Source organism: Pyrus communis, chromosome 4 (assembly GCF_963583255.1).
Source record: "Pyrus communis chromosome 4, drPyrComm1.1, whole genome shotgun sequence".
NCBI lineage: Eukaryota > Viridiplantae > Streptophyta > Magnoliopsida > Rosales > Rosaceae > Pyrus > Pyrus communis.
Window position 1 is genome coordinate 4,020,785 of NC_084806.1, and position 277,628 is coordinate 4,298,412.

A 277,628-nucleotide genomic window follows, 5' to 3' on the forward strand; every position below is an offset into this window, starting at 1 on the left:
CGGAGCTCCATCACGTGCCAGACGACAGTGCTGCTGGTTTCGAGCGTGCAATTTACCCTTTTGCCCAAGATTGAGTATTTGCAGAGCTTGGGGCTGAGCTACGAGGAGGTGGTGAACATGGTGATAAGGTCGCCGGGGCTGTTGACTTTCAGCATTAACAACAATTACAAGCCGAAAGTTGACTTTTTTCTGGAGGAGATGAAGAGGGACGTGGGGGAACTGAAGAAGTTTCCGCAGTACTTTTCGTTTAGTTTGGAAGGGAAGATTAAGCCGAGGCACCGGTTGCTGGTGGAGCACGGCTTTTCGCTGCCGCTGCGGGAGATGCTGAAGGTCAGCGACGGCGAGTTTAACGCCCGGCTGATTGAGATGCGGTTGGGATTCGCGGAGGGCAGCTGGGTCTAATATCCCAACTTGCTTGTAACTTTACAAATTTTTGTATATGGAATTGAATGTTGAGATTGTGTCATATTTACAAATCGATTGTAAAACGGTATTTGGTTTTGTATATGCTCCTTATCAAACATTAAGCTGTTTTCGTATGCAAAATTGCAAATACATGTTCACGTACTTGAAATCAGAGTAAGAAGTCGTTTCTTAACGTAGGTTATCGTGATGTGGAACTCTGATCGGGATAATCGTTTGAGAAATGATTTCTGTACACTCTTTTCTAACTTGCTTTTCTTCTAGCAATTTGCAAATCAAAGGATTGTACAAATGGTAAAAAGTAGAGTACCAGTCGTTTTTGTTCAAACCACTCTATTGTAGCAGATTCACACAAGCTCCAAAGTTCCTATAATTCACAAGATCCAATGATGTCTATTTAAAGGGCCGATCGACTGGCGAAGTGAGCCAGAAGGATTGGGCTGATTACGGAAGGTTTGTCCATAAAAGCAAGCAGCTCAAGAACCTCTTTGGGTTACGTTCCGTTAGATCAGATGAATCAGTTGGCTAATAACCATCCCTCTCTCTCTCTTCGACTTTCTGAATCACTGACAATATTTTCTTACACCAAAGTTATGAGCCTTTATTCTCTGAGATGACCAATCGAGGTTGCTGGTTTTAAGAAACTTTGAGCAATAACAAGAAGCAGGGTTTAGGGGCTGTGAATTTTGATGCTCTCTATCCCCTCCCCTCGGGCCTCTCAGTAATAACCTAATGACAGACGACTAGATGAGAGGGTCGGTCACAGCATTAACATTAATCTAGATGAAAATCTAGAGAGACATCCAATCGGAATTACTGTATCAATTTTGAAGTCAATTACGCACTGTTATGCTGCATTTTAAGTATTTTATATAGTAATTAATTTTGTGGCATCATCGTTGCATGAAAATAGTTCACTATATCAACGTGGATAGTTATATTAAGCTTCATCTTCTATTGTTTAAGAGAACTCATGCAACAAATTTTATGCTTATTTTTCTCTGTTTCGCTCATCACTTTACTATTATGAGACGAGGGATGTAAAACATGGGATATGGTTAGGGGTTGGATTGGATTGGACTGGACATCCCCAACAAACAAAGCCTGATCTGCCGTTTAGATGGTGGTTGAATGCTTTTCACAGCAATCATTAAAAGTGAGGTATTACGCATCCCATGATGATCATATAAATAACAGAAACCAATGAGTTTGTTTCCACAAGGATTCGCACCAATTTGTATCTGTGCATGCATTTGATTTCGTATACATAGATAAATATAATGAAGTACTATTTTGTGTTAACTATTTACTGCAGAGTGCAGGCAGAAGCTTCTTCGATTGAGTGAAGCAATTTCTTGGCGGAGTAGGTCCACAGAAGATGATCACAGTTGGGGGTTCTTCAGGACAGTCCAAGAGTCATGAGTCTCATGACTGCATTTGAAAAACCAATACGATGGTCCTTGCTCACCATTTATCAAACTTTATGAAGGTGTCGCATCAATAAGCACGTTAAACATTGATTAGGCTTTTGGATAAACATCCCATTTCCCTGCAGGTTATACCAGAAAGATCAAATGAATATATGAATGTTTAAACCACCGGCTTTTCGTCATATAACTGCTTGATTAGAACAATTTTCACACAAGGTAGGATCGTACGAGAAGTTTTCTTAGTTATTGGTGACATAGTGAGACAGTCCCATAGTAGAAAAGTGATGCAACATAAAATTACATTCCGTTCGCAATGAGGACTAACTCACTAAGACAACTTTCATGCAATAGAATCATATGATGTTTATGTCAGGTGTGACAAAAATATTGTTCATCTCATGTTTATACGAGAGATATTTTACAATTCAAATGGTCAAATGCCCCTAAAGTTATTTTCCCAGTAAAAAATGATGCAACATAGGATTAGTTTTCCAAGAATAACTCTCATATTATCGGTTAATTTTTCTCTCCCTTGTCTCAAGTAACTTATCATGGGACAAAAATATATATAACAATGAACAGATTAACCAAATTAAGCTAAATGAATTAAGCACAATTTTCCTTGGGATGGCTACCTACACATATACACATGCATGGTTGTCTAGCAACGACAGCCTTTTATGTGTACGTACGACCATGAACCGTTGGCTCTGTTTCGTTTCTTAGCAAGCAACACAACGCACGTGGACTTCTGCTACAAAATCACTCAATTGATCAGTTGTTCCCCTTTCTCATCTCCTCAGACAGATAAAGGGGGAAAAATTGGGATTCAACTTTGAATTCGGGATATCTTATTCTCAAGTGCTTTTGGTCGTCAGATTTTTGCTTATTGCATTTTGATCAATGATTTAAGGGTTAAGAATTACGAGATATGAGATACATCTTGGAGCATTCTAAAATCCGGACTAATTAAAGTTGAATGGTAGTTATATATGCACGGGAATATAAATGGTGTTTTTTTTTTTTTTTAAATAAAAAATAAACCTAAAGTATAAGGTACAGAAGCAATTCCTCAATGTACACAAAGCTGTGGCTCTTCCTTCCCCAATCAATGAATGAAAATCTAAAACAAAATCAACCCCGTCCTTTTCTCCTTTTACACCTCTGAGACTCTCAATTACTTGACTTCTTACACAAACAGATTCACTGATACATCATACACCATCATCCCTCCCCCCCCCCCCACACCAACAATTAATATTGTACAGAAATAAAATATAAAAACCCAGCTATACCCCAATTCCCTTTGGCCTTTTCCTAACTGTACCCTCTGATATTTTTCACGTTACTGATGAGTTAGTACTACTGAATCAGATATTCACAGGAATTCAATTTGAACAAGCAAAGAGAGACTAAGGGGTCCAATTAAATTATATAGTAACCCTTTTTTTCTTTTTAACTTTTTAACGAAATCATGAAAAAGAGAGGGGTAAAAACTGAAAACCAACCTTTATTTACCATATATGGGGTTAGTGAATTTGCAAAATTATGAGAGTGGTACGTCATGTTCAACAGTTCACCTCCTTTACTATCTACTTGTGGCATCATATGGCTTTGGATGCCTCCCCATTCTCTGGATAATTCACCCCCAGTCAGTCAGTTTAGCTAATTAACCAGCATCCATTATGTCTATTTTGACCCACAGATAAATTCGAGGACAGAAAACCCATTCTCTCTCTCTCTCTCTCTCTCTCTCTCTCTCTCTCTCATAATGCATGTATATGCAGTAGTTCATATCTGGAAACATCTACCTATACATGACTTCATCAGCTGGTGCAGTGATGAAATGTAGAGATCACAGAGTTGTAGCTCCTTTGTTGGGTCCTGAGCACGCACGGAATTAGCTAGCTAGCTAGCCCTACCTTCTATTTATCCTGAATGACTGAAGGGGTTCTAGTCTTGTAGACTTTGTTCTTAGGCTTCTGTTTCCATGCATATAATATAGACAAGGATGCCTTCCCTCTTTTTTTTTTCTTTTACTTTCCTCACCGTCCTGTTTGAACGCTCAAAATTTCATCTTTGTAGAGAGAAAAAAAATTGTGATAGGAGAGGAGGGAAAAAGGAAGAGGGAGAGAATCCCCATCCTATTATATATCCATATCATCGTCACGGTCGTTGTCGTCACCATCATCATCATACATGCATGCTTACACGAACATCATGATCCATGCATGCATGCTTACATATCATCATCAACATCGACGTTTAATGTTTTCAATCTAGCTACTCATGCATGTTATAACGTGTCTGTTAATTCACTTGACAATATACCAAAAGCTCACAAATGCCTAATAATATACCTACTTTGTCCTACATCCATATTAAAAATGTGGATTAGTAACAATACGTAAGGCAGTATATATGACGGTCAAGTTCAAATGTTTCTCCTAGGCTTCCAGACAACCCTCTTCAATAGTTGTTTGGATTCACATGATGTGGGTAAGGGAATTCCATATCGACATGTTCTTGTGCCCTCAGACAAAATTTGGCTGCACTTCCATTTCCATATGCTTCATATCCAACACTCTATGCTTCATTGTTTCTTATACTTACTTAAAATCCTATCCAATGTTTTAGAAACCAATTGTTACACCAATTATCTATCATATTTACAAATATTAATATGTTGGGTGCAAGTTAAATTTGTCTGGATCTTGTTACTTGGGGCAGTGGTGGGAGAGTAAGCTATAGGAACTGAGACACTACTGGTTTTCCTTGCATGTAGTTCCAAAGGAACGGACTCAATAGAATCTTATACAACACTGCAGTCCCTACAATTTAAATGGTGGGACGTATATCAACCTTTTGTGATCTTTCTTTCATGAGCCAACAAGCCAGCCTATTCCCGTGTCTTTACATGGATCACCCCAAAAGCATGTTCGTTCATTCACTTGCCCTCAGTATATAACAAACTCTTCCATATTTTTATGACACTCTCCTGCCCCACTCTTACACATGCATATTTTATACACAATATGTGCATGCTCACAACCAACAACAAAAGAGTATATCATGTCAGTATGATCAATGAGAAAATTGTAATAATGATCCCTTACTTTAACCTAGTTGGAGCAATGATCACTCAACTAAAAATTCATGAATATTGGTCTCTTAACTCATCAAAACCTGCAGCTATAGTCCTTTTCGTCAACTTTATCAGAATTATGTCAAAATGACTCATGTTGGATGACTATTTTTGCAATTGGGTTAAAGTTGAAGGATCATTGCTCCAATTGGGTTAAAGTTAAGGGTTCATTGCTTCAATTAGGTTAAAGTTGAGGGACCATTTCTCTAATTGGGTTAAAGTTGAGGGACCACTGCTGCGATTTTTTTCATTTGGTTTTCTATATTTGCTCCTTAATTCAACCTCACGTACATGAAATGTGACTCATTTGGACGGAAGTTTTAATAGAGTTGACGAAAATGACCATAGCTACACTTTTTGATGAGTTAAGGGACCTGGTCATGGATTTTTAGTTAAGGGACCATTGCTCCAATTGAGTTAAAGTTGAACGATCATTGCTATAATTTCTTCATGATCATTTGAAAATCCAAAACATAATATTTATAATAATAAAGTGACAAAGTTAGGGAAATTGGATGTTATAGGGATAGTTACAAAAACCTTTTGCTGAAATAGGAAAATTAACAAGAATGACATGAATTTTGACACGAAAAATGTCTCATATACCCTATGTGTACAACTGCATGATCGACAATTTTCTATTCAAATCCACTCTCCAAATGTAGAATTCTTATTGTTGTTTATGTGATATACATACTGAAGCTTTTGAAACGTTTCACATGTTATGTATGCATCTTGATTGTTTGATTTTCCAATCCACTTATAATCATCTTATATATATATATATATATATATATATATATATATAATCCTTTTTTATTTCTTATGGACATGCTTTAACCTAAGTAGTTGTTAATAGGCTAATGTATATGCTACATATAATTTTTTTGTATTACACCGGGTTAAAAGCCCTGGCAAATTATTTTTAATTGAGGCACTTTCTTTCTTCTATCATAATGAATATCGTATATTTTCTCAAGCTGTGATATTTGTGTCATTGTTCAATTTAACATATTTTAGTTTCACAAATTAAAACATCATTAGTGTATAGTTTTATACATACCTTCAGTTCAATTCATTTTAATTTTGGGGTAGCAAAGTAGTTAATTATGCCAATAGTTCTCTCATGCAGAGTCTGAGATTTAGTTATACACGTGCAAACATGGGGGCACATGTGGGGAGGGGGCAGACTGGCCGAGGGAGAAGAAAACAAAGAAAGCACAGAAGGTGTGAGAGAAGGCAGATGATATGAGAGATATGATAAAGGGAAACATATTCTTTACACTAATAAGTAGTGTTCATTTGTACCTGTCCATATTTGAATGCCCACACACTCGCACGATCCACACACATGTGATGTATGGTTTTCACTTGTCTTCCCATAGCTGGTCTGAAAAGTTGGGGACCAAGTGAGAGTTCGTTTCTATTTCCCAGTTAACAACATTGTCTACTAATTCATAACTAATCCGTCCTGTCATCTTTAGAAAAGCTCTCATCGCATACACGGACATTTCTGTATCACCTATTACTTTACTCGTGCATATATTTATCTCACTGTCGGTAATACTGCATTTTCTCCCCAATAATAGGGTAGAATTAGGGGTGATTTTGTTACATTACCGTATCAAAATCTCTATACCAATTACCATACCAAATATTTGGTACGACAAAATCTATTACTATTATCGTACCAAACTTTCGGTATACCGAATATCGGTATACCAAATAGTTTGGTTGGTATGATATGTCAATGGTAATTGCCACTTTGTTTTACGCCACTTAGTTTGTCCAAAATCTAATATTTTTTAATTAATGTAGAAGTGTAAAAAATATAGAAAAAAATATATAAACGCTCATAATGACAAGCTTTACAACTTTCGTAAAGAGCTTAACTTTGAAATTCGCCATTATAATCAATAAATCATAGATCAAAATTTAACCATTGATTGTTGTTTACATTTACACTTCATTTTTCTCATCAAATTTTGTTTTTTTTTTCGGATTTTCTTTTTTGAAAACATGATCTATTAGAGGCTGCATGAAGATGAACGGTTTGGATCGTTGATATTATGTTCAGAGTTTTATGGTTAATGAAAATATTGCTTGATGTTTATAAAGTTTCTACAAACTATATGACATCAACTCATATTTCAATTAACCGTAAATATCGAAACGTGATATCAAAGATCTGAACTGTTCATCTTCTTGCATCCGCCAGATGATCATGTTTTCAAAAAATAAAATTTAAAAATAAAATTCAGTAGGAAGAATAAAGCGTAAATGACAATTGACGGTTAAATATAAATTTAAGGTTTATGGATAAAAGTGTTGGATTTTGAAGCTGACATCTTCATGAAAGTTGTAAAGCTTGTCACTATAAGTGATTGTATATTTTTCTTTTTACATTTTTTACACTTTTACAATAATTATTATTAATTTTGCCCTCAAATAATTGTATGAATAAATACATAATATAATATTAATAATATTAGTAGGTACGGTATACCACTAGTATTGGTTTTGGATACCAATACCGTACCAAAATAGTATGGTACAGTACAAATACCGTACCATTACCAATTGGTACAAATTTTTGGTAATAATTTGGTATGGTATGGATGGTAGGACGGTTGGTATGGTAATTTGGTAAAAATTTCCACGTAGAATAGCTTTTAAGCCCTAATTGACTGACCAAGTCCACTCAATAATTGAAGAGAGTCTACAGTAATCTTGGATGCATACACTATTGTCTTTGCCTCGCTGATGAGAGTAGTAGTGTCTTAGTTTGTAATCTTAATTGAAGTTTAAGCATGCAAATTAACTTTGGTTTAATTAGTCATTGATCATGTGGATGAATATATATGACATGGCCAGATAGAAATTAGTTTTGTTTTGCGGCTTCCGAACGTGGGGTCTCCATGGATATGATGATGACATGAAGAGAGCCCAGCAAGCAGGGATCTCAAAAGCATGTTCACATGCACATACATGGACCTCAAATGCTACAGGCATGAGCAATGAGCTAGTACAGTGAGAGACTGAGAGAGCAGTGACACAAACGTGCATCACCCCTTTGGCTTGCTGGGACCCCCTAATGCTATGTGTTTGACTAATTGACTGAGAGTTTTTTAGAGGAATTGGAAGGAACTCCAGATCCGTGAAATGAGGCTCATTTATTAAATAATGTAAGCAGTTTAATAATCATTTAATTTCCAGTTTTTTTTTTTTGAAAATTATTCAAAAATTTAACAAAGTTTCAAAGTAGTTTTCATTTTTTTTGTTTTTGATTTTTGATTTTTTTAGTTTTTCATTTTTTTTGAAAATTGAAAATAGTTATCAAACAGATTTTCAGTTAAAAAAAAAGTGAGAACAAAAATAAAAAATAAAAAATGAAATGGTTATTAGATGACACTATAAGAAATAGTGTTTACTAAATTACTTTAATGTATGGATATACGGATGTTTGAACGCTAGACTGTCCAAGTAAATAGAACCAAATCAGGGTTTGATGATCTACTGTTGTCTTGTTTATGAGTTATATCTGTGATGGATATTGGGTTGTTTTGTAATTCTTGAGGTGTTACGTTAAGGCTGTTTCTGTTGATATAATAATATTCATGGAGAATTGCTAAGGAAACACTATTAAAATTAAGATTCTCTGTAGATTTTCTACCACTTCATTTTTTAACATAATTTTCGTGCTAACATTATAAAATATTGTACCAAAATTGTTATGTGTTAGAGAATTCACAAAAAATCTCACTTTGAGAGTCTCATTAGTATTTCTCATATGAATGGGATTAGGAAGTTCAAAGATTTTGACCCAAACTGCTCAGTTCTTCAAAGCATAGATCATACATTCCGGTGAATATTATGACACACACTAAATGAAGCAAACGTCTGCAATGGGTTTTCTTCCACCGAGTGAAAACCAACTATAATACCAGTATTCATAATTTTTATGCATTTTACTATTACTGTTCATTAGTTATTATTTCTTACCATAGTTAGTTCAAACTTATTTGCATATCAAAAGGCAACCCTAAGCCAGCATTATTTTGTATCAAAAGGCAACCCTAAACCAACAATAATTACTGTTCATTAGTTATTATTACAATGGTATAATTGAAGAATTTGTAACTCAATTAATTACAGACGTTTATTTATGTACTCGAAGTTTTATGTTCGATTTAATATATATATATATATATATATATGAATTGGATTATTCAGTAGCGTGTGTTTAATTAGCTGCTGATTCGATGTCATTAGAATCCTGGATTATGGAAGCCATAAATAATGAAATTGATGTCTTCCCTACGTACATGACTCGTGAACCCCCTCCTCTCTGAAAGAGACAGAAACAGGTGGAGAGGTGGGGTTTAGGATGACGTTAAGGAAGTTGCCTTTTTGGACTGTCATAAAAGCTGTGAAAGAAGGGACATGAAAAAATCAAAGCGAATTATTCATGGCCAAATTGGGTTTGGTGATGGTCGTTGGGTCAACTTCAGGTGGTTAACTGAAACCCAAGGTAAACCCCCTCCCCCCCCCCCCCCTCTCTCTCTCTCTCTCTCTCTCTCTCTCTCTCTCTCTTCTGCAACTCCCTACACAGAGACAGTGAGACTGATGAGGTGAGAGGCTGTGTAGGTTTCTGAACACTATTTGCTATTTTTGCTGTTTCTTGTTTTCTCACCTGCAAAACACACAGTCCTTTCTCTTCCTACCTAGCTCTCACTAGAGCTCTCTCTCTCTCTCTCTCTCTCTCTCTCTCTCTCTCTCTCTCTCTCTCTCTCGCTTCTAATTTATTTTTCCAATCTTTTCAAAGATGACTTTGTAACAGTTCTTCAATGTAAAAAAAATGATGGCCAACAATGGTGCTATATATGCAACGGAAAACGCAAATGTCTTAAGCTGTTTCTCCTCCTCCTCTTCTTCTTCTCCTTGTTCAATGGGAATGGTTTATGCGGATATGGGCTCTCTTTCTCTGAGATCCAACTATGGAGTATATTCATCTGTTTCTTCCCAGGACAACAGCTACATCTCTAAGCTTTCTGAACCAGAAAATGGGAGGGCTTTCTGGGGTTTTCCTTCTACCAGAAGTTATGAGGATCACCACAACAGCAGTGATCATGATAAGAACCCTAATGAGGGTGGGGTGAGTGTTAGTGAGAGGGAAACAGAAAGTGGGCGATCAAAACTGTGTGCCAGAGGGCATTGGAGGCCTGCTGAGGATTCCAAGCTCAAGGAACTTGTGACTCTTTATGGCCCTCAGAACTGGAACCTTATTGCAGAGAAGCTGGAAGGAAGGTCAGGTAAAAAATATGTGAAATTTTGTAGTCCTTTTTTTTGTATAGTTAAGTTTTCTTCTTGGGAAGTGATTTTCGTACTCATGTTTCCTCCAATGCACTCTCCTTTTTTTCTCTTTGATTTTGTTAGTCACTCTAATCTCTACTAATTCATATATTTTTGCATATTTGTGTTTGTTAAAAAAGGTAAGAGCTGCAGATTAAGATGGTTTAACCAGCTGGACCCAAGAATCAACAGAAGAGCTTTTACTGAGGAGGAGGAAGAAAAACTAATGCAAGCTCATAGAATATATGGCAACAAGTGGGCCATGATAGCCAGGCTCTTTCCTGGAAGAACTGATAATGCTTTGAAGAACCATTGGCATGTTATCATGGCCAGGAAGTACAGAAAGCAATCCAGTGCTTGTCGGAGGAAGCTAAACCAAACTGTTTACAGAAGCGTGGACGAAAATCCAAGCGTCAATGCAGCCTCGAGGAGTACGAAACCTCCGCCACCTTACGGTGGTCTCAGTCTCCCCAATGGCGGCCTCAGCGGCGGTAGTTCTATATCGGATTTTCCATATGGAACAAGCTATTATGGTGGTGTTGGTTATTATGGCTCAAATGGTTCACAAAACTTGATTAGTTTGGGAGAAGAAGAAGCAATCACAAGGAAAAAATTGATTTCTTATAATAATAGTGGATTTTGCTCACAACAACAACAAACTCCTTTTGAATTCTTCTCTGGTATGTCATTGTTCTTATTCTTTTTAATTTGTCACGTTTCCATTTGCCAAAAACTCTCTTCCAATACCCTGCTTAAATTTGAAATGTCACGTAGCAGTATCTTTTAAGTCCATAATCATGCATTGTCCTGTGTATGATTAATGCATTGTCGTGTGTATGATTAACTTGGGCTACAGACACACGGATGTCCTAGCTGCATGTAAATCTCAAATACATAATGGTGGTTGTGTTATTGCAGGTCGGAAGAGCAATGAGGTGATGGGGATGATGAGCCAGAGAAGATGTCGGGATGGTTCAGGTGAGGTGGAGGATCATTCATGCGGGGGTACGTACACCCACCATCCTCCACCATACATGAATAAGATGGCAATGCAAGAGTCAAACTTCCCCAGCCTTGTTCATCAAAGCTACTCATATTCTTCATGTCAAGTTTCCGGCGGCAAACCCTCACTATCCGCATCAGCTGCTGACAGAGTTGTTGGCGGCGGCGGCGGCCACCGTGAGACGAGCATTCCACCACCGCCATTCATTGATTTTCTTGGGGTAGGAGGCAGATGAAGTTAGAACCCAAAAAAATAAATAAATAAACTGAAAAGGGTTGGTTTATTTTATTTTATTTTTTTATTCACTTGAATCATCAGAAAAAAGGGGCTCAACGTGGTTGTGGTCCAAGGAACACTACGAAGCCAATTACACCCTACCCAACTCTTAGAATAAAACTCAAATTTTAGATTTAAGGTCATCTCCAACCGAACCGGTTAGAGGGTTATAAGGCTAAAAATAGTCTGAAATGACATGAAAATCGATTCCAACTGATGATTAGGCCAAAGGGCTCTTGGGCCCGACCGGGCCAAAAACACCAAATCAGGCCAACCAACTGGCCCAAATGAGTCAGCTAGCCAGCCCCAAGCCTGTCAAAAGTGATGTGTTATGCAAATCTCAGCTAACTAACGTCATGCTGACACTAGGTTACTGTTGGATTTGAATTTTTTTTTTTCCGAACAAAATTTAAAAATAAAAAATAAAAGAATTCTAATTTTTTTTTTTCTATAAATACCTAAGCTATTCTTACACCATTTCTCACATAATTTTCACCATTACGGATGATGATGATGATGATTATCGACTTTAAATTTAAGTTGTAGTTTTTAAATTTAAGTTGTAGTCTTTAAATTGAAATAATAAATTATGTTTTTTATTAAAATATAATTTCTTGGAGGGCTATAGGGCTAAAGAGAGCTATCTGGTCCTCATTCGGTTGGAGATGACCTAAACTTACTCCAACTTGGTCTAACCTTTGGGACAAATATAAGTTTTAACCCAAAACTCATTTTTTGAACAAATTTAGCCCATAATTCCTTTGGATTAGTAGGGTTGGCCCACCATGTATGTGTATTTTTTTTAATTTATATTTACAAATTCATTTAATCTAACACGTTAAGATCTAATGGTCCAAATGTAAATCTAATGGTTAAAGTAATTAAAAAAATATTTGATGTGTTTCATATTCTTCCATAATGTTTCACGTGTTTTATGGTATCAGTTTAGTGATTTTTCAATATTTATCGGAATCTAAATTCTTTTAGGTTAAAATGTTCATAAAATTAAATTATGACAGTCTACATTTTTTTTTTAAAGTTACTTTAAGAAAAAAAAATTATCATAAATTCATTCTTTAATAGTTTCAGGCTAAAATTTTAACTCAAAAGGGATTGGGGGAAAAAAAAAATTTGGGTTAAAATTTAAATTTTCTAAGTTAAAAATTTTAGGTTTTAACCTAAGAATTAAAGATGGTCGTAAAGGAAAAAAGAAAATATTATTGTTGTTTTAGTTAAACTCAGCTGACAGTGAAAAATCTGCATCATTCCCTTTTAGTCATATCCCACCACCATCGGATCCTTCTCAGTGTAGTTTAGTTCCTCTTGCCCTTGTGCACCGTGGTGGTGTTGGTTTATGGCTAATTTGGTCTTCGCCTTTGTGCGTTGTGTATTGTGAGTCTTGTCTTCTAACGGTGACTTTGACATGGTCTCATACTTTCGCGATGACTTTTTGTGGCCTTGCTATTCAGCGATGACAGTTGTGTCTACTGGTATCTCTCTGTTGCAACTATTGTTTATTGTGACATATTTGTACCGGTAGATTTGTGTGCTTGGCGACTGTGTGGTTGAGCTTGTAGGTGTCTACTAGGGTTTTAATGTTATATTGTCTGTTTTGTGCAAATTCATTTCAGATCAATTTATTAGTTATTAGAATTATGTATCTAATAACATTTTGTAATTATTTGATGTTGATTAATGAAAGGCTATATTATTGTTTCTTGTCAAAAAAAAAAAAAAAAAAACTGTGCCCCCAGACTCTCACTGGAGAACCCCTCATCAAAAGGTCAAAAACGATAAATTAGATTACTGTCACACATTGACTAGTCACTTTTTTCCATGTTTTCTTCTTTCTTTCAATGCTGTACATGGAGCTCCAGAAAACAGAGATTTTTTTTTTGGTCAAATCAAGAAAACGAGGATCAAATTAACTTAAACGAGGATCAAATTAACTTAAAGTATGGTAGAAGCGGATAGTGCACTTCTTTTTTATACCTTGCAATCGCTCCTTATTTATTATTTCTTAGTCTCTGATTTGAATAAATGAATAGAGAATTAAGAGATAAAAACAAAAAAATGAGTGCAGAAGGACAAATGGGAAGTGAAAATCACTCTCTTCGAATTTTGTATTTGTTTGAAGCTTAAGAAATTAAATAGTAGTAAAGGATACCAAAAATTGAGATGGTGATGAAATGATGAGGCAAAAAAAGACAAGAACAAGGGTATGACATGATATGGGAAACGTTGAGGAGACTCTTCTAAAGTCAGATTTCTATGAATTCTCTATAATCTCACAGTTTAATATTATTAACATTATAAACTGTTGTGACAAAAACATAAAATGTCAAAGTCTGTAAAAAAATTCTACTTTGAGAGTCTCTCTCAATATCCTTTGGGAAATCCTGGACTCCTTGTCCTATCCCATCCCATCCCACCGCAAAATAGTGATAAGTACGAATTAAGACAATTCCATACGGCTATGTGATATCTACACATCTTATTTTACTTATCATATATATTTTTAATTTTTGGTTGTCGGATCGGATGAATTGAAGAAGATCAACCGTCATAAATTATCAAGAGGTGTGTGAGAAGTAAAATAAGATGTGTGGATAGCACACCAAAAAAAAAAAAAAATGTTCCGAATAGTTGTAAACATGTTTTATAATATTCCACGAAAAATTAACGTTAAACTGTGAAATAATAAGAAATTTATAAAAATTCCACTTTGAATGAATCTCCTTAGCATTTCTCAAGGATATTACTATCTGCAGAAAGCCTGAAATAAGAAACACCAGTGCTAATTGCAGATATTACTATCAGCTGAAAGCCTAAAACAAATGACATTAGCCTAATCTAAAATCGTTCAACTTAATCTTTGAAGTTAGTCCAGCTCGAATTACTCTGGCATAATAAACGCATTCTCGAAGTCTCCAATTCAAAGTCAAAGGGGTTCTTTATTGTTAGTCCATTCCAACACGTATTAAACTGGTCCAATACTGTAACACATAATTACAGTAAGATTAGGTATGCGGAGTTTTATTTGAAATGTCTGTCACCCACAACAGGAAAATATTGGGTGGGCATCTAGACTCCATGCATTGATGGAATTTGACTTGAGAGCTCTCATCAGTCCACATCAGCTGAGACTTGAGATTGATAGAGGAGGTGCCGCGCTTCACAAGGCTTAACTAGTGTTTGGCCCTTGGGCTTCGTACAAATTCCAATGTCAAGCCTGTTGTCTTGGCTCAATTGGGAGAGATTCTTGTATACGGTTATCCGTATGCAACATTACACTTACTAGGGTGGAGTCAATTTTAGGGTGGCACAAGTACAATAAGATTATATCGATATGCAAATTTATAGATATATCGATATCGATACAGGTTGTTTTAAAAAAAAATTATGGAAATTTGTAATAAGGTGCGTATATCAACACATTCATATTTAGTCAAAATTAGAGACAAGTTTCTCAAAAAAAATCAAAAGTTCAAAATTTGCAATCGTTTCTAGGAAAATTTCTCCAATAAATTGGTAAGTACCGTCGATATTCATTAATTTTCCTATATCTCACCGATAAAAGGTAGAGTTTGCGTTTCATCTTTCCTTCCATATCGATTCTTGATTTTCGGATATTTCGACACTTTTACAAGAATATTTTAAACGCTGGGCCCAAGGCGTATGCCTTCCTTCGCCTGCCTCCGAGTAGTTTGAGATCCAAACCGGGTTGGGCCCAACTAAAATTCTAAAAGCTTTGAGGCCCAAATTTATTACTTTAAAATAACGAGGCCCAAGCGACGAGGAAATAATATACACATGTGACGTGTCTGTTCAGACAACAAACAAAAGAAAATGAAAGGTCTTCTTCATATGAATTATCTTCTATTTTATGTATCAAAAGAGGAAATTAAAACCGTACGGCAGCCAGTAAAGAGCGTAATTGGTAAGGTTTGGTTGAAAGTGTTGGATGTCAACACGCAAACATATTACCACCACATGAGCTTTTATGGATATTTGGACCAACGTCAGGTATCAGGTCTTGTTTGGAAGTGCTATTAAAATGACTGAAACATTTTGAAACCAATTTATTAGTAAAATCCAAGTAGATCCTAAAAATGCACGTGAAGTGTCTCCTTCAAAAAACACATATCTGATGATTTTACGATTTAAGAAAAAAAAAATTATCCTTTTCACACAAGTGATAGTTCTAAATATACCGATTTACAGAAAAAAAAAATTTGAATTTAAATGTAAAGCGGCCGACATATTAACTTGACTAACTGGTCTGGACACCTGCAACTCATCTTTGTCTGTATCTTAAAAGTCTTGGTATTTTGATAAATAATATGAAAACATAATATATCCCAAATTTAGAAATTTTCTGTAAAAATCTCATGTAATGGGTCCCACAACAACTAATTATGCGCATAAACTGTGGCCCCATCCGAGTGACAACAAAGACAAGGAAATATCTGAATGCTTCGGTTGGTGAAGGATGAGAAACCCATATAAAATTATAAAAATAAAAGTGATGCTATTCACAGATTTCTTTTTATATTCTATATTTTTATTTATTTTGTCCATTAATTTTTTCAATCTATTTGATACGACTAACAAAATTAAAATGAGTGTGTGAGAAATAAATATAAGTGTGTAAATAGCATTGTTCCATTATTATTAAGTGTGAATTTGATATATTATCCAGCAAGCAAAGTGGAAAGAGAAAGAAAGCCACTTTTTGTGTTGGTGGATATACTTGGCTCACACTGCCTTACACTTTATGGAATATTACCAATTTGGATTCCTTGTGTTTTTGAGAGGGAGAGGATGCCCCTCAAATTGATCGATAGTTGAAAGCTTATCTTCCCAATTGAGGCCCTACCTTGACTTTTCACTCTTTTGATTTTTCAATCCTTAAGCTTTCAAAAAATAATTTCCCCACTAGGTTTCTTACGTTTTAAAACACTAGTAATCGATGTCCGCCTTTTTGTAACTTGTTAAGTTTGTAATACTTGATCATATCAGTACGTTTTGAGCTTGATCGTCACTTGTTTAATATCAACGTATGATAATTACCAAATAAACACAAAAAACACATGATAATTACCTCGAAGTCTCTCTTTTTATTAGCTATCTTATGTTACCTCACGTCCAAGTATGTATAGAAACACTTTCTGCAGCATCTAACAGAGTTGAAAACAAAAAGGACCCATCCATAATGTTACACAGAGATTAAAGAAAATACATCTATATGATCTAACTCAAAAACATTGAGGCTGATCAGTAAACATTGCCTTAGTGTAAGAAAGGAAAAAAGGTGTCATATTTGTCAGCAGCAAAAGGTTGAAGGGTCCCTTCCATCACATTCACATTGCCAAAGTTTTCAACTCAAACTTCAGCCTTGATCATGTTCTCTCATGGAAGTTGAGTGACCGGGAAAATGCTGCAGGATTCGCTTGCAACGCTGAAGAAGCTTCAACTGCAGGATTTTTCTCATCTCCCCTTGATTGAAATGCCTTGAAGTGACCTCCTCCCTCGTTAGCACAATTTCCCCTTTCATTCTTAATGCCAAGCGTTGCCCATACAGAGCTTCTTGCAGCCTCATTAGAATGATCGATCCTTAATGTTTTTGGAATACAAACACATCTTTTGGAACTGTTATCTTTCGCGGGCTCTTCATTCTGAGAGCTGGATGGATTAGTAATGTCCTCGTCTCTTGAATGTTTCCCTAAGGTTGGGGAATTTGAACCGGAGCTTGTAGCACAATGGCTAAGAGTAGAGGACGGTGAGAGACATGGTACATTCCAAGAACCCGGCACAGTGCAACCCCAATATGGCGGTGCAGGGTAGAATGCCATCGGAAAGCCTGAATGGCAGAAGCCGGGTGGAGGCATTGCAGAGGCCCACTGAGCTGAGTTGCATGGATAAGGCCAAGGGGAACCCGGAAAGCATGGTACTTGAGGAGGGAAGCTTTGACAATTTTGAGCTGAAGGCTCTTGTAAATTAGCTTTGCCTCCTCTCTCTGTCGAATTTGAAGCTGTAATGGATGATCCACTTGAGCGGTCGTCCCCATTATCTCCAGCAGTGGGAGAAACTAGGAGTCTTTGTTCGGTTCCACGAAATCCATTTTGCATACAATTTTGGTTTTTCTCTGCAAGGTTCAATACAGAAGCCATTGATTCACAAAGAGGAGAATCTGAACCGAAGGTAAGGACAGTGCTTTTGCTTCCCAAAGTAGCACTGTGCGCACCATTTGCAGCGCTAGCATGAGCTGCTTGGAAAGCATCTGACATTAATACATGATGATACTGTGAAGCTGAAGAGTTCTTATTCTTGCGACGACCAGCACCCACTGGCACATTCCTCATGATTCCTCCAGCAGTCCAATATCTCTGGCAGTTCTTGCAGAAATGGCGAGGCTGGTTGACATTGTAGTTGTTGTAGTAACAGAACTTGGTGTCCATACTATTACATCGAGGGCATGGAAGTATCTTGTCAGGCTTCTTCAGAGTCTTATCTTGTGAGCTACTAGTCTCGCTCTGGTCTCCATTCTTACATGAAGTTTCTCTATCAGCTGAAGGAGTTTTAGGATTCTCGCTAATTCCGGATGATGTTGTAGGAGCTTTTAGGTCTTCTGTGATTAGATCTGAGGTATCAGCATCCTGTTTATCCGCTGCTAGTTCTTTTCCTGATATTGTTTCCTATATTTCAAACAAAAATATCTGATCAGAAAAGTGCTTTACAAGACTAGTTCCGAGTTCCCTCAATGTACTGATAAACAGATTGTTGTGATCATACATACTAAAACATTGATTTATAAATTAAACAGAAACCACTTTTGAGTTATTCAAGCAGAATAAAACAAGAGAAAAGGGGTATGAAGAACTTTCGATACATAAATTTCGTTATTGTTTACTCCAAAACTTTGTCATTCACAAAACATATATAAGAACAGAGCCAAAGAAGGAAAAGAAAAAAATGTAGTTACAGAAGCAGACGATGTAACTTAATCACTGTATAAAAACCGAAAGCCCATATCGGAATTTATAAGCAGTTGTTCAACTGGCACAGAGTTGTCCAATCCCGACGAAAACAAAGTAAAACTCTACAATTCTCTTCACCCCCCCCCCCCCTCCCGCTCCTATTGTTTACCAGCCGTGTCAATCTACAAACTTGACATAAATGGATAAATCCTTGCTATAAAAACAGAGTAAGCAATTCAAAGTATCCGTGGAAGGAGTCTCAGAAGCCAAAAGCATAATCAGCTACTTCTAAAGTGCAGTTAAAAAAGCAACTTCTGCCTTTTGATTTCCAAACCACTTCAACTGGAATTTTATGATTATATTTTGACCAAAAACTAAAAATGTGTAAACCAAATCAACAAAAATCCAATTTGTAGGAAACTTGAACGGGATCAAACTAAACCTAGAATAAGACTGATAAATCCAACACAGCCACCATCCGAATATCATGACGTCATCCTCGAGTTCTCCCGATACAACCTCAGGATAATCAAGAGGACAGAAAAGAAAGGAATAATCCAGACCAAATCGACAATCTTGATTTGAGGATAGCAAATAATCAAGAATAATTAAGTAATTCAATTTTTCAGATCCCAAAATCACAAACTCAAGAGCAAGTAAAATCGACCCATTTAAACTTCTGAGTTTCTGAAAAATGGGTTGTTCTTAGAATAAAACAACAGCCGCCATAGAAGATTAAAGCTCAAACATACCTCTTGTTGTGCATCTCCTTCCCTCTCCAAGTTATCTCCCCCCGAATTGGTAGCAGCTGAAGAAGAAGAGGAAAGCTTCTGCCTGGTTTCATAACAGTCTTCAGCACCGCCCCCACCCGCGCCACAAGCAGTGGCGGTGACGTCATGGTCAACAGATCCACAAGGTTCGTCAATGGTGGAAGAAGACTCACGGTTCAGTGGCGCCATAGCCAAAGGTATAGTCTTTCCGAACAGCTTTATCGTGTGGCCTCCTCCTTCACCCTCCGACGACATTCTTGTAATTCGATCAAAACCCAGAAGCAAAAATCTGTCTTCCGAACAAAAAGCACAGAAAGTTCGAGTCTTTTGATGTTTTTTGAGTACTGGTTTTGGTGCTCTCGGTGGTTGTTCCTGTTGTTCTGTGAGAGTTTTGATCGAGGAGGGAGGAGAGGGAGTTAAGAGGAGGAAGGGGAAAGGGGTGAGTGGGGTTATACGAGGTGGGAATGCCACGTCATCAAAGGGGAGAAAGGGGGGAGATTTGTGAGCCACAAGTTGTATGTGGCGTTCGGAGATCTTTCGCGCTGTTGGATTCCCCACATTTCTTAAAAAGATAGTGCTTCTCTTTCTCCTCTCTCTTTTCAAATCCATGTCAGCATTTGAATTTCCACCCTTTTTTCTCAATCTACTAATTACTTCATTCTCCGTCGCGGCAGATGTTTCAATATACTTGAAACACGAATATATACGTTATATTTTATTATACAAGTATATAAATACTTGAAAAAACGTTTTGTTTCACTTTAAGAATAATACCATCCGGATTCCGGACACATTGAAAAATATTTCCCCCTTGACCTACCTTTGTTTGGCTTCTTAAATATTCTCTTTTTGGTTTCATTTATGTATGCTATTTGCCTTTATTAGATTCACTAATTTGCCTATGTTTTCTTTGCCTTTTTTTTATCCAAATTATATATACTATTAGAGTTAGACGAATAAATTTGTATCGAACTCGTCACTTTCGCTATTCGAACTTAACATCTTTCGTTTATAAGTGATGAGGAATCTCGCTAGAATGTAGTACCAAGTGCCAAATAAAACATTTTCTTATCACAACATATTGTTCTGTACTTCTCTAGAAAATAAGACTTTAATTAGTTATAACTTATCTCATCCAGCTCACTAAACATGCCCATTGGGCTATTGATAACCCAACCCCCGAATGAAATTATATAAGGCTATTAAATACTTGCTATTGATGCAATGTGTTGAATCTTGTTTCTTTTTGATGATTAGAAAGTTAGATTTTCCAATGGGGGAAGTAAATAAAGTTTACCAAATGAAATATTACCTCAATAAACATAACCCAAGAATATTGCCTTAATAAACTTTTTAATTTAACTGTATTTCTCTCACTTTGTTAGGATAGTTTCAAATCTTATTTACGTCTCTTAAACAAAAAAGAAAGCTACTCATATGATATATTTTTTGTGATAGCTTCATTTTGCAGCATGTTTCATCACCATATCACCACATTCATCTCATTTGCCCAACCAAGCTCGATTGTAAATTGGCATGACTGCATCAACATAAAGACATAGTTAGCCGGCTTGAACACCGCGTAAGTTTTATAATTTCTAGAGTCAACACACGCATATACGTTTGTGGATTTTTTTTTATAATTAAAAAAAAATCAGAAAAAGGAAAAGAAAAGTAGGTATAATAATTAAATTGTAAAGTCTCTAAGAAACATAAAATTGTAAAATAGTGGAAACGTGCAAGTTAACATGTTTGAACTTTTATAAAATAATAGCCTTGATATTGGAAATAAAAACCTCTGGGTATATAATTATAATATTATCCAGAAATAGAAAATGTGAAATCACTTTTGTGAATACTTTTTTCGGAAATTGTGGCATAAAGTAGTTCCAACACCTGAAAAGAAATCGGATAACATTTAAAAAAAAAATATGTCGGATATCATATTTGAGTTTGGAGAAGTTAACTAAAGTAAAGCTTGTTTGGAAGTGCTTTTAAAATAACTAAAAATGTTTTTGGTGAAAATATTTTTCAAATCAATTTTTGGTAAAATGGGCAAGTGAATCTTAGAAAATCACTTTGAGCTCGTTTGGATGTGCTTTTGAAATGATTGAAAGCGCTTTTGGTGAATATATTTTTAGAACCAATCATTAGTAAAGATGCAAGTAAATCCTGGAAAAGCACTTAAAATATTTTCTCTAAAAACGTTTTCAATCATTTTAAAAGTACATCTAAACGAGTCATTTATTAGCTTATTGCAATCTAGAACTTTAACTACTTTTGGAATCAAATAAATATTTTTTCTAAAAGCATTTAAACCGAGTAGGAAAAATACTCCCTAAATAGGAATTATTTTTTTATAATTTAAATGAATTTAACATAAAATAGCATTACCATATAAAAAAGAAGAAAAACATGTAGTTGTAATTTCAGAAGAAAAACAAATGGTAGTTGATTGTTTTTATTGGAAAATAAAAAGAAAAGCATTTCAGGAATGTGATTAGTGATTTTATACAATTTAATTTTTATATGATTTGATTTGGTGTAGATTTTCTTATTTTGTAGACGAATGATTGTTTTGATTTATTTACTAATATTGCACGTTTATAATCTTATAAGTACGAGAAGAATAAACCATTGAAATTATACTTGAAAACTGTAAAGGAACGGAGCTTGGCTGCTGAAAAATCAGCAACAGCTCCTAATGCTAGCAAATCAAAAGTGACCACATGTTCAAGTAATTGATTTTTTAATCACAAATTGAACATATATTCACCGATAATTCGCTAGTAGCAGGAGCTGCTGCTGATTTTTTTAACGGCCAAGCTTTCTTCCACTGTAAAATTGTAGATAATTCTAAATTTTATATTTTCAACTGTTTTGTGTTAGCAAAATTCTTGTGTGGCTTTTGGTAGGCAGAGTAACGCTCGATATGTTTGCCAGCTGTGGGAAACTATAGATTGGGTTGGGTGTGCAGTGGGAAAAGGTCGTTTTGCAGTACAAAACACGTGGCGGCAGCAGGTTTGAATTCGATCAGCTGCCAAGGAATGGAGGGCTGGGGACCCACCTGCAGAAAGCGTAATGAAAAGGGCGTCTGATATCACCGCCGTTCATTCCGTAGTTCGAAGCTGATGGCACTTTACTGTCTTTCTCTTTGTCTCTCTCGTCCGTGGCTGCCCTGCCAAGACTACATAATATCTACGTCCCGTGGCTCTGCAAATTTGTATTATCTGATTTTTAATACCTAATTATTACATCACGTGACACATTGTCTTTTAGTATCTATTTTTCATGATTAGTTACGTGCCGATCCTTCTAATAAACAAACCAAACTTTACCTAAAAATGCGATTCACCCGCAATGCTGTTACTGGTATAGAAGATCTATCAACATGCACGGCTGCTTTTATAACAAGTTGTCTTTGATTTCTGTCTCACGACTGCAAATAGATTTGCAACGGCTGGGGAGGGACTCGAAGAAGCGAAGCCTAGAGCTAGTTCGCCACGCCGACCATCAAATATGAGATCGGACCTCTTCTCATAGATTTGGTGGATCAAGGGCATATATCATAAGTTTTTATGAGGACTTAAAACAGGGGTCATAGTTTCTTTTTGATTTTACAAATTGCCTACCAAAAAAATTGTTCAGCAATGGAACTTGAATCTAGACCTTAATGAAACGAAAAGAACAATCATTATTAACTCAACCAATATTCATTTTATTTAACAAAATAAGGAAAATGCTTGTAATTTCAACTTTTCAGGTCGACAAATCTGTTAAAATAGTACGTATAGATAGGTTGGCAAAGTCAAAAGGAAGGTGTCTTGTTTGTATTATCTAAGATGCATGCACGTACACGTTTCTGGATTTCCTGCACTAATCCTGCTTTTTATAGCTAATTCAGAAGGTAAAAGTTTTGTTTCTATATATGCATATTATGTATGTGGTTAGCTTTTCATCTTCAGGGATTCCACTTACGGAAGCTTTTAGTACCGCTAATTTATCGTTTAATTATTTATCGTGTGGTCTAGTTTATAAAACAATAATACAATATCCGTGGCTGCCATTCCACACAGCTGATGTAATTGAATATCATAATATAATATTGCTCCAGTGAAATGCATATACGATAGCGGAAGTAGGCTGGTTCAGTATACAGGTGCGGAACTGGAGAAGGTCGAGTGGACTGAGAGCGGATCCTCTTTGTGAAAATTCCGAAAATCTTCTAATCACGTTTGTTTATTGTACATCGTGCGACTAATTTTCATCAAGTTTTGTTTATATTCAATTTTAAAGTAAAAAAATTTATAATGATTTATAACCGTACGATATATGATGAACGTATGTAATTTGAAGATCTTCGAGAATCGGCGAGGGTCCTCACTCGAGTGGAACTCTACCTTTTAGAAAAGGATGTCGTGCTTGTGATGCTCATCACACAAACCACAATGTGTTGTGTTTTCTTTTCTCTTTGTTTTTTCTTTTCTTTTTTCATACGAAAGAATAAGACTTACAGAGAGTCTTCCAAAATTCAAGTCCTTAATTATAATTGCTTGCCACAACTTGTTCCGTTGGCCGACATCAATATGTCTTGCATCTTAAAGTCTAAAACCAAAAGTCATGAACTTTTTGGTTGCTTGGAAAATTTAAAACATGATATTCATCTTCTGCTTAGAATTCAAGGATATACGCTTGTGATTCTATTTTGACACTCATTTTGTAAGACTTAATTCGTAATGTATTTTAAAAAGTGGATTGTTATTAGCACTTCAAAAAATTTATTTTACACTCCTCACAAATTTATTTTTCTTTCTAATTATAGAAAGTTTGAAATGCCAAATGAGATTTTAGGAGTGCGAATAATAATTTCCTTTAAAAATTCGTATTGTCTATTTTTTGGTATATTATTCATAGATCATCTTGTAAAAAATTAGACAAATCCAAAACCATTAAGACAATCATTTGAAGTGAAGAAAATGAACGTATAAGATTTTACGAAGAAAATACTAAATTTAATCTAATGGTCATATGGTTTAGATTTGGTTGATTTGTGGTGGACATGATTTTTGCGGGAAGACCTAAAAAATTGACGATTCGAATCGTTAAAATATATTATGAAGCGGACTTTTTTTTTTTTTTTTTTGAACAAACGATATTATCTATACTAAGGGGGAGGGGATGAGCTTAGCCTCACAATAGGCTAGCAATAATATGGTTCACACTCGTATTTGGAGATAATCAAATCTAAGACCTCTCACTTACAAGAGAAGAGGAATATCACTAGACTATAATACTAAATGACATTATGAAACGGATCTTGAAAAAAAATATATGTAGTTTACTTAGTAGGATATATTTGACTATCCATCGAGTTACATGGAAACTTAGATTTGGGTAATTTGACAATTGCTTAATTTTGAAAGTAAGGTTGGATTTTTTAGACTTTGAAATCTAGTTTAATTAATTAGTACACGCAAAACCACTGGAAAACTGGAGACGAAACATCAACTTGTAGATATTCATCTATCTAATCTAAATTCATTAAGCTAAGATTATTATCTTTCAATTGTAACATGAAAGTTGAGACTGTATGCACAACTACTCATCTGATCTAATTAGTACTAATTAGGGTTCTCTTCTTTAAGCTAGAAATTTCAAATGCGACGAGAGCGTTGAGACCATACAAGAGAAGTAGTACTTTGATGTAATATATATGTGTATATCACCATGCATTAAGGTTGATCAATCATCCTATATATCTCAACACATTTGTTAACTTCGAAAAAATAATGAAAGGGGGAGGGATAGTCTTCCATTATATAGTTAACAATGTATGTAAGGACTAACAGCGCGATTAAGATTCAAAAGAAAAAGTCTTGTACATGTGATTGGTGTAGAAAGCGAGAGAGATGAGAGATTGAAGAGATTGAAAAACTGAATTTTCTCATTACTGCGTAAAGCGAGTACAAAAGTATATTTATATGCCTGCAGGTTATTACCAACTTACTCAGCAATAATACGTAACTGAATATAATAGCCTAAAGCTTAACCACTAAGCAAGAATCTAATCTGGTGCCTTATGCTCATGATGAGTAGGTGGTCCTTCACTACTCTTAACAAGTGGTACATGCTTTTTCACTTATAACCTATCTTAAATTGCATTATTTGTGATAATACGGGGAATTAAAATTGAGACAATTGAAACCGCATGATCAAAAGTGAACATTTTATTTGGCTTTTCATACACCAATGTTTATTCTTGACGATTGAATGAAATAAATCAAACGAAAACAACAGAAATGAATGATTAAACAAAGATGTGAATAAGACTAAGAGCACCTTTTTTTCCTCCGCTCCAATACGGTGCGTTCGGAAGCGGACGAGGTATGAAGAAAGAACGCACGAGATGACGTTTCGATGGTGTGCACTGAAGTGGGTGACGACGACAGCAACGAAAACAGCGCACTTTCTTCCTTCAATTTGCGCACTTGGGCTCTGATTTTTTGCCATTGCCGGAACTGGGTGCTACCTGAAATCTCTCTGCAACCACAAAGCCTTCAACTTTTTAGGTAAACCCCTCATCAATTCCTTACCTTTTTACTTGTCTGAAACCGTTCTGTGTTTGATTAATGAGTTATCTGTTCTAAACAAATCATGGGTTTTTTTTTCTCAATTGTCCATAATATTGTCTGCTTCGGAAGTTCTGAGGTGCATTGGCTGAAAAAAGTTAGTAAATCCTGATGGTCTTGCTTTTTCCTTATCTCACAAATCACAAATTGTGGTATCCACCCCAAGGTAGAAACATGCACGAGTTTGAGGAATGGGAATTGTGTTTGTGTTTATAGGATGGTGGAAGTGGAATTATGTTTATGGGAATCAAGGAAAATGTGGATTCTAGCTAGCTAAAGGAAGGAACTTTCATTTTGTGGTAAAGATTTTTCAGTATTTGATCAGTCTACCCTGTTATGCTTTCCCATGAAGAATTACCAGGATTACTGTGGAACATAAACTTCATTAACTTGCGCCTCAGCGTTGACATCATCGTTACCCAGTTCATTGGTTCGGACAACATCCACTTTGCTTGATAATTGAAATCTTAGTTCAGATCTTACATAGTTTTAGTCCGATTTAACATGTTAAGTGATGCAACCCATTTGAGATTCACCCTTGAAGCATGCAATAACCATGACCAGAAAACTTTGTTTCAAATCCATCAAATTTTTCTGATTGTCTTGGTGTATTGAGTCTAAAAATGGAGCTTACACTAATAGGAAAGCTTTGTTTTCAGCATGCCTATCTTCTGCCTCGTAATTAGTATTGCTCAGCTTCTTAACCATTCTGCTATTCTGTGAATGTTCTTGATTTGTGTAGACATCCCTTATCTAAGGAGTCTTAGATTCCCTCACCTTTGGAGAACTTGGTATCATGATATCACCAACCTGGTTTGAGTATATTTTCCAAAAATGAGCAGGTAAAACTAGAGCGGTGGAAGTTTGACAACCTAATCTTTTGAGAGATGAGACTTCATAAGGGAGTTAGATTTGGGAGGCTTAGGTGGAGTAAATTTGTGATATATCAAATTGTTTAAAGTAGGTGAAGTATTAGTTAAACTTAGTCATTCTTAGCTCTTTTTAGTTGCTTAGAAAGATGGAAGAAATAAGAATGGGTTCAAAGTGGAAACCATTACAAAGTTAGAAAATTTCAACTTCCACATCATCGTTAGCCGTTAGGCATGTTATGGAACCTAGAAGGCATTAGGGTCTTAGAACTTGTTAGAACTTGTTCTTTGAACTTTTCCAGATACAAGTCACTGAAATGCGTGGTGTATGTGTGGAACATGTTGTTTATGAGTGAAGACCTTTCTCCGAAGCCACATTATATTGAAGGATGGTTACTTAGAAGTTGATGATATACCATATACATCAGATCCTTTTCCTGGAAATAATTCTTATATTCTGTATCTAATACTGCTAGCAATAGCCACACACTGAGAACAAAAATATAACGGTAAGAACTTTAAGAACAATAATAATAGCAATACTAATAACAATAGAGAGTAATAGTAGTACTACTACTAACATTAAATCAATTTCTCAATCAATCAAGTAGAAATTAGAGTTACCCTATTTGTTTTCTTGAGAATATTTATCCAATTAACCAGGGCCTTTTCTCTCCATGTACCTGCGCCACGCTGCTATGTCTTGGATTCATTGATGCCAACCAAGAGGTATAATTGTATCGGTTGTAATGTTTCGTTGGAAATAACCTGTCTTGCCTGAATTATTTGAGGGAATATTATTCTTCATGATTGTGTTTTGTGTAGTCATGTTATGGGGTCTTGCAAATATGGCGTGCCTCGTACATATTCTAGAATTGGACATCACTTACTTAAACAATTGTGAGATATGTACCATCTTGATTCTTGATATATCCACCATACGCTAATTAAACATGTGCTTGCTAGACTCTTTGTATATCTATGTGTAGCTTGCTACGTTCTAAGATGTATAATGATCCTAAGCTTGCATGATCAGCTAAGCATACCCTATAATGAGAAGTTATATTGTCGGAAAGTTCAATGGAACATTGGCTTGTTGATTCTCCAGACATGTTCCATCTAGAAGTTATACACATATTTGGTTTTGATCATTTGACCGGTTTCATTCTTTATTAGTCTTAGACTCTTAATACTCAAGTGATATTGAGAGCTTGCCGCTCTGTTTTTCTAATAATTTGAGATGGTTGAATTCAATGCAGTAGGACACTCTTGTCAGTCATAATGGCTCTCCATCGTAGTAGATTCCCATCTCAATGAGGTTCTGTCGTACATTGTTAACGCACTTGCATTAAATACTAGACCGAGAGAAAAAAGGAGTCAATTTTTTAGGTGTAGTGTTTTTCTCCGATTACAAAACCGAGCGCAGTGGTGTTCTAGGATTCATATAGGCAACCCCATTAGTGGGATAAGGCTTTGTGTTGTTGATTTGTTCGTGTAGAATCTGAATCCATGTAAAAAAAGGACATGGACGCCAGTTGCAATGTGTATGTATGAAGACGCTTTGCGAACGTGCTCGTATATTAATGTAACTGTTCTTTGATTTTGGGGAGTGGGTGTTCTCCTGCCTTTCACCATAACTCTTTGAAAAGTTGAGGAGCAAGCAAAGTGTACAAGTTGTCATTTATATACAAAGATGAAGCCCATAACCATGGACTTGTGTGTTTCAGAAAGAAATTGATCGGTGACATATTGCTCACGTCATTTTCAGTAAGCAATTGTGATTTTGACGTAACATTACCAACAATTATTTATGGTTTTCTTTTGGTGCGATTTTGACAGGTTCCTTTTGTTTCACTTTTCTTGATTCCTGAGGCCATATTCTTCTCATCTTCTATCTCCATGCTTTTGTATTGTGAGATCTCCAATAACGGGGTCCCTTGAAGAATAATAATTGCTGAGAGGCACCTTTGTTTATGTGACTTTATGATTCACTGGACCTTCACCTCCTGACCGAAAAATACCAGGGGCCATTCGGCATCATCCTAGAATCTCCTTTACCTGTTATGGAATATATTAAAGCGACGAAAAGAGCTTCAAGTACAGCAGCTGGTTAAAGAGAAAGGTACGTCAATAACTCTCGCTTCTTTTCTTGGTTTTCAAACATTCGGGCCACACTACCATAAGAACTTGTCAATAATTATATTCCTTTCTTTGAACGTGAACTATGAGCTTCCCACTAGGGATATGTTAGCCCAACAGTGGAGAGAAGCCAATGCTTGCTCAGGAAGAACCCTCCACTGCCACCATGATACTAGACCCAGCCTCCTGTAGGTCCCGCCGGTGCTGTCCTTCGATTACCCATTTTAGCTGAAGGAATGATGAGAGTAGCAACCTGATTAGTGAAAATGTTTCCCCCATGCTAACGGTTTTAGGATCAAATGCTTGAACAGTCTCGACGGTGCAACCTCTAGTTTGTTGATATGATTAATGTGTTAAGAAGTACTTAAATTAGTACTTGAACTTTGAATCCTGGGGCATTTGTTTATGTATGCAGCAGGCAGAGCAAGTGAATGTTAAGCACTGGGATGGCAAGTCTTTGGGAGATGAACGATCATTGGATTTTGATTCCAGTGATCAAACTCTTGACCACAACCCAAGAAATCCCGAGATCAATCCGATACCGATTGACTTTTACGATTTGTTGTTGGCCACTGTGATTTGTGGCCTCCTTTTCTCTTTTCTTCTTTTACTCTTTTATGATCAAAATTTTCTTTATATTCAGTTGGTTTTGGATATGGATTACAGAATTAAAGCTAACAATCCCCTTGGAATATATTTCTTTTTGAGACTTTTGTGCAGAGTGAGAGCCCTGTTGAGTGCCCCTTATGTCATTTCCATTTGTTTAGAGAGAGAGAGAGAGAGAGAGAGGGAGCAGAGAGAGAGAGGAGTTGGTTGCTTCATACCATGACAATACTAATTCAGAGTTTATCTCTCGCACCCGAGTTTGAATTCTCCACCGCCCTACATTAAAGTAATTTGACATATCGTCATGAGAAAAACAAGTGCAATTATGATTCATGTTTTTTCTTGGAACATTGATTTTTGGACGTAATCGTCGTATTTGAGGCAATTATATTCTGATTCCCCGTCTCTGATACATCCAAGGCAGGAACCATTGATTGATGTAACCTCATGTGGCATTTAGTCCTATATATTAACCCTTGTAGTTGGCACCCTGGATTCCCCTCCCCTAGATTTGGATAATTTTACAGATACAAAAAATTACCAAATTATCATATCTCGATCAATTTAGCAAGATATTGTCTCCTTCTTAACCACCTTGAACGGAAAGCTATACACAGAGTTCTGATGATTACGCATACATGTCTCTTATTTCAATAAAATTGGTGTGAATTGATTCACTTTATGTGGGAATACTTCTTTAGGGGAAAAAATACGTTAGGGTTTGGGGTCCCAAAATCCAACGTTAGATTCTTTGATTCCTCCATCCTTACAAGGAACAAAAGGAGTCTGCCAATCACACACCACCTCCTTCCTCACAAAAAGAAATACCCAAAAAATAAAAAACTAAAAGAAATGGGAAATAAATATTAAAAAAGAAAAGAAATCCCCATTTCCCTTTCAATCACCAAAAGAAAAGAAAAATATCTCAATTATTATTATTTATTATTATTTAGCTGCACTGCATTGCTTCTCACACCATTATTCATCATGGTGGGGTTCCTTATTCATCAGGGAATCATGCACAGAGAGAGAATCTAGAGAGAGAAAAACAAACCCTACACTTTACCTCCTTTCTCTCCTTTTTAAGACTCACAAATTGAACTCTGTGTGTTTTTGCTGCATCAGAGATTCTCTCTACCTCTTTCAAGTCAAAGAAGCAAGAAAAATATATAATTTTATAAAATTATTTTTCTAAAAAGGTTGGTATGAAATGAGAGAGAGACAGAGAGAGAGAGAGAGAGAGAGGAGGAACTACAGCTCATGGCATAAATTCTCTGCCTCCAACATAACCCCACTTATGTTTCCAGATATGGAGTGAGAATATAGGACACCCCCACAACTACTCCCCTCCCAAATTATAAAGACCAACCCCCGTCCCTTATAACTTGGATCATACAAAGCAGTCCACCACTATATATTTATGTTCCTGCAGTCTGCTGTCTCGATCTCTCATCCACCACCACCACCACAAAAATGGTTCTACAGAATATGCAAAATCAGAACATGAATTTGGTTTTGTCCACCGACGCGAAGCCGCGGCTAAAGTGGACTCCAGAGCTTCATCAGCGATTCGTCGAGGCTGTCAATCAGCTCGGAGGCGCAGACAGTGAGTATATGACCTTGATGATGTAGGGGGAAGGGCGGGGGGCTCCTAGAAGTGTAGGTCATGTCCCCTCTTCTTTAGGAGCTGACCTCGCCTAATCCCTATTTTATTAGTATCTTATACAATACAATACAAAGTTCTAATGTGTGTATATATATATATGGCAGAGGCCACACCAAAGAGTTTGATGAGGATGATGGGAATTCATGGACTCACTTTGTACCACCTAAAGAGCCACTTGCAGGCATTTTCTCTCTCGAGTTTTGTCACATCTAATCTTTGTCCAGATCATGATCGAGAAAGCATAATTCTAAAACTCCTTTTGTGTTCTTGTGCAGAAATACAGGCTAGGGAAAAGCCAACAGTCCGAAAACCGCGAGGACATCAGGCAAGAAGGTGAGTCCATTACATTAGATTCCAAAAACTATAGAGGATCATCATTTGGTGCTCATTCTTTAATCCTTGTGGATTCTTAATATTTGTCCTCTCCTTTGATGCAGATTACAAGGAGCTTCAGAGCAGTGATGGTCATTTCGGCACGGATATCAGCGATGAAGATCACAGTCAGATTAATGAGTAATATAGTTAGAAATAGATCCCAATCTCTTCGATTAATTTAGATGGAAAAATGACACCACAAAGAGCTCCCTATTAATTAAGTGTTGTTATGTTTATATCAGAAGCTTGCACATAGCTCGGTCTCTCCAGTTGCAAATGGAAGTGCAGAGGCAGCTTCATGAACAAATTGAGGTAAAAACGATAAAAGGAATACCATCTTTACCATTCTCGATTCATAAAAAGATTGAAAGAGTACCATGGCTTGCCAATAAACCCGGTTTTTGTTGTCAGGTACAGAGACATCTTCAGCTGAGAATTGAAGCTCAAGGGAAGTATTTACAATCGGTGTTGAAGAAAGCACAAGAAACTCTTTCAGGGTATACTTCCTCTTCAGTGGGAGTAGAACTTGCAAAGGCTGAACTCACTCAGCTAGTTTCAATGGTTAACAATGGATGTCCGAGTTCTTCGTTCTCAGAGTTAACGGAAACAGGAACTCCAACCCTAAAAGACATGGAGCGGAAGCAAATGAGAGGCTCCATGGAGAGTTCCTTGACATCTTCCGAAAGTTCAGGAAGGGAGGACGAGAAGCTCCCTGAAAATTCTAATGCAACCTGTGTTGAACTACCATTAATGGACATTCACCCGGACAATAAGGCGTGGAATAATGTTGCAAATAATCATGTTTTTGGGAGGAAGAGAAGCAGCAGTCCGATTTCTGATGGTGTATCTGTGGAGCAACCAGTTGCTAAAAGGACACAAACACAAAGAGATAAAGGTGGAAACAGTCTGAGAAAGTCTGGATTGCTGGCTACAATTGATCTGAATAGCAAATATCAGAGTGACAACATTGATTCGGGACCGAAAGCAATAGACTTGAACTGCAAGGGAATCTGATTCTTCAAATGCCTTGGAGCCATCTGGTTTAGTGGTCTATAGTTTATGGAGCAAACTCAATTCCCTCCGGTCCTAATCTTTTGTTTATATACATGTATGTACACTGTTATATATGTATGGCACTTTTGAAAGTATATTCATGTCAAAAGAAGGTATAATATATTGTGGGGATACATCTCTTTCTCGTTCTCGCTATCGTACTCTCGCACGTGTGTCACAAACGTGCGCGTTTGAATGCCAGATGGAAACTGCTTCTTGCTTAATGCTTCTGAGATCTGATTAAGCTAATTCGCCTAAAGAAAGTACAGAATGCTATGTATATGATTCCCTACTTGTGTAGGTGCAAGTCGCATGACTTGATGTTAATCATGTCAATCACTAGAAATATTTCGTTTCGATGTTTGTCGAGGGACAAGCAGAGGAGGAGGAGGGTGAGAAATCATCATAGAAAAGAAAATTATGAACTAAGCATGCGCACGTTAGCTAATCAATGCCTACGAACTCACTCAATTATATGTCCCACCACATGACAATAAACTACGAAAACTCGAGAATGCATCAATGTATGGAATTCATTGCCCGGCGGGATCCTTCAGACCGTCAGATATGAAAATTTCATCTGAAACGTTTAAATCTAGCCGTTCAGTTGAGCAACATATGGTAGTTAAACTCCAATAAATAATTCGCACCTTCATCTTCCTAATCCTGTTATATGAAAGCACCAATCTTGGAGCTTCTAATGCTACACACTAACTATTCAAAGCAATGAGCGTTTTATTCTATCAATTCCTCCTATTTGTAAGCTTGGCTTTGTGTTCTTCATGGATTCAAGGTTTGTCACTAACCCTATTTACTTTTAGTAACATCTCATTTTAGAAGCTTGAATTTTCTGCATTGATGTCTGTTTTCGAAATTGTAGGGCAAACACTCCCCCGTATAACTTCAGATGTCAATGAAGCTTCGGGCAAGTCCTTCGATTACATTGTCATTGGAGGAGGCACCGCCGGCTGTCCCCTAGCTGCAACCCTGTCTGAGAAATTCTCAGTGCTCTTGGTGGAACGAGGCGGCTCTCCATATGGAGATCCCTTGGTGCTGGATACAAAGTACTATGGGTTCTCATTGCTCCGAACTGATCAATATACATCAGTTGCACAAAGCTTTGTGTCCAACGACGGTGTGAGCAATCTCAGAGGCAGAGTTCTAGGAGGAGGATCTGCTATAAATGGCGGGTTTTACAGCAGAGCAAGTGAGGATTTTGTCAAAAAGGTTGGGTGGCATAAGGAGACGGTAACAAATGCTTATCAATGGGTCGAATCTAGAATCGTTTCTAAACCCGAACTGACCCCATGGCAGTATGCTGCTGAGTTTAGCTTTCTTGAGGCAGGGGTTTTCCCTTACAATGGTTTTAGTTTGGATCACATTGAGGGAACAAAGATTGGTGCGAGCGTGTTTGATGAACAGGGACGAAGACACACCTCCGCTGATCTTCTAGAGGCAGGAAATCCAAACCATATCACAGTTCTTCTGAATGCAACTGTTACTAATGTCATCTTTCATGAAAGAGGTAAGCCTTAAACGTGTAGTATTCCTTTATGGGGAGTGACTTCCGCACCCCACTAGCCTGTAGTCCCCTCATTTTTTTAGATTGGATACGTCAAAAGATAAGTAACCGATGGAAACAAGGGGAGCAGTGCAGAAAGAGAAAGGAGGAGCACAAAAATCACTGCCCTTAACCGATAACCCTATTTTCAGCTGAATTTCTAAATGATTTTGCAGGTGACAGAAATGAGACAATAGCTAGAGGCATAAGATTCATCAAGAGCAACGGAAACTCAAGCGAAATTTATGAAGCTCACCTCAACCAGCCAGAGAATTCATGCTCAGGGGGTGATGTGATACTAGCAGCAGGGGCTTTAGGCAGCCCTCAGATTCTATTGTTAAGCGGCATTGGCCCTCATCAACACCTAAACAACTTCAACATCCAACTAGTTCTCGACCTAGAGGCTGTCGGAAAAGGAATGAAAGACAATCCTGGCATTGCACTATTAGCTGACCCTATCCCGAAAAATTTCCCACCAGAACCTCCAAAAGTTGTCGGTATAGCAGATGACTTCAAGATCATAATTGAGGCAGGAATTTTACCTGTCGGCTCCAATGCAACAATAATGCCAATAGCTGCGAAACTCGCCTTTCCAGAATCAGAAGGAAAGCTTGAGCTGAACAGCACTGACCCCAGAGAAAACCCTTCAGTCACATTCAACTACCTAGCAAAGGAGAAAGATTTAGCACAATGTGTGAAGCTGGCTCAGTTGCTTGAGCGAGTGGTAAGGTCTAAATCGATTGCATTCTTCCTGGGGATCGAACGCAAGCCAAAAGATGAGTTGATGTCTACGGAAGATGAGTTGAGAAAACTGTGCACGAAGAATGTGAGGACATTCTATCACTACCACGGAGGTTGCACCATGGGATCAGTGGTTGACAAAGATTACAGGGTTTACGGAGTTAAGGGACTGAGAGTAGTTGATGGATCAACATTTTTTGAATCACCAGGCACAAATCCAATGGCCACTTTGTTAATGCTTGGAAGATACCAAGGGATGAAGGTTCTTCAAGAAAGAGAAAATGCTTAAACCCGAAAGATGATCGATCCTCGATCGAACTTCATCAACTTGTACTTTTAGCCATACTAATCATGTCAAATTAAGATTTTCTTGTACAAACGCATCTTGTTATCAGTGGACTCTGATAAACCAAACAAACCAACCAACCACAAAGCAAATACCAAAACACCGAGCAAAAACAAACGAACACGAACTAGGAATAAAATATAGAACAAATAATCGTGTGAACTGCAGACTTTGTGTGGGTGCAGCCAACGGAGACTGAATTGTTAATGCATAAAAATGGGAGAACTGGTGTATTAGTTTAATTTATTTAATAGCAATTAGCTGGTAACAGATCATTGACTTTGCCTATTAATACAGAAAATATGTTAGTAGAAGATAAGCTTGAGAGAGAGAGAAAGCATTCATGGCAATGGGGTTTTCATTGTATCTGTTCCTCCTGTTTGTTCATCTGGCCCTGTGTTCTTCATGGATTCAAGGTATGCTATGTCCTCTAATTACCTTCCTGTTTAATTAAGTTTAAATCCCGTTCGCTAACTACTTTATTTTTTTAATTTTTTTGCCAAGTGATGGATTTTGTTTGATTAGATATTAAATTAACCACAGACGAAATTCAAACCCATGCCGTTATGAGGGCTTAACTCCTTTCCACCATTGTGGTAAAGGGTCACTTGCATAACTAATTCAATTTTCAGTTTTCAAGATTAGTGAAAATTAAAAAAATGAAATGGTTACCAAACAGCCTATAAAATGCCATTTTGTAGCTTTAAATGTTGAGAATTTAGGATCTACTCTGGTTACTTTCCTAATTGCAGGACAAACACTACTCATTGCTATGTCCTCTAATTACATTCCTGTTTAATTAATTTTAAATCTCGTTCGATAACTACTTTATTTATTTATTTTTTTTTTGAAGTGATGAATTTTGTTTGATTAGATGTTAGATTAATCACAAATAGGGTTCGAACCCATGTCGTTATGAGGGCTCAACTCATCTCCACCATTGTGGTAAAAAGTTAGTTGCATAACTAATTCAATTTTTAGTTTTAAAGATTAATGAAAAATGAAAAATGAAATGGTTACCAAACTGCGTATAAAATGCCATTTTGTAGCTTTAAATGTTGAGAATTTAGGATCTATTATGGTTACTTTCCTAATTGCAGGACAAACACTATTCATTGCTATGTCCTCAAATTACGTTCCTGTTTAATTAATTTTAAATCCCGTTCGATAACTACTTTATTTATTTATTTAATTTAATTTTTTTGACAAGCGATGAATTTTGTTAGATTAGCCACAAACGGGGTTCGAACCCATGTTGTTATGAGGGCTCAACTCATTTCCACCATTGTGGTAAAGGGTCACTTGCATAACTAATTCAGTTTTTAGTTTTAAAGATTAGTGAAAATTGAAAAATGAAATGGTTACCAAATTGCGTATAAAATGCCATTTTGTAGCTTTAAGGGTGTGTTTACTAATCCGTAATCAAATTGAGAGGAATTGGATTGAGGAGGAATTGGATTGAGGAGGAATTGAAATGAGGTGGAATGAGAATCAGATTACTGTTGAAGTTGTTTACTAAAACTGTCTGGAATCGGAGTAGGAATGATGTTGAGTTCATATAAGTTGTTTACTAATTCACTTCAATCGGAATTAAAATTAGGTTGATTACTATATTGCCCTTACATAAAATAAATTATTTTCATACTAATTAATTATATTAAATTCTTAATTAAATTTATATAATAAAATTCATCTATATAAAAATATATAAATGAGTTTTATTTATTTATTAAAAGATGGTAGGAATGATGTTGAGTCCATAAAAGTTGTTTACTAATTTACTTCAATTGGAATGAAAACTAGTTTGATTACTAAATTGCCCTTACATAAATAAATTATTTTCATACTAATTAATTAAATTAAATTTATATAATAAAATTCACCTATATAAAAATATATAAATAGGATTTATTTATTTATTAAAAGATGGCATAATGAGTGTTAAATGAAGGGCAATGTTGGAATAATCAGAAACAAGTGAGGGCATAATTGGTAGAAGAAATCCATTCCGGATTCCTCAAGTGTCAAGGAATTGAAATACCTCCCTCATGTAGGGAGTCCAATTCCTCCAAAATTAGGAGTTGGATTCCTTAATGTGTGTGGATCCCACATGTATTTTGATTCCCCAAGATTACGTAAACAAAAGTGTATCCTGTAATCGAAATCCAATTCCGTAAATTGATTCCGATTATGGGTACGTAAACGTGTCATAAATGTTGAGAATTTAGGATCTATTCTGGTTACTTTCCTAATTGCAGGACAAACACTCCCTCGTAAGACTACTTCAGATGTCAATCAAGTCTTGGGCAATTCCTTCGATTACATTATTGTTGGAGGTGGCACCGCCGGCTGTCCCCTAGCCGCAACCCTATCTGAGAAGTTCTCAGTGCTCTTGGTTGAGCGAGGTGACTCGCCGTATGAAAATCCCTTGATCATGGAAAACAAGAACTTCGGGCTCTCATTGGTCCAAACTGACGAGCACACATCAGTTGCACAAAGCTTCGTCTCCAAGGACGGGGTTTCCAATCTCCGAGGAAGAGTTCTAGGAGGAGGATCGGCTATCAACGGCGGGTTTTTCAGCAGAGCAAGTGAGGATTATGTCAAAAGGGTTGGGTGGAATAAGGATATGGTATCAGATGCTTATAAGTGGGTGGAGTCTAGAAATGCTTTTAAACCAAAACTGACCCCATGGGACTACGTTGCTGAGCTTAGCCTTCTTGAGGCAGGGATTTTTCCTTACAATGGTTTTAGTTTGGATCACATTGAGGGAACAAAGATTGGCGCGACTATTTATGATGAACATGGACGAAGACATACCTCAGCTGATCTTCTCACGGCAGGGAATCCGAACAACATCACACTTCTTTTGAATGCAACTGTGACAAGCATAATCTTCCATAAAAAAGGTAAACATGAAACTTTTGAGAGTGTGAATCCCACGTCGGAAAATTAACTCTTGATTATAGCTAAATTCCTAAATGGCTTTTGCAGGTAAAAGAAATGAGACAATTGTTCGAGGCATAAAATTCATCAAGAGCGACGGGAGTTCTTTGCAAACCCATGAAGCCTACCTCAACATGCAGAAGAACTTGAGTCCAACAGGCGATGTGATACTAGCAGCAGGGGCTTTAGGCAGCCCTCAAATTTTGTTGTTAAGTGGTATTGGTCCTCAGAAACACCTAAACAAGTTCGACATTCCAGTTGTAGTAAACTTAAAGAGCGTTGGAAAATGAATGCAAGACAATCCTGCCATTGCATTCGTACCTGACGTAGCTGACTCGAAGCCCAAAAATTTCCCACCAGATTCTCCCAAAGTTATCGCCATTGCAGACGACTTCAAACTCATAGTTGGGTCAATGATTTTACCAATTAGCTTCAATGCAACAATAATGCTAATCTCTGGCAAACTTGCCTTCCCAGAATCAGAAGGACAGCTTGAGCTGAACAGCACCGACCCTCGCAAAAACCCTTTAGTCACATTCAACTATCTGGCAACGGAGAAGGATATGGCAGAATGCGTGAAGCTGGGTAGGTTGCTTGAGCAAATTGTAAGGTCTAAATCGATTGCTTACTTTCTTGGGGTCGAAGGCAAACGAAGAAACGAGTCCATGTCTACTGACGATGAGCTGAGAAAACTTTGCAAGAGCAATGTGAGAACCTTCTACCACTATCATGGAGGTTGCACCATGGGATCGGTGGTTGACAAAAATTACAGGGTTTTCGGTGTTGAGGGATTGAGAGTAATTGACGGGTCAACTTTCCTGGAATCTCCAGGCACAAATCCAATGGGCACAATGTTAATGCTTGGACGATACCAAGGGATCAAGATTCTTCAAGAGAGAGAGAAAATGCTTAAACCCTAGTGATGATCGATCTTATATTGAGCCTCAAGAGCTTGTATTAGCTATATAATCGAATAATAATCATGTCAAATGAAAGTAGTATAGCTAAATTTTACTTATTATAACGCCGACCGGTCCGGTAGCTAGGCCGAACGGTTGCTCCATGTGACACTCGAATCCTGATGCCTTGGAAAAACAGAAAAGACGGGTCAGCCTGTCTCCACTAGTAAGCAAAAGCTGGTAGCAGCCAACGGAGACTGAATTGTTAATGCATAAAAATGGGAGAAATGGTGTATTAGTTTAATTAATTTAATAGCAACTAGGTGGTAACAGATCATTGACTTTGCCTATAAATATAGGAAATATGTTAGTAGAAGATAAGCTTTAGAGAGAGAGAGAGAGCATTCATGGCAATGAGGTTTTCATTGTATATGTTCCTCCTGTTTGTTCATCTGGCCCTGTGTTCTTCATGGATTCAAGGTATGCTATGTCCTCTAATTATCTTCCTGTTTAATTAATTTTAAATCCCGTTCGATAACTAATTAATTTTTTTTTTCCAAGTGATAGATTTTATTTGATTAAATGTTAGATTACTCACATATGGGATTCCAACCCACACCGTCATAAGGGCTTAACTCATTTCCACCATTGTGGGAAAAGGCTACTTGCATAACTAATTCAGTTTTTAGTTTTCAAAATAAGTAAAAACTGAAAACGAAATGGCGTTATCAAACGGCCTATAAAATGTCATTGTGTAAGTAGCTTTGAATGTGGAGAATTGAGGATCTATTCTAATTTCTTTCCTAATTGCAGGACAAACACTTCCTCGTAATACTACTTCAGATGTCAATCAAGTCTCGGGCAAGTCTTTCGATTACATTATTGTTGGAGGAGGCACCACCGGCTGTCCCCTAGCTGTAACCCTGTCTGAGAAGTTCTCGGTGCTCTTGGTGGAGCAAGGTGGCTCGCCGTATGAAAATCCCTTGATCATGGAAAACAAGAACTATGGGCTCTCATTGGTCCAAACTGATGAGTACACATCAGTTGCACAAAGCTTTGTCTCCAAGGACGGGGTTTCCAATCTCCGAGGAAGAGTTCTAGGAGGAGGGTCGGCTATCAACGGCGGGTTTTTCAGCATAGCAAGTGAGGATTATGTCAAAAGGGTTGGGTGGAATAAGGAGATGGTGTCGAATGCTTATAAATGGGTGGAGTCAAGAAATGCCTTTAAACCTAAACTGACCCCATGGCAATATGTTGCTGAGCTTAGCTTTCTTGAGGCAGGGATTTTTCCTTACAATGGTTTTAGTTTGGATCACATCGAGGGAACAAAGATTGGCGCGACTACGTATGATGACCAGGGACGAAGACACACCTCAGCTGATCTTCTCACAGCAGGGAATCCAAACAACATCACACTTCTTTTGAATGCAACTGTGACAAGCATCATCTTTCATAAAAAAAGGTAAGCAAGAACCTTTTCAGAGTGAATCCCAAGTCGGAAAATTAACCCCTATTGATTATGGCTAAATTCCTAAATGGCATTTGCAGTTAGCAGAAATGAGACAATAGTTAGAGGCATAAGATTCATTAAAAGCAACGGGAGTTCTTCGCAAACCCATGAAGCTTACCTCAACACGCAGAACAACTCGAAGAGTTCAACAGGCGATGTGATACTAGCAGCAAGGGCTTTAGGCAGCCCTCAAATTTTGTTGTTTAGTGGCATTGGCCCTCAGAAACACCTAAACAAGTTCAACATTCCAGTTGCAGTAAACTTAAAGAGCGTTGGAAAAGGAATGATAGACAATCCTTGCATTGCACTCCTAGCTGAGATAGCTGACGCGAAGCCCAAAAATTTCCCACCAGATTCTCCCAAAGTTATCGTCATTGCAGACAACTTCAAACTCGTAATTCAGGCATTGATTTTACCCATCAGCTTCAACGCAACAATAATGCCGATCGTTGGCAAACTTGCATTCCCAGAATCAGAAGGAGAGCTTAAGTTGGATAGCACCGACCCTCGGAAAAACCCTTCTGTCACATTCTGGCAAAGGAGAAAGATATGGCAGAATGCGTGAAGCTGGGTAGGTTGCTTGAGCAAATTGTAAGGTCTAAATCGATTGCTTACTTCCTTGGGATCGAAGGCAAACGCAGAAACGAGTCCATGTCCACAGACGATGAGCTGAGAAAACTTTGCAAGAACAATGTGAGGACCTTCTACCACTATCATGGTGGTTGCACCATGGGATCAGTGGTTGACAAACACTACAGGGTTTTCGGCATCAAGGGGTTGAGAGTAATTGATGGGTCAACTTTCCTAGAATCTCCGGGCACAAATCCAATGGCTACATTGTTAATGCTTGGAAGATACCAAGGGATTAAGATTCTTCAAGAGAGAGAAAATGCTTGAACCTTAGTGACGATCGATCTTACTTTGATCCTCAAGAGCTTTGTATTAGTCATATAATCATATAATAATCATGTCAAATGAATGCAGTATAGTTAACTTTTAGGATAAAGTACAAAAAACTACCTCAACTACTGGGGTCACGACAGTTTCATACCTCATCTTTTAAAATTGACAATGTCATATCCCATCTTACAAATTTGTGACAATGTCATACATCCGTCAATTTTTCTGTTAAGTGCTGACGTGGCTTGATTTGGGACCTACTTTCTATTAAAAAATTATTAAAAACTAAAAAACAATTATTTAATATTTTTTAAATATTAAAATAATAATAAAAAGTAAGGAAAAAAAAACCTTATTTTATTCGGCCCCCCCTCATCCCTCATCTCTTCTCTCCCCATCTTCATCTTCTTCCCCAACCTGCAAATCCCAACAAACAAAAAAAAAAAAAATCCAATTTGTCTTCCCCCACACCCACACTCTTCTCCCTCCTGCAACCCAGAAAAAAGAAAAAAAAAAAAAAAAACCTAGATCCCGTCGGCGGGATCTTGGGTGCGCAGAGAAGATGGAGGATGGATGTGGAGAATGGATGAGAGTGGTGGATTTGGGGTTTGATGGGTTTTCAAAACAAATTTTTTTGTTTTTTCCTCTTCTTCTTCTTCCGCAGGGGAGTTGATGGTTTTCAAAAATTTTTTTTTTTCTTTTTCCTTCCTCCTTTTTTTCCTCTTCTTCTTCTTCTTCCTCCTTCTCTTTCTCCTTCTCCTTCTTCTTCTTCCGCAGGGGGGTGTTGATGGGTTTTCAAATTTTTTTTTTTTCTTCCTCTTCTTCTTCTTCCTTCTTCTCCTTCTCCCTTCTTCTTCTTCCGCGCCGACGGGGGGAGGATTTTTTTTTTCCCTTCCTCCTTTTTTTCCTCTTCTTCTTCTTCCTCTTCCTCCTCCTCCTTCTCCTTCTCCTTCTTGTTCTTCCGTAGGGGGGGTTGTTGGGTTTTCAAATTTTTTTTTTTTGTTTATTTTTTGGGTTTGTAGGTCAGGGGAAGAAAATGAAGATGGGGAGAAGAGATAGGAGGGAGGAGAGGGGGAGGGACAAACTGATGGTGTTTTTTTTTTATAAATTTATTTATTATTATTATTTTAATATTTTAATAATATTAAATACTTTTTTTTTAGTTTTTAATAATATTTTAATGTTTTTTTAATAGAAAGTGGACTCCGAATAAACCACGTCAGCATTTAACTGAAAAGTAAACTGCCAAGTAACGGAAGGTATAACATTGGACCAAATTCTAAAGATGAGGTATGACATTGTCAATTTTAAAAAATGAGGTATAAAAGTGTCGTGACACCAATAGTTGAGGTAGTTTTTTGTACTTTACCTTAACTTTTACTTATAACGGTGACTGGTCCGTAGCTAGGCCGAACGGTTGCTCTATGTGACACTCGAAAGTCGAATCCTGATGCTATGGTAAAACAACGACGGGTCACCCGTCTCCACTCCTAAGAAAAAGCGATTTCAATAGTAGGGCAAGCTAAATTAATGGAGCGGCCTACATCCACCACACTTGAGTGCAAACCAACTTGACAAGAGGTTTTGTGTCGATGTAGCGAAGAGTAATGTTATTCATACCATGTTTTTGTACCATATTTTCATACCACCTTAGGCATTTGATGTGGATAGCCACATTATTGCTAGCCCATTGTGAGGCTTAGTTAGCCCACTTTCCCACCTCCTTAATGGAGATGATATCATTTGTTCAAAAAAAAAAATATTGATCCCTCAACTAAGAATCCGCAGCCATTGGTCATTTAACTCATCAAAACGTGTAGCTATAATTGTTTTCGTCAACTCTGTCAAAACTCCAGTTAAAATGAGTCATGTTAAAAGAATCATTGCTACAATTGAGTTAAAGTTGAGGGAACATTGCTCCAATAGGGTTCAAGTTGAAAAACCATTAATGAATTAAAGTTGAGGAACCATTTCTCCAATTGGATTAAAATTGAAAAAACATTGTTACAATTTTCTCATTTGCTTATCTAATTTTGCCTTTTGATTCAACTTCATGTGCATAAAACGTGACTTATTTTGATAGAAATTCTAATGAAATTGTCAAAAAAGACCATAACTACATGTTTTAATGAGTTAAGCAATCAATAATTATTTTAATAAAATTAAAAGTTAAATAATTATTGCTATGATTTTCTACGGTGACTTCGTGTATTTTTTAATGTAGGAGGTGTCCCATCACCAATGGGTGACAATCTAATGCAGTTTTATATAGCATGAGGTGGTAAGCATATTTTTAACCCTCGAGTTAAACGATAAGCCAAATCATAGCTAGTTCGGTGGTATTTTGAACTCAGACTGAGGTCTACAACGATAGCTTGAAGTCGATATCTCAAGGGCAAGAGGTCTTCAAAGATAGTTTGAAGTCAGTATATAATGAAAAAGAGCTGAGGCAAGTGCAAGAAGAATGTGAGGATTCACTACCATGGTGCCACCATGGGATCAGTGGTTGACCAGATTATCATGGCCACTTTGCTAATGCATGGAAGATATCGAGAATCTCCAAGCCGTTATAATGCTTAATCAAATTTGTAGTTATCTTAATCCGCTTATATATATATATATATATATATATATATTATTTTTTTTTTAAAGAAACCAGTTAGATTTGTCATGGTAATCCTCTCTTTCAAGGACCAAAAAAATTCACATAAACGTTTCATCCCTCCATTAGACTAGAGTGCAATTCTCAATATTATAGAGCATCTTCAAAACAAATATCAAAAGATAAATGTCAAACATTATCACTTTGAAATCAATTAAAATAAAATTTTTAAATCTATAATTAGTACACTGATGAGATTCATACAATAAAATAATTAAAAATTATTTAACATCATATTTTCTCATATCTCAATTTCATATATGAAAACTCATATGTCAAAACATATAAGATTGATATATCAGTTATAACTTGCTTTTATCTTCAAATTTAATTACATGACATTCCGTTTAAAGATTTAACATACTCTTTGAAGATGTTCTTAGCCTCCTCTAATCACTCTCAGCAATTCACTAGTAATTAAGTCAAATCAAACCCATATAAAATACGAGTATAAAATTCATCCTTAAACACTAGGAGTATGAATTTCATCCCCAAACACTAAGCAGGTGTTTCTAAATCCGCTTGTTTCAGTCAATCAATTTCAATCAATCAATTTCACAAATTTCACAACAAGAAAACATAAGACAACATTATGAACAAAATATAAAATTTATTTTGAAATAAAAATAAAAATAATTTTGCTTTGAGATTCTGTACAATATTCCTAATCGTTTACAAATTCATAATTTTCTCCTAACTCTGCATCGTATCCTCATCACTGGCTTGATCTGGACCCTCACTTGCTCTCCTGCGATTGTGAACAAACACCCTGACCCTAATCTCTCCGTCAACCCTCCTTCCCTCTCCGCCCGTTTCTTCGCTCTTCTTTACCACCTCCTCCTCCTCAACCGGCATCGTAAACCTGCAAACCGGGCACGACCCATGAAGCGTCAACCACTTCTCTATACAAACACCATGAAACCTGTGCTTGCAAGGCATCTCCTTCGCCACGCCGTCCACCTCAAACTGCTCCAAGCAAATCGCGCACTCGGATCCACCATCCGCCTCGACAATCTTCACACTTGGCATGGCGTCGATCGACGCCTTCGACGCCGGCGGCTGACCGTCCTTGCCACCCAGCCCCTGGAGCAGGGAGTCCAGGTCCGAACCGCCTTCGATCACCGCCACGCGTTGGCTGAAAGGGTCGATGAGGACTATTCGCTCCCGCGGGGTTCGTCTTTCAGGGTTTCCTCCATCTGGGTCTTCCGTGTCGGGTGTCGCGGCGGAGGCGGCGGTGGCGGCTGCACCTAATATTAAGGGCATGAGCACAGAGAGCTCTCGGTCTCGACCCCTCCTCGTGAACCAGTCGAAAAAGGAAGAGAACTCAGCTTCGGAATCCATGAAATTTTCTGGGTTTTTTCCCTATTGAGAACCAAAAAAGAGAGAAACTTTGAGAGGGGTTTGGGAAGACGAAGAATCAGAAGGGTTTGGGAAAATTGCAGGATGAGGGTTTGGGGATTTGGAGGAAGAAGATTTAAGAGGGGAGAGTGACCACATAAAGAGGAAAGATGGGCGTAGAAGGATCTGGAACTTCTGGAGAAATAATTATCAACGTTATAGAGTGAAGAGGAACAAGGTAGCGCCGCACGACACGTGGCGAGTGCTGTAAAATTAAGCATTTTTTGTGTTATTTTTATTCAAACAATTTTTTTGTTATACATAAAGAAAAAAGGGGAATATTGCCAATATTCATACAGGACAAATTCAGGTTTACCTTTATCTTCAAAAGGGTGTCTTTTTTCAGTTTGGGAGGGTATTTTAGGAGTGAGCATTCTCGTTGGATCCTTTTGTGAGGATTTCAGAAATCATTCAATTATATTTGTTCATTATATATTATTCAATTAATTTTTATCAAATACTGTTTATATTCAATTTTAAATATAAAAATTTACAATAAATTTTTACCTTATGATATACAATATACAGATGTGATTAAAAGATCTGACGAGGATCCTCGGGGATATTTTAGGGCAAAGGATGCACTTAGAATCTTTTATTAATGGTATCTCCATGCAAAGATAAGAATACATATTGTATAGGGCAACTCAGTTCAATTTTTTAATAATAAATGTCACAAAGTAAACTTTGTTGTTAATGCGTTTGTGATTATCTAATATTTTAGTAGATAAAATATTGACTTTTCATCATGCATTTCGGGTTCAAAACTCTTTCTTGCCTAAATTTTTATAATGCTTTTGAACCTTCATCTCTTAATCTCTATTAATTAATGAAACTCTCTTTATCAATCAAAAGAGGATAAAAAAACAACTTAATCTTTTATCACACACAAAAAATGATGGGCAATAATGTAATTTTACAGGTCCAAATTTTACTGTTTTTTATTGAAACCTAACATACAGGTGATGTTAAAATATCTCTAATATTCAAAATTAAAAAAAAATTAAAAATAAAAACCTCTCACTTCTCTCACGTTCTCTCTCTCTCTCCCTCTCTCTCTCTCTCTCTCTCCCTCATTTTCTAAAAAAAAATGTGTTCATACACACAAAGTGTGTAGGCAAATGCTAGTATTAAAAAAAAAAAAGTTAAAAGCAAAGGATAATTTTAATGAATTAAATTTCCTTCTTGTCTTAGAGACTCATCTCCATAATCTTTATTTTCGCTTTGAAAAAAAATAAATAAACGCCACCTGTATACTCAAATTTTGACCAAAATTCCCGGAAGAAAAAGCCAAATTTGACACGCACCGTCGTAGTTAATACGACATCGTCTACCAGTCAGCATTTCTACTACAATCAAGCTGGACTTTTATTTATTTTCTTTTTAATTCCTGAGCCCGCTGGATTTCTCGAGTAATCCACACTAAGCAGATTCCAGAGAGCCGCCAAACCGGAATCTGCACCTCTTCGCCAGAATACGCCCGCTACGAAACTTCTAAAATATTCCGATTAAACTTCCTGAAAAGACCGCACGTAAGGTGTTTGATGAAATTCCTCAACGACCTTCTTTCGAACGTAAAGTGATATGGCCCTTACGAATGCTGCTGCTCTCAAATTCTCGACTTCTGCATTTTTGGGTCTCCGTTCGGCAACTTCCAACTTTCAAATTCAACCCATGCAGCAGACGAGAAGAACAAGTGAATGATCCCAACTCACACTACTAGTGCGTGCAACTTTGTGTTATGGGTTTACCTTCTAATCTTGGGTTTCATGTAGGATTCTCGGCGAAGCCGTTAGTTATGAGAGCGAGGGGGAATGCCAGGACGGATAGTGCGAAAACTCGAAACAGAAGAATGCAGAAGAAGGTATGTCATTGTCGTCTTCCCTGCATTTGATGAAATATGTGTGTTTTGGTTGGTTTGATTTCGAACACTTTGATCCGCTTGTTTCGTGAGAAGTATGATTTTTTGTTTTCACTTCTGAATCAGTACAATGGCACGTCTATGAGACCGAGGCTTTCGGTGTTCTGTTCAGATAAACAGTTGTATGCAATGCTGGTAGATGACCAAAACAAGAACTGTTTGTTTTACGGAAGCACCCTGCAGAAATCTATTCGTCGGAATGCCGATTGTAGTACCAGCGTAAGTAATCCAAGCTTGTGCAGGAGAGATCTCAGCCACTGTCGATTTAGACAAGCATTGCGTGTTGCAAGCTCTCTAAACTACTTTCTGTTATTACATCTTATAGGAAGCTGCTAAACTCCTGGGCGAGGAGCTCGTCAAGGCCTGCAACAATCTCAACATACACGAAATATCATCGTATGATCGCAATGGTTTTGCTACCGGGGAAAGGATTCAGGCTTTCGAGATCGCAATTTCTCGGCATGGTTTCTTGCCAAGATAGATTTGTATCTGCTTCTGTGTAAAACTCTTGTTGATAACGATAGAATGGAATCGTTCTTTTGCAATATAAGACTGGATTAGATTGTTTTCGTTGAACGCTACTTCTCTATTTTTCTGTATTTTCCATTGAATTACTGCGAAAAAAAAGTATCGGATGCAAAGGGACAGAGGCAAGAGTGCGAAAATCGCTAATGCTACTCTGCCCTGATTCTATACATCAACAGATCTCTCCACCTCTCCTCTGTCATACTATATCCTATGGCACACCTAAAAATATACAGTAAGGGATGTGCTATTCACATACCTCATTTTACTTCTCACACACCTTTTGATAATTTCTGTCCGTTAATCTTCTTCAGTTCATCCGATCCGACGGTCGAAAATTCGAAAGGTGTGTGAGAAGCAGAATACAATTTCTTAACTCCTTACCAATGATAAACTACGCATCAATTAACTTGATTCCTAATTTGGGGAACAAACCGAGTTATACCAGAGCTTGCAACGTTGGCAAAGCTTGAAAATTACCTCAGAGCTGATGTACCATTTGCTCTCTGGATTTCGATGAGGTCGTGAATCTGAGTTAATGAGGCCATAAAGCAAGCCACGATTCACTTTGATCCTGTGTAAGGAAGCTAGCACTTCATCCACACGAACAAATGCATCGTCATCTGTCTTCATGACAAACTTTGCTGAAACAACCCCCGTCTGTTGAAGAGAGAAAATCAATTAGATAAAGAAGGGATCTCCCCGCGCACTCGAGGAAAAGTAAGTATTTTACCCCAAAGATGCAGATGGTCAAAGTTTTCCATTAGAATTTCTGTCAAAATGAGTGTCATGCACATGAAGTTAAATCAAAAGGTAAAATTAGATAACCAAATAAAAAAATTGTAACAATGTTTTTTCAATTTTAATCAAATTGGAGAAATGGTTCCTCAACTTTAACCCATTAATGGTTTTTCAACTTTAACCCTATTGGAGCAATATTCCCTCAACTTTAACCCAATCGTAGCAATGATTCTTTTAACATGACTCATTTTAACTGGAGTTTTGACAGAGTTGACGAAAACAATTATAGCTGCACGTTTTGATGAGTTAAGGAACCAATGGCTGCAGATTCTTAGTTGAGGGACCAATATTTTTTTTTCGAACAAACGATATCATCTACATTAAGGAGGTGGAAGAGTGGGCTAACTAAGCCTCACAATGCGCTAGTAATAATATTGTTCAAATTCATCTTTGGTGGGAATCGAACCTAAGACAGCTCACTCACAAGCGAAGATGAATACAACTAGACCGTAATACTAAGTTGTAATTGAGGGACCATTTAAAGTTGAGGGATCCCCAAAAAAAATATCCAAACGAAGACCAAGTTTGGTCTTCCATTAATACACAAGTCTTCATCAAATTGTGGGAGGTAAGTTTGCTGCACCTGCACGCAAATTCTTCAACTTTAACCACATTTCTATACCACCTTAGGTGGCATCTGATGTGAACAGCCATATCATTTGAAAAATTTACAAAACCCAAGGAAATGAAGAAGAAAGACTCCTCGTATACCACAATCATTACTTAATTAACTAGTTTTTCTTAATCATTAATTTATTAAATAATTAACTAAATTTAAAAATATGATTAATTCAAATGATGTAGTTGTCCACATCAAATGCCACTTAAGGTGGTATGAAAATATGGTACAAAAACATGATATGAATAACATTACTCTTCGCTGCATCAACACAAAGCCTCTTGTCAAGTTGGTTTGCACTCAAGTGTGGTGGATGTAGGCCGCTCCATTAATTTAGCTTGCCCTACTACTAAAATCGCTTTTTCTTAGGAGTGGAGACGGGTGACCCGTCGTTGTTTTACCAAGGCATCAGGATTCGACTTTCGAGTGTCACATAGAGCAACCGTTCGGCCTAGCTACGAACCAGTCATTGTTATAAGTAAAAGTTAACTATACTGCATTCATTTGGCATAATTATTATATGATTATATGGCTAATACAAAGCTCTTGAGGATCAAATTAAGATCGATCGTCACTAAGGTTCAAGCATTTTCTCTCTCTTGAAGAATCTTGATCCCTTGGTATCTTCCAAGCATTAACAATGTAGCCATTGGATTTGTGCCCGGAGATTCCAGGAAAGTTGACCCATCAATTACTCTCAACCCCTTGATGCCGAAAACCCTGTAGTGTTTGTCAACCACTGATCCCATGGTGCAACCTCCATGATAGTGGTAGAAGGTCCTCACATTGTTCTTGCAAAGTTTTCTCAGCTCATCGTCTGTGGAGATGGACTCGTTTCTGCGTTTGCCTTCGATCCCAAGGAAGTAAGCAATCGATTTAGACCTTACAATTTGCTCAAGCAACCTACCCAGCTTCACGCATTCTGCCATATCTTTCTCCTTTGCCAGATAGTTGAATGTGACTGAAGGGTTTTTCCGAGGGTCGGTGCTATCCAGCTCAAGCTCTCCTTCTGATTCTGGGAATGCAAGTTTGCCAACGATCGGCATTATTGTTGCGTTAAAGCTGATAGGTAAAATCAATGCCTGAATTACGAGTTTGAAGTTGTCTGCAATGACGGTAACTTTGGGAGAATCTGGTGGGAAATTTTTGGGCTTCGCGTCAGCTATCTCAGCTAGAAGTGCAATGCAAGGATTGTCTGTCATTCCTTTTCCAACGCTCTTTAAGTTTACTGCAACTGGAATGTTGAACTTGTTTAGGTGTTTCTGAGAACCAATACCACTTAACAACAAAATTTGAGGGCTGCCTAAAGCCCCTGCTGCTAGTATCACATCGCCTGTTGAACTCCTCGAGTTGTTCTGCGTGTTGAGGTAAGCTTCATGGATTTGCGAAGAACTCCCGTCGCTTTTGATGAATCTTATGCCTCTAACTATTGTCTCATTTCTGCTACCTGCAAAGGCCATTTAGGAATTTAGCCATAATCAATAGCGGTTAATTTTCCGACTTGGGATTCACTCTCAAAAGGTTCTTGCTTACCTTTTTCATGAAAGATGATGCTTGTCACAGTTGCATTCAAAAGAAGTGTGATGTTGTTCGGATTCCCTGCCGTGAGAAGATCAGCCGAGGTGTGTCTTCGTCCCTGGTCATCATACGTAGTTGCGCCAATCTTTGTTCCCTCGATGTGATCCAAACTAAAACCATTGTAAGGAAAAATCCCTGCCTCAAGAAAGCTAAGCTCAGCAACATATTGCCATGAGGTCAATTTAGGTTTAAAGGCATTTCTAGACTCCACCCATTTATAAGCATCCGACACCATCTCCTTATTCCACCCAACCCTTTTGACATAATCCTCACTTGCTCTGCTGAAAAACCCGCCGTTGATAGCCGATCCTCCTCCTAGAACTCTTCCTCGGAGATTCGAAACCCCGTCCTTGGAGACGAAGCTTTGTGCAACTGATGTGTACTCGTCAGTTTGGACCAATGAGAACCCATAGTTCTTGTTTTCCATGATCAAGGGATTTTCATACGGCGAGCCACCTCGCTCCACCAAGAGCACCGAGAACTTCTCAGACAGGGTTGCAGCTAGGGGACAGCCGGTGGTGCCTCCTCCAACAATAATGTAATCAAAGGACTTGCCCGAGACTTGATTGACATTTGAAGTAGTCTTACGAGGGAGTGTTTGTCCTGCAATTAGGAAAGAAACCAGAATAGATCCTTAATTCTCCACATTCAAAGCTACTTACACAATGACATTTTATAGGCCGTTTGATAGCGCCATTTCGTTTTCAGTTTTTACTTATTTTGACAACTAAAAACTGAATTAGTTATGCAAGTAGCCCTTTCCCACAATTGTGGAAAGGAGTTAAGCCCTCATGACGGTGTGGGTTGGAATCCCGTCTGTGAGTAATCTAACATCTAATCAAACAAAATTTATCACTTGGGAAAAAAAAAATTTATTAGTTATCAAACGGGATTTAAAATTAATTAAACAGGAAGATAATTAGAGGACATAGCATACCTTGAATCCATGAAGAACACAGGGCCAGATGAACAAACAAGAGGAACAGATACAATGAAAATCCCATTGCCATGAATGCTCTCTCTCTCTATAGCTTATCTTCTACTAACATATTTCCTGTATTTATAGGCAAAGTCAATGATCTGTTACCACCTAGTTGCTATTAAATTAATTCAACTACTACACCACTTCTCCCATTTGTATGCATTGACAATTCAGTCTTCGTTGGCTGCTACGGACTTTTGCTTACTAGTGGAGACAGGCCGACCCGTCTTTTTTTTTACCAAGGCATCAGGAAATATGCTCTGATGCTGTAGGTACAAGGTATGCCTCGAACAAGTCCTTTCAGCTTGACGTTGTAGGCACTAGGTATGCTCTGATGTTGATGGTGAAAGTAGTTAATCTCTTCCTAAACATTTTGTTACAAATATAAATATTTTGCTACTGGGGAAAGGATTCAGGCTTTCGAGATTGCAATTTCTCGGCATGGTTTCTTGCCAAGATAGATTTGTATCTGCTTCTGTGTAAAACTCTTGTTGATGACGATAGAATGGAATCGTTCTTTTGCAATATAAGACTGGGTTAGATTGTTTTCGTTGAACGCTACTTCTCTATTTTTCTGTATTTTCCATTGAATTACTGCGAAAAAAAAGTATCGGATGCAAAGGGACAGAGGCAAGAGCGCGAAAATAACGCTAATGCTACTCTGCCCTGATTCTATACATCAACAGATCTCTCCACCTCTCCTCTGTCATACTATAACCTATGGCACACCTAAAATATACAGTAAGGGGTGTGCTATCCATACACCTTATTTTACTTCTCACACACTCTTTGATAATTTCTGTCCGTTGATCTTCAATTCATCCGATCCGACGGCTGAAAATTCAAAAGGTGTGTGAGAAGTAAAATGGGGTGTGTGGATATCACACCCCCACTGTAATAGTAAGCTCGTTACTAAGATGAATATCTCCTCTTTTAGTTAGTGCCATGGTAGGGTCTCGGCTTTGGTCAATCTCGGTCATCTGCTCTCGACAGAATGATCGGGCTACCGAGATTTCTCTCTTCAGCTTCGGAGATTGATCGTGAAACTCTTAACTACAAGGTTCCAAAATGGAACGAATGATCTAATTGTGTCTACCCATCACCACCACAGCATTTAGCAACTTGCCCTTCTTGAATTTTCTGCCAGAGACAAAGCATCTCCCTGGGACCTTGGTAATGTGCAATGACATACCCGTCCTTGCACCCTTCGTTGTAGACCTTCTCTTCCTTCTCATACCGTACATTCAGACCTTCCTTTTTCATATCCGCAATCCAGATTCCCATCGCCACATCTTCCAGCTTGAACATCTGATCATAACAAAGCATCGTTCTCTTTCAGATACAGAAACCATTCCAAATTCAAATAAAATTTTGATGGAGAAGCTATAGTGATAACACTGGTTGCAAAATGTAGATTGTTTCTTACCTTTAATCTGCCGTTTTTATGTCGCTGGGAAACTTCCTTTGCTATGTCATTCGATACCACATAACCAGGACCATTTGCCCAAGGTGGGTAAGTCTGTTCGGGCCATTCCTTCATTAGCGCAGCAGACACAACGAATGGAACAAAAAATGTGAGAAGCAGAATACAATTTCATTAACTCTTTACCAATGATAAACTACGCATCAATTAACTTGATTCCTAATTTGGGGAACAAACCGAGTTATACCAGAGCTTGCAACGTTGGCAAGGCTTGAAAATTACCTCAGAGCTGATGTACCATTTGCTCTCTGGATTTCGATGAGGTCGTGAATCTGAGTTAATGAGGCCATAAAGCAAGCCACGATTCACTTTGATCCTGTGTAAGGAAGCTAGCACTTCATCCACACGAACAAATGCATCGTCATCTGTCTTCATGACAAACTTTGCTGAAACAACCTCCGTCTGTTGAAGAGAGAAAATCAATTAGATAAAGAAGGGATCTCCCCGTGCACTTGAGGAAAATTAAGTATTTTACCCCAAAGATGCAGATGGCCAAAGTTTTCCAGGTAATGAGGCCATAGTAATCAACAAAAGGCATCAGCTGTATGTCTCCATAGGTTTGTGCCTCGTTCCAAAGTTCCTCATTCACTATTTGGTTCTTATGCTGCATTACATTACAAACTCGATGAATAATTTAGCAAGCAGACTCAACAGAAACATAACGAGGATATAAGAAAGACAGCGTAAATATGTTGTGGTGAAAACACAACATAAATTTTGCAAATTAATGAACAACACACCCGATGTTGAGAAAATAAACATTGTAATAAGTTAATAACAAAGAACAAGGTTTCACAAGTGAGCTCACCAAACCAACAAAAAAGTGCACTGAAACTGCCCCTGATCGTACAGCAGCATACTGCATCCATGTTCTTCGAACAGCCATCCGTCGTTTAAAATTGTTTGCGGTAGAGAAAACACCAATAAAGAGATCCATTTGTTTGTGAGGCGAGAGAGGAGTAGATTTGAGTTCTTGTAAATTAATTATGTGCTCTGAATCCTCTGACGAGGGTAAACCGCTGGCTAGGACAGAAATTAATTTCAAGTCTCCAGATATCCTTAATTCACTGACAAGCCATGGCTCCAATGTCTGAACAAAAAACCATGAAAACAGCATATGAATTCACAGGGACAAGTGTTTATCATCTACTTCCAAAAGCAACGCGAAGAATTAAATTTGAAGAACTTACTTCGCGGAATGCAAAAGACGTTAGATGCTTCCCATCAACGGTCATTTGGATTCCTTCTGAACCCACTCTAAGTGTAGCAACAAATGGATAACCTTGCTTAAATGGAAAGTATCTTCTGGACTTTGATCCATCTTGTGCAGTTGAAGCCTGCCTTGAAACATTAGAACGTATTCTCTGCTCTTCAGTTTTTCCGACTATCTTGTTGCACTGGTCCAACTCATCCACTGGCAACCATTAAAATTTTCAAGGCAAAGTAACAGTAAGTATAAATAGGCCTTATAGAACAATGCCGAATAAGCGATCAACTGTAACATGTTAATATACCGAGTTATATACTAAATCTTTGATATAATTGACTAATAGAAGAGACAGGCAAGTTACCTTTATTGTTCTTTTCAGGAGTTGGAGACGGGCAACGCTCCTCATCACCCCAATCATGAGCAACAGTCCAGGTGTTCTGGACAATTACAGGGTCCTCAGTTACCTTATCACCGCTTAGCCTAACATTATAATGCAATATAACGGGTGGATCGGGCTCCCCTGGAAGAGGCTCGCCTGTCAATTCAATTCGAAAATTTCCAAGAAGTCCATCCGGAATGCCAATAACTGTAATTGAAGAACCTTGGGTTAGGCCACAAGGGACCCGCAACTTAGAAACACTATTGTCGACTCCTGTCCCATTCATTTTATTAAGAAAATGAGGACACTGCTTTTCTTTTGCTTTCCCAGGTGAACTTTCATTTGTATAACCAAGTCTTTGCTCTTCAACCGAAGTCATAAGACTATTCCATGCAACTCCAGCTTCCCTTATAGCATCCACCGCATTAGGCAAACCCCGAGTTTGATTAATCAGGTGTTTCAAAAGGTTCCATGTCTGCATAGTTTGCTGCTCTTCACTGGATACATTCCTCTGAGCAAAGAGGCCAAAGACTATAATCTCAGCAGAAATCACTTCAGAAGCATTCTCTCGATTCTGAACTGCAGGTAGAGTAGTATTTAACCATTCAAGAGGATTACTAGTATTGATGTAGAGTGCATTGCCTAAGAAACTATCCCCAGCGGGATAGTTTATAATGCCATATCTCAAAACTAGCAGCATGAATAGACATGCAGCCACAATACCGCCATACAATTTCTTCATTCTGGTGATTACAAAACTACATCAACAGCTCTGAGCCCAATTTCCCAAGTTATTGCTCACCATGAAGCCAAATTAACACCATTTGGTAATCACGTGGATGAATCAATAAACGTCAACCCCTCACAGGAAAATCCAAGAGACCACGTGCTTATACAGAGAAAGAAGAATGATCTGCCAAACGCAAATAGCTAAGGATCTTCAGTAAGGGATAAACAGGTCACAAGATGTATACGTGGAAGGATCTCTACTTCTGTCAAGTGTCAAGTAAACGTTTCACATCTTCCTTTTCCCACTGCCATCCAAAGAGAAACCAACTATGGTTCTGCCAACAAATTTATCCTCCAGAGACACTACCACACTGAACCAAAACCCAAATCAATCAGTCTACAAAAACTCACAAAAATCTGCTTGTGAAATCATAAGCCAAACGATGACGTTTGTGAGTGCAGATTCATGTAAAACAAAGATTCATTCAATGTTCAATAGCAAAAAAGCACACTAAAAAAACTTAAATGATAAGAAAGCGCAGATGGTTCAATACAAAAAAACAAATTATAGATTCATCTTACATTAAATAGTGAGAACATCTACTGAAACAAAAGAGCAACTGAAAAATCAGATGAAAACGAATAACCAACAAGCAATGCCATACATACATATAATTCTCAAGGTACCCAACTTCAATCGTTTTGATCGCATATTATCTGGAATCACAATCCACTTTGCTTCCCCAGCTATTTCCAGAAACACCAGAGACTTGCTCTTAAATAAGATGAAAACTTCCATTAAAAAAAAAACTTGGAACGTTTAAGACTTCTCAACAAAATACAACCAGTAGCAGTTAATTCCTTGTATAAATTTCCACTGACCAATTAGTCAAGTCAAATCCCTTCCAGTAGTTACGATATTAATATTATTATTAATATTATTATGTTTTCCCCTTCACCAGATGAGAAGCCACAATGCTATATTTTACTCAACTATGGCGTACAGAAGTAGGAAACCAGGACGATTCTGCAATAACTAAAAGTTCACGGACCATAGTGAAAAATTGAAATCTACAAACTCACAGTTAATTAATAATAAATTCATACAAAATTACGGAAAAATAAGTGAATTAGATTTCTCGGTCGAATACTTATAATTATACATGCTTAATTGATTCAACATTTTCTTCTTTGACTCATTCGAAGCGTAATTTACAGTAGAATTTTCCAGAAAGCAAAAATTAATTAAAATAAGAGTAAGAAAATCAATCTACTTGTTCTTGAACTCATACAAATCTACTCTGAGCAAAATAAACTAGATTAAATTTCGAAGATATAGATTATCGAAGTTCTAGAGCGAGAAATTCAATACCTCCGATTGTCTCGTGACTAGAAACGGCATACACAAATGCTAAGCTCGATTCTGGTAGAATAGTCAACTTTCCCGGCAACCAAACAGTTCTCGAATCGATTGAATCAAGAAGCACGCAACTGGACTGGACTGGATTGGCAGATCCGAACGCGGAAGCAGCCGAAGAAGATCAAAATGCAAGCTACAGTACAAGGAGAAAATTATAAAGAGAGAAAAACAGAGGACTTAAAATTAGCGACATGACTAATAAGGACAACGGTTCAAAGTTACCTCGTGAGGAGAAGAAGCGGAAGCGGAAACTTTCTGTTTGGGAAGAATGCCGGAAAGTGCGAGAAAATTTGAAATGGAAGAGAAAGTGCAGAGGGTGATGGATCGTTGTCGTTTGAAAAACTTCGCCTCTACGCCTTAACGGTGGGAAACCATAAAGAAGAAACTGTTTTGGTCTTTATAAACTGTTGATTATTTCGTCCCTTTTAAAGGTCTTGGTTCCACCGTTTTTACTTTAATTTAACATCACTTTAATCGATTTATTAGGAAAATTAATAATAATATTTATATTTGTAACAAAATGTTTAGGAAGAGATTAGCTACTTTCACCATCAGCGTCACGGCATACCTACAACGTTAAGCTGAAATGACTTATGCGAGACACCTAACTGTTAACTGTCACTAGTATGAATTTACGTATAAATTTACCGATCGTGCACCAACAAAAACTGACGGTAGCGAGATTAATAATAATTATTTGTAGTTAATACATAATTAAAATTATTTAAGAATTGAGACATAGTGACTTGCGGTTCAACTTTTTATTTTCTTTTTTTTCAGTCAAAAGTAAATGAACTATTTTCCTTTGGGACTAAGTTAATTACCAAAATAGAGTTTTCTTTGCTTGTACTCTTATTTAACAGGTGATATTTATTTCGACTGCAAGTAATATTAGTGATATCTTCATAATTGCCACGTCATTAACATAATACCTAAAAGGTTAAGATGTCATTTTCGACCAACAATATCAGTAAATTTTTTTGGGTGAAACTGTCATATAGTTATATGGTTTATCAATCAACTCATGTTATCATAGGTTTCTTCATTAAATTTTTGGCAAACGATAAGATAATATATTCGTCTAAATTATAAATAAGGGGAAGGGAGAGTATGAACTCAAGCGCAATAAGTTGAAGAAGAAATGTCTTACCACTAGAACAATTTACCACTTGCATATTTATTTATTAATAAATAAAAAACATTCGATCCATAAAATATCAAACATATTGTCCATCTGAATTATAATACATGTTTGTTACACTGTGCTAGTTACACTAAAAAACTTTCTCGAGACCAGTTTCATATTTATGACTTTCTTTTACAAACTTACTATTTGCATGTGTGGTAAACAAATTGTGGTTAGGAAAATGATAGGAAGACTATTTTTGTAGAATATATTTTGTAAACTACATGATGCAGTGTTTAATGATTAGATTATTTTCTTAATGATTTAGATAATTCAACCATCAACCGCTACTTTATATTTTCTACAAAATTCATTCTAAAAAAATTATCTCTCTAGCATTTCTTGTGGTTATGTTAAAAACTAAATTATTTGAACCAAAATAATTTAGGCAGGTAGCCTTTTACTGCAGTAGTGAAAAAGTGTTGAACTTTTACATCACGGTGTGAATTCAAATCTCGTCGATAACTAATTTAACAAAATTCATTGTTTGACTGGAAAAAAAAAATCAAAATATTTTAGCAACATGTGCATCCAGTCTGAAGTAAGAAGGTGGTATTAATTGAAGAAAGCTTTTTGGTTTTTACCAAAAAAGAAAAATTGAGAAATGATTTCCCTAAAATGTCCCGTCCAGCCGTTGACGGAATTTCCAATTGGCCGTCAACAATTTGTTGTAAGTATTGAATATTGACCGGGAAAAGCCGACTGGACAACGATAATTTGCGCGTTGGCGGTCGTTTTAATCTCCCTGACTACGTGGCGCTCTGTCAGTGTCCGGTCCACGCAGTAGGAAATTTTATTTTATTTTATAATAATTTCCCATATTTTTGTCCATTTACGTGATGAGGGCGGAAAACTTGTCGTGGTTAAGTCAGTAACAGCACGCTACTAAGTATTAGAGTTTAGTGATATTTTTCTTTATTTGTAAGTAAGATATTTTAGGTTCTATTCTCGTCAATGGTGAATTTAAACCACATTATTGCTATCCTATTTTGAGACTAAGGGTGTGATATTCACACACCTCATTTTACTTTTCATACCTCCTACTAATTTTCGACCGTCAGATCGAATGAATTGAAGAAAATCAAAGAATAAAAATTAACAAAAAAATATGTAAAAAGTAAAATAAGATGTGTAGATAGTACACCTCTTAAAACTAAACCCATATTATCTCTTTAAGATTGATAATATCGGTTGTTAAAAAAAAAATTAAAAAAAAAATAAAGTAACAGCTCAAATGGGTCGATAGAAATCACGATGAATTGATGAGTCCTTTTGGGATGGGACCCGCAAAGAGGCCCGCCTCATAAACATCGAAAGGCGGTCCGTACGTTACCAAGTGTGTGTTTGCTTGCGCCTTGAAATTGCAGGCGGGCTCCTGTAAAAATGATTCTTATATAAGTGCAATATATCTCATAATTGCTTTGCGGTCTACTGTGTAACAATTTGTTTAGATATGGTTTCAAAATGATTGAAAATGTTTTTAATAAAAATATTTTTGGAATAAATTTTTAGTAAAAATGTAAGTAAATTATGAAAAAGCATTAAAAGTAATTCCTAGAAGAAACATAGAACTGATACTTCTTGTAAAAAGTATTTCATATGTTTTTAAAGTCCAAAATTTTTTTTTTTTTAAAAACACTTTCAATCGTTTTAAAAATATATCGAAACGAGCCTTAAGACTTAGTACTATTTTTGCGTCCGTAGTTTGCGGGTGAAATGCAACTTTCAACAAGGGTGGCCATAGGGGCGGGCTTTAGCTAGGGACAACTCAACAGGCGACTTTGCCAAAGGTGGAATCATGACCAAATCAAACACCATTAAAACTCCCTTTTATTTATTTTGTTTATGATTGTTAATTAAGGTAAACATAGCATCATTAAGCTTTGGACATTGATTAATACTATGTTTTGCATATAATGTAAAAATTTAGTAAAGCGGTACCATATGCGACCGACAGTTCGCCAAATCATACGGTGATGGTGAACATAAATTTAATAAAAAAAAATGAATTAATAAATAACGTTTTCCGGGGGGTCGCTTACAAAGGATTTGGATCATCTCCTGAGCAGAGGGTCCGAATCCTCCTGACCAAAGCACACCGATCGTTGAATTAAAATTCAACGGTTACAATTATTATAAATTTTAGAAAATCTCTTTATTTGTAGCCATTGAATTTTAATCTAACGATCCGCGTTCCTTGATCAACAAGAATTGAACCCTCTGTTCAGGAGAGAATCTAAATCCATTTACAAATTTTGAATAGGACAACCTACTGAAAATAAAATAGAACAGCGCAAGCACGTGTAGGGATGAAGAAACAGATCTCTACTGAAAAATGTAAGGACCCAGTAAACAATTGTTACTCAAATTATTTATAAATTGGCATAAGTCAGCGATTAATGTTTTAAAACTTTCTTATTTTGTTTTTGAATAATATTTGAGTACTGACTAGTTGTATTTAAAAATGCCCACAGATGTTCTTCTCCTACACCGTCAACTTTTGCCCCTCGTATCCTTGTTTGTTTTTATAATATTACCAGATATATTTTTATTCTAATTCAGACTAAAGGGAGGAGAAGTGTTTAAATGCAGGATGCAATGGGTCGAAGAGATAGAGCCCACTCATCACGAGAATCCATCACTTGAACCTTTATTTTGGTCTTTTGACCTTTTTTCTTAATGCTAATGTGTTTAAGAAATGACGTTTGTGTACCTAAGAGGTCATTTGATAACCATTTCATTTTCAAATTTTATCTTTTTGAAAACTGAAATCTTGTTTGGCAACTATTTTGCAGTTTTTAGTTTTCAAATTTTGAAAAAAAAAAGAAAGAAAGTAATTTTCAGTTTTTGAAAATTAAAACTAGTTACCATAGAAGATTTTAGTTTTCAAAAAAATAGAAGTAAAAATTAAAAACTAAAAACGAAATGGTTATTAAACGGCTCCCGAATAAATTTAGTTGATTATGCTTTCATTTAAGAAAAACTAAAAGAATCCATCAACTAACGAAGCTTGGTAATTCATGATAAAATGAAATAATTTCACAGAGATAATACTTATAGGCGTTCTTGGCCCGTATTTGAGAGAGATGCGCTATGTAAGTCATGGCGGTTTCGGACTTTGGAGTGTCGACATGCAATTCGACCTACTATGAAGTTGCGATGTCCAAAACGGGTAAAAGGCCCAGTTAAGGATGAAATCAGTTATATCATATCTGAACGTATGTTTATTCCATCCCTAAGATTCTAAGAACCATGCATTACTCCAATTTATGACTTTTCCAATTTCATAATTGTTAGATTGCTAAACGATATTCGATTAAGTGATTTTCTCAAGTACGAGACGAAACTGAATAATAAAGTAGAGAATGGAAAGTAGACGGTATTTTTTTCGTGAAATTTTTTGAAGTAAGTGCCTAGCTTGCTCAAAGCAACAGCTGTAGAAAAATTAACAGAAAAGATACATACAAGTAACAAATTACAAAGTAAAAGATTAGCGTGAAAGAATTACAACAATGCGTTAATCAAAATTTAGGGAACTGAACTTTGGAAGCACGTCGTCCCTTTGGAAGGAGAGGACACTCAATAATGTCTTGGCCGGAAGTGTCAATGCACAAATAAACTTGGGGTGTGCCCAGCACCTTATTTTATAGCTTCCGCTATGCTCTCTAAACTGTAAAGTTCATCATTTGCCACGATTCCTGCATTCAATAATTACATTTAAATTTGAGTTCGTAAGTGTTGAGTAATATTACGAGAATTTTTTTTTTTGGAAGCGGTCCCTGGTCAGCCCAAACTTTAGATTGAAACTCTATACATTCTAATGTTTTGAAATTAGTTCGTTAATTAATGACCAGCTTTTTTAAGGATTTGTAGAAGGTTACTTTTACTCTGAGTTTTAGGGCTGCTTCAAAGTACTTTTTCTGATCGAGCTCGGACTCGGAGCAAGTCCCGTGCTTCTCCCATTCTTGTTAAGACTGCTCAACAGTTTTTTAGATCTAATGCGATGTCTTGACGTGCCACGATGCGAGGATTATAGTGTCAAGACAAGTTATGACAAGCCATTCCAAGTGCGCAAAACGTCGGCAAAATGCATGCCAGGATATGTCATCGCATGCCAACAACAATGTTTCGGCGTGCGGTTTACCTTCCTCAGCTTTACGTTGATGACGTGGTTCGCTTTCGAAATTCTCCTCCGAATTCTCTCCGATGAATTGGCTCTATCACTCGTTGATCACGTAAGCAAGCCTCTCTTTCTCTCCTCTCTTGATTTTTTAGTTTCAATGTCCTAAATTTTCCGAGAAACCAAGCGGAGCATTAGGGTTTATAGAGAGAATGCATGGCGTGTCATGACATGCATTGTGCCGCCAATTCGTGACATTGTCATGTCGTGGCCAACGGCGATGTTCTGGCGTGCCACGATCTGAGGGTTACCGTATCAAGATAAGCCATGCCAAGTGCGCAAAACGTCGGCAAAATGCATGCCATGACATGTCATCACATGCCAACAACGATGTTTTGGCGTGCCACGATGTGAGGGTTATTATGTCAAGACAAGTCGTGACATGCATCTTTTATTTGCACAACTTCTTACCGGTAAAAACACGTTTAATATCTGAGCTGAATATTTACACAGTTCTTATTTACTGGTAAGAATACGTTTATTATCTGAGCTGAATATGAGCTGAATATTTACACAGCTTCTTACTTACCAGTAAGAATACATTTATTATTTGAACTGAGTATTTACACAGCTTCTTCTTACCGTTCAAAACACTTCATATATTTCCTAGATTTTTTTTTTTTTTTTAAATTACTCCATGAACAGACCAGTTGATCTTTTGTCGTGATATACAGAGAGCATTGTTAGATTATTACATACACAGACCATTGATTAGGTTGATTCTTGTTTAAATAAACCATTGGTGGTCATATACATAATTATACCTGAGATTTGTCGAAGATGCTGTCGGGATTACAGTTAGAGGGGTAGCCGCCATCCCTGGATTAGTCTTTTAAGTAATTTATAAGATGGAGCGCAAGGCGAGCAAGGTACTTTCCAGGCCAATCTTAGAGGAAGTTAGCTGCAGGTTTATACTTGCTAGATCAGGCGTATCGATGTTGCGTGTAAGTCATTTTTGCTTACGGACACGACTAATATGGAGATATGGGCTTGTATTATACCTACCTGAGTAACACATTTTCAAACGAATTCCATTTAGTGTCAAGCCATACTAGATCAGATGGTGTCTGATTGTTTGATTTTTATACTCCTTGTGGAGGAAAATTAGTGTCCGACCGACGGATCATGTGTCTATGAGATGCCACACACCAAATCAACATTCCATTTATATTGTGTTACTCAAACCCACCAATAATCACATATTTAAAATGAATGTTGGATGCATCGGTCGTAGACAAAAATTTCTCATAATTATAATCATGTTTGGTGGCTAAGATATGACTCATATATGTCATGTCACGTTTGGTAACGTGACACCATGTCCAGTCCCAACCAAACGAACCCTCTGTGTATGCTTGGCTATATCATGAAGACCCTTTTATTGAAAATTTTCCGTTTGTGAAAAGGAACTTGCATCAGCGCCACGAACACGTCGGAAAATCATAAGATAATTTCATGCATATATACGGTTGAAAACGGGAATACATCTAGAATTCAAGATTAGTGAATGATGGATACATGAAATTTTAGACAAAGCTGATGCTGCTGTGATATCTGAGTCATCTTTCTACATATCTAAAAAGTTGGGAATTCAGTCTGTGCACCACACTGTCCATGGGGAAAAACAGGACACTCAATGAGGTCAGAACCAGAAGTGTCCACACACAAGTAAACCTGATAAAGTTGGCTGTTACCAGATTCATCCACATTGCACTCAATAAATGGAGTGAACCCAGTTGCATCTTTCACTGCCTCCGTGATATTCTGTAGGGTGTATGAGTCCCCATTTGGCTGTATACCTGTAATATGTGATAACATTATATATGTTTAATATGGATCGATGAACACGGAAAGAAATTAGCAGCAATAGTATTAGTTACTGACATCAGTGGCACAATATGAGGTGACTACAACTAATCGTGTGTAATAGCTATTAGGCATTGGTAATTTAATCAGATTAGTTTGTTAATTCAATTGTTACCTGCACTTTCGAGGGCTTGGAGGAGGTTTATTTTCTTTTTGAGGTTAAGAGCAGCTTCAAAGTAACCGTGTTGATCGATGACAGACTCTGAGCAGGTGCCATGTTTCTCCCATTCATGTGTCCAGAACGCTATGCCGCTGCTGCTTGGGCAAGCTAGTGTTGGCCATTCTTTTTGCATGCTGCTTCTTAGATCTGAAATCTGTGACATCATTTTCCATGATTGAAATAATTATAATTAGCATTTGGTGGCATCTAAAGGCTGATAATTAACCTTCGTTAATTATCAAGATCTATATGTGTGTGTGTTTATATATTGTAATAATTATAAATTCTTCATTTTGTCAAACAACAGAAGATTAAAGTAGTATGAAAAAACAGAATAAAGGATAAAAGGAGCTATAAGGCACATTCCAAGCGATGGGGGCATTGCTTGCACAGTTGCACGCAGGGGGTGTGAGATGTGAAACCAAACATCTCGCCACAAAACCAAGTTTGAGCGAGTTTAACTGGAGTTACTCGTTACATATAATTATGTGTTTATCGTTCTCATAACATGGCAGGTCACGTTAAGTAACTAATCACATGGTGAGAGATAAACACATGATTATACACAATTGGCAAAATGCGAACTTTCACCGTGCTTTTATGCAGGACTTGTTCATATATCGATCAAGTGCATTTTTTTCCAATGAGGTCTCGACCATTTCTTTGCAATTTTAATACTCTTAGGTGCATTTTGACACATTTTTGAAGAAAGAATCGATGAAGTTGATGCCAAAATGACGAAATGTAACAGATTTAGCATTATATGGCCGACCTTAAAATGTAGAAAGAACTAGAAATCGATAATTTTGATGCCAAAACATATAAAACGAGGTCCGTATGGACATTTTAAAGATTATATTAATGCAGCAAATTAGCAATTAGGTACCTCAGATTGATCAAAGGGGTTGCTAGGATCGCAGTTGGAGGGATATGAGCCGTCGTTGTAATTCGGCCAAAGCCCATGAATGCCGAAATCAGCTGCAGGCTTCCCTGTTGTTGGATAGCAGCAACTTGTCTTTGTGTCACAATATGATCCGGGCCACTGCATTACTCAAAAAAAAAAAAAAAAAAAAACACGACCATTACAAAATAATCGTAAGAACTAACGACCACTTAGGTCAAGGGTTCAATTTCATCCAACGTAACATGAGATAGAACGTCCTGCTAACCTGCTGGACAAAGTAGAAGAAATCAAAATCTTCTGCAACGCAAACAACTGAAAGACATCCCATCAGTAAAAGCTTGACCAAGGTTGAGGGGTTGGACTTCATCTTTCTCACTCACTCACTCTCTCTCTCTCTCTCTCTCTCTCTCTCTCTCTAAATTTCTCTCACTAGGTTACGGCGTTTGACTCTTGAGTTGAGACTGGTTAATTTGAAGACGATGATAGTGTATATGACAGGGAGGTGATGAGCCGTATTTATAGGCAGAAATATGGAAAGGTTGAGGGGCCGAATATCCAGCCTTAATCATATGCTTTAATCTTAATTACCAAATTTATGAGGCCACAGCAATGCATTGTTACGTGTGAGACCGTTGCATGAAGATTGTTATATTTCGGCTCACCTTTTCTGTAAAAACAAAAGTTTTTCCTTTCATATTTGTGGGATTTTTTTCCTGTCTCATTCATTATTTTCCTTATTTTTTTGTTGGTTAAACTAATCAAAATTAGCCATTAATTAATTAAAATCTCAACGAGGGATTCTTCTGTGATTTTGGCAGATTTTTATTTTATTAAACGGATGATTTGAAACTATTACAATAACTTATGAGAGGTGAGGGGGTGGGGGGGTTTGAACTTGGACCGCATGGGTAGAAACCTAAGACCTTATCAGCTAGCATATTGCGTCACATGCAAGAATGTTTCTGTAATTTTGGCAGATTGTGTTAAGCTCTTTAGCTAAGGTTTGAAACAGATGTAAACAAGACAATCTGGTGCATAATGTATGACACACTGTTGGCCATATTTGTGACTTTTTGCGACCTCGATTAATAAAAAATTATTTGAAATATTGTAAGCAGCTCTATATATAAGTACTTGCACCAATTATTTGATGGAAATTTTGAATAGCCTTCCAAGTTATGTTGAGGAAGTAAAAGCTTTCACACTTGATTTTTTTTAATTGAATTAAACAAGAAAATATAAATCATGTGGTCGTAACATGCACGCATTTATAAATGATCACCAATAAGATTGCCAAAATATTGAAATAGCGTGCCGTGATTTCCATAAAATCCCTTCACATTGGAAAGGATATTCTCTCAGCTCCATTCTGGCACCGATACGATGATGCCTTTTACATTGCATCAACACATCCAGAACAAAACTACGTTGTCCGACTAGCCAATATACGGCACAAGGGAGACCCGAATAAGACCAACTCTAAGTGTGTTAACCATATTAATCTCATCACATGTTTAGAACAAAGTATTATTCTACATACAGTGTGCCGATTCTAGGATAGTCATATTAACCTCATCTCTTAATTAGTTATGAGTCTGTCCACTTCTAATGTACGAGTACACTGTATCTAGAATAGAAACAAAGAAAAACTAATGAAAAATGATTGAAAACTTTGAGTTTTAACGAAAAAGTGTTGTAAGTGAATTGTATCAGAATTGACTTTTTAGAGTAAAAATGTGATTTTCCGTTAAAGTGAACAGTACCGAGAGTATTTCGTTAAAACTCCCTAGAAACAATTTATCTATAATAATACTTTTTTCTTAACGTCACAAATATACATATATACATATATATGTATGTATGTATGTATGTATGTATTGAGTCAAACCTGAAGACTTATTTTAACCAAATGAAATAGCAATCACTAAACTAAAAGTTAAATGAGGACAATATTTGACCTCTAAATTGAGGTTTCATTGGGGCCACAAATTTGAGCACACTTTTGTACATGATTTCGTTTTCAACCAACACAAATCAAATAGTGCCAAGAGTGGAGACAAATTGGAGAAGTCTTATGTCTCGTTGTCCAGATTAGAAGTCATATATCGACACCGTGAATAACCAAATTAACCATTACACTTCGTGGAATACTTTCATGCATATTTGTTGATTGTTTATGGGATTAGAAGTCATCAGATGCTAAAGCCACCAATATGAAACGGTGAGCAATTGGGATTGGAGAAACTGAAAACTACAGAAATTAACAAAACAAATTTCATTGATGGATACACCAGAAGAGTACACTTATTTGTTGCAGCTAGAAAACTCACGAGGCGCTTTGCTAGCTACTTATTAAGAAGTGAGAGAGCCCAATGTCCAACAAGAGAGCTGAAATAACGGAAATTCTACTACGCTCCGATGCATCTAATACACCTTAATTTTTGGCCATCAAAGCTTGGTCTGGAGGATACTGGAAAATCTCATCATATTAAGGTAGCTAGAAGGAAGGGAACTCAATTTTGGAGGAGCATTTCGTCCCGGGCAGCACTGGACATTCAATAAGGTTTGAGCCAGATGTGTCCACACAAATATAAACCTCATAAAGCTGGCTATTCCCGGATGCATCTTCGTTACATGTTATACCAGGAGTGTACCCAATTGCTGATTTTATAGCTTCTTTTATGCTGCTCAAGCTGTAAATATTCCCATCTGCTTGGATTCCTGCAGTAACAACGGTTCATTAATTTAAAATTTTACCTCCCAAAAATAGTAAATATATAGCTTAGGAAAAAAGAACCATAGAATAGTAATTAATAAAAATTACCAGCATTTTGAAGGATTTGGAAGATGTCTAAGTTTTCCTTGAGGTTGAGAGAGGCCTCAAAGTAGCCATGTTGGTCAAGCACGGACTCGGAGCATGTCCCATGTTTATTCCACTCATGTGCCCAAAACTTTGAGCCATTCCCGCTGGGGCATGCCAGTGTAGGCCAATCTGCTTGCAGTCTGCTTATCAGGTCCGAGATCTGCATAGATCATATATAACTACTTAGTTAGAACGAGCTGCGCATATGTGGATTAGGTCAGTTGACTATGATAGGATATCCGCCCAATGACACCCTAGTTCTAATTATTACTACCTTCGATTCATCATAAGGGTTGTCAGAATCACAGTTGGATGGATAAGAACCGTCATTGTAATTAGGCCAAAGCCCATGGATGCCGAATTCTCGTGCAGGTTTTCCTGTCGTTGGATAGCAACAACTTGCCTCGGTGTCACAGTAAGATCCCGGCCACTGCATTTATATATCAAATTTCATCTTCACAACTGTAAATTAATGAAAAAAATAAAAGAAGTGGAAATATTCACCTGCTGTACAAAATAGAAAAAATCAAAACTCTGAGAAACAGAAACAACTGCTAGACACTGTATTATGAAGAGCCTGATGAACATCGAACGGTTGAATTTCGAATCCATCTCTCTGTTCCTTCCCTGATTTTTCTAGTTCAAGATTAGTATTGTTCAATGTGTTCAGTATTGTATCATGGCTTGCTATTTAAAGACAAAGTAGAACAATGTGTACAGAGATTTAAATTCAAAGATAATGCTAGGTAGACCGATTTTAAGACCAATATTGCAAACTATGTGATATATCACCAATAAAAAATAAGCACGTTAATCAACACTTCAATAATAACTCAATCATCAACAACAACGTTAAATGATTTACAAAATATAATTTAAATAGATAATCTTTCTAGCATTACCCATTAAACTCCTTTCTCCCTATCTAGATGAATCTCTAACTTAAAAAGTGGATGGAGAGCATGATTGGGAACTCAGTTACGAAGCCCATAAAAATGTTATAATTTAATACATATTTTGTGCATGGATCACATTCTTAAGTTTATTATGTCTTAGAAGATTCTTAGGTCAAACTAAGACCACTTTGAGTTTATATGTGAACTCAAAAGGAAAAAAAATTCTTACAATATTGTGCCAAACTTCTTATAAGAACATATAAGGTCTCTTATTTTATCAATTTTGATATTTACGTTCTTAACACGTCATCTCACATGTGGGCTAGCTCTAATATCATGAAGAAAAACGAATTCCACAATAAAAATAATTGGCTATATAAGAAATAGTCAGATTGTTTATAAACACATGTAAGATCTCTTAATTCCCCCGATATTCTTTTCAACTACAAATCAAATAGTTCCAAACTTCCAAGTGTGAAGACAAATGGAGAGAACTGATGTCTCTGTCCAATTTAAAAGTCATATACCATTACCGTGTATGGAATATTTGTACGCACGGGTGATTGTTTAAAGAATCATGAGTTGTGTCTAATGTGTAATAGTTATCTCTACGAGTGTTAATTTGGGTAACATGAGTTGGGTTATCTGCATTTTGGCAGAGTTATATATATGTTACGATAATTAATCTGGTTGGATTCCCACTTCACAATTGCAGTAGTTTAAAGTATCGCATTATCCAAAAACGAGAGGAAAATTCTGATGGACAAGAACTTTTACATTGTAATGGTTTAGGAACATTGCCGATTCATCTCTCTCTTTCTCTCAGTGCCTTCTGGGATTTTTCGGTGTCACCGTGTTTGATTTCGATGCATTCAATGGTTCATGTTAAATTTTTAAAGACAAACTGATCATTGTGTACATAAATATGACCTGCAAAAGAAATCAGAATGGTAAGTTGATTAGAGCCGTGTGCTTTTCCCTATGTTTCTAAGTTCGAATGTCCATGATTTAGAGTAGAATATTGTTTGTTCAAAAAAGAAATGGTACTAAGATTGCAATGATGACACTTTTAAAGGGCCTTCTTGGGTGCATGTTCAAGTGTGCAATCATACTAACATGATTGTTGTACTTTAAGATCAACAGTGATGCTCTCGTCTTAATTCCGAAAGAGCATAGCTAATCATAACTAACGGGAACAACTGGTTTACGTTGCTACTTCCTAATATTAGAAACTCCACAGCTACCAAATAGCTTGTTTGTACCATACTTGACCAATCCTGAAACTATCAAGCACCTGTTAACTTTATACCTTCAAGGACTCACAGAGGGATTCATGCTGAGGCACCCCTGCCGAAACACAAGAGTTTTCCTCCACCCAGGAGGCTAATCACATCACGACACGTGTCAACGTTAGAATAAAGCTCTTAGAGTCCTACATCGACCGCAGACGAAAGTTGGAGACTCCTCAACTATAAAAGAAGACCATTCTCCTACAATTAAGGACGAATGTCATTACTGTATTAAACTAGTCATTAGAACCCACTAATGATGATTATGTTTCAACCTATGTATTTGTGTAAACCCTTCACTATGAATGAGAACTCATCTACTCCGTGGAGCCAAATTTAGGGTGAACCACGTACATTAATGTGGCATGACAAAGAGGGAAAAGAGAGGAATTGACCTGATAGTGCGTTGAGATCATTGAAACAGGTTCTGAAAAATGTGGTACCTGCACGGCTGCACCTTCGGTTGGTTCCTGTGAGGGTAGGTTTTGGCTCTCCATTTTCTCTGCCAGACATGATTGAATTTATCATTAGAGGGGGATGGATGGTGAGGATGAGTAGATAGCCGCACAAACAAACGTCAACAATTTGAAGAGAGCATTAGGATAAGTATTTTGTTCACAAACCCCAAATTTTCATGTTAATTAGTACTATTATACGCAGCCCAAGCCTTAACTGTTTGTCCAGGATTTTTCATTTTTTTTTCGACTTTCTTCTTAATTTTTTAAGGAAAATATTAGAGGAACGACATTTGGTATGATATAACGAAACCGAGGAAGGAGAATAAAACATTAGATTTGGTGATAGGCCATTCCTTTCTTCGACTTTCTTATGGTGTTCAAACTACTAATAGTAATACGATCCACAAGAGTTACTGAATTTATGTTTGACACCTGTTAGTATATTTGAAGCGCAATTAGCATAGGCAGGTCTCGAGTCTCCGGATTTGGGAGATATTGGACGGTGTTCAGATTATAGGTACTAGGCTGCCTCCAAAGTGCTTCCCTAAAAGAACTTCGTAATGCGTCAGGATCTCAAAGTAAAAATGAAGAACGAAAAGAAAACACAATCTTTTGGTTGTTTGTTTTTTGTGTATGAGGTTTGTTCATTTGTTTATGAACCCGACATTGTTTGAGTTGCTTTTGGACACGTCCAAAGATTCCAAACTAATGATTCTGATAAAAAGATGGTGCATTAATATTTCTTTTGATTATTATAAATTTGTGATCGTAACAGTAAAAAAATTATCAATTATAGCATGTTACGTAAGCGTTGATTTTGACATTTTTTTTTTCCTTCTGTTTTAAAGAAGGCCGACTCTATATTCATATGAATAATGAATGGAAAAAAAGCAGTAACTTATTAGAAAAGCAGTGTACTTTACAGGGAATGCATTATTAGGAAAGCAGTGTAAAAAGTTAAAAGCCAAGATCCGGATTTGACTGAACGTCATGAACGATAATTCATCGTCAAAAGTGCTTCCATACTGGCCCAAAAAGAAAAAACAAGAAAGTGCTTCTGCATAATTGCAGAAAATGGGAAAATAATCATGTGGCGAAAATTCTACTTGTTGCAGAAGTTTATTAGAGTTACTAATTAAAATGCTCCAATATATGATTTCACAATTGTCTTACAATTTGTATCACAGAAGTGTACGTACCCACTACGCCAACAAACGACCCTATAACCATAATCCCAACAATTACCACCAACTCGAACCCGAATCTCTGAGCAGCAACGTTAATCTTAAGGTAGAACAAGCACGGCAGCAAGACTGAGACCGTCACGCTCAAAGATGCGCCGACTAAAGCCATTAGGTAGCTAAAAAAAGGAATGGCTAATGCCACAATTACGGTGCTAATTACAATTAAGGTTCGCACGAAGATGCTAATAGTTCGGCTGTTGCGAAAAGGGCGTGTATCCTCAATAGCAGCAGCAATTGGAGTGATTATAATTGCATACTTTGTGAGGGGATTAATTATAGTAATGTAAATTGCTATCCTTGAACTAATTTTTCGTATTGGAAGATTTAATGTGACTTGAGACTTCAAGTCTTGTCCGAACATCAAGTAACCCAAAACCGCCATTGATCCGTAGGTGATGGTGCTTACAACGAAGCAGAAAAGTAACACCTGCAATGAGGGGAGGCGGGGGGGGGGGGGGGGGGGGGGTGTTGTGGGTGGGGAATGGACATGGTCAGATCAGTGCAAAAGATTTCAGGAAAATTGCACACAAGAATCCGTTACAAATTTTTAATCAAAAATGAAATTGAAAGAGACTAAACACATAATAAGTTGTACGTGAATCACGATTTAATGCCTCTTTATAGTCCGCTTAAGTGTTACTCTAGTTAGATACCAACTGAACTCGTTTGGATGTGCTTTTAAAATGATTGAAAGTGCTTTTGGTGAAAATATTTTTGGAACCAATTATTAGTAAAAAAAAATAATAATAAAATAAAAAACTAATGAAAATGGCTTGAAAACTTTGAGTTTTAATCAAAATGACAAAAATGTATTGTAAGTGAATAGTACTATGAGTGACTTTTTAGAGTAAAAATGTCATTTTCGTTAAAAGTAAATAATACCATGAGTGTTTGTTAAAACTCCATAGTAAAAATGCAAGTAAATTCTGAAGAAAAAAAAACACTTAAAGTGCTTCTTGGAAGAAGCACATAACTGGTGTTTCTTGTATAAAGCACTTCAAGTGCTTTTGGAACCCAAAAACATTTTCTGTAAAAGCGCTTTCAAGCATTTTAAAAGCACATTCAAACGAGCTCTATAAGTATTCCTCTAGCTCAGTTTTTTTTTTTTCCTTAAAAAAATTGTCACCGTTTTATGTGCGCGTGTTTCCCTGAATTTTAACCGCACTTTGAAATTACTGACCTTGGAGAATTTGCTTCTATCTTTCATGGAATTGCACAATGTGGGGAAAACTGCATGGCCACAATAGCAAAACAGGTACAAGCTCACAGCAGTAGGCAATCCTTTGAAATTCAGAAGAACATCTCCTTCATGAAACCCTACACCATCAACCGCGCCAACCCAAAACACGAAAGCAACCAAAAGAAGAGAAGCGAAAACCCCTCCGGCAGAAACATACGCCAACAATCCCAGATTCTTCAGCCATGTAGTTGGCAGAATTACAAGGGCAGTGAGCAAAACAAAGCATTGTTTGCCTCCAACTTTGAAGCCTGCCATGTTGAACCCCATGTTTGGGAACAACTGGTTTAAGTTGTCACCTTCTAGTATTAGAAACTCAACAGCTACCAAATACAGCTCAAGGTACATAAAAATGGAGATGGTGAGTCTTCCTTTCTGTCCATAAGCAACTTCTCCAATATCGGGATAACTCTTGATCCGCGGATTCCCGTCCATGCATCGTTGTAGAAGCAACCCGGTATACCAACTAAGAAGCGCCAACTGGAAAAGAAGGATCAAGCTCAGCCACCCACCTTCAGAAAGTGCAAATGGAATTGATAGAATCCCAACTCCTGAAGAATTAAACAAGGTGATTAACAATGGCGGAGCTAAAAAAATTTCACCAGGTGGGCTAGCTTAAAGATTTAAATATTTATAAACAAAGAAACTTGATACTATATTTTTTACAGTATCAGCTAGCTTAAGAAAATTTTCACAAGGTGAGCCAAGAACTTTTGTTATTCAAACAAATTCAAACTTATACATATACAAGAAGCGATGAGAAAAAAGATGTGAGAAAAATAGATGGTTTGTAAATTGTATTATATAATTAAACCTAGAGAATTTGAATCAGTGACTAAATATATAGTGGGCTACATTTGAAAATCAATAAAAATTACATGTAAAATTTTATTTTCTACCAAAGGCTACCTGGGCTACAGCTCAGGGTAGCTCTTAATGTGACTTCGCCAGTGGTGATTAAGAATGTTTTGGGCAAAAGAGGTTATACATGCTGGCCTAACCAACTAACCTAATTTACGTCTGTCGTAATTAAAAAAGTAAAAAAAATATGGTGTGACAGAGATGAAAAAGAGACAACTTTACCTGATAATGTGTTGAGACCATTGAAACATGTTCTGCAAAATGTCGTGCCTCCACAATTGGTTGGTTCCTGTGAGGGTAGGTTTTGGCTCTCAATTTTCTCTGCTTTAAGGCAGTCCATTTTTTATGCTGCCCACTATGAAACTTTGGTTCCAATGAGAATGCAAGGGATATCGGGATATATAGTGCAAGAAAGTTGACCAAAGCCAGAATTACCGGAAATTATTGAATTTCAATAATAAAATCATTTGTTCCTGGAAAAAATAAAAGGGAGGATGATGGTGAAGATGAGTAGATAACCACACAAACATACATCATAACCAATAAATTAAGGTTCATGTTAGGACGATCAAATTTCTAAATTAAATTTACAAATTAAATGAGGTGTCACCAATAGGAAAAAAGCACGTTAATTAACACTTAAGTAACAATTCAATTATCAACAAATAAATAATTTAGTTTATAAAATTTGGTTTAAAAATTTTGTCTCATAACATTATCCATAAATTAAAGAGAGCATTAGGCAGCTTGTACAATATGTGGAATTTATTAATGGTTGAAAATTACATGCCTATGTTGCTAAAGCTTTCAAAAGGAAACCCACTTACATGTCACAAACATTGATGTAGAAGAAATTAAGCTTACTTTCCATGAGGGTCCATTTTGAGGGGAGACGTGTGCCTTTTTTGTCATGCATCATTTGTGATATCATTAATAAGAGTTCAGAGCTGTGATTGGCACTCATACATAAAAGTTATTCCACACTTCTCTTCTTTATAGAATATTCTTGCAAATAGAATTTCTAAGAATGTCAATAACCGACCATAATTGTATTTCTTTATAGATAAAACTAACACCAATATTAAATTTTTTTTCAGCGTATTAGTTGTGTTTTTCATACACTAAAAAAATTAGTAATGATATTAGTTGTGTTTTTCACATCATCAATCATGTAATTATTATTCGACCTAAAACAACCCGTACTTGTTTATCTAGATATCAGCCAAACTAAGATAGTTGATTATAACAAAATTTTACTATATAGAAAAGTATTTAGGTTGTCAAGTAAGTTCTTTTCATGGGAAACAATGGCGAGTTTAACATTTTTTGTAAGCTTATTCTTCTATCTTAAACAGATACTTTTCTTTTTTATTCCTTATATATATATATATTCACACTCGCCGTTAGAATCAGAAAGAAAATTAGATGCAACGTGAATGTAAAACTGTCGATATTTTATATTTATTACGTACTAATATGTATTTTAACTCTCTTTAACATCATTTGATAACTAATATTCTGAAGTATCAAATCACTAATTTGGTCAACATCCATTAAGTTCTCATTCTAAAAGAACCATGAATAAACACATGAAAATGGCACAACCAGAAAATCCACTCTCCACGTTCCTGGTTTTATCTTAATTCCCTTTTCAACGCTTTTGTTTAAAGGTAATTAAAATTGTTTAACACAGAAGAATATTTTAAACATAATCAGTGTGCATGTTTTGTGCAAATTTTAAGGCGTAAAGAAAAATATATGCTGTCTGTTGAAGACAACGAATACTGTTTTTAAATTTCTTTTCCTAGGAATGGATTGCTTTTGTTTTGGTGTTAGTAAGTGGATGCTGCTATTCGGCACAAAGTGCTTTTGTTTTAGGGTTACTAAGTGGATGATGCTAATGGGCACACAGGTCTTGCACTATAGAAAGAACAATAGGAGCATTGGTATCTTAATTAAAAAGTTGTAATCATTGGTCTTTTAACTCATCAAAACGTGCAGTTATGGTCATTTTCGTCAACTCCGTCAAAACTTCCATCAAAATGAGTCATGTTAGAAGAATCATTGCTAAAATTGAGTTAAAGTTGAGGGACATTGCTTCAATTGGATTAAAGTTGAGGGATCATTTCTTCATTTGGATTAAAATTGAGGGACCATTGCTAATTTGCTACAATGTTCTCATTTGATTTTCCATATTTACCCCTTGATTCAGCCTTAAGTGCGTAGCACGTGACTCATTTTGACAAAAGTTCTAGCAGAGTTGATGAGAAAGGCCATGATTATACGTTTCGATGAGTTGAGCGACCAATGGTCATTAATTTTTAATTGAGGGACTATTCCTCCAATTAAATTAATGTTCAATGACTATTGCTACAATTTCCTTTTTACAATATTGGCACCTATTGCTTTATAACTGGGACGTATGTTTGAAATGACTCATTTAAACGATTCTTTACCTTAGCTAAAGATTTGAACCTCTACAATTTTAAATGTGAAAAAAACTCGCCTGCTTTCAACCAAATTCGATATATTTATACTGAAATTATCGAAAAAAAAGTATTGACTATTATCAGTGAACCCTAGGGTATAACAAAGGGAGGGGCATTGTTGGATTGAAATAATGGTTAAATAGACTTTTGATACAAGTGACCCAAATTTTGAGACAGAAATTTGAACTCAGGTGTACAAAAGAAGCACATTTACTCTAACTAATGTAGTTACACCTATGTCTAAAAAAAGTAGTCTAATATTAGAGCTGTATAATTTATTTTTTTTTATTTTTTTTATTTTTGTAAAGATATAAATTTTAATTTTCCAATAGACAAGTAAACATCTTAGTTAAGTGTGTCACTCCTTTTTTAAATGTTTCCCTGAACAATTGATGTTTCGAAGCATAAAGTCATCTAGTGGTATTGTCATCATTTGCCTAGCATTATACATGAATAACATGTATAAAGAGAGTGGAAATATGAGAACATGCATGAATAACGATAAAGGTGCTTCCATCAACGGCGTATTCGAAAAAAAAACTATTCGGAGGGTCATGCGTAATAATTCACAAACATTCTTACCCAACTAATGACCTTGAAATTAAAATACTAGCGCGCTGAAACTGGTACGCGCACAATCATATCCTGCCCTGCCCATTTTTCGTTGAGGCAATTTATCAAAGCATTTGCCTGCAATTTGCGCGGGCAGATAAAACTTTCAAAGGGCCAGAACCAGGTCTTCCATGAAGGTTTGGCAGAATTGAGAGGGTCAGCTGACTACCTCTATCCTTACATGGATCCACTCCTGTGCATATGCATACGCATACGCATACGCTTGCATGTATATATAACATGAAGACGTTAGAAATCATAATCCATCACCATTTACATATGATCATAATCAATCACCATCTAAGTTTCGTAATGAATTTGGTATGAATCATGAAAAGATTCTAAAACTGGAAACATCGATCTCAGGGAACCTAACTTCTTCTTCTTTTGGTTAGCCAAAGAAAGGGCACGCATCACAGATTCTTTAGGCAGCCTTTAAAGACTCTCTAACCTAACTGATTGCTTGGGCAAATAAAATTTATGGACGTGGTTCAGTGCTTCTACTTTGTAGACTAAAAAGAAATTGCATGGAAATGCATTATTATTTTCGAACTTTTTGTAAAGAATTTGAAAGGAATGTGTCAATGTGACAAAAAAAAAATACATGACACGATTAAAATACTGTTTGGTGTCTGTATTCAAGATGTGATTAAAGGAGAAATTAAAATATTGCGTTAAATAAAAACTAATTTATTTCAATTCCCGTCAAAATAGTAAGATGAGAAGTGATAAATTTGTTTTATGTCTGACCCCCTTATATTCATCTCAAGGTTCTCTACTAGAAGTTTTTTGGCGTATACTCGAAACACCGCCATATGATATTAGAGTTTAATCCAATTTATAATATATTTTTTTGACAAGCAATGATATTTAGTATTTCATTAATCATATGAGAGCAATACATAGGTGCCAATTGCATACAAATTTTTTTTTTTTTCATATTATAGCAAAAAATAATGCACGTGTTTTTGAACAAATAAACGAGACCAAAAACATAACCTATAGAGTTTATAGCATGTTTAAGCAAGAGTAATCAGAATGAAAAGTAAAATTGAATTCAGTTACGAAATACTTCGGTGTTTACCAAATATTTAGGATTCAAACACTAGGTGAGACCCACGTAAGTTTTGAAATTCAACTCGAAAATTTGGAAGAATTGAATTCCATACGATTCGATGGTATTCGGATTTCGGATTGTTGGGGGCAATATGCATGTACTTTAGAAGGGTGAAATGGGGTAGTCGGTTTTGGGTTTTTAATCATTTTCCTAGCAATTGGATAGCCCGATGCTGGGATCTTATATGGCTTGTTGGTAAGGCCCAATATTGTGCGTGGGCCAAACACACTGATAAATTTTAGACAAACCATGGACTGACTAATGGGTTTCGCTGGCTCACCATCCATAATTAAACCCCACAATTTCACTCTTGTTATATCTAAAGTCATCTTTAATTGAAAGAACTAAAAATAGTTATGTCTTGAATTATACTCTTGTAAAAAATTATTTTTAAATAAACAGTGTTAAACAATATTCATATACCAACTTCAACCAAAAAAGCTAAACATAGTCCCTTAATAATTTATTAGGTTTGAGTTTATACTTTAAATTTATTGGTTAACTTAGTTAAATTATCGTTGGATGTCATCAAATACAACTGTTGAATTTGAATCAAGTATTGCAACTAATGAGATGTGCCCAAAAAAAGGGCTACATTTGGCTAGTTTGATGTCCTCTTGGTCAAAAAATGGCCTTATGGACTCCATAAAGTTATACTTTAGTCATCCATTAGAGATGAGTTTCTGGATAAATCAGATTATTTTTTAGTTTTTAGACCTTTAGCCCTCTTCATACAGCCTGATATATTACGACATTCAAGTATGAGTAAGTTTTTTTTTTAAGTAAAAAAGAATATCATTAAACTGTAGTACTAAACAATTGACTCAAGCTTTAGGAAGTTAACTGTCACTAACAACTTTTCTGTCTCACTTCATACGGTTTACCCGCGTTTTTCTTTGGTTGTCATCCAAATATCATCCTTTCAATTGCCGACATGTTTATGCAACTTTCCCAAAATAAAATGAAAAACATATACCCGAACCCTAGTGCGGTTCGATCCCTACCAATTATTATACCTGATAACTAAGTAACCAATTAACACTAAAAAAAATTAAAAAAATTCCAGGGCCGCAAACCGTAAGGAATGACAACTGGACAACTGAACCGAACCGGGAATTCCCTCTTTAGGACGCAACGCGCAAAACCAAAAGGTCGTTCGTTTTTCCCCGATACCAACATCTGCGACGACCGACAGAGAGATCGAGAGGGCGACACTTTGATCACTGCCCTCTCCGTCTCCGATCAAACACCCTCTCATTTTTCATATTTTACACTTTTACATTTGAATTTAATTGTTCATTGCGTTTCAGTTAAGAAACCAAACAAGGACATCCTTCTTGTTGTCAAATTACCTGCGAAAATTCCTATGATTCTCGGTCCCCTTTCATGCGACGATTGAATACCCGTAAAGGGGTCAATTCGAAGCCTGCCGACGACGACTACGACAGCAATATGGATCCGGTTAAGCTCCAAATCCGACCCATCAACCGATCCAATCTCTTCTCCCGGAGCCCCAAGCACAACCCCAGATCGAGCCTCTTAATCTTCGCCTCGGTCGCCATCGCACTCGCTCTCACAGCATGCTACTTTCTCGTTTCCGCGCGAGATTCAAGAAATTTTGGTACGAAACGGTACGGGATTGTCATCGACGGTGGGAGTACGGGCAGCCGGATCCACGTTTTCGGGTACGGAGACAATGGCGGTAATGGCGCCGTGTTTGATTTTGGAAAGGACGGGTTGGCATCGATGCGGGTCAATCCTGGGCTCTCGGCGTACGCAGAGGATCCAGAATCGGCAGGCGGGTCGTTGCGGGAGCTCGTGGAGTTTGGGAAGGGGAGGGTTCCGAAAGAGCACTGGGCGGAAACGGAGATTAGGCTTATGGCTACGGCGGGGCTCCGATTGCTTGATTTGGGTGTTCAGAATCGGATTCTGAATTCTTGTAGGAAGGTGCTTCGGAGTTCTGGGTTTAAGTTCCGTGACGAGTGGGCTTCCGTCATTACAGGTACTGTTAATTGTGAATTTATGGTGGTTTTGGTATTAATTGCAATACAAATGAAGTGAAATGAATAAGCTTTTAAGTTAAATTTAGTGGCATTGTGCGAAACAAGCCGATTTCGGATGCTAGGAAAGATTATTTGCAATGATGTTCTTAGCTAGTTGTATGTTAACTTCGAGTTCGTAGTTTTTTATTTTCGGAGTTAGTCTTCAAATTCGTATTTCTGAAAATTCTGGTTGATGTAGGATCTGATGAAGGATTATATGCTTGGATTGTTGCAAACCACGCGCTTGGGACTCTGGGTGGTGATCCAATGCAGACAACTGGGATAATTGAACTTGGTGGAGCTTCTGCTCAGGTTAGGTAGCTTCTATCTGTTATTCGGGAATTTGTGTTGTATTGGGAAATATGATTAGGTATCTCTTCATCCACAAGCACTAAAAAGTTTAGGTCTTTTCACTTAATAGTCCTTGATAATAGTACATTTTAGAGAAAAACGCTTCAAGTCCAATGCTTTTAGAGGAAAATCCGGCTGACGATGAATGGGTGAATGACAACAAAGGAATTTCGCAAGTAAGAATTAGTTAGAAAATGACAAGTGGCTAGCTGAGTTGTTTTTTAACTCTAGTTAATCTCTTGAAGTGTTTTTTCTAACTTACTGAAAAAAATAACAGAGAAAAGAGTTGGGGGAGTTGTGCATGGTTCAAGCAGTTAGGAATTTGGAGTTTTTAATTTTTGGTTGTTTGTCTGATAATGTTCAATGCAATTTTATTATAGGTGACATTTGTTTCAAGTGAGCCAGTGCCTCCCGAGTTCTCTCGTGCTGTTAAATTTGGAAATGTCTCTTACAATCTCTACAGTCACAGCTTTCTTCATTTCGGCCAGGTATTTATTTAGTTCTATTAACTCTGTTTAAAGTTGCCAGCCAAATGGAAGCTTGAAACTTTAATTTTCCTAAAGGCGTTACTTTATGGTTTGAAGTTTAGAAGTAATTTGGTTTTGCAGAATGTAGCGTATGATTCATTGAAAGAGGGTATTGTTTCAGGAGACTTCAACTCAGGTAAAGATACAAGCTTTGCTTTCTGCACTGATTATATGAATGCCTTGAACCTCGAGTTATTTGACTTACTGAATTCCAATATATTCTTGTGAGTCTGGCATCCTTGAACTTGATACCTCTTTAGGCACAGAGTGTCGTTGCCTGTTGTGATAGGATCTGTCTATATTTGAAGGCAATGGATTTGTGCTGGTTACACATTTGTTTGTGCTGAATTTTACAATTGATGGTTCATAAATTCTTAAAACAGAATTTTGCACTTTTGAATTATACTTGTGTCTAATGTTTAATAATAGCACAACGGTTATATGAACTGCCAACTTCCTTTTTTCTGCTATTCATATAATAGGAATTTGACTTGACTAGACTGTTTGCTAGTATGGAGCATATTTATGCAGTTCATACTCCTCCTTTCGCACAGTTATTTTGAAACAATTTTTATGTCTTTATGTAAAGTTCGTTTGAATTCATCGTTGTAATCTGATTTAGTTGTTGATTCCTTCCTTTGATCAAATGAATATTCGGCATACTTGTTTAAGTCTCACATTTAGAACAGGATATTTTTTCTGGGCTTCTTACATCCTTTTCTCATTAATACAGCTGCCGAGTCACTTCAGGAAAGAATGCCATCAGATCCTTGCACTCCTAAGGGCTACTCACAAAAGATGCAGTCGTCGAAGCTTTCTCCAAGTTCTTTGGTTGGGAAGAATAGACATTTATCTGCTCTACAATCAAGGGGTAACTACTCTGAGTGCAGATCTGCTGCAAAAATTATGCTGCAGAAAGGAAAAGGTTTTAGATACTCTTCTTCAATCTTCAGTGTATTATTACATTTGCATGCCACATTTTGTATTTACTGTCTTTTAACAATGATTATCTCTTTACCTGTGATCAGAGAAATGCTCCTATCAACATTGCGATATAGGATCAACTTTCATTCCTAAGCTTCGGGGAAAGATTTTGGCTACAGAAAATTTTTTCTATACATCCAAGGTTTTTGCTTCTCAATTCTCTATTTTTCATCAGTTTCTTCTTAGTACTACTGTTCTTACCATTAGTTTGTAGTGTCGAGCAAGAAGTATACCTTTCATCATGTTAATAACTTAGACAGTGTACTTCGATGCATTCTTATGTTTCTTATACTCTTTTTTTTTGGCCACAACTTGCTTAGTTTTTTGGTTTGGCCCCAAAAGCATTTCTTTCGGATTTGATGATGGCTGGACAACAATTCTGTGGAGAAGATTGGTCAAAAATAAAGAAGAGATGGCCAACACTTGATGAAGAAGCTTTGCTGCACTATTGCTTCTCTTCAGCATATGCAGTGGCCCTACTTCATGATAGTCTTGGACTTGCTTTGGATGATGAAAGGTGTTACTCGTTTTACTTCAGAATTGTATATTGTGTTGGATGAGAATGCGAATCTGTACCTTATTGTTTGTCGCTTTTTTTTTAATTACCAGGATCGGGTTTGCAAATCAGGTGGGAAGTATTCCGCTCGATTGGGCTCTGGGAGCTTTCATCTTGCAAAGTACATCTGATTTGGACGTAGGGCACTCTGATTGGCTTACCACCATAATTGGTGATGGATCTCCCACATTGCTATCAATAATTTTCATCTTTTCAATATTGATGTTTACAGTGTGGTCTCTGTCAAAGTGGAGGAAGCCACAGCTGAAGACAATTTACGATCTGGAGAAAGGGCGGTATATAGTCACTCGTGTTAGTAAATGTTGATAGCGTCATCTAGAGGAATGCACATGCTGTGTAGATTCGGATTGAAAGAGTGGTGCGATGTGCCAAACCCGATTCACTTGAGCAGCCTCGGCTTCTTGCCCAAGGCCCACACTCTCGAGGTTACCAACTGGAAATGAGACTAGTGTATCTATCTACACAGCAGTTAGAGGTAACTTATTTGTGCCGGAGCTAGGCTTAGATCCCCATTTTGTATTCGGAGGAAGCCCGATACCTCCTATTTGTTATACCATATGAGCTCTCATTGCCCCCCAAATGCCATAGAGAAGGTTAGGATAAAAGGAATGGTGGCATGTTGGTTTTGGAGAGAGATGTAGAAAGCTGTATTGTTGTATGATAATGTGGTAATGCACTTGATTTATTCGTCACTATTGTTATTCTCGTTCGGATTAATGAAAGAATTTCCGGCTCTCTCGGCCGTTTTTATCGACTGAAAGCCTCTTGTAATGTATATGTTCAGTGAAAATTGTAGTTGTTGATGTCATGAGATCCCTTCATTTGAAGGCTGAAGTCGATCGGAGCTTTTGTTTCAAAGTTTACGGAAATGAACTTTCACATTTTCGCTCGAAACTAAGAAACCGGGTAGAGTATGACCTACATGTTAAATGTCCGGCTCTTAAAGAGAACCACCGCTAGACTAGAAGCTAGTTGGTCACAAAAGGGTAGCGTCCCTGAAGGTCCAGATTTTGCAGACTTGTAGTTTGGTTTGAAAGCATCTTTGGAGTCTTGACTCTTGGTTCTTGCCCCTTGGCCGTTGCTCTAGGGCAAAACCAACCCTACCATTTTTGTTTGACCAAGTGTATTTTGAGCTGCTGTATATTTTGTGCGACAAAAAGAAGAACATCTAGAAGCAATTAATATTTTTAATTAACTTTTTTGTAGGGAAATTAATGGTCTCTTCACAATTTGATGTGTGCTTTATCCTACCTAATTAATTAATACTGATCCAAACCTAGCTTCACTAGCACGTTACGCCCCCAATTTTGGATAATTAAAGCAACGTCAGGAAAATTTAAGACCATGATTTTGAAAGCCAAACAAAGGTGGCAATTTTCCATTGACGGATTGGAGCTGCGTAGGCTTGAGGGTTGGTTCAAAAGTTGGATTTAAGTACTAAATTTGAAACCTAATTACTCTGAGAAATTTGTAAAAGTAACCAACTTAGAGGGATGTTAATGATTTGTAGGCTTACCCAACCAATTGTCTGTTTGACACTGTTTTTAAGGGGGCTAAAATCATATTATTACAATTAAAGGCATTCTGACAACTTTTAATAGAAAAAATCCAAAGTGTTTTTGGGTTGCAGTGCTTTCCGATGAATCATTTGACTTCTTCAGAAAGCACTTCAAACACTTTTTACATAATCACTTCAAAAAATTTCGACATTTTTTTTTTTTTTTACTAAAATCACTTGTAGAAAAATCGATGCAATTAGTACAAACACTTTTTACATAAGTATTCCCAACTAAGCGCTATTTGTTGACTACCTAACATTATTCTTTATAACATTTAGCCATTTGAGGGTGTTCGAGCAGTGGCGTAACAATTAAGGGACTATAATGGTCCTTGGCCTATCTTGCCCTTTTTTATTGTTGCGCTGCGTATTAGTCTAATACTTTTAAAATTCAAATGTATTCTTAATCCAAACTCTTTTATGTTTCAGATACTAGATTAAATTGAGGGTATTGCATATCATTCTAATACCCTTACTGTTGTTTTGTTAGCTTAATCCAAACTCTTTACCCTCAATTTTTTTTTTCAAATCATTTTGACCCATTATTTATTAAATTGAGTGTATTTTTGTTATTTTGATCCTTATTTAGCAAAGATTTTTCACTGAACGACTAAAATGATTGACGGTAGACAAACTCAGGGATCACTTCTATTAATCAAAATGAAGAGTTATGACAATCTCAGAGACCATTTTGAGTTAAAATGCCTCCCCTTATTTGTTAAATTTGAGTTCGCATAAAGCTATCAAAGCAACAATATCTTTGTGAATGGTTGAAGGGTAATACTCACAAGATTGATAAAGTGCATAGGATTGAATCTTTTCTCCATTCGGATGTTCCTCCTTCGAGTTGGTATAAGCTTCATGTTGATGGTTGCAAGAAGGGAAATAATAATTCTATTGGAGCAAGTGGTGTTTTAAGAGATTCTACTGGCAAATGAATTTATGCCGAGAATTACTTTCAAGACCGTGGCAATGTGAACTTCGACACGTCTACGGAGAAAAAAACTTTGTGACAGACAGTTTAACGACATATAGTCTTGATTTAGATTTAGGTAATTTTTATTTGAATACTTTTTTTTATTCGGTTAATTTTATTCGTGATGAAAAATAAACAACAGTAATTAGCCGACGGGGAAGAATCTGATGACGAGGATGACAAAGCAATTTCATTTGTCCGAATGAAATGTGGTTTTATATAAATTTCGGACGTGCACAGCGGAACCGGTCGTTTTACGCGGCAACGTAAAATCAGAATGACGAATATACCCTTATGGTCGTTCGGTGAAGTCGAGGACAAGACACCCAGCACTATATATAGCAGTTTGGCTAAAAGCAAATCGGACACTGGTATTTTCGGCAAATCCAAATTAACAGCCAACAGACGGAGACGACCCCAATTAGAAAATTAACGACATTCTCTCTCTCTCTCTCTCTCTCTCTCTCTCTCTCTCTTCCCTGGTTATCTTAACGCGCTTTCGATTTCTTCTCCAATTCGGAGGTAAGATTTTTTTCTCCCGAAGTCGGAAAGCTCCGATCCGCTGTGTCAATCCAGCGCGATCCCGGGTTTTCTAGGGCTTTAATTTGACCCAAAATTCGATTCTTTTGGTTGGTAATTTGTGTTGGCTCAATTCGGTTAGGTTCGTTTTTTCTGTGCAATCGGCAATGAGCGACCACCTAGTTTTGTACGTTGACCGTCTCCTTCGGCCCATGGCAGCGCAGCCGCCTTCCGAGCCTGCTGCTGAGGCCGGTTATGTGCCCGAGCCGGCTGGACCGGAGCCGGAGCGGGATACTGCCGGGCCGTCTTCGAGTTCGTCAGCGGGGGAGGCGGATGAGGACGAACCGCTGATTCAGACCGCGGAGTGCCGCATTTGCCAGGATGAGGATAGCATTAGCAATTTGGAATCTCCTTGCGCCTGCTGTGGCAGCCTCAAGGTATAAATTTGCCGTCTTTGTATGGAATTTGGATTTTTTTAATTGAAATTGGTGCGGATTTGAATTCATTTGTGTCGTTGTAGGGCATGTTTTCGAATTTGTAAATTACTGTTTAGTTTTCGGGACGGAGAGAGTATCATGGAATGTCCCCAAATGAAAGTATGAGCATTTCGACATCGATGGGAGAGTTTTCTAGCTAGTTTTATTTATTTATTTATTTATTTATTTATTTGTGGAATCAATTAAGTCAATAGGACATGCTGTCTCACATAGTCACATTTCGTGTTGAAATGACCGGTCCTGCCCCTCCTTGTTCGGGCATTTTTCATCATTGATGTTATTGACAAATTGTTGCAATCCATAATTTTGATTTGTAAAGCATATGTTGTTTTCATGAGCTAGTGCCTAATAATCTATATTCTTGTCTTCTTATTTTCGGTTTCTTGTTTGTCTGATCGCATTGTGCGTGGTGAAGTTTAATTTACATATGTCTATCATGTGGGTCTCCAATTGATTTCTCACTGTTTTTCTAATTTATTTTTCAGTATGCTCATAGAAAATGCGTTCAGCATTGGTGCAATGAGAAAGGAGATATAACTTGTGAAATTTGTCATCAGGTATGCCCCTTGAATTTTCTGTACCTATTTTTGGCGCTAATCTTATGTTGCACATAAGTTTATATGTTTCATTTTCTGACTGCCTTGGTTACTTGAATTTTCATTTGTTGAAAAGTGAAGTCTTAATTTTCTTTTAGAATCCTCGGCCTGCACGGTGTCATAAGGAATTAAAATCTAGTAATGGGTGGATGACAGTTGAATTTACGTGGTGACATGGTAAGGGGGGAGATGGCCCTTGACCTTTTCCTAAATGATGTGATACAATGGGGACATCTTTACCTATAAAAATTAGATTTGAGCGGGTAAATCGAAGTCATTTGTGTACATATCAATTTTAGATCTCTCGTACACATTGTTTTTATTGTATCCATTTAACACTATATAGATAGCTTACATTGCCTTCCGAGTTTGGAATAGTATATTCTGTTTTGTATAAGCACTTCGGGATTAAATTAGATGGAAATAATTTGGATTGTTATTCGCATCTTATCTATTTTAAAATTTTGAAGTCCTTCCAAGCAATCTTAAATTGCATTTTGTCCTAATTGGTGGTCTTTTGCATTATGAACAGCCTTACCAACCTGGCTATACTGCACCTCCTCGTTTGCCATCTGATGAAACTACTATTGAATTTGGGTGAGTCAAATTTTCTTATGTTTTTGTTCATGTTTTACCCAAGTGTTTGTGTGATTTCTCTTGATTATTTTGGTAACTGTGTTACTTGGTTTGGTATTTCTGTGCTTTGAAAAAAAACTGCTTCTGCTGTGCTATGAGAATAAGCTCATTTTTGCTGCTTCACGTTTTCAGCCTTTTTTCACTCAAAATTGTGAAAATAAGCTGTTTTTAAGTGTTTACCAAACACCTTTTTGAGCTCAGCTTTTTTTGATACCCACTTTTTATAAAAGCACCTCAGTACCAAACCAGTACTTAATACTTCTGTCATGTTTATGAATAAAACTGTTTAAAAGGCAATATGGAGGCCTTACAGAATTATAGTTATCTTACTTATCTATGGCTATGGATGTTTCTTGCAGTGGTGCCTGGACACTTTCTGGTACTCCCTTGAGTTTGGATGATCCACGCATTTTGTCAATTGCTGAGGCAGAACGTCAGTTTATGGATACTGAGTATGATGATTATTCTTCAACTAGTAGTGGGGCTCCATTCTTCCGTTCAGCGGCCTTAATTGTAAGACGAATAATTTTCCAAACTTACCAAGAAGACATTTAATTTTTTTCTCATATTCTTATTCCTCATGTATGATAAATAGCTTTGGTTTTTTATCTTGCAGTTAATGGGCCTTCTAATCTTGCGGCATGCAATGAGAGTCTCAGATTCTGACTCCGACTCTGGGGATGACTCATCTGCTATTTTCTCTGTAAGTGGATTTGAACTTGCATTTTCTAACGGGTCTGCTGGTGCTACATTTTTGAATGAATATGAGATACAGTTCATTGAGGCTGATAAACTGGTTGGTGCTTTCGCAGCTTTTCTTGCTTAGAGCGGCTGGCTTTCTTTTGCCCTGCTATATTATGGCTTGGGCGATCAGTATCTTGCAGCGTCGACAGCAAAGACAGGTCAGCATTACGTTCAGTTTTATTTTCAAATGTTAATTCTTACCTATCGTGGGTTTTTTTTTTTTTTTCCCGACTCTACTCTTTCCGTGTTGGACTTTTTTAGCTACATAATAATCACTTGGTATATTCGAAAGTAATGTCGTAAAGATAGAGTCTGAGATTTGAAAACTAACATGATACATAGATTTTGTGCTTATTTCTATCGCTCCTTATTGTTCTCATTTGTAATATGGCTAAACAGGAGGCCGCAGCAATGGCAGCAACCCAAGTTGCTTTTGTTCTTCAATCTGGGCAACATAGGGGTGTACAATTTGCGGTAGCACCAGGACCCAATGGAAGTCCACATCAAGAAACTGCCTAATTCACGAAGCCAAGAAAACGCCAGAGAGTTTTCCGTGCCATGGTGAGGGTGGTTCAGCGGAAAGTAGTTAACAATAAATGAAAATGTTTACATTTGTCGGAATATACAATGGAACAAAAAAAAGTGCAAAACAATAAAGAACAGAGAAGGCTACAGCAGTGAGAGTTCTGTATAATTGCTTGTTGAAGGGGCTATGTCGTGCAAGTCTTGGTTCGTTCCATCTTTGGTTGTCCTGTATTTCATGTATATGTACATTAATTTCGTCCGACCAGAGAAAACTGTTGATTTGGTTCTCCAACTTGTTTGGTAGCTCGAAGCAGTTGGTTGTTCGGCTTGAATATCTTTCCTGAGCTGTATATCGTTATATTGTTTTTTGTTGTCACTTTCCAATGTTTCAGCACTTCTTTTTGTTCTCAACAAATTCACGACACAAATCTTCATTTTCTTCCATAAAAAAATGCTCAGGATGTTACTTAGAAAGGTGGAAACTCAGAGCAAATTACCGATAATACAATGAGGTACTTTAAAGTTCCATAGAACCTTGAGCTAAAGAATTCGATAAATGAACTAGAAAATGACTAGATACTATATCTTTGAGCAAACTTTATGATGTCATTTGAAATTACTTTGTAGTGTATTAGTAGAGTTAGTAGTAACTTTGTAATGCTTTAGTAATTTATTGATCTTTTTGTTGTGCATCTTAAACAATTATGTTTAAAGTATTTTAAAGTTCCTCGTCCAAACATAGAATTGAAGAATTTGAAAAGGAAAAAAAAAATTATTTTATAAAACGGTTAAAATTTGCTAGAAAAATTGAATCATTAGACGTGTAATTTAGTACTATCAACACATGTAAGATTTAGAAGTTGACATCCATTTCTTACTTTCACATGCATTGAATTTAGTGCGTTATCCTTACGAGAAACATATAAGGCATAAGAGTCTAAATAACTAATTTGATGATCTAAACCCCTAGATTTGGAAGTGATCCCAATTGAGTTTCTACAAAGCGATGGATGGATGGTAGCCTTGGAGCTTTTGTGATTCATGTTCGAAGTGGTCTTGTGTTTTAAAGGGATCCTGGACAAGGGCGGATCCACCTTGGGGTAAGGTGGGTCAGCTAACCCTCCCAAGTTCAAAAATCTTTCATGGAAGAGTTGGGTGTTATCCTACAAAAATCTGAGATGCCCTTGAAAGTTGACCTCCAACAATTGCTCAACGAATTGCCTATGTGGAAATTGACAGGGTAGCTGCTAGCTATGCCTTAGTATGTGCTATGGGCATTTGACGATAGACTCACTCGGCATATGTTAGCATCTATTGGCATGCTTGCTCCTAAGCTATCGACATCAGTCGACATGATCGCTCAGAAGCTGTTGGCATCTGTCAACAAGTATGCAATATGACTTGGTATATGACCTCAGGCTTACCAAGACTCGATGACATACCAATTTACATGTTATTTCGTCCAAAAAATTTTGGATTCTGCGCACGATATTCTTACTGACCCTCTAAATAATATTTCTTGGATCCGCCACTAATCCTGGACCCGGTTGGATTCAAGAGGGATTATAAAGGATTTGTACATTGGTAATAAACAAGGCAAAGCATTAAGCATACATCTATATTCTCTGTCACACTGGTATGAATTATATGATGGTGAATCGTAATCCAGGAAGAATGATTGTAAAGTACATAAAGCAAAGCAAGCATCTCTCTTTGGGATATAGTTTTAGGGTTTTAGGATATTCTCTTTGTAGTTCCCTACTTTGTTTTTTGCTATTAAATACTATATGGGCTTATCAAGAATTTTAAACCTCCTAATTAAATCATTAATTGCCACAAATTTGGGTGTCGATGGTAACTTGTAATCTCTTATGTAAAAATTATTTGGATTTCCAACTTCTCATACGTTTATTAATACATATGAATTCGTAATCTAATATCTAGAAATCAAGAATCATATCAGTTAGGAAGTAGTTTATCTCATACTCATTTCTTCTTTTGTTTTCAGAATTCACAACTTTTCTCGTTCCAAGTAAGTAAACATTGTCATGAGTCATATACATAGTTTTAACTTAGCTTTAAAAAAAACCATCAAACACAAGGAAAATAATCATTAACTTGAACACATGAAATTTGAAGGAGAAAGGAAATAAAGAAGGCAAAAATACCATTGGCATATATCCCTTGCTTTATCTTCTTTAACTTGCTTTGGCACTCTTTGTTTTGGTGGCTTATGAATGCTGTCATTGTATCGAGACCGTTCTGGTGGAAGGTTTAAACTTTCATGGGACCAGTTCTCCGGTTTTAAACATGTTATTAGAAAGCCATAACTTTAAGACCAACCTCGAGAATCTACAAAAGCCCGCCCTATACGAAATATATTAACTCTTGTTCTTTAATTTTAATCTTAGTTTTTGCTTTTAATTATTGCTCTTAACATGATGGGATCCACCAGATTAGTAAGAATAATGTTTTTCATGCTTTACAAATCTAATCTAAGTGCATAATTAGTTAACTGATTTAGTGTTACCTTAGCAACGTAGTACGTACGTAGCCGTACAACAATCCAAAGAAGCAAAAGGTCCTACTCACACCATTTATCTTTTTCCTACTTTGGCAAAAGCATTTGTGGAGTTGCCGATATAAGTTTTCTACGTAAACATTGATTCTGTTTCGGGAATCTGGGATTAGGTATTGTGAAATTCTCATCTACCATTTACTAGTGCGTATGCAACTGTTTTTAGAATTTCTTGATATGTAAAAAAATTCTTGACGTCCGCATGCCTTTAAAACATAAATGGTATAATGATATTAAAGAAAAATCCATTTTCAAGCAACGTCAAGGCAAAAGATGCAACAAATGCAATCTCAAAATTACTTACAAAGTACAAAGTTTCTGATTGTATTAATAGTCTCTCTTTCCAAATTGAGTGATCTAAGTTCTAACTTTGATTGGCAAGTAGTAGTTAATCTCGCTTAATCTTCTACACATTTAGTAAAGTACCTGAAACACGATATTGGTGTTCAAATTGGATTTATCATTGTATATATGTGTGTGTGTGTATATATGTATATGCATTGTTTGGTGATAGGAAATCTACCAAAGGAGATTCTAAAAACCTTATGGAGAAAAAAAAATCGACCAGAAAGCTACAACTCAGTTAGGTCTCTTTTCACTTTCATTGGTGGATAAAAAGCAGAGAATCAGCACATTAACAAAAACATTCAAGCCCAGATTTTATTTGACCAGTTGCCATTCATCTTAAGGCTACATGTCACCCACATTTGATAAAGCACAAGAATTTATGCTTTAGGATGTTCCAACTTGCATGTAAAACTTTGTTAATTATATATAACATATCAGAGTTGATTAAATCTCATTAGTTATAAAGAAAAGGTGGTCTAAATTACAAAACTAAAATGGGTCCTTACTTTCCTAAAAATGAGACTCTCCATGAATTCTCTGACATCTCATTTTTTTTGTACAATATTTTATAATATTGACACGAGAATTAATATTAAAACGTAAGGTGACAGAGAGTTCATAAAAAGTTTCACTTTAAGAAAATTCTCTTATCATTTCTGAAGGAAAAAAAAATTTGAAGAGGAGTAGTTACTGAGCAAAGTAAAGCATAAAGAAAACACATTTAGCACAAGAACCCAAGTATGACAGTGTACAGTGTTGTTTTTGTTGCATTGGGAAGGGAGCTTGGAATTCTAAAGTTTCGGGGGAGAGGGGAGATCTTAGAAATCCTAAAGCAAGTGTTCGTTTCTTTACATGCAATGCATGGCTTGCTTCTGGTTGCGACTGTAGCATCCGCTAGGTTTACTGTGCTGTCTGCCCAGTCATACATTCCTATTAGAAAAACAAAGCCCTCCTTTTCTTAGCGGGAAAGGAATGTATTCTACCATAAACTCCCCAGCACACATCTCAGATGAAGGAGCCTAAACCCCTTTTATCGCAATACAAATCTCAGATTAATGTGTTAACCATCAAAATCTTACTTTTGTCAGGCCAAAAAGAGACAACAAGCAACTTGACCGCTAAAAATATTTGGCTCCTTAAATATATTGATTCAATTCCTCTTATAAATCAATCACAATATGTGTATAAGTTTTTCGTTTTGTGATTCTAAAAAGTTCTCCTGCATGTATGAACATGTGATTTTCATATAAGGATAAATGACAACTTAACTGTAAGAAGGCAAACAGTGTTCGTTGATGTAATCTACCTTAGTTGAACATTGAATATGAGCATACATCCAAGATTGTTTTGGGGGTAAACTTGTTTAGTTACCATTATAATATTTAGATATACAAAACTAATCACATTGCTGACACTTTAATCATTGTGGACTCTATCATTGTATGTCATTCAAATACACAAAACTTATCACATTGCTGACATACTCTCTAATCATTATGAACTCTATCATTGTATGTACGACGGACATATATTGTAAAGTGATGTTAACAATATGGTCGATTTTGTACGTCAAAATAGCATAACTTTGATTAATTAACTATACATCGAATTCACATAAGCACAGTATAGTGATGTGGCGAAGAGAGACCAGTAGACTGGATTTGGCCTTTATTTTCTGATTAGACAAAAGCAGCGCAAATGATAAGAGATGTAGGGGAGGGAACAATTGAAAAAAGATACTTAGCTTATCAAGGGTATTGTTCAAATGCCCTTTATCCATCCATGTTAGATTCTTCAATATAACAGCCGGCCTTGTTTGGCAGCTCGGACTATACTGACTATTTCTGTCGGATATGATAAATAGCCACCGGATAGTACTGACTAAATTAGTCGGGTGTTTGATGCAGTATCGGACCAGTGACCGTATTATTTATATTGTGTTTGGTATTATACTAGATAGGAGGAATCAAACTTAAAAAAAAAAAAAAAAAATTTAAAAAGTGAAATCATTTTTTTGTTCCCAGATCTCTCCGCACCCCCCCAACACCCTCCCTCTCTCTCCCTTCTTCTTCCCCAACTGCAGAAGAATCCCAAATAATTGTTCCCCAGCTCTCTCCGCCACACCCCCAAAACTCCCTCCCTTTCTCTCCCATATTCTTCTTCCCCGACTAAATAATCCAGACGTTTTGGTTGGTTTTATTAAGCGGGTGTATACCGTGTTATCCTATCCGACCGGTTAAATTAATCCGGCACTTATTTAGTACAAATGAATGACAAACACCCGAGTCCGTATAACTAATCCTATCCAATCATTTATTCGATCTGCTGGCCTTAATTTGCTTAGATTGCTGCAGACTTATGATTTGGGTGAATCTAAAATTCCTTGTTGGTGTATTGGGTCCCTCCATCAATCGCTTTACACTTTAAATCCACCTCTTCCAAAAACCAACACACATAAATACCCTTGTTGCATTCACAGGAAGATATCTTATTATCTCCTACTACTTCTCTTCTTGTTAACGTCTTCTGTGTCGAAATCAAACCATGATTTGCAGTAATCATGGCGTGTTTATTCTTCTTCTTATCTGTATTGGGTTCTTAGTAGTTCAACCAGATGAGGTCTTTGCCCTCACAAGTATAGGTGTTGCCCTCAGACAGAACCGAGATCAAGATCATCATCGGATGTTGCCGCGGAATCAGCGCAGTCTCAAGGCTGTCACAACGGAGGAAATGAACACTGAGAAGAAGAATTCAACAAATACAAACAACTTTGATCCGAATCAGTCTAACAAAAGAAGAGTGAGACGAGGATCGGATCCTATCCACAATAGGGTTTAAAGGAGCAAAGCTGACATTTTTACACACAAAGTTGATTCGATTTCAAGCAATGCAACAAAAACCAGAAGGTGGTGAATTGCTTCAAAGTTTCAAAATTCAAGAGCAACTTTTATATGGTTGGTTGGATGGTCTTTTTCCGTGTCTTGCTTTTGAGCTTTTAAAATAGAGACATCTGTATAGTGAAGTAACAAAGGAAGTCGCTAAAGGGTTTCAGCGACCGTGGAGGCAATGCCGTCTCTATATTTTGTGCCAACATCACAAACGAAAGCGAGGCAGCAGAGATGACAGCGGCGCCTCCAAAATGAAAGAAACAACTATGTTGTTTACAAAATTTTCTACCTTTGTTTTTTTTTTTTTTTTGAAGAACAATGTTCTGTTTCGGTTTGCATCAGTGTTAAAGAGTTTTCTTGCATATCATAGTGAAATTCTTTTGTAACCCCACTTACTACAATGTTACAATGCCTTTCGAACGTAACAAGCGTGTTCTATCCCTTGCTTTTCGGAGAAGTCCGTCACTTTTTCGCTTCGGAAGTTGCAATTCCGTCGGTTAAATTCCAAATATATTCATGTACATTTGTAAAGATATGCAGTAAGGTGACATCCAGAGTAAATAAGAACACAGCTTTATAAGAAGTGAAACATATGGATCATGTGGTTGTTGAGTTTCAAGGATTACGTTCGAAGGGTTGTACTGTCACCTGATTTCAAACTGAATCCAGACAATTATGATCGTTGTTGCGTTTTACGGTAAACAAGATCCCACATTGGCTACTACAAATGCAGGACAAAATTATTGGACTTGTTTTAGTACAGCTATCTCTAACCGCAGGGGTTAAATATAGCACCGTCCAGAATAATAGCCTTAAAAGAAATATAGTTTATAAGGTAGCCTACGCTCAGTTGAATTGCAGTCAGTAAATATGTGGGGCTAACGCTGGTTATGGGACAATGTTAGATGTCATTAGGCCATCTCCAACTGAAAGGACTAAATATAGCCTCTTTCAGAATTATAGTTTTGTCAAAAAATTATTTTTAAATGAACAGTGTCAGACCATACTCATATACTATCTTTAACCGAAGTGGCCAAACATAACCCCCTCAATAATTTATTAGTTTTAGGTTCATACTTTAAATTTATTGGTTAATTTAGCTAAATTACCGTTAGATGTTTTCAAATCTAACCATTGATTTGAATAAAGGGGCGTTAAGATATAGGTCCAAACAATTGAGGTATTATTGACTTTAGTCCAATTTTTTGAAATCTATGATTTAGGTCCACTTGGCTAAATTTTAAACCAATTTTACCCTTTGTTTTCAAATTTAGAATATTTAAACATCTACAATCTACTAAATATTAAAATTAAAAAAAAAATTACGTTTCCATTTTTGACCTTTCAATAAAATAAAATGTTTTTCTAATAGATTAAGTTGCAAAAATATACAACCTAACTAAGACCATCTCCAATGGTTGGGCTAAAAACCAAATTTTTTAGCCCGGAAAATTTAGCTTTTAGCACAGAAACATTTTTTCTGCACCAACCATTCTAGCCTAAAATTTTAGCCTGAGATTATTAAAGAATGAAATTAGGTTTTTTTTTTTGTTAAATAATTTTTAAAAAAATAAAAAATAAATATGCAAACTATCGTAAATTAATTTTATGAACATTTTAATCTAAAAAAATTTAAATTCCGATAAATATTGGGTAGAGTCCACTCCGATTTCTGGGCTAAATTTTGGGGGGAATTTGGCATTGGTTTAGCATTTAGCATTTAGCACAAAATTTTCCCTTGGGTTGGAGTGGGTTTGGGGGGAAATTTTGGAGGATAATTTGGCTTTTAGCCCACCATTGAAGTTGATCTAAAAGGTACTAATACATAAATGTATATATACCTATAAACAAGGCATCATAAAAAATAAAAATAAAATCTATCAAATCAATAGGTAGATAAAGGAACTGAAAGGTACAACTCATAATTACCTACCTATGAACAAGACAAATTACCATGTAATATAGGAAAACAAATAGAAGTAATTTGTGATAGAGATAGATAATAAAGATAGAAAAATATAATCTATCTATAATAGAGGTAGGTCATATTGTGATACAGGTAGATTAATATCGGTCATGAAATCAATTAATTTGAGTGAAAATGCTACTCAAATGATTCAAATTTGATCACGAAATCAACTAATTTGAACACAACAAGCAATTTGATGACAGAATCCAACCAACCCCCATTCTTTGATCAAACACAATCAAATTTCATATATAGTGGAAGCCTAGGAGGAGAAGAAGAAAACGATAAAGAAGAATAGAAAAGTGAAGAAGAAATGAAGAAGTGTTTCCTCACTTAGAGATATATAGGAATTAGGAAGTAATTTAATTCTAACAATTATCTAAAATCAATGGATAATATTGATTACTTATATGTAATTTTAGGGGTAAATTGGGTAAGAAAAAAAAAACTGACTTGGAATATAATTGGACTCATCTCAAAAGTGACTCACAAAATTAGATTCATATCAAGTTTTCCCTTTAATAAATGATTGCACCTAAAAAGGGGCTAAGAGGGGCTACATTTTGACAGTCTGATGCTCCTTTGGCCAAATAAAGGCTTGATGGATTCCACGGAATTATAGCCCAAATATCGGTTGGAGATAAGTTTTTGGGTAAATCAGGGCATTTTTTGACTTTTGGACCTTTAACTCTCTCCATTAGAGATGACCTTTGATTCTTTCAAACTTAGCCTTAGGATTTGTTGTTGGGCCCCAGCAAATGGGTTGGGTATAGCTTGACCATGCTTTGGTTTGGTGGGCTCCATTAATTTTTAAGAAGTTTTAATGAAAAGGGTTTGAGCTAAGTTTAATTTAATAAAAAAACCACCCTATACTATTATTTAATCAAAAAGGCTTTATATTTAATCATAATAACAAAACTAATTTATATCAAACCCATAAACATTTAACACACATGGGCTGAACTAAAAGCCCAAAACGAAATGATTTTTTTTTTCCACATTTACCCTTAACAGCAATGCTATTCTGTCAGCCAATTCTGTTAGAGATAAACTGCCCTTTATTTACAAGTATGCCATTATGCCAACCAGTTCTTTCTCTCTTTCTTTTTTCTTTTGGCCGTTCGTTCTCTCTTCAAGTTTTGCTTTTTTTTTGTTTTTTTCTTGTTTTCTTCTTGTCGTCCCCCTTCCTCCTGAAAGGAAGGTAAAACTCAACGTGGGTGAAGGAGAGTGGCCACCTCCTCAAACCATTTTGCACGTTTAAAGAAAATGGGTGCAATTGCTTCCCCAATTTCTTTTATTTTATATATATATATATTATGTTTTTTTTTATTGTTATTATTTTATTAGTTTATTACTTTTTTGTAATTAGGTTGTTTAGATTCTTTCGTTGATCAATTTCCACCCTTAATTTTGCTTACCACTTAGAACCCATTCTCCTGGAATGCAAGAGCCACTCCATTGGAAATTATCCCAATTTCATTTTCAGTTTGTGAGTCTTTGTAGATTTGCCAGTGGAGTCTCAACTCTTAATGGATAAAACAATGGTCTTGTAGATTTGCTCGTAAAGCTCTGGTATTTTCACCGGCTCAGGTGTTTTCAACATCACCACCTTTTTCTTATTATCTGCCTTTACCGGCAGTGTTGTTCGTGGCTTTGTTCTGTCCCAGCAACAACCTGAAAAACAAATCAACAAAAAATGCATTGATATCATACTAACAATTTGATACTTTACGTCTTCAAGTAAAAAAAGGAAAATCAAATAGCTACATTATTTCCCCAAGTAAACAAAATTATCAATTATAAATGTTGAACACTAACTATTTCTCGAATTGGATAGGGGTATCGATACTATTTCTTAAATAGAACACTAGTACTATTATTATTTCTTAAATTGAACACTGGCACTATCATTATTTCTTAAACTGAACACTCACTATTTCTTAAACTGAGTAGTGGTACTATTACTATTTCTTAAACTGAACATTCACTATTTTGTAAACTGAACACGAGTATTATCACTATTTCTTAAACTGAATACTCATTATTTTGTATACTAAACACGGGTATTATCATTATTTCTTAAACTTAAGACTAATATTATCATTATTTCTTAAATTGAATACTGATTATTTCTTAAGTTGAACACTGACTATTTTTAGAATTGAACATAGGTACTGTTACTATTTCTTAAACTAAACGCTGACTATTTCTAGAACTGAAAATTGACTATTTATTAATTGAAAACTGACTATTTATTGAATTGAAAACTTGTACTATCATTATTTCTTAAACTAAATACTAACTATTTTTCGAATTGAACAAATATACTATCACTATTTCTTAAACTGAGTACTGATGTCATCACTAATTTTTAAACTAAACACTATTTCTAGAATTGAATAGGTGTGGTGTCACTATTTCTTAAACTGAACACTGCTATTATCACTATTTCTTAAACTTAACACTGACTATTTCTTAAACTGAAAATGGGTATTATAACTATTTATGAAACTGAACACAATTACTATTTATGAAAGTGAACACGAGAACTATTTATGAAACTGAACACGAGTACTATTTATGAAACTGAACACGAGTACTATTGCTGAAATTGAACACTACCTATTTCTAAAATTGAACATTAACTATTTATAGAATTGAACACAAGTAATATCACTATTTCTTAAACTAAACAACGATTTTTTTGTTATGCATGAAACAAAAACACAATTTTAAAACACCTTCAAATACACCACATAAATTTTCATTTACAAATTTATTATTTTCAGTCACAAACACACGACACAGCACCCCAAATGCACACATATAATAGCCATCCATCATCAAAGGTTTATAAAATACATCACAAAACAAATCCTTGAGAACATGAGATATTACAAACAAACAAAAAAATTAAACGAACCAAACTCTCATTTTTATTTTAGCATTCTAATGGCTTATTTTCCAAATCAATACAACTTTGCCTTAAATCTGCCTTCCATTCCAATCAATGCTTCCTCGTACCCAGAAGTAACAAAAGAATGCTCACCCATACTTCCAATGTAACGCAGTAACTTAGTGATTACAAAAGGGCAGCTTTCCCTCAAGTACTTAAATCCATTAGTTTCTTCATTATTCCTCTATGAAATGAATCAAATATATCAACCATGACATATATTTAATATTTTTCTCTCTAATTTCTTACCAAAAACAGCAACACAATCAAACATTCAACAGAACCTGCAGCCTACATCTGCCCCTTGATATATTTTCTTTCACAGGAACTCTCCAACAAAAGGAATAACTAGCCAATCCCATCAAGAAATTAAACTACATTCAGAAAGAACACAAAAACAAACACCATTCATTCCTCTGCAACAATGGTTCCCCTCTCGCTCATATAGATACCATCAAGAAACTTCCTGATATACAAGATGGCATTTCTGGTTGATCAGGGCACAAGATCGTGAAAAATTCATTTCCATCCAAGATGAGGTTATCCTTGACCTTTTCACATTGGGTGATAGCAACATCATCATATGCACCTTACTCACCTTCTTTCAAAAAGTTACGTGTGTCGATCAACTTGGCCTCATTAGTAATGGAGGCATTGATGGAAAAATTAGCATACACAAACGCATCTTGTAGCGATACCCCTTGGTGATGTCGGTGACGAGATTTCCGATGTGGGAGAGAGCGGTGCAGATGGCGGGGCTGATTTTGAGGAAGCCGAACCAGGCCTTGACCTTCAGCTTCCTCTTTCTGGTCGTATTCCCGTGAGGACCTTGATGATCTTGGCATGGACCTTGATCTTGACACCGTCGGGGATGTCCATGGTCTCAGAGGAGAGGATGGTCATCATATTCGTTGCTCTGGTTGTTTCTCTCACTCTCTCGCTTTGTAGCTCCGGTTGGTGATGAAAGGAGATGAGGAATTTGAGGTTATGGAGGCAGGGAATAGCAGAGAGAAGAAAGGAAGAGAGGATAAACGAACAAAGACTTGTCGTCGGGGCAAAATCGGAAATTTATAGTTTGGACCATTTTAACTGGGCTAGTTTAATATTGGGTTTTGTCATAACCATTAAATAAAGTTAGTACATGGTTTTTGGTTAATATTCAAAATTTTCAAACCCTTATCATTAGTTTTCCTTAATTTTTAACCTAGTCGTCGGCTAGAAATGAATTTTCTCCAAATCAAACCATATTTTGGTCCTTTAACTCTTTAGCCCTCTTCATTGGGGATCATGGAATGACTGATGTTGTATTTTACAAAGGCCAAGTCTATGCAATTAGAAATTGTGGCCATGAGGTGACACACTCACTTGCAGTAGAGACGTTTTACAAAAACAATTTTGTACCTAGAGTAGACTTGGGATTTTCTCGTCGGGTATATCTTGTGGAATCAATCAAGGGAGACCAATTCTATGTTCGAAGCGTTCAAACAACGATGAGAGCCCTTCCTCATATGACAATAATTCCTCGTTTACAAGTTGGTGTTCCATCATAAAGCGATAATTGTCGAACATGTTGAGGTGAAAAGCATTGGAGATGAAGCTTGGTTTGTCGATAGCAACGGTTCATTCTCTGTTGTCGCTTTAAAGTCTTCTGGGTGTACACCAAATTCCATATACTACAAGGATTTGTTGAGTGTGATATGGTTATGTTCAATTTACAAGACAAAACCAACACCCCAGTTAACTTTGTAAAACCTGCAACTTGGATTGTGCAAAATGACTTTGCCTTGTGAACATATATACTTTTCTTCTTGCAACATCTGCCAGCTTCTAGTTCATCTTACAATTACACTTGTTTTAGGTACCTGTCGAACTCTCTCTATTTTATGTTTTCAATGTAACATTGCAATTAAGTAAATACTAATCTAGTGATATTCTTTTTTTGGATAATGCTTGAGTTCTTCTCATGTGGAACCTACTTGTCTTTCCACTTATGCGTATGTATCTTCACCGTACTTACAAATATCATAATCAAAACCATTATTCATATTCTTTGGAGATGGTACATACTCTCTAGTTAACAAAATCGCCTTTGATGTTTAAGTAGTAATCTTAATTACAAAGATAGGTTTATCTTAAGGCTACTAAGCTGTCCTTTTTTTCTATTTGAAAAAAAAGACAACTAATGGCAAACTACGGTTATTCACCATTTCCCAGCCTGGAAGAGGCTAGTTGGAAATTGCATCCTACTCGTGACCACAATTAAGCAGATTCACAACTCACAACTTGCCGTGATTCTAATAAGGTTGTCCTTCACTTCAAAGCTATTGGCCATGATAACTCATTTTTAATTTGGACACGATGTACTTGCTTGTTGGTCCTAGTAATGCTTTTGGTAGCAAGATAATAAGATTATCTACTAATCCAAAATTGCTATAAATGGCTGTGTTAGACTTCGACTTAGACACAACCTTTACTTGAAAACGAATATCATTCATTATTTGTTTCTATCTTTTGGAAGCAAAACTAAATTATTTGCTGCTGCATGATTTGGGACACTTTAACTTGTGAATAACAAATCAACAATTAGAGAAAATAAAAAAGGGGATTAGTGATGTGATTACATATGCAAAAATAGTAATAAGATAATGCTTATCCATCCTTTGGGGGATTTAGCAGGCATTGCGGAAAGTGGAAGATATTTCAGTTTTGGGTGGAAGCTGGATTGGTGTTTATCTTGTTGTGTGATATTTGCATGAAAGAACATAAATGCCTTTAGGTGGATGCTGATCCACCCATAAATATAATTTCAAGCATGCTCTTGTAATATTATTATCCCCTTTTCTCTACTGCATGCTCAGCAAAGGATAAAAATTTGATCGTCCATATTCTGAAATTTGGCCCACGCGTGCCACTTGTAATGGTAATGGACCCTTATGGAATCAGGTTCTTTTAATTATTCAGCTAGAGTCTCACATATCTCTACTCTCTACTCTCTCGAATGAGTAGCGATATCATTAACATTGTTGATATTGTCTCAACTTAATCACATATTATTAATTATTGGGTATTATCACAAAAATGTCAATAGTGATATTAGGTGTGAAACTCCGACATAAAGTTTTATATTATTTTGTAATGTTTTTGTTGTGGGATTATTCTCCAACAGTGACATTGATGCCATAAAGCTTTGGAACTCTGAAGTCTTAACCCGAGTTCAAATTCTCACGTAACACATTTTGGGATTGAAGGGTTTATTCAAACTCTCACGTAACACATTTTGGGATTGAAGGGTTTATTTTTCTTTGTTTCCTCAATTAGATACTTCTGTTTTGCCTTGCGTGCCAAAGAAACAAAACCCAGATTGAAACAAAGGACAAATTGGAACGAAGCAATGAAAAAACTTTGTGAATGTAATATCTTCACTGCATGCTCTAATTTGGTCGTGGAAGCACTCAAAACTAGTACTTCCATAGAGAGAGCCATCTTGTATCATTTTTCTCATTGCGCGTGCTGCTGGAGAATGACAGAATTGCCATAACATTGTTTGAACAATTAAGAGGTTTTTGACTCCCTCAATCCTAAACCCCTTCTTTTTCTATGGCCTATACCCAAGTAGCTAGCTAGGTTTCAAGTTGTTCATACAAATCCCTAATCACTACTTATTGGGTTCCAACTAATCTTTATTCTTTTCGGACATTGAGTGTGATCACACTGCTTAATCACTTGTGTTTTTAAAGTTGATCGAGCATATGTCTATGCGTTAGTTTTAACCGTTAATACATGTGAGTGGTTTACAAAATAATCGAAATCACAACCATCCATAGCATCCTTTTATATAGGATTTAGGAAGAATTTTGAGACCCCATTGTGAGCGTATTTTCTGTTTAATTGGATTCTAACAAGAGCATAATTGAGGTTTTGAAACATAAAAGACAAAATATCACATCTCAAACAATGGACAGAGAGATTAGGATTATTCCAACGTTGTGTGCCTTATGTTTTTGGTTTTTGTTTAGAGATGAATAATATCAAATCTAAATGCTGTTACCATGATTAATATGAGAATAATACCCGGTTACCAAAGAATGAGTAAGAACTTGTATTAAAAAATTTTCGTGTTCGAATCACAGAGTTTTTGTGCTTATAATCAGAACAGCTCATAATATGAATTATTTTGTAAATATTAAAACTAAGGTTATTTAGTCAATCTATTGTGATAAATACATAAACAGTTCCTAATGTTTTCTGTTCATCTGTTTTTATATAATTAGATGACTAAACAATCTTAATTTTAATTAACTTTTCCTAGAAGCGATTTTTATAAAATGATTTATAATATAAACAGTTCTGATTCTTAACACAAAGTTTTATAAATTAACAATAAATAATTTTAAATAAAAACTCATACTTATTTTTTAAATGGCTAAGTATTATTCTTTCATATGAAACATGTTACAAAAGAATAGGCAACTGATGTTCTTCAAAAAAAAAAAAAAAAAAAAAAAAAGAGTAGGTAACTGATTGACTGAAACATGGCGTGTGGCCGCATTTCTTGCTACAGTGTGGTCATTGCAACACGTGGATCATTGAGAAGATAATTGAGAATGGGAAAGGATCATCGCCTGATCTTTTCCTAAAGATTCTAAGAATTATGTTGTCTCATTCGTTCATCGTATATAGTATGGTTAGAAATTATTTAAAATTTTAAAATTTAAAATTAAATATGAATTAGTAACCGACATGTGTTTGAATTTTTAATTAAAAATAAAAACACTTTTTTTTCTTCTGGTAATGACTTGTTTAACTTTCTAATCAAGTTTGATTCTGCAAGATCAAGTTAACCTAAACATATGGTGTCAATTTGCCATCACATCATTAATATTTGATTGATGGATGGAGTAATTATAAGTCAAGTTGACAAATTGGCCTCTAATTTCAATTCAATTCAAGGTTTTTTACGATAATTATTGTTATTATATAAGTGAATGATAAATTTTTATTTTGAATATAATTAGAAGGAGAATACTTCGATTCTTTCTTTGGAAGCAGCCACATTTATGCTTAATTGCTTGCCAATCGTATTGGCATGTGTATGTACACGTTTAATTTTGTGTTATTAATAAGTTATTCATTCATGTTTTAAATTGTGATTTGCAAATAGGAGAAATCTTCTTCATTAAGGAATGAGCTAAGCAATATGATAACAAAAATATCATCTCTAATTTATGGTTTCTCCTTTAAGTTTATAAACCGTGGCTTTGTTGTGCAAAGAGTACGTTATGACCTATGGCTGCTTGCCCAGCGGGGGCGGATCCTCCGTCATGAATAAACGAATATCTTGCATTGTTCACTACATACAAAATAATAACAACACGCGACTGTATTTGGGTCTCGGAAAAAAAAAAGAAGCAGGCATGATATGAGGTTACAGAGAGGAGCAGGGATGTATAATGGAGGGAATCCCACTGCCACTGTCAAAGCAAAACGATGCGCGCCAGAAGGCAACTGTATCCTTCAAATTATGTACTCTTTGTACTACGAATCCTATGCGTGAAAACTAATACGCATGACACGTATACGTTTCGTATTGGCTTGCAGGTTTCCAAAATTTTAAATCGCTGACTCCAACGAATATATGAGAACAAAAGGAAGTTTTGCACTATAGTGTATGAATTTTTTCATTTTTATGAAATTGTCACCTATACTAAAGAAATTTACAGTTGACCACTCAGATTTCAAATTATATTTAGCACATATGTCTACTTATATTCATCCACTTTTTTTTTAAATAATGGCTCGTTATAAGAAGACATGCCTTGATCCAAGTTTGATGAATTAAATTGAGAGAGTGTGTTGAGTTTCCTTAACAGAAAAAAGCTGCAAAATATTTTGACAACAATAAGACATCTATTAATAAATGAATGATCTCAAATGTCTCAGTAGTTATTTGATATTCAATTTAAAATGAACATATAATTTTTAAAATAATGAATATAATTAAATTACTTAATACTCATTTCTTATATAAACTGATAATTATACAAAAAAAAAAAAAATACCAAGCATGCCTTTAGTTGACTTAACGAACAAAATTGCTCTTGTTAAAGGTGGTCGATCGTGAAGTTTGGGTGCCAAATTGCAACACAACATAAAATTTTGGGTGATAATTATCAAAGAAAATAAGTTCACATGGGCAATTGCACACAACTGAAAAAGTCAAAATACCATTTATGCAATTTTGCCTAAACTAAAAAAGATCAAATAGAAAGAATTATATGAGAGCCTAATTTATTGCTCTGAACAAACACATGAATCCACAGACTGACATACGTTACCCAGATTAAACCCCATCCCTTTGGAAATTTCAGTGTCTGTCAAAGATGATGTATCGTAATATAATTGATTGAAATTTTTTTTTAAGTCGTTAATCATTTGTGTTATACATTTGAATTTCAGTCTCTTTCAAAAATGATGTATCGTAATATAATTGATTGAAATTTTTTTTTTAAGTCTTCAATCATTTGTGTTATACATTTGATGTTTAAATTTTATTTTCGACATATTGAAAAATTTCTTCAAGAAATGACACAGAATTTTTCATTTTTAAGTTTTTCCCCTAGGTTAATTTGGTGGTTGAGAAATTGGTCTGTGTTTTTATGGAGCTAAAACAGGTTTAGGTATGCCACTAATTATCGAATTAAATCTACATCAAATATCTTTCCCCACAAACACCCCATCTATATATTTCTCTTCACTTCTCATTACTTCCTTCATCTCCCCAATCGTCCTCCAAAACCCCATTGAAGTTTTCACCTTTGAGATTTCACTCCCTAAAATCAAAACCCTAATTAATTCCCAATCCGCCCGTCAATTTCTTATGCTTCTTCTCGCCTAAAGATATGGACTTTACCACCGTCACCGCCACCATCCAAACCCCAGATACGGACACGGAACCGCCGTCGCCGTCGGACCCCAAATTCAACTTCTTCAGTGGCAGGTCCTTATCCTTCACCAGCGGCGCATTCCAGCCTCGGCCGACGCGAACAAGGGTGGTTGCCTACAAAGAATGTCTCAAGAACCATGCTGCCAGCTTAGGTGGCCACGCTCTCGACGGTTGCGGCGAGTTCATGCCTTCCCCCTCCTCCAACCCAGCTGACCCCACCTCGCTAAAATGCGCCGCTTGTGGCTGTCACCGCAACTTCCACTGCCGTGATCAGCACAGACCCAAAAATAATGCGCCGAAAACAGCTCACAACAACCACAGCTCAAGCTCCAGCCCGAGCTCCAGCCCCAACCCTACTTTGAGCCCGCAGTCTCCCCCGCCAGTCTCCCACTTGCCCCCCTCCTATTTCGCTTCCCCGCCGCAAATGCTACTCGCTCTCAGCTCCGGCTTTTCTGGTCCGCCCGATGAGCATCCCCACCAGCGCCAGCGCCAGCACCAGCTTAATCCGACGGCTGTAATGAAAACGGAGAAGTACCCAGGTGAGAAAAAGAGATCCAGAACAAAGTTCAGCCAGGAGCAGAAGGAAAAGATGTCGTCTTTTGCCGAGAAAGTCGGGTGGAGAGTGCAAAAGAGCGACGAAAGATCGGTGGAGGATTTTTGCAGCGAGGTGGGGATTGGGAGGGGAGTTTTTAAGGTTTGGATGCACAATAACAAGCACGGTCTCAGGAGGAGATTGGAGAGATCGGGCGGCGTAGGCGGCGGCGGGAATATGATTATTAACAGCAATGTCAGTGAGATCAACGGTGAGGGTGAAAGACTTGGTTTTGACTCCATGAATGCTCACATCGCCGACAACAATGTCAATGCCAACCCCCTTCACCTTTCCAACAATGGGTCGTCTTCTTCGTCGTGAAACAGAGAGAAAGATGGAAGCTTTGGGAGATATTAAGGTTAATTAATCACGCTTATTAGTATAAACATTTCTTGCCAATTCGCTAGCTCGTTCGTTAAGTAACTGTTTAGGTGGTGAGGTCGAGAGGGAAGGGATTAGAGAGGATAACGATTAAAGAGAATGTTAAGCATATGTTTAGCTGAAATATTTCTCTTAATGCAAAGTTAATTAATCGATGTTTTAGCTTTCCATTAGTAGTATAAAGTTGCTTTCTTTTGCAGACATGTTTCTTCGTTTTCTAGGAGACATTTTTTAATGTGATTGGTTTTTTAATACTTATATTTCACCATTTATATAATCACTTACAATGTATCATCTGTGTTTCCGTCGCAATAAAAATTTTACCCTTTTTTAGTAGCTGATTGTCTTTTTCCTTCTGGTTTAACAATTATAATATTGTATATTTCCATTTTTGGGTGGCAACACCATCATTTGGAATTTCGTGTTTGGTATTTTAAATTCCCTTTTAAATGTTTTAAGTTTTTTTTTTTCCATCAAGCTTAAAGGCAAAGTGTCACATCCCGGTCCGGGACGGATCACTTTCCGACCCTGCTCCACCACCGTAGCACGATATTGTTCGCTTTGGGTCCTGACCACGCCCTCACGGTTTTGTTTCTGGGAACTCACACGAGAACTTCCCGATGGGTCATCCATCCTGGGAATGCTCTCGCACGCTACTCGCTTAACTTCGAAGTTCCCATGGAACCCGAAGCCAGTGAGCTCCCAAAAGGCCTCGAGCTAGATAGGGATGAGAATATACATATAAGAATCACTCCCCTGGACGATGTGAGATGTCACACAAAGCCTTCCCCATACTAATGTGTCTTAAATAGTAATTTTCTTTTCTTTTCTTTTTTTCAATTTCCGAGCACAATTGGTTAAGAACTTAAAATATATCATATGTTACTTTATCGTATTCATTTATGAGTAATGCTAGGTAGACTAATTTTTAGATCAAAGTTATAAAGCATATGATGTGTCACCAATAAAAAATAAACACGTTAATTAAGATTTAAGTAATAATTCAGGATGAAGCATAGAACCAACTGCCAAAACAATGGGGGATTGGGGTGATAATTCGAGATGATCAATGTGAATTCTCGTTCCTGAATTTCACTGTTATAATCTACGTATTTGTATTATTGAGATTTTATATTATTTTTCAGGAATTTATATAATTTATTTGAATTTATATTTTAATTAAACTAGTTACGAAGTTTGAAGTTTGAAAATTAGTCATTTAAAATCCATAGGCCTTTCTAGGTCACAATTTATATTTTCGAATAAAGCTCAATCTCACGAACGCGTAGGCGCAAACCATTCGTGAAACGGAGTTATAACGAATGAGTTATTAACGTTTAAAGGTAAGGAAATTTTGGTAATTTTCCTTCAATCTAGAAGGCTCCAGATTTGTTGGATCAGGATGAGAGGAGATGGCACCACATGTATGGCCAGGATGGAGAGTAGATGAGAGAAATGAGGGATTGGGGGCTGCCCAATGAGAGCAGGAGAGAGGAAAGCAAGTGATGAATGAGATGAAAGATAAGGGAGGGAAAAGAGAGAGGTGAATGGCACCCAATCAAAAACTTCTTCCCTTTGACCTGCTTTTTTCACCCAAACCTGGTTCAGCTGGCGTCCATTTCCGATGCCCTCGCGGCTTTTTTCGAGCAAATGAAAGCTTCTCACCACTACCAAATCATTTCCCTGCCATTTTCCCATCAATCTTCATCCAAACTCGACGTGTTTAGCCTTGATTTTGGGAAGAAAACAATGAGCTAGTCCAAGTGGTTCTCGGCTTTGAACCACCATTTGTGAAACAATTTCCTTAGATCTCCAGCACCATTAAACTCTCCTTGAACCCATAAACAAAGCCTAAACAGGTTTAGGGGTAGCCGAGCACCATAGGTGATGGATCGAAGCACACATTTAGGGTTTCCGGCAGGTTCGAGGCAATTCCGAGCATTTGCCGGCCGAATTGGACTTCGGCTCAGGTATGAAAATTGCTCCCCTCATTGAGATCTACAATTCTGTGAATTTTGGTAAATTTTGGAAATAGTTTAATTTTCCGGTAAGTCAGGGCGTGCGGCGGCACGTGGACGAAGACCCTACCTACCATTCCTAGACTAATTTGGACACCCTAATTCCATATGTGATGTCCGATTGACTATAGTTTTGATAGAGATCACCACTTGGTCATTATATGAATTGACAATCCGATCGTTGGATTGTTACCAAACTTTAATACATAATAGTACGTAATATTTGATGACATTAGGAATTAAAGGGTCGGGAATCCGACACACAAATCTTCCCAAATTGGATTTCTAAGTTTGTAAAATCAAACGTTGACCGTCACTTGAGTTTGCGATTGGCGGAGATCCAACCGTTGGATCATAATGAAGTTTTAGTATGTTGTTCTAGAAGCATAATGTGGACTTTGAGAAATTACGGATCAGAAATTTGATAGGCGGATCCTTCGATTTAGATTTCTAGGGTTGTGGACCCTACTCTCAATCTTGATCGACGGTTGACCTTTTAGTTAACTAGCCTGAGTTCTTCTAGCGTGTCACTGATCTTAGAGTGTTGTTGAGATTCCATGGAGCTTATTGGGCTTAGCATGATGACGTGTCCTTCTCGTTTGACGTGTGTCTCGATTTACGTACTAGTGGCGCCATATTGTGTATACTTGGTTATTAAATGTGATTTGTATTGAATTGTTATTTTTATTCATCGATTTATGTGATTTGATTGTGAATTGGAAATATTTATGAAATGTGATTTGAAGTGCATATTTGAAATGTGGTTTGATTTATATGTTTAGCCTAATGTGATGAAACGTGAGGGCTAGTAGTGGACCATGAACCCATTGTCATGGGGTTTTTTGCGACGTCACGTTTCGATCCTAGACATATGTTGGGATCGGGGCGTGACAACCAGGGTGCTTTTGTGGCGCTTTTTGCAAGGAAGATTGAAAACATTCTCTTCTCTATATTGAGGCATTGGCTGCTAGGGATGGTCTTATTTGCCTCTAGATTGTTGCTACACTTAATGATTCTTCTATTAATTTGTCAGTCATTTGGGCATATTATCGAAGATTCGAAGACGTTAATGGCATCAATCACTTGAGTTTCTTCCATCCATGTTCATCGTCAAGCTAATGGCATCGCTCATCACCTAGCACATTTTGCTCTCTTTTTTTCAGGATTCAATTGTACTTGGGATGATGATACTCCGGATCTAATATCGGATTTATTGTTTGAAGAAGCTATACTGTAATGTTCTTCTGTTTTGTACCTATTTGATCTGTAATGAATCTATCTATTGTTCTTTTATAATAAAAAAAAATTAATAATCTAATCATCAATATCCACGTCATATAATTTACAAAATATAGTTTAAATTGAGGACTTTAAGTATTTGCTTGCTACTCCGTGTGTCTAACTGTTAAATTTTAATTTTTTGTATTTTAAAATAAAGATCTAATAGTTAAAATATCTGAAATACCGAATACTTCAAAGCACCCAAAAAGGTTCTGGTGAAAGACTTTTCTACACATTAGAATACTATCGATAAATGATAAGAGTTTACGAGTAAATGACATTGTATATTACTATTATTAATATGAGATATTGAGTTACTATCGAAGTATTTTTGATAAGATATACAAGATTTACGTAAGATCGCGATGTATTATTGGTTCAAAATACCATTGAGGTGTAGATAGGTACGTTGGAGAGATAATAGGCTTTTGGATCAGCTAGTACTAGATCTAAGGCAAACCTCCAAATCATCCAAGGCAAATTTAAGTAGTTTTTTCACTGCAGGAGATAAAAACGATTACTGGTAATTAAATTTTCTTGAGATGGGGCATAAGATTACAAGAGGTCTAGATTTAGAACCGAGTCCCCGTGACTCTTTAAATGGATTGGAGATTAGATTTGGGACCATCGTACAAAAATGAATAATCTTGTTCATCAAACTTGTTCTTTGGCCTGTATAATATTAATGCTTCCGTTCTGACATCACCAAATCCGCCATTTTCCATATTATCCTCACTTATGTGAAAGCTGTGTATAATATTCCTATCCTTTTTCAGTCTTCCCTTCATATTTCACTCGATCACTGAGAAAGGAAAGACTGTCCTTTACGACATTTTTGTTGAGAGTGTTTATCCATATCTAAGAAATGAGGAACTTTGCATGTGCTTATAAATATTTGAGTTATTTTTTACATTGTCAATTAGTTTTATGGTAGAACCTCAACTTTTTTCACGATGTCAAAGCATGTTGTCCCGCATGTGAAATCCAACAGCCACATGTGCTCTATGTCACTTGCTTTTTATTGTCTACGTGCTAGACTTGAAAATTTTGCCGCATGTGAGAGCGTGTTAAGAGTATCAATTCACTGAGGAGAAATGAAAAACTTTGCATGTGCTTAGAAGTATTTGAGTTACTGTCCATTTACCACTTGATTTTACGGTAAAAAATCAACTTTATTTAATTTTTAATTAATAGTGCAATGTTATGTCGACAATGACTTGTACATGAAATCGCATATTTAGTTCAAGACACGACCGTGATAATATATATATATGTACTAGTTAGGTAAATACTTCTTAGAAACAAAGGATTGAGATAACATCAAAGTTATGATACATCTTAACAAAGCGATATTTTGTTAAACTAATATTAAAATACATGAGTATAAATAAGCCGCACACTGCTCTAATCAAGTTACATAACCCATATTTGCTATGATGTTTAAACTTCGGCTAAACTACCAATTTGCCCTTCGAACTATCACGTAACTTTCGATTTTCCCTTGAACTAGGACTTAAACTAATTTTTTTGGCCGATTTCCCTCTACCATTAGTTTTTTATAAATTTCATCCTAATTAACGTTGACTCTTATCAAGTGCACACCACGTGATTCTCTTTTGTGGACAAAAGTATCACTTCGCTAGACCTTCTGACACAAAAGCGATAGAATCACATATATTTGCATAGGTTTATATTTTAGAAATCTAAAGTTAAAAAATGAAACGACCGAACTACCCTCACATGTTGTGCACATGTTTTTATTTAAAAGAAATTTGAATAGAATGAATGAAAAATTAACAGCAAATGGCAAGTCGGCCAAAAAATTTAATTTAAGTTCTTAATTTTTCAATTCAAAATTTCAAAAGAGAAATTAAAAGTTAAGTAATAATTTAAGAGGTTATCGACAGTTTACTCTTAGGGTGCGTTTGTTGCACCGGACTAAATCGGACTGGACTAACTTTAAGGATTAAGCTGGACTGGCTTAGACTAGACTAAGCTGGACTAACTTAGTGAAGCGTTTGGTGTAATATCGGATTAAGAACTAAAATAATAAAAATAATAATATTTAATTCTATCTTTTACATTTTTTTTCTTTTTCTTTTTTCTTTTACCTTTCTAGAGCACCCTTTCTCTCTAGAATGCTCTCCATTTTTTCCTCCTTCCCGTCCAACTGCCTCTGTGTCTCTCTTTTTACTTTCTCCCTCATCACCATTCTTTTTCACCACTTTCTCCCTCATCTTCAAATTCCATTTTTTTTTTCATTAATTCTCAACAAAAGCTTCTGATTTGTCATATGGGTTTTTTTTTTTTTCCTAAACTTTTCACAAGCTTTTGAATTTCATTTGGGTTTTGGCAGATTGGTATTTTTTGTCTTCTGGGTTTTGGCTAGCATCGTGGAGTTTGCCGACGATGTCTCGGCGGATGAAGGTGATGGTCGAGAACGATATTGGGAGTTGACGAAGTCGAGGATCTGAACAGAGGAGAAGCACTGCCTTTTGACAGCGAGCTCGACGATAAACTAGAGATGTGCACGGGAAAAGCAGATATGAGGTCTCATAATTCTGGGTTCTGGGCAAGGAGAGAGGGAGAGAGTAGGAGAGAGTGAAACAAAGAGCGGAGAAAGGAGGACGAGCAGGAAGTCACCCTCGCGATTTTCTCTGGGCTTACGAGTTCGCCCAATTTCGGGGATCCTGGTTAAGACCTCGTAAGGAGGTGTTTAATCCGAGCGAATCCCACCTAATCTCATTAAACCAAATCCTGCAGCAGACCAAACAAGGGACTATAGTCCAGTCCAGTCCAGTCCTCCTTAATCCTATCAAACAAACGGGCCCTTAAACTTTAAAAGAGAACGAGCAAAATGATTTAACAGTGGAAGCCGGGATTAGGTAAGAAGTTTGAAACCAGAAGGGACGCGTGTAAAAGATGTGTTGTCATGTACATGCAGTGCAAGCAGTTGTCTAATTTGGAATGTTGGATGTGATTTCCTGGGCTTTTAAGGCAAGCTTAGCAGGCGAGGAGGTTGGCTTAAATCCAAAATAATATATTACAATATAATTAAAATTAGGGTTTTTAGGTGACGGAAGGCAGTGCCCGCTGCCCAGGAACCTGAACAAACGCCAGCTTTCCTTATTTGGTTGGCTTAAAGCGGCAAGCATTGCCTTCTTTCTTTGCTTTGCTGCTGATGAGTGTTATTATCCACGCTTACGATATCTCTCGCATATCTTTTATTAATTGTTATCATTTGATAGTTTTTAATTAATTCAATTTGATGATCGAAAATAATAAAAAATGTAAAAAATAAAATTAATGCACCACCATATAAAAAATGCTAAGAAGACATAAAGAGTGCGTGTGAATAGCACAACCCAAAAATAGTAAGGAAACTCTCAAAGTGAGGCTTTCTACGAAATCTCTATCAGTTCACTGTTTTAGGTTAATTTCCGTACCAATATTGTACTAAAATTATAAGATGGCAGATAATTCATGAAAAATTCTACTTTGAAAGATGCTAAAAAAATTCTTTGAAAAATGAAGTTCTTTATAAACCGTGTGACATTTCACTGTTTAACTTAATATATGTGCTAGCGACGTAAAACATTATGGCGGAGAATTCATAGACACTTTTAAGAGGTTCTCGGCGTTTCTCATTCATATTAATGTAAAATGTTGACGAATGATGTGATAACACATATCTGTCTATGAGATTCTGAAAAGATAATTGGGAACCACCACTAATCCTCTCCAACTTTAATCCATTTTTGTTGTATTCAATTTGATCCACCGCCCCTCTTTTGTCCACACGCGTCAAGAATCAAAGATCAAAGTCCTTGTTATTTATTCTTCTTTACTTTATTTGGATCTGACATTTCTCATACTTTGATTTGGATTTTGAACTGATTTTGTTGGAACATGAATTATCTGTTAGGCAACGCGGCCGAGTGTTTGCGATGCTTCCACATCCTTGGTTGGGTGGGTTTGACAAAATATTTGACGGATTTTTTGGGACGATGCAACGCGTTCATTCTTTTGGGGCCCAAATATTTACAAATACAAGGCTGAAATTGCATGTGAAATGTCGCTTACAATATTGTGTCGTATTAAAATACTGTTATATGATCAAATTAATTTGAAGTTGTAAATCAAAATAAATACAAGTGATAACTATTATCGCTACTAGCCATTTTTGTTACTTACGATGCTCTACAGCTTTAACAAACATTTTATCTTGAGTATAGTTGCCGGGCAAGTTATTTGACAAAAAATTCTAACGTTGGAAAAAAAAGGACAAAGTTTATGTTTTTATGTGATCACACCATAAAAAAGAAAGTTTGAATTTTCAATGGAAGCCGGCTCGAAATATTTGATGTTAGAAAATGGTGGCGATTTGGTTGATGTGTTGGGTGTGTGCTTTATTGATTTATTTCCCTAACAAGAAACTCCTGGATCCGATAATAGTTTCACCCGTGTTTTCAAACGTGTTCCTAACCTATCGTCTACTTTTGTTAGGAACAAAAACATAGTATAGCTATTTTGTAATGAACTTTTATTTAGTAATTATTTGCACCAACATGTGTGTATCTATACAATTTACTTCACCTATTATCTACCTATTTTTTACAAGTATATGTCAAAAAGCAGCATCCGTACGTGCAGAAAATGGCATGGCACACATCCTGCCATGTTAACATACAAAAAGTGTCAACATGGGAAAAGCAAAAACGACGGCTCCACATGGACCTTCCTATGAACAAAATTGATATTCTCCAGCTTTTCGTGGCACCAAACCAACTGCTCCGTTTTGATTTTTGACAAGTTTAGCACTCTTGAAATCAACCTCAATTCAACTTGAGCAATGAATAGATCGTGCTCAAGTCGTCTCTCTTGGTGCTTTTGGAACTTCTTCACTACACAATTTTCACTTCTATGTATTTCTTTAAGTTTTTTCTCCTTCTGCAATACGACAAATAAATAATAAGTATCGTTTTGGAGGGACAAAAAAAGAGCAATAGTGAGTTCTTGTTCATTTAGTACGATCAAATACCAAGTGTATGGATGAGAAATGTGTGCTTCGATATTCAAAGTTGCTCACAATTGCTTGTGCTTTTGTCCCTTGTTTGAGCCACACCGTAAAAAAATGTAGTAAAACTGGGTATAACACAAAATGGAAAATACTCAATCAAAATTAATTTGAAGAAAAGTATGTAAAACCTTTTGGAGATCTTTCCGGATGTCCAGGAGAAGCTCTAAATCCTTATGGTCGACCTGAGTCTCTTGAAGCCCCTTTAGGTTGGCATTCCTCTCATCCGTACGAACAAAGTTCCAAAATATATGCATTGATTCTTCGATGATCTTCACTAGCATTCCACTCAAAATAATCGTTTCCTCCTCCCCTCTTGTTAGATGCTTCTTATCATCTACGACGCAATTAACATACGAAACCATTACATAATCTAAAAAGTTATCTACATAAAGATGTACTGCAATTTGACATATTATGTTATCAAACTTGTGAATTGCGTGCATGGTCTGATTGTTCAAGATATCAAACACTCGAACTTGCGAACATTACCTTTGATTGGAGGAACTTGGAGAAGGTTACAAAGAACGCATCGATTCCTCACGTAATGCTGGACCCTGGGGCCTTGAAACGGATCATCCTCTATGAATCTTTGAAGGAGCACTTGAAACAGTTGGAACTCAGTGGCTACTAAGTTATATCGATGATGAGATGTTTGATTGTCATATTGCTGCAGTTCTAGGGCTTTTCCATGCTGCCAGTTAAGTATTTCCCAAGAAAGGCAAACCTGCCCTACGTACACCAATTCAAAGTCTTTGTGCAAGTCCCCGACAACTTTTGGCATTGGAGCAAGAGCTGTGGGGTGCCTTTGTGTTTTGCATCGCCATAAGTTTTGTGAAATAAGAGACTTCACAAGTGGAAACGTTGAAGATTTTTGGATTGACATTGATCTCACTTGATCTTTCAGCTGGAGAAAACCTGCAGAAAAGCATCAATTAAGCAATGATCAGCAATTAGACAAATACGATATTTTAAATTGTTCTAATATATAAGAAGATTTGAATTTAAATGCAAAAGAGTAGACATTGTCTTAACCAATTAGTATAACTCATATACAGAGTCAATCAAAGATTTTGAAGGCCTGTGAGAAACTTGAAATGTGATCCTCACTAAGGAAAAAAGTACTTCGATGTGGAGCAAAAAAATAACAAAAATGTGTAATAGTTTAAATTATTTTTTATTCTTCACTTTTTTAATTTTACGGCGCTTTATATACACACTACATCATCACATTAAAAACATTCATGCGATAATGTCATATTATTACCTAGAAAGGCGAACCTTACTGTCTAAGTAAACATTATTATTATACAAAAGTAAACATTATTAGGTATATATCAACTTTTAATTATAAATTGACTCCGAATAAAAATAAATGTATGATCTTGATAGAAACCTTAAATGTATAGAAATCGATTTGTGTATCAACGACGAACCCAAGCTTAGGCCCACTGGCCTCCACCACATAAAATAAAATAAAATAAAAAATAAAAAAATAAAAAAATTTGATGCCCGATAATTAGTGGAAAATGATAGGAATAAAGATGATGTTGCCGGCCCAGAAAACAACATATTCTCCAAAAGATGCTCGGGTTGCTATTTAGTACTATAATTTAGTGATATTCTTTTGTATTTGTAAATAAGAGGTTTTAAGTTTGATTCTCGCCAAAAGCAAATTTAAACCACATTATTGTTAGACCATTGTGAGGCAGAGTTAAAAACAGAATTTAAGAAAATATATGAAATACTTGAACTTAACGGAAGACTAGATACAAAACCGAGCCTAGTGTCGCTCAAGGATTTATACGCACATTTCACTTAATGAGATAAGAGTTTGTTGTTGTTCAACGAGACAACAAAATAATATTCAGCCATTCATACTAAAAAGTAAACGACCAAATCTTCTTGAATGCATGTAAATTGAAAAAATCCAATGAACAAATAAAATACGAAATTACTTCATGACTTTTCTCGCACTAAAACAAAATTGATATATTCCTAACTCATAAAATTTAGAATTCGAGCAAATAAATACGAAATTACTTCATGACTTTTCTTGCACTAAAACAAAACTGAGATATTTCTAACTTATAAAATTCATAATTCGAACTTAAATGCAAGAGGCTGGACATACTAATTTGACTCTATTGACTTAATTTACGTCTGCAAATCGATAAACTATCAAGTAAAAGAAATGTAAAACAAATTGAAACAGAGTGGTTTTATGTCAAACTTACCAATTGCATGCATGGTCTGGTTGTTCAAGATATCCAGCTTCTTCATCTTCTCTGCGTAGCTTTTGTACACCTTCTGAATCTCAGCCATTCGATCTTTAAATTCGAGCTTTTCCTCAATAACCAGCGGCTTCAGCTTCAGATTATCCACCGTATTTGTACACTCAGTTTCTTCTTCTAAAATTGTCGGAAGCCTCCCGCCTCCCCCATTTCTTATTTCATTTTTCAGCTGCTCGATTAGATCATCATGCTCCCATGGCTCATCATCCTCGTCTTCGCCATCCTGATTCGACCCGAAATTTGCCTCCTGCAATCCAATTTCTTCTGCTGATTGATCTGCAATTTGAGGACCAACTTCCTCCTTAAAGTCAGAAACTTGGGGTTTTGAAAATTCGATGTATTCATCATCAGAACCATTTTCTGAATCTGAAAAAAGAACTTCTTTACTATTTGGGATACTAAATTCATGCAATTGAAAATCATCCGTATTCATCTTAACCGTCTGTTCATCTCCCTTCATGATCACTAGGCTTTGAGGTTCCAATCGCTCGCTCACATTTCTTCCCACATCAAACTCGTAAGTAATTGAATCCACCTCATCAGTTCCTCCTCCTCTTGATGTAACCGACTCTTCTTTAGAATCAGAAACCGCGGCACGATTTTCGACAAGCAATTGAACATCATCTGATGAATCATGCTCACCAACACTTGCAGTTTCCGGAGGCTTAACCGTCCCCGAAGGCGCAATTTCAGCTACCGGAAACTTCATAAAACTAAAACTCTTAAAAGGGTGCTCTTCTGTACAAACACTTTCTGACAAGTCCTGTGCTTTTTCTCGATCTCCATCAAAATCCTCTGTTTTTTCCTCTGTTTTTTCTTGATCATCGACATCCTCTGTTTCTGCCGCTGTTTTCTCTTGATTAACAAAAATATTTGAATTGCTCCAGTCTGCATACAATTCTTGGACAACAAAGCTCATAGCTGTCGGTTCTTCCATGTAGCAACTAACATCTTTCCCATACCTGAACTCGTAAGGATCGGTGCTCGCGGCCGACACCGTCTCCGAAAAACCCAAAGCCCCTGTTTCTTCTTCTCCGTGTTCCTCATCAATTTTGCTATTAGACGAATCAAAGAATGCGTCTTCTTCTTCTTCTTCTTCTTCTTCTTCTTCTTTGAACACAGAAATGTCTGAAATCCAAGAACTCTGACTTTGATCTCTCGGATTATCTGCCTGGAATCTGAAAAAAGAAAGAAACCCATTAATCAGTTCAAACCCATCAAACTTTTCAACTGGGAAAATCACAGACTCGAACTTCACCATACCTGAGCATGTATCTGCTTACGAATCCAAAAACGACGAAAAAGTAGCTGCAAACCAGAACCCACATAGAACCAACGACTCCAACCATGTTTCCGTACAGGGACTTGCTCAGCAAACCCTTAGCAAATGTTTCAAATTGGGTTTTGAGCACGTGGAATTTCCTGGTGACTATCATTTCAATCAACCCTTTGTTTTTTCTCAATCCTAAGCAAAGTTTAACGGGGAGAGAAGATCTGGAAATTTTGTTCGGTCAGAATCCATTGGGGGAAAGTGGACGACTAAACCCACTTGCAGACAGCGGAATCTGAGGGGGTGAAAAATCTGGAGACAAAAATGTGCGAGATTGTTGGAGGAGATTGCGATGGAATAATAATGGATACATGGAACTGGAGTTTAACGTGTTTGTGGGTCGCTTTGATTTCTCAAAACAACAGTTAAAGTGGTTTCCATTTGGGTGTTATGAACTCGAAAGTTTGGAACTTGGACTCAAAAGAAAGAACGGTCAATGGACGTTGAGAAACTTGAGGTCTACTAAAACCGTCCAATCTTTTGGTTTGGGTGAAGGCAAAAAAGCTACAAGCTACTAGCTTTATAGGAGGTTTAAAATATAAAATTAACTTTATTATCAAATGGTTAAATGAAGATTACAACAACTTTTTCTCTTTTGAAGGTACAATAACTATTTTTTTTAAAATAATGTAAATTATCGATCAAATAATACGATCTTATAACCACTTAGTACCACAATTCTAAAAAAGAGTTTTTTAACTTTAATCTTTCAAGAATATTGAAATTTAAAATAAACCTTGTGTTAGATTATATATTGATTATAATCCATTAATGTGTCCTTAATTCAAAATAATTAATGTGCATTTTATTTAATGTCTCCCATTAAATATTTAAATTTATTAATATACAAATTTTAATTCATTTTTTGACCAAAAAAGAGTTTTTTAATTTATTAATTTTATTTAACATTCTTCAAACTTGAAAGACTCAATTAATGTACCTAAAATACTGTTTGGTACGTGGGACGAGACGGAATGCAGTGGGACGAGGCGTTCCGTCCCACGCTTGGTGTGCTAAAAAAAGTAGAACGCGTTGTCCCGCGGAACAAAATTTGGTTACTTTTATGTTCCACCTTCCCCCCTGGAACGACTCATTCCATGCCTGTGGAACAGAAAATTACAATTTTTTTGGACAACAATACCTATATTGTTTTTCATTAATCCCTCTCTTCTACCCTCACTCTCTCTCCTGTAGCCTCCCTCTCTTCTACCCTCCCTCTCTCCGGCAGCCTCATCCTCCTCCACCACAAACCCAGTTGCATCTTCCCCGACCATAATGCTCCCTCCACCACAGACCCACACTCTGGGGAGTTCGCAGCAGTTCCTCTTCATCGAATTTTTTCTGCAAAATTCGGAATTAAAAACGTTAATTAGGAAATAAATAAATAAAAAGTTGGAAAGGATCGATACAGGAGGAGTTGTGGTTGTGATTGCCTTGGCAGCGCCAACAGCTCCGGGCCACCACCAGCTCATGATCTTGGATTTGAAATTCTCTGAGAAATTGTAATGGGGAAGAAGAAGATGAACAGTTCTTCTTCTTCTTTTTATTTTTTATTTTTTAAGTTTTAATTATATAAAAGTAATTTTTTTTATTATTAAATATTTCAAAAAACTGATGATTCACTTTGTTTTATCATTTAATCATACCTTTAAATTGAATATGAACAAGTTAAAAAAATAAAATAAAACTGTCCCGTTCTGTTCTATGCATAAACATTGTACCAAATAACATGCGAAACATGGGCAAGTTAGTCATTTAATCTTTTGGTTACGTGTCGTCATGCACTTACCAAACGCAGAACGGAACGATCGTCCTATTCCGTCCTGCGCGTACCAAACATAAGGTTCCGTTCTGTCCTGCCTCGTCTCGTCCCATCCCGTCTGCGTACCATAAATGTTAGTACCGAAATATATTATACTAAAGTAAAGTATTTAAATGTTAGTACTGAAATGTATGTACCGAAATATATGCACCAAAATGTATTATATTAAATTAATGTACCTAAATGTATGTACCAAAATATATGCACCGAAATGTATTAATTTGAATTAATGTAACTAAATGTTTGTATCGAAATGTATATACCGAAATGTGTATACCTAAATCTATGTACTGAAATGTATTATAATGAATTTAATGTATCTAAATGAAGAAGACAAAATACATCGAAATATATTGTATAACAAAAATTAGTTTATTAAATGTTTACAACAAAATATATTAAGATAAATGAAATGAAAATGAAAATGAAAATGAAATAAAATTAATACATTAAAAATTAGGAAGAAAAAGAGAAATAATTAAAAAATCAAAATATAATTAATAAATAAGGTTATTAATGTATCAATGGACTAAAATTAGATCTTGATCTTACTCATGGTTTTAATGTAAAAGTCATCTTTGCCAAGGATTCAAATGAAGTTTTCTATTCTAAAAATTGGCCTAGGCATTAGACGGTGAAAGACCGATCCGTTTTAGGCCAAAATGTGGAAAAAAATCGGGTAGGGGCTAGGCAGGTTGGCAGTGGCTAAGCGGTTCCATTGTTTTAAAGTTTTTTTTTAATTAAGTTAAAAGGGTTTTCTGGGCAAAGGATATCGTTTGTTAGAAAAAAGGTTTGTTAGGTAACCTACTCCAAAAGAATCCAAGTTGTGAATTACTGAATTTTCGAATTTGGTTTTTTGTTTTGAGTTTTTCTTATTTTTGTTGCATTGGTCTGTGATGATGGCATTGTTATGATGGCTTAAGTTTTAAGTCTTAACTTTCTCAACTAGCGTTTGACGTATTTTAGAACCTTATTTTGTACTACGGTTTAGTAATTTTCTTTTCATTTGTAATGAATAATCTTACATATGAATCTCATGAATAACGAGTATGATATCAGTTCATTTCTCCAATGTTAATGTAAATATACCATTTACGTATCATAATAGAAATTTTGAAAAAAGGAATGTAACTGACATTCATCTTAATTATATTTAAATTACTAAATATAAGGAGATCTTCGACCAAAAAAATATAAAGAGATTAATGACCTTCGGAAAAGGAATTGTTGTTATTTGTTAATCTCGAAATTAAATCAGTTTTAGTTAATGCGTAACTTTGTAATTCAGCACCAAATTTATGAATTTCCAGTACCAAATAAAATACCTCACTTGAGGTTGCACAGCAAAGTCGTTTTCGGTTTCATGTTTATCAAATGTGTATACTTTTCCATATTATATTTTTTTTGGTCGTGTACTTTTTCATAAATTTAGAATTTTGGTCACTATTTTAAACCCACTGTTACTAAATAAATAGTCGGTTAAACCAAAAGTGATCGAACGTTTTTATAGAATATTGTATCGGAACATGTTAATTATATCTTCAATTTTAGGAAATTTAGTTGGTGGGTTTGCTGGACAAAATTAGCAAACTTATTGAAACATATTGCCTTGCATGCTGAATATAGCAATTATCAACCTTCCATTTTAATATGGTGACGTTTTTAAATATAATTAAAGATTAACTTTAATTTAATATTTAATAGAGACATAATTTAATGTTTAATAGAGACAACAATATATATAATTAAAAACTAACTTTAATTTAATATTTAATAGAGACAACAATATATATAGGAAAGTGTTATCGGCACTCCAAAAATTTCATTCTACACTTCTCATAAGTGTATTTTTCTTTCTTAATATAGAAAGTTTTGAAATGTAGAATGAGATTTTTAGAATGCTAATAACTATTCCCTATATATAATTAAAAACTAACTTTAATTTAATATTTAATAGTGACAACAATATTTGTCTATAGGTGTTATGTCTATAGGCGTTATAGCCGGATGGACCGGCTCCAGAACAAGGGGCAATAGCCCCAGCAATTATGTCCAGCCCATGTGGGCGACTGTGCAGGAGAGGGCTCAAGCGAGAGGCCCAGCGAGAATTGCTGGCTTGAGAATCCGAGGTGGGGTGATGCAACGTTAACGTCACCCATGTTTTATTATTTTTTTAGTCAGATGCGTGCATAACACATGCGAGTGAGGGCACGTCCCTAACATGTTTCAGGCACTAGGGCCCACGACATAGGCATGCGTAATGTTACTGTTGGAGGCCACGTGGGAGCTCCACATCCGTTGGATTTAAACGGTTACCTTTTGTGGACCGTTGGATTTCCAATGGTAAAAAAAAAATTCAAACCTTCATTAATTTCAACCGTTGGATTTGAGATCAATGGTCCACGTTTTCGCCTTTATAAATAAATAAAAAAAGAATTAACATTTAAAAAATCTGAAAAGTTACCGTTGTGCCATTTGGCACAATCTGGAGGGTTGGATTTCAAATTTTTTTTAATCCGACGGCACAGATTAATTAAGTTAATATAAAAAAAAATTAATTAATAAAAAAAATCTGAAATTAAAAAAAAAAATTGATTTTACTTTTCTATAAATACCTTCTCATTATCTTCTACCTTATTCCAATCTTTCAACCATATTCCAATCTTTCTTTCAAATACTTTAAACCATATTTTCTCAAAGTTTCAACCACAATTTCATATTTTCTCAAGGTTTCAACCATAATTTCATATTTTCTCAAGGTTTCAACCACAATTTCATATTTTCTCAAACTTTCAACCACAATTTCATATTTTCTCAAGGTTTCAACCATAATTTCATATTTTCTCAAAGTTACAACCATAATTTCATATTTTCTCAAAGTTTCAACCACAATTTCATATTTTCTCAAATACTTTCAATCATATTCCAATCTTTCTCTCAAAGTTTCAATCTAATTGGTTTCCAACAAAATGATTAATGATGCAGGTACGAATTGGACGCTTATTGAAGATGTTACATTGTGTTCTAACTAGGTTGAAGTTACTCATGATCCCATTACGGGTAATGATATGCAGTTGTGAGAAATGTGGAGTCTTATTCATACCAATTATCTTGAGAAAATTGGTGGGAAAAGAACCAAAGAATCGACGTTCAAATGGACTCGTTTCATAAGTGTGTTTAAATGAATAAAAGTAATTTTAGAGAAAATATTTTTTAATTTAAAAATAAACACTTGAAGTGTTTTCTGAAAGAAACATCAGTCATTTTTTTCTTCTAAGAATCACTTCAAGTGTTTTGTTTATAAGATTCACTTGCGTTTTTACTAAGGATCGACTCCTAAAATATTTTCACCGAAAGCGGTTACAATCATTCTAAAAGCACTTTCAAACGAACCCTATACTCGTATTTTGATGAGTACACTTTTGAACTTATAGTTATTGGTTTCAATTCAATTTCAATATCATAAATATTCGAATCATTCCGTTTCCTCCGCCAAATGGATGGTCTTGCCGGCCGTGAACGTCATTATCAAGCAAATAGCATGTCATTATATGCTTAATCATAATAATCACAATCTAGAAACTTTGTCTAACCTACTCACAATGCACACGCAGGTAAAGATGGGACATCAACATTGAAAACTAGACTCGCACCGCACAAAACACACAACTTCGTGTGGTTCAAAAAACATAATTTTAATCCGACGAATACGACTTACATGCTTTTTTAACCACCAACGAGTGAAATCTATCTGAATTCAAATGACGTAAAGCACTATTTATAATTTAATAAAGCTGCCGTATCCGTAACGTGATGCACAAATGGTGCAAAGTCAATTGGAAAAATCGAACCTGCCCATATCAATGTGGCATGGTAGGATGGTGAATGGTGACGTTGACATGGAGGTATTCTTCGTCTCCTAACCTTTCACTCATATGCTTTACGAATTTTAGCTTAAGACGGAAGGAAGAAATGTGCACCACGAGTGATCAATCACCCGATGTTGGCCATTGGAAATTGGAATATTAGAGAAGACAAAGCTAACTTTGTATTTTCCTTGCATGTTCATATGCTTAAGAGGAAAATGGAAGGGTCGGTCTAGGTCTTTGTTGCTTTGTAGAAAGCCAAAAGGGGTTGCATTTGGTCAAGCACAGGAGAAAATTAGGTCATTTCACTCGTTTGATGACTAATCAAGTAGTGGGAATATACATATAGGGTTATAATATAGTTGGCGATATCTATGAATCTCTCTTAATGTATAGGATAGCATATGCTACCAATTTTCTTTCTAAAAAGGAGAACAGTTGATGACTTCGCCACGACAACCCATTTTTTTGGAGCTAGAAAGACTCATAGAGATATTTCAGTTTTCGATGATCATAGTCATGTGATCCACGAGCGCCATGAACCGAATCCTGAACATGCCGTGTGAAATACAGGTCTGAAATTCGTTCTCAACCACTGAATCATCTCTTGATGGTTAGACATTACACGCTACTTGACTATTAGGAGATCGCATGCAAAATACTACATGTTATATTTTTGTATAATAAAAAATTGTCGTTCATAAAATTGAAGCTCAAGAGCTTCTCTTGAAAAATCAAGACCATATGCCTTAGACAAAATGGTACCTTGCGGTGCAACTTCTTGTTATAATGATTTCGATATAAATGATATTTTACGAAGAAAGAGATTCAAACTTAATTCAAAGGGGATAAACACTATTATAATCAACTTAACTTAAGATTAGGTTGATGGTTAGGCAACATCTGCACAAGATGGCTACTTGATCCAAAACAATGTCCGGGAGAGTTTAGTGGGCCTAACCAGCCCAATAACTTACGAAAGTGGGCCTAACCAGCAGTCCAGTTTGATTGAAACGACACCGTATCAAATTGTTGGTGGCAGTGAAGTAAAGATCTAATTACAACCCTCCGATCATAAGCAAATCCATTAAATTATTGTTCCATATAAAAGCCTTCATCTTCGACAAAACCCTAGATTTAGGGACAGCTGAAACTCGATAGCAAAAATGGTGCAGCGTCTCACGTATCGCGCCCGGCACAGCTACGCCACCAAATCCAACCAGCACAGGATCGTTAAAACCCCTGGTAAACTAAATATTATTGCTTTCAAACCCTAAGTCTTGTTTGATTCGTTTCTGGGTCAAATTTGTGTTTTTTTGGCATATGAAATGTTGGATTAAGGTGGTATTTTGGGATTAAGATGGTATTTTGATTTTTGTTTAATTTGTGTTAATTGAAGTGTTGGCGCTGTTATTGATGGTTGTTTTGGGTGAACAGGAGGGAAGCTAGTGTACCAGACCACTAAGAAGAGGGCCAGTGGGCCCAAGTGCCCTGTTACCGGCAAGAGAATTCAAGGGGTATATATTTTTGCCTTATTTCAATTCGAAATGTTGTCTTTGTTTTCACATTTTATGTTACTTTAATGGGATTTCATATGTAAGTTTCGTATTCGTAGTATTTTCATGGGTTCCCAGTGTTTTGCATTTGCAAATGAGTGAAAGTTTACTTCTATTACTTTACGATATAGCACAACCAAAATGCCAGTTCATTGATAGGTTATGCATTAGAGTTGGAGCAGCTGTCTATGAAACTGTTGTTGATCTACCCTCGTGTAATTGGATTCATTTAATTTGTGCTAGAATTATCATGCTCGATTCACCATTCCGTATGGAGATCGAACGGTTCAAGTTCTTGTGAATTTAACCTTTTCTCGAAGTAAAAAATACACTTGGAACTTATACATTCTTCCCTCAATACAATATTGTGTATAGTCATAGTAATGATTGCGTAGTCCAGTTACTTAAGTTTCATCTGAGTGGCGATACATTGCTGTCTTTGTTTGTAGATCCCTCACTTGAGGCCTACTGAGTATAAGAGGTCCAGATTATCTAGGAATCGCAGGACTGTTAACCGTGCTTATGGAGGTGTGTTGTCTGGAGGTGCCGTCAAGGAAAGGTTTGTAGATTTCATTACAACATTTTTGGCTTATGGAGGTGTGTTTTCTGTCTTCTTTTCATGTTGTGTTGCATCAATGGGGTTTAGACAACTTGCTTTCTATTGGTTTGCAGGATCATCAGGGCCTTTCTGGTGGAGGAACAAAAGATCGTGAAAAAGGTGTTGAAGATTCAAAAGACGAAGGAAAAGCAAGCTGCAAAGACCAAGTGAAATCAACCGAATTTTAAGTAGTTTCTACAGACTACGCTGATTTTGGCTTATGGTCCGGGAAGTAATTCAAGGTGTTCCAATTTGTACTTTCACATTTTGTTGTGGATGGTTTAAGTTATGATGTTGAGTGCTTCATTTTGTTCGGAAATCCATCCCACCATGGAATTTCCTGTTTTGTATTGGTAACATGTACGTTTTTGAATTATTTGTGTAGTGTCAGATTTACTAGCTTCATTTGCGATTTTAGTTATATGTGGATTACTTCATAACCCTTTCCTTTTTTTGATTGCTTGTCACGGCTTTTGCATGTTTCTGCTTGTGAACGGCGTGAACTATACATGTTTCTTGTCAGTTTTTATCTCCGTCTTCCTCAATCACACAAGGTCATGCTGAGAAAAGCTTCAGCCTGGCGATTAATTTGTTGTGAGGCGGGATAGTCTCCTTGATCAGAGGATGGTCTTTGAGGTCATTCACCCATGAAAATAATGCCAGGTTCTTTTCGGGAGCTTCTCCTTTATCAGAGGATGGTCTTTGAGGCCATTCTCCCTGGTCAATTCACTCAAGTCTTAAATGGCCTTCTCTGTCTTTTCCTTTGGATCTCATGACAGCATATGTTCTATGTTTCTTGAAGAACCCATGTTTTCTGAACGCGTCCTTTCTTCTTAAAGAAACGAGGTTTTCTTAACGCGTTCTATCTTTCTTAAGATGGGACGTCCTGCACAAGCCCGACTAATTGAAGTGATTAGGAATGAGTACGAGAGATCGTGATCATGCAGAAAAAAAGAAAGAGCAACAGAGAGAGCAGCATGTTGGAAGTTTTCATTTTGCTCCTGATCTCATCACTCTACTCAAAAGGATGTCGAGTGACTCGGTGATCGGGTTGCGTTGATGAATAAGATCAGGAACCTTTCTGTGGACATGATTGTAGGATAGCAGCAGCTGAGTCTTGTTCCCTCTCTCTCTTGCAAGTTTGCAACTTGGAGGGGTTTGAGAAAATTTTGGTCTTTTTTATGTTATATATGATACAATTGGATGAAAAAAGTGGGTTCCACCTTCATGCTACGAGTATTGAATGATATGCATTCACAGGACTACAATTAAAGTATTAATCCAAACCAATCTAGGTCATCCGGTGATTGTAACATCTAATGCTAAGTAGCAGGAGGAAGAATTTTCCGAAAAAAAGCTTGGTAAAATTCTCTTGGATTATCATAAAAACGAATGAACAAAAAAGAAGTTGGGTTTAGATATCTTGGGTTGAAAGTATTGAGCTTAGACTGGTATCTTAATGGGCCTATCTCAGCTTCACATATTGCTTTCTCCAGTCTAACGATTCCTATGGATAATTTCGGCTATTTCCACCAGTGTGGTGGCTTTTCTGGATGCTACGCAGGTTTCCTCCAGTCGACGGGGGCAACAACTCTCTCATCTAGAGGGTCAGGTTAGGTGGTTGCCGCCAAATCTTCCCTTTGTTAAACTAAATGTTGATGCAAGTTGGGATGTTGCTACGGGCACTGGATATGTAGGGGCAGTGGCGCGGGATTTTTTGGGGAATTTTCTTGCAGCTCGTAGAACAAAGCTTCGTGCGACTTGCGTGGCTACTGCGGAAGCGTTGGCGGTGCAGGGTGGGTGTGAGCTAGGTATCTCTTTGGGTCTTACTCATGTGGTAGTTGAATCGGATTCTCATGCAACTATATCCTGTTTGAAGGGCTCAATCTCTGAGGGCAAGTGGGAGGCTTTGCCTAGTTTAGCAAAGTGTGTGAAGCTTGGGGAAGCCTTTCATGTCTGTCGCTAGTCTTGGATCTCAAGATTAGCCAATTTGGCGGCCGACCATATGGCGTTGCGCAGATGTGTGGACATGTGTGATGTGTCTTGGGTTGATCGGCCCCCATCTTCACTTGTGCATGTTTTAAATAAGGATGGTTTACCTTGTCCGCCTTAATTTTGTGTGGGAGGTGCAAGGGGGGACACTTTGAGCCTTGCTTTGAGTGTCGGGTCTTCTAACCCCTGTACTTCCTGTTTGTTCTTGGTTGATTGCCGGTGTTTTGGCTTTCGTTGTTCTTTTGGGGCCTCTTGTGCCTGGTTAATCTAGTTTTGTTTGCCAAAAAAAAAGAAAAAAAAGAAAAGGTAATGATGAAAGAGCAGTAAAAACATATGGTTTTTTTCTTCGTGGGTGAAGAATAAATTAGAATCAAACTCGCCAGTCGCGTAATTCAAACTTAAGATCTCTTATTTACAAGTAAAAAAAAAAAAATCACTACAACGTAGTACTAAGTGGCAAAACCGAAGCTTTGCCATTAATATATTTACTCTAAGCAAGTGATATTCTCACGGTCTCACCTGCTTGTGATCATTGCAAACCCTATATATCATGCTTGAAGCATGAAGGATTCGATCCAATGCTTAGTATAATATAAAGCATTTATCCAACATGCATCCACATTTTTGTTTTGAACACAAAAATAAAACATGTTGATTAATGTATTTTAGGTCTCCCGAATCCGAGGACTTGACTTAGTTAATTTGATATTTCTTGTCACAAAGTTTGTGAATGCGTGCGTGCCCTTGTCATACATGTGTTTGTGAGTGAGCATTAATATTGAGTTATTGACGATCTGCAATTTGATAGAGGACCTCAAACATTTCAAACCTAATCAGCATTCGATTTCCTTAATCATACGATTTGGAGTTTAATTAGCGAAAAGAATTCTACAAACACGAACTTAATTAACCGATGAGCTATAGCCTATAGCTAGCAAAAACTAAAAAGCTAAGAAACATTAGTGATGAAGCAATGTTTCTAATTATGTGACAAGTTTAAGTGTAGCATCTGGTTGTGGACATTTCACTCGGACATGGAGAAGACTCCCACGTCAAACTCGACTTCCATGCATCCCCTCCTCCTACATTCATAGGCAAAGGCAAACTACTCATCAATGGAAACCCAATATTTGATCTCCCACTAGTCTCCCACTGTTGATCGTCTCTTTCTTCTGTCACGTTCGAGTTCACATTTTGAATGTTCTTAATCAACCCAGTTATACTGTCATGGCCATTGCCAAGGTTATTGTTATTTCCTTGCATGACCTCATGATGATGTGGCAATGCCATCGATGAAAAGCCTCGATTAGTAGTACTAAAGTCAAAATTAGTACTTTCTGCAGAGGCGCCCTTGACGTTGTTGCTGCAATTGTAATCTCCGAGCATCGAGGATGACATGTTTAACAACAAGGAGGACAGATCCACCGTGCATTTTGCCGCTGGTCCGGATGAAGTTTCTTGAGCTGTTGAAAATGTGAAGCTAGGGTTAGAAAAGTAGTCTGACGATCCATTGGAAAAATTGGAGGAAATGGGAAGGTGCTGATAGGGTAGTTTGACATTGCAACCCATCATCAAGGGGTTTATGGGTTTGTAGGAGTTGGAATAAATATCTAGAGGGAATATATTGCTTGTTGTGGATGACATTTGTATGTCATTGTTGTTGGGGAAGTTGGTTTTCGATGTCAGTATTGACATGCTCTCTGAACTAAACTCATGATGATGATGAGTAGCATTGTGTGCACCTTTGGAGCCTAGCATATGATCACCAAATGTGTTTGTTTCAGGCAAGGCAGACACCCAAGAGTGATGAGAAAGGGCTCTTTGGTGAGCATTACTTGAATTTGTTTTCTTGAATATCCTGCATATTGCCCATGAATCCTGCAACAATTGTACATTTTAATTAGTATAGCTGTAATACGTGTGTGTGTGTGTGTAAGCATTGTTTTTGTCAACTAGCCTAACATGTGACAAATTGACAGTCTAACAACATAACAATTAGATATTTACTAAAAATCATGCATTATATGCACATGTAGGAAAATAGTTTTTCTTAACATACATTTGCAGGAATGGTTTTGTCCATGAACGAAGATGATCTCTTTGGTGGGAGTGAATCTGTGAGAGAAGGTAAGCGAAACTCATGCATCATCCAGTCAGTTTTCACCCCTTTGGCAGCTCTACCTTTGTAGAAAACAAGTGACTTCTTCAACCCAATGCACTTGGAGGAACTACACGCACCTTCGGATGAGTAGATGGGCCGGTCGGTTCCCGTAGCTTTCCAGAAACCGGCTCCGGTAACCCGGTTTGGCCTTGTGCTGTTCCTATATTTTCTATCCCTTGGACAGTAGAAATACCATTCCTTCTCCCCAGAAGCTGCCAACTCTACACAAATCATCCAAAAAATTAATTAAAGACTTATAGCTAAGCTGTTCAAAATATATGCAACTAAAGCCCTTGTATATTCTGAACAATTTATGAAGTGAAACCCTAACCTTCAAACACAGAATACACACACACACACACACACACACACACACATATAATATAGAGATCTTAGGCTCAAAACTTCAATGTAATAGTAGTAATTAAAAACATACTTAGTCGGCATATATCAAAGAACACATAAGAGAGAAAAAGCTACTATATATATTTGAATAAAAGAAACTCAGAGATCGATATATTACTCAGAAATGGAAGTTTTTTAGTCATGCATGAATATGTAAGATTAAGTTTTGAAAAATTACTTGGAAGATCCCAGGGGTCAAATTTATAGATGTCAAGTTGCTTGATGAGCTCGATAGAGAGAGGCCTCTGCTGAATCTTCCTCTTGAGATAAAACCCTACCAGCTCCTCATCAGTTGGATGAAAACGAAACCCTGGAAGCATCACTTCATCCGTTTTTTCTCCCCCGATATTATCACTTCTCTCATCCATTTTTTCTAAAAAACCCTAAAGTACTGGTAGATGTATATCCTGGTTCTCCGTAACTCTTTAAAGGAACAAGATAAGTGAAAACCTTAATCACTACCCAACAGTGAGAAACTGAAGAAATTAATGTTAATATTAATCACAGTACTCTCTTTTAACACCTGAAACTGCAGTAAGGAGCAAACCCTAGCTAGCTGGAGTTAGAAAACATAAGCACACAGAACGAGAACGAAGAAGAAGTGAAGAGGTGGAGTGAAAGCAACAAGTTTAAGATGGTGGTGAGGATTTGGACTTAATTTGTAGGGAAAATATATGCTTCCTGAGAAGGGGTCAGCCTCCGAAGGATCAGCCGCCTTTTCTGGTGACTTAATATATATGAGTGTGTGTGTTTTGCGAGGATCACGTTGGCTACTACACAGAGTCACAATAGTACAGATTGAAATTAAATTATAAGGGAGCTCTTAAATATTGAAATAAAAAATCAAGTTAAGATTACAGCTACCAAGAAAAAATTAAAGCTGAAGTCAAGAAAATAGATTTCCACAAGAAGAGATTTCTCAATTGGACCTTAATGAACCCAATTTGGGGTTTTGTATTACTCCAAGTAGTGGAATCTCAAGGAAACCCACCATCTATCACCACCAGCTTAGGGATTATGAATCCATTTTTTATTAATTATTTCTCAACTATATACATTTTGTAATGCAAAAAATTTCTTCATTAATTCTTCTAAATTATGTGAATGAGAATTCGTACTTGAGTGCAGACGTAGAGCACATTGTTTTAAAGAACTTGATTAACCCTGATCATCATCTAAACTATTAGAAGATCTAAACTATTAGAAGAATGATTCGAACTTGCGAGAGCAAACTTCTAAGCAAGTGCTAGTGTTTCTTCACTAATTCATCTACAAATATTGTTTATAGTCATTAACTAAGTTTTGGTGTATCCACTACAAATCAGGACAAAGCATACTTCCAAGCAAGTACCAGTATTTAAATTTGAGATGTTTGAATTGGTGTTTGGAAACGTGGACGGGGGCCAACTTCCAAGACAAAGCTCAAACAATATCAATATTTTACCATTTGGATTCCTATGAGAGGACTTATTAGATCCGATTATTATACGTGATATTAGTTTCTCAAAATCCGAAATCCCGTTTCTATTCCATTCCCAGAGCTTCTATTCCACTGACTTTGTCAGGTTGAAGAGGTTTAAGAATTTGTCATTACCTCACTCATCTGCAGGTTAATCAGCTGGCTATTACCCTCCAAATCTAGCTAATATGGACCACCTGCCCACCCTGAATAGAATACAAGTTACGTTTTACATGTAGATATGCTGAAATTATGTGTTTGACCTTTCAGGGAATCCACCTATCTTTTAGAAACTCAGAGTCAGAGGCTTAATTAAGTTAATTAATTAGTATTCACTCATCTTATCTGGAAATTTCAAGTTAATTATATAATTTTTACAGGCAGTAGGAAAAGCTAATCCTCAATGATTTTGTTGATGGTTAATATATACAACTGTGCGCCCGTGTTACTCTCTATTTTTTATTTTCCAAATTTCGGTGCAGTAATGCTTGTGGAGGTTTTTGTCACTATGTAGCATGATTATAATTTATACATGATGAAAAATACTTGGTTTTAGGGTTAAACGTTTGTTATTTTCGATGATTTATGATGCCAATTGAACCCAAGATTTTATGGACTTTAAATGTAACACAAAGCTAACAAAATACTGGACGACTGGCTAAACATTTTTTTGTTATTTTTTATTACTGTATATGATGAAAGACTGAAAAAAAATATATATGTGTCACATTCAAGTCATGTTATTAGTGTAACCCGCCAACTTGTTTATTATATTTGTGTGTTTTATCATTTTCACAATGTCTTTTTTTTTTATATTTAATTTAGCAACTGATGCTGATGCAAACCCAAGAACTTCATCAACAAAGTCGAAACTAAGTGTCACTAAACCAAAATACATATCTCAAAATTTAAACTTATCTAATCTTAAAATTTAAACTCATCTAACGGTGATAAATATGACAGTGAGTATCACCATCACTTGAGAGTATTGAGCAAAAATATTATTAACTTGCAAAGTATTTCATATAAATCGTACCTTATGATTGCTTGTTGTGTCATAAATCGGTGGGGAAAGAGGGCTATGGGGTTTTTAGGTACATCCAAGTCTTTTAAGATGAGTTAAAGTTTCTCTGATTTTGTAGACTTTGGAAAAACCAAGTATGGGATTCCTCAATTCCTTGCCTTTTGTAAAACCAAAAAGGTTTCAACTTTCAACAACAATGAAAAGTTAAATTACAGTTTGAAATCCTCTCTCCATTTTGTTGATTAAACTAATTGATTGGTTTCAAAGTCCAAATTGTCATACAGCACTTGAGTTTGCTTACAAACAAGGTCTACTGTGCTGTGCTGGTTGGATAGCAACTGAAGAACTTTTCAGTGTGCTAGGAGTACGGCCGAATATATTAAGTGTGTTGTGTTTACACTTGGTATATTAAACCGTGTTCCTGATACATTGAAAAAAATCTCTCAACAACTGGCAACTAGCTAGCAAGTACTGTAGTAATTAAGTATTTAATGGTGAAAAAATAGGGTTTTCACTGAGTCAAATGCCAAACTTGAGGACTCGAAAGTCAGTGAAACTCCCCAAATTTCTTACCCTCGGTTGGAACCCTTTTTGTCTGTTGATTGGCATAGAATTTACTTCCCCAAGCGTGCAACCAAAGGTTTTTAAAAAGGGTCAAACTCTTCAAGCTCAAGCATCTATACATAATTGACCTCTTTCTACGTGAAACATTATTAACCCTTCGATTTCACTCATTCATTAACTCAACCATGTAAATTTGCAAAGGGCCACCGGCCACCCGCACTCACTTGCGACAATTTGCTGCCTAATATTCCCAAAAAATGACTCACAATGAAACTTATAGCTGAAATGGCTAAAGAGTTTAATCCTTACTCTCGATATTTTGTGTTTGAATCCTCCTCGTTTAATATCATTTGTACAAAAATTTGTGTATCTCATAATTACAATACTTAAATTCTAATCTTTGCCTAAATTCCGTTAACTCGTGTCACTTTGTAAACTGGTGAAGGTGAATCGACCCTCTTACTTCGTTAAGAGGAAATAAGTAGTTAAACCATAATTCATGACGAAGCATCTTACATTCCGTTTGGAATTGATATGATACTCTACTTAAACTAATATAAACGGATAGGAAAGAGATTCAAATTCGAATATATAGGATGAACACATCTACTCTAGCTAATGTGCCCGTGACTCTTTGCACAACCTTTTTCTATCGAGTAATGTTATGCCACCTAACAAGTAAGAAACACGGGCCAATAACATCTTGGAATAAAACAATACTGCTTATATCATAATATTTTCTTTATGTTCTCTCTTGTTTGTACTTCTTCCTTGGAACTTATTCAACAACCAAACCAAAAAAGAGAACTTAGTCAAACAAAGAGAGAGGATCCTCGCCGGATCCTCTTTGTGAGGATCTCGGAAATCCTTCAATCACATCCGTTCGTACATCGTGCGATCAGTTTTCATCAGGTACTGTTTATATTCAATTTTAAATTAAAAAAATTACAATGATTTCTGACCGCACGATATATGATGAACGAATATGATTTGAAGATCCCTAGGATCCCCACTCTCAAACAAAAGTAACTATACGGTACGGGAAAGCGATGCCACAATACATTGTTTGCACGTTCTGTGTCTCCACTGTTAGTGTCGAAAGTAGGTTTAATGCCTCTAATACATATTAACTTATGCCTATTGATATGAAACAACCACCAAAAGATTAGAGATCCTGATTTTTGGCTACTTTTAAGCACGCCTTGCAGGCCGTCTTGTAATTTTATGCACCCGTTGCAGCAATGCTCTGTGTCGATTACCATCAACGTAAAAGATACTCAACTACTATCCTATCAGGTTGTCTGCAACAGTTCCTTGATATCGTACCCTTGTAGCTGTCGCATAAACAAGAAGAAAGATTGGTTTTAGCAATGAGAGAGTACTCGATGCTTGCTCTTCAGCTTTGGGATTCAGAGTACTCAATTATAATCATAACTTAGATACTCAGAAATCATGTTTACCTGAAGGAAGGTCAGAAGCAAGATCACTCCTGAGTTCCAGAGAGCATGTATTGTGATGGGGGTTACAAGGTTGCGAGTTTGAGCATATGACAATCCCAGAGCAGTGCCTATACAGACCATAAGTAGATGAGATAAAATGTGTTCGGCGAAACCTAAAGCACAATTAATGTGCGTTGGAGGTGATGCACGATTTTGATTTGATTTCTTTGGTAGACGTGTTACCTAGCACAAAAAGCTGGGGAAACTCCCCCGGAGTGAGATGTGCAAGTGCAAATACAGCTGCACTTATTACAATAGCCACTGGTGTAGGTACCCTGCAAAACAAATTTGCAACGGTAACAAGATACTCAGGAACGAACAGCAACTATACTAAAACAAGGGAAACCAAAACATTTTAAAACAATGCTCAGCCAACTCCCCGACACCTTATGTAAAAAATTTGTATGATTCTACCATTCTCCTACATAAGTGCCTCAAAAGCAGTTTCTTCTACCATATATTTCTTAGCCTCTACACTTATTCCGGCTTGACTCTTGTTAGTAGAAATATCCAATTCTGGTTGATTAATTCAGAAAAGCAGTTTTAGGAGTGAACCAAATAACATTGTCTGGATCGCAGCTTCCTAGTTAAACAATTGTAGGCAAGCTTAGGGGAAGAACCGTGCACGTTTAGAGAAACTTAGATAGGAATAATAAATAATTTTAGGCATATTATGCAACTCCATTAAACAGAGAAAAAAAGGGAAACATACCACTTGGTCATGGATACCATAAAAAACCCGCGAAACACAGTTTCTTCAAGAATTGGCGCCAAAACTCCAGTGATGCCTAGCAAGCAAGCAGTGCTGCAACCGACATCAACAACAGCTTAATCAACTTGCTTAATCCTCAAGTTCCAGTAGTGAAAAAGAAAAGACCTTATTTAGTACCTAATACCGGATGATCCAATCAGTGGAAGCAAGCTAACTAGAGCGTCCTTCTGAAATCATGTTAAAATGAACAAAAAATATAATAAAAAAACACAATCCCTTACACGGTGAGATTGATAGACAATCTCCGTATTAACTTAATCCCGGTGTCCATTGCATCCTATAATGAGATAAAGAGATAATAAGATAAATTTGAACAATTCAAACCTCTCGTTCTGGGCTCTCCCCCCTCAACAAGGACAATGCAGCCCCTGTCACTGCAATAGCAGCTATGGCACCAACAATACCAATCCCTGCCCACAATAGCCATCCCTTCTGTAGATTGAAAGGTTCCCTTAAATCTGAAAAGCAAGAGCTAATTAACTCAATTGGCCACCATCAAGATATAGGCTAGAATCTGGCAATGATGAGCTTATAAATCTAAATTTCACAATTATATGTTAATGGAAGAAATACAGATTACCATTCACTGCAATTCAACAAATCACACATTCGAGATATGAGCTACAACAAGAGTTATCTCATTGAGACAATTACCAACAAAAAGGAACTTTACATCATCCAACGAAAAGAAACTTTACGAGTGTGTTTGTGTTTGTGTTTTCGTTCTAGGGTAAAGAAATAAGTTGGAAAAATCAGTACCGTAGCGATAAACATCTTCAGGCAGTGGTTGGTAAGTGCTGGCAACAGCATATAGAACAGCAAGTACAGCTGCAGTTGTAAAACTAGCGAAACAAAAACCAAACCAATTAGACCATGTCGAAATTCGCTAAGCACGGTTAAAAAAAAAACTGCAAAACAGCTCCTACAAGTAGAATTACAATGTGATTACGCATTACCCTTGATCAAGAAACAGTATCTCTGCCTTTTCATCCAAACTCAATTCCGGAATTCGAATTCCTAAATACGGTATAGCTGCTGCCTCTACCAGTCCTGTCAAAACAAAACTGCCTGGGACAAAAATTAATCTTTCTTATTATATATAATCCAGTATTGAATTAAGCACAATTATCTTAACATTAATAAGTAAATTAAACACTAAACCCACCTCAGTCCACAAGCAAGCGATGTTAACGACGCCGTTTGCCATTCCCAGGGCACATCCCACCGCTTCAAAATCCGCCACTTCGACTCATTTTCCTGATAATTTCACCAAAATATGATTACTTTAAAAGTTAAACACACTGTTTTTTAAGCCGGGTTCTTTCGGTTAAAGCTGAAAGCGAGTACCTTTTCTTGGAAATCGCCTTTGGGCTTTCCTCCGCCGCTGAAAAAGCAAATGCACGGCGGATTTCTGACTTTTCTGAGCCTTGAAAGCTGGGTTAGTCGGCGCGGCGAGAAGGTGGCGGTGAAGCTTCTGCGGCCGTCGAGAAAAATGGAGGGAATTTGGGTTCTGGAAGAAGTTAGATTGGTTGAGTCTGAGAAGCTGGAGAAAGAAGATTGAGCTGCAGATGTGAACAGCGTGTACACCATTGCTGGTTTTGATATTGTATTCGAACTTTTGAGCATGCAGAATTGCTGAGCAGCGAGACTTACGACCGTTGCGCAGAGCCCAGAGGGATAAGGCTGGCCTGAGGTTTCCGTAATATTACTTGTTACCCTGTGATATTTCTAAATTTACAAGGAGCTCCCTATATGAACTATGAAGTGTGAGCAAATTGCTTTGGGCGTTTGGCTGCACTATTGATGGACTCCTCCATCGTGGGCTTTAGGATAAAGCCGACATGCAAACATCACGTCGGTGATCTTATTTAGAAGACATATTTTCTCTTGCTTGCTTTGGCATTATTTTCTTCAGAGTAAATTGTAGCAATAATTCTTTAACTTTAATCAAATTGAAGTAATAATCTCTTAGCTAAAAATTCATTACTATTGGTCGATCAACTCATCAAAACATGTAGCTATGGTCCTTGTTGTTAGCTAGGTCAGAATGCTATCAAAATGAGGTATGTTGAAAAGATCATTGCTACAGTTTGATTAGAGTTGAGGGACCAATGCTCCAATTAGATTAAAAGGAACCATTTCTCCAGTTTGATTAAAGTTGAGGGGACCATTTATACAAATTTTCTTATTTGATTTTCCATATTTTCCTCTTGATTTAGCCTCACGTGCATGACACGTAACTCATTTTAACAAAATTTCTAATGAAGTTGACGAAAAAGACCATAGTTGCAATTTTTGATGAGTTGAATGATCAATGCTAATGGATTTTTCGTTGAGGGACCAATGGTAAGGAATTTTTCGTTAAGGAATTATTGCTTCAATTGAGTTAAAGTTGAAGAATCGTAAAATTTACTCTTTTCTTTTTCCAAATGCAACTTATTGTAACATCTTTTATTGATCCTAAACCAAACTTTCATAATATTGTTTCCAACTTCATTATTCTAATCCTCTCATGACTTGATTGTATAAGATACACTTAATAGTGTTTCTTAATAATAAATGACAGTATTTTATGGGAAGTGTTATTAGCACTTCAAAAATCTCATTTTACACTCCTCATAAGTGTATTTTTCTTTCTTAATATAGAAAGTTTGGAATGTAGAATGAGATTTTTGGAGTGTTAATAACAATTCATTTTTTTATTTTTTTTATACTAATAAAGTGATATTGATCTCAATGTTGAGATGGTCTATCTGTTAAGATGGTCGATCACGAAAGAGATCTCAGCTTTAAGGAATGCGCAGTGATAAATCTTTTATTTTGGTCTATCCTCTTTAGTTAGTTAGACAGTATAAAAGCAAGAACTCGTGTAGAGGTGTTTTTAGACTAACTGAAAGTGTTTTAAGAGAAAATATTTTGAGTTCTAAACGCACTTGAAGTGCTTCCTACAAAAGGCATCAGTTATGTGTTTCTTGCACGAAACATTTCAAGTACTTTTTCAGGATTTAGTTACATTTTTACTAAGAATATGTTCAAAAGTATTTTCACCAAAAAGGTTTTTACCCATTTAAAAAACACTTCTAAATAAGTTTAAATGTCTAAATATGATACATAAATTATGGAGAATTTTATTTATGAAAGTTATAATTATTGAAATGGACTTTAACTATATAGGATTACTGCTCGTAAGTGGTATTTAATCGAACTTTGAAGGATGTAACACCGTATGAGAGTGGTCTATGTTAGGAGACATGTCATGCCAATAAGTCACAGTCTTTGCTATCTTTGTCATAATCATTTTGATTTTTAACTTTATACCCAGAAAGTTAGGATGGCACTTCAATTCGGTGCTACGTAGTATCAAATAATCTGAAATTACGGGATACAATAAAAGAAATTATTCAAACAAATTCAGATCATCTAATACTCGTAATATTTAATACTACGTGACATAAAAGAATTTTTTTTTGAAAGTTCAATAATTTTTCGTTTTTTTTTTTAATTTTATAGAAAAGTTGACGATTAAAATTTGTTTTTATATAAAAATTCCGCATCAACGTACCATAGTTTCCACACCATCCAACGACCAAAAACCATGGAGACCCACCCAATCCAATAATTTGCCAACTGTCTCTTCACCGTCGGTATTGGAATCGCTCCTTAATTGGCGCGTGGGTCCCCCTGAACATGATGTGAGCAAGCACCGTCAAGCTCCAAACATTTCTTAATCAAAGGTTTAATAAAAGTTTACCCAAATTAAAAAAAAAATGTAAAATCCAGTTCCCCATATGAATGCCACCACAATTCAGGAAAGGATCTCATCGCCCTCCGTCACCAGATTTTAAAGCTTTTTGAGATTTTTCAGAGGCTTTGCGACAAGTCTCCACCGCCATTACTATCTCAGCGCTGAATCCTCCATCACCACGCTCTCTCTCTCTCTCTCTCTCTCTCTCTCTCTACATCATAATATCATATTCTCTCCCTCATCATTCACACAGAAAAAAGAGAGAAAGATTTTCCCTTTTTTCTCTGATACGGCGGATAGATCTCGACCCTCTGCTCGCTTTTTTCTTTAATGTAATTGGTAAGTGATCTGACCATTCGCACCCCCTTTTTTTCTTGTGCAATTTTCAGTAATCTGTGTTTAATCAGCTGCTTAATTAGCGTTTTCTGGGTTAATTAGAGTTTGATCCTTGGTCTTTGATAAATTGAATTTGAACTCAGCACAGTGAAAGCTCTAATCTTTGTTGGTCTCGTTTGGGAAACAAGAAACTGTGGAGTTTTAACTTTTAAAGCTCCAAGCTTCTCTCACTAGCTCTTTTTAAACAAACAGAGCATTAACCAGTATGCAAGTTTTGTGCTTTTATAGTGATTAAAGAGTATTTTCTTGATTTAAAAGGATGCTTAATTAGTTAGTAATGGATGCATTTGGATCATTTAATTATACTTAATGCTGTAGTAGCTTGGTTAATAGGGTAGTCTTTATGTTCTTGATTAATCAGAGAATTTGAACCCATCTGGATCTATGGACTGATTTTGCTTGTAATTGTATAGATGATGTTAAGTTAAGCGAATCTAATGTGGGTTTTGGGGTTTTTGACTTAACGATGCACGTAAATCGTAATTAGACAGGTTTGTGGTGGGGTGTATGTGTGTGTATGTGTGTGTCTGGGGTGTTGCTGTAGTGGATTTGCACTTTTCAGATTTCGTTGTCTGTGGTAATGAATTAGTTTGGGAATTATTTCAGGCGCTAAATGGCTCCGAAAGCGAATGCAGATGGTCGGACTAGGAGCTCGGTGCAAATTTTTATTGTAGCTGGTCTGTGCTGTTTTTTCTATATTTTGGGTGCTTGGCAGAGAAGTGGTTTTGGAAAGGGAGATGGTATCGCTTTAGCGATCACTAAGAATGAGGCTGACTGCAATATTATTCCGAGTCTAAGTTTTGATTCCCACCATGCCGGTGAAGTTGGAAATATCGATGAATCTGAATTGAAGCCCAAAGTTTTCAAACCGTGTCATCATCGTTACACTGATTACACCCCGTGCCAAGATCAGAAGCGTGCAATGACATTCCCAAGGGAAGATATGAATTATCGAGAGAGGCATTGCCCTCCTGAGGAAGAAAAGTTACATTGCCTTATTCCAGCACCAAAGGGGTATGTAACTCCATTCCCCTGGCCAAAGAGCCGTGACTATGTACCATATGCCAATGCACCATATAAGAGCTTGACGGTTGAGAAGGCTGTTCAGAACTGGATCCAATATGAGGGTAATGTTTTTCGATTCCCTGGTGGGGGAACGCAGTTTCCTCAAGGGGCTGATAAATATATTGATCAGCTTGCTGCTGTGATACCAATAAAGAATGGGACAGTAAGAACTGCACTGGACACTGGTTGTGGGGTATGTTGTGTTCCCCCCAGTTCACTGTATCTTTAGCCTTGATTCCATTCTTTTATGTTTTCCCTTTCTCTTATCTGGGAGAAAATTTGACATTTTCTTCTATTTGTGTGATCCATATGATGTAACAATGGTATATTTTTCGTAGGTTGCCAGTTGGGGTGCATACTTGTTGAGTAGAAATGTTCTTGCCATGTCGTTTGCGCCAAGAGATTCCCATGAGGCACAAGTCCAATTTGCTCTTGAGAGGGGTGTACCTGCAGTTATTGGTGTTCTGGGTACAATAAAGCTGCCCTATCCATCCAGAGCCTTTGACATGGCTCATTGTTCTCGTTGCTTAATTCCATGGGGAATAAATGGTAAGCATTAGATACACCAAACTCAGAATACTACTACATGGTATGAATTGTTGATATCTAATAATCAGTAGTCATTTCTAGCATTAATTTTTCTATTTGTTATGTACAGATGGAAAATATCTCAAGGAAGTTGACCGAGTTCTTAGGCCTGGGGGTTATTGGGTGCTTTCGGGTCCTCCAATCAATTGGAAGAATAATTACCAAGCATGGCAGCGTCCCAAGGAGGATCTTCAGGAGGAACAGAGACAGATTGAAGAAGCTGCTAAACTTCTTTGCTGGGAGAAGAAGTCTGAGAAGGGTGAAACTGCCATTTGGCAGAAGAGGGTAGATTCTGATTCATGTGGAGACAGACAAGATGATTCCCGTGCTAACTTTTGTAAAGCTGATGAAGCAGATAGCGTCTGGTATTTCCCTGTGCTTAAATTTTGTTTACCATTCTCATTTTTTTAATACTTGGAGGCCTTTGTTCAGTTATCAATTGATAAGAAGACTTTGATTCTTTTTTGGTCTCCTCTAATAACTTTGCATGCATCCAATTTGTGTGTTTCAACTTTTAAAAAAATGCCAGCATGTGTAGGATGATGATGGAAAAATATGGGGCAACTACTTTTAAATGAACGCGAATGGTATACAAATATTGTTACCTTAAAGTTTTTAGCAAACAGGGTCTGTAGTTATCTGTAATGAAAAGCCTTGCAGAAATATTTCTAGTTTCAAATTTTGCATCAAAGGGGTCCTGAGTTCTGGTCAGGTTACAAATAAGAAAACTCCACGTATCAGCTTATGCTGTTAACATAGATATACTTTTTCTTATTTTTTTTTTTTCATTTGGGTTGTTATCAGGTATAAGAAAATGGAGGGATGCATAACTCCATACCCTAAAGTTTCCAGTGGGGAGTTGAAGCCGTTTCCAAAAAGGCTTTATGCTGTTCCCCCCAGGATTTCTAGTGGGTCTGTTCCTGGAGTTTCTGTTGAGGACTACGAGGAGGATAACAACAAATGGAAGAAGCACGTGAATGCTTATAAACGAATCAATAAACTAATAGACACAGGAAGGTATCGCAACATTATGGATATGAATGCTGGTTTGGGTGGTTTTGCTGCAGCAATTGAATCTCCAAAATTGTGGGTCATGAATGTGGTGCCCACAATAGCTGAGAAAAATACACTGGGTGTTGTTTATGAGCGAGGATTGATTGGAATCTACCATGATTGGTACCCTACTCTGAACTTTTCTCCCTTGTCTAATTGTTCCTCTAGAGCATCCTTTTTAGCAAATTCTGTTGACATTCCTATATTTACCACGCTTACTAGACTATGTGCTTTCAAGATAACCATTATAATGTCCTTTCCTGCTATAAATGTCATCTGGCAGAGAAGTCAAAACATGTCAATAGAATTGTGCTGCGTATTTTACAGCGTGTGTATGGCTATGTCCAAAACGGTTTTAGAAGTGAATTATATATACCAATCATTTCTTCCTTAAAACAAAAAGTTACTAGGATGTGTTAAATAATTGTGAGGTCCTGGTGCAGATTTCGCTTTCATTAATTTTGTTCATTTGCCAACCATTTTATTCTTTTTTCTGGTGATTCTATATCAGGTGTGAAGGTTTCTCTACTTACCCAAGGACATATGACCTCATTCATGCCCATGGTGTTTTCAGTTTGTACAATGGAAAGTAAGTTGTATATCTTTATTAGTTATTATTTTTTGGCTTTCGTTAGTTCTTTTTTCACTCCAACGGAGAAAGCCTTAGCTCAATCCTCAAATTATTTGGTGTAATACCTAATGAGATATTTTGTGGGCTCAGTACATAGAAAACAGTGTTAAGCTTGATTCTATTGCTGGTTTCAGTATGGATGGATTGACCTTGATGATGTTAAGCTCATTTAGGTCAACCTGACATTCTGAACTTGTTTAGTTTCATTCAATCTTGGCTCTCTACCCTTTGTGCTTTTTCTCGGTCGAATATTGTTCTTGAAGCTTATTGGATTGGCCTGCCTTATTATTCATGTCGAACGATTAAGAATGGTTAATACAGTAAACTTATTAGGACGTTCTTTTACGGTCCAACAGTGATTTTCCTGAGCACTTTGCTGCTAAACGATGCTACATGAAGCCTGTTAGTTTGAGGGCGGAGCGACTGTTTTGGTTACAATAGTATATGTACATCTAATACCAACTATTTGTTAACTTGTCATAGTAAGAATCCGACTGTCGTGTTGCGGAACCATCTCGATGAGGGATAGTATATGTAGATCCAATGAGGGGTAGTTGTTAAAGTAATGACGGGGATCCCATACTTGAAATAGTAGACGTAGAACTAACTTCCTCAATTCCAGATTGTTTCTTATGCCAAGACCAATTCAATAATGTTTTGCTTATTCTTTCCTTCTGCTTTTCTCTGACTGCTAAGCTGTATTGAATGTATTGCAGATGCAACTGGGAAGACATTCTTCTAGAGATGGATCGGATCTTGCGGCCAGAAGGTGCCGTTATATTCCGTGATGAAGTCGATGTATTAGTTAAGGTGAAGAAGATAGTCGGAGGAATGAGATGGGATACTAAAATGGTGGACCATGAGGATGGTCCCCTTGTACCAGAGAAGGTATTGGTTGCTGTCAAGCAGTACTGGGTTGGAAACTCCACCTCCGTGCAATGAACGCCTTAAAGGACTGCCTCGAGGCCTCAACGTGGATCTAAGCTGGCAATGTTCTCTGTTACAAGTCCTCACAGGGATGTGTATTTTTCCAGTGCCCACTTTTGCTGCCCGACTACTTCATACTTAGTAAGGAGGAGGGCTTACACAATCCAAGTTCGTTAACTATCTTCCGCCATGTTGCTTTGTAGTAATTTACAAGTAAACAAAGCCACAGAGCTACATTGCTTGTATGTTTAGAGTGTCATTCATTTTACAAAACCCCTTTTTATTATGTTCACTTTAACGAAAAGCTCCCGATACTGTTCACTATAATGATAGTGTATACTAAAAAGTTAATTCTGGTACTATTTATTTTACCTTTTATTTTGTCCTTATCGTTAAAACTCAAAGTTTTCAAGCTTTTTTCATTAGTTTTCTTTTTATTAATCGTGTATGCCACGGAGGCCAAAATTCGAACAAACACTAGCTTCCTTAGCTGACTGTCGAAATTCTGAGGTATGACTTGCACCGTGCAGATTAATGAGAACTCGAAACATCGATATTCTCTGGTTTTTAAGGTTTCCTTTCCACTTATACGATTTTACCATTTTCGTGGACGATTCGACGGCTCGTAACATCGACATGAAAACTGCATAAATCTGGCCAACTGTTGTTGACAAGGTCTTTGGTTTGGAGTCTTGGACTTCTTCGACGGTAAAATTTCGTGTGGACTAGATTTCTTGAAACCGAAGGCACAAACCAACAACGATGGAATTTATTGTGATGGGATGGAATTAAATTTGTTGGTTTAGCAATGAATTCAAGCATTAAGACAATGTCTGCGTGTAATATTCATATCCTCATGTCCTTTAATTTCATAAATATACTAAAATTTTCAAAATTAAGATGCGTCTCTTATCTGGTTAAATTTTATCTCACATTAAATATGAAAGTCTTATGATAAAAATTTAAAATATCGTGGACCCCTTCACTCACTGGCAATTTGTATTGAATTGGATGCTCACATTCTAACAAACTTGTCAGAGTCTTTGACTAACCACGCCGGCCCGGCAACACATTACACAGACTCTGTTTGCAATCTTTTCACTGTGTTTCTCAATTATTGATGCATAATTTTTCTGACTGATGAGAAGAAAAAAAAAAAAAAGACAGATAAATGGTGTTCAGACTCCAGAAGACACAGCAATCTGTGGATATTGAGACGACAAATTCTTTGTGTCTTCATTAACAAAGGAAGATGGGTGCTATTTGTTTTATCAAATGGCTTGTATATCAGATCGACTACAAATATTTATTTTTCACATAGAAGCCATACTCTTGATTATTCTCTAGAAATTGAAAGGGATGATTATTTAAGAGGTTTGTAGTTCAAGTAGTTGAGAGTATACATTCATGTATCTGAAGTTCTTTGCTAAATGTAGTTCAAGTAAAAATGAGTCATTTTGCTATGGTCTGGACATGCAGTCTTACCCTTGTTTCGCAAAGAGGCTGTTTCCACATGATCTTTTAGTCACAAAATGACAACTTTTCCGTTGCGCCAAGTCATGTACGTGTATTTATGTGTAAGTAAAAAATTTCAGTAGCCAGTCTGATCACGTGATTGTACAGTATCTAAAATGCTACTTCTAAGAGTGTCTAGCCAAATCACAAGATCACATTGCCCTACTAAAATTTCCTATATATGCAAGAGAGGGTAGCTCTACTGCTCTAGATCTGTTCTTAGTCATATGTCCTTGAAGAGAGAATCATAAGTTGAAAATTTTCTGTATTTTTGGAACCCAACAAGTTGATGTGAGCTTCTCATGTTTGTAGGCGTCCAAATGTTCGAAAGCAAATTAAAGGACCATGTTATATGACATCCACAGATATGGAAATCGAACCAAACATTTTACGTACCGTACATTTGGCGGATTTCTTGGAAAATTACATGTCAAGTCAGATATTGTGTGTGTGTGTGTGTGTGTATATATGGATTTGGATCCTCTTCTGAGCTAATGAAGAGGATCCTCCTGATCCATCATTGTGGGCTGTTGGATTTTTATCCAACGGCTACAAACATGAGGTTTTTTTAAAGTTATAATAATTATAGCCGTTGAATAAAAATTCAACGGTCCACAATGATAGATCATGAGGATCCTCTTCATTAGCTCAGGAGATGATCTAAATCCTCTATATATATATATATATATATATGTCTCTCTTTCTCTCTCTAATGGTAACACGAAAACCAATGATTTTTCGTCTTGAAGAAAAATGACAAACTGTCAAATTAGGCAACCAAGCAAACATGTCCCTACCCCTCTTAATGTACAACTTTGCATGTTCCATGATAATCCTCTACCTCTACATATACAAGAAGACTTCTCAACTAGCTCTCTCACCAATCTTGTCTTCTCCGAGCCTCTGAACTATTCACCAAAATCCTCCTTCTCCTCAATTCAGTTCCTCCTTCGATTCGATCCCTCTTATCTTCTGTTTCAAATTTTCTATTTTTCGGTTTTTTTTTTTTCTTCATCTTTTTGTAGTTTTATGTGCTTTAAACCAATTTGTTTTCTCTACTTTTTGTTGTATAGAGTTTGTTCGAGAATTCAACCCTGCACTTGAGGTCTAGAATTTGGTTCAACTTTAGCTTTTCGGTAATATCACTTGTATCAAAAAAGTTTCTTTGGGAATTTTGAGTTCTCTTCTCTATGGCTATGGTTACCTTAAAATCGACTAGCATGGCGAACATATCGCAAACTTTTCCATTCGAGAACAACGCCGCCAACCGTGATGCCTCCTTTTCGTCATACTTGAGCGGCAATGAGGAAGCCTTCGTGCGTAAACTTGCCGATCAGGTGAGCAAGGAGCAGCAGCAGCATAACAATAACAATCACTTGGGTACAAAGAAGGAAGCAGCTGACGACGAAGAAATTGGAGTTTTTGGAGCTGAAAAATACTTCAATGGAGTGATGGATGAGGAGACGAGCGTGACAAGCTCGAAAAGCGGCAGCAGCAGCAGCACGAAGAAATACCATCACAACAAGGATAAACCAGTGAGTATGGATCACATGAAGATAAGGGTTCAGCCGGGGACTCCGAGTGTTGAATCGAGCTTGAACAGCCAAAGCGCCTTGCTTCGAAGTGCGTCGAGAAATCCTTACCGGACAAACACAAGTGAGGGACACAGACAGAGGAAGAACTTCTTTGCCAGCCTTGGCTGCAATTGTTCGTGTTTGGATAAGAATTCGGTTGATGTGGATGAACACATCGGAGAAATCAGCTTCAAGAAGAACAACCATGGTGCAAACACAGGCTGCTCGATTACACCAATCGATCATAAACCTCCCGGCGTGGCGGACATTGTTGATGAAGTTATAGTTGATATGAACAAAAGCAAAAAGCTCGATAAGTTAGGAGTTGGGTCGGGAAGAGAGAACTGTTTTGCTTTCCCAACTTCAAAATACGGAGCGGGGAGTTTGCCGGCGAAGATGCTGCCTTTTCAGCAAGCAGAAGAGGAGGCGGAGAAAGTGAGGAAGTCTTTGGAAGTGTTTGGCTCCCCTGTGTTTGGGAAGCGAAACAAGTTTTTCGCCCTCGAAAAAAAGCTCACAATGCTGCCGTGGGATGAGTTTCCGGCGAATTCTGGCCATGTAATCTACAACAACGAGTCGGATAGTGATGCAAGTTCGGATCTTTTCGAGATTGAGAGCCTCACCGGCAGAGCAAACCCTTTTCTTGGGCGGCAAGCATCAGATGCCGGCTCTGTGACGCCAACGAATTGTTATGCGCCGAGTGAGGCGAGCATAGAGTGGAGTGTGGTCACTGCCAGCGTTGCTGACATCTCCATGATGTCCGATTTCGAAGATCACCAGAGACCAGCTAAAATGGCTCCAAATTCTACGAATGCCAAAGCAAGAATGAGCAAGGAAATTCCGAGGCACCGCGCCGGAGCGCTGTTGGGTTGTACGAGCCAGAAATCTGTGAAAGTTGCCGGAGATGCACACAGAAGTACATATCAACATGAGAAGAGCTATTTCGAACAGCACGTCACGCTCCGCCGGGCAGAATCATACGTGCCAGGGACAAGGTTTCAAGCGGAGACAACTAGTAAGCTTACAGGATTTGATGCCAGAGTCCAAGGGCAGCGTGCTCTTGCAGCACGGCCGCTCCCTCGTTCACATTCACCGCACGCTTCACATCTTTTGTTCATGTAGTAAAGTAAATCTATTTATTAATGCAGTATATATAATGTATGGATCATAATTTTCTCTGGAATTTCTACCATGTATGATTAAATATTTTTCTGTAGTAGTAGTGATTAATTCCAAAAGCTGCTTCTTTAAAAGTTTTAGAGTGCTGGCTATAACAATTACTGAATTTAACGGTTGATGTGTGCTAAAGAATTTAAGAAATTTAACAAGTGTATCTAAACCACTTAAAAGTTAAAAGGCAATGATTACTATACATTGAGGTAGAGTACCCTCATTATAAAAATTTCTTCAATACATTAATGTATGACATTCAATACTGAATTTAACGGCTAAATATACGCTGACTATCCAATTTCAATACGCAATAGCTCTTTTAACTTTGTATCTAACTAGTTTTCTTACTAGTTCGTTCCAACCTTTTCTGCAAGAAAAATGCAAGATTTGATGTGCGTTGCTGGCCTATTACAAACAAACTGGTCAGCAGACGGCAGTGCACAAGCACTTTTCTCCCGCCACGCGCCGGAAAACTGTTTTTCAAATGCTTCCTCTTCCTTGACATGTTTAGAAGGCTACAAATTTATCTTCTTTTTTTTTTCTTATATTCTTGTGGATTCAAAACCTGAGGCTCCAAACACTCCACTTTCAATGCTTCACAAAAAGGCAGCTTAAACTGGAAGCTAACATGGTCGAGTTGTCAAATCTTTTGTCTATATTCCCCTCCAAGGACCACACCTGAAGATATATATATAGCAGAAAGCCCTAGACAACGGTAAACTGTTAAACAGTTGCGAATCTTTCACACTTCTTTCATCCTTCACAGTTGCTTTGAATTTCAGTAGAAACAGAAATAGCAGAAACATTGCGTCCAGTTTTATGAACAGAAAGCTCCCCATCATCAGAAACACAAAATTCAATCAATCCCGGCCCACATCCAAAATTCAATCAAACCCCACACTGGGATGGATTTTCTTCCCACTTGTAACAAGTAATATCTGGGTATGAAGCACGCATCTGATCTTTGAAATGATTGTCCATATGAAGCAGACGTCCTGCATAGAGAATTTATATTGGTCTTAGAAGCAACATCAGATAATCAGGACAATACCTGGCTTAGGCCAGCCCATGGCTTGAGTCATTCCTTCATTATGGACGACGTGACATTATTTTTATTGGACTATTTCTCGTTCAATGACAATGTAACATCATTTCATTGTAAAAAAGTGATAATCACAACCTTGGTTCTCTTTATTCTCATCTAAAGCTCATGTCTAGAAAAATTCATTCAATTTGAGAACGTTTAACCATTCATATATATCGACAAATTAAGAATTAATATAACAAGTAACATCCTCATAATTCATTGTCAATTTAAATCCCTCAATAATCACACATAACGTTCTTTACATTAGGTCCCTCATGGGGGCTAGAAAATTTCATAAGTTCGGAAAAAAAAGTTCAAACAAGAGGGTGGCCAAAGGCCAGAAGGGTTGCCATGTGTTCCTGAATCCAACCTCCAAAGCCAATAATTCAATCAATTTAGTCTCCTCTTACTATTATTTTTCCACTCTATCCATCTATATACTATTTAATGTCGATCTTTCAATTTTAAAGGAAGGAATGTCTGCCAAAAAATGGCATAATCTCACCATGAAACATTCATACCCCCATTAAAAACCACAGAGCATAATTGGATAAGCATCAAAATCTGCCATAACTTGCTTATAAATACACTGGCCCATTTTTAGCCCTTCCATTTCAAATGCCAGGACTAAATATTTAATTTTGGATTATAGAAGGATAACAAGTCAACTGCAGAAAAGGAAATTCAACAATCATTTTTGGCAAAATCGAGCGTAGTGGCGTTCTAGGATTCATGTAGTCGACCCCACTTAATGAGATAAGGGTTTGTCGTTGTCGTTGTATTTCAATCCCAGAACTAAAATCCGAATGAACAATAATATGAGGGATTACTAACGACAGTTGGGTTTCTACTTTGTACCAGTAAAGCTCAATGGTTATGTTGTTTGTTGGGAAAGCTTTTAGAAGCATTCCAATTATCTTTGACATGAGAACATTGAGAAGAGTAGAGTTGAGCGAGAGAAATTTGCACGTCAAGGCGTGTACACATTATACTATAACCTTGTGAGGTGAGAGGCAGGCACAATAAACCCCGTAACCTTGTAAGAAAAGTAAAGTTAAAACGAGAGAAATCTGCCTGTCACAGTATATAAAAATTTACGAGAAGATAGACGAGACACAAAAATGTATAAACTCCTGACATGCGAATTGTTTCCTAGAGACATGCACGTGAAGATGTAAATTCAAGGAGGAAGAAGTGGTCGATGGCGGCCATAAGTGAGAGAGAGAGAGAGAGAGAGAGAGAGAGAGAGAGAGAGAGAGAGAGAGAGAGAGAGAGAGAGAGAGAGGACAACATTGAGGACCATGGTTGTGAACTAACTAGAAAAGCGTGGCAAAGTGAGCACCACACAAGAGAACCATGAATCTTACAAAAATCGAAAGAACCATCAATCTTAAACAAAAAACTATATCCGTTTATCCTTTACCATTCCTCAGGTGCCGGTTACTAGTACAGAAAAACGATGCATAGGATTTAGTGGTGTGCGTTCGAATTTCCATCCTAATAGAGTAATTTAGAATATCATATTGTCTCATAACCAAAACATAGTGAATGGATTTGAGGTCGGTCCTCGCTCCTCAGTCGACATTCTAAACTAACCCTTTCCAAATTATCAGCAAGAAAGGTATGGTAGAGTTTGATATAATGCAGAGAGCGATCAGTTCGGCACAACAGTGAGTTCTGGTTAACTTGTAACCGGTAAAACTATTTCCTATACGCATTGGCCTCGTTTGACAGCTCAGCTCGGACTATATTACTCTTTTAGTCGAAATAAATAATTACCGAATAGTACTGACTCAATTAGTTGGACGTTTAGTGCGATCGGACTGATAATCGTATTATTTATATTGCCACTGTACAGAATGGGAACACTTCATACAAATATTATTTTCTTCAAACTATTATTATTTTTGAAACTTTGCTGAACAATGAAAAAGATAAAAGAAAGGAGAAAAATTGCTTCAAACCAAAATAATTTTAGTAACTTTGCACATAATAACCTATGTTAAATGGAAAAAAGGAAAAACTGAAGGAAAAAAAAAAACGAATTAATCATACACCGATCAAATTTTGGGATAGGCATATCAGATAAGCATCTTTGATCTGGCATGATGAACCTTTCAATCCAACAAAACTCCACCTCTCAATTTCTCATACTACTCTTCCAAGATCCACATTAAAAGCTCCAAAAATGGTAAAACCAAAGAAAACCCATATCAAATTAGATGAAGATTCACTTTAATTAGAACCCAGAAAGGCAGAAAGCTCAAATACCTATGAATGAAGCAAACTTTTTATCCAAAAATCAGAGCTTTGAAGGAGTCTGCAGTTAAAAAGACCAAGTTCTTGGTGACGACGATGAAGAAAACCCAAAAGGCAGTGATAAGAATTTGTGAAATCAGTCGACAAGAGAAAGAAGTAGAAGAAGAAGGAATACTTTCAGTTGGAGAAGAAGATGGCCGCACAAGCAAATCACGAGGAAAATGGAAAGAACGATGAACTTCTGTTTTAGCATTTTTTGAGAACCCGACTAAATAATCCAGAGGTTTTTTAGCGGAGAAGTTATACGGCGTGAGCCATATAAAATGGGCGGGCCTTGATAAATTAACCATTTAATACGTAGTGGCACCAAACACCTAATTCGTATTAAGTAGTCCTATCCGATGTCTAGTACGGCATGCCAAACGAGGCCATGTCTTTATTAAACGGAGTTCGGATAATATGACACCACAAGAATGTTGATAATTCCAGCACGAACAGAAATTTGAAAACAATATAGTGAAAATTAGACTACATGAGCAAGTAGACCCCCACAACGGTTTCTCCGTTCACATCCTCAATCCAAAAGCAAATGTAGTTCACAATGACAGAATCCGGTGGAGGAATGAAACCACCGGAGCTAATGTCGGAATTTATCTTAATACATGAATTCCTGATTCCACGACTAAGTTTTAAAACTCATCCAAAAAGGAAAACAAAAGAGTAAGGCACAGCACCGTATATGTATATACACAATATTTAGGCAGTGTGGTTTCCTAAGAAAGAAAAACAACAAATACCGGTACAATCAAATATAGATTCGTGTTTCCTTGTGTAAGAATCAGTTCTCCTTCTCTACTTTCTTAGGCAGCACTTCAAAGCCCCCACCTGCTCTCTTCTCTAATGAGTAAGGCATGTACGTACCAAGTATTCTATCCCACATAACAAAGAATGGCTGGGAGAAGTTGTACTTGGTTCCATAGAGCTGGTGGTGGATGTCGTGGTAAGCACTATTATTTCTGAACAATGCATGGAAAAGGTTCCCCGGAAGCCACAATCCACAATGATCGTCTACTGTTTTGATGGTAGCAAAGGAGAAGAAGAATATGGAGGTTCTAGGAGACATACCAGAGAGGAGAAAAGATAAGGCCCCACCAATTGTATCAAGGAGAAGTCCCTCCACAGGATGATTGTACAGAGCTCCAAATGCATAGGGTACAACAAGTCGGTGATGTTGGGAATGGATATGTTTGTATAAGAACTTGTTGTGGTGCATATATCTATGCATAAAGTATTGCCAGGTATCCAAAACCACCATTGCGGTAACAAACTGTCTTGCTAGATCAATGAAAGAAGACTTTGTACCTTCATCCCCACCATCATTTCCTGTCACCTGTCAATTAAAAAGAAGTCATAAGCTACGTGAGTTAAAATCAGCAAACAAATATGAGTATACCGCAGATGATGCATCAGGTCTGAAGCAGGGGTCAGGAAATGGAAAATAACTGATGGCAGGGTGCTACCAATAAAAACACTCTTTTTGCGAAAAAAAACAAAACTACCACGGCATTATCCCCACATAAATGAGGAAGAGCTATAGTAATGACTGTCTTTCATGTATCAATTGGGAAAGGGAACCCTAACAAGGACTTGTGAACAAAGCTACATGCACAATGCATAGTGAAGATTCTGGTTTTACTCCCTAAAAATGGTTATCATATGGGAAGCAATGAACCTGGGATGGTAACAATTATCAAACTGTTTAGTGTAATTCATAGATCAACAATAAAGGAAATCCAGTAAGGTGGACGAGAGACCTAATGTTCGCCACCTAATGATATTCAATCATTAACTATCCTCTTTTAAAAGTTTGTACTACTTTATGACATACATTGAAATGGGGCACCTAATTAGTTAAGTGAATACATTTCAAGAGCTAGAAGCTCTACAAAGTAATACTTTCAGAAAGCAGATATCCAAACTGACTGAAGGTGGCCACAGCTAGACTAGTTCTGGTTCACTTGTCCTAAACAGACCGAAGAAGCCCAATTTTCTATATTCATGTTACAATTTCCTCATATGCTAACAACAAAATGAAAGAAGCTTGCGTAAACACACAAGTCCATCCCTTGAAAACTCGAATGTCTTCGAAGATGAAGCTTAGATCATAAGAAATGTCATATAGCATGATAACAAAAAACAATATAATGAAAGAGGATAAGATCACCAAAACCTAAAGTTCAGTTCATTCGATAAGCTAAGGATCACTAAACAGCATAAAACAAGACGAGGACAAATATTTCGCATCTGATATTATATTAGGCAAACCAACCAAAAGAAGCAGGAACTCCTGCAACTACTTTCCTGTTCAGTTCATTCGATAAGTTAAGGATCATTAAACAGCATAAAACAAGACGAGGACAAATATTTCGCATCTGATATTGTATTAGCCAAACCAACCAAAAGAAGCAGGAACTCCTGCAATCATCACATTTCCAACTACTTTCCTAACCACGTAATAGAAAACGATATGAAAAGTTCAAGGTATTATGCAACTAGGTTGCCGGCTTAGCAGCCTGTTTGCTACAATTACCACACAATTAACACAACCCAGAAAGGAAACAACAGAAACTTTTATGCAAAACCAAATTACAGAATTGTATCCCCAAAAGGAGAATTAACCAGATTTTGACAGCCCCAACCCCAACAAACCAAACAATATTAATTACCCACAAAAAAACTAAACTTTCCCAATTCATAACCTGATCAAAGGTTAATTCTTTCCTTCCGAGAATGCGAAATTAACCAAATTTTAGCCTCAAAAAACAGGGAAAGGTAAAGGAAATTGAAGTAGTTACCGTGAACAGGATAATAGCGACAATAGCCTGAACCGTCTGCTGCAGAAGAACCCCTTTGACCACCGTTCGCTTGGAGACCGAATTCTTCTCGTCCTCGTCCTTCTTGGTGTGCAAACGGTACTTCTCGAACGAATCCAGCAGCACGTAAATCCCCGAATACGCCCAATAAATCAAAACCGGGACGAAAGTTCCCAACAGCTCATCGGAAACCTCGATTCCCATTTTTTGATTTTCGGAAGAATTCAAAAAAAAAAAACCCGACTATCAAGAAGAAGAAAGGAACCCACAAATCGAAATTCGCATGAGAAGTATCGATTCGTTTCGAATTTATCCCCAAATTCGCAAAATCCTAAATTAGAGAAAGATATCCTAACCCTAAACCAAAATAGGAAATTTCCACTATTATTGACGTCGGTTGGAAATGCAATCAAGTTTTTTTTAACTTAAAAATATTCAGGATAAACATTTATATCAAAAATCATTGAAGAAAAAGGTGGGTCAAGTTTTGATTTTTATTTAAATTCAACAGCAGGCTCGTTGGAAACAATGTGCGAGAAAGCGAGAGGAGAGAGAAAGAGAGGAGAGAGAGACCCAGAAATATCATTCATCCAAACTATGGCCTAGCTCTGTGGAGTCGTTTCTTCTGGTGAGCTCGCTACGTGGACTCCACGGATTGGGCGTTTTGTGGGTCCTGTGATTTGGTGGGAGCTTTTGATTCGCTGGAGGGACCAACGGTATTATTCTTTGTAACGAATGTTCTTTTCTGCTTCGGATTTTTGCAAGGATTTTAGAGATCTTTAATTTATATTTGTTCATCATATACGTGTGATCAATTTTTATCCGGTCTCGTTTATATTTAATTTTAAATAAAATTATTTAAAATAATTTTTAACTATATAATACACGATAAACGAACATAATTTAAAAATTCATATTATATGATTTAAAAATCCTCGTAATCCTTACAAAGAGTATCTGAAGGGGACGATCCTCATTCTTTTGTAATGGAAGGGTTTTGCATTAATTTCCTGTGGGACGGACTAAAAAAGGGCACGCCGGGTTTGACTGAAAAATGAGTGGAAGAATTTTCCCCCGTTTCAAAGCCGACAAATAAAACGCGGGAGGGTGGAAAGTCCACAGTGCCCTTGGGGACGACGTGTCAGCTTGTGCTCCTTGGAAGGCATTTTGGAGATTTTGCAAATTATGACATCAACATTTGATCAAAGAATAAACAAGGACACCGATTACCAAATATGTCAATAGCACGGTGGAAGAAAAAAATGTCAATAACACATGTACACTAGATGAAAGTGGGGTGGTATTGGTATGATTACCGTACCAAAACTCATGTATCGATTATCATACCAAATTTTTGGTATGACAAAATCTATTACCATTATCATGCCAAATTTTTGATATACCGAATTTTGGCATGCCAAATAGTTTAGTTGGCATGATATGATAATAGTAATTACCACTTTGTTTTTGGCCATTCTTTTGGGCCAAAATTTGATTTTTTTTTTTTTTAACCAGTTCAAGGTCCAAACATGTTTTGGCCATTCTTTTTGGGTTTCTAAAACTTTTTCATTTAATTATGAGAATTTTATAGAGATTCATTTAAGAAACAAGAAGTAAATAAATGAAAGAATTGCTGAAAGAACCTAACATCCCTAAAGAAAATAGTACAAATATTCTTAAATTATATCTCTACATTCTTTAAAATTGTAAAAAAATTAACTTGATAGAAGAAGTCAGGGAGAAAGACATCCCAATTTGATGAAGGAGAAGATGAGACGGACTGCAAAAAGAAAGAGAGAGTTGCCGGAACGGGAGCAACATAGATGAAACCGATGACTAGATGAGTGAAAAGATAAAGAGTCACAGCGCAAGAAGGCTTAGGTTTTTTTATTAGGAAAGTAAAGGTTAGAGGGTGAGATGATTGGATAAATGACTACTAAAAAAATATAAAGTGCATAAATAATGATAATAATACCTAATTATATAAATAAATGATATAATATTAATAGTAGTGGTACAGTACGGTATACCACTGATAATGATTTTGAATATCATTACTGTACAGAAAATGTATGGTACGGTACAAATACCATACCATTACCAATGGTACAAATTTTTTTGCACAACTTTGATATGGTACGGTTAGTAATTCGGTTGGTATGGTAATTCAACAAAAACTTCCACCCTAGATGAAAGTATGCGTTAGTAGGGACGTTACATGGTTGAACTTGTAAGGATGTCTAATAAGAAGTCTGTCACGTTATCACGATGACTCAAATTAACCAAACAACAAAGAGAGTTTGTAAAAGAGTACGGTGTGAGAGGTTGGAACCACTCGACCCTCTACCATACTGAATTTTTTCTTTCGCTAGACACCATGTTGGTCTCTAGGGGCATAGCCTTGTAAGAATCAGAATGGTTTCAGGCCTACTCTGACATTTTCTTCACACAGAAAAATTTAGAATTATGCCTTTGATTTTCGAAGATATTTCAAGGTATTAGGGACCCAACTATAATCTTTACTTTATTTCTTTCACTAGGTTTGAAGTAAGGTTGGTGGTTGTTATGTTGTTAACCAATGTCACTGTGAATTTTGAGGGACTCAGGTGATTAGAAGAGGGAGAGAGAGGAGGTAGGTGAGTGAGCTTCCTTCATTCTTCTACTTAAAAAGACTTTTGGGAGTTGAATTGAGGAAAAGGATGACAAGAACATCATACCAAAACCAAACGATGGTGGTCGGTAGCTTAGGACAGGGCATATCTTTATTTTTCTTGGATCAAGGAAGAATTTTAGGGTGAGACTTTTGAACCCCTCTTGAGTTAAAATTTTGGCTCCGCCACTGTTGGTCTCATTCGATAAATCAACCCAAATACTTCATGAGCAAAGGCCATCCCCAACCAAAAAACATGAACTCTGCTTGTATTCATGGATGAAATTTGAAATTTCTATTGATACATTTCACTCAATCTCCATATCGATATCTGATGAGTTTGCAATCAGAACTTCAATAATTCGTTTACCATTTCAATGCTTTGCTTGACGTTCTCGATGGTATGGCACAAGAAAGCAAATATGTATCGTCCTATACAGCCTCCAAGTTCTGAGTTCCGGATACGTGTACATGCACATCCTTCAGAAGGTTAGTTTGTCTGGTCCGCTTACAAAGAACTAAGAGCAAACGCATATCAGTTGGGTTTTTCCATCTCAATGTGCATGATTGGTACAGAGTGAAACAATCTGAAGGGAAATGCATTCAAACCTTCTGCCTCGGTTTCTCCATTAGATGTGAGGACCGAGGTTTTCCAACCCTCGTAGGCACGCTTTTCGATCTTTTTGTGCCGCTTGTAACTTGAAGGCTGCAGGTTCAAGGGCATCAAACAGTTACATTCTGTAGTTTTCATTTCTAGGGTGGCTTACTCGAGAGGTTGTTAAGATGAGACTGATCAAGAACATAAAAACAAAAGCTATATCACTTGTTCCGCCATGCAGTACAGGCAGAGTCCACGCTTTAGAATTCAAAATAAGATAATCGATATAAAAAGAGAAGATTTGTGATTCTATCAGAAATCTAACATGTATCTTAAGCGTAGAAAATCCAGTCTGCTTGATAAGGTAGTGGCATGAACATGATTGATATCAAATGTTGCAGACGGACAGAACGAAAATAGCACGATTGAGTAAGCATCAAACATTCCATGCTGGTAATTATCAAAGTAAACTAGTTGTCAAAGCACTAATTGATAAACTATCAATCAAGGAGAAAAAAAAATTGGCCTCCAAAATAAACTAGCTCTCAAAGTTTTTCAAACACCTCCGAGTGGCCTCTCCGTGGTTTACAAGAGTGCGAATGTACTAGATAAAATAAATTTACAAATTTGCAGAGGATAATGATTCTAAACCCAATCATTCAATCAAAAATTAACAAACTTACAAGATTGGGAACAAAGTCGATGAAATCGATTCAGCGATAGCACCGTTTTCGAACCTGAACTTCTTGAATCAGGCATCGCGGCGGTGACCCACCTGAAAATGATGAACGGATTGCTGCAAATCCTAGTTGAAATCGCTTGCACTTGCAGATATTCGAGCGTTCAAAGACGAAACCATGGAGAACGCGAAGAGGAGAAGGGAGGTGAAGGCTTCGAAGTCGAGCTCGCGTTCGCCATCGGTTTCATTGGAATTTGGGAGAGGATTTAGTAGAGCAGTCATTGCAGAGTTATCTATTCGCCGGAATTTGGAGATCGTCGTGGTGGGATGGGAGCGTGGCTTTTCTTTTCTGAGTTTGAATTGCGGTAGTTTGGGAATAGAGGCGGCAGCGTGAGGTTGTTAACAGAGAGACTTTTTTTTTTTTTTTTTTTGCTAACACTCTAACTTGGTATCGAATTCACCCACGAGATTACTTGATAGTGTCAGATTGGGTTAAGCGAGTAGACAAGTGTCACAAGATTGGAGAGGCCAAAATATTAAAATTACACATGATCAACAAAATACAACAAGTTTTGTATGGAGAGATCCAAAATATTAAAATTACACATGATCCACAACATACAAGTTTTGTATGGAGAGATCCAAAATATTAAAATTACACATGATCCACAACATACAACAAGTTTTGTATGGAGAGATCCAAAATATTAAAATCAATGGAGAGATCCAAAATATTAAAATTATACACCACTGAATAATATATAACAAGTCTTGCACAGAGAGACAAAATAAGAGGAGTGGACCAGGTATTTTGCGGATAACTAGCTCTCTCTACATCTTTCCACTGATCTGAAAATAACATTGGAATAGAAAATAATTAAAAAAAATATTAATAAGATACTCATACCAAAAACAAAAGAGATAAGTAACTAAAAAACATTTGTAACATTTTCAGTGTATTTTGTATTTGAGCAACATCAAATCATTGTAAAATATGGAACATGTGGTGTACAAGTATCATTCGGGTTTGTTTTTTTGTCGGAAATTTGTATACATGTGTAATATTTGTATAAATAATTTTGAGGCCTGAAATATACTCTAAAAAAGATGAACATGAATTAATTAAAATGATTTTTCTATAAAATAATTATAAGAAGAAAGCATATATCACTTAGGTTTTAAACTAATCAAATCCTTGTTGGATCTAAAATAAATTTTGGATTGAAATCTAAAATTTGGGTAATTTTAAAATTTTAAATATAGTAAATCCAACGGTTGAGATTGAAAACGATCAAATTTAACAGTAAAAAAAAATCCAACTGCTAAAACAATTGAAAAAAAATATTTGAATCAAAATTCACCCAAAAACTCTATAATACATATTTCATAGGCTCCGTTTAATGAATTTTTAACTTTTCTCGGAATCTAAATATTTGCTAATGTGAAATCTAGTCAATGAGTTTTATTCGAGTAAAAAACTTATGTCGGGTTTATTGTGGAGAAAATTATATTTCATTGGTTAAAATTATATTTTTAGTAAGAAAAGTATGAACACATACATTACCCAAACATTAGTAGTTTCCCGTGATATAGTTCCAAAATCTGCAGTTGTCAGCTATGACTTGGATTGCACGCTCCCAGACATTTCGAAATCTGAGCTTAAACAACAATATGACCGCCAAAACAGGATTGAAGGAATAAACCATTGGATTATAAAATTGGGGAGCAAGGATGCCATGCAGAATGATCCAGCAGCTAGCCCACACTAAGCCAAGCCCTCCCCAGATAACGAAGCGGTACGGAAGTCGGGCGGAGAGGACAAAAAGTCCAAACCAAACAACAGAGAGAGCTGCCATAACCACGACAGAGAGAATGTAGTAAGGGGGAAGGCATGGGCAGTTATTCAATCTGCACTCACAAATAGCCGTATCGGCAGAGGGAGGCTTGACAAACTGGCTCGGATTCATCCCGAGGGCAATCAGAATGGCAGCTAAGGCCAAGAGGATGGTCAGAGTCTCCGTTAGATGTTGCGGGTATGGAGGTGGATTTCGAAGAGGGTTTTGATTTTCAACGTCCGCCATAGCTGTGCTCCAAAATTGGCAGCTGGGAGAATGAGAGAATGAGAAATGAGGGTTTGAGTTGAGTACGTAGCGTCGGGTTGTGTGAGCTATTTATAAGCTTGCGGTTTTTGTCCTGGGTGATTCCCATTTTGTGGACACTTGCGAGAGTGAGTCAACAGGGGGCAAGGGAACTTCCAGGAAAGTTCGCTACAGTGTTCTATAAGCATTGAGGTGCAAACGACGGCATCCTATTGACTCGGTTAGGTGAGGACTGAGGATTTCCAAATACAATAATTGACATAATTGTCAATAAGCTTAACAAAAAGGCAATTATAGCTTACAATTGGTCAAGGAGAGAATGAGAAAATTATAGCTTACAATTGCTTTTGAGTTTTGACAATTAGAATTGCTTACTAGGTTGTTAGTATCAGAAGAATATTTCTCATTAACTCACTGAATAACTTTACACTATAGGTATTTATACAAGTCTATCACAACTAGCAAAGAAAGATTGCTTAATCTCTTAAGTATTGTCTCTTCTTGGTGTAATTACATTTGTATCCTTAATATCCCCCCTCAAACGAAATGGAGAAAGCCGCAGTTGAAGTTTGGCACGGAGAAACAGGAATCTTGGCTTTAACAGAGCCTTGGTGCAAATATCAGCAATCTGATCCTGGGAAGCCACAAAATGCACAGAGACTTGATTTGCCAGAACCTGTTCACGAATGTAATGGTAATTGATCTCGACATGCTTTGTTCGAGCATGGAAAATGGGATTTTTGGCTAAGGAAATGGCCGAGACATTATCACACCATAACTAGGGGGAATGGGGCAGAGGATAAGTAATGTCAGCAAGGAGTTTGCACAACCATGTGAGTTCTGCAGCGGTGTTAGCAAGAGATCGATACTCGGCTTCAATGGAGGATCGAGCAACAGTAGGTTGCTTCTTGGCACTCCAACTGATAAGGGAATTGCCAAAATAAATGTAATAACCGCCTGTGGATCGCCTGTCTAAAGAGCATCCTGCCTAATCTGCATCAGAAAAGGCATGAAGAGATGGAGCCTGAGAACACTTGGAGAACCATAAGCCCAGGTCAAGAGAGCCCTTGAGATATCGGAGAATGCGCTTCACTGCTTACATATGGGAGATCCGTGGATTGTGCATAAACTGACAAACCAAATTAACAGCAAAACTGAGATCAGGTCGAGTCCAGGTTAAGTACTGAAGAGCTCCAACTAGAGACCAATATTCAGAAGCATTGTCAAGTAGAGGAGAAGTATGATCAAGCTTAGTGGTACTGAGAGGAGTGGTGCAGGGCTTGGCACCTTCCATGCGTGCCTTGGTCAGGAGATCTAAGGTATACTTAGTTTGATTGATAAAGATACCTGAAGAAGATATTTTGACTTCAATTCCAAGGAAATAGTGAAGAGCACCAAGGTCCTTGATGGGAAAAAGAGCACTGAGGTGAGAAAATGACTTGTTGACAAGTTGCAGAGGAAGGGCCAGTCACTAAGATATCATCCACATAGACGAGGATGAATACCAAAGTGGAAGAGTGCTTGACAAACAGCGAGTGATCACTTTGAGAGCCTTGGAACCCAAGAGAAGACAAAGTCGTATGAAGTTTATCATACCAAATACGAGGGGCCTGTTTTAAACCATATAGGGACCGGTAAAGATGACAAACATGATGTGGTTTAGCTGGATCTTCAAAGCCAGGTGGCTGTTGCATGAACACAGATTCAGTGAGAGTGCCATTGAGAAAGGCATTGCTGACATCTAGCTGATTGAGAAACCAATCATATTGGGCAGCAAGAGTGAGAAGAAGGCGAATAGTCACAGGTTTAGCCACTGGACTAAAAGTTTCAGTGTAGTCCAAGCCCTCTTGCTGGTGAAAGCCTTTAGCAACTAAACGGGCTTTATACCGATCAATAGATCCATCGGGTTTTCGTTTGATCCTAAAAACCCACTTACAACCAACAAGGTTAGGAGAAGAAGAAGAAGGGACAAGGGACCAAGTATCAGTGTTGATAAGAGCATTAAACTCCTCTTGCATTGCTGTGCGCCAATAGGAAGATTTGGAAGCTTGGGAGTAGGTTGTAGGAATATAGTCAACGGCAAGATGTGGAGGAATAGGGTGCTTAGTGGCAGTGAGGGCTTTGGGTTTAAAAATGCCGAACTTGGATCGTGTTTGCATGGGGTGAATATTGGTAGGTGCTGGAGACTATGAGGAATTGGAAGGTAAGGGATCTGCAGAAGTGGATGATGAGACAAGGTGGGAAGAGGGGGATAGGGATGGGGAGAGTGGTGCAGGATTCACAGAAAGAGGGGGAGATGGGGATGATGGTGGGGAAGGAACCGTGGGTGGAGGGAAAAGAAGAAAAGTGAGAGAATAGGGAATGGAAGATTAGGAGGAGGAAGATAGAACAAGATGAGATGAAGAGGAAGACAATGAATGAAATGGAAAAGTTGATTCATCAAAGATAACATGGCGTGAAACATAGAGTCTATGAGTGGAATGATGTAGACAGAGATAGCCCTTATGATTTAAGCTATACCCCAAGAAGACACAGAGCTTGCTTTTAGGGTCGAGTTTGGAGGATGTGTATGGCTTCAGCCAAGGGAAGCAACTGCAACCAAAGACCTTGAGAAAATTATAGTCTGGGGCTTTCTTGAAGAGAGACTACCAAGGAGAAGATCAGGAGATAGTAGGTAACCTGTTAATGAGATAGACAGATGTAGCAAAAGCCTCAACCCAATAAGCATGATGTACTTTAGATGCTGCCAAGAGAGTCCGAGCAGTCTCAACTATGTGCCGGTGCTTACGCTCAGCACACCCATTTTGCTCAGGAGTGTGAGGACAGGTGAGTTGATGGTGGATTCCATGGCTAGATAAGAACTGAGAGAAAGCAATGCTAACAAACTCTCCACCAGAATCTGATCGTAAAGCAATAACCTTTGAACACAGAAAGTTTTCAACAAGTAATTTCCATTGCTTAAACACGGGAAGTACATCAGATTTACACTTCAAAGGATAGAACCAGCAATAATGGGTATAGTCATCTAGGAAAATGACATAGTATCGAAAACCTTGATGAGAAACAGTGGGTGAGGGTCCCCAAACATCCGTATGAATAAGTTCTAAAGGCTTGCTGGTAGTACAAGTAGTCCTCGAAAACGGAAGTCTGGAACATTTTCCTAGTGCACAATCTGAGCAAAAAGTTTTATTAAAACTATCAACAACATCAATACAGGATTGAGAGGCCAACTTATTGACAATCTTCACAGAAGGGTGACCCAATCTTTGATGCCAGAGATGTCTTGGAGCTTTGACAGAGGCAGCTAAAACATGAGGAGAAGTACCAGGTAATGATGATGTGGAGATTGGATAGAATCCATGTTGAACTGGACCTTTAAAAAGCATCATCCCCGAAGAAAGATCCTTCACAGTGAAGTGAAAGGGATAAAGATGCATAGAACAGGAGTTGTCAAGGAGAAATTGATTCACAGAGAGAAGATTATGCTTTAAGGCAGGGACATGTAAAACATTCTTTAACAAAAAAGAATGAGTAGAAGTATGTAAAGATGATGCACCAGAGTGGAGAATAGACAAACCTTTGCCATCTCCAATATACACTTGTTCAGGACCAGTATGTGCTTCTGAATTCTGAAGATTGGCAGTCGAATTTGTCATGTGCGAACTAGCACCAGAGTCGACGATCCAGGTAGGATTATGATTGGAAGTATTAGCAATCATGGCAGAATGAGAAGCTTTGCCATTGTAGTGTGGATCCATGCGATGAGGACAATCACAGGCTTCATGGTCTGGTTGGCGACAGATCTGACAGAATAGCTTTCGAGTAGAAGAGTAATTTGGACGAGCTCCACGATGGAATCGTTGATTAGTATGCCGAGAGTAGTTATTCCTGCCATTGTTGAATCTAGAGTTGCCACGAGATTGAAAATTACCCCGATTTGGACGTCCTTGATTGGTAAAAGTAGGAACATGCGGAGCAGCAAAACCTTGAGGAGGAGAATTTGCAGGCAAAGGAATAATACCAGCAGAGGAATGATACGCCTGAAACGATGCAGTGGAAACAGATTTCTTCTGATTGTTGAGTTGAATTTCCTTACTGAGAAGTAAGCCATGCAACTCATCAATAGTTGTGGAGCCAATACGGAACTGAATAGCATCCACAAACGAGTCAAATTCGGGAGGTAAGCCATGAAGTGTGACGGAGATGAGTTCCGAGTCTTCCACAGGAGCACCAGCACTTGCAAGGGCATCTGCAATTTCTTCAATTTGCTGGAGATATTGAGCAGCAGTCAAATCACCTTTAACAAGACTGCGAAGACGAGAACGAAGCTCGTGAATGTGAGACTGAGAGGCAGTGGCGAGTCGCGATTCCAGTTTCGCCCAGAGTTCTCGAGCAGAAGTCACGCCAACTGTGTAGGGAATTAAAGATTCAGAGATAGTGGAATTAATCCAGATAAGAATGTTCTGATCATTCTCAAACCAGGTAACATAGGTTGGATTGAGAGTTGTAGTGCGATTGCCAGAAGAATCAAGAAGATATTTGGGCGGCGCCACCAGAGATCCGTCAATGAGACCAGTAAGATTGTAACGACGGAAGATCGGAGCAAACAAGGCACTCCAGGTGAGATAATTTGTAGTTGTAAGCTTGATTGGAACCAAGGATCCAATGTTTTGGATCGTGATGGAAGAAATCGCAGAATTAAGGTTGAGAAGTGCATTTGGAATCGGATGAACAGGAGAAGCCGATTCGGAAGATGGAGAGGCAGTAGTCACCATAGCTGGAGATTGAGGAAGTGATCGCGATGAAGAGCAAAAATCTCAAGCAAAAAGCACGATCAAGATCAAGAACGTGATCAATCGATCGAAGAAGATGAAGCGGTGCAGAGAGAAGCGGGAAAAAAGGGATCGAAAAGGGAGGGTCGTGAGACTTAAGGCGAGTGATACCATATTAGAAGAATATTTCTCATTAACTCACTGAATAACTTTACACTATAGGTATTTATACAAGTCTATCACAACTAGCAAAGAAAGATTGCTTAACCTCTAAGTATTGTCTCTTCCTGGTGTAATTACATTTGTATCCTTAATAGTTAGTACCTCAGTTCCTTCATCGAAGGAATAGCCACCGTCCTCAAGTTTCCCTTTCTCCGGCCAAACATCTAGAAGCTCTGCGCGCCAATCGACAAGTTAATGAATAACGATGGCAAAATATCTAGAAGTTATGCACCATGGAAAAGATATATACCTCCGTTCCCCTTCACATGCTTGGGATCTTTCTTTTCCTTTTCAATTCCACAAACATCAAAGCACAAGTCTTTCATGGAAGTCGAAACCTGCAGAAGAAGCTCACAAATATGATAAGCCTAGAAACAAAAAAATGTAGTTGACCACAAAAATGACTATTGCATAGTAGGAAAGGCTGCATCTTACGGAAGAGAATTCAGTTTCAGATGCACCGCAAAGCTCAATCAACTTAAGCTTGTCTACCTTTAACTGCAAACATATTAGGTATGACACTAATTAGTGAAAGACTAAAAGTCTTACGGAGGAAGTCCCCTTTTTCCCACGAAATCAAGCGAGAGAGATGAATCATGGGGATTCCTTGTGTTTTTTCGCACACAAATAGAATGCCGCAGCAATGAACACGGGACGAGTGAAACCAGCACTTGCCTGCCGAGAAGCTGGCAACGATGCAAGAAACTGAGCCTTGTAACTGAAACATGACAGTATAATAAGAATAATCTACACTTAGAACCAAGCCATCCAACAAATAACCAGAACTTGATGCTCTCAGAAGCATTTTGCCGAACATTTAGCAAGTGACATGCAGTTCCACGAAGCAAGCATATGAAAAGTATTCATTAAAAACCGAAAAAGAGATTGAAATCGCATCTTACAGAGACAAGGCCTTTTGTACAAGGGGAACGATCCGAACACACCCAAACTGAATTGCCGGTTCTCTAACATCCAGCTTGTTCCTACACCACCACCACCACAACACACAATCCAATCCAGTAATCGGTATCCACAAAACAGGAAAATGACGTCGAAATCAGAAGAACCAAATGAGAAATGGAAAACCCACCTGACCCCGAGACCGTTCTGCATCGAATTGTAGCATCTGGTGTAAGCCTTTTCAGACATCCCACTCAACGTTATCGCCTTTTTCCTATCGAAAAGAAGCCCGGATCCACAAACGAATTCAATCCAGAGCAATCACAAGCGTAAAGTTAAAACCCCAGTATGAATCTGAAAAAGGACGGGATTGCAAAATCAAAAGCTCGATTACCTTGTGGCGGCGATTTCAAAGCAAATCACAGCTTTGCAAACCTCACCCTGCAAATTACAATCAAAATTGATCAGATAAGAGATTTTGGGATTTTGAGGGAAGCTTATGACGCCGATTATGGATGAGTCGAACTGGATGTCGCAGAGACGGCAGAGCTCGGCGGCTCGTCGGATGACGTGCTTGGAGTCGTCGAGGTCGAGCTTCCTTGCTATGTTGGAGAGATCCATTTCTTCTGAGATGGGATCTCTCTGGCTGATTGGTGGGTTTTAGGGAGAGAGGGACTGAGAGAGGAGGAACAGCCATTTGAGCATACTAGAAAATGGCGGGAAGTAAATTTACCGGTGTTCGCGCTTAATCGCCTACGGTAAATTTTCGTACAGAATAATGTTATTCTTACGATAATTTTATATCATATTTTTTTACCATCTTAGATACTAGATGAGTTGGATAAGTTACATCAGTTAATTTCAATATTTTTATTAATTAAAACACTTAAATAATCTTAGGTTATAGAATGAGAGTCCTCGTATACCACAATCATAATTTAATTAACAATCTTTTTTATTAATTCTTGATTAATATTTTGAAATTAAATGCTAATTAATTTAGATGATGTGACTATCTACATCAGATGCCACCTAAGGTAATATACAATTGTGATACAAAAATATGGTAAGAATTGTTTCATTTAATATGCACGTTAGTTCAAATCTTTGTCTCCTCTACAGTTGAGTAACACGTGTATTTTAATTTTGTAATCAAGAAAATAAGTTCAAGAGTTAATTAATTATTAATTATCACTAAATGCGTTTAAATCTCAAAATTTGTGTAATAAATAGATTAAATCAACCTCATTTAATGACAATTAGAAATTTTTCAATGTACTGAGAACACAAACTAGTACACTAAATGTCATAATATAATTGGTTGAAAACTTGAAAATCTTATTTTTTAAGTTTTCAACCAATTGTTTTATTACATGTGATGTATCAAGCCGCGTGTCTAACGCACTAAATAATCTCCATTCCTTTAGTATCTAAGATTCGAAAATTTGAGTGTAAAATTATGTTGTCTTCTCTTGAATCATATAAGTTGATTACCAACTTTATTGGATATGGAAAGAGTTTATGTTGGCCAATTTGAGGAGAGTCTCGTGTACAACCGAGATAATATCTCTCGTTGCTAAGTCTCTCAACACATGATGTATGCCCCATTTTTCACTCGGTTACACAGTAGAGTTTATTGTTTAAGATATTCCAACTTGAGGGTCCAGAGAAAGCAGAGGTTTACATAAGAACCAATGAAACTAGCAAATATCTCTTTCCCACTTCTCATCTTCTTCCAAGCATATAAACTGCTCAGATTTAATCCCTAAATCACATGCTCTATTTCTAAGCAGCTGAAAACTTCTCTTCTGACACCGCCAACGGTTACACAATAACACAAATCAACCAAAGGCCCTCGCTTTGATTTCCAACGAGCAGCGTGGAGTGCCTGTAGAAGATCCCCCGGATCAAGTAATGAACATCGGTCGTGCTAATTGGATGTCTCGGTTGTTGGTTCCTCTGTCCCGCTGCTGTTAATCAACTGGTAAAACAGTGACGGGAGTAATATCAGTTTTCACAAGATATAATACAACAGGAAGTGGAGCAGAAAACACTGCGGAGAAAGAGAAGTGTCCGTGTGAGTGGGCAGGCAGAAACTTTTACATACCAAGGCGCCAAGTTGCTCATATGCTCCCATTACTTTGAGATCTTCCTCGTCTTCGTAGCCTACTTGTATTATTCTCGGTCCATTGACGGACCAGAAGGCTCTTAGACCTGCCTCCTGGGTGGAGATAGAACCATACGCGTTATTAAATGTTGTCATACATCTTTCCAACAAGGGTATAAAACTAATCCTCCAAATTCTTTTTCAATAAAAATCAACAGAATTATCCACGGCAAGGAATATGTTATTACTATAAGCTGTAGACTGGGAAAGAGCTCAACTGATTCCACACTTTACCTCAAGAAAAGCACTCTATAAAAGTCATTGTATCAATGCACATCTTATATAAGACATCTGTGTTCTCACTCAACATTGCAATTTGTTGCTAAATCCTTTTCTTTAACATATTTGTGTTCCACGGAACCGCATGATTATTATTTTTTCTATCTTTCCTATGTCAGACATTTTATTTTATTTTTGGATGAACAAAACAAAATATATTTTGTCATCTGACCTGTAATGTGATCAAGTATATGGCCTCCAGTGCTTGAACACGAATTTCAGGATCATCAACTGGTTCACGCTCAATTGAGAGAGCACTCCCAAGCTCAAGTGGCATTTTCGATCTATCCTGTTCACTGTAAATCTGGACAAAACTTACCAGATAAATATGAAGGAACAAAAAAAAGTGTACAAGTGTGTGTGTGTGTGTGGGTGTGTGTGTATATATATATATATATATATATGAAAGCATCAGAAGTCAAGAAGGTGCAGAATACTACCTTGTTACCAGCAACCGGAAGAAGCAGAGCTGGCCAGAGAAACTCTGAAATCAAAAGCAAATTCTGAAGCTGGCTCTCAGCTTCAAAACAACAGTTGCGAATAGTTCCAGAAACCTGTAAGCAAATAAAATATCTCATTAATAAAGTAAGCAGTTGATAACGGAGCTTCCCTTGGTTAGATTGGCACCAGCTTGGCTGCTCAACCTTGACCAGAGTAACCCGTGCTTCCCTTGGAAGACTTTGAACTCATTCAGAATGCCTAACTGATAGATCATATATGACCAGATAGTAAAGCTCTCTCTAAAAGGACCGTCGCAAAATAATTATATGAGAGCTAGTTCATCAACAGCATAAGCCCTGCTTCTTTTGTTTTTTTCACAAGTAATTTTTACTTCTGTTTCTAACTGACGAGAATCAAAAGTGAAATATAGAGTAAACAACAAAAAAGATTCTCTATCTTGTCCCGTTGTGGGATCTATCATACATACCCCTTTCCTCCTCAAAGGACTAGGAGAGTCGAACTGTCTAATAATCTGCCTTAAAAGCCCTCGCTTAGGGTCCAGCAAAAGCTTCCTTCCTGCTTCCTGCTTTGAGATGTTTACAAGTATGGAACCAACATGCTCAAATGGATCTTCTGATACATGTGGAACAAAAAGTGTCAGAGCAAGATAGTGATATAAACATGTCAATATTGGTGACTGCAAACAAAAAACAATGTGAAAATTATGTCACATGTAACAAAGATCATTTACACATTCAGATTATATCGTTCTTTAAGTAAAACATATAAATTTTGAAAGGAAAAACGCACCGCTAGCTTCATCTGAAGATCTACAAAATGATCTCACAAGCTTCATAACATAGAGCCCTTGCATCTTCTCGTCTCCAGTCTAGCAAATATACATAATTGACACTATTACTATTAACATTTCAGGGACAACACAGTCGCGTATGACTATTCCAAAAATCTGCCTTCTTCGTATAACAATGAAAATAATGAAAATTCTTGTAATTCGCAACAAATTATATTCATTTTATTTAGTACATATTTCTATGTGATTCGACAATCAAAAATGAGCTAAGAGAAAAACACCTGCAGTAAACAAGTAACACCGACATCCAACTGCGTGAGATTAACTAAAAGCATAACCAGCAATGGGCTAATGCTAGACCCTGGCTTATACAAAACGTCCATAGCAACGTTAATCATTCCCATGTCAACCATCTTCGCTGCTAGACCAGAATTTTGTGAAAGATTAACAAGAGCTTCCGCTGCAGGTTCCGTGACCTCCTGAAAAATGTTAAACCAATTCTTCTTATTTCCACATCAATACCAATCAGATAACCGCGCAAACAGGCTAGCTTGCGCAGTATCCAAACCATCAAAACCCCAAATTTAGTTGCACATTTTGCATTAAGTTGTGTATAATCATCAAATTGAAGAATTTTATCACTAATCAGAGAAAAAAGGAGCCGTGAGATTGCACCTTGTTTCCGGCTACGAGACGAGATAACGAAGGAAGCAGAATCTTCGAATAATTGCCCAAAGACTGCAGGCCGTCGTCGGAGCCGGTTAGCCCCCGAACGATATCAACAGCTGCCTTTGTCACCTTCATAAACAAAGCAGCCAATCCAAGATATCAAAGAGACAAGTAATTTTCAGTTAATTTCCCTTCAAATTAATTTTAATCGGCAGTTAAAGAAGATGAAATCAAACCATCAAGCAACCAAAATTTCAAATTCTCAAATTTTCAACCGTAAAATAGGAGGGGGCAAAGAAGTGGGAAAAAAATACTTACTGCTGGAGATGGAGAGGATAGAAATCCCACTAGCTCTTCCAGTTCCGTCGCCATTGTTGTCTTCCTCGCAGCGCGCGCAGCCGCTAACCGCTTTTACAGTCTACGAGCTAAAGAAACTCGACGCTGTTCGACGGCGTCGTCTTTGGTCCTTCCCCTATGTACACACGTTTATGTGGAGCGCACCGTTTTGACCGACATTTGGAAAGGCAGCAGCGTCACGCAGCTCACGCTCTATTATTCGGAATTGGATCCCATCAAGAATCCTCGTATTTTAATTATTCATCATGTATCGTGCGATCAGAAATTATTTAAATTTTTTTATTTAGAATTAAACATAAATAGTATTGATGAAAACTAAACGTACCGTGTATAATGAACGGTAAGATGTGAAAATATTTAGGATCACCACAAAGTAGATAGAATCCTCTTCTCTATCATTCGAATGAGGATCATTTTTTGATTCTATTTATGAAAATTCTAGAGATGCTCAAATTACGTTTGTTTATCGTACATCATGTGATTATAAATTGTTATAAATTTTTTAACTTAAAATTAAATACAAATAATATTTGATGAAAACTAATGCATAAATTGAGATTCTCACAAAAAGTATCGGAGAGGATCGTCACTCCTATTATTCGCTGTCTTTTTACGGTTGCCGGTAAAATCGTTGGTTGCAAGACTTTTACCTTTTGGGCAATAAAAGTGGGAAAATTGCATATATGCCACATGAACTTATCAATTTTGTCATTAATCGCCTAAATTTAAAACAATGTAACAATAGCATTTGTAGTTTTTTATTCACAATTCAGTTGGATATTGAGGACGTGACTTGCACGTTGACCCCTAATAAAGGTTATTATCGTCTATTTGCGTGTATGAGTATTGACACTCTTTTTTTTTTTTTTCAAGAATTTTCCAGTTTTGTTAATACACATGTGTAAGAGACTATTTTCTCTAACACTGTGTTTGGATGTGAAAAAAAAACTCGTAATTTAAGTAAAGGTCGAGATTTGACAATAGGATTTTGGAATGGCTAACTAGAGCAAAGAAATTGAAAATTGCCAAGAAAAAAAAATGTGGAAACTGGAGCTCCGCTTTCCTGAGTTTAAATTCTACATACGAGTCGTTATTCACAAATTTAATAAAGAGAAATTATGTTTTTAGTGTGCCAAAAATCCAGATAAAACTCTATTGAAACCAAAAAGAAGGAAGAACTTCTAATCACTTTTACGTTCTTATTGGGTTTCAATTTTGTGTTTATACATGATTTTGTTTTTAAACTGTTATGAATCATTGTTCTTGATGAGGTGATTCGCTTGAGATTGGATGGTTGAGTGTGGACAAGGCTTGTTAGGTAAGTAGAGGTCAAAGGTTGGGGTTGTGGATATTGTAGACTGGGAGTTAGGGCTGAGAAAGAGAGAGAGAATAGCATTTTATTGTGCTTATTGATTTTCTGCATGCACACACACACACACAAAATCTCCGACAAGGGTGAGAATAACAGCTGGTTGTAGCTATTTACTTCTTTATATATATATATATATATATATGTATAATTATGAATCATCTATTCACGTGGAAATATTTAATTAGACTTGTGAGACTCATATATGTGTCACTTCAACACACAATAGATTTTTTAACAGAATTACGATGGAAAAACCATATAGAGAGTTTGGGCATTCATATTCAATGACAAAATTAATTGATTTTTAATTTTAAGAATCATATTATTGAAATACGTCAATTTCAAAAATTATTTATGATAGAAACATAAATGTAAATATAAAAAAATGGTATTCACGAGAACGTCCTCGAGAAGGGTATGACGCACATGTTAATAAGAATTGATGATAAAAAATAGACGAAGATGGCATATTATGAAGAGACTATAAATATGAGTTGCTGTTTACGAAATATTTGAATATGTGTGGCAAAAGTGAAAAGTACAAATGCGGAACGGTAAAAAGTGAAAAAAACGGTACAGGTGCCCTTTGTTTTCCCAGACAGCACGAGACGGGTGACAAATTACAGAGGACAGAAAATCTTACGCTCGTTATTGCACGCTCCCATGGAAGCTCGGGGCTCTACCAGCGATGATAGATCTTCCCACTTCGCCACTCTGTTGCCATTAGATCTCCGACCAGGAAAACCCGCCATGAAAACAGCTCCATAGACGACGGTGGCGAATCGCTGTTGCCGGAGGAGATGAGGAGAGGTATAATCGGCGCGTTGTTGAAGTATCAGGGTGAGCACGGCACTCGCCTTGTTCGCAAAGGAAGGAGGCTCGGTCGAATCGCCAGGAACAAATTCTGGTTCTGGGTTTTTCTCTTTGCAGCCATTTTTTTTATTCACTTGCTGCTCGTCGGCTTCAAAATGCATCCTCCTGGTATGTGCAAATTTACAGCAAAAACTTCAACTTTGGTTAATTGGATTGTTTAAATTTAAATTTAATCATCTTGGTATTAATACGATGGTAATTACGGATGTGGGTTTTGATCAATGCAGCTAAACTAGAAGGTAGTGGTAGTAGTATTAGTATTTCGGTTCACCCAGAAATTTTGCCGTCTGGTGTTGGAAAACCACCCAGAAGCAAGCGTCGTGCCAAGTGTAAGTGTTGTTATACATCGATCCCGTGAATTTTTGTTATACTTTTTAAAAGTGTGGATAATTCGTCGATATTATTGATACATACTTAGACCTTATGGTTGTCTCGATATGTCATTGGTAAACTTGATTGCACTTTTTAAAAAAGCGCATTTAACCGCAATGTAGAAGGACTACTGATACCATAACCCTTGAGTTTCTTATTGATTTGGTGCTTATGCATATGAAAGATATGAACTTTGTTGACTGACTGTAATTGGATAATAAAAGATGCATACTTTGGGAACGGGAATTTTACGATATGACTTATCCCATTTGCTTCCTCCCATATGCTGGCTTTTCAGATTTGCCTTGTGAAGTTGGATTACTGGAATCAGTTGAGTATCTTGTTGAACCCAGGGAAGTCAGGAACTTCACATATTTTTCACTGGAATACATTGACCAAGAGGGATTACCTTCTCGTAGTAATATGTACGAACCTAGATTTGGAGGGCATCAGACACTTGAGGAAAGAGAGCAATCCTTCTTTGCGAAAAATCAAACTCTGCATTGTGGATTTGTCAAGGGACCCCCGGGATTCTCAAGCTCTGGATTTGATTTACACGTTAAGGACAAGGCATACATGAATGGCTGTAAGATTGTAGTATCTTCTTGCATTTTTGGAAGCTCTGACTTTCTAAGGAGGCCTACAACCAAAAAGGTAAATATACTATTCCTTATTGAACTTCTTTGTATCCTATCCTTATAAATCATTTAATCAGTGTCTTAGGTTAAGTAGCTATTTTTTTCTCTTTTAGTGGGTTCTTTAGTAAACAAGATGTCGCTAAAAGAACTTTAACTTCATCGGATATCTTGTTTGACTGATAAAATTTGAGTTATTGATTAGACCCCTTCGTGTCAGACAAGAAGTAACCGAAAAATGTTTGCATTTGCTACAGATGAGCGAATATTCCAAGAAAAATGTTTGTTTTGTAATGTTTGTGGATGAGCAAACATTGGCAAAACTATCAACAGAGGGACATGTTCCTGATGATACAGGACGAATTGGCTTGTGGAGGATAGTCATAGTGAAGAATTTACCATATGAGGATATGCGCAGAACTGGAAAGGTGCCAAAACTTTTATCACATCGCCTTTTCCCCAATTCATGGTAATTCTCAGACCATGTTCTAGCCATATAGTTCTTGGGGCAACCTAGGTCCATTCAATTCTGATTTGGGTTTTCAATCCATTTTTCTTCCCCATTTTTACAATTCCTGTTTTCAGGTATTCAATTTGGCTTGACAGCAAGATGCGACTCAATACTGATCCGATGCTGATTATTGAATACTTTTTATGGCGCACAAAATCAGAGTATGCCATTTCCAACCATTACGGTCGCCATTGTGTCTGGGACGAGGTACTCCAAAACAAGCGTCTAGATAAGTACAATCACACAGCTATTGATGAACAGTTTACATTTTACCAGTCTGATGGCCTCACCAAGTTTGACCCTTCAGACCCGAATACTCCTCTTCCAAGTTGTGAGTCTTATTAGCATTAGTCATTTGTAAAGATTGGGTTTTCTTTTCATCTGGAATCTGTGATATTTTATGCTGATTTCATGTGCTATTTCTGTGCAGACGTTCCTGAAGGTTCATTTATAGTCCGGGCACATACACCAATTTCAAATTTGTTTTCCTGCCTTTGGTTTAATGAAGTAAACAGGTTTACCTCCCGTGATCAACTAAGCTTCGCATATACTTACCTAAAATTGAGAAGAATGAACCCAGAGAGACCATTCTACCTAAACATGTTCAAGGTATTGAAATTTTTTAGAAGTTTATGATGTATTTCTCATAGTGGTTACATCATATTTCAACTGTATGCTGCATTCAATTTGTGATCTTGAAGTGTTGTATACAGTGAGATGTGGCCGACATGTTTTCAGAGCCACTCATTTCTTGAATTCGAGCTGTGTTTTTTAAACAAATGAGAGAATGTTAGCCAGTGAGATGGATGCATTGTTTTTTCTTAATTTTTTTGCAGGACTGTGAACGTAGAGCACTAACGAAGCTATTCCAGCACAGGGAAGCACCGCCTTCTCCACCCATTACTTGAACAATGATTATTGTTTATAGTTTATGCAGGTAAGGTTAATTGGGTGTTCATTGTTCTGCATGTTTGTGTTTTCGTTCGTTTAGCAGCTTGTATTATTGTTTTCAGGCATTTGATCTGTGATCTTGTGCTAGTGAGCTTGAAGTATGGAGATTCCCCAAGACTTTCCAAAAAAGGATTGTAGCTGCTGCTTTCGGCTGGTGGGTTTTGTTGTTGCAACTGACCACTATGCACTCAGAGCGAATTCATTCGACACTACAAAACATCTACAGATCTAATGCGATCAAAACTGTCAACGCTGTTGCTGGCTGATTGTTTCTAAGGAGGGCAGACCAAGCAGCCATTACTATCGGTGTTCGCACAATTGCGGTTCAGTTCCAAACATAGTTAGGGACTTGCGTTTTCTTCTGTTGTAGTTTTCAGTTGCAAACCCAACTTTCTAATGTTCTTGAAAGAAGGGTTTTATATACAGAAACTAACAATGTATTATTTGTGTAGCCTACCAATTTAATGTAGAAATTCTTTTAGTAGCCTCAAATATTAACGACTGAAAAGTCGGTTATACTGTTGGCTAGAGTTCGTTTTGAAATGCTTATCGAAAAAGTAGTTTTAATAAAAGCACATCAATATTTTAATCAGAAAGCTTTCCGGACGTGTTTTAAAAAATTGCAAACGACGTCGTGCAGCTGACGATTGCTTTTATAATGAAAAGTTGTTCGTAAAACCCAAACCGTTGCTTAATGCCACGGTCTCTAGAACGCTGCCATGGAAGGTTGCTTGATGAGATGCTCTCACGGCGGCGCTCTCTTGAAAACCCTCAAACCTCTCCGTTTGAACCTCCCCAGGAACTCCATTCGCTGCTCTTCCATGTACGTCCACTCCGGCAGGGGAGGATCGGCTTTCAGCCGCAGGGCCTACGACGCATTGCTGTTAGACGCCGGAGGCACTCTGCTTCAGCTGAAAAAACCAGTCGAAGAAGTTTACGCTTCCATCGGAACCAAATACGGTGTCGTATCCAAATCCCACTCCTCAATTTCCCATCAATATTAAAAATTGGAGCCAAATTCAAACAACCGATGTTTTAATTCTCCGCAGGTGTGGCTGCAACTCCAGCTGAAATCAAGCAAGGCTTCAGAAGAGCTTTTTCTGCTCCTTGGCCTCAGAAGCTTCGTTACCAGGTTTCTTAAATTGGTTTAACTTCTGCAACTAATTGAATATTACTGTGACTAATTAATTGTTTTGGGTATTAATGATGTTGTGATCAATCAATAATTGTAGGGAGATGGGAGGCCGTTTTGGAAACTTGTTGTGTCTGAAGCCACTGGTTGTGCTAATCTCGATTATTTCGAACAAGTTTATGAGGTAATTTCAATGATTATATACCAAAGCTTGAATCTTTGAAGAGAATTTTGAAATTAGATTTGATTTCCATGGTGGGTTTTTGTTGGTTATATCAGTACTATGCGAAAGGTGACTCATGGCATCTACCGGATGGAGCTTATGAAACAATGCTCCTTCTCAAAGATGCTGGAGTTAAGCTGGCTGTTGTATCGAATTTCGACTCCCGCTTGAGGAAGCTGCTTGAGGACCTTAATGTTTTGCATCTGTGAGCATCTGTTTTGTTACTAATTTGTTGTATTCGTGGCGCAAGGGCGTTGGGTTTCTTCGTTTTCTTTTATATGAAGAAATGAAGGATTTCCTTTTCTTTCATTTGCAGGTTTGATGCTGTTATCATATCTTCAGAAGTTGGGTATGAAAAACCAGATGCAGGCATATTCAAAGCTGCTTTAGGTATGCACAAGAAGGTTATCGTTGAGATCGGGATTTTTTTTCTTGCAGTTTAAAAGTCCACTTTGAAGCTATTCTCTATGTTCTTCGATTGTTGCAGATCAAGTTCACGTGGATGCTGGCAAAGCAGTACATGTTGGGGACGATAAAATTGCGGATAAGGATGGCGCCAATGCCATTGGAATCGATTGCTGGTTAGAGTTCTTCTCGGTATAAATAGCATTTGTGCCATGTCTTGTTCCCGTTTTGATCATGATATAAACATTCATATTGTGCTGCGTTTCATGATTCTTTTTGCAAAAGGGTATTACTGTTGTGACGTTATATCAATGTCGCAATAAGTTCATTACAGAGTTCGTAGGACTTACCTTTGATTTGAATAAACAGGTTATGGGGTCTAGATGTGAAGACATTCTCTGAAATTCGAAACCGCATTCTCATTTCAGAGTCATAGCTTCCAAAGAACCAAGGTACCACACTGTGTTTTGCCGATTGTAATTCAAGCTGGTTTGATCCTTATTTGTTTCTCGTTTTTAGGTATTGCGCTGTGGACCTAACATCCTGAATCTTATTATGGCAAGAAATAGCGGTAAAACAAACTAGATGCTTCTAAAACATAATCACCGACATTTCTGTTGTATTAGTTATCACATCCCAGTTGGCTGTAAAAACTTCATTGGATATTATTCAAATTATAAGATTTTGTTTTAAATTGAATTCACAATTTCAGTCCCATTGTTGTTGTGGGGAATTTTCTTACATAAAGGAATCAAAGTTTTATCCTATATAATTTCAAGCGTTGCATGTGTGGTCTGTTTTTTAAGAAGCTGCAGATGCAGCTGCTGGTTACAGCAAGATGATGAGTTCGGACTTCAGAGGTTAAGTTTTGGATTCGGGAGTGAAAAATATTAGACCATTGTCTCCGACTCCTCTCCACCTCAAAATTAGAAAGCTCTCTGTTTTTTATCAGCTATTTCCTGAATCTTATATCTCACTGCTGCTCTTCTATCCTGCCTGCAGCTCTATTAGCAGCACCGAAAGATCCAGCATTCTAAAGACATCTTCATCTTATCCCTCACTCACTTATATCCCTTTGCAGGAACAATTCAATATGACGATTCCATCTGTTGTGACGACCTCTGGGCTGCATTTCTTGAAGCTCAAGTCAACCGTCCCATGTCGAAAATTTTGGACAAACCAGATAACCTTGGGATGCTAGAGCAAATGATTCCATACAAGCAATGACAGGCCATCTTCTACTTGTCCACGCCAACTTCTTTGAATGTGGTGGATTGGCAATCGGAGTCAGCATGTCACATGAGGCCGCCGATGTATGTATGGGCAGCACATTTATTAAAACCTGGGCTGCAACTGCCCTCGGCTTGTAGTACTAGTAATGGTGATCATCATCAAGTGCTGCTTCCTCCAGATCCCCATTTTGGTGCCGTGGCTTCTTTCTACCCACCACTAGATTTCCTACACACAGGTTGTGGAAGTCGCTATAGACAATTGTACTTCAACAAGGAGGTTTTTGTTTGATGGCTCAAAGATTGCCACTCTCAAGTCCAAAGCTGCCAGGGCCACGGTACCAAACCCAACCCGTGTTGTAGTAGCGTTGACGCTCATTTGGAAACGCGCTAAGGAAGCATCAAGATCAAACTCGGGTTATGTAAGCCCGTCGACATCGTGTTAGCCGGTGAACTTGTGACGGAGTCCCCTTCTATTGAATGATCCGTTGAATAACTGGAAGCAAATTTTCTTGCTAATGTTGTTGCCTCCGCTGGTAACTATCTCAATGTAATCCCACTTTTGGGTTAATTGATTTAAGTAACGATGTCATTGGCGGAACGGAAAATGTCATCGGATCAGCTCAAACAGTGAATGTTTCAAGTGGAAAAGAAATGGATATTCATTGAAAATCAATGGAGCTTACAGAGATCAGAACAACATTACATTCACCTGGCCGAGGTACAATTTTCAGTTGTAAATGCTGAGACAACAATAAACGATTTCGTTAGGCAAGATACCGATACAGTTTTCTGTCAACACTGTCGCGTTCCAAAAACTCCCGCTCGATAAGGGATTCAATGCGCTTCTTAATCTCCGTCGGGTTGGCCAGGAATCGAGATTGCAACTGCTTTGTGACCTCGGATATTACGTTGTTGTGATCCAGAGTTCTCCTGGATTTCATGATTCTCACTATCGCAGCTTCGATCTGGGGCTTCCTGTCCTCCTCCACTCTCTGGCGAGTCTCTTGTTTTTCGGGTTCTGATTCCTTCTGTGCAACCACAGTTCCTATCTTCACCTTATACAACTTACTTGTGAACTTGTCGTTAACAACGAAAGCATCATCCTCGCCAATGTCTTTACTCATAGGCTCTTTCCGAAGAACATTCTTTCCCTTCACACAAGCCATGGATTGCAGACATCTCTTCAAATCTAAAGCGGGAATCTCCGCAGCCTGCTCAATCTCCTTGTAGTTCAGTCGATCAGCATTATTAAACAGCATTAGGACACACATTTGATAAGTGGAGACATTCAACTCATGCCTCTGGCCTTTCCCGAAAGTAGCCTTTATATCTGCTGTGCCCATGTTAGTCTGCCAGGACAATCTCCGACCTGTATGTGTCCCGAGGTAATACGAACGGAACTTCTCGCAGAGTTCCGACATTTCTAATGGAAGGTTGCATGTCACACTAGGTTGAGTGGGCCAGGACCCTGTCGTCAGAACCTGGACGGTCAACGTAGGGCCATCCTCTAGCTCGGGATGACTTGCATAAAACCCTTGCATTGTATCCTGGGAGGTTTTCATATCTGTAAACATGCCCTCTAATTTTGAAGTAAACTGGTATCCGCATTCGGTCTTGAGCTTAACTATCAAACTTCTCTCTGCATCGTCGGAGACAGTTTTACCAGACAAAAGCCGCTTTGCCAAATGCTGCTTATAGTACTTCTCGAATACGTCCTTCTCCTGCAAGTAACGGAACAACATCATCACCTTGTCGAGAATAATTTCTACATCCTCCTCACTGACCCCCTTCAAACTTTTGCGGAGTTTGTCATCAACAAACAGTGAAATGAACTCAGGCGAACGACTGTTGAGATTAATAAAGTACTCGAAAGAGGAATTCAAAGCATTTAGGAATGTCTTGTCATTGTTAAAAGACAGTCTAATAATGCTGTCATACTTATCTTTCTCATCCAAGAGCCTCTGGACAAACTCCACTGGATCCTTCAACCTTTCTGGATCGGTAACCAGCTGTTTACCAGTTCCCCTGATGTGAGAAGTCATCACTTCTCGTATTGTTGAGAGACCGTTGGCAACCCGACGGAACAAGCTGTACATTCTTCCAAGGTCTTCATATTTATCATCGAAAAGCATGTTCACCAAACCTGAATTCTCCATGTGGACTAATCTCAGCATGTGGTTTGCAATCACCTCCTCCTCTACCACATTCGTTATCTTGGCTTCACTCTTGGCATCCAAGTAATGTGTCACCCTTTCCACTTCCTCATTCAGGCGCCTCTCAGCCTGCTGCAGATAATCCCCACAATCGCAGCACTCGATAAATTTTTGAGACTCGCCCTTGTAAAATTCAGCTGAAACCTCAAGAAAATGATTCTCAAAGTCCTCGCGGTAAACTGAAGGACCTAAATCCATAAGCATCTTAATTATACTCCTCATCAAACCCCGGTTGATAACATTACCGGTTCGTTCTCTGAGCACTAGTTCAATAAGTGTGTTAAGAAGCCTCGTCTGAATCTTGTTAGAGCGGACAATATTGTCTCTCCAAAGGTTGAGCCCAAGCTCGTGAACTGGGGTTTTCTGAGTGCTCGGAATGTAAGTCCTGTCCATGTACATCAGAATGTCTCGAATCATCTGCAACGCCTTGTTGTGTTCAGTCCATTTCTTATTCATTTCTTCAAGAAACATTCCACCCTGAGCAGATTCAATTGATTTAGATATCTCTTTGAGATGAGAAGTCATGGTTGTAACCAGTCCCGAGTAAAGCTTCTCGCCGAATTTGTGGAGCACCATATTGTAGGCATTTCTGAATTCATAAAACAACATACTTTAGCAACATGAATATCAATTCTCGTTTTCACAATAAGAAGCAAAATCACATAAAATCCTGAAGCACTTCTTCAATTGCATATCAATTCACATTTAGGCGTGTTTGGACTGCTTTCGCAGGTGAAAGTGCTTCTCCAGAAAGCAATTAAATTTGATAAGTTTTTTGACGTTATTGTAATAAAAGCACTTGTAGCATAACTGCTTATTTAAACAAGTGCTTTCTACAGCAAGGTTATTCTCATTTCATTCAAACATATTTGGCATCAAATCACTCAGAACTTAATTTAGCTCTTCCTTCACAAATGCTCAATCTATGCCTGGATCGAAAGCATCGAAGCGAAAACAATGAAAGTGAATTTAGCAAATTTAAATCAACAAAAATCAACAAAATCTAAATTCTCCAAACAAATCAAAGCAATTCAAAACAGCAAACACAAATACATGAAATTAAGAGGAGCGTGAGGGAGCGAGCGAACCTGTAAAGCTCTTCGAAGCTGAGGCCACTGGCATTGTGATTGTAAATCTCGCGGATTGCGTGCTCCAGAACCTTCCACGTCTTGTCTGCGTATTTCGGATCCACCACCACCCTGTGCTTGAACGCCTCTATCTGAAAATTCCTCTTCTTCTGGTTACTCATCGGATTCTATTTCCGATATCCTAATCACAACGCCTCAAAACACCGATTTCGGTATGGCCGCCACAAACGGAGGAGCTCTGCGTCTTCTTTTGCTTCGACGGAAGCGGAGGGAGGGAGGGAGGAGACCGGCGGTGATTGGAGGTTTTGATTTGATTTGCCGCGTGACAGTGGCGTTGAAAACAATTGAAATAATATTCAATTGATTGGCGGATTTAAAAGTTTATAAAGATTATTGATTAATTAAATTAATTAAAAATAATTAAAGAATTGAAGGGTTGGAAAGGAGGAGAAGCAAAAGCAGGAGTGCATTGTGTGGGGGAGGCCATTTGATTTTGCTTTTGGTTTTCGTTTTCGTTTCGTTCGGCACGTTTCCCGTACAACAACGAAACGTTTCGCCGTTGCGTTCGTTCGTGGGTTTTTTCTGCACATTTCGTTTTGATCTAATATTTTCGGCGCGTCTGTGAAACTGAAAGCCAAGGCTTCTTGGGCCTCCGGCCTTTAAGTTGGGCCTGTGCCCGCTGAAAATAAATAGTTTTGGGCCTCCTGAAACCTGTCTCTAACTTTGGGCCTCGTTATTGGGTCTAAGCCCACTGAAAATTAGCGGTTGCATATAAGAGTAAATTGTAGCAATGGTCGTTTAACTTTAACTCAATTAAAGCAATGGTCCCTCAACTAAAAATTTATTACTATTGGTCTCTCAACTCATCAAAACGTACAGCTATAGTCTCTCAACTGAAAATCTATTACCATTGGCCTCTTAACTTTAATCCAACCAGAGAAATAGTCCATGAACTTTAACCTAATTATAGCAATTCTGACAAAATTGACGAAAATGATCGTAGTTACACATTTTGATGAGTTGAAGGACCATTACTCTAATTTAATTAAAATTGAAGGACATTGCTATAATTTACTCTAAATATAACTCTCCTTCTTCTTCCTAGTATCAGGCGTGCGTGAGAACTACGTCGTCGTGAAGTTCAAGCAACTGCACGCGATAAATACACACAAAAATCAGCGGACAGCAGAATTCGAACTTTCAGAAGCTTCCGCAGAAGAAACCAGAAGCTTCTGCTTCTCAGAGGTACGAGATTCCACGATTCCTTCCAAAACTTCTAATCGCTCACTTTGAATTATGTGCTTTCAGTTCTTTTCGTTCTGCTTCCAGTTTTATTTTCTCGAATTAATTTCAGATATTACTCTGTTTTCCGATTCTTAAGTAACAAAACGACCCCGCTTGCCTCGGTGTTTCCCATCGCCGAAGAAAATGTCCCAAGATATCTACTCCGAGCGCCCCTTGTTCGGCGGCGCCATTACTAGCACCTTCCCTCTCAGATTCGAGGTCAGTTTTTGTATATATTTTGATTATTTTTGTGTTTGTTTTTGTAATTTTATTCCAAATTTTGCATCTTTTGTCTTGTTTTCTGTCAAATTTGTAGGATGTGAGCAACATTCGGCAAGTTCCCGATCACCAGGTTCGTTAATATTGCTAATTGGTTTTGCTACTCTTCAAATTTTGCTTCTTTTATTTAATTTCATGTTGTTGATTTTATTTTTTTGGTGGGTTTTTGAAGGAGGCTTTTGTGGACCCCGCCCGGGACGAAAGCTTGATCTTTGAGCTCTTGGAGTTGAAGCATGAAGTCGGCGACAATGGAAGCGCCAACTGGTTTCTTCAGGACCTTGCCACTGAGCAAGATGCTGACGGGAGCATGGTAAAACCCTAAACCCTGAACCGTAAACCTTTGCAGCTAATTGATCCGTTTTGCAGTTGTATTTTAACGTTTTATTTTCGCAATTGCCGTCAGGTGATCGAGCAGTCTGGCGTAATGGAGGCCCCCAGATTGTGTTATAGAAACACACCTGCTGTTGTTACGACTGCTGTTGGCCAAATGGTATGTGCAGTTTGAATTTCGTGTTATTCGTGGCTTACTGGTTCTCACTTTTGATTCTCGCCATTTGTTTTGGGTCGTAAATTTCGTGTTTTCCGTTCTTGAATGTAGGCAATTTCGAAAGGGCGGCAAGGAAGGGAAGCGCAAAATATTGTGAGGGTATGTTTGTTTGTTGTGTTGTATGGTATTCTAAACTGTTTCAGGGTGCTACTCCTGATTTACTTCGGCAAGTATGCTAACTCGGGTTTATTGCTTGGAATCGTGCAGGTCTATGTAGCAAATTTGCGCCTTAAGGAAGTTAATACAGATGTGCTGATTACTGCATATGAGCCCGTTCATATAAAGTAAGTTGCCGCAAAAATTCTGTGTGGATACAATAGGAACTTATCTCTTGTAAACAAGATAGTCATGAATTATGTGATCAAAGATCTTGACTTCCTGATTGGCCCATACGAAGTAGGACGTAGTGTATGCCTTCTTACATGTAATTTGCAATATCCTTTCATCGGCTGCCTGATTTCTTAAACATTAGGCAACTAAAAAGAGAATAATTAGCACTACAGGATGACTAGGAGGGTCCTAAACTTAGCTTATGTCACAATACATCCCGCTTTGTTAATCCCTTAAAAACCTTAAGAAACACAGGTCCCTCCCCATGAGTCTCCTCTGTGTTTTCTTTTAAGGTAGTAGTAGTTCTAGCACTACCTTAGGAGTGCGGAAATCTATCTTTTTAAGGGGTACGGACCCCTCCATTAATATGGTACATATAGGTGAAAGATGTAATCCTTGTATTTTGTTATATTCTCGTGTTGTGCTAGTTTCTCATCTGCAAGCAGTTTGGCTGAATTCGGTCGCTTTGAAAATCTACCAAAACCAAATATTAGTGCACGGTTTCTCTCCTTTTTATGTTACCTTATCATATAAGATGGTAAAAAAGAATACGGTTGCTGCAGAAAGGATTTAAATCCACTGTGGTTGAGTTCATTCAGTTCAGAAAGAGTATATATGCATGCTAATATTGTCTAATGTGCATGATAAACTTTTGCATTCTATGACATTTGTGTGATTATGTTGTTTTGGTTGCAGTCCTTTGAGCGAAAGTGCAAACACCGTGGGGGCTGGTTTTGCTGTTCCTGCAGTACAATCCGGGCATATGCCAGTGGCCGAGGTCTTTAAACTCGCCGTCTCTAGCTTCAGGGTCAATGACTGGAATCTTTTTGGTTCTGTTGTCTGAGATGTATTGTGTGTTCATATCAGCAGTAATTTACATTTTTAAGATAAGGTGAACTCTAAGCTACGAAAAGCAGGGTTTTTGGAAGAGGCACGGGTTTTGTAGTTTGTTATCTTTGCCCTTTTCGGCTTCTATGAATTCAAGTTTTCTTCTGATCCACAAAAAGTTCAAACCCAAATTCTTCTCGTGCAGTTTATTTGCGTTAGTGAGTTAAATTGTTAAATGTTAAGAGGGAGAGAAATCACTGAGCTTCGAATTTGCACTAGAGTGTCCAGAGTGTACAAACTATGACTTTAGAGACTCGCTCAAGTTCAAATTTGAAAAGTACGGATGGCTTACAAAATTGATGTTGGGCTGGGCTTGGCATCTTATTTGCACAAACTATAGCTATTAGATCGTTCATATTTGCATACGCCTCATTTCTGCGTGTGGAATTATTTTTTGTTTTTGTTTTTGTTTTTGTTTTTAGATGGGAAGGAAAGAGAGAAAAAAAAAAGTGCAATTGAAGAGGGAAGTTTTCATTTTTATTTTTTAGATTAGAGGATGCTATGATCACTTTTGGGTGTGACTTTTCAAAAGAAAATTAAAATTTATTTTGTGTGAATTTATTTGACTGTCTTGATTTTATTTTGTGTAAAAGACTAAATTGTCTTTTCGCTCGCTTTTAGTTTACAAAGAGGACTTTTTTAATATGTAGTTTCGATTATTGATGGATACTTTGATCATGTAAAGTCGATCAATTTGTCAACGAAATTAATATGAATATATAGTTAATTACTTCAACAATTCAACAAGGTTGATATGAATACTAAGTTAGCTATTCCGACAATTCAAGATTGATACATCAATGATTATGACATACTTTTCATGTTATTGGTAAGATCGATACTTTAATTACATAATTATTGATACGGTGCTAGTAATTATCTACATATGATTGTGCAGTCGGTTGTGTGATCCAAATTTTCCTCAGGAGTCAAGATAAGAGAAAAACCCAAGTGCTGTGATTTTCACATTGACAAATGAGAAATGCTAAGGAGAGTCTCCATAAATTCTCTGCTATCTCAATGTTTAGTAATAATTTTTTTACTAACATTATAAAATATTGTATCAAAAATTTAAGGTGACAGAAAATTCATGGAGAGTTCCACGTGCTCTTAACAAATTATACCAAATCAATCACGTGGCAGGCGACTAGTTTGAATTATGAACTGAGTGGGGCCCAATAACACGTACAATATGGCTGTATTTTGTTTGCGTACTTTAGAGATGATGACTAATTTGTTGAAATTATTGGTTGTCAAATTGCCCAATTCACATCATATCATTGCAAAAACTTAGAATCTAGATACGATAAGTGTGACAATGACATAATAGAATACGACGATTTATTATCTTAAGTTTTGCATTACATTGTATGAATAATCAAGAAATGAATTACATTTATGCGAGGCATCAACGGTAGGTTTGTCATGTCTGTTGTTTTTGTGATAAATTTGTACCTGAACTATTGATTCTTGTGGTTTTGTGTGGTGGTCATATGATTTAAAATTATTTACATTCTATGCGAATTATCTCCAAATCAAAATATTAATCACTTAAAATAATGTACTTATCTGACATCTCTTGAACTTAATTGTTGGTACTAATAAAACACTTTATCGTTAGCTTCGTCCAATTGTTTTTTGAAGCAATTAGTAAACGAAACTCATTTCCCACCAGCCACAAGATGAAAGAAAGGGGGGACGTGTGTCAAATTTACAAATTTTGGTCGGTAGCTTTAGCTTGGTGAGTTAGTATTACATTCTAGTGACATTTATATTTTTCTTCATATGTAAACGAAAAGTTTTATGTTCAATTTCTTGCTAAAACGAATTTGAACCACATTATTGTTAGCCTATTATAAGACTAAGTCTACATTTAATGTAAATAATATCGTTTGTTAAAAATAAAAACACACGCACACACATCCAGCATAGATATGATTTGAAGAAAAACTTATCGAGGAAGGTCAAACTTTACAACTGAGATCTGCCAAAAATAAAAATCACTATGACTTTTTAGATAAAACTTTACACCTACTCAGCCAAAAAGTATTCCCCACCTTCTGAACTAGCATGTTGCTAATTAGATACAATATGATGTTGGATACATTAGCACTGGACTATTGGCCTATCATTAATCGGCCGATGTAGTCAAGGGAGATGATCACGTGTATGGCACAAATACATCGCAATAGTGACTATTCATATCAATAATTTAACAACATTTGAAAAAATAACACAAATATTTTTGTATTATATGTAAAGAACACCACTACTTGTGCCACGCAAGTCTTTATCCTCGAGAATGACATTCCATTGACTGAGCTGGACCATGGAGGCCCACTCCCACTATTCCATCCGTGCAATTGACTGTTGTAATTGTGCCTATTTCTCTTTTGGTAAGTTTGTAATGTCAATGTGTGTGCTTTTACGACTGAATTAATGTGAATTAGTAGCATATATAATCACAGTGTTAATGCTTAAGGGTTTAATTCTCAACATTAATACGTAGATTATATCTTGGCGCGTACAAAGACTTCAATTCCCAAAACAAGAGTAAGAGTAATTACATGTTGTTTCGGTAATATGTTCTACAAGATGCTAATTTTGTAGCAAATGTGATTCCAAACTAAGGTCATCAAATATGTGTATTCTGTCAAAGGATTTGCACGCATTTATGTAATTTTATTTTTTACTTCCGTTGATCTTCTTCATTCGATCCGATGGCCGAAATTTAGAAAGGTGTGTGAGAAGTAAAAAAGGGTGTGTGGATATTACACCCCTTCAAATTATAATGTGAAATGCCCAAAGGCTAGAAGAATATGGAAAATATGAGTTTAATGGGCATGCAAATAAACAAGAGTAATGTTATTCATACCATGTTTTAATACCACATTTCTATACCACCTTAGGTGACATCTGATGTGGACAGCCATATTATTTGAAAAATTTGCAAAACTCAAGGAAATAAAGAAGAAATACTCCTCGTATACCACAATCATCATTTAATTAATTAGTTTTTCTTAATTATTAGTTTATTAAATAATGAACTAAATTTAAAAATCTAATTAATTCAAATGATGTGACTATCCACATCAAATGCCACCTAAAATGTATGAAAATATGGTACAAAAATGAATAACATTACTAAATAAACAATTATTGGACCCATACCTCAGTCGTGCACGGATATACTTTTACCGACATAAGCGTAGCTGTGGATTGTGATATGGTTTCTTTAGTTTTAGTATGGTCAATCCTTAATTTCTCATGATGGAGTCCGTTTTATTTATTGGAACTTTAACGAAAAGTTTCCGGTACTATTTATTTTAATGAAAAATCACATTTTTACATTAAAAAATTAATCCTGGTACTATTCACTTTATTATTTATTTTATCTTTATCGTTAAAAATCAAAGTTTTCAAACTATTTTCATTACTTTTCCTTTTATTTATTATTTATTGCACCATGCCAGCAAACATATCAACACTTCCCATGTATCCCATGTTCAACAGGCAAAATCTATAGTCATATACAAACTCTAATTATATGGGCTTTTTCTTTAGATAATAATTTGTGGTTGACTGCATCTTTTTTATGCAAGCGATAATGAGAGTGAGAGAAATCAAACTTGAAATCATGAGTACAAAGGTGAGTACTTTAACTCGATCGAGATATCTTGCCCAAGAAAGATTGATTGAATTATCAAAAGTTTGGAGCGTGAAGTTCAATTGGATCCATCTTCTAATTGGCTCTGAACAACTGAAAAAAAAGATTATTTAATCAGAAAGAACTCAGTTCAAATGTAAGATACATATTTAAAAGTTTTGACAAATAGAGTAATCTAAGTTGAAATCATAAGTACAGAGGTGAGTATTCTTAACTAACTCTCACTGAGTAGGAATTGTTTGCATGGTTGCTTGTTTTGGACGAACCATGTTTACCCCCAACCCTGATTACTTTTTGCCTTTGAATTGGACACCGCAGCAACCACTGCTTTGACAAAGGAGACAATACCCGGTATGAAACCGCAAATTCTAGACTGATCTATTGCTTTTCACTAGGCAAAAGTTCAATTACAAACTAGCCTCTTTTGTCAAAGCATCCTATGCGATTTTCAAACTTGCGTATTTTAAATTGAGTTGACTTGTACATGAAATTATGTATATGCATGTCAACATACTTTTAAGTCGACGTAAGTGTAAGACTCATAACTCATAAGCATGAACGGTCAAGATCCATGTGCATGCACGACATAGTCTACCATGGCTGATAGTATGCAGTACGAAAAGAAAATTGAACGGTGAAGAGTTGAAGCAGCTGTCCTCTTCTGTTGACAAAGGCCATAAAATTATGACAGCAGTACTAAGATGGAAAGGATATCAGAAAGAGGAGACCCGTCACAGCTAGCTACCAAAATTAGGTAAGGTCACCGCAAGCAATAGGTCTGGAATGACCCACAAATATGCATCGATGCATTGCTTTTTGTGCATAGTACGGAAAAGTGCTTATTGGATTCTTCAAGTTGGATAAGCTGCTTAAAATAGTGCTCTCATGATTAATTATATGATCCCAATAGCCTGTCATTCAGTACTCCATTCTTTCCCTTCATTTTATTTTGGATTAATATTGTGCATGCACAACTGTCATTCCCTATCTTTCTGGCTAGTATTCTTCTAACCGTAGAAACGAATTTATCTATGCATGCTAAGTAGGTCATTGTTTAAATATGTTTTTAATATCACTTTACATACGGACACGTCATACCTACACCGGTGGCGAACTTAGGAAATCATATCTACACCAATGGTGGACTTAGGAAATCTTATTTTGAGAAAAAAGAGGGGGTGGGGGAATGATGCACAAAATTTTTGGACTGTATAGCATGGAAATTGGCATTTCATTGAACCTTGGTAGGCCTCAGGTCATTTGCCAAGTCATATTACACACATGTCAACAGATACCAAGTCACCTTCCAACCAAGCACGTCGACTAATATCAATAGCTTTTGAGCGAGCATGCCGATAGGTGCCAACATATGCTGAATGAGCTTATCGAAAGATACTCATAGCTAAGCAACAAAGGCATGAGGCTAGTAGCTACCCTGCACAGTGCCCATAAAAGCGATTCGTCGACCAGTTGGAGGGAAGCTTTCAAGCCCATCTCAAATTTTCAAGGGCGGCACCGAGTTCTTCCGTGGAGAATTTTTGAGTTTTTTTGGGGTGGGGGGGGGGGGTTAGCTGACCCACCTTGTCCAAGGTGAATCTGCCTCTGATCTACACCATTCTACATACGAATCACTTTGGGTGTATACACATGATATGTTTTCTCGAATCATATAGAAATCTGCATCTGAAATTTCTTCTGATATTAAATGACAATAGATTAAAAGTGGGTTAGTGTATTACACAATTTGTGAGAATCAATTGTCTAATTAATGATTAACAGTTTTTCATTAACAAATGGCTCATGCATAAACAATTGATGGTACCTAGCATGCCCATTTGGACAACACAAAAGGCCATACACTTTAATTTTTTTTTTTTTTTTTTTTTAACACCAAAGTCTTTCTTTTTTACCAAGAATTTGAGTACCAAGCGATAACTAAATCCATGGTGCTTAAAAAAATATGTTTGGATATGAATTGCCTTGTGATTTTTGAAAAAAGAGGGACTGGCTTCGCCTAAATAGGACGAAAATGGTTTATTTATAGCTCGGCCAACCACCAGCATTCCGACAAATTTGTTTATGATTGAGTCTTATTAGCTAGCCAATGTGGAGGGTAAGCCATCTTCGTCACCGGCAAGAATATGATAGCCAGGTAGCAAGGCACGTGATTTCTTAGGCAATCATCATCAAGTATTAATCCCATAGGTCTCTTTCGATATCCCTTCAACGGTGTGGCTTCAATGTTGTGATGTTGGAGAGATAGAACCCACGACACCACATGAGGGCCATATTTTTTTAGCATAATGGCCCTTTTTCTGAAAGTATTAATTCCTACGGTTTTTTTCAATTACCACTACCAGAAAATAGAGCTTGTTCTACAAAATTTTTGTCCGGCAAACAAAATTTCGTCGGATAAATAGACTTTATGAGACAGATTTTTATTGGTAAGGCAAAAATGGTCAACATTTATGGTTTACTCAAAACCTTTACGTGATGAAAGGCAATCGCAAGGCAAGTCATAATTCGTCAGGCAACATCTTGGCGCGAAGAGGGAAAAAATGGTGCGCAATATCAGACAATTTGCTCGACGAATATAGTATTTGTCAGCTAGTTAGGCCTTGCTCGATAATAGTGTTTGTTGGCTAAGTCTATTGTTTGTGGTCAAAATCTCATAATGACGTGTAATAAATATCCACCGACATAACCTTTGCTTGACATTTTTCTTGTCATACCTGACGGAGTGGTCCATTGAGCAATCCCTTATTCATAAACTATAAGTCTGTGCCTTCCTCTTCCTCTTTCTCCTCCGTGCCTTCCTCTTCCTCTTTCTCCCCTTCTTCTTTGCTTCAATACGCCCTTTTCCCACTACTTAAACCCTACCCTTTCACCACTTTGCACGAAGTCCCCGAGTACCTCATGAAAAACAGCAGCAGCAAAGGCATAGTTGTGGTGGCCTGAGTCCAAAACTAGAAGATGACGGTGCTTAGACCCACACATCTAGTTAGGGGAAGGAGGTGCATGGAGGTCTAGGGAGTAGTATTGGTGGTAGAAATCAGAGCACTATGCACGAGAACAACTATAAGTTTTCTAAATGATAATATTAGAATTAGTAGTTTGAAAGGGCATGGAGAGGATACCACCGGCATGGGTTCCAAAGCTCTAAGCTTTATGACTAAGGGCTAGTTTGGTATTGTTGTGCTTTGAAAAAAAGCTGCTTCTGCTATGCTGTGAGAATAAGCAGCTGTGAAATAAAGCAGCAGAGTGTTTGGTAAACTTTTTTTGTAAAAGTGCTTTTGAAAAAAAAAAAAAAAGCAGTATTATAGTGTTTGGTAAACTTTTATGTAAAACAGATGTGAAAAAAAATCGATTTTTCAAAGCTGGGTTTTGCAGCTTCTTGTTTTTGGCTTTTTTCACCCAAAACTATGAAAAAAAGCTAAAGTTGATTGTTTACCAAACACAAAAACAGCTCCTAGCTTTTTTTGATACCAACTTTTTTCAAAATCACCTTAGTATCAAACCAGGCCTAAGCCTTTTTCACGACAAAGGTGCAAAAACAATTTATTAAAAATGCAAAAACTTGAATTTATGTGCACATATTAAACCATATTTGACAAATATAAGAATTGCATCTAAAATTTATACTTCCACGAAAATAAGTCCAATTTCTTATATATATATATATATATATATATATATATATATATATATTGCGAGCCGAGGCCAAGACAAGCCCTAATTTTCACCTTCTTTCTATTTTTATGTAAAGAGATTGATAGTGTTATATTTGTCACAACCATTTTGATGTGTAATTTTCTTTTTTTTACAATCATGTTAGCTTTTACCCTGAAGTTGCATGTGGTAAGAGAAAAAAATATACTTGAGATAAATCCATTTTATAACACGTGACGTGTGACGGTTATATTCAAATTTTCTCCTGCTTTGTATCATAAAGAAAATAAATTAATATAATGGAATATATAATTGATTAGTTAGCTAAGTTGGGTGCAGAAAAGTAAATAGCTTGGAATACTAATGACATGATTATGCACTATCTAAGTGCATCTCATTATAGTATTAGTATTCAAGTTTAGTTTAGTACAAGTTAATCAAACGTTGATCGATCGATAGCTTAATTCAATTAATCGTAATTATCGAATACCAACTACTGTTAGTTCCATTTATATGTAAGGTTTATTTAGTTTCTACGTACATATGTATGATTACTATCTAAGGTTTATTTAGTTTCTACGTACATATGTATGATTACTATCTGGTAGCTAGGTTTGTTGGTTGTTGAAATGTAATTGTTCCTGCCTCCTATTTCTCTTCTTTTTTCTTTTTGTTCCCTTTTAAGATACACTAATTGACTGTTAGGTCTGTTCAGCACATCGGTTGAGATCTACAATGTTCTAAAGTTCAATCATTAAAAATAAAAATTGAGACCAAAGACTAATCTACTCCACGAACACGATGATATTAATTTATGTGCTAGCCCTAATATTCATCAAAAGTTAAGTAGCCACGACACGAATATATATAGATATATATATATATATATATATATGTATATATATGTATGTATGTTCTGAGATATAATATGTTATTTTTAGGGTTGTTTTATTCACACCCCATATTTTGTTGATTACACCACACATACTTAATAAACCCTACTTTTACTTTTTGAATTAAAATTTATCTTAATGCACCCCACATTTTTTCCAATACTACCCTCACACCCACACTCTCAATATACACCTAACACTCAAACTCTTTATCAACATCTAGGTTTATGTCAATTGAATGTTTAGTTTTCTATCAATTAGGGATTTTAAATTTCATATTTGAAGAATTATTGGATCAAAAGAATGCAGACCAAGTTTTGCAAAAAATAGAGTAGAGCCTTTGCAATCTTAGCAAGTGAATTCAAAAGATTGTTCAAGAGAATTTCGGAAGTGTCCATCATCATCAAGCCATCACATTGAAGACTATTACTTCTATTGGCTCGAGTAAGGAGCAAAAATGTGAGGATTATGACAAGTTGCCCTAAGTTGCTTCATGAGGTTTTCAATATTAATTTTCTTTATATGCCCAATAGGCAACAACAAACTCCACCATATCAAAAACAAACCCGTTCAATTTTCTCTGTAGAGATTTTAGCCAATCGAATGAAATATTATAAACACAAACTGATATGTGATAAATGACATTGCATTGAATTGTGTCGTTGAGTTCAATAGCGGGCGAGAGTGGCTTCGAGAGCTTGAAGAAAATAATATACTAAAAATGATTTGGAGGTGTATTTAGCTCAATTAGTTTAGAGTATTCGCCCTTCCATTTGAAGATCTGTGTTCGAATTCCCCTCCCCCTTCTTATCTTTATTCTGCTAATAATAACTGTTACTTGGCAGCGATGCAAAACCATATAGATGCCTTATGTTCCTTGGAAACTTTATAAAAAAAGCAAATTTTAGAATTTGAACTTTCAAAATCACAGTTCTTGAGTGATGAGGACCACATATCTTGCACAATATTGTGGCTCACATGTCTTGGATACAGGACACAAAAAAATGTAGTGTCTAAATCAAAATACCTGTTACAATTTTTTTTTTTTTTTTCTAAATCAAAACGAAGGCACGCGTCTTAAGCCTCACTTTAAATTAACTAAGTCTCATATTTATTCATACTCTTATTTTACATATCCTTTAAAATTTCCTAATACTTTGAAATCTAATCTAATGAGTTGTAAATTCATATTGATGTGGAGCTAGTTGGTAGAATGTTGGATTGAAAAGTTTTCCAATTTCACTGGTTTATTAAAAAAAATATTAATTTCTTATTGCATTTTCTTCTTACATTTCAGGTTGCATTATTGAGATGACTCTGTTTAGATGATATATGTAAAAATCACGAGCATCTGCATTTAGGCGTTTGAAATAAAGTTAATTGATTATTCATTATCCCATTCATGAACAGTTTGACACAGTCACCCTTTTTTTTACAACTCGTATATTAATTAATCCCTTATGTGTGTTTGATAAATGTAACATTTCGAACTTTAATGCAAGCTTTACTAGTGTAAATTGTTATCCATGAAGATCCTTGAGGAGGTAGCAGAAAATGGTGGGAAGTGGGAACCCTAATTCCAAAGGTAAAGGGCAAAGGTGCAAAGGTGCAAAGGCAAAACTGCAATGATTACATGAATGCGATTGGAGCCACTTGATAATCTTTTTCCTTTTTCATAAAAATGATGTAAAATTACCAATCAGTCCCTGTTAGGGTTTTTGACTTGGAAGAGTGGGTCCCCACCTGCGGCCACCACTGTCTTAATGGATTGAATGAAAAAGAGCTCCGCACGTGGAGTCTGAATCAAGGAACAGTCTAACCACAATAAAAACGACACAGCTCATCAAATTTTAATATTTTTGGTAGGAAAAAAATATCAAACGAATAAAAATGAGAAACGTCCAAAGTTACAACAAACCCTCGTCCTCCAAATGAATGACAGCAATAATTTCAACGGCCAAAACCCTTGGTTTTTTTTTAAAAGAGCGGTAATATTTCAAGAATTACAACCAAGTTCATGCATATATAGAACATGATGAATGAATAAACAGTATTTTATCATATAATTGTAAGAAACAGCAAACAAACATGATCCGTGAGCTTTACGCAATCAATCGGATCATATAAATATCTTTTTATCACAACATAAGTATTTACTTAAAGATAATTTTTTTATTTGATATAGATAAATCTGGATTAAATGAGTAGTCATTTGGTATGTCTTAGTAGATTAATCTATTTTTTTACAAAGATAATATATGCATGATTAACTTAAATATAGACAGAATTAGTTGTTGGATTATTTGATAAATCCTTCAATATAATAGGGTTGTTAGATTATTAAAATATTTTCTTGTGGCCAATTCTTAATATAACGATTCCAAATGAAAAGCTGAAATAATCTGGTAATTAAAAAATAAAAATAAACAACTTAAAACAAAGAGAAAAATTTGAGCTTTTTATTATGTGTATATATTTTAGCTTTTTATTATGGATCATAGGCCGACCATATAATTCCCACTCATTATTTTTGTTGCTTAAAGCTTGCCTGGCCTCTTCCCTCGAGTCTTGACCCTTATCCTTTCTTTTCTGTTATCTTCTCTCCCTGTCACAAAAGGGAGAGAGAAACAACTCAACAACTGCTGAGCTGCCACCTTCCCCTTTCTGCAAAGAATTTCATGCTCCACAGTCCACACGAGCGAGACCCACTAGGCCAGGCCAGACCACCACAAATTGATAGAAATTGAGCTGCTGGGTCAGCTCTCTACAGTTGTTCGTACCAGGAGAAACCAAGGAAAAAAAATTTAAAAAAATTAAAAAATTGTGAGTGAGTGAACGATCGTCCCCCCCATATGATCATGGAAGCAGATAATGGGATCCGCTGCAGGCCCAATTTTCCACTACAATTCATCGACAAAACCAACCAAGTCGATGACGATCCAGAACCAGTTGCAGCATGCTCTACTGTCGCCGACCCCGGCTCAGACCCCAACCGAACCGGTTCGTCTATCCAAGAACAACAACCCAGTAACAAGAAGCCTCCTGCGAAGAGGACATCCGCCAAAGACAGGCACACCAAAGTGGACGGGAGGGGCCGCCGCATCCGCATGCCTGCCACATGCGCAGCTAGGGTTTTCCAGCTCACGCGGGAGCTAGGGCACAAGTCCGACGGCGAGACCATCGAGTGGCTCCTCCAGCAGGCCGAACCTTCTGTCATCGCCGCCACTGGAACCGGCACCATTCCCGCCAACTTCACCTCCCTCAACATCTCGCTCAGGAGCTCCGGGTCCAGCATGTCGGCGCCGTCGCACTACTTGAGGACTAACGCAAGTAATTATTACTTCAACTCCAACAACTTCGGAGCAGCTGCCTCCACCTCTCAGTTGGTTACGGAGGAGAACGCGCAGCGTGGAAGGATTTTGTTTCCCGGTGCAGGGTTAATGTCGTCTGAGAATTCTCCTCCGTCGTCGATGTTGTGGAATTTCAATCATTCTGGCAATAATAATGTGAGTAATAATACAATGTTGGAAGCCAAGCAAGAGTTAGGTGATCATCATCAGGCTGTTACTCTAGATGAGGCTAGTAGCATGGCAAGAAAGCGGATTCGGCCGGAGCAAGATTTGTTATCTGCGAGTACGGGCCCGATTCCGGCTAGTCAAAATACAACTCCGGCGACGTTTTGGATGGTGGCAAATAATAACCTTAGTAATAGCCAAGGGAGTATTCATCACGAGCACACTAATTCCATTAATCCCATGTGGACAATTCCGACAATTGGCAACGCCGGCAATATGTATAGGGGGCCAGTGGCTGGAGGCAGCCACGGCCTACATTTTATGAATTTCGCTTCTCCAATGGCTATATTGCCTGGCCAACAATTGGGTTTGGGATCAAGTACAACGAGTCATGGCGCCGCTGACAGCCACTTGGGTGTGCTGGCGGCGCTCAACGCATATCGGCCTATTCTTGGCGGGGTAGCCATGGAGTCTACTGCGAACGGGCAGCATCATCCGCACCATGGAGCGGACGAGGGACATGATCGTAATACCAATGCTAGGTAGCCTCTACTAATTAATCCTAGCTAGGTTAAGTATTACAACAAGAGTGCTACGGTTTTTGGTGCTTTTTCTTTCTAGAATAATTAATTACTAGTGTCTTAATTAAGTACATATATGTCCATTTTCCAGCGATTGCCGTAATTTGATTGCTTTGAATTTGAGTTTAATGTTGAATATTTTGTGTGAGCCAGCTAGTCATTAAGAAGATTTTATTAGGGTTTTCATCACGTTTATACTATGAGTGGACGACAGTTGTGTTTTAATTACAAAAACATATATATAGCATGCTTTCCAGTGTGATTGAACTGTGATCAATATATGACTTCTTCATGCTTAAGTTGCTAATTAGTAACTGTTAATTCATAATATATTGCTATAACATATTTGCCACAGATCGAGTTTAGGAAAGCCTACATGCATGCATTTTTGTCGTTATTAATGAATTAAGGCTCATTTGTTTGTTATCTTGGATCAACATATATAAACTCGATCAAAATTTGTTTCTGTGGAACCATTTGCTTCCCCAACTGAAAGGTTTGCATGTCTGATTATGACTGGCTAGACATATGTATATAATGATGTCCCATGATCAAGAACTAGAGTTTTTTTTAACATGCATTGGTGTATGAGATACACTAGTGTTTGACCACATCTCAACTCCAAACCCTCCGCCATGAAGGGTTTCGTGTCTCCGCCCAAGTTGACATCCGGGTTCCTGTCAACAGTTAAGATTGCAAGGCTGAACTCGAACATCAAGGGTGGCAGTATGCCACCGTCAACGCCAAGTCGCACTCGTCGATCATCTACATTTGCTATCAAAAAAAAAAAAATTAATGTCAGACTTCGAGTCCAAGAAATGGCAAACTTTCGATTCCCTGGCAGCGTTAGAGGAGTCGCGCGAAGCTACGCCGTGTCGTTCAAAGTGCTGGCCATGGACCTTGCTGTCGTCGTTGTCTTCGTCTTCTCACTCTCCTTCGTCTTCACTTCCTGAACCGTCTCCTCCGATCTCGCAGCTCCAATGCAGTTTTTTTTTTTTTTTTTTTTTTTTTTTTTTTAGTACATCGATATTTTTACACTAGGGGAGGAGGAGTTTGGCTAAGTCACACAATGGGCAGCCTAATTTAGTATCAAATTCGCCATCCACGAGATTCGAACCTAAGACCTCTCACTTCTAAGCGAAAACAAATACTACTAGACCATAGTTCTCGATTTTTAATATTGAATTTTTTTATAACTCTTTAATGAGTGATTATGGATTTCATGGGTTCACCCCTAAACCACCTGTTAACTAATGGGTTGCTAACGGGTTAACCCATTATTAACCAAGCCTATTCAATCTCCACCCGTTAGTTGAAATTTTGCAAGCGAATTGAGTCGTGTTAACAAGTTGGGTCCATCTTGCCAACTCTATATAGGATACACCATACCATTGTAGAATTTTACACAATCGTTCATTGATCAAAATCTGAAATTTTATGAGCCGCTAAGAATCAGAAACATTTGCTTCCCTCGCTATAACATTGGACTTCATATTTCATTTTAAGAGTTTCCATGTCTGGTTCTGATTCGCTAGACGTACATCTCCCACGATCATGAATTAATAGTATGCATCATACTGCTGCTCTCCTAGTAGCTATTGCGGTTGTGATTCAGGTTCCGTACGTACGCCAGGCCAGGATGAAGGAGCCCCACGGGCCACGACGCATAATCAGTTCGATTCGGACCCTTATTAAGGTGGCAGCACGCACTAGCTACTCACGTTTTATCAAACTCAATGATACAATGCAGGAGGATGCTACAATTACGATCGATGTACTCGTGAATCAACTGACCATAGCTTAATTAATTGAAACCAATAATATACAGTGGTACTCGCTGACTTCTGCATGCATTTCCTCTTCTTTCTTCTTATGGTAACATATAGAGATGGATTAATTGATGGATCAAATCAAGTGGCTTGCTAGCTTAGCTACTACTGATCTTCATGTGGTCCTGCAGGACCATTTTCATTCATTGTTTTGGTTAAGTGGGTAGCTAGGACTTGGCAGATAGACATTGATACTACGTACGTACTGCAGTTCTTCATGGACACACACACACACACACACACACACACACACGCACGCACGCACACACACACACATACATATACATACATGTGTGTGTATTAATTTTTCCTACCTATATATGTTCCTATATTAATTAAGTCTTATTAACAAACAATGACAATGAACGATCGATGTGAAACGTCGGTCGTGTAAGTTGGTCATCATTTTAGCATTACGACATGGGTTGCTTTGCTTTTATTTTTCATGAATGCGCGCGCGCGCACACACACACACTTACTATGTATATATAAAATGTTCAAAGAGTTGTTGCACGCAAGTTGGAATCTTTTAGGCCTAATTTTTTTGGAAGACTTTGGATGTTGTCCTACCCTTCAATATTCTTTAATTGAAACCTTATTGGTTTTCAATGTTTGATCAAAGTCCCTGAATTGTGTACACTTCAATAAATTAGTATTAATGTATGTTATTTTTTTAATTTAAAAATTTATAATTACAGTTAATTACCTATATTTATGGAATTAAAAACTCATAATTTGTGATTTAAATATTAAAAATAGATTAAACTCTTAAAAATCCTTATCATCATAGATTCATTATCTTCACAATCATCAATAACAGTCTTAAAACCCATAACCTTGAGGAATACTGTACTACAAAACATTGAAGACATCAATACCAACCTGATGTGTACATTCATCAATTTAACGAAAAAACAATTAATGTACTACAAAACATTGGGTACATTCTCTTAAAAAAATGTACTATAAACTTGAGTACATTCTTCGAATAAACCTCACATGGATACATACGGGTTTATTCTATGATTGAAAAAAATATAAAATAAAATAAAATAAAATAAAACATATGGGTAAACCTCACATGGACTCATATTATGTATCCATGTTTACAAGTGGGTACAATATTTATTGACATATGGGTACATTCTAGGACCCAATAAAAAACATATAGGTAAGTGATATGGGGTACATAATATAAACATAAATATTGCACCCAAAAATTATGAACATGGATACACAATATGAATACAAAAATATTGTGCTCACTTATGTATGGATACATAATACAAAGTATTTTTTTCCCACTTATTTTAATTTTTTTCGGTAGAATAAAAAAAATAAACAAAACGTTTAGGAATTAAATTGTATTGAAAAAGTAATTAATGTAGGATGATAATTAGTTGCATGAAATAGAGGAGTTAAACACTCAATTAAATTCTTACTTATAATAAAAGAATCTAAAATGATGATGTGGAAATAACTTAAGGACTTCAATCAAAAGTTTAAAAGACATAAGGTTTCAATCAAGGAAATGTCATCGCTATGGATTAGAACCTAATTTTTCCTTCTTTTTTTTTTATTTTTTTATTTGAACAAACGATATTATCTACAATTAGGGGTGGGGGAGTGGGCCAAACGGCCCCACAATTGGCTAGCAATAATGTGGTTCAAATTCACCTTTGGCAAGAATCGAACCTAAGACCTCTCACTTACAAGTGAAGAGAAATACCAATACTAAGTGGCTCTTTTAAGCCTAACACGTGGATAACATAAACAAGGTGGCGTGGAGCACATGTAGCTGTTGAGCTTCACACATGGACCAACATGCTATGACACCATGTTAATCTATACAACATGAATCAATTTAGACACTGTAAATTTTGTAAGAGAGGGAAGAACTTCATAAAGAAAGGAAGAAGAGGAAAGAACAATTCTTGATTCTATTTCTGAATGAAGAAGTAATGCAAGGAATGAGACTTTATCGGCTTTGACACTACAAGCTTAACAATTATCTAACCAAGTCTCTAATCTCATGACAAGTATCACAATCTGAACAACATATGTACTCTATCAGTATTGTAGTCATCCTCCATTTTATATTGAAATATAGAACAAGATATATGAGTGTATGGCAAGAGGACTTTAAAATCTCCATGCCACATTGGTAGGTAAGACGATCGATATCGCTGGCCCCGGTGGATATTATTGTTATTCAAGTAGCACTATACGCAAGTTAGCCATGAAGGTAAAATTGCTCATCATTGGAGCTTCCAGATGCTTCACTATAATAGTGTAAAATCCTACCTAACTACTGTTTCATACAGTGATTTTCATTTAACTGCAATCCGACCGCATGATGATAACGTTACTAAAATGAATATTGTTAATGCTTCAATAAGTATGCATGTGATTCGTTGTACTATAGTTCTCTAATCATTGTGATTAATTTTTATATATTTGAAAGAAATATTGTCTTCAAACTGTTTGAGCTTGTTAGCTATGCTTCTGGTTTGTTCTAATACTATATTCGAATTCGGTATCGTTTTTGAATTTTTAAGGTCTCGTTTATTTGCTGTTTACGATTGAATTAGATTAATAGATAATTTTTAATATTCAAAATATATTAAAGATAGAGTAGAATGATTTTTTCATTTTGAGGATATTAAAATGGGGTTACACTTTAAAGAAGATAATTAGAATGTATCCTACCTCCAAGTCAGCCACAACCTTTTCATTTCTTTCATAACTTAAAAATAATAGTTTATTTGCTCCAATTCAATCCTCTATATTAAATAAGGCCTAAGATTTCAACCAAAAGAACGCCGCCTAAGAGACTGGAGGTTTAGTATTGTTGTGCTTTGGAAAAAAACTGCTTCTGTTATGCTGTGAGAATAAATTTATTTTTGCTGCTTCACATTTTTAGCTTTTTTTTCATCCAAAACTGTGAAAATAAGCTGTTTTTAAGTGTTTACCAAACAGATTTTTGAGCTCAACTTTTTTTGTACCCATTTTTTATAGAAGCACCTCAGTACCAAATCAGTACTAATTTTCCTAAACATGAATGACAACAAAAAACAAAAAATTAAAGAGCAAAATAATTAATGGAAACCAATGCTGTGAACTAGTATGTTTGTTGGTATAATATATAAATAAATAAATTTACAGCTAACAATTAAATCATGTATTAATGTGACGTGCATGCATTTGGATACCGTAAGCAATTTTAGGCCTCACAGTGACAGGTGACAGTACGCTGCAGTGCAGTTGCCCTATTTTGGCCATTGCTTTCCTGTTGATTCAATGGAAAGAAAATTTGAAGTTGAAGGAAGGTTATTAAATATATTAAAATAATACTGTCCATAGCAATATGTATAAGTATTGGTTTGGTAATGCGGTGTTTTATAAAAATTGGGTATAAAAAAAAACTGAGCTTAAAAAGATATTTAGTAAACATTTAAAAATAGCTTATTTTTACAGTTTTGGATGAAAAAAAAAACTAAAAACGTGAATCATTAAAAATGAGCTTATTCTCATAGCACAACAGAATCAATTTTTTTTCAAAGCACAGCAATACCAAACCATCCCTAAGTATATAGATTCAAATTTTATATTGCACAGTAGTGGAGATGAGTGTTGCCGTAGCGTCACAACATTGGTTCATATCCCGTCAACTTTCTAATTTAACAAATTTATCGTTTTATTAGGTGAAAGAATTTTATAAGAAAAACTAATGAAAAGGGTTTGAAAACTTTGAGTTTTAACGATAAAGATAAAATAAAGGGTAAAGTGAATAGTACCATGATTGATTTTTTAGTGTAAAAATATGATTTTTTTGTTAAAATGAACAGTATCAGAAATTTTTTATTAAAGTTTTAATTTTATATGTGCATCTGTTTGCGCACTGTTACGCATGCGCCGATGCATTTCGTTTGTTTTTTTCCTAGATTTTGGGCCTAGATAGCAGAAGCACTAACTAAAACCCCGCTCCAATTTATCTGGGCCCACCAATTATTACTCATATTCATTAATATCAAATCTACTAATCTTTTTTAGGTGAAAGATTCGTGCAAAGTAGTCTTAAAAAAACTGATCTTTATGTTAATTATGTGACAATAACGTGAGATATCACCGTTAATCCGTGATATCACTTGATTATATTTGGATGATTTTTATTTTGTTCAAGTGATTTGGAGGACAGAAATGGTGACCCGTATTAGATTTGAGCAAGTAATTCATATTCGATGCACAACTTTTCAGTTGGAATTAAGACCTGACAATCTAATTAACTTGCCTACTAGCAATACTTAGTAATGACACGCTTTCGAGGCTAAGGCAATTTAGGGGTAACAACTAGAGCAAAACTATATTCGCAACAAGTTTGGATAATTAATTAACAAGGTTGGATAAGGACTTAACAGAGATCTTAGAGAGATCTTATGTATTAATGATGATTAGGGACTGTAATCCCGCCCGAAGTTCAAAAAATCGGTGCCTAATTTCTTGTGTACAGTTAGATTCTCCGCAAAATCAGCTTCCCCCTTACAACTTTTCAACCCTTTCTTTCTTGTCACCTTTATAGCCAGCTTTTTGAAACCCCTTTTCCAATCTTATTATGTTTTTATAGACCCAACTCATAATATTATAGGAGCCAAGAAGATATAGATAGCAAAGCAAATTAGCAAGAGAGATGGGTCGTAACAATAATAATTCTGGGAATTTTCTACAAGTTGTGGCTAACAACTTAGATGTTCTTGCTTTGTATGTGCCCCTCCACCTCCCTCTCTAAATTCTACAACTATATATACGTATGATTCTTCTTGCTTAATTAACCTGGTCCTTAAACATATCTAAGTTGGATTCTTTGTCTCTCATCTGCAGGCCTCTGGTCACACTGGTGTATCCCCTGTAAGTATGGTGTCATGATTCTGTGCCTTTCTTCTTCAACGCTGCTAATAGGGATTTTTTGTTACACTTCGGGGTATCTTACATACTAAATATTTTTTTCCACGGCAGATCTTAAGCAAGGATCCAATAAAAAGAAATGTGCATATATAGGATACGCCGAAACACGATAGAAGTTTTGCTACTAATAAATGCATAATGCCGTCACCTATATTTCTTATGATATTAATTATTGGGATTTTTTGCTAGATATGCTTCAATTAGGGCAATAGAAACCAAGTCTCGTACCGATGATCAACAATGGCTAACCTATTGGGTTCTGTATTCTCTGATGACAATCTTCGAGCTCACATTCGCCAAAGTCCTTGAATGGTACTGTGCTTTTTCTCTTGCTAGATTTGGGATAAATTGTTCATATTAATTCCGGACTTAGTTCTTAATATGTAATTAAGTAGCAGGTTAGAAAGCGGCAAATTGTAACCCTAATTATAGTATAATATCCTTACTGTCGATCAGCCTTCCTGTATGGACTTATGCCAAGTTGATATTCACATGTTGGTTGGTGCTGCCACAATTCAATGGAGCTGCATATGTTTATCGACGATTCATCAGACCATACTATATGAACCCACAAACTGCTCATCAGATGTGGTATTTCCCAAGAAAGAAGGGCGCCGGCCTCTTCAGCAAGCCGGATGACGTTTTAACCGCTGCCGAAAAATACATGGAAGAGAATGGGACTGATGCATTTGAAAGGCTCATAAGCAAGGTACATTGATATGCCTAGCTAATTTATGTGCGGTCTTTCTATAAAACCTCACTCGCTGGTAGCAAATGTGATTAAGTTAGGGACTGTTTATATCGGTGTTAATTAGTAGTGCCCGTCGTTCCGTCTTTTTGGAATCTTAATGGTGGTTAATATGTGATGTAATATTGTTTTTTTATTCTGATTTGCAGGTTGATCGAGAAAGAACCAGCAGGAAGAGCAACAATTACATGATCTTTGATGATGATTATATGTACTGAATCACAGTGCCTGTCTTAATTTTCTTAACATTTATGCTGATCTTTTCCTGAAGAACATTTTGTGTGCTACATGTCTTAATGTCATTAAATGGTGTGTGTCGATTTGGCTTTGAGTATTTTTGGCTGCAACTGTAATCTGTTGCTAAAAGCTGCAACCCAATACATCTAATTAACAATACGATACAACCTTAAAACCACGTAAACACGATCAGAATCAATAATTTTCTGAAATTTTTCACTGGATATATATAAGTTTCATCACAGTGTTTATCACGAAACAAAAAAAAAAAAAATGTAAATCTGTCGCTAAATCCTAAATCCAGTAAAGACCTCGTACATGTAACCTAAAATTGATTAGTCTCATTTAGATCCTTCAAACTATAATTTCTTTTCAAGAATCATTGTCATGCACGCAACTTATTGAAACTTCTTCATCCTAAGTAGTGAATGCATGTGCATGTTACCTAAGGGTCGAAGTTATATATATTTATACGGTTGAATAAAAGGTTGAACACAACATATTGGTCTCCAAATGAACCAAAATCGTTAGAATAGTTTAACTTTTTGTTCGACTGTCAAGAAAGTATGTCACTCATTCGAACTAATTCTACTTCTCATGCCAAACTAAATTGGTCTAATAAAACTAAGAGGCCCTCAATGAGCAGCCCTATAATCCAGCTATAGTTAAGCAATGAGCCGCTACCTTCGCATCGGACTCCTTTTTGAAAAGCATATTAAGAGACATAACTCTTTCTTCTTTTCGTTTTGGATCAAAGCATTGGGGGACATATCTTTTTTTCTTATCAAAATATTGGGGAACATAACTCTATAAAGAATCAATCGTGCCATTTCAAAAGACCACCAAAGTGATGCCAAATGGCAGTCCAAAACGAGCTTACTCTTTACATAGTTAAAATTAATTAAATAATTGTTTTTAGTTTAATTTAAATTACAAAATGCAAGATTCAAACTTGAATCAGGTATATAAAGAAAGCGTGTTTGCTCTACCCAATGTGACTGCACCTATATTATGTATACTTTTTATTTATTTTCTTCTCAACAATAACAATATAAGACATGGTTATTTTATTTATTTATTTTGTATTTAGGTCAACAAATAAGACATGGTTTCAATTTGGGTCAACAAATAAGACATGGTCTCCATTTGGGTCAACAAAATAAGACTTTTTTTTTTCTTGGTCAACAAATAAAACAAGCTATTGGCGCAAATAAGGACAGAAGCAAACGAGAGAGGATCGGACCTTTTTATGAAGATTTTGAGAATCTTTTAATTATATTTATTTAATGTATATCGTGCGACTAGTTTTTATCATGTACTGCTTATATTTAATTTTAAATAAAAAAATTACAATAATTTCTGGTCGTACGATGTACGATAAGCAGATGTAATTTGAAGATCCCTAAAATCCTCCCAAAAAAATCCGGTCATTTGGAAAGCAAACCATCCCGGTCCCGCCAGATTTTCAGTGGTGACGTGGCATGAAGCGGGAGCGACAAAACCAACCGTTAAAACTTCAAAAGACAAGAAAGAAAAGAAAAAGAATGAGAGAGGTCGCACGTTAGCTAACAAACAACCACAATCCACAAAGCCTGCCAAATTCCACATTGACGACGACGACGACGACAACCTCTCCGGCGTCGCAGAGCGCTCCCTTACTTCTCCTCTCATTTTCCTGTATTTTTTTTTCCAATTTCTCAGTTTTCTGTTTCTTTTTTTTGTAAGTGAGCGACGTCGGATTTTTGAAAAATGGCGGACGTTCGGCGAATTCCTTCAGCTTTCTCGCAATGCAGGTGAAATCAATCTTCGTTTAACCTAATCTGCGCTCCTTTTGGTCTAGAATGTATGTTTTGGTGTCGAAAATTACGAAATTCGAAGAGTTTTGGAGGAATTCGACGGTGTATGTGAATTTTAGGGGTTCTCTGATTTCTGAGCAAGTAATTTGAGCTGTTTTGGAGCTGAGTGTTGATCAGTGGAGCCCTCCGTGTGTGGCGTTTTAGGGTTTGGGTTTACGGCATTGCGAAATTCGGAGGCTTTGGGGTTGAGTTTCTTGAGCTGCAAGGTTGTTGAGAGCTGAGGTTCATTTGTGGGTGTAATGGGTTAGAGGTGGAGCAAATCAATTCTCTTTTGTAAGTTCAATGGGGAGGAGTTGGGAATTGGGTTATGGTATTAGGTGGTGGTGGTGTTCAAATGGGTGTTGGGTCTTGGACTTCTGGGCAAAACCTGATATTGCAACTTGAATGGCTAGTCCCCAGAGAAGCGGTCCGGTCGAGAGGGATATCGACCAGGTTTCTTCTTTTTCATCACTTAAATTCCCATGAATTTGACATTTGAGTGAACCATGACAAAGTTTTTTGTTCAAATGATGTATTAAGCTTGATCATTGCAGTTTATGGTCTTGTGTTATTTACACCTGTAGCTCATGTTGCTGTTTATTTTCTTCCCCTTCTGTTTCCAGGCCATAACAGCACTTAAGAAAGGTGCAACTTTGTTAAAATATGGACGCAGAGGGAAGCCGAAATTCTGCTCATTTCGGCTTTCTAATGTAAGTTGGCTTCACATACAGCCTTCTCTCGTTTCTGCTCTGTTGGCTCTCAGATAATTCTGGTTTTGTTTCAGGACGAGGCTTTGTTGATATGGTACTCTGGCAAAAAAGAAAAGCACCTTAAACTGAGTCATGTTTCGACAATTCTTCCTGGCCAGCGTACCGTAAGTTTCAGCTTCCGTTCTCTTTTCCGATAAAATCTTCACCAAAGCTCGACTACACAATCAAACCGTGAAAATGTTGTTAAACATTTATGCCTGCTTCCCAAAGATATTGGTAAATATCACTGTGGCTTTTCTATGCAGGCAATATTTCAGCGGTATCCACAGCCTGAAAAGGAGTATCAATCATTTTCACTCCTGCACAACGATAGGTCCTTGAACTTGGTGAGTATATTTGCTACATGTATTTGGTACATAAAACAAGTTTAATGTTTCACAGCCAACATGTTCAAAGTTCATCGTTCCAACTGCATTGCACGCGTAAGACCTATAAAAAACTGGGAACCTTATGCTAGAAAAAGAAGAAGGAAAAAAGCAACTAAGAAATTACATTTGTAGTATCATGGTTTAATACGTTACCTCCCTGTTGGACAGATATGTAAAGACAAGAATGAAGCTGAAGTTTGGCTTGTTGGTCTTAAGGCAATAATCACTCGAGGTAACTATCGGAACTGGAGAAGTGAATCAAGATTGGAGGGCACATCAATAGATAGTCCCCATGCTCGTACTCGACGACATTCTCCCTCCAGGACACCATTCTGTATTGGGGTGACTTATCTTTTGTTCTTTCTTTTATAAGGAAACCAAAAAGGAATAAAGTTCTCTTGACTTGATGTATCAGGCATTTACATTTTATTTCTTGGTGTTTTTACGTGATACTACAGGATCCAGGAGATACTGAGGGAGTTCCTTTGGAGAATATCCAACAGGGTAGATTAGGACAAGCATTCGCTGACATAATATCTTATACTGCCAACCCCAAGAGTGCCACACAAGCTGAATCAGTCTCGAATGCGTCATTATCACCTGTATCTGTGGATAACTCCAATGGTCGAAATTCTGCATCTGAAGCATTTCGGGTTAGTTTATCTAGTGCTGTAAGCTCGTCTAGTCAAGGTTCTTGTCAAGATGATTTCGATGCTTTAGGAGATGTTTTAATTTGGGGCGAAGGTGTTGGTGGTGGAGTACTTGGAGGCGGTGTGGATAGAGTAGGGAGCTCATATGGTTTCAGGACGGATGCTCTTCTGCCTAAGGTATTGCAATCAACAGTGGTCGTAGATGTTCACGGAATTGCTTGTGGTGCCAGACATGCTGTTTTGGTCACCAAGCAAGGGGAAATCTTCAGCTGGGGAGAGGAGTTAGGAGGCAGACTTGGTCATGGTGTCGATACAGATGTTTCCCACCCAAAGCTCATTGACACTCTTAGTGGAATGAATGTTGAATTAGTGGCATGTGGGGAATATCACACTTGTGCTGTTACACTTTCTGGAGATCTCTATACATGGGGTGATGGTACTCATAATTTTGGCCTGCTTGGGCATGGAAGTGAAGTTAGTCACTGGATTCCCAAAAAGGTATGCGGTCACTTGGAAGGTATACACATATCCTATATAGCTTGTGGACCGTGGCATACAGCTGCAGTGACATCTGGTGGCCAGTTATTTACCTTTGGAGATGATACTTTTGGTGCCTTAGGGCATGGAGATCACAGTAGCACAAGTACGCCACGGGAGGTGGAAACTTTGCGTGGGCTAAGAACAAGAAGGATTGCTTGTGGTATTTGGCACACTGCTGCAGTCGTTGAAGTAATGAATGAATCTTCTTACCCGGAGACTTCTAGTAACTCTTCATATGGGAAGCTCTACACTTGGGGTGCTGGTGATAAAGGCCGACTTGGACATGGTGATGAACAATCTAAACTAGTTCCTGAATGCGTAGCTGCATTGATTGATAAAAACATTTGTCACGTAGCCTGCGGCCATAATCTCACAGTTGGGCTTACAACCTCAGGAAAAGTATATACGATGGGAAGTGCTGCTTATGGACAGCTTGGAAATCCTTCAGCTGACGGGAAAGTTCCCACTCTGGTCGAGGGTAAAATTGCAGATAGTTTTGTTGAAGAAATTGCCTGTGGTTCTTATCATGTTGCGGTTTTGACTTCCAAGATAGAGGTTTATACTTGGGGAAGGGGTTCAAACGGGCAACTAGGCCATGGAGACAATGATCACAGACATACACCTACCCTCGTTGATTGTATGAAGGATAAAGAAGTCAAGAGTGTAGCATGTGGTCCAAACATAACGGCGGTCACTTGTCTTCATAAATGGGTATCAAGTGCTGATCATTCCGTTTGCTCTGATTGTCACAATCCCTTTGGTTTCAGAAGAAAACGTCACAATTGTTACAACTGTGGGTTAGTCTTCTGCAAAGCATGCAGCAGCAAGAAATCTCTGAAAGCTGCCCTGGCTCCAGATATGAACAAGCCATTTCGGGTGTGCAACGAGTGTTATAGTAAACTGAAGAAGGCTGCAGAAGCCAGTTCTGCTGTGCGAAGTCCTACAATTAGAAGTCCAAATATGTGTCCTAAATCCAATGAGGTGACAGATAAAGAGAATCTGATCCCTATGCTACGGGCAACACTCTCCAGACTCTCATCTTTTGGCTCAAACAACCAGAGCGAAAGCAAGCAGCTTAAGCAAGAAAGAAAACCAGAAGTGCATGATAATCGTGTCTTCCCAGTGTTGAATGGACCTTTGCAGTTAGGGGGCTTTAATTTAACAAAAGCATCAACTCCTCTCACTGGAGATTCAGAAAAAGTTATTTCGCCTCCAGTTCCTGCCTCTAAAAAGGCTTCTCGATACACATCTCCTGTTTCAGGAAGGTCAAGTCCATGCCGGTCTTCTGAAAAAATCATTCTTGAGGATTCAAAGCTTATAAATGGAAGTTTGAGCCAAGAAATCATACATTTAAGGACACAGGTAAGCCTTTTTATAGTGCTTCAATGTCTACAGTCTAATACCTAATGACATCCTTGCATATAGCTAAATCTTTGGTGAGTTCTGGGGTCTGAATCTTTGACATTCTGTAACTGCTGAAGGGAGAGGAACTAGCCTCGCTTATGAACCAAGGAATTGGATTAAAATTTGCATCCATACAAAAATTAGTTAAAGTAATGTGTATACACTAAGCTGATATTGTTCCAAAAACAATGTAGGTAGAAGACCTTACTCTCAAATCCCAACATCTTGAAGCTGAACTTCAACGAACATCAAAGAAATTGAAGGAGGTCTCTACAATAGCCGCAGATGAAGCTGAAAAACGCAAATCTGCAAAAGAAGTTATTAAGTCTCTAACTGCTCAGGTTGCAAACATTTTCGTTTATTTGTTGGGTGTGGCGTTGAAACTGTCCTATTGTCCATTATTTTCTAATATCACAATGATTTTACTTGTCGAACAGTTGAAGGAGATGTCTGTAAGAATGCCTGAAGGACAGATCAGTCACTGCAACACAGGTTCTATTTCTCATGCAATCAGCTTTCGAAACCAGTTATCCAAAGAGCCCTCTCTGTCAAACATAATTACTTCGCAAACTTTATCCAACGGCAATTCAATGGATCGAATCTTAGCTAATGGAACTAAATCACCAACCGGAAAATTAGAGCGGGTGCTACAAGATGAACCTGGTGTATATATAACTCTACGCTCCTTGCCAGGCGGCAGTAATGAACTTGTGCGTGTTCGCTTCAGGTATCTCTCTCCCCCTTCCCCCTTTATTTTCACAGTTTGACACATACAACCAAGTAAACATCTAAGGCCGTGGCTTAGGCTGCAGAAAATTCACTCTCTTTCTATTACAATCGACTTTATACTACGGTGCGGATTGATGAAATACATTTGATGCTCTCTATCTTGTTTGCTGAAATTTAAATTGTTGTCCGACAGTCGGAGACATTTCACTGAAGAAGCAGCGGAGAGATGGTGGGCTGAAAATGGGGCAAAGTTATGTGAGCAGCACAATATAAAAGGTGCAGAGTAAGATGCTGTCAGCTCTCCGGTGCAAACCTCATATGCTTACATCCAACGATCCTCTTCCTCACCGGAATGTGTAAATTTTTTAACCCCTAAATCATTCCGCAGAGATAGATCGAAGGATATGGAGCCGGATTTCGCAGGTAGACTGATAATATAGAATGTCAAAACTGTAGGGAGAGATTTTCCAAAAATTGGAAAATGAAAAGGACATCCATAAGATGAGAGACATTTGAGAATTCTAGATTCGTACCAATAATATCAATCTCTAATCTTATTTTTTGTATATCAAGTCGAACACTGTTCTTTAAACATAACTATCCATCTCAATTGAGCTCGGTCCAGCTTCCTTGATCAGGTTATCTTCTATTCGAACAGGCCGAAATTTCACTTCTCCCGTCTTATTTTCATCTTCCACTTCCTGCACTCTTGTTATATGATCCGGCAACCTTCCGGCAATTGCGTAAATACCTGATAATAGCATTGAATTGGCGGTATGACCATCTTTTAGTTCCACTAGCACTTTCTGTACTGATTCCCTAAGAGCAACATGCCAATAAACCCTGCAAGCCGAAAGCAGTGCACGCCATGCTGTAACATCAGTCTTAATGGGCAAGCTTTCGATTAGTTTATGTGCTTCCTCCAACAACCCTGCACGACCCAAAAGATTGACCATACAACCATAGTGTTCCACCTTCGGCACAAAGCCATACTTGCAAACCATCATCTTGAAACATCTAACTCCCTCTGCCACCAGCCCTCCATGGCTGCAAGCACTTAAAACTGCCAAGAAAGCGACCTCATTAGGTTGACAGCCCTCTTCTTCCATCCTGTCAAATAGCCTCATGGCATTACCCGCCTGCCCATGAACACCATAACCCGAAATCATGGCAGTCCAGGATTTCACATCTTTGCTTCCATGATCTCAAAGATGTCAAGTGCCCTGTCCAAAAACCCGCATTTAGCATACATATCAATCAGAGCTGTTCCGAGAACGGCATCCAATGCCAAGTTTTCGTCTTCCACATAATCCTTGATGCAACTCCATACACTTACAGACCCAGAAGCAGCACAATCCGAAAGCAACCCCGCCAATGTAGATGAATTTGGTTTCATTCCTTCGAGTTTCATCAGGCGCAACAAGGCTACTGCTTCTTCTACCATGCCACATTTTGCAAACTTATCAACCAAACAATTCCATAACACAACATCCTTCACAGAAACTCCATCAAAAATCCGACATCCCAAGTCGATTTGCCCCTTCTTCGAGTACATATCGATCAAAGCAGTAAGAACATGTAAATCCGAACTGAAGCCAATCTTGATGCAATAGCCATGAATACACTCTCCTGCAAGGTGACTCTCTAAATCACCAATGGCAGACAAAAGGTTCAAAACGGTGGTCGCACTAGCCTCAAAACCGATACTACACATTTGCTTGAACAAATCCACAACCACATGAGGCTGAGACGCATGAAGATACCCACCCATCAAAGTATTCAACGAAACCAAATCATTTCTTTGAGGAAATTCATCAAACACCTTCTGGGCATCTTCAATTTTTCCGGAAACACGATAAAACTGCAAAAGGGTATTCTTTACATTGACAAACAGTCCAAACCCAGACCTCATAACAACCCCATGAATCGCTCGGCCGATCCCAATGGCCAATTCACGAGCGCAGGCTTTGATCGTCGCGACGAAAGAGAACTGGTCCAGCGTGATATTCTGAGCTCTCAAGTTGTTGAAGATATGAAAAGCATGCTTTGGATCATTGCTGATGGAGTAGGCTCTGAGCATGGTATTGAACATGAAGAGATTTGGATTTTGTATGCGGCTGAAAATGGCGGCGGCGTATTGGATGGAAGAGGCGAGAAGCTTGCGGGAGGGAAAAGGAAGGTGGTCGAGACCGGTCTTGACCATGGAGCCATGGATTTGTGCGACTTCTGAGACTTTTTTGCAGGATTGTAAAAGAAAAATAAGGCTGAGATCTTGGCAGAAGGCGGAGTTGTGTGTGGGCGAAAGTGTGAGTCTTTGACCCAGACGTGACGACTTGGCTATCAATGTCATCAGCCATGCGGCGCTGGCACGGCGGCGGCAACGTTTGAATTGTTTCGAGCTCACGCCAGAAAAGCAGACACTCAAATACCAAAACTCCAAATCCTTCAATTTTTGCTTTCAATAAAAGTTCAAAAAGTTCATGCAACTGGAATACCAAGCTAGCAATATCTAATGGTACGAGAATTTTCTTCCTTCCTAATCTATTTCTATTTCTCCTTCCTTCCCTTCCTACTTAAACGGTTACAGTTAAATTATGTCAACATTTTATATTGATTTTTTTTAAAAACGCTAAGACAAAAAACAATGTGTGAGAGGAAGGAAGGAAAGTGAATGAGAATAAGAGAGAAAAGAATCCTACTCCATATCTAGTGACTGTCACGTGCACTTTTTTTTGTTGTAACTTGCCCCGGCAAAAAACTTACATACAATTGGAATACCAAGATGACAGTATCTAGTGACGACCACAAAATCTTTTTTTGATGCAACTTTACACCGGTGAAAAACTTGCATGCAACGAGAATACCCAGGCAACAATATCTAGTGACTACCACACTTTTTTTTTCTTTTTTTTTTTTTAAACTCACTCACATGTCATCACGTACATAGTTTGGGATATTGTCATCTTGGTCTCCCGACCGGTCTTGAACTCCACCGACCATAAAACTTCCATGCTTGTAAGTTTCTCTCGTTGGTAGTCGATCAATTTTAGCGAAAATGTGGGCAATAGGATCTTGGCATATATTCACTTGCACTAATTGCACTTTCAGTTGCCTAAAGGATGGTACCGTCGTACAATGAGACAGCCGGATATCAAAACTTGCAATAAGTGATACGGTAACTAGGAATACATTCGGTGCTGATATCTCCCGTAGGCAGAAACGGAATGTATGAAAGTGGCCCAAGACCAAACTACCTTTCCTTATAGGGGGAAAGACTGCTGCTGCTCATCGGAGTCTTCTCCTCCTTGAAGGGTTGGGTTGATGCATCGGATAGACTTGGTAGCCTTGAAACAGAACCCCTTCCTTTCCTCGCGTTTGGCCCTAACTCCTCTATCATGTATTTCCACCCATCAATTGGTCTCCTCCGGCTAAATATGTGAGTCTTGATAAAACTAGCAATCTGCACGCCAATGTCATATATACCAGCGGTAAGCATCGAGACATTTGAAAGAAATTGTTAACAAGATTGTCATTTGTTTGGGAGGCAATTAGGGCATTCGACAGATGGTCAAGTTTCGAAAGTTTTACAAAGCCTGGTGCACCAAAACCATGTGCAACTTTTGTGATTGAATTATAAATCCGATGGCTCTTCCACGTACTCATTTTCAACAAGAAAGGAACTATACTAAAACTACAAAACCTGCACGATATGAACTTTTCTAACATATGAAATAGGTTCACACAAACAATGTAAAGTTCAGGCTAATCCTACAAATTGTACCCTTCACTTATATTATTTGCGTGATTGAATATACACACCTGAAATTTATTGTATGCAATCCGACGCTCAAACTCTTGAAGAAGAATGTCTTCTTCTCTTTGCGTCATCTCCCATATATTTCCCTCCTGAGGCTTAGATGTAGTTTCCCAACCATCAGGTTTGTTTTTGTAGTCGGAAGCACTCGGTGCTTTAGAGTTCTCCAAATCGTTGTTAGGGGAGTCAAAAATGCTGCAAGTATTAAAAAAGTACACCAAAAATGTGAATCGCAAGCAACCTCCAAAAACTTCGCTACTACACTGAAACAAACAGATGGTAAAGATTTAATCCAGTAACTTCTGTGCAAAACCGAAGACTTTAATGCAAAACAATCGAAATCAGGTACATAACCCACTACAAATTGATAGCAGAACATTCACATTCTATAGTTCATACCAACTGATGAAGCAGAACAAACCCACCATACTTCTCTAGAAAGCACTTCTACTAATAAGCAGTTTTATTGGAAGCGCTTTTATCATAATCATGTCGAAATTTCAATTTAAAAGCCCAGAGCTTCAATCAAAAGTACTTGAAATGCTTCCCTTTTAGCTCAAGGTGAATTTCTCACCCCGAAGCACTTTTACTTTTTTTTGCCAAATTTGTCAATTAACGCGTTTAGATATCAGAAAACGCTTTCATCAATTCCAAAAGCACTTTAAAACACATAAACGCATTACAAACGAATACACAAACAGATGCATTCATGTATATGCAGAGATAAACAGAGAGAAAGATTAACATACTCAGAGCAACTATCAAGCAATCGCTCGATGTCGTCGCCACCGCCAAACGAATTCGAGTCGACCAATTTAGCCTCCTCCTGCTTCTCAATCTCCTTCATCCAAAGCCCAGCGTGAATCCTCTGTTTCTTCACCCGATAGTCCTTCTTCAAGCTCTCCAAGCTATAAAGTGACGACCCACTCTCGCTCTGCTGATTCTGCTTCCTTTCCTCTTTGGGTTTCCGCCTCTCGTTCCAATTCTCGTTCATGTCCTCCACGAACGCCTTCGTCTCGGGGTCGGCGTCCGACGGAAGCACGATGCTCGACTCGGGAGACGAGAAATTGACGTCGGTCTCCCATGGAGCTCTGCTGTTGTTTCCCGAGAGGTCGGGTGGGAGCCACGCCGTCTCCCACGCGTCGTTCCAGTCGTCGTCGCCGCCGCCGCCGCCTTTCTTTGAGTTGGAGGAGAAGGCTCGGAGATTGGCGGCTGAAATGAATTGGGTTTTGGCGATTGTGGACGAGAGTCGGTGGAGCTCGGTCTGTGTTGCTATGCGTTTAAGGGTCTGCATGGTTTACGGAATCGGTGAAGAGAATCGCAGAAATGGAAGCTTAAACCCTATGTTTTGAGAGAGACGGGGGACGCAGAGAGGAAGAAGACAACATACGGGCCTAACCAAAAGCCTATGTATTTCAATGGTCTTAAAATAAAAGATTGGGCCGTACGGCAAGCCGATAATGTTCTATATGGCCCATAGAGAAAGCAAATAAAATTTTGTGATTAATATCATTTTTTTTAGCCGTATGTCGATTTCCTCCGAGACTCGTAAGACGCTACCAATTTTCTCCATGAAGTTACTTCTTGAACTTTTATGGTTGGTAAATTTTTTTCTAAACTATAATTTTAGCCAATTACCCTCCTGAACTTTTATAATTAGCAAATTCCCCTCCACTTTTCCGGCGTTTTGTGGAAGGTATCGAACAACGACTTATCCTACTCCTAAACTTTTCCCCCACTTTTCCTCACTATTTATGCTAACCTCAAAAGCTAAATGCCCTTGTTGTAAGTTGGCACCAATATGAAAGGGTAGTGATGTTCTCGCTCTAATTTAAAATCAGAGAGTCCTATTGTGGAATAGATGTGGCAATAAGTTTTGCTTAGGTTTATCTATTTAAATATGTGCCATGTGAGTAAGATATTAGTTGACCAATGCTAATCGTGTTTAACTCATATCAATTGTGTACTTGTAAGTTATTGTATTCGTGCGAGTTTCAATTCGCATAACGTGTCGTGTCTGAAATTGTCACCCTAAATTATAAGCGTGAAAAACCATAAAGTATTCAATTTGCAATATCAAAATTTGAAAAGCAAGTGTCAAAATGATGAAAAGTTTTAATATAGTTCTCATTCTTATAACTCAAAGACTAAGGCATGTGAAATTGATTGGCTTCATGGTAAACTTTACTTCTTTTTCATTTTTATTTGGTTTCTTTAGATAAGTAATGGTGTTGGGCCCCCTAGGGCCCAAAAACTATAAAACGTAAGCAAATAAGGGATGGGCCACATTATACAAGCCCACCTGAGCTTCGAGTTTTGTGTGTTATCTTAGTTATGAATGTTCTAAAGCATGTTTAGACAAGCATGGCGATGGAACATTATTGTCCAACGCATTGAAGGGTCTTATCCCTTATCTGTAATTTTTAACACGAAGTTGTTTTTCTTACTTCAATAATATATATACACACACAATCATAAATTCAATGGTTATTGTGTTACATTGATATATAAATAGTGCGGACTTATTTGACAATCAAGATTAGATTAGTATATTCTGAATTTCAAAGCACGTTAAAGGAATAACTGAATGTAATTTTGTCCAATTTAAAGGCAAAAGATGGACCATACATAAATAAACTATAAACTTGTATATTTCAACTCCAACATAATGATAGGATTAGAAAAACAAGTTTCGCTCTTGTCTAATTTATTATGATTTACTCAAAACAAAACGTTATTTCCGTTATCTAAATTCAATGTACCTTGAGTTTTATGAATCATTCACTCAAATATAATCCTAGTCACCAAACGAAAGTTGTGATTTTTTTAAGTACGAAAAATGCGGTTTCTAATCAATAAATATTCACTTATTAGGTAGGAAAAGGATCCTTGTTAGATCTTTTTTCTAGGGATCTTAGGGATCCCGCGATCGTAACCGTTTATCGTATATCGTGCGGTCAGTTTTCCTTAGGTACTATTTATATTTAATTTTAAATTTTAAATGATTTTTTACTACATGATATACGATAACGATCGTGATTACGAGATTTCTAGAATCTCAAAGAAACAGATCCGGTGAGGATCCTTTTCCAATTAGGTAGTTCATGAATGTACTTGTCAGTCTAGACGTATCCTGCCTTCCACCAATCAAAGTAATATGTGGAAACATCTAGCCCATAAAATACACGTGTACGTAGTCACGAAGAAATTGTGATAAGTGTCAATACTCATTCCTTTTAAGTTAGATGTATTTTTACTCATCGTTCTCAAATCGTAATAACGTTCATAATCATACTTATTATTATTAGATGAGTTTAAATTTTAAGATTTATATCTATCAATTATGCAAATCTCGAAATTAAAAATTATTCAACGATGATTAATATGATGATGAGCATCACAATATCTTAAGAGTGATGAGAAAAAAATTCCTTTTTGAATTGAAGATATTTTAAAAAATAAGAATTAATTGCAGAGAAATAGACAGGAGAGGGTCAATCGCCATCAAATGCAAGTTGCAAATAAGGTTACTCAGTGTCCCTGCTGAGCTGTTTATTTTGCAGGAAATTGGAAAGTGGTGGGGTTGGGGGCATATGATTTTGAATTGAAATTACGTAAGCTACGAGCCAACTCAAGATTTTAATCACACAACTGTGTGTTAGCTATTAGGGCCAGCCTGTGTCTGAGGAAGCTTCCCACGTCTCACAAATAATTTTTCATTGTATTTTGAACACAATCACTTTAGTTTTATTTTTTTATTTTTTATTTTTTTCTATTTGAAGAAACAATATTATTTATACTAAGGGGAGAAGTGAGTTTAGCCTCATAATGAGTTAGCAATAATGTGGTTCAAATTCGTCATTGGCGATAATTGAACTTAAGATCTCTCACTTACAAATGAGGAGGAAGACACTAGACTATAGTACTAAGTAGACCTTACGTTGTTATTTTATTCAAATAAAATTATAAGTATTTGCCTTTTATAACACGTGAAAATGATGCACCACATGACTGATGTTCATTATACTTATAAATATTTCTCCCCATACCACAAAGAATGACTTTTATGAAACATTTTTGAGAATCAATCTCACATTAATGACAAAATGGATATTGCATAGGCTTATAAGTGAGTTAGGCTATTTTCTACATTTACAGTTAGTTTTTCCACCTCAATTTTTTTCATGGCATCAAAGTTGGTTGTCTCAAATGTGAAGCGAACAACCACATGCTCTAGTCACTTCGTTTGTGTTTACCACATAGGCTTGAAAATTCGCCAAGCTTAAGGGATCATCTTAAAAATGAATCTTACATTAATGAAAAAAAAAAAAAAATTTGCATAGACTTACAAATAAGTTGAGTTACTCCTAACATTGTATATTGATTTTATGATGAAACTTTAACTTTCTTCGTATATCACCAAAATGGCTTTATGTATAAATAATACAAAAGTATATATTAATTTCTCTTGGGAAACGTTATTGACACTTCAAAAATCTCATTCTACACTTCTCACAAGCGTATTTTTCTTTCTAAATATAGAAAGTTTGGATTGTAGAATGAGAATTTTAGAATGCCAATAACAATTCCCTTTCTCTTTACGTATCATTATATTATTGACATAAAATGCCACAATACCGATTTGCTGGTACTATACAAATTGCTTTCTATACTTCATCAATGGGTGTCAATTATGAAACCCCACTTTCTCTTTTAGCTGTGTGTTTAATTAACAAAGTCGTACACGTACTTTGGTTCTCTCCACTTGTTATTGTGTGGAGATTTCAAATTTGGAATCTTCCCCTAAGCCAACTACTTTCCTTGTTGAGCATCTGCCTTTTTCTTATTAATTGCTAGGCAATTGCGACGAAGGCACGCTTCAACCATAATCTCCATCTCTATCATGCATTATTGTACAAACACATGATTGTTCATACAACTTTTTCAAGACTAAAATGAGGCCTAACAATAGTGAACTAGTGCTTTTTTAATACAAATTTAGACAACTGTTTAGTACATGTATTATAAAAGTTGAAAAATTAATTCGCTTAATTAAGTTATATTGTCACATCATATGTCACTTTTTGTCACAGTATCCATGGCAAGATTGAGCCTAACTAACGCAATAGAAGAATGGTTCATTTACACTTAAATTACCAAATTATTTACACAAACGAAAATATATAGAATTCGTTGTGAGTTGGAGAGGCGAAAATGCTTATATGTCTGAGGGTATCACTTGATTTGTGACTTGTGATTAAGGAAAGAAGAGGTATACATTGCGAGATAGAAAAGTCTTGCACTTGCGGGAGGGAAGGAATATAATCACCAAAAGCAAGTCGACTATATAAGTTGTGTTTTGCAAATCTTATCATTTTTAAGATTTTTCAATCGACGATCTTGTGTTTAGCCTTCTCATTGCGTGACTTATGGTGTTTGGTGTCTTTTTATTTTGACTCAATTACATAATAAATAAAGGAAATTGTTATTGTTATTGTCATTTCAAAAAATCTCATTTTACACTCTAAATTTTCTATAATTAGATAGAAAATTGCTTTTATGGAGAGTGTAAAGTGAGATTTCTGAAGTGTTAATAACAGTTTCCTAAATAAATCAATCATTTTATTATAATCATGCGATGAGATAAACATTGTAGGACTGGCTCGTAAGAGTTTGAAGAAGAATACATGAACAATTGATTCACTAATATCGGAAGAAAAGAGACGTTTGATCGGTTAAATTCGGGAAGGATCCAAAGAACGCAAGCCTAAGTGGTGACGCGGTTGGATGATAACGGCTACGGCACGATCCTTGCAATTATCTTCAAGTCTACTCGGTCGCCCATTTTTTCAAACACTCGGCCAAATCAAAGTGGATTTGATTTGAATAATTCATCCAAAACAAAACAAAATCAAATCAAAATCTCCTTCTATCTTCTTCTTGTTCTAGAACAACCGTAATTTCTATGAAAGTACTTTAGAAGATATTTCGGTAGCGGCAAAACAACTTACATGAAATAGATTGATTGTAACATACTTTTTCCGTGTAATAGTGCATTGATATACCTAGGTTATCCTTTACATACTAAGACATTATTACTTGAACTCTACAGTAACTTTACATTTATTTTATGTAAGTTTCTTTCAACAAAACCGCCACTGTTATTTTCACAAGTACATACAGATATAGAAGGTCTTTAAGAGAAGAAATCCTTGTTTTTTATAAATAACTAAAAAAAAAAAAAATTAGTTATGGGATTCACACATCAAACTTTAATTATCCAAACAGTTTATTTTTCAAGTTGCATCTTATATATCATCTTTACAACTAACCAAATCGGAGAGAAATCTACAAAGATAATCTATAAATCAAGACATATAAAATAAACAATTCGAATAATTTACCTATAAATGTATCCATCAATATCAAACTAATATGTCGATAAAAATGTCCAACTAATCTAATCATCCGCGTAGGTCTATCTTGTCTTTACAACTTGTCATCTGGCATTATATTAGTAACCAAAGGTTCGGGGCTGAACAGCTATTATATCAACAAATTAATTAATTAATTAATTAAACATTCAATCACAAATGCTAAACAATCCTTGATTCTTTTTAAATTTGGACCTTTCTGATTACAAATCATACACAAGATAAAAAGAATTATGTCGGTCTCAGGATTTCTGAATGTAAGCATTCTGTGTGAATCAAAGTCGTTTTCTCATCCTTATCATATGATTGCACACATTTTTCTTTCTTAGGCACTTATGTTTATTTTACTCATTTTATTTATTAATTATCTTCATCTAACTACTAAAAAATATAAATTAAAAAAAAAAAAAAAAGTGTGTGAGAGCATCTTTGGTTAAAAATTAAGGAAAACGAATAAAAATGGCTTGAAAACTTTGAGTTTTAACGATAAGGTCAAAATAAAGGGTATAATGAATAGTACCATTTTTGACTTTTTAGTGTAAAAATGTGGTTTTTCTTAAAGTGAACAGTACCGCCGACTTTTCGTTAAAACTCCCTAAAAATTATGTCTGCATGACTGACCATCTCATCTAATTGTAGTAAAAGCCTAAAATGATTATCGTGCGAGTCATAATATTTGAATGAGGATCCTATTTGTGAGGATTCCGGAAATCCTCCAATTACATCCGTTCATCGTATATCGTGAGATTAGAAATTATTGTAATCTTTTTATTTGAAATTAAATATAAATAGTACCTGAAAAAATGTGACCGTATGATGTACGATAAACGAATGTGATTAGATGATCATCGGGATTCAGAGAGGACCCTCATTCGTAATATTTGGGGCTATTTGATTAATGTTTTGGTTTTTAATTCTTAAATTTTATTTTTGTGTTAGTGATGGAGTGAAAATACATTGAAGAAATGAGGGTTATGGGAGAGGGAAAACTACAATGTAAAAATAAAAAATTTACGGGTAAGTGGATAATTTTCAAAATTTTAATTATTTGAAAATGGAAAATTTGTTCAATAATTAATTTTAGTTTAAAAAAATTTAAATTAAAAATTAAATAAAATAATTTTTTTGAGTTTTCAAAATTTTGAGTTACAGATTTTTGCATTTTTTTTAAATTGCTTACAAAACAAGGTTTCAATTTTATAAAAATTTAAAATACAATAAAAAAGATTAAAAACAAGATGACAATCAAACGACACCTTAATACAATCATTGGTTAAGCAGACTAATGCGAACCAAACAAGTATAGAATAACAAAAGATGAAGGTGACACCTAATAAGAACTTAAGAACTATGATAGAGTCGTTTACATGACGAGAAATATTAGAGAGAGTAAATTTATAGACGAAATTTTGTAAATTAAATAATATAAAAGATAATTATTAGATTATCAATTAAGTATTGATTAACATATTTATTTATTTTATTAATGACATATTATTTAATTATAAATTTATTCTTGCTAGCATTACCTATGCACATAAATGCTGAAATCTAAATTGCGAACCCACTTATTATTTTCGCAGGTCCCCAAGTTATACAAAGGTAGAAATGATGCCACCACTGCTCCAAATCCCTTCAACTTAATCTTCCTCATTAAATAATTCGGGCTCCTGAAATTTGATTAAATGGCTAAAGTTATTATTACTTTTAAAGTGGGTCTGTATTTTTAGTCGTTTGATCAAATTTCAAGAGTCTGTATTATTTGATGAGGAGGATTAGGTGGAAGGAATCCTTCCCACCACTATATCCGTGTCCTTGTCATCTCAAATATGTCTATCCATGGTCCCGATGCATGATGCATACGACCATGTTATACAGAGATAGAAACGATGCCACCACTGCATCCTTTGTCCTTGTCATCTCAAATATGCCTATCCATGGTCCCCATGCATGATGCATATGACCCCATCCCACAATATCTTACCTCTCATCATATCACAACACCATTCCCCATGACATCAAACCATTCTATATCATCTTATAATATACACAAGTACGTATATGAAGAAAATGACCTATATGGATATTTTATCCTAAAGTCCAAATTGTAAATTGAGAAATGATAAGAAATTCTTTATGGATTATCTATCACTTCAAAGTTCATTATAAAATATCATGCCAAAAATATAAAGTGATAGAGAATCAATAAAAAGTACCTACTTTTGAGAGAATTTAATTTGCATTTCTCTTTTAAATTTTAGCAATGGATCAAGAGGATTATTCAAGATGTTCTATAATTAATTTACAGAATTTCGTGTAATGAACATAAAATTTTATATTATAACTACTTTGTTAAGATTGTTTGTGCGAAAAACAATAAAATATGATGTCGTTTAGTTATTAAATTGAATAAAATAAAAAATCGGATACATAAATTTTTTACAAACTGTCCGTTTATTTTTTGAAACAATTGACTAAACGACATTTATTTAACTTTTTCTTCCATACCTTCTTATAGATATTTGTAACACGAATAATTTTGACCATACGCGTGAAATGTATTGAATCTCACGAAGGATCTTAAGAAGGAGCGAAGGATTTTTATTTTAATAGCACAGTGGGCCATCTATAAGTGTACATGTGTCATCTATGAGTGTGCCATGGATGGCAGACAACGCATTGCCTCGTCAGTATCCCACTGTCGTATTTGCATACCCCACCCACCCCTCGCATCGAGGGCGCTCCTCTCCGGTCCCGCTCGGGTCCCATTAATATTATTTGTCGCCACTAGATTTGCTTTTACCACCTCATACGACCCCGCAGATCTGGTTTGCCAACGACTCGTCGCACTCGCATCGTCTTTCGCGCAACTACCCATCCAATGCGTTATTTTAATGGTAGTGTTTACTTTTAACGAAAAATAATATTTTTATTTTAAAAATTTATTTTGATACTATTTATTTACAACATTCTTTTTATTATTTTGATTAAAATTCAAAATTTTCAAATCATTTGCATTAATTTTTCTTTATTTTTACGATACGATGCATCGCACACTTTAAGTTTAAAATTGTACGTGCAGATCCATACATTCTAATCCTAAGGATCCATCAATCTGAGGCATTGAAATTTGATCTAACAGTTAAAATTATTATAATTTTTAAAGTGAACTCTTGTTTGTAGCCGTTAGATTAAATTTCAATGGTCCACATTTAATGAATCCCAAAGATTAGGATGCATGGATCCTCGCAGAATCCAGAGATGATCCATGTCCAAATTGTACTATCTAAACACTCACGTTTACTTCCATAATTTATTTCATTTGATTTTTTTACGTCATTTGATCCAATGACTAAATTTGATTTTTTTACTTCATTTGATCCGATAACAGAAATATTGTGTAAAAATTAAAAAGAAGGCTTTTTCATCAAAATGGTCATTGAGATTTGAACTTGGTTCCTGAGATTGTACACCATCAATCATTTTGGTCATTCCGTGCAAAATTATGTTAAATAAGGATCAAAATGACAAATATACTCTCAATTTAATAAATAATGGACCAAAATGATTTGACAAAAAAATAAGGGTATTTTGCTCATTCTATTCTTATTTAATAGAGATTTTTCAAGAAATGACCAAATGATTGATGGTGGACAAACTTAATGACCAATTTTATTAATTTCAAATCTCAAAAATCAAAGTGATTAGACCAACTCCAATGGTGGGTTAAAAGCCAAATTACCACCCAGAATTTCCCCTAAACCCACTACAAACCAAGGGGAAATTTTGAGCTAAATGCTAAATGCTAAACCAATGCCAAATTTCCCCCCGAAATTTAACCCAAAAATCGGGGTGGACTCTACCCAATATTTATCGGAATTAAAAATTTTTAAAATGTTTATAAAATTAATTTACGATAGTCTACATATTTATTTAAAAAAAAAAAATTAATTTAACAAAAAAAATAGCCTAGGTTCATTCTTTAATAATCCTGGCCTAAAATTTTAGGGTAAAACGGTTGGAGTAGAAAAACTGTTTTTAGACTAAAAGTTAAATTTTTTGGATTAAAAAATTTGACTTTTAACCCAACTATTGAAAATGGTCTTAGTTATGCAAATCTTAAAATATTATTTTGATTAAAAATCCAAAAAAGAAAAAGAAAAAGTGAATAACACACCCTTAAGTCTAATCAATAAAGCAAACGTGTGAACACGCGCGAAAGCAGAAAGGGGGTGTAATGTGATGCGTCACTAGTCGTGGGAAGTGATAGAACTCAATAGAATCCAATGTTTTTACGAAGTCGCTACCTTCAATCCAACTTTGGTCGGTTATGTACAATGTTCTCTGTACGGTTTACAAAAATCTTTTTAAAGTGCGCGCTGGGTATGGCTCACATTAGCATCTCCCGAGAATACAAAGCGTTTTTTATCATTTCCCACCAAAACCCTAACTTTATAAAAGTATGTCATTTTACTTCTTACATATTTTTTTAATATTCGATAATCGGATCAGATAAATTGAAGAAGATCAACGAACATAAATTATCAAAGGATGTGTATAAAGTAAAATATGATGTATAAATAACACACCCCTAAAAGTAAAGTGGACTTTGTTAGAATACTCAAAAAATTTCGCTATCAAATTTATACAATTTTTTATTATTTTGATTTTGAAGAAAACATAGGAATATTTTTAATATTTTAGAATGCATCACCGTTTTGAAGCTCTCACTTTATATATATCATTTATATAAAATCCGCTTTGCAAAATATTTATTACAACTAAACTTGTTTAGTCACATAACTTCATAAAAATGTATTACAAAAATGATAAAAGTAATACTAATTATTTATGTATGCATTATAATAGATTAATTAGCAATCTTATTTTTAATTTACTTTTGTAAAAATGATCTTTATAGTGAATTTTTTTTTTGGTCAAAGGGAATTTTTTTAACAAAGACTAGCGCAACAAATTACAAAGAAGTAAAAGCGAGAAATAAAACAGCCCCAAAAAGGGGACAGTACAGACAGGATGCCGTATATGCACGTAGTGCATAAGTAAAGGTTCCTATATAGGAAAAAATTACGTAGAATTCCAATAGCTAAGGTTCAAAGGTAAAGGCCCAAAAGTGACCACACAAAATAACCTAAAAATCCTAAACAGATCTTCGCCGCCGCGTACGCGGCCGAATCGGTGAAGACACCACCGCAAGGTGCACGGCTCGATCCCATCGTAGTCCCTCTGTTGGGGAAAAAGTGCCAAATCTTCAGATCTAATGAAACCACACCAATACCGAACGCCACATTTCTACCCCTCAGCCGGTACCAAACACACAAAAGGGCATCTAAATGCCCAGAACCAAGCTGTAACCAAAAAGGTCAGGTGTTGTAAACACCATTATGAAGAGATACCAGACCTTTGTAGGGGTGACAACATATAGTTGTCTTTGACCGGAGAGAATCACGAAAGAAGCAGCAAGTGGTGAGGTGAGATCCACCAAATTTGGAATTTGATTCGAAGTTTTGGAAGATCTAGAGCTCAGAGCCCCAAATCGCCCAAAAGCTCCAAATCAAAATACCATGAGGCATGGGAAAATAACCCGGAGATAATACTCCATCCACACCACCGGTAGATGGTGGGTTGCTCCACCGTTCCTTGGAGGGAAACGGGGCCACCGCAGGTACGGGGAAAGACAAAAGGCCCATAGATGGTGCTTCATCCACGCCTTCCGAAGAAGGTGTGTAGATCCCCAGCTGAAGGACGAAAAAGGGGGCCATCGCAGGAGCTGGGTAAGAAGGGAAGGATCGAGAAGAGGAGGAGGAAAACAAGCTTCAAAGTTAGCTGCCACCGACCCCAAGCAGAAGCCAGAGGCCGGCGGCAGGAAGGGGATGAAGTTTAGGGTTTTTTTGTAGAGAACCATCACAAAGTTCTCTAATTTGAAAGAATTTTGAGTTACTCTTACTCATTTTCTAGTAGTAAACATTGTTCTTCCCCAGTCAAACATTGTTCTTTAGTAAATAAGCGAGGAACTAAAATAGAGAATTGTTATTGGCGTTTTAAATTTCTTATTTTGTATTTTAATTTTTTTATATTTAGAAAGGAAAATGCCCTCTTCAGAAGTAAAGAGTAAGAATTTTAAAATGCTAATAACACTTCTCTACAAATTTAAGAAATTTTGTGTTTATAGAAGGGCAAATTTACCCTTAGCAAGGTTTAGTCCAACTGCGTAAAGTATTTAATGCAAGGAGAAAATGGGTACACTACAAAAAATAAACATACTGAAAACAACAGGTGTTAAAATAATTTCATGAATTTTAAATCACTTTTTCCCTTCTACAAGTTAATCTCCTAATAAGTGGCAGAAAACGCTTGGTATTTTTACAAAAGAAGAGGGACCAAAATGAAAATTAAATATTCTCTCCATTTTCCCTAATTGTCCCTCTTTTAACACCTTCAAAAACATCTTTTTTGTTCCTCCAAACTCCCCTAATATATAATTCCTTCGCATTTTTAACTCTCCTCCGTTCGCATTTTTAACCCTCCACCGGTCCACTCCATGCGCTAATCAGTGAACTACATAAACAGTTCAGATTGCACCAAGGTATAGTAGTTGGCCGCTTCGTCTTCAAGCTCCCACAACCCATCACCAAATGAAAACCCATCCAGACCGTCGAATTTAAACCCATCACCCTCCACTTCATCGGACACGTCAGCCTCCCTCTGCGGAATCCCAAGCTCGTCGTCGGAAGCTTCTAGAAGATGTCTCATAACCCTCTCGCACTCATCCTCTTTCAAAAAACACGCATTGGAAGAAGTAGGAGTGGAAGAGCCAGAGGAAGACGAGGCATAGCCTTCTAGAGCCGACTCGGCAGCTAGGGTTTCGGAGCTGGGGAATGTGTTGAGAGGTTCAGGTGAGATTTCTTGCTGCAGGGTTGTGATTAAAGAGGACAAATCTTCCGGAGGTTCTACTTCTTCTTCGTCGAGGAGAGAAAGTATGTCGGTATAAGGTTTCTGACGCTTGAGATCAACGGAATCCTCAGCTAGGGTGAGGGTTTCGTCCCTTTGGCGTTTAGAGGGAGCTTGACGCACACTGTCGTCAACGAGGGTTAGGGTTTCATCCCTTTGCTGTTTTGCCGGAGTTTGATCGGCGATAGCCATTTGCAGAGAAAGAGTTAAGAGCAAGAAAATAGCTTGCAAGAGAGAGGAGGATACTAGGAGGAAGAAAAGGGTTTTGATGAGAGAGAGAAGGGGATGGGAAGTGTTTATATAGAGATGGAGTAAAAGTAATGGTCGGGTCAAAAGGGCTCGCGAAATGAGTGAAACATGGAAGCCGAGGAATATTTTAATGATTTTTTTGGTGTTGTGTTAGAGGGAAAAGATGCTTGGGAAACCATAAGTCAATTAAAATATAATTTATCTAAAAATAATATTATTAAATGGTGAAGGTACTGTATAGAGGGGAGATATGAATGCATCGGACCGTTGGATTGGCTTTTGGTGTTGTCGAGGAACACGAGCGGTTGGTAATTGAGGAGGAAGATATCTCGAGGACCCAAAAGAAACCGACAACGGCAGTTAGGAGAGAGAGAGAGAGTAATTGGTAATGTCAGTGGTCAGTGGTGTCTGGAGGGAGTAGAATTCTAATTCATTAGGATAAGAGTAATGCTTTTTATTTTATTTTTTTAAAAGAATGGTCGGCGAGTTATGGTTATGTAATTTTTTTGAATCCTGGGAGGTAATAAAAAATTTCACTCGGTAACAATTAAGTAGACTCATCAGTTCGAACATAGAACCTAGAACTTTTTTTTTTTGTCAAACGTATTTTTTTTGTTTATTAGAGAGTCACAATCCGTGTTCTTATCATTAGACCACTTGCTGTGGTTCGATACAAGTAATATTAAATAGATTAAATTTGTAAATGAAATAATATATCATATCTAAGGTTGGATACGAGTAATATTAAGTAGATTAAATTTGTAAATTAAATAATATATCATATCTAATAAAAAATTAAGTACGTTATTTAACTTTCAAAAAATAAAATCAACAATTTTTATGTTCTTGTTAGTTTAAAAAATTTATTCTGCACATTTAACCTCTAGCATTTTTCTTTGGATAGTACTTGTACTTACGGGTGAGTATTCAATTTTTAATTTTTCTAATATTTTTTTAACAAATGTATAATTATTTTATAGAATAATAGACGTGTTATTAATTTTTTTCAGTTTTAAAAAATAAAAGAATACTTAACATTTTTTATTAGGCTAAATTAGAAAATTGCTGTACATTTTTGCGTAATAATAAATGAGTGAGTGGAGGACTTACCAGCAAAGAGCTAAATTTCAACGGTCTGATAAAGACAGAGCTGCAGATTCATGCCCGAGGCGGGTGGTACAAGTGGCGGATCTCTTTAACTTAATGGTCCCGAATTTTAAGACAACCAACCAACCAATGTAGATGACAAAAGAATTGTTACTTTACCAGTACCAACCCTTTAATAATTTGATTGAGTTTAATACTTGGGTAATGCTAGGAAGATGTAAACTAAATAACATAAAAGTTGACGATTATATTATTATTTAGGTATTGATTAACGTACTTATTTTTTAATAGTGACATATCGTTTAGTTTTATATTTTTAGTTTACTTAGCATTACCTTAATTAGATATACGAATTAGACTGTTTGAGTTTGATACTTACAATACTATTGTTAATTAATTTATAAGTATCGCACGCATAATTTTAATATATTGGATTTTGCTCGATATCTCACACTCAATTTTTTCAATTTACTATAGGAACAATTTTTTTACAAGTCCAATATATATCATACTTACTTTTTTGGTGTATTATAGAAGGCCTAAAATGCATAAGATATGGGATAGAACTTTGTTGCTGAACAGATCAGCAGAAGCTGCTTACGATCAATCACGGTTGGACACGTGTCTAAGTTTTGATCAAAAAATAAAAACTTGAACACATGTCCAGACGTGATTGGTTGTAAGCAGCCAAAATCCAGTTCTAAGATATATATTACAATTTTAATATTTGGCACGGTAGAAACATTTGTTGAAGGTTTATGCTAACATATTAGAACAACTACTATGATATATAGAGGCTTGTCAAGGGTGGGTTGCAGGAAATTGTACAGCAATGTTGAAGACTGTCGAGACTTGTCAATTGAGCATTTGATCGAGCATTTGGTGTGCACAATAAAGTCACACATAAAAAGAGAAAGAAAAAAAGACATGGATGATAAAAAAATTAGAAAAAGAAGTAGCTATAGTAAAAGGAGGTTGTAACTTAATTTGTTGTATAAGGTCAAATGAAATATACGTACAAAATTACAAATATATGTAGAATATTGAAGTTGGGGAAATTATAAATAACTAATAATCTCATGATAACTCCATCACTGTTAATGACGCAATTGATATTTGTGGGATTATATGTAAACTTTAATAAATAAATTACTGGTAAAGACAATCAGACTGTTGCGTTTACAAATTTCATCTGTATGCACATCAACGGTGGATCTCATAAAAAAGTTTTATTGTTGTCACGTATGGCACGTTAACTTGTCAGCTCAAGTCACGCGGATACAACTTATTTGATGGCGGCAAGGCGTAACCCAATTTACCTGCTTATTTAATGTTTCTAGGGTTTTGGGTGTCTTTCTTGCGATCGACGTATAGCTAATTGTTCAAGTTGAGCAAGAGTTGATTTCTGGCCAAACGCATACACCACATAAGATAAAGATAAGATTGGACCACTAATGTTACAGTTAGAGGCGGATGGAAATAGGGACTAAGATGATCTTAAAATCACTTGAGTTTGAAACATATACATGTAAATGTCTTTTTAGAACCTTCTGAATATTTAATACGAATCCCTTTCTTGCACTATTAAATGTTGGATGTAACGCATGCTAGATATATCTCAACAGGTTGTGTCGACAACGTTTGACAAATTCTCTCTATATTACTCATCAGATTATTTCGATATATGCATTTATCTATTAACATGTACACAATAAGTTCGCCACTTGAATAAACATAATTTTATTTTGCTCGCTTTGCATTTTGTTCCTATCTATAAAACTTGTGTTCAACATTAGGACCATCAAAATTTAAATCCTGAATCTGCTACTTGTTATAGTTTTATTATTTTGTCATTATTGTTTTTATTATTTTATTTATTTGGACAATCTCTGTCCCGATAACATTTTTCCAACGTCCAACTAGAAAATATAAGACCCCAGTCCGCCAATACAAAGTTAATTTAATTAAAGAAAAGATTATTCCCGGGTGATACGTTTGGTGTTAGACTTTGGACTTTAAGACTTCAGAAGGAGAATACAACTTTATATTTTTTGAATTTTCTTGGAAGGTAAGAGAGACAAGGCTGATGAATTGTCAACAAAGACTAAAGTTGTGGTGGATTTGCCATATTTTGAATTTCCTCGCACTTGCTTGTATATGCTGTTTGACATTGTTGTCTTGTTTAAATAACACCTTGACGTGTGCGAAATCAGATGTGAAGAAAGTATTTAAGCTTTGAAATAGTTTTCTTCTATACTTTTGAATTCTAATGCGTAATAATATTTAAGAATAGCTACTGATACTACAAGATACACTTATTTAACGAGAAGACAATTTCTCGCTAAAGTCATGTCACACTCCATATAAGTGCAACATGGCCGTTTTTAAGTGTTAATCAGTGTTTAAAATATTAGTATCGGTGAAAATATCAATATGCAATTTGTGAAAATATTGACGGTTATATCAAATACCGATATTGATATCGGTTGCTTTCAATGAAAATGATGAAAATTTAAAATGAAACTTTAAGGATTCTCAAATATTGGTTTATCCGATATTTAACAGATGTGTTAGAAATATTGACAATATATACGTATATTTTAGCTTAAACTTAAGAGTTTTCCTGTATGAGGTAAAGTTTAGACTTCACCCCTCATTTTCCTATCTTTCTCTAATATTATTTTTTTATATTTCCATGAAAATATCAACCTTATCGAAAAAATTGTAAACACCTGTGTTACTGATAAATTTTCAATGAGTCAAAAAATAAAAAAGAGAAAGAGAAAGCACAAGCCCTTCTTGTCTCGGGGCTCTTTTTCCTCTACCTTATTCAATAATCAAGGGTGTCATGTTCAAAGTAGTTCGGTTATTAAGATTAGTTAAAAAGATACCTTGATTACTACTTGCCCTTATTTTTAATTGGGTAGTGTTAAAAAGATTAAATTTGCAAACTAAACGATGTATCATAAATAGAAATGAGCACATTTATTAACGTTTAAATGATAAAACAATCATTAACTTATATGTCTCTTAATTTTCAAATTTTAACCAACAAATTTAGTCTCCTAATATTAACCTTTTTAATTTAGGCCGGCCGGGCCGTATTGATGAAGTTGCTCATGAATTCCCGTCAAAGACGACAAAAAGCTAACACCGATGCCAGCTTCCCCAAGTTTTTAATAATAAAATTATTAAACTTGCATGATTATTTGTTTTCTTATTTATGAAAAATAAGATGATTTGGATACGAAAATTAAAGACTTACAGATGCTTCAGTTAAAAGATTTTATTATAAGAAGCAAACTCAGAACAAAAGGAGTATGGGAAGATCTAACAAGATTTATACAAAAACTTTAAGAAAATATATAGAGTACTTGGAACTAATAGAAGACTTGACGTAAAACTAAGTACAATCATGATGTTCTAGGGTTCATAGAGTCGACATCACTTAATGAGATAAAACTTGTTTTTTTGTTCTTGTTTATTGAACTAACCATTTGTTTATGCAACTAGGTTAAAAGCATCCAGTTTGCATCTTAGACTGCACGTATGCAGAGAGTGAATAGAGTATTTCCATATTATTTAATAAATTAATTGATTTGATTAAGTAACCAATAAGGTTCATGTCGAACAGTTCATGCTTCGTGCCTCCCCCAAAATTAATTAGTTAAAGTAACCCCAAATAAAAGGGCAATCGGATCTTATCACGTGGACTGTTGAGTTAATTTAAGCTCACTTAAAACAACTAACCTTGAATAATATTGTTTTATTTTGTGCATCTTGACCAGTTTGTCGATCAAGAATTAAAGCCCTGGCACTGTCACATATATCGTTTATTGTATTGTATATATAATTATATATATTAGTATTAGGGTTTGGTGTTAAACTTAATTATTGAAAAGAAATAATTAGAATTTGTAAAAGGCCATCCCAACCCAAGCAACAATCAGAAATGGGGACAAACTTGTACTGTCAAAATCGCTGTATCTGGATTATGCTGGATCTTCCCGCTTTGTTTTCCTATTCATTTTATGACTAATACAACCTTAATTAATATTTGTTTAGTTTTCCAAATGCAATTGATGTGTATGAATAATTATTAATTACTTTAACTTATGAATTGGTCAAGAAGATGGAAGATAAATTAGAATCTTAAACTTGTCATGCGTGGCTAAATAAGTCATATTCTGCTTAGACTACAAGCCTCTAACCAATTAAAAATAAGTTTCGAAATGGAATAGTATGGAGAGATAAGTTACGATTATGATAATTAAAATTGAGATTCAACTGTCTCAAATTTAACAAAATAAAAAGCCAGTTGAGTAAGTACTAATACGTTAATAGGTCTGGAAAAAAAATTAGAGGTGAAATAATTTGATATAAGTTATCTTTTAATTTGTAAGGTTTTCGATGTGCGATATTTTACATTGTTTCAACAAAATCTCATGAGTTGAAAGGAAGAAGGGAGATAATGAACACCTCACCACAAGCGTAGAATTTAAGCTCTAACAATGAGTAGTTATGCAGGAAGGTCCATGAGATTCCAACTTCTCACTTTGATTCTGTAACATGTGTTCTAAAGCTTTTGGGATTTTCTCCTCCTTCCAACTTGCCCTTGACCAAAACAAAACCACCTTCACAGACAAAAAGAAATGAATATGCATGAATTTTATAGCCGGAAAAGATGTATACGAACGTGCAACGTCCGGCCAAGAAGTGCATGTGGGTTGTGGAGGTCAGCTGAGTCATGAGCCGGTGCACAGCACGTGGTTAGTGAACCTAATTTCAACAAGAAGTGCTGCTGCATGACACAGTCCTCGCAACATTGATCATTAGATATTCCCTACCTTCCTTTTCCTTAATTAAGTTATGTCACTCTCCATTTTTAGAGCCTTTGAGCTGTCGCACACATACATATCATGATTAGGTGAACGTCCAAATGAGTAATATCAACCTTCTAATAAAATAAAGAAAATAATTTTGCATGTTGTTTTTTTTTACATCTGTTTATTCTTAGTTATTGATTTTTTTCTTCTTATACGTTGAATCTAAAAATTAAAAATAAATAGATTAAATTGAGATTTTATCTAATCAAATCGCGACTGGATGCAACTAAACCAACCGATTATATGTGCAATAAAATAAAATTTGATTGAATTGAGGTAGTAGTGATGAGTCATCAGTCGTGCATGAAAATTTGGTTGCAAGTTTCCATAATGTGTGTGCCTCAACCACTTGGCAGATGGACCAAATTTTCTTTTAGTTTATTAAGTGTTGTATGTATCATGATGTTGTTTGGTTGCTTGGGCTTCCCTTCCTTCCTGGTCGAGGGTTCAATTATGTCACAGAGATGTGGGGTTTGATAAAAAGGGTTTTAACGAAAAGTTCACGATACTGTTTATTTTAACAAAAAATCTTATTTTACACTAAAAAGTCAATCCTGATACTATTCACTTTACCCTTTATTTTGTTCTTATCATTAAAACTCAAAATTTTCAAGTCTTTTTCATTAGTTTTTCTTTTGATGAATTCCTAAGTTTTGGTGCGCACACACGTTACTATACTATTTGTGTCAATAATGCAACTGATGTCCCCAAATTTGTATGGCTAACTTAAAAATTAAAAGATAATAATTGCGTTCTTTTATGGGAATGCACATATCTCACTTCTTTTAAATATATAAATTCCATAATTGGAATTGCTCAGCTTCTTAATCTTCATTTGAAGATTATCCAGACAAAAAATCATTTGAATTGGAACTTCTAGTCATTTGAATGTACATAACAAATCGACAGTGTAAGTATCAAGTAACATATTGATGATGAATCGTCTATTTATTCGATATATTTAAATGACTAAACGATCTCCGATTCGAATATTTTTTTGGAGGGATGATCTTTCAATGAAGATTAAAAAGATGAACGGTTCCAATTTTGAAATCTATACAAGGAAAATACATTATTTGCAAAAATGTGATATATGCGCAATCTTCCGTAGAGAAACACAATTATTATTCAAAATTATTGAGTTCCCTTTCTTTTTTCTTTTTAACTTGGAATTTAACAAACAAAAAAAAACTAAATTATTGAGTTTGTTGCATGCCGAAAGAAGTAGGAAGGGAAGAAAAATTGTTATTTGGAAATGGCAAGAAAAGAAATATTTTAGTTGAACAGGAAAAATGGAGAGAACCCCTAAGTTTTGAAATGTCAAATATGTTACGATCCTACTAGAAATTCTTTTTTTTTTTTTTTTTTTTTTTTTTGGAAATGTCGTAATTCTTGAATTTTCTTAGCAAACACAGTTTCATTGAATATTCAACGATTTAAAAAACAATCTAGTCAGAGAGTTTCTGGTACAAGTTTGTCAGCCACACAAATGGAGGTATTCAATTTCTCACCTAAATATACAGACAAAATAATGGCTCCTAAAAGCAAAATATTGAGTTTACCATCAACTGGTGGGGAAATCCTTGGTAGACTCAGATAGATCGTTAGGTTATTTTCGGCCAAGGGTTATAAGTCGCTTTTAGCTTGAACTTATGCAAAATTCATCACCAGCTAATAGCCGAAATGAATATGCTAAAAAAAATTCAAGTTTGTTTTGCGCTTCGGTCAATAAGTCATTGTTGATTTTGGTCATGTTTATCTTAATCCTTTATAATTAGGTCTTCATAACTTAAACATCATCATCATTGAAATAAACGCTGGAACACGAGAAATTTTTTAATGTGCCAAAAAACATGACTCGATACATTAAGTAATACAAAATTATAATTTTTTTGGCTTGTTTGCAGGTTCTCCACCGTTGATGTCAATTTCATTAATTCTTCAATCACTTGAAGGAATCTTGTAGGTTGAGCACATATAGCTAGTAGCTAGTTGTGTTGTGTTGATATTCCATCGTTATTCCATAGGGGGATCATAGCATTGAGAGATGATTACGCACTAACTAATCATATCTTTGAAGATCTTTAAAGTTCAAAACCAACTCAACAAAAAGAAAAAGCATCAAGTGCGTCAATTTTATTTGGCCCGACTTAGAGTTGAGTTGTCACTTAAGCATCGGTGCTATGTATGCTATTCCATGACAAGCACTTATCTTATAGACAAACTTTTTACGTTTGAAAGACACATCATCACATGATGTTAATAATTTACGTTTTATAATATGCAAACATAATTAGATGTATTCGTTGGCACCCGAGATGCTAAGAGTAATATAAAGCTATGGTGGCGGACAAGATATAAGGACATGCGGGAGTGGAGGGATATTGCGAGAATAACGCATGAGAGCTCAGAATTTATGATTTAGCACGATATTGTTATTATGTCATGAATCTATAGTATAATATTAATACGTAAATACATATGTTATAGCACTAGCAAATTGATCAGAACTTTGTTACGATGTAACAATTACACTGACGAAATTCTTGCTTTTATGATACTAAAATTGGAGACCCAATCTAGGATGGATGCCTCACCTAGTTCTAGTATTATATACATTATTATGTGGGTTCAAAAGTAAACCTATCTCCTATTTTTTATCCCATCCCATCCCATGTTATCAAATTAGTGGGAGAGAAGAACATGAGGAAAAGCCATTATTTGGGCCATCAAAATCCAATGCTGATGGGATTATGTTATCCACCACTAACGAATTCTTAGCTGGCTTTTGCAACTTTATGTTGCTGATTTATTTTATGGGGCACCTAGTTCTGTGCATTATTGCGCACTAATTGAACAGTTACAACTGCTCCTGAAAAAATAAACATGGGTTTTATTTGCGTTTTAAGTAGGTATGATAATTTTTTGTAAGATCCGTTAATCTGACAAGAAACAATATGAAAATAACGTGTTTTGGGTCAATCTGATAACGAGTTGAATTATTTTTGGGTTACCTGTTAAGAACTCGTTAACAAATTGAGTTGTTATCCAGTCACCTGTTAAGAACTTGATGAGATTCGTTTGCCACATCTAGACATTAGGCACGATAATTTCTTACATGACCCATTAACCAGACACGAAACGACTTGACCCGTTAATGAATCAGATCGTTATTCATTCATCTTTAAGAACCCATTAAGATAATATGTATGATACGACACGACCCGTTAAGATAAATTGTATGATACAAAAACGACATGAACATGAATAATTTAGATCAATTCGGACATAAGTTTTGTGTTGATTTATTTATATAAAAGTTAAAAACATCAAACAAAAAAGGACCAATCAGCTTGGGGAGCTGGAGATGCTTGGTAGATATGGGTTTTTTTGTATTGTTCTCCAATTTGCATTTGACACCTGGGCACCTGGTTTTGATTTTAGACCAAAACCAACGGGGAAGACAAAGACTGCTCTTGGTTTCTTTCATGCGTCTGTCTGTTTGATTTGGCAACAGTGCATACCATGTTCTCCAGGTTTGTTTTGGTTCCTAGTTCTTGCACTAGGTGCTGCTTTAATCAATCACCTACCAAAAGGGAAGATGAAAATCAAACTCAAGTTTGAGTTTTAAGTCGTGTTTATTTATTTGGAATGAGTAAAGTTATGAATCGGGAAAAATAAGAATACGAGAGGAAATTCAAATGTGACGGACGATTCCCACTTAATTAATTTAGAGCGCGTTTACTAACTTAGAAATTGGGATTTTGCTTGCTTGACCAGTAAAACAGGCGAGTACGAAGCATGGGGCGAGCAAATATTAAAATGTCTTCAGAAGGGCCTGCATGGGCTACAAAAGTAGAGGCCCACTATCTGGTTAGTTGATAGTTTGTTGGTGAGAAAGGGAGGAGCCCATTTGGGGAGCTATCAATAAGAGCACCCTTTACAAAAGCCCATTAAGTCCCAATATCGGAATTATTTAGTGCAACGGACGTAATGTTACCAACCCAGCCGTTATAGTAAAAAATGGACAACATAGTTAACAAGCGCTGTAGATCTATGATACGAACAACAAAATCCACATGTTATACGTGAGTAAATTGATAATATCACGTAACTGTAGAATGACGTTTCGCCGAACAACTACTCAGAACTTAAAAATCACAAAAAGCTAAGTTGTGCCGAACCTTTGGTGTTCAAACAAACCAAAAGTAGACATATAAAAGCATTAATCGCCACCCTAATTTTAACCCAGAAAGAAAACCATTGGCGGGAATCGATTATTCGACTCGAAATAGTCATCTTTCACTCCACTCGTTCTTTTTTATTGGAGAAAAGTTGAAAGAAGAGTGCCAATAACAAATCCCGTAACCTACAAGCAATGGTAACAAGAGGAAAATGCATATACCAAGCCACACGTACTTGCACAAACGAACCATCATTGCTTCCTACATGCAGGAACTTTCGTTTTGCTAACAACGGGAAAATGTTGCATGCATCGATCAGAAGCTATCAAATCGGAAGTTTTTTACATCGATTGTAACCGGAACAGAATACATCACTGAGTCTTTCGACATCAGATTATTCTGTCTGCCTCTGTCTTCATTGTTCTTTATATGTAATCAAAGCACACACATTGCACCCTTAGTACCGTAAACATTGACGAAGAATAAATATTTCTTCACACAATAATTCACAAGAACTCGAAGATTAAACGTAAACAGTACATAAGCCAGCATGAAAGATAAGGAGCTGTCATAATTTTTATTTCCGCTTTCGAAGACAACACAAATACAAGTAAGAAGGCGAAACCCGCAAGACTAGTTGTGTGTATTTTAGAAAGCTTGAGCAAGCACTGGAGACAACCCTACCAATGTGTTGGTACTTGAAATTATTGAACCTGTTCATATCCTACATGATACCAACCTTTAAAATTTCTCATGTCACTAAAAATGGGGGAAGACAAATTCCATCAGAGGAAAATCAATAAAAGTTTGAAAAAGAAAAAGTTTACTCAAGATGTCATACCTAGGAAGGAAACATTGAATTGAATCTTGAGTAAAATTTGAAATTCTTCCCCATTCTCACCCCGCCCGAAAGGGATTCAACAATCAAAAAGGAAAGGGGGAATTACCAATTAGCAAGACTCCTGTGTTGACGGACAATCCAATCTTAAACATCCGTATCTTCAGCACCCCATCACCGCGCAATTATAGACAAAGTTACGCGATTGCTTCCTGGCAAGTAAGTTCCACTGTGGAGGACCTTCACCTGGAGCCCATGCATTGATCTCTATGAAACCTTCGCCTAGAGCCCTTGGCCCGCCAATAACAATAAGCCGGTCTCCACAAGCCCTGAATGCAAGACCCCAACCATTCATTGAGGCAGCCCGCTCAGGCAATCTCCCCACCGTCAACCACACTCTTCTCTCCTTGTCATATTTCCTCACCTCCATGTCAGCATAGTCAGCAGCATACAATTCATTATTTACCACTGCAACCAGAGGCGGTGCCTCCCCTGCAGGCACATCATTCTCTCTGGCTGCACCACTCCGTCCAGGAGACATGTTAGGTATTTCTGTCCATGTTCTTGCCTTTAAATCATATTCTTCACCGCATGTAAGAACCCTTGGATCACTTCCCCCAATCCCGCCAATAACATAAAACTTTTCATCCATAAAAACCCCAGAACACATCTTCCGGGGCTTATTCATGCTCGGGAGCATCTCCCAAGTCTGAGTCTCAGAATTATATAGCTCTGCGGAGCTGAGTATATTTCCCTGCGAGTCACAACCACCTGCCAAAATTGCAATCTCCTTAAGGCTGGCAGATCCAAACAAGCATCTCGGGGCATTCATCCTCATTCCAGAAGACCACGAGTTTGTCAAAATACTATACCTAAAGATTACATGGGAAGTCACCTCCTTACCAAATACAAGAAGCTCAGTTCCCACAGCGCAAGATTCCTTATCGGAACACATGAAACATTCATTGGAAGTCATCCTCGGCAAGTGCATCCACCTGCCGTAGTTGGGATCAAAGGCCTCCCATTCAAGTAGGTCGCAAGAGAAATAAATCCAGTGCTCAGTGACATCATTCTGCCTCCTCAGTTTATAGAGCTCCCCACTCCTAACTAACGAGCGGAAGCTCTGGTTCAAAGAGGCAATGAGACCATAATCAGACCTAGAACAGCGAATTAGGCAGCTGATCGAGTTATCCCTACCAATCCTATGTATAAGGTTATCCGAATCTGAAGGAACCCCAGAATGCTGCTGATCGTCCGATTGCTCACACGAAGACTGATTCATCTCAGTCTCCACCATGTCACAACAATCCAACAGCTTACACAACTTCCTCTCCCGATGCTCTTCGTCATCCTCGCTGCCGTCGAACCCCAATGGACGCTTTCCGTTGGCAATATCTTCGAGACGGCGGTAAGTCATATAAGGCCACTCGCTTTCAGGCTGGCAAAAGTTCGGAAACACCCTCGAAAGCAAGCAGGACCGACCCTCCAACATTTCTCCGTGAAACAATCAATGGAAGGCCACCAAATTCAGACCCAAATCCTATCCAAAAGCCTCTTATCTCTGGGTAAAAAGAAATCGAAAAATTCCAAAGATAAATTTTCGAACAAATCCAATCCCCAAGTCCCTCAGAAAATTCAGTCAAAATACAACCTATCAGATTCCATTCAAAAGTAAAAAGAAGTTCAATTTTATTTGTCAGAAATAGTATAAAACCCCAATCTTTATCACTGATTGCATGAACCGGATGAAGAAAGTCTTACTTTTTCAGAACTATCTGTCGAACTTTCAGCCTTCCAAATCCAATCGACCAACGATCCAGATGGGTTTTCTTCAAAAACCAATCTCTCAGTTATCTTTTTCTTTTCTTCTTTCAAAAGTCAAATCAAAACCATAGTTTCACAGATAATTTATACCCAAAATAAAAAAAAGGAAAATTCATGTATTTCAGAAATGAACATCGGGTCGATGTTGAACCTTTAAAATCTGTAAACCCAGCGAATCTAATGAGCAAAAAAAGCAATGGAAATCAGAGTTTAAGTTATAATTAACCCAGAAAAAATAACACAAAGCTAAAAAGGAGAGAATAAAGAAATGCGAGGGACTTACGGATTGGATAAGAAGAAAAAGGACCTGCTTGGAATTTTCAAAATCTCTCGCTCTCTCTCTCTCTCTATCTATCTCTTTCTCTCTTAACTGTAACTCCAAACTCTCTGTTTCTGTTCTTCGCAGTTTTCTCTCTCTCTCTGTCTCTCTCTCCCCAATTGTCTGTCCTTTGGATACTCTCTGCAAATCAGAGAAAGCTCTGAGCTTTGGCCAATATCTTTAGCGAGGCCCCCTTTCTCTCTTAAACCATTCATTTTGCATTTATAAATTATATTTTATTTTTTGGTTTTGTTGGCTTAATATTTCTAGGTTACTTTTTAAGATCCTAAAATAGTATTATATAATGCGTTGATTAATAGAAGGAAGAGAAGATGTGATGGATTGCTGGGTTGAAATTGGTTTTAAAATGACTAAAAATATTTTGATGAAAGTTTTAAAAGTATCTGAAGTGCATTTTAGAAGAAGTATTAATTACGTAACTTGCACTTTTTGTAATGGTTTCAAAGAAACTTTTGTCGCATCTTTAACCGTTCTAAAAACATTTTCAAACACATCAGAAGATAAAAAAAAAAACTTTTAAGTTCACCTATCGTTATATGGCATTATTAATGTACAAGTTAAATTAACAAATTGATAATAAATTACATCATTGATATGCTATGAATTTATATTATAACATTAGTAAAACAATTATGCGTGTGTCTTAGCATAACACTATTATAAGTATTACGGTCTAGTGGTATCCTCTTTACTTATAAGTAAGAGGTAGGTTTTCGGTCCAGTAGTATTCCTCTTCACTTATAAGTAAAAGGTTTTGGTTCGATTCTCGCCAAATGCGAATTTGAATCACATTATTGCTAGTCCATTGTGAGACTAAGCCCACCCCCACCCCCTTAGACTATCTCCAACCTTTGGGTTAAAACGTAAATTTTTAAACCCAAAAACATTTTTCTCCTCCAGCCCTTCTAGGTTAAACTTTTAGCTCGAGATTATTAAATAATGAATTTATGATAATTTTTTTCTTAAAGTAACTTTTTTTTTAAATAAAATAAAATTATGCAGACTATTCTAATTTAATTTTATGAACATTTTAACCTAAAAATATTTAGATTCCGATAAATATTGAAAAATCACTAAATTGACGCCATAAAACTCGTGGAACACTATGAAATAATATGAAACACATAAAAGAATTTTTTCTAATTACTTTAGCCGTTGGATTTAAATTTGGACAGTTAGGACCTTTTTTTTTACAGTTGGATTTGATCATATTAAATCTTAGTTATTGGATTCAATGAATTTATAAATATAAAACTAAACAAATATTGTGACATCCCGTCCCGGGATTATTAGAACGCACGTGTGAAATTACCTAATTACCCCTAGTTCGTTCTTTGACATTATTGGTTGTTTTGTGTGTTGTGGCATGTGCTGGGCCACACACACACACATTCACACTTCCTGTCTCTCTCTGTCTCTTTTCCCTGTCTGTCTCTCTCTCTCCCCCGAGCTCCCATTTCCACTGCAAACGTACGGACACACACCAAAACCCCTCAAACCTTAACAGATCGAGGGAACCAAGCACACCATCAAGTTCGTGAGACTGTGAGGAGTCCAGTGGTACCATTTTCAGGTAAGGTTGTAGCCGTTTTCACGTCGATTCGACGAGGTCCGTTTTAGTTACTATTCATGCAAACTCATTCTAGCGTGTTTTTGGACTTTTGAAGCTTGTAGTTGTGTTCGTGAGGTCCCAAGGAGCCTCGGAGTGCTTCGTTGGACAAATTTGGACGTCGGGATCGTCCTGTTCTATGTTGGCCGGTTTTGGAGAGTTTGCACAGGTATAATCTAGTGAGTTTTAGACCTTAAAACTTGTATGGTTGTGTTCTACTAGTTTAGGGCTTTAGTTTGGTGCAAGAAACGTGAAGAATGGTGGAAAAATGAACGAGAAAACCCAAGTTGCAGGTTTTCCCAGTTTCCGGCGTCGGAGATTGAACGAAGAAGGTGACGGAATATTCCGTCAATTCTGACGGAATATTCCTGACGCCGTTAACGGTATCCGGTTAATTTTAACGGAATATTCCAAATTTTAACGGAATATTCCTGACAGCGTCAATTGACGCCGTCAGTGTGCATGGCACGTGGCCGCGCATGGGGGGCGCGTAGGTCCGTGCCTATTTTGGCGCGTGGGGGCGCGTGAGGGGTCCAAAAATTATTTTAAAAATATGGTTGTGATCCTGAGGTTGTGTAGAGCACGTTGGTATATTCATTTGTCCATTTTGAGCAATGTATGAGAAGTTATTACGAGAAGTTGGTTATGTGCTTTAAAGTTAACGTTTTTATAGCTATTTCGCATATAGGTGACACGTACCCCGAGGACGAGCGTGCACACGCAAGGCAGGGGGCTACGACCCTTCTACATATCAGTGAGTGGGCTTTTGTTTTCCGTATATACCTATATACAATTTTATTCCCAGAAATTTATTTAAAAAGGGCTAATTATGTTATGCCATGCACCATTTATTTTCGTTTATGCATAATCACATGCATTAGTAGTGGCATACATATACATATGCATAATTGGGTGCTGTGGACGCACAGGTAAGTGCCAGGTAAGCGTTGTTTATGTTTATGTTTCAGTAATGGTGTGAGATAGTTAGAGAGCTCATAACCTGTACCCCCCGTGTTAGTGCTCCCGCCCGTGGCCAGGGCACAGCCCTTCACGTGATGTTCACCTCCCGCACCTTATACTCACCTTGGATTCAAGGTAGGTGCACAGTCCTGTCGTACAGACCACTATAGGTGGTTCCGACTCGTAGGTGACCCGCGATTATTCGCCCAGTCTTCACGTGATCGTAGCACTTGTTTACACCCATGCCTGTCGTACAGACCACTTTAGGTGGTTCCGACTCGTGGGCAGGTTTAGATATTGAGATTGAGATTTGAGCTCTAGATGCAGCCGTACAGGTCACGTTAGGTGACTCCGGCTGCCAGATTACATGATATTGATATGATTCATACCTGAGCACTTGCATATCATTATGAGGCTTTGACATGGCATAGTTTGAGCATGATTGGCATATCTATACATATGTATACATGTTTATTTTCTGGGAAGTATACAGGTTTTATGGCGAGGGGTTAGAATGTATTTTGCTAAATGGTTTTCAAAGAGCTTTGTTTTTGCCCACTCACGCTTTTGTTTTGCGCCCCTCCAGGTTCTAGTTGCTTAGCCGTTGCGGTGGTTTCCCGGAGGGATTTCTGGCGTTTTTGACAGACACTCACCATTGTAGGGTCGCCTTCGGGCGTACTACTGTTGTCGTTTTCGTTTGGGCTGCTATAGACCTGCTCTGAAATTGTATCTCACTTGCTAGCACTTGTTTTAGTACCTTGTATGCTAGTTTTTAATTATTCGTACTTTTATATTACTACTTTATTAGCTTCCGCACGTGCACATGGCTACGTCACCTTCGTGTGACGGCCAACACGCTCCGATCTCGGTCGGGGTGTGTCAAATATACATATATGATGGACCAGCCCCACTAACCCAGGGGGAATCTTAACCCAAAATTTACCCCATAAATGAGTTTTGGGTTAAGACTCATATTTGCCCCAAGGGTTGGAGCAAGCTGAGGTAAGTTTAGAATCTCAAATTTGAGTTTACTCAAAGGGTTAGAGTAGGTCTTAGTGTAGATAATATTGAATTTTAAATTAGAGAATTATTACTGGCACTCCAAAAATTTTATTCTACACTTCTTACAAATGTATTTTTCCTTCTAATCATAGAAAATTTGGAATACAAAATGAGAATTTTGGAATGTGAATAACAAAACTCTTAAATTATTATAATTGATCTTTTTTGCGTAGATTATTTAAAATTTGAGAAATGTTAAGGAGACCTTCTCAAAATTAGAGCTCTCCATAAGCTTTTTGCCACCTCTTGTTTTTTTGCAAAATGTTTTGTAATATTAGCACGAAAATTGAGGTTAAACTATGAGGTGATAGAGTATTCATGAAGAGTCTCAAGTGGCAGATAGTCTATGAAAAGTCACACGTTAAGAGAGTCTTCTTAACTTTTCTCTTAAAAAAATTACCATAAAAATTAATTACGCATTACAAGGGTGAATTATAACATTTGTCCAAATAGGATGAACGTGTAAACATTAATGTATAATAAAATACGATGTAAGTGATTTACAAGGATGAAATGTTATATTCAGTCAAAATGAGGTAGATCGATCAAACACATGTATACCCTATAAATAGGGGTGTAATTTTGGTTGGGCCAACCCGAATCCGTCCGAACTCAACCCGACTTTAAATCCGAATAAGTGAATTTTTTTTTTAGTTATAACTCATCTGAACTCAACCCGATTTCAACCCGTTCATTGATTGGGTTAAGTTAGGTTGATCATTTGCTCGCCCGAATCAACCCGAACCCGTTCATTGGTGTGGCACATAGAGCTGTTAGGATCACCCATAACTCTTACTACTTCCAAGTTGATATGGAATTATATGGACTAGAAGGATGTACCAAAGATTTGAATTGTTCCTGAAATCTACCAACAATCTGACTTTGAATTCATAAATGTTTAGTGGCACAATCATCCATTTGATCCAAATTTGACCCTGGTTCATTCCAGTGGGATTATTATTTTACCTACCTGACTATTGTATGTCTGATTGAGGGGGATGAATGTGGTAGTTTGGTGGACTTCGGTGCTCCAACTGTTGACGTGCAGTACACTTTTAGTAATTTTTCATTCAAGGCGAGGCATATGAAACCTAAGCTGTTATTTTTCTTCCGATGCTGGATGAAAATGAGTGATGGTGGTTTTTTCTACACAACTCTTTTGGCACTGGGGTCTCATGCTCTACAAAGACTTGATTCTAGCCTTGGACAATGAAGTGTTCATCTCTTTCTTTCTTTTTTTCTTTTCTTTTGGTACTAGCTTTGGTATTTCTTGTATTTTAATTCAAACTTTTCATGGTTGAACATTCATATTTAGTTTAACTTTATAACGGATACAATTTGCGGGATTGAATTTTAATTTTAAAAAAGTTGAGCAAACCGAACCCGAGCCCAAATTGTAAAAGTTGGGTTGACCTTCCAACCCGTCTGAGTTACACCTCTACCTATAAGTAAAGATATCTTTTAAATAAAGATAATAAATAGTTTAGAGCTCTACAGCGTATAAAATATTTTCTTAAGCGAAACGGCTTATTTAATTATACAAAATTAAGACCAACTTAGCAAATTCATATGCCACAACGTTAGTTGCTCGTCTAGTGTGAAAGGTGCGAGCCAAGTTGAAAATTCCTTAAAGATTCAATCTTTTTGGGCTTCATTCTTGACACTTGCCAAACAAGTTGGTAAACTTCATCATGTTTTTTGTTCAACCAAATTGTTAACATGAAAAAAAGCCGTCAAAACTCCAAAATGTTTCAATCAATTATTATTCTTTTTTACTTTGAAGTATCACTTTGGACAGTAGCATGTTAAAATTACGTGTGGACATGTTCGAGCTAGAAAAGTCTAATTCATGCGGGAGAGAGAGAGACGTGTCAAATTAATTACCTTCATCAACTTTTACCATGCCAACATTCTCAATGATCATTTCCAAATATTTTTATTAAACTTTTTACTATTTACATATAATTATATAAGTTAGGTTAGGATCACATCGACGCATTCCCACCTATGACCATGAAGTTAATGATCATATTCATATGTTACCTGGAACCCTCCTTTTTTTTAATTCTATTTTTCACTTTTAACTACCCCAAAATTTCCTAAAAATAGAAGGAAAAAAGAAAAAGAAAAAGGAAACTAATTTGCCTTTCGGTGGAGAATTCCAAGTAGGCAAAAGCTCGAGTCAAATCAAATAAAATTTAAACCTCCAAAAAGGAAGGCCCTGGTCCCTTTGGATAAGATAAGGAAGATAAATGCAAGGGACTCTCTTAAAATATAATATTTCACAAATCATCTAGCATTTTATAATTTAACAATAATTTTTATAATAATATTATAAAATATGTGACAAAAACATCAACTAATAAAAAGTTCATAGAGTGTCGTACTTCAGAAAGACTCCCTTAACATTTGTTAAATTACAAAATGAAATAAAAGATAATATATATTAAAATAGTGGCAGAGGGGTTAGGGGATGAAGTGTCAATTAAACGAATTAATTTAGATTATCTTGTTTGCGTGGCTGATAAAAGATTGGATTGGACGTTTATCTGATTATTATGAACACAGTACACAACAAAAAACAGGTAGAAACCATTCACAACCAGATAAAGCACATAAATAAAATCTAAACAATCATTCTGTTCAGCCGCGCCTAGTAGGATTAAGTAACTTCAAGTTATAAGAATACGAGTTGTCATATATTTATTGTGAGTTCGATGCACATAGCGTGGAAGGTTTAGAATTTGAACTTTGAGGATCTTGATGTTAAATACAAGTTTTTAGATTGAAAAATAGGCTGAAATGAGCCAAAAAAAAAAAATCAGTTTACTCACGGCATTTCATCGAACACTCAGTGAGTTTGTTGTTATTAGCCAAAATCATGTTGCGCGACACATGTCGAGGTAACCTGATGAGGAATGTTATTAATGCAACCTGTCGAGACATGCATAGCAAACATCAATCAAATACTTGGTAGGCACAAAAGATACGCATGCCAAACATTTGAAAAGTCCTCGAAAGACCTTCATATATATACTTCCTAAACTCTAGATTATTGTGGAACTACCTTGATTCCAATCTCCATCCGCCCCTGTATACACCAACTAACTGCCAAACAAATAAAAAACAAGCAGAGACACCAATTTTGTGCTCTACCGTTGGGTTTAGTATTAACCTGGTGTTCAAAATGCTATATAATTTCATCTCCATCAAACGAAGATATTGTGTCATTATTATTATTTTTTTCTTTCCAAAATTCCGCAATAAAAATTTTCCTTGGTCATAATTCACGATGTTATTTGTAATGCAAATTAAAACGTTGAAGAAAAACATTTGTCCATCTACCAACATGGTTTGCACAAATAATTTATCTCCACGAAGTTAGAAGAGTTTGGAGCTTCAATACAAATAGACAACGAGAACAATACTTATTAGTATTTACAACTCTTTTATCGTTTGTCAGAAATACACATTTTTTTATCATGTAGTCTTGAAACGCACACTCGTGTGCACGTGCGGAGGAATACCTCTGCTTGTGTATTCGTTATTGTAATATTTTAACGTCAAGCACAACAATTTTGTTATCACTTATTACTAACTTTGGTAATCACTTGCAGTCCTTGTAAAGAATATTTCGATATAGATTTGGCGCGCTTCTACTGAGGGAAAAGACACTGATTTAGAAATATGTGCCACGTGTCGCATATGCACGTGGGTAGCTCCTGGTGGGTGGTAAAATATGTTCAAAAAGGCCTCAATGCTTTTTATTTTAGTTTTTAACGTCAACTGTCCAATTAAATTACTCTCTAATTATGCGAGAGCATTTTTTAAGTGCTCTACAAACACAGTTCGGTACATTAAATGTTACACATTGAAAAAATATCTCTAAATATACGCTGGCCTACTATGCTTCCTTGTTATATCGGCCAATCCAGAAACCCCAAGCTAAACACGTGGGAGAATGTCCGTCTGTACCGGCTTTTACTTTTCACACAATTTTTTAACACGAAATTATGACTTTTGTTTAATCTGAATAAGAAAACCATGATTAAGACCTATAATTTTTTTATTGAATTAAGAGGTAGTTAACAACCAAAATCTTTGAACTAATTGTTATTTCTCTAAGTTAATTTTCCCATGGAATTCATATTCTGTAGTTATGATTTTTGAAAATTGAAGGATCAAGATGATAGTGGTGATCTCACATTATACTGAAGTCATAGAACATTAAACAAAATCGAAAAATAAGGTTAACTTGGCCAATTTCTACACAACACAATTGGCAGAACGACGAATATGATAGATATGGAAACAGGAAGTTGTTGTAACTTGTAACCATGCCATAATGTCCTCAGCAACCAAACCGAGTGAGGAATTATCAGGCTGCGAGTTGCCGAGAGATTGAACAAGCTATAGAGAATCACTCTCCGACTTGCTGCCACTGGATTTCCAGTGCCAAGTGAATGCCTTACGCAGCATCAAGCAATTAATGTATATAGTTTAACTCAAACTGTTACAATGCATATAATTTTCATTAATGTATTATATTTTTGAAACATATCGATCATCACCATACACGTGGAAAACTACATTTACCCGACTTGTGTTAAATTTTATCTGTTAGGACTAAATATAAACACAAGAAAAGTGGTGTAAACAAGGCCACATGCAGACATCATGTCTAAGGATCTTAAGAAAAAAAAATTACAATAAACCAAATTGATCAAGGAAAATTTGTATTATAAAGAGTAATACTAGATCGATCAAAATTTTAAACTAATTAGTAATCAAATAATGTATCACAAATAGGAAAAAAACATGTTAAACAACATAATTCAATCATCAACAATCATATCATTTGATTTACAAAGTTTAGCTTAAAAATTTGGTCTCTCTAATATTATTACATGTCTATTGTCTACTCCAATAGGGAGAAATGTCGAGAATACACTCTCAAAATTAAGATTCTCCGTAAATTCTCTACTACATTATGTTTTTAGCTCAATATTTTATAATATTGACACAATAATTAACATTAAACTGTGAATTAAGAGATACTCTACAAAATATCTCACTTTTAACATAATTTTCTTAATATTTCTCCTCAGTACGATAAAGAAACAAACTTCAAAACCAAGCAACTCCACTCTCTATTCTATCTCCCTCCTCCAAGGCTCCAACCCACAAAAAGATTCTGGCGTGCACTAGCAAATTTTATAATAATAACTTATTAATAGTAATAATCCTCTTTCATGAACCGAGGCATTCTTTTCTCCAATGCGGCCCGACCACGTGTCGGTCATTTCTGTAAAGACGTATGGTCATGTGGAGCATTATTGGACGATGAGAAAGGTGTTTAATCACACCCACTCACTAATCGCAACCCTCACACATTCCAAACTTCCAAGTATGCAGTCTGCACCCAACTTAACTTAATGAGAAATGATACCGGAATTCTTTTAAAAGGTTTTTTTGTATTCTTTATGTCATTCCATGTTTTTGACGTATTATTTTATAATATTGATATGTAATTTAACGTTAAATTGTAAGGCGGTAATGAAATCATAAAAAGTCGTATTTCGAGATAATCTTTTTAACATTTCTCTAACTTAATTATACGATAATTAAGATTAACAATTACAATGATGATGATCAAGTCTCGCATAACTCATTGACTTTAATTTTTTAAAATTTTCAATGCACATGTGTTGAACCAATTTAGATGAAACTAATTTGTGGTGGTGATGTGTTGGAGTGAAAAACAAGTGAAATTGTGGAGGGAGGAGTCTAACCCATGTGACATGTGGTTGTTTGCAAGACAATATACCTTTGCATGCATGTTAGTTTGGGTTTTATATGTCGCTATTAAAAGAAGTGAAGTGGAAAGTTTGTGTTTAAAATCTTCACACATAATTGGTATACATTTGTTTGTTGGGAGTAGTAATGATTTGATCTATTTATTTTACCAAATTTATGCAAACATTGCATAATTTATCAACTACTTGTTAGGTTTTTTTTTATTTTTTTATATGACATTCATTGCTTACGAGTTAAACGCTTTTATAAGCCTTTCAAATGATCAATATTAAGACATGTTTAGTTTTGTTTAACGATCTCGAACCATTAAACACTCTACTTCAAGCAAAAATGAAAATTATATACATGTAGCTGCGTATAAACACGATTTGTATACAAACATACACATAACAGTACATCACATAAAATCATGTGTGTATATATGTGTGTACAAAGTTATATGTGCATATATATATATTGGGAGCAGATTTGTGACAACATTTTTTTTACACAACTTTCGACACAAGTTTTTGTGGGGTCCATTCCGTAATGTATTTTAATGATTCGAACTGCCTATCTTTTGGGTCTTCTCTCAAAGATATGTCTACCAAAAATTTCTAAAATCTAAAACCGTATGACCATTGGATTAATGGTTTAGGTTTTCTTTGTAGAACGTATCTGTTCACTTTTTAACTACAAATAAATGTCTTCATATTATTGGATTTGTCTAATTTTTTGCAAGAATGATCTATGAATGATGTTTTAAAATATAGACGGCTCAGATTGTTGAAATACATTACGGTTGAGTCACACATAAACTTATATAAAAAATTACGTAAAAAAAAATGGTGTCACAAAGATGTCCATATATAATATAAAGGTGGTGTATATAAAGTGGAGATGCTATTAAAATTATTAGACATTTACAAGTTTGGTCGGGCTCTCTCCATATTCTCTGTAATTAGAGCAAATAAGTCAGCAATAAGCATAAAAATAAAATAAAATAAAAAGTAGAAAATGTCAATACAAGAGACATATTTTTTTTTTTTTTTTTTTCAAACAATAGAGTTGTTAGATTAGAAAATCATTTGCACAACAGACGTATTCATCATTCTCTCCCTCCCATTAATTTCCAAATGTTTTTTTTTTTTTTTTATTTAAGAAAAAGAGAAAATACATTTTTCATTTTTGTTAGGCAAACGTCAGCTTCAAAACCCATCTTTTTATTTTCTCTCTCTCAATCTTTATTTTCTGATGGAAATAACGCATGATATATACGACACCTGCAGATGCAGCATGAGAGAGCTTTATGTCGTATTCACAAATAGTAAAGAGAGGGGATCACGAAACCCGTGAATTACGCCAAACGAAAGCAAACCGACTTTGATTAGAAAAACAAATACTCTGAAACCCTAGCTAAATACGCATGTAATGACTACCTTCATGACAGTGACTTAGGGTCTTTTAACAACGAAAAAGAAACCAAGAAACTTGAGTTTTTAGAATGAGAAAAGAGAGTCAATAGTGAGACTTTTCATCGATTATCTGTTATTTTATGTTTTTTGCACAATGTTTTATAATGTCGGCACATGAATTAACGTTATACTATGAGGTGACTGAGAGTTCGTGAAAGTCCCACTATAAGAGAATTTTCTTAACATTTCTCTTTTAAAATTTAACTAACACGAAAGTCCCTTATTCTTTGGCCTTTTTAAATAAGTTGCGAATGTTGCATGTTGTTAAGAGCAATTGTCAATCAAATCTCAGAAATTCAATAAGATGGAGATGGAAGATTAGTTGGTTGGTAATTGGTATCATCATATGTAAGTGTCTTCTAATTAAGTTTATCAAAATTATTCGTAATGTCCCCGGAGCATTATTTTGCATAAAATGATATTTAATACAAGAAGATGGATGATCAAGTGGGGTTGAGAGATAAACCTTCTTTTTAGCATTTTATCAACACGTACATGATGCCATGTCAATGAAAGCTAGTGGGAGATGTTTTATGATGATGATTAAAATGATGTCCAAATATAATTAATTAAATTAAGCTTAGTAAATTTTCACATAAAACACTCTAGATTCTATCTTCCACACTCAAACTCGATGCACGTTTAAAGCTAAAGAGTTAGTGCTTCTCACTTTTTTTTTCTTCGATCATGTTGAAAGCCTTGACAATAAAACAAGAAGGTCACATAAACCGAAGTTGAAAAAACAGAAGATACATATTTTTTATTATATACGCACGCTATATGAAATTATAGAATATATTACAGGAAAGAGATTCTCTGTGAATCTTTTCCACCAAGTCCTCCCCATCAAACAATTTGGGTCTTTGAAATTTGATCCAACGACTAAAGTTATTATAACTTTTAAAACAAGCCCCTGTTTGTAGCCGTTAGATCAAATTTCAAAAGTCCAAATTAGTTGATGAGGAGGACCTGGTTACGTTATCAAGATCAAAGATTGAGCCACGTTGTCTTTTATTTCTTCGTTTGTTTGTTATTATTTTGTTGGCTTTGTTTCTTTCTATTCTTGTAGGCTGATTAAATGGTGTTGTAAGTTGCCAAACTTTTACGTGAGATGGCATCCATATTAAGTGTCTACCTCGTTGTGCAGAAGTGGGGCATCTTCTGCAGTTTATTGTCATCACATGGTCCTGATGACCGTCAACTGGTTAGCGTTTTAGTTGATGAGGTATGAGTTTGGATGCCCTAAAATTATTAGGGTTAAATTTGTTGGTAGACATTATGATTTAAATTTGATTTTCGTTGATTAATGTAAGTTTACACTATACCTATATATGAGGAGAAAAAACCAATAGTTTTGATTGCGTGCACAGTCGTATCTGCCTTATTTTTCTTGGCACGTGAAGAGAGGTATTAACATAATTGTTGCATACAACTAGGCTTGTCAATCCAATATACGAATTATTAACCTGACATGAAAATAACAGGTTTCGAATCAACATGTTAATCATTTGGGCCATTATTAGGTGGCCCATTATTAAGTCAAGTCGTAGTGGGTCCCGTTAATAACCTAATAAGATATCGTTTCTTAGATATAGAAATTAGACATGATAATTTCTTTGATGACCCATTAACATGACATGAAAAAAACCGTTAATGAATTAGGTCATTATCGGGTTACAGTTAAAAACTTGTTAAGATAACATATTTTACACAGGACAACATGATCCATTAAGATAACATATATGATACGAAAAACGACATGAACACGATAAACAAAATCTATTTATCAAGTCTACGAACTAAACATATATAGTAGAGTTTTCCGATAAGATAGCAATTAACGCATTAATTAGGGCAACTCATGATAGATTGTTAGTTGGCTATTTTCAAGTCTAAGCGTTCAGCATGCATGCATCATTGTGATTTTGAAAGGTTTGTTGTGTAACTAGTATTAGAAAGTTGAGCAGACAACTCTGATTTTGTTTGACCTCTTCTTTGCTGCAGATAGTGTGTATGGACTATGGAGAGAGTTGAATAATCCAGTCTTCGAGATTTCTTTTATTTCCCCCGGATGTGCGAATGCTTTTCAAATTTTTTATGCTTCCAGAACATGCAACTAGATTGATGCGAGAAACTGATTTGATCATTTTCAACAGAAAAAACAGGCTGTTAGCAAGGTGTCTTGGACCCGAAATTATGATTACGAAGCATAAGAAGAAGATTATTCACTAAATATAAAATAGACAATTCTACTGTGTTTCGATGTATTAAATAAATCAATGCGTGTTATAAAATCCCATATAAAAAGCGATAAAATCATAAGAAATTTTTTTAAAAGGAAGCACATGCAATGGTATATTCATGAAAAATCATTCGAAGGGTTACATGTGAAAGTTCACAAACATTTCTTAGATATATAATAATCTTAAAAATTAAACCATAGTTCCATCATTCACAATTTATAAAACAAATAACAATATAATTGTCCATGACATGTTTTTATATTTTGAAAATGATGCATTATAGCTTTCATTATTAATGGGAAAAACATTGCTCTCAATAAGGCCAACTTCTCTTTGAGACATCTTATCAAGCAGTTGGTATGAAGGACAACTTTAACTTTCAAAAGGGCAGCACCAAGTCATCTTGGAGATTTACCAGATTTCAAAGGGTCCGGTGACCTCCTTGCCTCTTAATGGATCCACCCCTGAGCACAAGGTGTAAATAACACCACCATATAAATTAAAAGATAATTTTTACCTTTCACATGCCTTTGTTAATTTTTTTTTATTGATCTTCTTCAATTTATTCGATCCGATAGCCGAAACTTATGAGGAAGTGTGAGAAGTAAAAATAGATACGTAGATAACGTTTAAATTGAACAATGTAGAATCAAAAGTGGGCTGGGTTAAACTAAAGGGGGACACTTGTCAGGCCCAATTGGATCCCAATATTGATATATGATATGATCTTAGTGAGTGAATCTTATTGAGTTGGAAACTTGGAAGAGAGAAGAAAAAAATGCCACCATTGGAAGTAAATGTGGAATCAAATTCTGTGAGGGAACTCCTTGATTTTGATTGACAAACAAATGATGCATTTCTTATTGATTAGAAGAGAGGAATCAAGTTACTAATAGCTAGCTAGAAGCATCAATGATGATCAATGTCATTGCTTACGAAAAACTCTCTTTTTTTTTCTTTTTTTTTTTTGGCATACATGGGAATATGCTTAGGAAGCAAATACCAAAATGATAAGAGCCATTGAAAAAATGGGTGCTATTACGACTCTTACGTCTAATCTAACAGATACTCTAAATTGAATAATAGAGTTTTGAATGAGACTGCTATATACGACAATTCACTCAAATTTGGTAAGATTAGGTGATCCGTGAAATATCTCGTGAACCATTTTACTCGAGACTTTTCCAAATCAAAGACATTGCTCAGTCCCTTTGACGTTGTAAAATTCGTAGATGGCTACTCACCGTTACCTGGTGTCCAAAGGAGAAGTCTTTGGTTGTCCGCTAGGGTGTTTGTTGAACATGATTGCGTGCTACGACAACGTTTCAATCCCATGTATAGTGCTCTTCAACAAGTTTGACATATAAGGAATCTTTTGGGTTCTGACCGTGGAAAAAGAAGGCTCGACGTCATAGGCCTTGTTGGGCCTATTTCTTACGTACAAAAAAGAAAATAAATAAATAAAGAAAATTAATAAAAATGGATTGAAAATTTTGAGTTTTAACGATAAAGACAAAATAAAAAGTAAAATGAATAGTACGAGAATTGACTTTTTAGTGTAAAAATATAATTTTTCGTTAATATGAGCAGTACCGGGAGCTTTTCGTTAAAGCTCCCAAATAAGTATGGTGCCTTGTTCAACCAAGATGCGGGTCTTTTTTTTTTTTTTTTTTTTTTTTTTGACAAGGGGTAAAATTCAAGTTAAGCTCAAGAAAGAGGGCCTTAAACACACAGATGATGAAGCCCAAAGGCCAGCCTTGGAGCCCAACACATACAAACAAACAACATATAAAAAACCTAAAAAGCTGGGCTTCGTGAAGCTGCATTCGCTATCGCCAGAAAACCACACAACAATCCATCTCCCCCGCAAGCACATGGATCACGCCAACAAGAAACCTAAAATTTGTAAAGAAAGAGGCAGCATAATCCTCTAAGGACCGTCGCCACATGATCAAGGAAGCATGCAGGAAGAAAGAACTCAGAGTAGCATCGTTGACAACGGTGAATACCGAAAAGGACCAACAAAGGCCAACAAAGGTGGTGGTGCGAACCAAAACTTCACTCTCTTCGATCAATCCGCGACAGAATGCGATAAATAAAAGTTTAATTATGAAAGAAACTTGATACGTCTGGATGGCATTTCTCGTACCGAGTGAGACTAACATGAGCTTGGTTGAAACTCAAAACAAAAGTTGAATGCTTTTGCAAGAATAGTCTAACCAGACATATCGTCAGACTATTAAGTTTCCTAAAAAGTATGTTGTCAAGGTTCTTCTTCATATGAAAGCATTAAAACATGTCGTTTTTGCTCAAAAAGATGACATATCATGTATCAACATTATCTCGACTCGATTCAGATGTAAAATTAAACTCAATTTTGTGTAACTAGCTCCGCAAAGAGGTTACCATGTACACTTCCTTAGTAAATAAAAACAGAAGAAAATTGTAGAATCATTTATAGAATAATAATAACAATTCCGTTATAAAACCGACCCACAAACCACAACTTTTGGATTGCTTACAAAATTCATTGGGCCTCCAGTAGGATTTTTAGGTCAAGAGTTGGACATACAAAATTTGGGCCTCCGGAAATAATCAAAGCCCTATACCACCAAAATCAAAAACCTAAAAAAACAAAAAAAAAAATAAAAAGTTTTAAAACTTTGAGTTTTAACGACAAACTAAATAGTAAAGTGAATAGTATCAGGATTGACTTTTTACTTTTTAGTGTAAAAATATGATTTTTCGTTAAAGTGAACAGTACCAGAACTTTTCGTTAAAGTTTTTTTAAAATTTTTTAATTTTTTAAATTTTTTAACTATTCATTTTACTTTTTAATTTACCATTATTATTAAAACTCAAAATTGCTAAATTATTTTTATTAGTTTTCATTAAAAAAAAAAAAAAAAAGGAAAAAAAAGAAGGTGTGGTTTTTGGTTGTTGACGTGAAATGCGATGAAGGACGGCAGATTTGGTGGGAAAATGTTGAACCGCGATTCAGCACTGATCGGGCTGATCAGTTGCTTTTGCTTTCACTCCGCGTTTCTTACTAATTTCGTCGCCGCTTCTTCTCCGGACCCGCTGCTCGGATCCACCCGCGTCGTTTTTGAGGTGAAAAAATGATTTGAAAACGAAGTAGAAATTAATGTGAATTTCTGGGGAAGAATTTGGATTTTGATTTGCGTAATCTTGCAGACCAACTATGGCGACATTGAATTTGGGTTCTACCCGACCGTCGCGCCGAAGACTGTGGAGCACATTTTCAAGCTTGTCCGCCTCGGCGGCTACAACACCAACCACATCTTTAGGGTTGAGAAAGGGTTCGTCGCCCAAGTGGCCGACGTGGCCAGCGGAAGGTCGGCTCCGATGAACGAGGAGCAGCGGAGGGAGGCGGTGAAGACGGTGGTCGGCGAGTTCAGTGACGTCAAGCATGTCAGGGGCATCCTCTCTATGGGAAGGTACTGTAAAGTCTGAGTCTTTCTGATTTACTTGATTAGAAATTTGAAGTTTTCGCCCTTTCGGGTCTTTAATTATGAATTATTATCTGGGTAATTGTTGTTTTTTTATTAATATTTTGTGTAGGCACGAAGATCCGAACAGCGCCGGATCATCCTTCTCAATGCTGCTTGGAGATTCCCCTCATCTTGATGGGAAGGTAAGCTGACTATACTTTGATGACTTCTTTGAATCGGGCATGACACCGGTAATGTGTTGAAGTAAGAAATCCTTTTTCAGTATGCAATATTTGGGAAAGTTACTAAAGGTGATGAGACCTTGAAAGCACTCGAGGAACTCCCTACTCGTCGCGAAGGGATTTTCGTGATGGTATGCTTATTCCTATGCTTTTGCTTGTTTCTATGTTTCGGTAAGAATCGATTGGTCAATGTCTGTGAACTTAGAATTATAGTTTTTATGTGTTATGTTGGGTACAATAGTATAGCTTCTTTTCACCCTTATAAAATATCTGTAGATATTGCCATTATATCTGATGTGTAAATGTATTAGAGATGGGAGTCGAAACTAAACCATTTTCACTCTGCCAGGAAGCTTGACGTATATTTGGTTGAGTTGCTGTATAATAATTAAACTAAAAGTCTTGCTATGTGTGGATTCATTTGGTTCTCACTCTCTACTGTATAAATGTTTTATCTCCATGCTTGAACTGTTTGCATTAATCGTATGTGGTAAAGCAACCACGCTTCTTACTACAGTTTAGTAGTATTTTTATGCTTCAGTTACGCCTTTGTCATATAAAGCAGCCATTATTGTCTCTTTAATTTATTTTCCCTTTTTTTCCTCCAGCCCACCGAGCGCATTACAATTCTGTCAACATACTACTACGGTGAGAATTAAGCACCCTTTGATTTGTTCGTTACTTGTACTAGTTTCATATGACTTGAAATTTTAATGGAATCTGGTGCTTCGTTAAATGATATCTATAGGTAAGTTTAAGCCACATAATCTTGCAGTGCAAGGTAACTATTTTGTAAATTGCTTTCACTAGTACCGTGCTTGAGAAAATTAATGATGATTTTAGATGCGAGAAAAATGAAGGGGTGGGAGCTGTACGGTTACACAATTGTTTATTTTCAGATATAGTGTAACTTGGCTATACGTATTGACACTAGCTTCAGTGACTGGATTAAGGAGCAGCGGTAGGTTTTTTGAAAAGTTTGAGACCAAATGCTGAACCATGCACATTGCTGAAGTTCTCTTTTTCATTACTTTTTTTCCTTGTTGATACGTGTCTGCCAAATGAAGACGGGTCCAGTGTTTGTTGCATTGGAGATTTTAATCGTCACATTTAAATTGGATGAATTGACATTTTGTTTATGGCTTGATTGTGTTACTTTTAGACACCGAGATGGAGAATTGCGAAGACATGAGGTCCATTATGAAGCGGAGGCTTGCTGCAGCTGCCATTGAAACTGAAAGACAGGTAACTAAGAGTTACAACGAACATGATGTTTTTTAACATTACAATGTAAACACGGACTTATCCTGTGTCATTTTTGTAGAGAATGAAATGTTTCCCATGACATAGCAAGCAAACAGTTTACAAAGGGTGAGAAAAGTTCAAAAATCCATTCAAGCAGATGGGAGACAATACCTATGGGGTCAATCGAGCATCCGCCACTGTGAATACCTCTGACACTAAAATTGTCTCTGTAAATGAACGTCGAAACCTGATGTTATACTGGATGTTGATAATGGCTGACATGTATGTTGAGGCCACACATTTGATTCCTGATGTTTGCTGTGAAACTGCTGAAACCGTTGCTTATGCAAGGGGAAGCAAATAATGGATTTATGGTGGCTTAGTTATAAACCAAATCCAAAGTCTGAAATTCGGAGTTTGATTTACTGTCGGTAATATTATTCTTCATTGCTTGTATGGATAACACTTCCATTCAACGAGAATGTAACTGTGAGTCTGTGACGGTATTCCAAGTTAATCATGCTATACATCTTTTGTACCCCTATATTCGGTTTCATGGTTAGGCTTTCTTACGTGGAGGAGGAGAATTGAACTCTTGTTAATTGTTACTTTGGTTTTTACCACCGAACTAACAAGAATATACGCTTGTACGCAGCTTCGCTTAACAATCGGAAACATGTCAAATTCCTAACCGACCGGAAGTACCCTATCGCTTTTAGGCCGTAAAATGTATGGTGGTAGATTCAGTGAATCTCCCCACAACATTCACCGTAAAGACGAAAGCGACACAGTTACATTCAGTTGACGGTCGATTTGGTTCAATCCAAAACATGTTACTGGCCTTACAGACAAGGAGTCATGTGTTGCATGGGGAAATTTATGGAGCAAACTAATGGACCAGGAAGGTTGGAGATGAGATGGCCTACACCAACATGGGAATCACAGTGAGTGAGAGTCACATGTCTGAATCTGGTAAGAGTAAGCAAACTGTGCAGTGAGGAGGAAGATGGTAACCCTCTCAGCCTCCCCCATGTGTTCCAAACTTTCGGACTCATGGAAACATAACATGTGCTGCCTGCTACTGATGAAGCCCGAATCGGACTTAATCCATTTACCATGTAATTAATATAGGATTAAGAGCGTGTTTACTTACCAGTAATAGGAATTGGAATCATTTTGACTCTTGAGTTTCATGTGTTTATGAGAATGTTAGTACGAGAATCGTTTCAATTCTCAAGTTCTCCAAATTCCTTCTTTCTCTCAACGAATTTTCACTAGATCGGAGCTTTTAGGAAATCCTCCTCTTTTGGCTTCGCTTGAGCGGTTGACGCGATCCAAGACAAAGAGGAAGCTAAACCCGTGGTGACGAATAACCCTCTCAACCTCTTTGAGGAAAGGACCATTATATCTAAGTCCGAACCGTTATCATTAATTAGACTAATTTAGAATGTCGTCCAACATAAGAAAAAGAAAGGAGCACATGGCCAATTAGGTAGGAGAGCTGCATTCCGTCCATATCCAGGAGTTGTGTCCCAATGAATGGACTCAAGTAGGCTTGACTTTTGGGGAGATGGAAAGTCTTATGATGTTCCAGATCGCTTGATGTCTTCAAGTGATGGAAGACAAAGCATGCCCACATGGCCTTAAAACGACAACACACGCCAAAGTCGTCTATGTGAATCAGACGGCCTCAATCTTCTTCAACCCCATATGTAATAAATTTTGTGTTTCTTGCCCCCCTTTGCTTCTTTTGGTTGCTAATTCCCTCGACCTATCACGTGGGAGAAGAAACCTTTTTTTTTCGAATTTTGTTTGGTCCCAAGCTCCTCTCACAATTCCACCTACAGTTGATTGGAGACACAACAGTAAAACGGCTAAAGTCACAAACTGTTAGGACCCAAAATCCCACGTCGGAACAACAGCCTATGTCGGTGTAGGTTCTTTGCAAGCCGATTTTGTATGATCGGGTTGTACCTGTGAGCTTGTATCGATTGGTATCAGACTAGTGCTGGCTCAACGAGAGAAAAGGGTTACCATCAATGTCGATAAAATGGACCGATGAGATTCAAAGATATGAAACAGGTATAACGAAGTTTTTTTTGTTATCGATCACAAATAAAATAATCCTAATGTTTTAAAAGACAATAGAATGCTATTCATAACTTTTAAAAAATTTCATGAGCCACAAATATTGCAGTGACAGAACGCAATTATACTTACACATACTAATGCGGTTCGACCGCAACCAACTCGAAGGCCGTGGACACAGAAATTAGTCGGCTGTTATGCTAGCAATGACACAGTCGTATTTAGGTATCATGTGGATAATGCGTTATCATAAGCCCGTTCAGATTGGATAATGCATTCTCACGTTTCTAGGACCGTTTTGAACATAAGTTTGGTACGGGCTTTTATGGGTTTGCCAACTGCAGAAATCACGAGTGCAAATGCCGGCCTTTCGCCCGTTTTTCTGAATTTATTTATTTATGAATAAAACGATATCGTTAGTAAGTTAAATGTTAGATTAATCACAGATGAAGTTCAAATCTATGCAGTCATGCAATGATACAACATCTTTCTATCACTGTGGTAAAGGTCCACTTGCAAAAAATACTTTTGTTCTTTCTTCTTCTTCTTCTTTTTTTTTTTTTTTGTTTAAATAAACCCACAGTTTAAATCAACAGCAAGCCTTCAATAGAAGCGTCACGTGAGTTTTGTAGGGCCACCAAAAAAGAAGTTGCTACGTTGTCACAAATATGATTGAATTATCCAAAAAAAAAAAGGAGAACTCCAGTGTTTCTGAAGTTTTTCCCTAATAAGACCGGTCCGCATGTGCATACCACGTGTTTTCTCTCGTAATTTTTCAAGTTTTCGAGCAATTTTTATTTTCTCTTTGAATATTTAATCCATGTATAATAATAAAAGAAAATTAATTAAAATAATTTTAAAATTTTGAATTTTAACTAAAAATCATCTAATAATTTTATTTAACTATAAGAACAAGAGAAAGAAAGGAAAAAAAAAAAAAAAAATTTATCACACATGCACCAGGTGCGCCTCCTTTGCGGCTGCTTTGTTCATCTTATCAAATGTAGGCTGCTTCTATATATTTATACTCTCTCTATATATACACACACACACATATACACATATATACCCTATTGTATTATATATTATGGAATATGAAACACTAAAGGGTACACCCACCCCCATTTCGCAGTCCTAGTTTTTCTCCCGTTGTTAGTTATCATTAAGAGATTTTTTATTTTTTATTTTACTTCAAATTGAAATACATTCCTCTGTTTTATTTTCGTAGTGTTGTTTCCCAATAGTAGTCATGTGTCTGGGACAAGGGGTGGTACACCATGTGTCTTTATACAAGTTGTGAGATTCTTGTGTTAAAAAATTAATAACATAAAAATAAAATTTCCCACCACTTACATAATAACACGTGGTGTATTGCTTGCGTTATGGGCATAAGGAAAATTTCCCACCACTTATATAATATCCAGTATTTTAATTTGGTAATTGAAAACAGCTTTTTAGATATAATTATAGAGAACATAATTTTCTCAAGGTTTTGATTTGAAGGATCACTTATGGGTTTATTGTTTTTGGCGCAATGAATGCTTTTACAAGATCAAACAAGGTCTAAGTTTCAAACCTTATGAAACTGAACCAAAAAGTAGACAATATTTATGAAACAAGACCAATAAGTAGATACTATTTGTGAAATGAAACAAAGAATTAGGTTTTATTTCTAAAACTAAACAAATAGGATGAAACTATTTATGAAACTAGACTATACACTATTTATGAAAATTTACCATGAACTAGACATTATTTATGAAACATGACAAAAAATTAGGCACTATTTATGAAAGTGGACCAATAACTAGGAACTATTTATGAAATCGGACCAAGAAAGAGGCACTGTTTATGAAACTGTACCATTACTATATACTATTTATGAAACTGGACCCAATAACTAGGCACTATTTATAAAATATGATCAAGAACTAGGCACTATTTATAAAAGTAGACCAATAACTACTAACTAGACACTATTTATAAAACTGGACCAATAAATAGTGTACTACCGTTTTCATAAATAGTGTTCAATTTCATAAACAGTATCTGTGATAGATGCGCGGGGTCCTACGCGTTAGGTCTTTTAAAAAAAAAAAATTATGTCATTTTCATTAAAATTTAAGTCCTTTTATCTTTTTTATTAAAATTGATAGATTTTTCATTAATATTTAATTTTTTTCATTAAATAAAATTATAGCATAGTTTTTCTTTAAGTAAACCCAAACTCTTTTAATAAAAGTTTCAAATAATAATACATAAGCAAAAAAAAAAATTTGTTTAAAACTGGAAAGGGGTAGAAGCCACCGGGAGGCGTATGTGGTCAATTAAATTTGGCTGCTCCCAACTTGTCCACGTGCATGCGCATGCCTTGGTTTTCCCTGGATGTAATCCTTTGATTGATTATTACCTTCTGTTCTCGTGCAAGTTAAAGAATAAAAAATAATAACCACTGCAGACAGATGCAGTAAAAACCGCAATCGGGTTTTTACAGTGATGACCCCAAGCCCCAGAAAATGACTAACGTCGACAGACCAACTTAATTACCAGGAAGCACGCCATAGAAAAGGTAACCAAATGTTGACAGTAAATTCTCACATCGGGAAACGAGGGATCTTACATGTGTTTCTCATATTGTTAATTAGTTTGATGATAGAACTCTAACCATCTTCATGGTATCAAAGCATGTTATGCCACGAATGTCACACATGCTCCACATTATTAGATTTGTATTGTTCACGTTAGACTTGTTACACACATACGAGGATGTGTTTAGAGTTAATCCAAAATCGGAGGAAGGATGAACTTTGCATGTGTTTATAAAGAATTTGACTACTTTTAATATTATCAATTGATTCTATGGTAGAACCCATTGTACTTTTTTTGGTCTTGAAAAAGTAGAAAATTCGTGATTAAGTGCAGTTTGCGACCCCTAATGTATATTTTGATCATGTTTTGTTTAATTGTTGTTTGGCATATTTAGACATGAATATTTCTCTTATTATGAGCACTAAGCGCATATCTATAACCTAGTTGAATGTAATTTTTTTATTTATTTTAATAAGAATAAGGGCGGTGGCTTCCGAGCGTGTAGGACTATTCACCTTCGAATTTAAAAGAAGAAGTTTTGCATCCTACTTCATTATATTTTAAGGAGATGAGAAAAACTAATTTAGTAGACCAGTTAGACCAACCAATTAATACGAATGCTCTTGTGATGTGTGGATTTGGATTCTCGCCGGATCTTTTCCTTGAAGATCTTAGGAATCAACAAATACGAACCGTTGATAAAAAATATCGGGCCACAATTTTTTCTTTTTTTATATTTTTCACATAAAACAATGATGTTTTATTTAAAAAAATATATAAATCATTTAATTGGGGACCGCACGATAAATTTTTTTTATCAACGGTCCATGTTCGTTAATTCCTATAATCTCTAAGAAGGAAATCTGACGAGAATCCAAATCCGTGATGTGTAAGACACGTTAACTAATTGTTGTACTATATTGGATCAGATAATATTCAAATATACAACATTCCGATGATACTACAAAATATTATAAATTTTGATAGTAAAGTGGGAAGAATTAAAGGCAAGATGTCATATAAGAGAAAGTACAAGTTTCATTGGGAGACTCCAAAAAAGATATGCTTGAACTTGAAGGGTAAACTGCTAGAAGCATGCTTAATCTATACTTTATCTTCTTTTTTTAATTAGGGCGTAAATTGATAATAAGCATGCTTAACTCCTATAATGACAGAATTACAATGAGTAGTAAAGTAAAATTAGCCAAATTTGTTGCCTAGGAATCCGGTTCAGATTTTGACACAGACGAGACCACACATGCAACCCTAAGTGCTTAATTGGAAATCAGGCTGGTCAACATTTAACCATGTCATACCCATACACTTGCATTCCACGTAAGAAATATTTTTTAGTGGGTCGAGAATACGGGGAAAAGATCCCTTTCGGATCTCTCCTACCAAATTTTAAGGATCCGGAAAGTTTTTCACACATAGATATAGCCGTTAGTAATAGTACCCCATCTTGGAACTTTTAAACAAGAAAAAATGGAGAAGAGGACACTCCCTCACGAGAGATTTTTCAGTGTGATAATTACACGGAATGGTAGTATCATTATATAAATGATGAGATACGTGTATTAAAAAGTTAATAACGTAAAAAATAAAATTTCTCACCACTTATATAAAAACACGTGGTATACCACTCGTATTTCCGTCATAACTAAAAATTTCTCTTCCATCACCCACTCAAGTAGTAAAATACTATAAATAATAAATATAAAAATGCTGTAGAAGGCTTAGAAGCTACAGAAATTAATTAAATAACTAATTCAAATGACAAACAAGTAATAACATAACATGGGTTGCGAGCTGGGACTGACACAGAGAGGCCCGCTGAGTAGGGCGCTAACAAGCACATTCCTTTTACCCACTTGAACTCCAACAGAGTTTGCACACCAGAAAAAAACGGAGTTGTGATGGCGTATCTCCATTTCTCCATCCCCTTCCTCAACTTGCCAAATAAAATTTTTATGACATGGATACATCATTATTGTGACGTACTACACTAATCGTACAACAACATATTTAAATTTTTCTTTATACAACGTTATATGATTGACATATAATGTTATAATAACGACGTATCATATCAAAGAAGTTGATCTCCGTTGTGAGTTTTGTAACCCAACTCGATTTTTTTTTAATTCAATTTTTTTTCCTTCCATCAATCTCATTTCTCAAACCCTATTAATATCAACCCCTTTAGCCCGCATTCGGCATTCCTTCTCTCTTCTCTCTCTCTCTCCTCTCTTTCTCTCTCTAGAATCCCTTTTAAGTAGCACCTCATTATCTCATTCTCTCTCAGCTCATACTTCTCCCGCTCATTTGTCTCTCTGGGTTTTTTCTCTAGAAGAACTTCAAACTCTAATATTATCATTTCTTCTGAGTTTTCTGTCAGAACTTCAAACTCTCCAAATATTTGACAATGTCGAGCAGAAGATCCTCTCGGTCGAGGCAGTCGTCGAGCAGGAACAACAACAGTATCAGTGATGACCAGATCACTGATCTCGTATCCAAGTTACAGCAGCTTCTTCCTGAGATTCGCCCTAGGCGTTCCAACAAGGTACAAACACGCACGCACGCACACACACATATATATATTTAATATTTTGTCTTTTTAAAATAAAATTTTGTTCTTCCTAGCTCTCTTGTAGTCTTTCATGTTTGTAATATAATGTTACAAAAATGAATAAAATTATTCTTTTAAGTGGTCTCCATTTGGTTAGATAATATGTAGAGGTTGTGATGAAATTAGGGTTCCATCATAAAACCAATTGGTAATATGGGGAGTAGCCCAATACCACTTAAGCACATAGCAAACCTTGTCCTCACCGATGTGGGACAACTCTCAACACACCCTCGCACGTATGGCCGATTTTCAAGCCTACACGTGGACAACACAACAGGGTGACGTGGAGTGCGTGTGACTGTTTGGCTTCACACGAGGACAACTTGTTTTGATACCATGATGAAATTAAGGTTCTACCATAAAATCAATTGGCAATATGGGGAGTAGTCCAAGACCACATAAACACATAGCAAACTTTATTCCTCATCGATGTGGGACAACTCTCAATAGGTTGATAAGTCACACTCATCTCATTTATTCTGTAACCACAACTTGAGGAGTGGGACTCCAATTGTTCCCCCATGCCATCCTCACCAGACCCTCACATTTATATATATGTTTCTGTCTAAATTGAGGTAGATAATTATACACGTAATTAATTAGTTATGCATTAATTTGTTAGTTAACGTGTTTGGATTAATATTTTGGCAGGCGTCGGCGTCGAAGGTTTTGCAAGAGACTTGCAATTATATTAGAAACTTACACAGAGAGGTGGATGACCTAAGTGAGCGCTTATCAGAGCTTTTGGCCACGACCGACATGGATAACGACCAAGCAGCCATTATTAGGAGTTTACTTATGTGATGGTGTGTATATATATATATATATATATGGAGCTTCCTAGTTAATCATGATCCGTATTCGGTATTAGTATTGTTAATCTGGCTAGTTAGCTAGCTAGGGTTTGCTCATTAGGCCAGAAGAAAGAGTTTTTTCTTTTTTTCCTTTCTTTTTCTTTTTTGATTAAGAAAGAGAGTAGTTTAATTAATTATGTGTAGCAGTCCAATATCCTAGTAAATAGAGTGTTGTATTTCTACTTATGCGTTTCAGGTTTAAAATTTTCTCATTTCCTAAATTATTGTAGTAGTTTTGAACGTTCCGTCTTCCAAATAATAGTAAAAAAGTTTAATTATTTATGTAACATGGAGTACTCTCCAGTCCAAGTCTATGCTATTACTTTCGACGACTTGTAGTAGGTAATTAACTTTTATAATAATAAAAGCACTTTTAGATTTCTAGTTCCTTTTTTCATAGGAAACTTCTAGTTCTTTTTGTGTTGGATCATATATAATTCAAATCTCACAATCTATATCCATCTAGAGAAAACTGAAATCTCTTAATATTATCTGTTATATTTGATTGTGACACTTATAATGAATATTTAACTATATATATGCAATCGATAATACTATTTGTATATACAAAATTGCCAATATTTTTATGATACGTTTTTAAATAAGGATGAACCCTTTTGTTATATGCAGAACATACCTGTATAAGAGAGTATTTCGACAAATATAATAATTTTATGTGTCTAGATAACATTAAATATATATCAGTAATGCACGTGATTAGTTAATTATCGAAATAGTCAGTCATCTTACTTATCAAAATTTTATATTAAAATGTTAGATGTGGACTTCTAGAGGCAATATATATTGGGGCAGATACAATGTCGATCGAACATGTGACTTTACCCCAAATATAAAATATATACCAATTTGGTAACGAGGTTGTAGCAAAATAATTCCCGTGAATTTGTTGGCTAATTAATTAATCAGCATGCATTAGTAGGACAATTATGCCATGGCAAATGAACATATTGCAGACAATCTCTGGTGCGTTCACATTATCAACTATTAAGTTCATTGTATTAAACATATTTAAAGTGGTCATTACGACAAGTCGGTCCAAAAGAATTGTCATGCTCGTCCTTAATTATGAAGTTAATTGGAAGAGTTAGGCACGAAAGAGTTACCTAATAATTACTTCAATACGTGATTATCCCTCCACCAATGGTGGTGGAAATGAAGGAATGTGGAATGGTTTTACAAGCAATAGTCTCTAATTAATCTAAATTACGTACGGGGGAAGAGAGATCGAAATAATAGTGAAGAGGGGGGAACACTGCTCTAATCAGTTTAGCTAAACCAAAATCTGCAAGTGTGGAAGGGTTAGTTGATCACATAAAATAAGTAAAATACAAGTTTAATTATACAAACAAGTCTGATTGTTCCATGTGATTGTCCCACACTAGTGCATGACATTATCGTTCGACTCATCACTCATGTTGTCTACTTTTAATATTACACGTGGATTAGTAACGTAATTAGCATCACTTGGCGGTCTAACACTCAATATTACTGTAAGGTCGATGGTATACCAGCTGATAGCCTGATAGCTAGATGCTCACGCAAAACAGAAATTTACTATTTGATTGTGTACGTACTACGTAGCCTGATAGCCTGATAGCTTTTATTAAATTGATATCAAGGTCTAATCGTTTCTAAAGTACCAAAATTCAAACTCTAGAAGAAGAAAGATAACAACTTTAATTTGCAAACTCCCCGCTACTCCCGCTAGTAAAAAAAAAATGGATAAGACATCGCATGTCTCTCAACGTGACAAACATATTTCTTGCAAGATAACAAAAATCTGTTGATCCACATACCGTACTCAATTAGGAAATACCGAATTCATTAATTCAACCGACTGCAAAATCGTCCACATCAAATTTGAACTCACAATGTCATTTTTTTCATCAATTGCTCACGCGTTTTTGATAGAATTCGAGCATCTGACCTAAAATAATTGGCAGTGAATGAAGAGGCCCAAGATCTTCAAAGCACTTAGGCTACTGTGTTAGAATTGTAACCTTGTGTCGAGATGTACGGGTCAAAGGACAGTCTCACATGGACAGTTTCTAGAGGGGTGGTTTTATTCACACACCTATTTACCCCTCACACAATCCCTCTCAATTTTCGACCATCAAATCGTTGAATTAAAAAAATTAATAAGAGTATGTGTGAAATAACCAGGGCGTACACCTCCAAATAGGCACGCCAGATGGAGACTGGGCCTTCAGTCGAGATATACGTTTTGCGCACTTTGGTCCAGTCCAAATTAAGTGTTCCCAACTATCCAGAGGCCTTGAGCCTTGGCAGTTTCCTGGGCTGGGCTTTATTCTGGTCAACGTACTCTCTATTGGGCCTAGTCATGGCAGTTAGGCCCAATTATAAGGGTTCCGCCAGGTCTCCGGCACATGGTTGGTTACTTGTTCAAAAAGCGAGCAACATTGCTGACTCGCTGCCCAGTAACGACACGCAACACCGCGCACTCACAGAGTCGTGGCCTGGTCTCTACGAACACTACAACTTCCTCCTCCTCTGATACACTCGATCCCGAAACATCTACTGAGCTCAGGTGCGTCAATCAATTCTTCACGCTTTAAATTTCTAATTTTTTCCTATTTATTTTTTCCGTTTAGTGTTTTAATTTTGTGAAAATTTCTACGATGGAATTGTAAATTGGAAATTCGGATGGTTAAGTTCTAAGATTCTAGTTGGAATGTGGATTAATTGGACTAAATAGGGTTTAATTTCATGAAATTTGTAAGATTTTTGGAGAAGATGAATTCTGGTGGATACGCCGTTGAAGTTACGGGTCTGTCTCCGAAAGCAACAGAGAAAGATGTCTACGATTTCTTCGCCTTCTCTGGTTCCATCGACCATGTCGAAATCGTCAGGTTTCTTGACATTTCTTACTGCTCAATCTCTAGTGTTTTCAGTATTTTATATGATGCTTATAATTTCTGTCTTATATTTTGGGATATAAATTTGTTCTTGTTATTTTGGGGAAAATTCAGATCGGGTGAATGTGCATGCACTGCCTATGTGACGTTCAAAGATTCGTATTCTCAGGAGACTGCTTGCTTGCTCAGTGTGAGTATTTCTTCGACTCGTTGCAACTGATCATTTATGTGCTTGCTGCCTACGTTTAATGGTCAAATTTGGATTAATGCACTATGCAGTTAAATGTAGTCTTAATTGTTTTGTGTTGATCTTGAGCGATGATTATAGCGGTGCTTATAGTTCATTTCTGCCAGTTGCCCCTTTAAAATTTGTGTAAAACTTGCCAAATTGCTTTCGGCAATAAATTTGCGCTTATATACATAGCAAGAGAAAGATACTTTGACAAAAGAAAGATAATCATACTAAAGAATTCGGTGATGGAACTTTGACGCTATCCAAATTTAGCCTAAGATTTCGAGATACAGGGCTCAACCAGTGACCTTAACTAAATAAGTTGTTGCTTTGATGAAAGGGCTTCCGAGTTATCATAGTAGCCTCTAGCTGGAACTTGGTTATATCACATTCCCATTATATGGTCTGTGCTCATATGTAGTTGCTCACTGATGCGTAGATGGTAACTGTTCATCGGTTTCTTAGTATCTTTCTCGGTGATGATTTGTGAGTGTTAATTCATGTTTTCCCCTTAAAATCTTATTGTCTCAGGGTGCCACAATTATTGATCAAGCTGTGTGCATAACACGCTGGGGGCACTATCAAGATGAATTTGATTTTTGGAACAGGCCTCAGCATGAAGTGGAAACTGATTCAACTGTATGTATATTTTGTTTCTTTCTAAAGCGCAAATAATTTGGTTTCTCGTTTGCACATTTTCGCACACACACCAAACTATTGTACCGAAAAAGGTTTGCAAGAGTAATCCATAAGTATGTCTTGGCAGCCTTCACATGGAAGCCAGAATGTTCCTAGTGCTGGACAAGTGGTGAGTGTGGCCCAGGAAGCAGTCTTGACCATGTTGGCCAAGGGATTTGTGCTCGGAAAAGATGCATTAGCCAAGGCGAAATCATTGGATGAGTCTCATCAAGTTTCGGCAAGTGCAACAGCTAGGGTGACTGAACTGAGCCAGAGAATTGGCCTAACCGATAAGATTTACGCAGGGGTTGGAGCTGTGAAGTCAGTGGATGAGAGGTATCATGTGTCAGAGATCACCAAATCAGCCATATCAGAGACGGGAAGAAAAGCCACAGAAGCTGCGAACGCTGTGGTGAATAGTAGCTACTTTTCTAAGGGAGCTCTTTGGGTGTCGGATGCTCTAAACCGAGCGGCTAAAGCTGCTGCTGATTTGGGAAATCAGAATGTTAAGCAGTGAGGTATTTGATAACATGGTATCTCCTGTTGTGTTTGTATATAGAACAGAATATTGTAGCCATTTCGTACTTTCGATACCTTGGTGTTAGTATAAGTACTTGCTATACATAATGATAACCCAGAAGAACATTACAGGGGAGACATGAAAAGAATTAATATTTACAAAACAATCAGAGAAAACATTATTAACATCCTATTGGTTTACCAACCAGTTGTACCAAAGTGAGAAGAGTTTGGATGGTCGGTCGCAGGGCATTACAGGGTTTCTTCTAATTCGAAGTGCCTGTTTGTGGCAAGGCATTACACTCTTCTTGCATTGCAGTCTTCCGTCGAGGTTATTTAGCAGCTTCGGAAGAAGGTAGAGCAAGAGAAGTTGCGGGGGAGGGTGTTTGGTAACAGAGAAGGCTTTTGGTTTGAAGATTGTTCGATTAAGTGAACGAGAAGGAGAAGGGGAAGAAGCAGAAAAAGAAGAAAATACCTCTCGTCTGGAGATTGTTCGAATAGTCGGAGAAGGAGAAGAAGCAGATCGATAAGTTGGAGCATGATTACGAGCATTAAGAAAGTGTTGAAATATTGTAGGACTCCTGTAGAAAGAAGGTATGATCATCGATTTGGTATGATCTTGAAATTGAAGCTCAAGATATGATTGGAACTTTGTGCGGAATGCTCTTCTAAAACTGCAATAGAATGAATCAAATCCTCGATCTACTGGACTTTGTCTTATGAGCTTCTTTACTTATTCATATTCTTTTGATATAACAGGAAAACATGTTATCTGTATTACCGATTTCCAATTTTTAAGGGGACCAGCTAATGGCTTTGTCACGGCAGTCTATCATTTTAGGGGTCGGAAAGACTCACAGAGGCATTTTAGCCTCCTTTTGGCTGTCATTGTGTAATTCACGAGCACTAAAAATCGAACCTATGATATGCTGTGTGAAATGCGGGCATAAAATTTGCCCCGAACCATTAGGTACACCGATTTCCAACTTGAGTTAACATATGTCCTTACGTAAATAACATTTGTTTGGCAACATACCATAGGCATGAGACTATAGCATTGTTTATAAATTGAAATTTCTAGGTCATACACTTTGAATTTCCATAAAGTAGAAACTTCAAAATGGGAAAGTACAAAAAAGTGTGGGCTATCATGTAAATTCGACTCAACTTCCGATCAAAGCGAATCCGACGGTTCAGATTCCAAGTCAACTTCCGATTTTAAAAAATACAGAATTACGTATTTTTAAGTCCGAACCACGCAATGAGCCCACAACGTCACATTAACTGGGCTTTATAAAATTGGCGGCGGCCCAAAAAACTGATAAACCGAAAGCGGGAGCCGGAGTAGGAGTCCTCATGGTGCTGCGGTGTACGGTAGATCGGCAACCGAAATGCGAGCAGACTCTTCGCACGCACGCACACCCGCCCAAATTTGACCCACCTGCAAATCTCTGCACACGCGCTAATGAATCCTTCGCAGTTCTGACGCCGAAATCCGATCTACATGCAAAAACCTAGATCAGCACCATTTTTCCGATTAATGCGCGGGAAATTGAGCTTCTGAGTCGCGGCCATTACTAAGTGAAACCGAGTCGCCATGGCGGGAAGGACGGACTCGGAGTCCATCCGGGTGCCGTACAGGAACCTGAGGAGGGATGCGGAAGTGGAAATGATGGCGACGGACGAGCCTCATCATCATATCGACCTCAATTCGCCTACGTCGTCCTCCCCTAGGGTTCCAAATGGGAGCGGGCCGCCGGGACAGCCCGGACACAAACACAATACTCTTTTGACTCTCGTTCTCAGCTGCACGGTCGCCGCCGGTGTGCAATTCGGTTGGGCGTTGCAGCTTTCGCTTTTAACTCCTTACATACAGGTTAGATTTTGGACCAGATGCATGTTAAAAATCAAATTTTCTGCATTGTTGTCCTAATTTGCTATATAGTTTTGAATTCTTGAGAAAAATTACAAGTAATGTTATGCTTTTTTAATTTCAAGTATATTTTGATAATTAAATAGATAATCTGTAAGCCCTGTGATACATGAACGTGAAATGTTCATAATCTTGATTGGTGCATTCTGTAGTGGCAGAAAATGTTCAACTAAGCTCACGTTGTAACTCCACATCTTCACATTTTGTGCTTTCCCGCCCTCATCCTACGGATTTCGCTAATGAACTTTGGGATGGCTCAATGTAGAAAATGAAGAGAATGATGTAGTGTATGCGCCTAATACAAACGCATGGTTACTGTTAGTGTGAAGAGTGTTGACATAATGTAGTGTACGCGGAGTATGAATGTATCCTTACTGTTAGTGTGCAAACAGAATGTATCTTTATTTATCTTCTCAATGCATATTGTTTCTTGTTCTCTTGTATCGCTACTGCAAATGTTTGTGCTAATTTTTGTTTATTTAAAGCATATTTGGCTAACTAGCCACTGATTGACGTTTTGTTGCAGACTCTCGGAATAGGGCATGCATTTTCTTCATTTATTTGGCTTTGTGGCCCTATTACAGGCCTTGTGGTAAGTGATGGCAGCTAGTTTTCAACAATTCTGACTGTA

At 36.7% G+C, this 277,628-nt stretch overlaps 38 protein-coding genes, 1 long non-coding RNA gene and 4 pseudogenes across 53 annotated transcripts in view; 24 read left to right on the forward strand and 19 right to left on the reverse strand.

Annotated features, from left to right (window-relative positions):
* The window catches only part of LOC137732305 (transcription termination factor MTEF1, chloroplastic-like), a 1,263-nt gene extending 616 nt beyond the window's left edge, over window positions 1-647 (forward strand). Inside the window, exon 1 of the mRNA XM_068471611.1 lies at window positions 1-647. This exon is cut by the window's left edge and continues 616 nt beyond it. Within this exon, the coding sequence (XP_068327712.1) occupies window positions 1-402 (402 nt within the window). The 3' untranslated portion in view covers window positions 403-647.
* A 9,172-nt stretch (window positions 648-9,819) lies between these two features.
* LOC137730587 (transcription factor CSA-like) lies at window positions 9,820-11,588 on the forward strand. The gene is made up of 3 exons (XM_068469573.1): window positions 9,820-10,310; window positions 10,491-11,030; window positions 11,269-11,588. Exons 1-3 carry the CDS (start codon window positions 9,857-9,859, stop codon window positions 11,586-11,588), a joined length of 1,314 nt encoding a protein of 437 aa, XP_068325674.1. The 5' UTR covers window positions 9,820-9,856.
* A 5,230-nt stretch (window positions 11,589-16,818) lies between these two features.
* On the reverse strand, window positions 16,819-19,901 carry LOC137731835 (cyclic dof factor 1-like). Its single transcript, XM_068471071.1, has 2 exons — window positions 19,362-19,901; window positions 16,819-18,327 (listed from the first exon to the last, which is right to left on the reverse strand). The coding sequence occupies exons 1-2, from the start codon at window positions 19,632-19,634 to the stop codon at window positions 17,032-17,034; spliced, it is 1,569 nt and encodes a 522-aa protein (XP_068327172.1). The 5' UTR covers window positions 19,635-19,901; the 3' UTR covers window positions 16,819-17,031.
* Window positions 19,902-25,787: 5,886 nt separating this feature from the next.
* On the forward strand, window positions 25,788-29,697 carry LOC137732388 (uncharacterized). The gene is made up of 3 exons (XR_011068335.1): window positions 25,788-25,948; window positions 28,717-28,999; window positions 29,432-29,697. It is a non-coding gene; the product is annotated as an uncharacterized lncRNA (long non-coding RNA).
* A 940-nt stretch (window positions 29,698-30,637) lies between these two features.
* Window positions 30,638-32,843, forward strand: LOC137732281 (myb family transcription factor PHL8-like). The gene is made up of 6 exons (XM_068471588.1): window positions 30,638-31,228; window positions 31,393-31,469; window positions 31,564-31,621; window positions 31,726-31,801; window positions 31,906-31,975; window positions 32,075-32,843. The coding sequence occupies exons 1-6, from the start codon at window positions 31,096-31,098 to the stop codon at window positions 32,675-32,677; spliced, it is 1,017 nt and encodes a 338-aa protein (XP_068327689.1). The 5' UTR covers window positions 30,638-31,095; the 3' UTR covers window positions 32,678-32,843.
* Window positions 32,844-33,442: 599 nt separating this feature from the next.
* On the forward strand, window positions 33,443-35,351 carry LOC137731341 (protein HOTHEAD-like). Its single transcript, XM_068470444.1, has 3 exons — window positions 33,443-33,509; window positions 33,597-34,241; window positions 34,454-35,351. Exons 1-3 carry the CDS (start codon window positions 33,443-33,445, stop codon window positions 35,305-35,307), a joined length of 1,566 nt encoding a protein of 521 aa, XP_068326545.1. The 3' UTR covers window positions 35,308-35,351.
* A 362-nt stretch (window positions 35,352-35,713) lies between these two features.
* LOC137731344 (protein HOTHEAD-like) lies at window positions 35,714-39,510 on the forward strand (annotated as a pseudogene).
* A 103-nt stretch (window positions 39,511-39,613) lies between these two features.
* Window positions 39,614-41,613, forward strand: LOC137730680 (protein HOTHEAD-like; annotated as a pseudogene).
* A 3,083-nt stretch (window positions 41,614-44,696) lies between these two features.
* Window positions 44,697-45,797, reverse strand: LOC137732454 (E3 ubiquitin-protein ligase MPSR1-like). The gene has a single exon (XM_068471763.1). It carries the CDS (start codon window positions 45,617-45,619, stop codon window positions 44,972-44,974), a length of 648 nt encoding a protein of 215 aa, XP_068327864.1. The 5' UTR covers window positions 45,620-45,797; the 3' UTR covers window positions 44,697-44,971.
* Window positions 45,798-47,116: 1,319 nt separating this feature from the next.
* Window positions 47,117-48,161, forward strand: LOC137732570 (uncharacterized). The gene is made up of 4 exons (XM_068471886.1): window positions 47,117-47,372; window positions 47,452-47,540; window positions 47,664-47,816; window positions 47,923-48,161. Exons 1-4 carry the CDS (start codon window positions 47,261-47,263, stop codon window positions 48,076-48,078), a joined length of 510 nt encoding a protein of 169 aa, XP_068327987.1. The 5' UTR covers window positions 47,117-47,260; the 3' UTR covers window positions 48,079-48,161.
* Window positions 48,162-49,991: 1,830 nt separating this feature from the next.
* On the reverse strand, window positions 49,992-52,243 carry LOC137730503 (protein HOTHEAD-like). Its single transcript, XM_068469493.1, has 3 exons — window positions 52,058-52,243; window positions 51,076-51,723; window positions 49,992-50,989 (listed from the first exon to the last, which is right to left on the reverse strand). Exons 1-3 carry the CDS (start codon window positions 52,128-52,130, stop codon window positions 50,124-50,126), a joined length of 1,587 nt encoding a protein of 528 aa, XP_068325594.1. The 5' UTR covers window positions 52,131-52,243; the 3' UTR covers window positions 49,992-50,123.
* A 384-nt stretch (window positions 52,244-52,627) lies between these two features.
* Window positions 52,628-57,703, reverse strand: LOC137730502 (beta-1,3-galactosyltransferase GALT1-like). Of its 3 annotated transcripts, XM_068469491.1 has the most exons (10): window positions 57,546-57,703; window positions 57,276-57,456; window positions 56,573-56,678; window positions 55,157-56,274; window positions 54,776-54,999; window positions 54,394-54,675; window positions 54,061-54,189; window positions 53,808-53,987; window positions 53,529-53,636; window positions 52,628-53,410 (listed from the first exon to the last, which is right to left on the reverse strand). In XM_068469491.1, the coding sequence occupies exons 4-10, from the start codon at window positions 55,914-55,916 to the stop codon at window positions 53,195-53,197; spliced, it is 1,899 nt and encodes a 632-aa protein (XP_068325592.1). In that variant the 5' UTR covers window positions 55,917-56,274; window positions 56,573-56,678; window positions 57,276-57,456; window positions 57,546-57,703; the 3' UTR covers window positions 52,628-53,194. The 3 variants fall into 3 exon arrangements, with proteins under 3 accessions (XP_068325592.1, XP_068325591.1, XP_068325593.1); XM_068469490.1 differs by lacking the exon at window positions 56,573-56,678; XM_068469492.1 differs by lacking the exons at window positions 57,276-57,456; window positions 57,546-57,703 and having other exon boundaries at window positions 56,573-57,235.
* Window positions 57,704-64,171: 6,468 nt separating this feature from the next.
* Window positions 64,172-66,085, reverse strand: LOC137732575 (extracellular ribonuclease LE-like). The gene is made up of 4 exons (XM_068471892.1): window positions 65,885-66,085; window positions 65,602-65,757; window positions 64,671-64,869; window positions 64,172-64,488 (listed from the first exon to the last, which is right to left on the reverse strand). The coding sequence occupies exons 1-4, from the start codon at window positions 65,984-65,986 to the stop codon at window positions 64,265-64,267; spliced, it is 681 nt and encodes a 226-aa protein (XP_068327993.1). The 5' UTR covers window positions 65,987-66,085; the 3' UTR covers window positions 64,172-64,264.
* Window positions 66,086-68,116: 2,031 nt separating this feature from the next.
* LOC137732376 (extracellular ribonuclease LE-like) lies at window positions 68,117-69,094 on the reverse strand. The gene is made up of 4 exons (XM_068471688.1): window positions 68,987-69,094; window positions 68,757-68,912; window positions 68,444-68,642; window positions 68,117-68,340 (listed from the first exon to the last, which is right to left on the reverse strand). Exons 1-4 carry the CDS (start codon window positions 69,092-69,094, stop codon window positions 68,117-68,119), a joined length of 687 nt encoding a protein of 228 aa, XP_068327789.1.
* A 3,189-nt stretch (window positions 69,095-72,283) lies between these two features.
* On the reverse strand, window positions 72,284-74,807 carry LOC137732375 (amino acid transporter AVT1I-like). The gene is made up of 3 exons (XM_068471687.1): window positions 74,690-74,807; window positions 73,550-74,157; window positions 72,284-72,796 (listed from the first exon to the last, which is right to left on the reverse strand). The coding sequence occupies exons 1-3, from the start codon at window positions 74,805-74,807 to the stop codon at window positions 72,284-72,286; spliced, it is 1,239 nt and encodes a 412-aa protein (XP_068327788.1).
* A 4,961-nt stretch (window positions 74,808-79,768) lies between these two features.
* LOC137730961 (probable apyrase 6) lies at window positions 79,769-83,950 on the forward strand. 2 transcript variants are annotated; one of them, XM_068469982.1, is made up of 9 exons: window positions 79,769-80,687; window positions 80,927-81,039; window positions 81,459-81,566; window positions 81,687-81,741; window positions 82,339-82,530; window positions 82,634-82,731; window positions 82,910-83,106; window positions 83,199-83,283; window positions 83,378-83,950. In XM_068469982.1, exons 1-9 carry the CDS (start codon window positions 80,072-80,074, stop codon window positions 83,411-83,413), a joined length of 1,500 nt encoding a protein of 499 aa, XP_068326083.1. In that variant the 5' UTR covers window positions 79,769-80,071; the 3' UTR covers window positions 83,414-83,950. The 2 variants fall into 2 exon arrangements, with proteins under 2 accessions (XP_068326083.1, XP_068326082.1); XM_068469981.1 differs by having other exon boundaries at window positions 79,770-80,687; window positions 83,199-83,946.
* A 2,134-nt stretch (window positions 83,951-86,084) lies between these two features.
* On the forward strand, window positions 86,085-89,551 carry LOC137731758 (uncharacterized). 3 transcript variants are annotated; one of them, XR_011068290.1, is made up of 9 exons: window positions 86,085-86,222; window positions 86,362-86,656; window positions 87,202-87,273; window positions 87,845-87,909; window positions 88,308-88,461; window positions 88,544-88,651; window positions 88,761-88,850; window positions 89,092-89,369; window positions 89,400-89,551. XR_011068290.1 is itself a non-coding variant. In XM_068470962.1 (8 exons), exons 2-8 carry the CDS (start codon window positions 86,387-86,389, stop codon window positions 89,209-89,211), a joined length of 879 nt encoding a protein of 292 aa, XP_068327063.1. In that variant the 5' UTR covers window positions 86,085-86,222; window positions 86,362-86,386; the 3' UTR covers window positions 89,212-89,551. The 3 variants fall into 3 exon arrangements, 2 of the variants coding, with proteins under 2 accessions (XP_068327063.1, XP_068327064.1); XM_068470962.1 differs by having other exon boundaries at window positions 89,092-89,551; XM_068470963.1 differs by having other exon boundaries at window positions 88,565-88,651; window positions 89,092-89,551.
* A 10,636-nt stretch (window positions 89,552-100,187) lies between these two features.
* Window positions 100,188-101,079, reverse strand: LOC137730479 (large ribosomal subunit protein uL6-like; annotated as a pseudogene).
* Window positions 101,080-106,678: 5,599 nt separating this feature from the next.
* LOC137732268 (zinc-finger homeodomain protein 11-like) lies at window positions 106,679-108,155 on the forward strand. The gene has a single exon (XM_068471574.1). The coding sequence runs from the start codon at window positions 106,856-106,858 to the stop codon at window positions 107,810-107,812; it is 957 nt and encodes a 318-aa protein (XP_068327675.1). The 5' UTR covers window positions 106,679-106,855; the 3' UTR covers window positions 107,813-108,155.
* A 7,538-nt stretch (window positions 108,156-115,693) lies between these two features.
* LOC137731756 (uncharacterized) lies at window positions 115,694-120,348 on the reverse strand. 3 transcript variants are annotated; one of them, XM_068470953.1, is made up of 6 exons: window positions 119,806-120,348; window positions 118,486-119,720; window positions 116,741-117,166; window positions 116,380-116,585; window positions 116,213-116,280; window positions 115,986-116,121 (listed from the first exon to the last, which is right to left on the reverse strand). In XM_068470953.1, exons 1-5 carry the CDS (start codon window positions 119,976-119,978, stop codon window positions 116,257-116,259), a joined length of 2,064 nt encoding a protein of 687 aa, XP_068327054.1. In that variant the 5' UTR covers window positions 119,979-120,348; the 3' UTR covers window positions 115,986-116,121; window positions 116,213-116,256. The 3 variants fall into 3 exon arrangements, 2 of the variants coding, with proteins under 2 accessions (XP_068327053.1, XP_068327054.1); XM_068470952.1 differs by lacking the exon at window positions 116,213-116,280 and having other exon boundaries at window positions 115,694-116,121; XR_011068285.1 differs by having other exon boundaries at window positions 116,044-116,121; window positions 116,213-116,585.
* Window positions 120,349-126,670: 6,322 nt separating this feature from the next.
* Window positions 126,671-128,154, forward strand: LOC137731822 (large ribosomal subunit protein eL34). The gene is made up of 4 exons (XM_068471055.1): window positions 126,671-126,805; window positions 126,998-127,077; window positions 127,566-127,675; window positions 127,789-128,154. Exons 1-4 carry the CDS (start codon window positions 126,727-126,729, stop codon window positions 127,883-127,885), a joined length of 366 nt encoding a protein of 121 aa, XP_068327156.1. The 5' UTR covers window positions 126,671-126,726; the 3' UTR covers window positions 127,886-128,154.
* A 2,548-nt stretch (window positions 128,155-130,702) lies between these two features.
* On the reverse strand, window positions 130,703-132,640 carry LOC137730776 (putative NAC domain-containing protein 94). Its single transcript, XM_068469736.1, has 3 exons — window positions 132,451-132,640; window positions 131,766-132,088; window positions 130,703-131,584 (listed from the first exon to the last, which is right to left on the reverse strand). The coding sequence occupies exons 1-3, from the start codon at window positions 132,638-132,640 to the stop codon at window positions 130,703-130,705; spliced, it is 1,395 nt and encodes a 464-aa protein (XP_068325837.1).
* Window positions 132,641-136,025: 3,385 nt separating this feature from the next.
* LOC137732288 (uncharacterized) lies at window positions 136,026-139,293 on the reverse strand. Its single transcript, XM_068471594.1, has 10 exons — window positions 138,938-139,293; window positions 138,756-138,847; window positions 138,547-138,654; window positions 138,350-138,432; window positions 137,915-138,048; window positions 137,708-137,757; window positions 137,531-137,623; window positions 137,002-137,093; window positions 136,780-136,886; window positions 136,026-136,653 (listed from the first exon to the last, which is right to left on the reverse strand). Exons 1-10 carry the CDS (start codon window positions 139,214-139,216, stop codon window positions 136,612-136,614), a joined length of 1,080 nt encoding a protein of 359 aa, XP_068327695.1. The 5' UTR covers window positions 139,217-139,293; the 3' UTR covers window positions 136,026-136,611.
* Window positions 139,294-141,340: 2,047 nt separating this feature from the next.
* LOC137731491 (probable methyltransferase PMT2) lies at window positions 141,341-146,384 on the forward strand. Its single transcript, XM_068470611.1, has 7 exons — window positions 141,341-141,674; window positions 142,338-142,989; window positions 143,135-143,345; window positions 143,455-143,749; window positions 144,189-144,560; window positions 144,949-145,026; window positions 145,785-146,384. The coding sequence occupies exons 2-7, from the start codon at window positions 142,345-142,347 to the stop codon at window positions 146,008-146,010; spliced, it is 1,827 nt and encodes a 608-aa protein (XP_068326712.1). The 5' UTR covers window positions 141,341-141,674; window positions 142,338-142,344; the 3' UTR covers window positions 146,011-146,384.
* A 2,013-nt stretch (window positions 146,385-148,397) lies between these two features.
* On the forward strand, window positions 148,398-150,291 carry LOC137732480 (protein PHYTOCHROME KINASE SUBSTRATE 1-like). Its single transcript, XM_068471794.1, has one exon. The coding sequence runs from the start codon at window positions 148,701-148,703 to the stop codon at window positions 150,201-150,203; it is 1,503 nt and encodes a 500-aa protein (XP_068327895.1). The 5' UTR covers window positions 148,398-148,700; the 3' UTR covers window positions 150,204-150,291.
* Window positions 150,292-154,141: 3,850 nt separating this feature from the next.
* LOC137730949 (sphinganine C4-monooxygenase 1-like) lies at window positions 154,142-157,039 on the reverse strand. Its single transcript, XM_068469969.1, has 2 exons — window positions 156,456-157,039; window positions 154,142-154,990 (listed from the first exon to the last, which is right to left on the reverse strand). Exons 1-2 carry the CDS (start codon window positions 156,675-156,677, stop codon window positions 154,439-154,441), a joined length of 774 nt encoding a protein of 257 aa, XP_068326070.1. The 5' UTR covers window positions 156,678-157,039; the 3' UTR covers window positions 154,142-154,438.
* A 1,742-nt stretch (window positions 157,040-158,781) lies between these two features.
* Window positions 158,782-169,014, reverse strand: LOC137731702 (origin of replication complex subunit 6-like). Its single transcript, XM_068470887.1, has 9 exons — window positions 168,789-169,014; window positions 168,584-168,689; window positions 168,396-168,476; window positions 168,102-168,211; window positions 167,929-167,993; window positions 167,744-167,831; window positions 167,596-167,666; window positions 159,733-159,829; window positions 158,782-159,641 (listed from the first exon to the last, which is right to left on the reverse strand). Exons 1-9 carry the CDS (start codon window positions 169,012-169,014, stop codon window positions 159,556-159,558), a joined length of 930 nt encoding a protein of 309 aa, XP_068326988.1. The 3' UTR covers window positions 158,782-159,555.
* A 1,076-nt stretch (window positions 169,015-170,090) lies between these two features.
* Window positions 170,091-173,242, reverse strand: LOC137731701 (uncharacterized). Its single transcript, XM_068470886.1, has 9 exons — window positions 173,079-173,242; window positions 172,767-172,889; window positions 172,373-172,570; window positions 172,091-172,169; window positions 171,768-171,913; window positions 171,280-171,393; window positions 171,012-171,143; window positions 170,501-170,614; window positions 170,091-170,374 (listed from the first exon to the last, which is right to left on the reverse strand). Exons 1-9 carry the CDS (start codon window positions 173,130-173,132, stop codon window positions 170,324-170,326), a joined length of 1,011 nt encoding a protein of 336 aa, XP_068326987.1. The 5' UTR covers window positions 173,133-173,242; the 3' UTR covers window positions 170,091-170,323.
* Window positions 173,243-175,099: 1,857 nt separating this feature from the next.
* Window positions 175,100-178,319, forward strand: LOC137732055 (probable hexosyltransferase MUCI70). 3 transcript variants are annotated; one of them, XM_068471350.1, is made up of 8 exons: window positions 175,100-175,470; window positions 175,590-175,691; window positions 176,033-176,388; window positions 176,627-176,838; window positions 176,955-177,211; window positions 177,311-177,489; window positions 177,717-177,817; window positions 177,894-178,319. In XM_068471350.1, exons 1-7 carry the CDS (start codon window positions 175,290-175,292, stop codon window positions 177,786-177,788), a joined length of 1,359 nt encoding a protein of 452 aa, XP_068327451.1. In that variant the 5' UTR covers window positions 175,100-175,289; the 3' UTR covers window positions 177,789-177,817; window positions 177,894-178,319. The 3 variants fall into 3 exon arrangements, with proteins under 3 accessions (XP_068327451.1, XP_068327452.1, XP_068327453.1); XM_068471351.1 differs by having other exon boundaries at window positions 177,920-178,319; XM_068471352.1 differs by having other exon boundaries at window positions 177,924-178,319.
* A 172-nt stretch (window positions 178,320-178,491) lies between these two features.
* Window positions 178,492-180,338, forward strand: LOC137732180 (uncharacterized). Its single transcript, XM_068471479.1, has 8 exons — window positions 178,492-178,791; window positions 178,881-178,963; window positions 179,064-179,147; window positions 179,243-179,391; window positions 179,503-179,576; window positions 179,674-179,767; window positions 179,961-180,043; window positions 180,111-180,338. Exons 1-7 carry the CDS (start codon window positions 178,551-178,553, stop codon window positions 180,025-180,027), a joined length of 792 nt encoding a protein of 263 aa, XP_068327580.1. The 5' UTR covers window positions 178,492-178,550; the 3' UTR covers window positions 180,028-180,043; window positions 180,111-180,338.
* Window positions 180,339-181,464: 1,126 nt separating this feature from the next.
* Window positions 181,465-184,590, reverse strand: LOC137732179 (cullin-3A-like). Its single transcript, XM_068471478.1, has 2 exons — window positions 184,125-184,590; window positions 181,465-183,625 (listed from the first exon to the last, which is right to left on the reverse strand). Exons 1-2 carry the CDS (start codon window positions 184,283-184,285, stop codon window positions 181,588-181,590), a joined length of 2,199 nt encoding a protein of 732 aa, XP_068327579.1. The 5' UTR covers window positions 184,286-184,590; the 3' UTR covers window positions 181,465-181,587.
* A 657-nt stretch (window positions 184,591-185,247) lies between these two features.
* Window positions 185,248-187,583, forward strand: LOC137732224 (uncharacterized). Of its 2 annotated transcripts, none has more exons than XM_068471525.1 (8): window positions 185,248-185,369; window positions 185,506-185,627; window positions 185,725-185,760; window positions 185,860-185,997; window positions 186,091-186,177; window positions 186,286-186,333; window positions 186,442-186,518; window positions 187,261-187,583. In XM_068471525.1, the coding sequence occupies exons 2-8, from the start codon at window positions 185,553-185,555 to the stop codon at window positions 187,406-187,408; spliced, it is 609 nt and encodes a 202-aa protein (XP_068327626.1). In that variant the 5' UTR covers window positions 185,248-185,369; window positions 185,506-185,552; the 3' UTR covers window positions 187,409-187,583. The 2 variants fall into 2 exon arrangements, with proteins under 2 accessions (XP_068327626.1, XP_068327627.1); XM_068471526.1 differs by having other exon boundaries at window positions 185,349-185,369; window positions 185,479-185,627.
* Window positions 187,584-198,219: 10,636 nt separating this feature from the next.
* LOC137732280 (transcription factor TCP15-like) lies at window positions 198,220-200,051 on the forward strand. Its single transcript, XM_068471587.1, has one exon. It carries the CDS (start codon window positions 198,534-198,536, stop codon window positions 199,740-199,742), a length of 1,209 nt encoding a protein of 402 aa, XP_068327688.1. The 5' UTR covers window positions 198,220-198,533; the 3' UTR covers window positions 199,743-200,051.
* A 6,186-nt stretch (window positions 200,052-206,237) lies between these two features.
* LOC137732396 (HVA22-like protein c) lies at window positions 206,238-207,631 on the forward strand. The gene is made up of 5 exons (XM_068471703.1): window positions 206,238-206,364; window positions 206,485-206,511; window positions 206,758-206,880; window positions 207,025-207,277; window positions 207,466-207,631. The coding sequence occupies exons 1-5, from the start codon at window positions 206,294-206,296 to the stop codon at window positions 207,532-207,534; spliced, it is 543 nt and encodes a 180-aa protein (XP_068327804.1). The 5' UTR covers window positions 206,238-206,293; the 3' UTR covers window positions 207,535-207,631.
* A 2,162-nt stretch (window positions 207,632-209,793) lies between these two features.
* On the forward strand, window positions 209,794-214,236 carry LOC137731258 (PH, RCC1 and FYVE domains-containing protein 1-like). Its single transcript, XM_068470360.1, has 9 exons — window positions 209,794-209,841; window positions 210,012-210,098; window positions 210,173-210,262; window positions 210,404-210,484; window positions 210,695-210,868; window positions 210,985-213,078; window positions 213,315-213,461; window positions 213,558-213,847; window positions 214,043-214,236. The coding sequence occupies exons 1-9, from the start codon at window positions 209,794-209,796 to the stop codon at window positions 214,134-214,136; spliced, it is 3,105 nt and encodes a 1,034-aa protein (XP_068326461.1). The 3' UTR covers window positions 214,137-214,236.
* Window positions 214,237-214,379: 143 nt separating this feature from the next.
* LOC137731259 (pentatricopeptide repeat-containing protein At1g26900, mitochondrial-like) lies at window positions 214,380-216,408 on the reverse strand (annotated as a pseudogene).
* A 126-nt stretch (window positions 216,409-216,534) lies between these two features.
* Window positions 216,535-219,247, reverse strand: LOC137731260 (protein GAMETE CELL DEFECTIVE 1, mitochondrial-like). Its single transcript, XM_068470361.1, has 3 exons — window positions 218,413-219,247; window positions 217,669-217,858; window positions 216,535-217,309 (listed from the first exon to the last, which is right to left on the reverse strand). The coding sequence occupies exons 1-3, from the start codon at window positions 218,955-218,957 to the stop codon at window positions 217,100-217,102; spliced, it is 945 nt and encodes a 314-aa protein (XP_068326462.1). The 5' UTR covers window positions 218,958-219,247; the 3' UTR covers window positions 216,535-217,099.
* Window positions 219,248-230,392: 11,145 nt separating this feature from the next.
* Window positions 230,393-231,341, reverse strand: LOC137731478 (uncharacterized). The gene has a single exon (XM_068470594.1). It carries the CDS (start codon window positions 231,256-231,258, stop codon window positions 230,674-230,676), a length of 585 nt encoding a protein of 194 aa, XP_068326695.1. The 5' UTR covers window positions 231,259-231,341; the 3' UTR covers window positions 230,393-230,673.
* Window positions 231,342-242,045: 10,704 nt separating this feature from the next.
* Window positions 242,046-244,802, reverse strand: LOC137731113 (F-box/kelch-repeat protein SKIP11-like). 4 transcript variants are annotated; one of them, XM_068470204.1, is made up of 2 exons: window positions 244,438-244,802; window positions 242,046-243,891 (listed from the first exon to the last, which is right to left on the reverse strand). In XM_068470204.1, exon 2 carries the CDS (start codon window positions 243,820-243,822, stop codon window positions 242,494-242,496), a length of 1,329 nt encoding a protein of 442 aa, XP_068326305.1. In that variant the 5' UTR covers window positions 243,823-243,891; window positions 244,438-244,802; the 3' UTR covers window positions 242,046-242,493. The 4 variants fall into 4 exon arrangements, with proteins under 4 accessions (XP_068326305.1, XP_068326302.1, XP_068326304.1 ...); XM_068470201.1 differs by having other exon boundaries at window positions 242,046-244,331; XM_068470203.1 differs by having other exon boundaries at window positions 244,092-244,802.
* Window positions 244,803-260,548: 15,746 nt separating this feature from the next.
* Window positions 260,549-263,025, forward strand: LOC137731828 (peptidyl-prolyl cis-trans isomerase CYP23-like). Its single transcript, XM_068471061.1, has 7 exons — window positions 260,549-260,750; window positions 260,835-261,097; window positions 261,222-261,294; window positions 261,375-261,464; window positions 261,942-261,981; window positions 262,496-262,578; window positions 262,658-263,025. The coding sequence occupies exons 1-7, from the start codon at window positions 260,595-260,597 to the stop codon at window positions 262,676-262,678; spliced, it is 726 nt and encodes a 241-aa protein (XP_068327162.1). The 5' UTR covers window positions 260,549-260,594; the 3' UTR covers window positions 262,679-263,025.
* A 6,483-nt stretch (window positions 263,026-269,508) lies between these two features.
* On the forward strand, window positions 269,509-270,710 carry LOC137730448 (transcription factor PRE6-like). The gene is made up of 2 exons (XM_068469436.1): window positions 269,509-269,818; window positions 270,536-270,710. Exons 1-2 carry the CDS (start codon window positions 269,681-269,683, stop codon window positions 270,686-270,688), a joined length of 291 nt encoding a protein of 96 aa, XP_068325537.1. The 5' UTR covers window positions 269,509-269,680; the 3' UTR covers window positions 270,689-270,710.
* A 2,436-nt stretch (window positions 270,711-273,146) lies between these two features.
* Window positions 273,147-275,254, forward strand: LOC137732001 (binding partner of ACD11 1-like). Its single transcript, XM_068471276.1, has 5 exons — window positions 273,147-273,307; window positions 273,501-273,629; window positions 273,750-273,825; window positions 274,399-274,506; window positions 274,634-275,254. The coding sequence occupies exons 1-5, from the start codon at window positions 273,147-273,149 to the stop codon at window positions 275,060-275,062; spliced, it is 903 nt and encodes a 300-aa protein (XP_068327377.1). The 3' UTR covers window positions 275,063-275,254.
* Window positions 275,255-276,404: 1,150 nt separating this feature from the next.
* The window catches only part of LOC137731018 (sucrose transport protein SUC3-like), a 5,583-nt gene continuing 4,359 nt past the window's right edge, over window positions 276,405-277,628 (forward strand). Inside the window, exons 1-2 of one of the 2 annotated variants that reach the window (XM_068470056.1) lie at window positions 276,405-276,940; window positions 277,524-277,589. In XM_068470056.1, the coding sequence (XP_068326157.1) occupies window positions 276,662-276,940; window positions 277,524-277,589 (345 nt within the window). In that variant the 5' untranslated portion in view covers window positions 276,405-276,661. The remainder of the gene's footprint in view (window positions 276,941-277,523; window positions 277,590-277,628) is intronic. The other variant, XM_068470057.1, reaches the window with a different exon arrangement.

Excerpts from the sequence above, each read along its gene's own strand:
- LOC137730587 (XM_068469573.1), top strand. The coding sequence starts at position 9,857 with ATGATGGCCAACAATGGTGCTATATATGCAACGGAAAACGCAAATGTC. Across the intron at positions 10,311-10,490 it reads GAAGCTGGAAGGAAGGTCAG|GTAAGAGCTGCAGATTAAGA; the intron begins GTAAAAAATATG and ends TTGTTAAAAAAG. Across the intron at positions 11,031-11,268 it reads TCCTTTTGAATTCTTCTCTG|GTCGGAAGAGCAATGAGGTG; the intron begins GTATGTCATTGT and ends GTGTTATTGCAG.
- LOC137731835 (XM_068471071.1), bottom strand. The coding sequence starts at position 19,634 with ATGTCGTCGGAGGGTGAAGGAGGAGGCCACACGATAAAGCTGTTCGGA. Across the intron at positions 18,328-19,361 it reads AAGGAGATGCACAACAAGAG|GAAACAATATCAGGAAAAGA; the intron begins GTATGTTTGAGC and ends TTTGAAATATAG.
- LOC137732281 (XM_068471588.1), top strand. The coding sequence starts at position 31,096 with ATGGTTCTACAGAATATGCAAAATCAGAACATGAATTTGGTTTTGTCC. Across the intron at positions 31,470-31,563 it reads ACCTAAAGAGCCACTTGCAG|AAATACAGGCTAGGGAAAAG; the intron begins GCATTTTCTCTC and ends GTTCTTGTGCAG. Across the intron at positions 31,802-31,905 it reads GATCACAGTCAGATTAATGA|AAGCTTGCACATAGCTCGGT; the intron begins GTAATATAGTTA and ends TGTTTATATCAG.
- LOC137731341 (XM_068470444.1), top strand. The coding sequence starts at position 33,443 with ATGAGCGTTTTATTCTATCAATTCCTCCTATTTGTAAGCTTGGCTTTG. Across the intron at positions 33,510-33,596 it reads GTGTTCTTCATGGATTCAAG|GGCAAACACTCCCCCGTATA; the intron begins GTTTGTCACTAA and ends TCGAAATTGTAG. Across the intron at positions 34,242-34,453 it reads TGTCATCTTTCATGAAAGAG|GTGACAGAAATGAGACAATA; the intron begins GTAAGCCTTAAA and ends ATGATTTTGCAG.
- LOC137732454 (XM_068471763.1), bottom strand. The coding sequence starts at position 45,619 with ATGGATTCCGAAGCTGAGTTCTCTTCCTTTTTCGACTGGTTCACGAGG.
- LOC137732570 (XM_068471886.1), top strand. The coding sequence starts at position 47,261 with ATGGCCCTTACGAATGCTGCTGCTCTCAAATTCTCGACTTCTGCATTT. Across the intron at positions 47,373-47,451 it reads GCAGCAGACGAGAAGAACAA|GATTCTCGGCGAAGCCGTTA; the intron begins GTGAATGATCCC and ends GGTTTCATGTAG. Across the intron at positions 47,541-47,663 it reads ACAGAAGAATGCAGAAGAAG|TACAATGGCACGTCTATGAG; the intron begins GTATGTCATTGT and ends CTTCTGAATCAG.
- LOC137730503 (XM_068469493.1), bottom strand. The coding sequence starts at position 52,130 with ATGGCAATGGGATTTTCATTGTATCTGTTCCTCTTGTTTGTTCATCTG. Across the intron at positions 51,724-52,057 it reads GTGTTCTTCATGGATTCAAG|GACAAACACTCCCTCGTAAG; the intron begins GTATGCTATGTC and ends TCCTAATTGCAG. Across the intron at positions 50,990-51,075 it reads CATCATCTTTCATGAAAAAG|GTAGCAGAAATGAGACAATA; the intron begins GTAAGCAAGAAC and ends TGGCCTTTGCAG.
- LOC137730502 (XM_068469490.1), bottom strand. The coding sequence starts at position 55,916 with ATGAAGAAATTGTATGGCGGTATTGTGGCTGCATGTCTATTCATGCTG. Across the intron at positions 54,676-54,775 it reads CGTCTTTTGCATTCCGCGAA|ACATTGGAGCCATGGCTTGT; the intron begins GTAAGTTCTTCA and ends TTTTTTGTTCAG. Across the intron at positions 53,411-53,528 it reads ATAAAAACGGCAGATTAAAG|ATGTTCAAGCTGGAAGATGT; the intron begins GTAAGAAACAAT and ends TGTTATGATCAG.
- LOC137732575 (XM_068471892.1), bottom strand. The coding sequence starts at position 65,986 with ATGAAGTCCAACCCCTCAACCTTGGTCAAGCTTTTACTGATGGGATGT. Across the intron at positions 65,758-65,884 it reads TCTTCTACTTTGTCCAGCAG|TGGCCCGGATCATATTGTGA; the intron begins GTTAGCAGGACG and ends TGAGTAATGCAG. Across the intron at positions 64,870-65,601 it reads ACCCCTTTGATCAATCTGAG|ATTTCAGATCTAAGAAGCAG; the intron begins GTACCTAATTGC and ends ATGATGTCACAG.
- LOC137732376 (XM_068471688.1), bottom strand. The coding sequence starts at position 69,094 with ATGGATTCGAAATTCAACCGTTCGATGTTCATCAGGCTCTTCATAATA. Across the intron at positions 68,913-68,986 it reads TTTTCTATTTTGTACAGCAG|TGGCCGGGATCTTACTGTGA; the intron begins GTGAATATTTCC and ends ATATAAATGCAG. Across the intron at positions 68,341-68,443 it reads CCAAATCCTTCAAAATGCTG|GAATCCAAGCAGATGGGAAT; the intron begins GTAATTTTTATT and ends TTGTTACTGCAG.
- LOC137732375 (XM_068471687.1), bottom strand. The coding sequence starts at position 74,807 with ATGGACTGCCTTAAAGCAGAGAAAATTGAGAGCCAAAACCTACCCTCA. Across the intron at positions 74,158-74,689 it reads TGGTCTCAACACATTATCAG|GAGTTGGGATTCTATCAATT; the intron begins GTAAAGTTGTCT and ends TTAATTCTTCAG. Across the intron at positions 72,797-73,549 it reads ATAGAAGCAAATTCTCCAAG|GTGTTACTTTTCTGCTTCGT; the intron begins GTCAGTAATTTC and ends CCCTCATTGCAG.
- LOC137730961 (XM_068469981.1), top strand. The coding sequence starts at position 80,072 with ATGCGACGATTGAATACCCGTAAAGGGGTCAATTCGAAGCCTGCCGAC. Across the intron at positions 81,742-82,338 it reads TTCAGGAGACTTCAACTCAG|CTGCCGAGTCACTTCAGGAA; the intron begins GTAAAGATACAA and ends TCATTAATACAG. Across the intron at positions 83,107-83,198 it reads CTTGCTTTGGATGATGAAAG|GATCGGGTTTGCAAATCAGG; the intron begins GTGTTACTCGTT and ends TTTAATTACCAG.
- LOC137731758 (XM_068470962.1), top strand. The coding sequence starts at position 86,387 with ATGAGCGACCACCTAGTTTTGTACGTTGACCGTCTCCTTCGGCCCATG. Across the intron at positions 86,657-87,201 it reads CCTGCTGTGGCAGCCTCAAG|TATGCTCATAGAAAATGCGT; the intron begins GTATAAATTTGC and ends TTTATTTTTCAG. Across the intron at positions 87,910-88,307 it reads GAAACTACTATTGAATTTGG|TGGTGCCTGGACACTTTCTG; the intron begins GTGAGTCAAATT and ends TGTTTCTTGCAG.
- LOC137732268 (XM_068471574.1), top strand. The coding sequence starts at position 106,856 with ATGGACTTTACCACCGTCACCGCCACCATCCAAACCCCAGATACGGAC.
- LOC137731756 (XM_068470952.1), bottom strand. The coding sequence starts at position 119,978 with ATGATAGTCACCAGGAAATTCCACGTGCTCAAAACCCAATTTGAAACA. Across the intron at positions 116,586-116,740 it reads CCAAGTTCCTCCAATCAAAG|ATGATAAGAAGCATCTAACA; the intron begins GTAATGTTCGCA and ends ATTGCGTCGTAG. Across the intron at positions 116,122-116,379 it reads TCCGGAAAGATCTCCAAAAG|AAGGAGAAAAAACTTAAAGA; the intron begins GTTTTACATACT and ends GTCGTATTGCAG.
- LOC137731822 (XM_068471055.1), top strand. The coding sequence starts at position 126,727 with ATGGTGCAGCGTCTCACGTATCGCGCCCGGCACAGCTACGCCACCAAA. Across the intron at positions 126,806-126,997 it reads CAGGATCGTTAAAACCCCTG|GAGGGAAGCTAGTGTACCAG; the intron begins GTAAACTAAATA and ends TTGGGTGAACAG. Across the intron at positions 127,676-127,788 it reads GGAGGTGCCGTCAAGGAAAG|GATCATCAGGGCCTTTCTGG; the intron begins GTTTGTAGATTT and ends ATTGGTTTGCAG.
- LOC137730776 (XM_068469736.1), bottom strand. The coding sequence starts at position 132,640 with ATGGATGAGAGAAGTGATAATATCGGGGGAGAAAAAACGGATGAAGTG. Across the intron at positions 132,089-132,450 it reads TGACCCCTGGGATCTTCCAA|AGTTGGCAGCTTCTGGGGAG; the intron begins GTAATTTTTCAA and ends TGATTTGTGTAG. Across the intron at positions 131,585-131,765 it reads ACAAAACCATTCCTGCAAAT|GATTCATGGGCAATATGCAG; the intron begins GTATGTTAAGAA and ends CAATTGTTGCAG.
- LOC137732288 (XM_068471594.1), bottom strand. The coding sequence starts at position 139,216 with ATGCTCAAAAGTTCGAATACAATATCAAAACCAGCAATGGTGTACACG. Across the intron at positions 138,049-138,349 it reads TGAAGATGTTTATCGCTACG|ATTTAAGGGAACCTTTCAAT; the intron begins GTACTGATTTTT and ends CTTGCTTTTCAG. Across the intron at positions 136,654-136,779 it reads TGCTTCTGACCTTCCTTCAG|CTACAAGGGTACGATATCAA; the intron begins GTAAACATGATT and ends TTTATGCGACAG.
- LOC137731491 (XM_068470611.1), top strand. The coding sequence starts at position 142,345 with ATGGCTCCGAAAGCGAATGCAGATGGTCGGACTAGGAGCTCGGTGCAA. Across the intron at positions 142,990-143,134 it reads CACTGGACACTGGTTGTGGG|GTTGCCAGTTGGGGTGCATA; the intron begins GTATGTTGTGTT and ends TATTTTTCGTAG. Across the intron at positions 143,346-143,454 it reads AATTCCATGGGGAATAAATG|ATGGAAAATATCTCAAGGAA; the intron begins GTAAGCATTAGA and ends TGTTATGTACAG.
- LOC137732480 (XM_068471794.1), top strand. The coding sequence starts at position 148,701 with ATGGCTATGGTTACCTTAAAATCGACTAGCATGGCGAACATATCGCAA.
- LOC137730949 (XM_068469969.1), bottom strand. The coding sequence starts at position 156,677 with ATGGGAATCGAGGTTTCCGATGAGCTGTTGGGAACTTTCGTCCCGGTT. Across the intron at positions 154,991-156,455 it reads TCGCTATTATCCTGTTCACG|GTGACAGGAAATGATGGTGG; the intron begins GTAACTACTTCA and ends TTTAATTGACAG.
- LOC137731702 (XM_068470887.1), bottom strand. The coding sequence starts at position 169,014 with ATGGATCTCTCCAACATAGCAAGGAAGCTCGACCTCGACGACTCCAAG. Across the intron at positions 167,832-167,928 it reads CTGAAACTGAATTCTCTTCC|GTTTCGACTTCCATGAAAGA; the intron begins GTAAGATGCAGC and ends CTTCTTCTGCAG. Across the intron at positions 159,830-167,595 it reads CCTTCGATGAAGGAACTGAG|CCTTCAAGTTACAAGCGGCA; the intron begins GTACTAACTATT and ends TTGAACCTGCAG.
- LOC137731701 (XM_068470886.1), bottom strand. The coding sequence starts at position 173,132 with ATGGCGACGGAACTGGAAGAGCTAGTGGGATTTCTATCCTCTCCATCT. Across the intron at positions 172,170-172,372 it reads GTGTTACTTGTTTACTGCAG|ACTGGAGACGAGAAGATGCA; the intron begins GTGTTTTTCTCT and ends TATATTTGCTAG. Across the intron at positions 170,375-170,500 it reads ATGAGCAACTTGGCGCCTTG|TTGATTAACAGCAGCGGGAC; the intron begins GTATGTAAAAGT and ends CTGTTTTACCAG.
- LOC137732055 (XM_068471350.1), top strand. The coding sequence starts at position 175,290 with ATGAGGAGAGGTATAATCGGCGCGTTGTTGAAGTATCAGGGTGAGCAC. Across the intron at positions 175,471-175,589 it reads CTTCAAAATGCATCCTCCTG|CTAAACTAGAAGGTAGTGGT; the intron begins GTATGTGCAAAT and ends TGATCAATGCAG. Across the intron at positions 176,389-176,626 it reads GGAGGCCTACAACCAAAAAG|ATGAGCGAATATTCCAAGAA; the intron begins GTAAATATACTA and ends CATTTGCTACAG.
- LOC137732180 (XM_068471479.1), top strand. The coding sequence starts at position 178,551 with ATGGAAGGTTGCTTGATGAGATGCTCTCACGGCGGCGCTCTCTTGAAA. Across the intron at positions 178,792-178,880 it reads TTCCATCGGAACCAAATACG|GTGTGGCTGCAACTCCAGCT; the intron begins GTGTCGTATCCA and ends AATTCTCCGCAG. Across the intron at positions 179,148-179,242 it reads ATTTCGAACAAGTTTATGAG|TACTATGCGAAAGGTGACTC; the intron begins GTAATTTCAATG and ends TGGTTATATCAG.
- LOC137732179 (XM_068471478.1), bottom strand. The coding sequence starts at position 184,285 with ATGAGTAACCAGAAGAAGAGGAATTTTCAGATAGAGGCGTTCAAGCAC. Across the intron at positions 183,626-184,124 it reads AGCTTCGAAGAGCTTTACAG|AAATGCCTACAATATGGTGC; the intron begins GTTCGCTCGCTC and ends TTATGAATTCAG.
- LOC137732224 (XM_068471525.1), top strand. The coding sequence starts at position 185,553 with ATGTCCCAAGATATCTACTCCGAGCGCCCCTTGTTCGGCGGCGCCATT. Across the intron at positions 185,628-185,724 it reads CCTTCCCTCTCAGATTCGAG|GATGTGAGCAACATTCGGCA; the intron begins GTCAGTTTTTGT and ends TCAAATTTGTAG. Across the intron at positions 185,761-185,859 it reads GGCAAGTTCCCGATCACCAG|GAGGCTTTTGTGGACCCCGC; the intron begins GTTCGTTAATAT and ends GGGTTTTTGAAG.
- LOC137732280 (XM_068471587.1), top strand. The coding sequence starts at position 198,534 with ATGATCATGGAAGCAGATAATGGGATCCGCTGCAGGCCCAATTTTCCA.
- LOC137732396 (XM_068471703.1), top strand. The coding sequence starts at position 206,294 with ATGGGTCGTAACAATAATAATTCTGGGAATTTTCTACAAGTTGTGGCT. Across the intron at positions 206,365-206,484 it reads AACTTAGATGTTCTTGCTTT|GCCTCTGGTCACACTGGTGT; the intron begins GTATGTGCCCCT and ends TCTCATCTGCAG. Across the intron at positions 206,881-207,024 it reads TTCGCCAAAGTCCTTGAATG|CCTTCCTGTATGGACTTATG; the intron begins GTACTGTGCTTT and ends ACTGTCGATCAG.
- LOC137731258 (XM_068470360.1), top strand. The coding sequence starts at position 209,794 with ATGGCTAGTCCCCAGAGAAGCGGTCCGGTCGAGAGGGATATCGACCAG. Across the intron at positions 213,079-213,314 it reads TCATACATTTAAGGACACAG|GTAGAAGACCTTACTCTCAA; the intron begins GTAAGCCTTTTT and ends AAAACAATGTAG. Across the intron at positions 213,462-213,557 it reads TTAAGTCTCTAACTGCTCAG|TTGAAGGAGATGTCTGTAAG; the intron begins GTTGCAAACATT and ends CTTGTCGAACAG.
- LOC137731260 (XM_068470361.1), bottom strand. The coding sequence starts at position 218,957 with ATGCAGACCCTTAAACGCATAGCAACACAGACCGAGCTCCACCGACTC. Across the intron at positions 217,859-218,412 it reads TTGCTTGATAGTTGCTCTGA|CATTTTTGACTCCCCTAACA; the intron begins GTATGTTAATCT and ends TAATACTTGCAG. Across the intron at positions 217,310-217,668 it reads TTGCATACAATAAATTTCAG|ATTGCTAGTTTTATCAAGAC; the intron begins GTGTGTATATTC and ends ATTGGCGTGCAG.
- LOC137731478 (XM_068470594.1), bottom strand. The coding sequence starts at position 231,258 with ATGGCTATCGCCGATCAAACTCCGGCAAAACAGCAAAGGGATGAAACC.
- LOC137731113 (XM_068470204.1), bottom strand. The coding sequence starts at position 243,822 with ATGTTGGAGGGTCGGTCCTGCTTGCTTTCGAGGGTGTTTCCGAACTTT.
- LOC137731828 (XM_068471061.1), top strand. The coding sequence starts at position 260,595 with ATGAAGGACGGCAGATTTGGTGGGAAAATGTTGAACCGCGATTCAGCA. Across the intron at positions 260,751-260,834 it reads CCACCCGCGTCGTTTTTGAG|ACCAACTATGGCGACATTGA; the intron begins GTGAAAAAATGA and ends GTAATCTTGCAG. Across the intron at positions 261,982-262,495 it reads TCTGTCAACATACTACTACG|ACACCGAGATGGAGAATTGC; the intron begins GTGAGAATTAAG and ends TGTTACTTTTAG.
- LOC137730448 (XM_068469436.1), top strand. The coding sequence starts at position 269,681 with ATGTCGAGCAGAAGATCCTCTCGGTCGAGGCAGTCGTCGAGCAGGAAC. Across the intron at positions 269,819-270,535 it reads GCCCTAGGCGTTCCAACAAG|GCGTCGGCGTCGAAGGTTTT; the intron begins GTACAAACACGC and ends ATATTTTGGCAG.
- LOC137732001 (XM_068471276.1), top strand. The coding sequence starts at position 273,147 with ATGGTTGGTTACTTGTTCAAAAAGCGAGCAACATTGCTGACTCGCTGC. Across the intron at positions 273,630-273,749 it reads GACCATGTCGAAATCGTCAG|ATCGGGTGAATGTGCATGCA; the intron begins GTTTCTTGACAT and ends GGGAAAATTCAG. Across the intron at positions 273,826-274,398 it reads AGACTGCTTGCTTGCTCAGT|GGTGCCACAATTATTGATCA; the intron begins GTGAGTATTTCT and ends TTATTGTCTCAG.